At 39.7% G+C, this 264,005-nt stretch overlaps 2 protein-coding genes across 2 annotated transcripts; both read right to left on the bottom strand.

The window, feature by feature from the left end:
* Positions 1 to 44,734: 44,734 nt before the first annotated feature.
* On the bottom strand, positions 44,735 to 51,325 carry LOC128740305 (uncharacterized). Its single transcript, XM_053835844.1, has one exon. The coding sequence runs from the start codon at positions 51,323 to 51,325 to the stop codon at positions 44,735 to 44,737; it is 6,591 nt and encodes a 2,196-aa protein (XP_053691819.1).
* A 51,364-nt stretch (positions 51,326 to 102,689) lies between these two features.
* Positions 102,690 to 263,721, bottom strand: LOC128740303 (lachesin-like). Its single transcript, XM_053835842.1, has 11 exons — positions 263,568 to 263,721; positions 184,639 to 184,745; positions 159,277 to 159,493; positions 148,915 to 149,073; positions 148,512 to 148,640; positions 148,260 to 148,410; positions 147,815 to 147,957; positions 128,203 to 128,334; positions 127,971 to 128,081; positions 103,115 to 103,245; positions 102,690 to 102,821 (listed from the first exon to the last, which is right to left on the bottom strand). The coding sequence occupies exons 1-11, from the start codon at positions 263,719 to 263,721 to the stop codon at positions 102,690 to 102,692; spliced, it is 1,566 nt and encodes a 521-aa protein (XP_053691817.1).
* Between the last annotated feature and the right edge of the window lie 284 nt (positions 263,722 to 264,005).

The following is a 264,005-nucleotide window of genomic DNA, read 5'->3' as shown; positions in this document are numbered from 1 at the left end:
AAAGGCGACGGAGTACACTTAGCAAAACAAAGGAACGAAAAATTAAAGACAAAATACAATATAACCAAACAACGAAAAATGAAAGAATTCGGAAAATAAAGGCAAAAGGCAAATGACGAAAGTCAAAATTATGCGTTCTTGAATAATATAGAGAAAGTTTGAAAAGTATCATCATGAACTGATTCGGTTTAAAAAAGTATTAATTGGTTTCAAATGCAATCAAGAATACCTATGCGATAAAAAATGTCACTTTTGAGCAAAATTGAGAAACACTTTATATAAAGAACAAATGTCGGTCAAACTTCCATTTAAATTAAAAGTTTGATTTAAAATTTGATTAAGTTTTATAAATTGTAACGCTTTCCTCTGTGATTAAGACATAGATGGTAAAACCATGGATTTTTATTTAGTAAAACCTGGCATCACACTCCTTTTATCCAGCGTCCCTGTGGTTCATAGGTACATGGGTACCAGCGAGCCACATGCCCTGGCGGGTGTTGTGGGTTCGAATCCGGTTATAATCTCAGATTATAGCTTGGTTCGAACCCATGCACCTTCCAGCATTGGACAAAAGGTAGGAGTCACAACGACAACTTGTTAAGCGTAGCTACCTATTATCCCCCCCTCCTTTCCACTCTTTCCCCTTCATTCACAAAAAATCCTTCTTCATTACTTTCCCTTACCGTCCATTCATCAATTGTAGAACCACTGTTTCAAAAAATATTTTCGAGATTTGTTTTTCTCAGAATTCTCCATTTGTTAACCGGTTAAATCTACCAAATCCGGCGTTCCGTTCGAAAGTTGGATTAGCTTTGATAACAGTGCAAACCTTATAAAAATATCTTTAAATGCTGAAATATCACAACTAAAACCTCATTGGAATAAGATTAGAAATCGCTTTATCTTATTAAAACTGAGTCCAACCGGGAAGCAGCGATTTTTTTTTAAATTGCTCTATATTCTTCAGGTGCGATAGTGACTTACGCGATTTACTTTAATCAAGGTCATTATCCCGGCTGTATGGTAGTGGCCCAGTTGCAATCTACGTAGTCGAATCTAATAACTTTCATTTTCTGTTCTAACTTTAGCAATCACGTGGATGTCAACCAGTCGCTCCCCAGCTTCCGTGTGACGTTTATTATTACCACATCAATGTAAATGCAAATGAAAGTTTAACTAAAACCGCCCAATCCGGTATACGTTCTCACCTCGGTTGGCAAATGTGTGCAGTGGTGTTGTCCTGCTTTACGAGACCAACTAACAGCCAATGTCAAAGGTTGACCATCGGCTTGGTTTCGTCTAGCTTTATGTAATGACGCTGCGCGCCAACTTCTCCTACGGAATCTCTACCGCAAGTCAAAGCCAGATACTGCGACAACAGTTTGGCTAGATGGGACGAACCTTTCCTACCGGCTCGCATCATCGTAGTCATCAGATTCCGTCATTAAACGAGGCACTATCCAGGGGACGACCGTTTCGGGCACCAAGCGAGTCCCAGTTGAAGCCTACAGCTCATGAAGCAGATAGTAAAAGCATACCGAACAAGTTGCTGAACTGCGAACGCTTATGCACCAACATGGTTTTGATTATTCTAAAGCTCCCTAAGCTGCATCAATTTTACTCAGGGGCGGTACATTACAACTTATTTCACAGCTTTCGGTATGATCTTAAAAAATATTCAAAGCCACCCTACTCGACGTGAACCGTCGTGCTCAGTGTTGCTTCCGACGTATTTCTGACGGAATAGCTCCAAATAGGCAGACGGCACCAGAAAATTTGCGGTTTGCTGCGGAACGTGTACGGCATGTGTGCCCAATGCATTACATACAGACATACAGACATACATAGTTACAAAGGTACCAAAATAACATGGTGTTTATTTGGTTTACCAGATTGCATCCATTGCATTTAACGAAAGCGTTCTTGTTTCGTTTGTTGGAAGTTACCAGAACCGAAATGTAGAAGATCCTTTTAAATCCCGAAGGATAGAATATGACTTAAAAGTTTTAGCTTTCTGAAATGGCTTTTGTTTTGAAATTGATACATCGTAATTTCTAATGGCAGTGAAGTTGTTTCTAATTGGATCGACAAACTTTTAAGCATGATCTTTTACTATACAGATAAAATCCAACTTCACTCTTCATCTCACAGCTCATTCTTCATCTCAATACTCCGATTTTCCAAATTATCAACGATAAAAACTTATCAAGTGTATTAAAAACCACTCACTCATTCGGAAACATTCCATAATTGAACCACCAGCGTAATCGAATGAAGCTCAATAAAGTATTACTCCCAACTCGCGATTTCCTCTAACGTATTCTCTAACGCTGGTAGTAAATCCTATACACAGCAAAAGTGTACTCCCCTGGACTACATCGGTTTTATTTTTCTTTACAGCGACTTCCTTTTCGTACCGCGAAAATCACCGCTGAATTGATAAATTCCAAAGCGTCATTTTTCCAAGCTTTTTCTTCGTGCAAACATTATCACAATACAATTGTGCTGAAGCATCTCCATCGCGGTCGGTTGTAACCGAAGAATCTGAGCCTGTTCTTGCTTGGCACGATTTCCCGACGATGCGGAAGGAAACGAGACTCAAATCTCAGTTTTCACGCTTTTGAATCCAGTTTGCTTCTTCCGTCGACAAGTGGATTTGAATAATCGGGCTCCCATTCTTTCCCCGCTTTCTTAGGTGAAAAGCGGTCCTTCACCATCCGAGGGGGATTTGCAAATGATAGAAGATCAATGAGCACGGATCTGAGCAACGAACAAGCTGTAAAGAGTACAGAGGAAAAAATTGTAATTCGATTTTGGAAAAATCGACTGTCGCTTAAATGTCACACCGTGCTGCCGTTGCTGCATGAAATTACCAGATACCGTGGCGGGTTTCTGGTGTAGCTGACAAAAATAAAATATTGCTGCAAAGATTAGGGACTCTGGAGGTGGTTGTTTTTTTTTGGTACATTGGGATGCTTTCAAACCTGTATTAGAGTACGTGTGCAGGTAATCGGAACTAAAGCATGAAAAGGAATTAACACGAAAACAAAGTTGAAAAAACCTGGTTCAATCCCCATAATGTTGTAAAAAGATTTCGTATATTGTATACATTTATATATATAGGTTTTTAACTGCTGCGGAGAAGGTTGAAGTTCTGATGCAAAAGTTAATATATTTGGTCTAGCGTGACTCAAATTTTAAATAAGTTGAGGCAGTAAACTTTAAAATTCTCTAGTAGACTCTTGAGAGAAGGAAAAAGCTAGTTGACAGAAGTGTTAATTCGCCGTATACATATTTTTTGAGTTCTCTAGGTTGTATAGGCCCAGACAATTGATTTTATACAAAAAAAAACTTACGAAGGAGGGGGGGAGGGGGTTCGAATTCGAAAACAGACACTGAGGAAGCCTGCAAGTCATAGGCGAAATACGTATCTGTCAAGAATAAATATAGATAGTAGAATTTAATTGGAAAGTTTTCTATTTAATTTAATTTCAGGTTTCGTATTCTTCTAAGACGCTCCAAAAACTTCAGTCAGGGGAAAGAGAGTTTTTACAGCCAAAATGGACCACATTTGCATCTGAGCTAGAACAAAATGGACCACATTTGCATCTGAGCTAGAACAGAGTAGAAGAGGCAGACCCAGAGGAGCATGACGACGCAGCTTAGCCAACGACATCCGGGTTGTTAATGAGAACCTGTCCTGGCGACAGAGATCACTGCAATCTCATAATCTATTTTGTATAAACTCTACCGATATAAACAACATATTTCCAACTGTTTTTAGTCAAAATTTCAGTTTTGTTTACTCACGTGGTAAAAAGTTACCAACTAATCAGTGTGTCCAGTTTTTTTTGAGTAGCGGAGACTGATGTAAGTTGTGCCCAATTTTGATTTCGGCAGTGTTGCGAAGCCCACACTGGTGCGGTCTAATTTTCGCACATACGCGTAGTCATTCTAACGAACACGCCGGCATAAGCATCTCTTTAAAACTCCCGCTCTTATTTTTTCATTAACTGCAACGAGCTTTTACGAGTGTGTGTGTTTAGCTAACAGCTGAAGTCGTCGCTCGTCGTTCGACGTTGCAGCCCGATCTGCCGATTACGAATACTCACGACACGACGGCTCGTACTCCCGCCCGTGAGTAGAATCGAAGGCGAAGATGAAGAAGAAGAAGAAGAAAAAGAAGAAGAAGAAGAAGAAGAAAAAAAAATAATGCAAAATTTGAATCCCAGTGCGCCACCAGCCTCTCGGGCAGCTGATTTCTTACGATTTTTTTGACTCGGGAATAAGCTATGCAAAAAGACGATATGTGGACGGGCGTGCGCGAGTGTGTGGGTAGCAGAATGTCTGCACACAGCAGCGGCGGCTGTTTCTTTTACACCTGAGTATGCGGCGTAACCGTCGAATGCTATGTTTCTCATACTCTTTCGCGTGTGAGTAGGCATGATTGACTTCTTGCTCGATCGCAACATTGGTTTTCGGTTCATAAAACTTAATCATAATGTTTCAATTTTATGAATGGAATTTTTTTTGGAGTGGTTTTAACCCAAAGGGTCATTCACCAAAAGGTATTTCAATTGTCTATACAGAAAAAACTGCAAAATATTTAAAAAAATAAAGAAATTGTGGTCATTTCCGTGAAGGACCTAAAATTTGCGAAAAAAAAATTGTTGCTGCAGATTAAGAAACTTGTCGTTTTTACATTAATGAAAAACAAAATCCATTTTATTTTTACATATACGGTATGTATACGGTTACATACGGTATGTTTTGAACATCAAGCATTAAATTCAGACCACTTTCCTTCAAAAATTATGGACAAGACAACACAGTAGCAACCGGTAGGGACGCCAATGTTTATTTGACCGTCAACCCAGTATAAAGCATTAAAATGCACTAACCTTATTGCAAACAATTTTAATTTGCTTATATGGAAGCGTCGGCCACTGCGGGGGGCAGCCCCCCGTAGAGATCACCTCTATCTAGGGTTATTTATTTTCCTTGATCTACAGTCCTCTATTGCTTTCCTTCAGTTGGGTCACCCCTGCGAAATGATACTTTCTACGAAAAGATTTTCCGTGAAATGATACATCCCGCGTAAGGTTTTTGCGAAATGGTATTCTGCGAAATTCTATATTCCGCGTAATGGTCAACCGAGAATTGGTGTTCCGCAAAATGGTATTCGGCGAAATGGTTCGTAATGATGGAGAATATTTAAATGCTATCCGCTTTATTTTGTCAGGCTAAGCAATGGGGGGCGTTGTTTTCTACTTTACTGTGAACTGCTCAGAAACTTACAAAACACGAGATTGTGACAGAGGTCATTCGAGATACACGATTTATGTACAACTTGGTTTAATTTGTGACAATACGAAGTTTGTCGGGTCATCTAGTAATATAAGAAAAGGCTCAGGTTTGAAGTTTAGAGTAAGATTTGGCGCGCTATTTGCATTCATTAAAAAATAATCGAATTTTCTGCAGCTAGTCTCAACCTGTAGCAGGCTACCCTACAGTTTTCAATACACCCACAAGCCACAACTCAAAAGCGAAACGTTGAATCAATAAGGTGTATTCGGATAAGTAGTAGAATATTAAATGTAGTTATTAAAAATGTTATAGAAACAGTGGAGCAACTGGAGTAACATATAAAAAGACGCGTTTAAAATAAAAAATTAAATAAATCATACTTTTTCTCCGAATATCTCAAAAACAACTGCATCTAGAAAAATAATTAGTATGACAAATGTTGTTGTACATAAACATAAAGAATTGTTATTTTTATTAAAAATTTATATTTATTTATTTATTTACCTATTTATTATAAATTATATCCATCTGACTAAGTCTTAATGAAAAAATGTAGCACAAGTGAACAAATTAATACACACCTATATGTGAATGTCCGAATACATGCAGCATTGCAGCCATCAGTGGTGCAAGGTACCCAAACGTGGCTCGATGAAACTCGGAATGCAATAGCACCGTGATGCGTAAAATATTACGTGGTGTGTAAATATATATATAGAGTAGGGCGGGGCATAAGTGCGATGTTTGAAGTTGTCATCAATTTTCGCAAGATATAAAGAAGGACAACAACAAAATATATTTTATTGTGATGCAGCTATTCAATGTCTTTGCATTCAACTATAAATCATCTGGAACAATAGTGTTATTGAAAATAAATTCTTCATTCTTCTGATCAAGTGCCGATTCGCACTTTTACCCCACTAGCGGGGTAAAAGTGCGAATACCGCGGGGCAAAAGTGCGAAGCTCGAATCCATGAAATTAGCACAGCAGTAGCTAACAAAACCATATTATCTTCAATCTGCGATATGTTTCGGTAAGGAATATTCTCAATTTACACCTTATTCCTATTTTTCCTGGTGAATTACAGCATTCGACAGATCGAAACTTTCCCAACCGTTTGTTTTTTGTTTCATCAGCAGAAAAACATTGTTTTCCTTCGACCAACATCTGTAGAGCACACAGTTTTCTGCAGATCTTCCATTTCTAGTATCTGTAATACAGTGCCAAAAGCTGTATATAATTAGCTATAAATTTTTGCCTCGTCCATGAATCGCAATTTTGCCCCGTCCGTGAATCGTACTTTTACCCCGCTAGACGCTTGACGGGCTTTGATTAAATTATGGAAAAGCGATATATATTTTGTAAACTCTTTTCACCGTATTTTCAAAACAGATATGCGAGTGATTTTTCAAATTTTCAACAAGTAATATCCTACTGTTGATATCGTATTACCCGTATAACAAAACATTACATCAAAACCGTTCTAAAATAACATTGCACATAACTCAGCAACTATGCTTCGTAAGCAACCTAAGTTTACGTTAGATTCAAGCTGTCAAAGTAGTCACCAAATAATGCCAGTCAATTTACTCGGAATCTGCACCGATAAATCATTAAATTGGACTTTTACCGCTCCTTACTCTACAACAAAGGTAGAAATGTAGTTTCAACCACATTCATGGTTGTTTTACGCACAAACAAAAATTTCATTTTGTTTCAAACTGATATGTATGATTGAAATGAAAATATTTATTGTTATATCGAAAATTCAATTTGACAATACTTTACTTTTCATTCTAAAACTGTTATTTTCTTGATTCAAATAGAATTTCGTTTTGAAACAAAAATATTTTTAGGTTGTTATAAAAATTTCGTTTGAAACAAATTGGATTTTTTTCGCTCCGTGATAGAAACGAAACCTTTGCCCGAACAACCCCGTTGAGAATCACGGCTATAACGCTGACAAACGAACAGCGTCGCACGCAGTACTTTACAAGTCGCAAGGACTTGCATAGCGTCGTCGTCCCGTCAGTAAAATGAGTTAGATTCTCGATCCAAGAATCGAACTTTTACCCCGTCAGTAAATCGAACTTTTGCCCCGCTAGGCGCGTGACGGGGTTTGATTAAATTATGGAAAAGCGAAATATATTTTGTAAATTCTTCTCACTGCAATTTCAAGAGACATATCTGAGTGATGTAAAACGCTGCTACAATTTGTCAACAAATAATATCCTCTTGTTGATATCGTATTTGCCGTACAACGAAATATTACATCAAAACCGTTCTAAAATAACATTTACCCGTAACTCGGCAACTATGCTTCGTAAACAACAAATGTTTATGATAGATTTAAGCTATCAAAGCACTCACCCATCCATGCCATTGTAGACAATTTACTCGGAATCCGCACTGATAAATCATTGAATCGCACTTTTACCCTCATCGCACTTTTACCCCTCCTTACTCTATATATCTTCTATCTTATATTTATATAAGTGGCTTACGTCTGTACCGAAAACCAGGTCTCTGACAGGACGTCATAAGAGGCTTATCGGTAACTAAAAACCGGTCTCTGACAGGACGTCATGCTTTCGTAGCAATGGGATGTATTCTCAGTCACTGGTCACTGGTCGACTGCTGGACTGCTCGATTGCTCAACTGGTTGACTAGACTGCTCGACTGGACTGGTCGATTAGACTGCACGATTTGATTGCTCGACTGGACTGCTTAACTGAACTGCACGACTGAACTGTTCGATTCGACTGCTCCGCTCCACTGCTTGATTGGACAGATCGACTTGACTGCTTGACTGAACAGCTCGATTTAACTGCTCGAGTGGACTACTCGATTCGACTGCTTGACATATTTGCTTGACTTACTACTCGACCCGACTGAACTGTTCGATTCGACGCTCGACTCAACTGCTCGATTCAACTGCTTGATTCCACTACACGACTAGACTACTCGACTGGACTTCTCGACTCTCGACTCAACTGCTCGACTCGACCGCTCGTATAAACTGCTTGACTCAACTGCTCAATTGGACTCTTCAAATCGGTTACTCGACTCAACTGCTCAACCCGATTGCTCGATTCAAGTGCTCGAATAGACTACTCGATTTGTTTGCTCGACTCAACTGACAGCTTGATTCAACAGCTCGATTTAACTGCTCGAATTAGCCACTCAACCCAACTGCTCGACTCAACTGCTTGACTTGAATGTTTGATTCGACAGCTCGACTGAACTGCTCGATTAAACTGCTCAACTGCACTACTCGACTGAACTGCTCGATTCAAGTGTTCGATTCAACTGCTCGACTGAACCGCTTGACCGGCCTGCTCGACTAGACTACTCGATTCAACTGCTCGATTGGACTACTCGACTTAACTGTTCGATTAAACTGCTCGAGTCGACTGCGCGGTTCAACTGCCCAACTCGACTTCTCGACTCAACTACTCGGCTGGACTGCCTGACTGAACAACTTGATTTAACTGCTCAACTGAACTACTCGACTCAACTGCCAGAATAAATAGTTCGACTGGACTACTAGACTCGACTACTCGACTCAACTGTTCGACTCAACCGCTCGACTCAACTGCTCGATTCGACTGGACGAATGAACTGCTCGACTCAACTGTTCGACTTAACCACTTGACCCGACTGCTTAACTAAACTATTCGATTCGATTGCTCGACTCAAGTGCTCAAGCAGACTACTCGATTCAACTGCTCGACTGGACTACTCGACTTAACTGCTCGATTAAACTGTTCAACTGGACTGCTCGATTTAACTGCTCAACTCGACCACTCGATTCAACTGCTTGACTCAACGTTGTTGTATGACTTTTTCATGTTTTACAAAGTTGTACAAATAGTGAAAATACACAACACTCCTGAATATAGTATTCCTCTATCTTTGCTTGTTTAGGAATTGTAGAACTTTTAATACATACTTAGCTTAATTTTGATCCCGAGTTACGCGCAAAAAAAGCCATCATTTCATTCAAAGACTCTCCCCAGGGAATCAAAATAGTTTCATGCAGACTGAAAAGTTCATAAATCATGTTCAAAAGCTAAACAAAATTTATAGTCTGACAAAATAGGGATAAAAGGCTGATTAAATCGGGGGTAGACAAAATCGGCGATAGACAAAATCGGGAGCTGACGATCTCTGAACATTATTGTAGTGTCAAATCCTGTTGAAGGTGCATATATAGGTTGATGGGAACACGTTTATAAAGTTTCATCTAAATCAGAAAGGTTCAAATTTTGTCATTTACCTATTTCACGTGGAACTGCTCTGTAGTAAAATACACTCAAGTCTCTTTTTACAGGTTTTTTTACGATTTTCGAATTACCGCGTTTTGCGCCATAAAAATATTATTGTAGTACCTATTTATTTAATTTAATTATTTTTTTTTTGTTTATAAAATTTTCGAACAAGATTGACAAGAGTCCCACCTAAATAGATTTCTTTCTAGTTATTTCATTCCCCTTTTCTTCCTCGAACAGGCCAATTTCCTCAAGCCGCTCGGAAGCTATCACTACTGGATGGAATTTCCTTTTATAAGGAGTTATTGGAGTCTGGAGTGTAACCGTCGGCCTAATCTCTGCCCAAGATTTAGGAGACTGTTGCGCGTGTAAAATGTTTAACAAATGTCACGAAATAAAACGTCAAAAAATAGTTGAAATACTGTATTGCAAACAGCTTTCCCCGGAGACGCACGCAGCCACGCGTCAACGGTATCCACCCACCCACCACCAGGGGGCGGAAAAATGGAGTCGAGCCCGTCAACGTGCACAAATTCAAACAGACAGACGAAATTAGACCAGAAGTTCAGTTTGTTAAAATACACGATAGAAGTGAAAGACAGAAATTACCGCAAGTTTGAAGGAAGAAAGGAAAGAGGTGTATAACAAGGCAAACAACAGGATCCCTGTGCTTACCCTGTATTTACCCCGATTACCTGACGTTACCAACGTGACTCGGAACGAGACCTGGGTTGTACCTAATTTGGTCCTCACGTCCGCCGCTGCACCACGATCGTCAACCCCGAAGCTGAGAGAGCGTCCCTGCCATCGACGCCATCGCAGTAACGTCGCGTCGTCGCCATCGCGCTTGACAGAAGCCCTGAGTGAGCCCGCAGTCGGAACGCCGGAGGTTAGTCGTCGAACCCCGTTCCAACGTCGCCGACCTGACCACAATTGGATCCCGGTCAGCATCGAAACCGGAAGTGAAACCCCGAAGCCAAAAGGTAGGAGTTATCGAAGGGAAAAGTCGTGAATAAACGGGAATAGTTGAACAGAAGGTTTTCAAGTGTTTTCTTGACAGTAAGTCGCGAACGTTTGCCGTCCCTGAGGCCTGATTTAGGGGGTCTCGTAAATGCTGGGTAGTTACGACCCCATATGTTACAGGAGCAATTCAGCAATTGATGATTTTGAGCGACATTTTCCTTTTCCTCGCTCATTACACCGAGTGGTGCTCTGTTGCTCTCTTCCTGCATAAAACATCACCATGCACCTCCTCGACAAGTGCCAAATCTCAAATAAACGGCATCTCGTAATGATTTGATGATTTTTCCTTTTCAGAGGTAATAGAGCCGTTAAAGCACCACTAGAAAATGTTAACGACTTTTAAATTTTAATCATAAATAATTCAATATCCAACTGTTGGCCCCGTATTCTTTCAAAATAGAATGAGCGAAAAATGGATTGTGTTTTTTCACAAGCAATATCCCACTAAACGAAGAATGGTTTCATGTCACCACGCAAGCTGCCATATAGACAAATTGCCCATCAAACATGGTGTAATGTGTTGGTGATCATGACGTTAACCACCGGTCATTTACATTCAATTTAATTTCCAAAACAATTTAATGTGCTAATTAAATCAATAACGTACGCAGTAAAAAATTGTACTCGAGTTCCCATAAAAACATCCATTAGCATGCAGCAACTCTGTACACGCTTGAAGCCATATCAGTTGAATGCATTAATAAGCGTGCTACCCTCTGCTCGATGGTTTTAAACTGAGGTCCGGTGCCAGTGTTCACTTCAAAAGCTTCCAACAGTTATCCTATTCTTCCGGTTTGAAATGGTTAAAGCACAAAGGACACGAACGGAGAAGGCAAACAAGGGGGGGAAGGTAGTTTCAGTTCTGTAATGAATGCTAATGACGGCCGACAGCAGATGTTAAAATCATTTTGGCCACCGGAAAAGTACCAATTGCATTCAATTTGACCGATGAATCGGAAAACGCTTGCACCTCGACCTCGGCCTGCAGGTGAACTGTTATCTTCCACCTGTTTGCCCACTGATATGCGATGGTTTCCTGGGATTCGAAGTTTGTATAATACGAATCATTCGCAACAAAGTGAATCGTACTGTGGAACAAACAGAACATTAAACACACACAAAAATATGAAATTCAATCGTTCTCACCGGGGCAATAAAAAGTTTTTATCTTGTCAGTGTTGACGTTAAAGATATCAAATTCAAAGTTTTCATCAGTGGTAGAATTGTAGTTATAGACTAACTATTAACCAACTGCCGAAAAAATAATGTGGAAAAGTTATAATTTTATCCTAGTTACTCAGCGGATCATTACGTCGCCACCACAACCGCGGTACACTAGCAACTGATCATGAAAGGTTCGCCAATCGCTTCAGCGGGTGATATGGTAACTAATCCCACTGTTTCCACACGTTGCGTTCGTTTGCAATTGAGTTTCTGAACAGCACTTATTGATTTCGTTCAAAATTGGCACCATGTAGGTAGGTGCAGCAAGCAGCTGCCTTTCCGGCCAAGCAAACAGCATTTCACAATCAATCACAGCTAAAAGATTATATTTCACCTGGCGTGAATTGCGGATGGGTGAAAATCAACCGCCCGAAAAGGGAGTAAATGAAACTGGATTAATTTCGACGGTTTTATCGTATCACCACTGCATGGACTTCTGAAGAATCACACATGTAAGCCACTTGGGCAACAAAGTATCGTTTAAAAGTAATACTGCGTTATAGTGTTGCTCGGAAATCCGTAGCAGAGGCATTGATATCCTTTGATGTGTGTCAGCGACATTCAGTTTTAGCTATTTAAAATGACAGTATTTATAATTTGCTGCATTGTTTTATGTTTAGAGGATTTACAAAAAAAGAATTGAATCTATCTAAAATAATCCTTACTATCTAGCATCGAAAGGAAAACTTTCATCATCTTCGAAAATACTGGAACATTGAACCATTAAATGGATATAGATTTCGTATCTCAGGAAACGATTTGTATTGCGTTAAACGGAACGTACCGTTTGAAACCGTAGACAAATACCCATGTTTTGATTGTTCGGAACTAAAGTAAATTCCACCTAGACCAAAGATGCACTCTGTTTGTACTCAATTTGTCAAAATCATAACAGTATTTATCATCGCTCGGGATCAAACAACAAGCTACGGGGCAAAACAGAACAAAAGACTATAAATCAAATTGTTCGCTCCTTTTTTTGCCCTCGTGCTCCACTTGGTGGCTTTCCCCATTCATTCATAAAAGTGCCTTTTCGCCGTCGATTTACAGCCACTTAGCCGTCGAAATTAACCCCCCACGACCGACGGGTGGGGGTGTGGACATAGATTCCTCATCTGAATTCATGTGCTTCCTAATGTGTTATCATCTGTACAGAAACGCTCGAGGCATGATGTTCTGCCATATCCGGCTACTATTGTTATCTGACAAAACCGTCTTGTTTCCTGGTCGAAATCATTTATTCACTCTCTGCCCGGGTAAGCGTTAGGATGTTTACGTGTGTTTGTTTGGGTTCGATTTGGTGGGAAGGAAAAACAGATTAGGTTACCGGAAAACGGTTAGTCTGTGCTCCGAGACAAAGCTGTTCTGAATCTTGATGGACCAAACAAGTTAAGTGATTTATTGGAATGTTTGCGTTATAAAACATTCTCACAATTATTGATTGTGTGGAAAGGATTTATTCAAAATGGCTTAAAACGCGTTAGTTTTCCGGCATCACGCAAAAATTGTATCTTCAACTACTCAAGTTTTTGGCACGAGATGAATTCAACACTTCTTACCTGCACACCCATTTAGACAAGTAAAATATTTCGGAAATTACATTTTTCGTGAATTTTTGTTTGATGTTCTAGCATTATATACAAAATTAACTCTTGTCCATGCCTGTATTCGTTGAAGCGTCCGCCACAAGCTATCCAACTTCCACAAAAGGAGTGGAAATAATTTGAATCATTAGCATTAGCAATAGCATTAGTATATGAGGTTGCACACATCGCAGATGGCTATATAATCGCATTATATACCTGGCTACGTCCGAACAACCGCAGGGGAAGTGGGTAGGAATGTTAGTATAGCATCTACTTTTGAAAGTGAGTGCAAGAAACCCATACTACTTTTATAGTTGTTACAGGAAAACAGAGGATATCGTGTTAGTAGGGCAAGGTAAACAATAAGGATCTTGAGGATTCAATAATAAAGTATGTAGAGTAGGACAGGGCATAAGTGCGATGTTTGAAGTTGTCATCAATTTTCGTGAGATATAAAGAAGGACAACAACATAATATATTTTATAGTGATGCAGTAACTCAATGTCTTCACATTCAACTATAAATCATCTGCGGTAATAGTGTTTTGCAAAATAAATTCTTCTTTCTTCTGATCAAGTGCAGATTCGCACTTTTACCCCACTAGCGGGGCAAAAGTGCGAATACCGCGGGGCAAAAGTTCGAAGCTGGAATCCATAAAATTAGCCCAGCAGTAGCTAACAAAACCATATTATCTTCAATCTGCGTTATATTTCGGTAAGTAATATTCTCAATTTGCACCTTTTCTATTTTGCGCTGGTGTATTGCAGCCTCCGGTAGATCGAAACTTTTCCAAACGTTTGTTTTTTGTTTCATCAGCGGAAACACATTGTTTTTCTTCGGCAAACATCTGTAGAGCACACAGTTTTCTGCAGATCTTTCATTTCTAGTATCTGTAATATAGTGCCCAAAGCTGTATATAATTAACTATGCATTTTTACCTCGTCCATGAATCGCACTTTTGCCCCGTCCGTGAATCGAACTTTTACCCCGCTAGGCGCTTGACGGGGTTAGATAAAATTACGGAAAAGCGAAATATATTTTGTAAATTATTTTCGCCGTATTTTCAAAACAGATATGTGAGTGATGTAAAACGCTGCTACAAATTTTCAACAAGTAACATCCTCCTGTTGATATCGTATTTGCCGTATAACGCAAAATTACATCAAAACCGCCCTGAAATAACATTTGCCCATAACTCAGCAACTATGTTTCGTAAGAAACCAAAGTTTACGTTAGATTCAAGCTGTCAAAGTAGTCACCCATCCATGCCAATGTAGAAAATTTACTCGGAATCTGCACCGATAAATCATTGAATCGTACTTTTACCCCTCCTTACTCTATATAATGTATATATGGGGTATATATGGGCAAAAATAGAACAATCTCACAGTAATCCATCGAGTGAAATATAATTGCGTCATTTGAGTTTCCATCAGGGCATCTAATATCCAATAATTTAATTTTTTGCTGATATCCATGGGCATTAGTTAAATTTGTTACGGCCAAAGTTTTCATAATACAGTAGGAGGTACTTGAAGAGCGTTTTATAATTAAAATAACATATTAGGCTTACCTGCTACCAAGTTCTTGTGGTTCACGCGTCTATCAAAAATCTTAATTTTGAGACCAGGCATCTGGGAACCACGCGGCCACGCACCTCCTAGCTTAGCTACTCAACAAAGTATTACCGGGTATGGCCCCGAGGAGGCGCTAGGTTTGGGCTTGGGCTGGCTAAAGCTATGTTGGTCGCTTTCTCGTTTGCCTTCCCCATTTTATACCCAAGTAGCGGAGATAATTTAAATCAGAGCACAAAATACGAAGTATTTGCATACTACTGGTGATCAGAAGATTTTCTACGTCATATTCAATTTACTTACCTAGTTGGTTTGCCACCCTAAGACAAAGTCTAATGAACAAAGTTTCTCCAGTTTAGTCGGTTGCAGGCTACCGCTCGCTAATTGCTTGGACACCGCATACTTTCCTCCAGATCCAGGTCTAACCATTTTGCTCATTGCGCCCGTGGTCTTGTGGTCTTGTTCCTGCCGGATTCTTGCAGAGTAGTTGTCCGACATTCTTGCAACATGCCCTGCCAATCGTACCCGTCCAGCTTTAGCCACGTTTTGTACAGAGTGCACTTTGTATGGAGGCTTAGTCTGTTCGACCGCAATTGCTTATAAAGCCCATAGGGAACACGACTCCCGCTGAAACTACACCTCCGTATCTCACGGCTGGTGTTATTGTCCGTCGTTATCAGTGAACCAAGATAGACACATTCGTCAACTACCCCTAATTCATCGCCGTCGATCAGTATTGCCACATGTACAGATTTATCTGGAAAAGTACAGATCAATGTTGAAAAATTCATAGCAGCAAAAAACTCAATGAGATTTCAAACACCACGAAATTTCAACCTTGATCAGAGGCGCCGAACTCACATATGAATTTCTCTCGTTATTATACGCGATGTCTCTGTTGCTATGCGATGTGAACCAAATTCAGCTGTGAGCATTTTGCTTAATTTTTCCACAGCTGGCATTTCATACAACGAACTAGAGAGCGAAAGAGAATTAACCGCCAGAGAAAACATCAGCAGCGAAAAAAGCTAGCACACATTCATGAATTAAGATGGCAACCATATTGGCGGAATATACATTTTTCCTTCGCGGGAATCGATATTTTCTTAACTAGAAAGTAAAAAGCCTAATAAGAACTAGATAAGCATGCAGTTTAAATGTGTGTTTTAGTTTAACTTTACGATTTATTTAGAGATTCATTCTCTCACGCTCACTCACAGTTACGTATCGCACGAGAGAATGGCTATGCTGTTCAACAACGAATTTGTATGTATATGTGCTACACACATATCCGGGTAGCAGTTGAAGCAAAGCAGAATGTGATCAAGTCGGAAGAAACATGTGTGAGTTTTGTGCTTCTTGCTATGAAAACAGAAAAACTCACGCGTGAGTTTTTTCTGCATAGGATCAAGTTGACATGATTCACAGTTGATTTTGATTTTGATCAGTTTTGAGATTCTGAGTTTTTAACATCACTGTTACAGATTTTTCCGATTGTTTCGGTACAGATTTTGTACGGTACAGATTACAGATTATTGCCATAAAGTACAGAGAGGTATAGATTTTTTTCGGGTGTCAAAACCCCATCTTTTTCTCGCTTAGTGTTGTTACTTGAAATCAATAGAGGAACACCTCTTGACATGCATGCAAATAAAACAAAACTAGTTGAGCCCGAATCTTACGAACCGGAAAATATAAATGTCTGCTCAGAATTCAGAATACTGCGGATACATTCCATTGGCCAGTGTTTGCGCAGATGTTTAATCTTTGTACACTGAAGTCGCTTTTTACGCGGTTTTCGGAATTTACGCGATTTTCAGAATTTACGCGGTTTTTTTACGTGGTTTTCGGAATTTACGCGGTTTTTGGAATTTACGCGGTTTTTTACGCGGTTTTGATTTACGCGGGACGTATCCTTCGCGTAAAAAGCGACTTGAGTGTATTAGTTCTTTGATTTCTTATTCATAATATAGCTCTAAGATGTTGTACATAAAAGAGTCATAGCCGGAAACTAAACAAATACTTTTTATGATCGAATTGGATTTTATTTAACTGAATAAAAACATCTCCACTGTGCTGATTCTGCCGGGCAATATGGCTCTTTTGTGTGAGTGGCTCTGACTGAACCGTATATTGTCTACAACAAACCGATTCGTATGGTTGGTGTTAAGTCAGACAGAACCGAGTGGCAAAATCCTGACTTCGAGAAAAACGCATCCAAAGTTTGCTGCATTCGAAATCATCTTCTAACTCTGGTTGTTTGCAACATTTATGTATTCTGATTAGAGTAAAATTTTGCTTAGAAAATTCGTGATCGTTTGCTATCATTTTTAAACTTTTGCGACTTGGTCCGGTCTGGTTTAACTCCGACCGCGACAAGCAATCGAGTTGGGCAGGCGAGTCGAGCAGTCAAATCAAGCAATCGAGTCAAGTAGTTGGGTCGAACAGTCGAGTCGAACAATCAAGTCGAGCAGTCAAATCGAGCAGTCTAGTCGAGTAGTTAAATCAAGCTGTTCAGTCAAGCAGTCCGGTCGAGCAGTTGAGTCGAGCAGTCGAGTCGAGCAGTTGAATCGAGTGGTCGAGTCGAGTAGTCAAGTCGAGCAGTCAAGTCGAGCAGTTAAGTCGAGTAGTCTAGTGAAGCAGTTGAATCGTGTATTCTAGTCGAGCACTTGAGTCGAGCAGTCAAATCAAGCAATCGAGTCAAGTAGTTGGGTCGAGCAGTCGAGTCGAACAGTCAAGTCTAGCAGTAAAATCGAGCAGTCTAGTCGAGCAGTTAAATCAAGCTGTTCAGTCAAGCAGTCCAATCGAGCAGTTAAGTCGAGCAGTCGAGTCGAGCAGTTGAGTCGAGTGGTCGAGTCGAGTAATCAAGTCGAGCAGTGAAGTCGAGCAGTTAAGTCGAGTAATCTAGTGAAGCAGTTGAATCGTGTATTCTATTCGATCACTTGAGTCGAGCAGTCGAATCGAATGGTCAAGCAGTCGGGTCAAGCGGTTAAGTCAAACAGTTGAGTCGAGCAGTCAAGTTGGGCAGTTGAATCGATCGGTTGATTCGAGCAGTCCAGTCGAACAGTTTAATCGAGCAGTTAAGTCGAGTAATCCAGTCGAGCAGTCGAATCGAGTAGTCTGGTCGAGCAGTTGAATCGAGTAGTCTGGTCGACCATTCGAATCGAACAGTTTAGTCAAGCAGTTGACTCGAGCAGTCTAGTCGAGCTGTTGAATCAAGCTGTCAGTTGAGTCGAGCAATCAAATCGAGTAGTCTAGTCGAGCAGTTGAATCGAGCAATCGGGTTGAGCAGTTGAGTCGAGCAGCCGATTCGAATAGTCCAATCGAGTAGTTGACTCAAGCAGTTCATTTGAGCAGTCGAGTCGAGCAGTTGAGTCGAGTAGTTGAATCAAGTAGTCCAGTCGAGCAGTGGAGTCAAGCAGTTGAATCGAGCAGTTGAGTCGAGCGTCGAATCGAACAGTTGAGTCTAGCAGTTTAGTCGAGCAGATGAATCATGCTGTCCAGTCAAATAGTTCAGTCGAGCAGTCGAATCGAACAGTCCAGTCTCAAGCAGTTCAATCGTGCAGTTAAGTCGAGCAGTCGGGTCGAGTAGTATGTCAAGCAAATGTGTCAAGCAGTCAAACCGAGTAGTTAAGTCGAGTAGTCCACTCGAGCAGTTAAATCGAGCGGTTCAGTCAAGCAGTCAAGTCGATCTGTCCAATCGAGCAGTTGTGTCGAGCAGTCGAATCGAACAGTTCAGTCGAGCAGTTCGGTTAAGCAATCCAGTCGAGCAATCAAATCGAGCAGTCTAATCGACCAGACCAGTCGAGCAGTCTAGTCAAACAGTTGAGCAATCGAGCAGTTCAGCAGTCGACTAGTGAGGTGACTGAGAATACAACCCATTGCTACGAAAGCATGACGTCCTGTCAGGGACCTGTGTTTAGTTACCGGTAAGCCTCTTATGACGTCCTGTCAGAGACCTGGTTTTCGGTACAGACATAAGCCTTTTATATAAATAGAAGAAGATAGATGACTCGAATTACGTTTTATATTTGATCGAGCGATATTTTTTTTGTAATTTGGTAAAAAATATGATTGGATGGTTGGTTCATTGGACGTTAATAGGTAATCTTCAGGTGGTTTTGTGGAAATTTTGCGTTGGAAAAGGTACGATTACTTGGACTCGAAAAGCAGCGAAGCTTATACATCTTTGACCGTTATCGTTCGTGTCGGCAAACTATGGGGCCTTTTCATCGGTTTACACAATTCTTCCCTACCGACCTGGGATTTCACAGCCCCGATAACGATCTTGTCGTCCCGTGGTGAACAGCTGTTCTACGTTGCCTCCAGCCGTGCATAAATCGCTTCCTTTTCATCGTCTGATCTACCTCTGTGTGCGCAGTGCACGTTGACGTGGCTGTAATTGAAGAAATGGCCCTTTATCCTCAATAGACAAATATTCTCGTTGATTACCTACCAATTTATCACTCGAACCTGCGATCCGTTCCAACACTACAACGCCTGTTCCTAGTTTGTTGGTAGTGCCACCGTCCTGGTAAAACTGAACCTTTACGCCTCGCAACTTCTAAACTTTCTCTTCTATGTGACAGATTTTGTGCAGTGCTACGCTGCCGAATTGGCAAACAAACAAAAACTACGCAAGAAATTTTATTTTGAGAAATTGAAGAAAATGCTCTATAGTTCTGCACCTGATAGAGATAATTTTTTTTTTATTTTTTTCAGTAAATTTATATGCTTTTACGTTTTCTACAACTTGCCGAAGAAACCATGTCTATATTTTCTAACACCTAAAAGTTGTATTTTCATTTTTATCAAGCTAAATTATGACTAACTTTTGAAATCTCTGAGTTTAAACCACTTAAAAAAAACTTTTGACACTTTCAGTTTATGAGTGGTATTCATACAAAAAAAAATGCTGAAGACCCGAAATAATACAATAAAAGCACGTTAGGAAAAAAGCTCCACTTTTCGTTCAAATTTAACATCTTTTGTTCTGACCTAAAACAAACAATCTGACAAAATTTGGTACAAATCCGAAAAGAGCGATTACACAAACTTTTTCTCGACCCGTTGTAAACTACGTAACGTGTTCATTAGAATGTTCTCTATCCGGTGGTATACAATAAGCATAATGTTTTTTCACATTAGCGATACTAATGAGCATTTTATTCCAAGTGTTCTAAGTTTGAGACTGTTCTAAGTTGGAATCAGAACGGTACAATTATTATGTTGGATTTTCAGTTTTATTATTAAAGCAGAGAATATCTACTAAGCTCCAATTATATACTAACAAAATATCGTCAGCTTCGACGAACAAGTATCATTTTATCCCATTGATCTGGATAATCCGTGGACAAATGTTTACGTCTAATATTCAAAGATCAATAAATACAGCTAGATTTGCATAGAACTCTGTTTCTTTACTAACTTTGCAGATAATAGGGAAGAGATAGAAAAAGTAGACTTTCACATACATCTTGCTTGTACAAATAATAAAAGTTTTGCAATATGAAACGGTGGCAGCCGCATTGTGTCGCATTATCGACACATCAAAGATTTTCGTGATACGAGCCGAAGCTAACTAAATTCGCTCTAGCCTTAGGGACTTGCGTCGACCGGGACCGTTATGTCACACTGCGGTACAAGCCGCTACGGTTATTTGGGGTGCAAGCAAAACCAGAAGTCCTAGCAGCAACCAGCAGTGCACGTTAATTTTTAAGAATTTTTCCAAAGATCAGACAGCGTAGCCGAACTGCCTATTGAATAACAATCAGGTAAGCGAATGTGCTGTTCCCGGACTTTTCGTGCTGCTGATGCTGGGGAGAGCGGCAAAAGATGGCACTTTTTACTATTTCGTTCGGTGGACTCTACCGCTACCGCCGCTTGTCTGCAATGATGAAAAAAAGGGTAGGATGGGCTGATATTACTGGGCTAAGGAAAGAATTGGTATTCGACTCAAAAGCTTATCCAATCATCGTGATGGCGTTTCGACAGGGGATGTCGACTTTACATGGTGGTTAGAATGGTTCGGTATATTTGTGTAAATCTCAGCTCAGACCGATTTTTGCTCGTCATGACTCCGGAAGTGATTGTTGACCTAAAATAAAATATATCATTGCGTTAGTACTGCTATGTTATTACAATTATTCGGTAGTTGACTAACTAGACAGAAGCTGATGGTTAAGACTTACTTTATACTCTTTAGTTTTTTTTTATTTGAGTGTAACATTTGGTCTATGCATAGTTGATTGACATTTTCGTTAGTAAATATGTGACATTCGCTTAATGTTTCTATAAATCATTGCAATTTCCTCGGTTATCCCTATGTTACAACAGCCGCAATGCATAGTTACAAAATATTGCAACCCTCGATGCGCCCGCGATTTTCGGACCAACCAAATGCCCGTACCCGTTGGCGGGTTAGTGATGGATAGAGCAGGAAACCCATTTAAAACATTTCTTGTTCACCGGCATTTCCAAAAGTAGCAACGATGAATTTTTGGCAGTGACCCAACAACGAGACAAAATGAAGAGGAGCCACCGTCGAATTACTATATATCGATACAATGGACCTTGGACGGAAGGCAACGGAGACGCAAGGTGCTTGTTGGTTGCAGCATATTTCGCTTCATCACGTTGCACCGCACTACACACAGTTTGTACATTGCTAACGCTGTAGATGCTCTTCCCGCTCATGTATGGTTGAAAGAAATCACTTTCTTTCCGGTACTTGAGTTCAAAATGCTGCAATGACGATAAACTAGCGGTACACAACCACAAACAAAAGGTTTTCTGTAATAAACTAATAAAATGCTTCAACGAATATCAGAATAAAAGTGCTTGGAGCAGCGATAAATATGAAACCCAACCATTATTCAAAGATTAGATACATTAGATAATGAAAAACATAAAAGTCAGTCACATTGAGAAAAAGAAAAAATGCATAAAACTATCGAGTTCAATCTTAAACGATCAATTGTTTTTAAATCAAAAGAGCAAAAGTAAGCGAAAGTTAAAATCCGGAAGTAAAAACGAGAGAAAGTTGATCAACGTAAAAATGGAAAAGCAAGACTCAGAAAAAAAACAGGAAGAAGTAGAATAACAAATTAGGAAGCGACAGAAAAAACACGCGGAAGACAACCGACAAAAAATGCAAAAGCTAAAACTATTTAGAGTGCATAAACCAAAGCCAGCATTGTAGATTTTACAGTTCCTACTTTTTCATTCTTGCTTTGCTTATTTTTATCAATTTTTTCAATGACTCTCAATTGACCAAACCTTTTAGTCATGACCTTGAAATGCGTTCAGGCATATATTAACATTTTTTGAAACGATGCACAGTGGTTCCATTGGTATCAGAACACGCGTTTTTTTAATTGCGCCGAAATGGTTGATTATACTGGTTAAGTATGTTCAGAGAAATTTCTCAGCGTTAAAGGCTCTTTCATATGGCATGAACGGTTATTTGATTAATCCCCCTAAAAGTTAGATAAAAAATTTATTTTTTGAACAGTAAGAGATACAGCAAAACAAAGTTCCACAAAATTTTTGAAAAGATTATTATAAAGAACTTTGCCCAAGAAAGTAACCTTCCAGCTATTATAGTTTTAGAGATAAAGAACAATTTTTATGGAGACTTTACGAAAATCAATTTATTGACCACAGTTCTTTCTACAGTATTTATACGCATTTGACATGTTCGGTAAAAATTTTCTAACAGTCAAATTACATACTTTTGTAGAATGTAGTAACTTGCTATCGTCAATATTTGCGGAGAAAATTAAAGTTTTCGTTTAAAAATTAACCAATTTTCAACAGCAATAACTCCCAAACATGCAAATATATTCAAACCGTTTATTACCCATGTGAAAGTACAAGAAAAATACTACAAAATGCAAAACAAATTAGCTTGACCCTGGCTATCCCTCTACCAAAACACTCGCATTGAAAATTGTTACTCGGTTGAATTTAATATGGCGCAGTGTAAAAACCGTGTTATCCCGATCAAGTAAGTGTGCAAAATAAATAATGAAAATGTGTATTCTAAGTAGTATGGATTATTTGTAGAGAAAAAGATTTTCAAAATTCGTTTTCGGATGAAATTTGATTACTGCAGTTCGAGGTGTACGAATTTCGAAATGTATTTGAAGATCCTTCATCCTCACTATCGCTATTATTGTGCATATCATATGTACTGACCAACAGTTGCAGTAGGGACATCTTCAGAGGACATGGCGTTTTTGTTATTTGGTAGTTCCCTCATGCTAGAAATTACCGGATCACAAGATTCAGACGGCAGAAGATCCGTATTTGTAGCCATTCTGGAGATCTTCCTTGTGTGATGAGTTCGGAACTGTTGTATGTCCTTGTCTACCATTGTCATCATCAGCTCGTAACCACTACCGTTCTACCTTCACATTCAATGGATGTAGGATGAATTTTTGCGTTTTGTGGTCTATGTTAATTTTTTCTTGCAGCGTTAGTGCAGTCGTTTCCTTTGCAAACTGGAGATGCAACGGCCGGCAATGCCTAGTCGAAGACGATCTAATTAGCCTAATTTAAAGAAACATATCTGGTCGAAGATGGATGTGGATTTAGGAATATATTCTTTCCATTTGTTACTGCTTTCATGGGAACAATTGATGTGACACAAAGGCTTGAGTTGGACTTCGTGCCATCATCATCATCAATGAATGTTTGCTAATATTCGCTAAGATCTGCGGTTCCATCTTCCATCGCAACCGCATTTTACGAAAAAAGTTACTGTCTTCAGTTCTTCACCAGAAAACGTGTTTAGTGATGCAGCTTTCGAGCTGATAATACTGGACGAGGTCTGATATGCACAGTAACAGCGATAGTGAGGATGAAGTATCTTCAAATACACTTCGAAATTTGTACACCTCGAACTGCAGTAATTAAATTTCATCCGAAAACGAATTTTGAAAATCTTAATAATCCATGCTGCTTGGATTACACATTTTCATAATTTATTTTGCACACTTTACTTGATCGGAATAACACGGTTTTTACACTACGCCATATTAAATTCAACCGAGTAACAATTTTCAATGCGAGTGTTTTGGTAGAGGGATAGCCAGGGTCACGCTAATTTGTTTTGAATTTTGTAGTATTTTTCTTGTACTTTCACATGGGTAATAAATGGTTTGAATATATTTGCATGTTTGGGAGTTATTGCTGTTGAAAATTGGTTAATTTTTAAACGAAAACTTTAATTTTCTCCGCAAATATTGACGATAGCAAGTTACTATATTCTACAAAAGTATTCAATTTAACTGTTAAAAAATCTTTGCCGAACATGTCAAATGCGTATAAATACTGTAGAAAGAACTGTGGTCAAAAAATTGATTTTTGTAAAGTCTCCATAAAAATTGTTCTTTATCTCTAAAACTATAAAAGCTAGAAGGTTACTTTCTTTGGCAAAGTTCTTTATAATAATCTTTTCAAAAATTTTGTAGAACTTTGTCTTGCTGTATCTCTTACTGTTCAAAAAATAAATTTTTTATCTAACTTTTAGGGGGATTAATCAAATAATCGTTCATGCCATATGAAAGAGCTTTTAACGCTGAGAAATTTCTCTGAACATACTTAACCAGTATAATCAACCATTTCGGCGCAATTAAAAAAACGCGTGTTCTGATACCAATGGGACCACTGTGCGATGGTTCTACAATTGATAAAGGGACGTTAAGGGAAAGTAAAGAAGAAGGATTTTTTTGGGAATGGAGGGGAAAGAGTGGAAAGGAAGGGGGGGGGGGGGTAATAGGTAGCTACGCTTAACAAGTTGTCGTTATGACTCCTACCTTTTGTCCAATGCTGGAAGGTGCATGGGTCGAACCAAGCTATAATCTGAGATTATAACCATGCATCTTCCAGCATTGGACAAAAGGTAGGAGTCACAACAACAACTTGTTAAGCGTAGCTACCTATTACCCCCCCCCCTTCCTTTCCACTCTTTCCCCTCCATTCCCAAAAAAATCCTTCTTCATTACTTTCCTTTACCGTCCCTTCATTAATTGTAGAACCATCGTTTCAAAAAATATTAATGACTCAATCAGTTATTCTTAAAATCCCTTTATTGGACATACCGACTAAATAAGATCATTGCAAATTATTTTAAAAGCGGTCCTGGTCATCCTGTTCCTACTGGATTTGAGACAAACACCATCTTTGCAGAGTAGTTGTCTGACATTCTTGAAATTTGCCTTACCCATCGTACCCGTCAAGCTTTAGCTACCTTCGCCAAAGAGCTGTGCGAGTTCATGGTTCCTGTACGCCACCGAACATCGTTCTTAGCACTCGTGTTTCGAAAACTTCGAGCACTCGCAGGTCCTGCTCAATCATTGTCCATCTTTCATTTCCGTGAGAACAACCGGTCTAACAAGCGTCTTGTACAGGGTGCGCTTTATACGACTTACAAGGAAACATCACTATCGGTCACAGGCTTAGAGCTTAACCATATACACCATAGTGTAGTCCTGTCGATCCAGAACTTCACTGCACTGCTCGTATAGGTGTAGCCTATGGAACTTTTTTGAGAAAACTTAACTTGAAATTTGTATGGGCATTTGATCATTTAATGGAGGCGCATGGTACATTGTGAATATCAGGAACGTTTAAGTAACAGTTAAAAAAAAATGATATTGTTTGGAAAAGGATGATTTGATTACGCAACAAGCATTTCTAAAATCCTTTTTTTGTTCACCTGGAAGTGTTATTAAACTTTTCTCATACTGATAATACGTTAATTGCGGTTCAAGTTATTCGTTTACGATACAGGACGGTATTTTCTCCCTATTTAACTAAATACGGTGGCATAATTGAGACAACCGTTCAGAGATGTTTACTATAGTTTTGTTGCTGGATAACCGAAAAAAGCATTCTTCTTTATTTTTTCTTTGTTACGTATCATGTTGAATAAAACAGCAATTGGAAATTGGCAAATATACTCCAGCAAATCTGGTTTGATGGGCAGCGAAATTGTCAAGCAATGGATGAAGGAGTCAACAAGAGCGCTCAACAGAAATAGGAGAATGACTGAAGATGATGGACAAGCTATGGATTTCACAATAGATCAAAATAATGGTCGCAGTGGTCAAATCTTTCGACAAAAACCTGATGTAATCCACCTAGTGGTGAAAGGAACCTTTGTTATACGGTCTTACTTGCTATATGAGACATGTCGATTTCTATATGTCTTCGGAACATAATTCATCTATTAGTTAACGTTGCATTGTGCGTTGGTTTACATAAAAATTTTGGAAATTGTAAAGCTTACAAAATTTGAACAAAATAGAAGCACTTATAAATTTTGATAGTTCTTTTTCTCATGAAATTGCTGAGTAAGTTGTTACTAATGTGGGTAAGTGCAAGTAAAAGTGAGTTGTAAGTAGAAATGTTATTCTTTAACATATACATTGCGTAGTAAAGGTCTAGTTTATAGGTTTTTGAACTATGCATAATTTCCTGTAATGCCATTCTATTCGATTCACATCAATAAAGTTTTCTTGAAAAAATTTCATCAATTTTTATTAACCTTCGGTTACTCACGCTGTTGTATTCTGAACAACATGTGTAGGTTTTTGAATGCCATATTTACCAATCGTTGTTTAACTAACGTATATTCTTCAATAAACTTGTTATGAGCAAAATGTCTGAATTATTCAAAGTAATAATACTTTAAATTTGTTAGGAAAATAGATCAGCATAAACCGACAGCACAGAAACGAAGCAAGCAGCATGTGAGGTGTATCGCTATTGGCCCCAACTGGAATTTTTTCACGTTACTTCATATGGCAAAATGCCGTCTGTATGTAGCAAAACTATCAGCAAATGTAAAATGTTTAAAATGTATCCGTCAGTTAATAGTCGAGTAATTCGGGGTTAAAATCAGGGTATTTTTATAATCAAAGTTCTACAGTTCCTAAACAAGCAAACATAGAGGTATACTATTTTCAGCAAAGTTGTGTATTTTTACTATTTGTATAACTTTGTAATACATGAAAAAGTCATACAACAATTACAAAAAGTGCTAAACTAGAAAAACTGATTTTACAAATTCAGAAACAATAAATAAGATTTCTCTGTCTTCGCTGAAGAGATAGAAGGTTACAGTCTTCAGCAAAATTTCTTGTAATAATATGCTCTAAAACTTTGCAGAACACATCAATGTGTTATATTGAAACTGAAGAAAAATAATTTTTTTATTTCACTTTTAGGGGGATTAATCAAAATTTAAATTCCACCAAATGACAGAGCATTCAATTTCAAGAAACTCTTTCAAAGGTTTGATAAACTTAAAACCAAGTTTTCCTAGTCAAAACTCTAGTGCGCGCGTTTTCTTTGGTTTTGGCTAATTGCGCGCGAGTAACTGTGTTGCAAAAGTTGGCGCAAGCGTTCGAGGATTAATATCTTTTTACCGGTAAAACCAATTATTATGAAATTTTGCATATACATTCGTAGTGTCAAAATCTCTCGTTTGATATTAAAATAATTGAAATCAGGTAAATTATCTTGGTTAAAATCATTATAAATTATTGTTAATTTTGGTGTGGTGTATACGATTGCTCATAACTTTCAAATTAAACGACCAATCAAAAAACCATTCAATATTGATCTATCCGGCTATATTACCTGCCAAATAAAGCTAATAGCGCATTAATCGGTTTGGCCATCTCTGAGAAACAGGCGATCATTTGAACCTTATTGAAAGTGGTTTTTTAAGGCTAACTTTTAAACTGCTTGTCCATTTCCAATAAAATTTGGTAAAAAGTTTAGTAATAGCAAGAGCTTTCGTTTGGTAGTAAGATCGTTAAAATTGGTTGCGTAGTTCCCGAGAAACGCGTGTCACGTAGTTTTCACATTATTACTTATAACTTTTAAACGAAACGTCGGACCGCAAAGCAATTCAATAGTGATATACTAGGCAATAATACCTTTCAAACAAAAGTAACAGCGGTCAAATCGGTTCAGCCACCTTCGAGAAACAGGCGATAGATAATGAGCTGCACACACACATACACACATACACACATACACACATACACACATACACACACACAGACATTGCTCAGTTCGTCGAGCTCTATCGATTGGTATATGTGATTCGGCCCTCCGGGCCTCGGATCAATTTCGTGTTTTTCGACCAATTTCTAAACCTTTGTTATATAGTATAACAAAGGTAAAAATGGATCCACTAACTTTGGACGAGGTTATAAAAGCAGCGAGAGGCAAAGCAGTTGGAAAGGATGACATGCCTGCTGAACTTTTGAAAGTCGGGAGTGAACTTTTGAAAGGGCAAGCGTGTAGAGAATCGGTACCATCTTCTCGAAATCTCACATGCTCCTAGCGTTTGCGAGCGACATCGGTATCATCGGTGTTAACCGTAGAACAGTGGAAACAGCGAACACGCGTCTCAAATCATGAATCGCATGAATCAAGAAATCTACCAAGTAAACCAAGATGCGGATATTGTGAAGCGACTAAACCATGGCAGGCTAAAATGGGCTCGTCACGTAGCAAGGATGTTGGATGAGAGACCAGCGAAAACAGACCGCGTACCCGTTGGATGAGCGCTGTTGACGTAGCTGCTAGAGCAGCGGGTGTTAGGGGCTACTGGAGAGCGGCAGCCCAAGACCGAGAAATGGGGAGACGGCTCCTGAATTCGGCATGGATTCGATAAGTAGATTGTCGCTAGAAAAGTCAAGTAAGTAAAGGATGAAGGAGGTGTTATTGGACATAGTTGAAGATGACAGAGTTTTAAAAATTAATTCGTGGTCCGGTTATAAGCAAATAATGGAGTAGCCGCAAATCGTTCACAAAAGATTGAAAATCATTTTGCTTCCGCCTGACTCAACCTCGGTTCTGTAAACGGCATATATATATATATATATATATATATATATATATATATATATATTAACCGACTATTTAAGGATCTCATACGAAACGTATGTAATAAAATTCAATGGCATCACAATCTTGACAAAGCGAAACAATGTATTGGCAATTCTAGACATGCTTTGGTATCAAGGCTTGAAAGTTTTTATGGTATCATGGTATTCATGGTACCGGAACGTCTTCATTGATGAACATTCATATGAATTTAATACACAAGCGCAATTTTGTCTTGATCAAGATACGCAACATGCAAAAAACAATCTTGCACGAATTTTTGCTTTTTCAATTACATTTGTAGTTTTAATTCAGAACACCAAACATGTATATCGGAATTAACGAGGAGAAAAATTTAATAACACTTTCAGGTGAACGAAAAAGGGATTTTAGAAAAGCTTGTTGCATAATCTAATTATCCTTTACAAACAATATCATTTTCTTTTTGATCTGTTACTTAAACGTTTAGGATACTCACAATGTATCATGCGCCTCCATTAAGTCAATTGTCCATACAAATTTCAAGTAAAGTTTTCTCAAAAAAGTTCCATAGGCTACACCTATACGAGCAGGGCAGTGAAGTTCTGGATCGACAGGACTACATTATGGTGTATATGGTTAAGCTCTAAACCTGTGACCGATAGTGATGTTTCCTTGTTAGTCTGCACGACCGCAATTGCTTGTGGACTAACATTCCTTTCCCTCCAAAATTGACCTGCGTGGACGTGGCCAGCTTTTCTATTGATCATAACAAAGAATTAGATCACCAGAAAATGCACAATGAGAATGATCTGCTACTCCCAAGCATCATTCTGTTGGTTCTTTGTGCAATCTCAGCTGATCTAGATCAATCGCGGGCAACTCACGGGCGGTCAAACTATGCTATGCTATGCGAATCCGGAAAGAACAAGACATAGAGGGGCACAGTAAGCGTGGTGGCAAGACCAGGTGGAGCGAGATCTGCTGAGCACTGTGTACCTGCGAAACTGCGGACCAGCTTTTATGAACTAAATTAGATGGAGGAATTACGTTACGTAAGTCTTGTCGTGTAACGCCAACTAAGTAAGTAAGTAATGATTGGAAAAGAAAATTAGAATAGAAACCACATAATTGCTGCATCTCTTCATCATTCATCATTAGGTGGTTTGCCGTCCTAAGACAAACCCTGTTGAACAAAATTTCTCCATGTAACTCGGTTGAGGGCTACCGCTCTCCAATTACTCGGACACCGAGTACTCTCCGCCAGATCTCGCTCCACCTGGTCTAACCATCTTGCTCGCTGCGCTCCTGGTCGTCTTGTTCCTACCGGATTTGAGGCGAACACCATCTTTGCAGGGCAGTTGTTCGGCATTCTTGCAACATGCCCTGCCCATCGTATCCGTCCAGCTTTAGCCACCTTGTGGATACTGAGTCCCCATAGAGCTGTGCGAGTTCATGGTTCATCCTCTGCTTCCATACTCCGTTCTCCTGTACGCCGCCGAAGATCGTTCTTAGCACTCGTCGTTCGAAAACTCGGAGCACTCGCAGGTCCTCCTCGAGCATTGTCCATGTTTCATGCCTGTAGCGAACAACCGGTCTAATAAGCGTCTTGTACAGGGTGCACTTTGTACGAGGACTTAGTCTGCTCGACCGCTATTGCTTGTGGAGCTCCGAATCTCACGGCTGGTATCATTGTCCGCCGTTACCAGTGAGCCAAGATAGACAAATTCATCGACTACTTCAAACTCATCGCCGTCGATCAATATACTACTGCCCAAGCGGTGTCGTTCGGCCTCGGTTCCGCTGGTCAGCATGTACTTTGTTTTAGACGTATTTACCTTTAACCCAATCTTTTCTGCTTCGCGCTTTAGTCTGGTGTACTGTTCAGCCACCGCCACAGATGTTCTGCCGATAATATTCATGTCATCGGTAAAGCAGACGAATTGACTAGATTTGTTGAATATCGTGCCCCGCGTGTTAATATCCGCTCGGTTCATAACACCTTGTAGCGCTATGTTGAACAGCAGCCATGAAAGACCATCACCTTGACGAAGCCCTCTGTGTGATTCGAATGAACTTGACAATCCACCCGAAATCCGAACACAGCACTGCGTACCATCCATTGTAGATTTAATCAGTTTGATGAGCTTCCTGGGGAAGCTGTTCTCGTCCATGATTTTTCATAGCTCTTTCCGGTCGATGGTATCATATGCGGCTTTAAAGTCAACGAATAAATGATGCGTGGGAACTCTGTATTCACGGCCCTTTTGGAGGATTTGCCATATTTCCCCCAACCCCATCTTTCCACTCCTCCGGTAGCTGTTCCGTATCCCAAATTCTAACAATTAGTTGGTGCAGACAAACGGCCAGCTTTTCTGGTCCCATTTTAATAAGCTCCGCTCCGATGCCATCTTTTCCAGCTGACTTATTGTTCTTTAGCAGCATGATGGCCTCCTTAACTTCGCCTGTCGTTGGGGCTGGCACCTCTTCCCCGTTTGTTGCACCGTCGAAATCGCTTTCTCCGCCGCCATGGCTCTCCGCCTGGGCGCCATTCAGGTGTTCGTCGAAGTGCTGCTTCCACCTATCGGTCACCTCCCGATCATCCGTCAGAATACTGCCAGGCAGGTAGCGCTTTTTCTCTCGAAAGATTTGGTTTCGCTGCATCTTCTTCTGTTTGTGTCTTTCCACGTTCTGTCGTGTTGCACTGTGCATTTTGGCCGCCCGCGCAGCGTTCTCCTCATCCATCACCCTCCTACATTCATCGTCAAACCAATCATTCCGCTGATTCCGGGCCACATGCCCGATGGAGCTCTCCGCTACACTGCTGATGGCTATTTTGATAGTGTTCCAACAGTCCTCGAGAGGGGCTTCGTCCAGCTCGTCCTCTTCCGGCAGTGCAGCTTCGAGTGAATGCGCGTAATTTGCGGCGACGTCTGGCTGCTTCAGCCGCGCGAGATCTAACCGAGGCTGGCGTCGGTACCGAATGGTGTTCACAATGAAGAGTCTTGGGCGCATCTTGATCATCATTAGGTAGTGGTCCGAGTCAACGTTAGCGCTTCGATAGGATCTGACGTCGATAATGTCTGAGTAGTGCCGAATGTCGATCAAAACGTGGTCGATCTGTGATTTTGTCTGATTTGGTGACCTCCAGGTATACTTGTGATGGATTCTGTGCTGGAAAAAGGTACTACGTACGGCCATATTCTTGGAAGCGGCAAAGTCTATAAGTCTTAGGCCCATTTCATTGGTCCGTTGGTGTGCACTGAACCTTCCAATCACCGGTTTGTATTCCTCCTCCTGGCCGACCTGAGCATTGAAATCTCCGATGACGATCTTGATATCATGTTTTGGGCAGCGGTCGTATTCACTCTCCAACTGCGCGTAGAATTCATCCTTGTCGTCATCGGTACTTCTGAGGTGAGGGCTGTGCACGTTGATGATGCTTATATTGAAAAATCGGCCCTTGATTCTCAACCTGCACATTCGAGGATTGATTGGCCACCACCCAATCACCCGTTTCCGCATCTCGTCCATCACTATGAAAGCTGTACCCAGTTCGTGTGTGTTGCCGCAGCTCTGGTAAATGGTATGTCCATCTCTAAACGTACGTACCGTTAAGCTCTTCCAGCACACCTCCTGCAGCGCTACGACGTCGAACTTGCGGCTCTTCAATACGTCGGAGAGCACTCGAGCGCTCCCTTGGAAGTTGATAGATCGCCTGTTCCACGTCCCGAGTTTCCAATCCATAGTCCGTTTTCGTCGCGTGGGTCTATTCCGATTGTTCCAGTAAGAATTTATTTGTTCTTCGTTCCGTGCTTTAGTATTTTTCGTGGTGACGGCTTGGAAAGCCTGCTACACCAACCCCCTGTTTCGCCGGAGGGCCAACGAACCTCAAAAGAGCCCTCCTTTCCTGTCATCATACGACCTTGGCTTCCACCGGGGTTGGTTACCCGATCTCCACCAAAGTTGCTCGTATCCAGGCTGGTATCACGAGGAGGTAGGAATAGGAGTTGCTGAATAAGCGGCTATGAACCACTGTAGGGTCTATTTTATGCCTACACGTGCACAAGGCACCGACGGTACGCATTATTCAGCCGTTTACCAGCCTGCTACATCTCTTATGTCTTGCATATTTTCGAAACTAATAAGTATGTGGATAACATTTATTAATTTGATATTATAACATATATTTGATGTTAGAAGCAAAACCGTAATTTTATTTAATATTAATTAGGTTGTGGCTATTCATCTTATTTATCTGTGTGAAAAAGTCTCCTTTTAGCAGAATGCTTGTGTTGTTTGGCTCTCATACGTGTAACTCTATCTTATCGAGTACGGTGAACGGAAAATCGATTGTGATATGTCACTTTTCATCATAAAGTTGTAGTTCTGTTAGAGGATAAAGTATAACTGACGAAGCAGCAAACCAGGGCTGTAGCTTTCTGCCAATCCGTATTCTTATCGTCAATCTGCGGCGAATTTCGTGCTTAAACTAATCAGAGTTACATGACACGCAAATACCCTCAGGTAAACAGAGATTCCTTTAGGAGACCGAAACCGGCGTCTCATTCCCAACACAAACTTATTGACTGCGCTTCAGTATGCATGATCCGTTTCGCATTCCCTCATGGCCCGCGGACTTTTTACTCATCAGCAAAAGTGAGAGGACACACACTCGCACCATCCCTAATCTGCTAAAGCCAGTGAAACAATCTACACGGGAAAGCTAAAGCTCGCACCAAGCGGTAGATGGCTCGTACCTTCGTTGGCCCATTCCCACCCCTGAGAGGGATAACACGAAAAAAATGATAGCCACTTCTGTCAGTAGCAATTGCGGTTGAAAAGTTTAAAAGGATCATTTTGATAAAAATCCTTCATAGTCGAATTAGGTAAATTTTTACTCTGCAAAAATATTTTACGTCAATTTTTGTCTTTCTTGCTGCCGCTCCCGGTAAGTTGCATGTAGATTTGGGTTTCGGGATCAGCATCGTCATCGTCATCATCGTCACCGTTGGTTGCCGTTGCCGTCGCCGTCGTCGTCGTCGTTGCCGTAATGAAATTCAAGAACATGTTTCGTACCGAGAATGAAAAATACGATTAGATGTAGATAAGGCAGAGACTCTATATTATAATAAAATATTTTCGGTCTACCCGGAGGCGATTTTATAACATGAAAATATTATAATTTTTAGTCACAACACAAGCGCTAGCGGGTTTATGTGATACAGTATATGAGTTACGCTACTTTTGAGAGGGAGCATTTCTGTGCCTATCGGACTGTCACCATCTCACCTCCCGGTGGATCTGATGGTGGCGACCAGATATTTGCAACCTAGGCGACTTACAGGTTGTGCTGACTTTCGCAACCGAGCGGAAAAGCATGATGCTGTTAATTTTGCCACAAGGTGGAATCGTCATTTTAAAATTATTGATAACCTTGAAAAATAAACATAATTAGTGTTGCTTTACATGACAACGTTTCTATTAATTATATTATCTATTTTTACCACAAACTCATCTTAAAAATCCCACTGTGGTACAAATGTCCTTGGTTGATTTTCCGCACTTTGCTCGTAACACTGCGGAACAGCCTTTTGCATCAACGCTTTACCTCGGAGGCATTTTTCCCTTGCAGAAACAAAGGAGTTGGATGGTCGACCTGACAAAATCTGGGCAATAGATCGCGGGAAAATGATGCTCGGTCGCGTAGGCAGGGTATAGCAATTTATTCGATTATCCTACGGCACTTTGAACTGATTTGTAGCAGTCCACGTATCCACGTTCGTTCGGTATCAATCTTGCTTGAGTTACCTTGCTCCGGTGCTAGCAGAGGAGACGACGCAATCCAATTAGAGAGATAGTCATTTTATGATTGCTGGGTTGATTTGTTCTACTTATTTTTATTAGGGTGACTCGGATTGGATAATGTTCCGGGATAGGTATGGTCAGGATCTGGTTTTTTTTACATTTGTAAGAGACAATATATTACAAAGATAAAGATTCACAACTATTTCGGTGATTCCGTGTTAATGACTCCTTTGTTGTTATGCAACGTTTATCTTATATTTGGCTGGTTAGAAAGGAGACACAAGAATGAAAACATGCACAAAAACTCAACAATTTACTCAATATAGTCATAAACAATTGGATATTTTAGTGGTATAAAGTATTTTTCACTTTTTTGGGAAAATTAAAATACCCAATTCGACCTTTAAGAATATAATAATAAAATTAAGTTTCGGCCACAAACATGTTCAATTACTTTAAAACGACATTAAAAAGTAATAACTTTTCACCGATATCGATACACCAGGACAAGAACATAGAATACATTTACAGCATCTCTTTCATATGTTATTATGAACAATAATTTCCCTGAACGTTTTGTTTCAGTGCAAATTTTTAAATTATTGAGGAATCGCTATGATCTCATGTATTTAGAAATTATTTGAATTGATTGTCAACGAAAAACATGAAACTCGTGGTTTTTACTAAAGTCGTTTTCCTGACATTTATAACATTCTCTCCATATTAAATGGACACTGGCACAATAGATGGAAAATTGTCACTGTGTTGACAATACCCTACACCGAGAAAAAAGCAAATATTTTTCAGCACATCTAGTAGCTAACCAAGTCAAATAAATTATTGTCAAAAGTCGTAAATCCTTTGAAATGCGCGTAAACATTTCAAACAGTTAATAGTCCACTATTAATCGTAATCACGACGATAAGCGCGGCTGACCGCTATAGGACATGGTTGCAGAAAACTTTCCGAACTGCTGTTTGTTTAATTAATTGCGAGCAAAGTTTGGCCTACCGAAGATTCAAGACTGAACTCAGTACATAAAATCGTCACAGCCGCCACGCTGCCATCAGTGCACAAGGTTCAACTTATTATCGATAAAAATAATTACCACCTCCGGCTCTTTGAGACCAGTACCGAGGTAACATGGCAGCACTTATCTTTTGTGTTTTAAACATAACTAATTATGCCAGTTGATCCCGTTTTTCTTCGCTCACGTTTGACTTCGTAGACTTTTTTCCCCTTTGAGAAGCGCAAACTCACCTCAATGTTTCACTTGTGTAAGTTTAAGAAAGAGTGCGAAAACTTTAATCATTAATTAAATTTTTATCGGGACGAACTCCAAGCTGTTCTTCGGCTGTAGATAGATGAAGAGTGGAATAACTTTCATCTTTAGCAGACTGAGTAAACATAAAGTTGGTAAAGTTTACTGAATCACTGGTCACAATATGTGCCGGATTGTTTTGTTTGGGGGAAGGAGTAAATTTTAATGACATTTCGTCGTCAACTGATAGTCATATAACTTGGTTTAAAGTAGGAATAGATTTTTTAACGTTAACACGTGAGATGAGTCAAGGTGTTTAGCATTTTTCCTCGGTATGCTTTGAAGTTTCAGAAGTAATTTTACTCAAAACATAATGAATACACCCCTGTAGTAGGTAGGCATCAGTGTGCAGGTCGGAAAAAGCCTTCGATTCACCTCAGACGAAAGAGAGTTTTTTCTCTTCTCCATAAAAAATAATTGCTTTAAAACTTGGAATATCATCATTAAAATAATTTTATAATTTTCAGAAAATATCCATAATGACCGTAATTTATGAAGGCCGAGATGTGCCACTCCACCGGATCCGCATTGCTCGAAGGAACACAGTACAAAGGAAGCAAAACGGTTCCGTTTCTTAACCTTTGCTGTTTCTTCGCTGCATTCGATTGCTGTTATCTTCGACACGGGACGCAATGAAGAACAGCGATTTGCCCGCCGGACAGAAACATTCGCAGCATCTGTGAGTTCTGGCGGCGATGGCGATGGCATGGAGAACGTAGGATGAACGAGTGGAAAGTTCTAGTGCCGCGAGTAGGCTAATCCAAAGCATCGTAATGCTCGTTTATCGCCATGACCGGGAGGACCGTTTGATTAAATGCGAAGAAGAGAAAATCCAAAGGAAATTAACGATGTTGAATTCCCTTGCGAACTCTTCGTACGGCTCATTGGTTTGGTGATGATTAGTGGTCACCGTTCCGAGTTTTTGATTTTGGTTTTAAAGGTATATCAACATTCACTTTAAATAATAAATATTTGGTAACAAATTTTTTTATCGCTAATTTTCTGTTGAATTCGTAATTAGTTTGAAATGATTTCGAAAATATTCTAGCTGGTTGAAGGGAACGGACGTGAAAGCAGGATCAATTGGAGTTGTAAACTGAACACACCCACAAATTGCGAGCACATATTTATTTTGAAAATTTCCCTTGGCTCGACAGCAGTTGTTGATTGTGTTGTTTGGTATTAAAAACAGTTCTAGCCGATGAGTTTTCTTTTCCGGTCCGAGTCTCACGCACCATTTCCGGCGGCTACCGCGCTGCGCTGCTCGTCGACTTGGCAGGCAGTCTATAAAATTTTCTCCGCACCAAGTTGACAAGTGAAAAGTGAAAGTTTCCCGAGGGAATTTGTCCTGTATTGGACTGGGGAAAAAATCATTATTATTGCCGGGTCTGGGTAGCTCAGGCTTAATGCAATTTTTATAATTTGCTAACGAGATTTATTTTGCTTGAATGAAGGTGGAAAAATGACGACGCATGGTTTGCGGAGTTTTTCGTGGAAATAATATTTTAATTTCACGGATCAGCAGATACTGTCGTTGGTTTTGGAGCTATGTAAAGAAGTTGAAAATTAATTAGGTGGTATTTTGTATCTTAGATTATGCTTAGAAATTTATATGGTTGTAATGACTAAATAAAAATAATTTCGAAAATATTAAATTTGAACAAATAGATTAATGTGCATAGCAGGATACTATGATAGATTTCGTTAAACTGAATGGTCACAACAATGCGTTTAAAAAATCTATTATTTTGTTGCTCATCGCTCAGAAACATTTCTTCCCTCGGTTGTTTAAGCTTTTTCAATGATCTCATTGATGGTACTTCTGTAAAATTACTTCCCATTATAATAATGACAATGGTTCAACAGAGCAGGTGTCCTTTTTGCTGTCTTCTCTGGTTCGCATTTCGTGCCCCTGTTCTGCACGTGTTTACCTATTTCGGAGCAGAACTCCCTTGGGTTCTATAACGGCGGCGAGTTGGTCGTCGCTTTGTTTAAAGCGCATTAAGCGCAACAACACGATTTGATGGGTGTATCTATTCAATATCATTTAAATTAATCCTTTTGACTGCATGTCCAAAATATGGTGCAAGCTGTGAAATTCAGCTTGATGCTGTTTTACACTGAAATACTTCTGTTTTTCTATAAGGCGAAAGCAATATGAAGCAAACATCATTTTCAATACATATTAGGTTTACCTTTATTGATTGCGAACTTTAAACAACGTCCCAGTAATTAAATTTTATGCGAGCATGTACTAGTATAAGCATTTACTGATCAACAAAATGTAAACAGGAACCAAATTTAGACGTACCGCAAAAGTATTATTTCAGAGATAATGCAGTTGCAGACTTTCAGCAAACGAACGATTGATATTTTCTTTGATTAAACAAGTATTAATTACAATTATGTTAAATGTTATATCTTCAACCTAACCTGTTTTTTATTGGCTTATAATTTTATGTGTTTGCTTCACGCGAAGCCTTTGTGAAAAATTTTCAAACTATATTTGACACTGCAGTGTCTCTAGTCATTTTGGCGGATTTCAGTAGATTGGACATTGAGCATTTCAATGGATTAACCTCGTGTTTTTGACCTTTGTAATGAGGTCTGCCATTTGATTGATTTTTTTGACGGTTTATCACATCGAACAGGAGAGTGATCTCATCGTTTGGTCGCCTGCAGAGAAAAGTGGTAGATGGGTAGTGGAACTATATTTTTTTTTTTTTTTTTTTTTTCTTTATTTGAATTACATAGCTGAGAAGTTAACAAAAAACTGTGACCAGCTAAATTTAAAGCGAATTCATCAATAGTGCAAGTATCTTAATCTAACTCAGACTATAAATTTACCCTAATAGCTTACTCTTATAAACTGAATATATATAACTTTAAATTTCTTTTGAAGCGAACAGTGTTTGTTTCATTTTTGAGATTTGATGGGAGCTCGTTGAAACTTATAATTCCAGCATAGAAAACATTTCTAATCGCTAATTCCGTACGAGGTCGATTAGTGAAATATCTATCACGGTTTCTTGTCGAGTGAGAGTGTATTTCGGTGTATGGTACTAATTCAATATTACTTTTAATGATCCCATGTTTGATTTTGAAAATAACATACATTAAGTTAAATGTATACAAACTATTCAACGATAAGTGTTTTACCGTGTACAATGCATTTGTTGGAAACAAAACTGGTAAACACTTTATAGTTTTGATTACTCGATTTTGTAGCACTTTTAATATGTTCAATTGCGTACTAGAGGCCGAGCCCCAGACACAAACCAGGTAAGATAAGTGTGGAAGGACATATGCATTGTACAGTTGCCAGCAGTTTTGAGTACCTAGACATTTCCGTACTTTTCTAATGGCGAAAATATATGGTACAATTTTATTCTTTACTCTTTTTATATGTCCATGCCATTTTAGTCTGTTGTCAATTATCAAACCCAGATAATTAGTTTCCTGAACTTGTTTTAATGATAAATTATTAATTGTTAGAGTTAATGTAGGTGTACTACTGGTCATACTAAACACCATGAAATTAGACTTTTCAGTATTTACTGACATTCTATTAGCTGAGAACCATTGTTGCATCAAGTTCAAATCATATTGCATTATTTCATTCAATGAATGTAGGGTCTGTGCTCGATATTTACTAACAGTATCATCAGCATAACATTGAAGAGTTCCTTTGAGAGGTAGTTTCAATAAATCATTAATGAAAATATTGAATAGAATTGGACCCAATATTGACCCTTGCGGGACTCCTGAACGAATATACAGAGGATCACTTAAAACGTCATTAGCACAACATACTTGTTTACGATTAGATAAGTATGATTTCATAAGACTTACAGCCGAGTTATTGATACCGTAGTATCTTAATTTCTCTATTAAAATGTCATGGGGAATACAATCAAATGCTTTTCTTAGATCTATAAAGATGCATGCCACAAATTCTCCTTCGTCCAATCCTCGAATTACAAAATTAACTAGCTCCAGTATTGCTGATTCAGTGCTTGACTTGGGAAGGAACCCGAATTGATTTGAGTGAATTAAGTTATTTTGGAGTAGATATTCCTTGAGTTGCGCGTTGAGTACTTTTTCGGGAATTTTAGAAAGTGCTGGTAAAACGGATATCGGACGATAGTTAGTTTTATCTTGTTTGTTTCCTGATTTGTACAAAGGTACTATTCTTGCAATTTTTAGTGCATCTTCGAACACGGTGGAACTTATCATACTATTTACAAGTTTTGTTAATGTTGATGACAAAGACTGCTTACATCTTTGCAAAAACCTAACTGATATTTTATCTAGACCAGTGGCTGCGCTTGAATTCAGTTCAGTTATTATTTTCAATATTTTATACTCCTGAACATGAGTAAAATTGAAAACGGTATCTATTCCTTGTGGCATATAAATACGAAAATCACCCGTTATATAATTCGGTATGGTGAGTTGCCCAACATCGATAAAGTAGTTATTAAAATAATTAGCAATGGCTTTATCATCAGGTAACAGAACGCCGTTTTGCACAATAGTTAGCGTTTGATGTGTTACATTGGCATTTTTTTGTTCAAATAGAACTTCTTTTAGCAAATCCCAAGTTTTTTTTGCATTACTACCGCAACTTATTATTTTTGATTTATAGAAGTTTTCTTTAGCTGCTTTTGTTTTGTTCCTTAATCTATTTCGTTCAGTTGCATATTTTCTGAATAATTCGCTTTTTATTTCAGAATTCATTGGAGCTTGTTTGTATTTCTTGTATAATTAATTTTTCTTCTGGATTTCTCTCATTAGCATTGGATTTATATACGGTTTACGTATACTGAACGATTTATTTTGGGTTATTTCTTGCTTATTTGCATTAACAATTTGAGTACATTTTTCAGTAAGCTGATTGAAACTACTACAATCCTGAAAATTTTGCGCAAAAGAATCATTAAGGAAGTTTTCGTACTTTATGTATATTCTGGTTTTCATTCTAAAATTTCTTCCAGGGTTATATACCGCCATCAATTTTATCCTAAAGTCCAGTAATTCAATTATTAGAAAATTGTTGACATCATAGTTTTGTTCCATAACCAATTGGCTTCTCAGATTATTGAGCACAAATATAGAAACTCCTCCACCCCGGTCTTCTCGGCAACTGTGATAAGCGGTATAATCAACGATGTTACAAATCTCTTCCTTATACAACCATGTTTCAGAAAATATAATCACATGTATGGTTTTTTTCATATCGTATATCATTTGTGTTATATCATCCATTTTATTTCGACAACTTCTTGTATTTAAGTGAAGAATGTTCAAATTCATATTGGATAGTTCAGTTATACAAGAGTTATGAACAATATCAATTTCATTTGCTAAATCTAGACAATAATCCATTGATTAATACAATAATTATATTTATTAGATAATTGTACAACTAACACTCCGGATTCAGTTCGATCCAGACAGATCGCGAATATCGGTAATTTTGTATGCTCTTGAATTTTCATCTTTCCGTAAGAATATTTCACCATTTGCATACCATACGAATTTAAAGTTATGTTGTTTACTATATTTACGAGCCGCTCTCAAGAGACGCTGATTTGCAGGTGTAAGATAATGATTGAAGTAGATACGTTGTTTTACACCTAAACCGATTTCATCGCAGTTGACAGAACGTTGACGAGCTGCTTTCATAATATTTTCCTTCATTAATGTGCTTGCAAACCGTACTAATATCGGCTGAATTCCACTTTGATTCGTCGATGACAAACGCCTTACATTCAGGATATTTTCAGCACCGCAATTGATGTCCAACCGTGCAAAAATTGTCTGCAGAAGATGACCCAAATTCTCCTCTGCAGCTTTGATCACATTTGCGATTAATAGATGTCCTTCTAGGTTTGCTTGCTTCAGGACATTCAGCTCATAGTTTAATTCTTCCAGATTTTGTTGTTTAGTGGCACAGTCAGCTTTGATTGTTTTTACATCATTTTTCAGTGATACAATATCTTCCTTCTGGTTGACAATTACTGCTTTTATAGCATCAAACTCTTCGGAAATGAACTGTTGAGATGCTTTGATGCTTTCCATTTCATTTTCTAGCTTTTCCACAGACTGTTTAATTTGAACCGAAATTTCATCGATTCTCGTATGAGTTTTATCACTAGCGTTGAGAATATCTTTTCTGATTAGCTTGTGTAAGTCATGTAATGAGATACTTCCCACATCATCATCGGACGAAGCAGGACCATCATACACATCATCTCGAGCTGAATTCCTCGTGAGCATTTTAGTTTGTTTGTTACACTGAACTTCTACTTCACCCGGAGAATCACTCAATTGTCGTTTATTTTTATTACGTTTAGTCATAGTGGATAGTTTGCATTAACACCAGGAGGAGTGTTACGACGCCACTCTATGTAGATTGTCACTCAATGCACTTGTACCAATTGATATCACAGTTCGCAATATTCCAGCAACACAAAGACAAGTAGCACAGTAGTGAGTACCGACGCGACGCTTTTGTGTTCCTTGTGTGGAATTTAGATCACATTCGAAACAATGGTCTCTGATTTAACTCTCAATGAATCCAAAAAGTTATTTCAGATTTATTATATATATCACTTTAATTTTCAGTAGTTCTTGAGAGAATTCAAAATGCGAGTAGTGATAACTTCCAAATGATATAGTTTTCAATAAATAAAAGTGCGAATATTCCACTATTAGACGAATTTTATTCTGCACGATCGCGATCTCAACCAGTCACTTTGATACTCGCACAGTATTTTCATTCATATTATTGAAACAACATGAACGCTTTCAAGTGCTTTGAAAATTGTCCACAGTATTTGTCACTTGCTGGAGGTCTAGGAAGCATTTCGTAGTCAACTCTTCAACTGGTGATCTGAAAACGAGATCCAGTGGAAGCTAATACCCCCCTCCGAACACCACATTTCGGCGGCCTTGGGGAGGTCGCAGTGAAATCCGCAATGACACACCTGCTGAAAAAATTGTTGGCAACGTAGACGTTGCATACGAGGCTATGCTCGCACTACTGCCGCAGATAGAGACGTGCCTCAAATCGCACTCACGCAACTTTATTGCCGGACGTTCCGTCTGGCCTCGACGTTCTGCCACCAAGACCTTTCTTCGTCGGAAGCAGTTACTAACTTGTTCCGTCTACCGTAACTGCAACTACAATCCCGAGCGAAGAAAGACTGTAATACGCTTGTCGCCATTACAGTTGACCGAGTTGTTGCCGTCAAGGAAGACAACGTTCCGCGTGCAACTGGTTGAGCAGGTCAAAGCCAAAAGTTTGCCCAACCAACTGAAGCAACCAACATCCAACAACCAAGATAGAGCATTCCGGACCGGGACAATTTGCTCGATGCGCCCCCGCGCGTTGCACAGGTAATAGCAATTTCAATTTTGTAACGCAAATCGTTCGATCTACCTGTTCTTTTCTTTCTTCTCGTGTAACAAGCGGCTAGTTTGGTCGCGCTTTAGATTCTAGGGTCGGCTTTCACACTGCTATTTGGGAGGACTCACAACCCGCTAACTTACCTGGATGCAACCGACAACTCATAGATTAGATGCACATGCAAGACAAGATAGACAAGGCTCAGTAGAAAGCAGGAATTATACAATGCAAGAATTCATTTTAATATTTATATTTAACTAAACGGTGAAACTCGTTGCGGCCGTCAGGAACTGATGACAGGAACGGGAATGCGAGAGAGGGAGAGCGCAAATCATACCTGTAGCGGGTTTATAAGGATGATCAGAGCTCTTCCAGTATAACGTTCGCTCTGTCCACCGTGCTCGCAGACGAAGAGGGAACTCATCGATGACGTATTTTTCCAGGGCTTACTGCCCGGAACAAAGAACAATCTGGTTAACCTACACACTGGTCGAACAATGATAATTATCGATGGCTATCTCGGGGAATACCACCCGGTACTATGAACGAGCTGCAGCTCACAGTAGACGAAATTCCGATGGCCGCTGACACGTGGCAATTTGCCGGACTATCGATGAGAACTCCGGCTCCGTAGCGACACCGTTACCAGTTGGCACGAGGTCGATGAGGTCGCTGCTCAACCAACGCACGTAAAACAGTCGGTTCTTTTTGTGGAGTCTAGACTGCTTCCACGACGAAAACTACGGTCGTAGGGTGATTACTTTTGTTCGGATGGGGAAGTGAATAGATCCAGATAGCAGCTTTTACGCAGCTTCAAGGCTGAAATGTATTGTTGAGATAATTTACAATGGATTTTATGTGGTACAATTTTCGCTTACATTTCGTATTTTCTTCCGTTTTTTATCCGAAACGATTTCTTCTTCGTTAACTATTTATTCAATTAACTTGCATGGAATTAGCTGTACTTTTAGCTTTAAGAACCGTACTGTTTGCCGTACTATTAGCTTTTATCTCTATAATTAGTTTAAGTATAAGTAAGGGTGCAAGTATTCACTTAGTTTAGGATAAATTGCATGGTTTTCATAGTTACCTAAGCGATCAATAGTAATTGACTAACGCAAACACTTTAGTTCAAATCAAAATAGTTTATAATTCAATTTTATTTAAGTAAGTTTAGTTTATTTTTAGATTTAAGGCTTTAGGTTTAAGACAAACGCGACTGGCTATTGACTCTACTTTTAGCACAATGGAATTATGCTCCATGTGACAGTTCGAGCTACGAGGTAATGCTGCCTGACATTTTTCCGTGTGACGTTTATGTACCGTCAGAATGACTGTTACGGGCGGTACCGAACTCACACTGAGCGAAACCGCCCAGCCGTTTCGTAACATCCCCCTGCCCGTGTAGTTCCGGACCGTCTACAGGCAACTGAATATCGAGGAGTGCTAATTTTACCGCAGGTCTGTTGAGCATTCCGTTTTTAGTCTGTACAACTGCTCGCCGAACCTGTCCATCCGCCGCCTTAATCACGTCTACGATCCTGCCTCTTAACCAGCCATTCCGCTTACTATCCTCAACCACCAGTACAAGGTCACCGGTTTTCAATGGCTTAACCGGCTCAAACCATTTGGTACGCTTCGTTATAGTTGGGAGGTACTCCCGTATCCACCGAGTCCAGAAGTGGTCCACTAAGTACTGTGCGAGACGCCAACTGTCCCGCAAGCTATTTTCCTCCGCCTTAATAGGTATCCCCGGTTGAGTGATGCCTTTCGTACCGAAGAGCAAAAAGTGATTAGGTGTGAGAGACTCCTGTTCTGCTGACTCCAACGGGATGTACGTCAGAGGCCTGGAGTTAATGATCGACTCAGCTTCAATCACGACTGTCTCGAATACCTCATCGCAAGGATGTCGGGGATGATCCGCAATGGCAGATATAGCGGATTTAACGGAGCGCACCATGCGCTCCCAACAGCCACCCATATGGGGTGTGGATGGCGGATTGAACAGCCAGCTTGTCTCACCGTTCGTGAAAGTTACGGCGCAGTCCTCATGGATGTTCTGTACTTGGTTTGCCAATAGGTTGCTCGCGCCCACGAAGTTTGTCCCGTTGTCGCTGTGAAAGGTTTCCGGGGAACCACGTCGAGCCACGAAACGCCTGATAGCCATCACGCACGACTGCGTAGACAGACTATGCACTACCTCCAGGTGCACAGCCCGAATCGCGAGACAGGTGAATAATGCAACCCACCTTTTCACTAAACTGCGCCCCTGTTTGATCTGTATTGGTCCCAGATAGTCCACGCCAGTGTGGGTGAATGGCCTGACCATCCCTGTTACGCGGACTTTTGGTAGAGCTGACATCATAGGCGGTGCTGGTACAGCTTTTCTAACACGGCAAGTCACACATTGCTTCGCCACCTGACGAATCAGAATACGTAATCCTGGCACAAGGAATCGTTGACGCATTTCGTTGCAAACTGTTTCGCCATTACTGTGGAGAAACCTGCGATGGTAGTCCTCTGTTAGAAGACGTATTGCCGGGTGCTTCCTTGGTAGCACAATTGGGAACTGCATGTCATACGGCACAGAAGGCGCGGTGGAGATTCTACTATTCATTCGGACGACGCCTCGCTCGTCTAGGAATACCGAAAGGCGGTATAGTGGACTGTTCTTCGGGATTTGAGACGGACTTGCGGGATTCGCTAAATTACGCCGTAGGATTGCGTACTCATCCGGGTACGTCCCAGCTTGCACTTGTCTCCATATTAGGTTTTCTGCATTGTACAGCTCGCCCTGTGTTAGATGATCTGGTTTAACAGGTTTTTCTCCCTTGAATCTCCGCACGGCTCGTAGAACGTAGGCTGTAGCTCTCAACAGACGGTTCCATTTCGAAAACCTAGACATTTCCAATAGCTCATAAGGCACCGTACCGTGGAAGAGAAACACGGCACGTAGTTCGGTTTCCGTTTCCGCCTGACTCTGGAGCGGTTCCGACGGCCACTGATCCTGCGCTTGGTATAGGAATTCCGGAGCATTGTACCACGGATGGTTCGGATCGAAGCTTGGTCCATCTTTCCATTTTGTGGCGACATCAGCGACGTTCTTCTTCGATGGCACGTAATGCCACTCATCAACACTGCTTAAGGTGAGGATTTCTCCTACCCGGAAGGCAACGAATTGATGGTAGCGCCGACTATCAGATCGCAACCAGCAGAGGACCGTTGTCGAATCAGTCCACAAGAAGCGCTTGGTAATTTGAATATCTAGAGCGTTTAGAACGGAATCCATCAACCTTGTTCCGATCATTGCCGCTTGAAGTTCAAGACGCGGGATGGAAAGTGGTTTCAGCGGGGCGACCTTCGTTTTCGCGGCTACTAGGACACATCTGGGTTTACCGTTGTCCATGAAGCGAAGATACAGAACCGATGCACAAGCCATCTCACTAGCATCTACGAACAGGTGGGCTTCCGCATCTTTGAGTGTAGTAATGCCTACCCCTTTGAAGAAGCAACGAGGTACCTTCACTTCGTCCAAACGCTGCAGGCACTGACACCACAGTCTCCAATCGTCCCACAATTCTTCCGCAATGAGCTCGTCCCATTCTGTTCCGGTTCTCCAAATCTGTTGCATGAGTATTTTCCCATGGACAACGAGGTGCGCTATCAGCCCCAGTGGGTCGAACAAGGACATTACCGTTTGTAGAACTTGCCGTTTACTAGGTGTAGCTCCGCTGTGAATCAGCGTCTTTATCTCCTCCTTCATACTGTTTATGTCGAACGTGAAAACATCCTCCGTTGGCTTCCAGATCAATCCAAGGACTCGCTCTGATTCTGGGGATTTTTCCAAGTTCATGGATATTTGTCGACGCGCTACCGGTTCTCCAATGCTCGCCAGGACTCCGACTGAATTGGAACAGAAGTTGCGAATCTCGAATCCTGCTTGAAGATGTATGTGCTTTACTTCGTTGACTAGCTGGATGGCCTCCTCTTCGGTGTCTACGCTATCTAGAAGATCATCCACATAGTGGTTTTGCGTTATAGCTTTCGCCGCCCTCGAAAAGGCTCCAGCAAACTCCGATGCGTTCTTGTTTTTTATAAATTGTGCCAGACTTGGCGAGCACGATGCCCCGAAGGTTGCTACGTCCATAACATACTCCTGGGGTTCTATCTCTGGACTTTGTCGAAATATGAATCTCTGGGCCTGTTTATCATCATCCCGTATCCGGATCTGGTGGAACATTTCCTTAATATCACCTACCACCGCAATGTTCCGCTGTCTGAAGCGCAACAATACCTCCATCAGAGATACAAGGAGGTCCGGACCTTTTAGCAGCATGTCGTTAAACGATGTTCCTCCTACTCGTGCTTTAGCGTCCCATATTAACCGCAACTTATTCGGTTTCTTTGGGTTCTGGACCACTCCCAAGGGTAAGTACCAGACTTTACTGGGATCCGTAGAGCTCTGCTCTTCCGGCGTAATGCGATGAGCATATCCCTTCGCTTCGTATTCCATTATCTTCTCCCTCACTTTTGCTAACACTGGATCCTTACTTAGCCGTTTCTCTAACGCTTGTAACCGCCGCAGTGCCATCGGGTAACTGTTCGGAAAGCATAGCTTATCGTATCTCCATAGTAGCCCTATCTCGTAATGGTTGTCAACACGACGAGTTGTAGCTTCCATTATTCGCCGCGCTCGTCGGTCTTCTTCTGACTCTGGCTTCACGGTAACGCTGGACCCTTCGACTGTGAAGAATTGCTTCATTAACTGATGCAGTTCGCGGTTTGATACTTCACCCACGAGATGTAGATTCAACTGCTGCATCCCGTCTCCGTTGTTGGAGCTTCTACCGAATACGCACCAGCCCAAGCGTGTTTTTGTAGCTACCGGCTCGTTATCACGTCCCTCTCGCGTTCGCAAGGCAGTTAGTAGCCGGATATGTTCTATTCCGATGATAATACCCGGAATTGCATCCGTGTAACTTCGAACTGGAAGACCCTTTAGATGATGATAAGTACGAGCCAAATCCTCATAGCACATCGTCTGCGCTGGTAACTGGAGCTGCTGCACTGTTCTCACATTATGGAGCTTAAACTGCTTGCCGTCACCACAGATCACCACGCTAACACGTTCGGATTCCTTCTCCTCCCTTGAAATATTTCCTGTCCAGCTTAAGCAGAAGCCATCAGGTGGTCCCTTAATACCAAGAGCCAACGCAATACTGCGTTCTAAAAGCGTGGAACTAGACCCCTCATCCAGAAACGCGTAAGTACTGACTTGTTTACCGTTTCCATATATAGTTACTGGTAAATATCGAAATAAGGAATACGACGTCGAACGATGAAGATTTTGATGTACAACGGTACTTGCATTCCCGGAGCCGTTCGAAGTATCGGCCGAACTGTTTGGCGAGTGTAGAAGTATGTGATGATGTATCCTGCACCCGTTCACTCCGCATTCCTTTCTTGTGCGACATGGCCATTTCCGATGTGGTACGAGGCAGCTCCTGCACAAGTTTTTCTGCTTAACTACTTTCCATCTACCATCGATATCCAGTGCTTTAAATTGCTTACAGCTTGCGATCTCGTGATGTTCGTTTGCGCAGTAGATACAGGCCTTCTTTGCTCGTTCTGTTTGAGCCAGGTGTTGCTCTGCTGCTACGGTTTTCCTCTCCCGATGTTCATCGGAATGTACATACAGTTTCGGTTTTTCCTTGCCCGATCTTCCGGGCTTCGAACTTAGGGCGAGAGCGTCCATTGGAAGGGTAACATCCGAGGCCATTACCATGAGTTCCGACATAAAAGCGCTGAAGGCGGTCAGATTGACACTAGCGCATTTGTTTTTGTAGTACGACCACTGCATTTTAATTTGGGGTGGCAGTTTTTCCACCAACTCATGAAGCAGCGTGGGATTGCAGAGATGATCCGTAAGATTGGCGATAGACATGTGATCCACAACATTTTGTACCGCGAGACCGAAATTAATTTGCGACTGTAGGTTGTCAGTTTTCGGCGCAGGTGCCGCTCGCAACTTTTGGAGGAGAGAGTGTATCAGAATTTCCGGCCGGCCGTACAGCCGTTTCAGTGTATCAATTACGAACGGCACCGAGTCTGGCATTAGTAACCGGGTTCTAACAGCTTCTAACGCGTTACCCTTTAAACAGCGCTGTAGCCGCGCCAAGTTTTCCGAGTCAGTATATCCACAAGCCACTGTTGAATTGTAAAACGAACTGTAAAATAGTGGCCAATCCTGAGGGTCGCCCGAAAAGTTTGGCAGTTCTCGTGGCATCACTTGTCTCGCGGCTATCTGTTCGCTGGATGGTCCACTTCGCACAGATGCAGCGGACTGTTGCTGCTGCGGCTGTGATTGTGACTGTGTATAGAACGAACTTTGACCTGGCCATGCTTGGGTAGCCTGTAACCCAACTTGGTGTGGGGCGGTGATGTATGCAGATGGTACCAACTGGTTGGCAAACCTTGAAACACCACCACAATTGGCGAATATTCCATCTCCATGCGATGAAACTATGGGTACCGACTGTATCCCGCTGCTGGTCCCACCGACTCTCGCACTGGTTATATTATTATTAACCCACGTTGATTGACAACCGGAGTTAAACACTGGTCGAGATGCTTGCATTGTTACAAAGGGAACAGAATTCTGCAAACTTTGTGGATTCTCGTCTACTAAATCACCAGAATTAATAGCGCCATACTGTGGAACAGCTATGCTATTGTACGCACTAGAACTATTTACTATTTGCACTGGACCATTCGTTACGCACTGTTGACTTAGCGTTGAGGAGACCGTTGAGAAAGTAGTATTGTAATTTGACATAGGTGGATACATATGGTTTATAGTACTGACTACTGGTGCACTTGTCCCTACTATGCTATCATGTAACATTGGGCCTCTACTAGACTGACACACGACTGCGATATCGACACATCCCGATGCCTGACTTATATTTATTGGAATATTATTTACAATCGGTTCTGGTAGGTGACAGCGACTGCGCGCGGGGTGTGATTCGACAATCGAAGGAGGGGCGCTACGGTTGATCCTGCCGGCATCCATCGGAACGCAGGAATTGATCCGGATAGAGGAATTACATCTAGTCAACGATGAACTTACCGGTGGTCTTCGGGGAATGTCAAGAGTAATTTCAGTGTGTGAAACGAAATCTCCACTCGATCTCACCGGAATTGCAGATTGCGGAACAGTCGCTGCAACGGGATGTTCCTTGTTTCTGGAACCCTCAACCGAGTTCGGGGTGGAAGCTGACATGGGAGCCGGTGGCTCGACAACGGCAACATGCGGCACGATTCGGTTTAATACACTAGAAGCTGGAGCTGTAGACTGTTGAGCTATTTCTGAAGCTGCGGACGTTTGCGGAATGCAACTGGATGACACTACTTTTACTCGATGTGCTGTGCTGACTTCCTGCTCGCTTAACCACGTCTTAACTTTTTCACGTTCAGCTCGACTACTCAGTCTTGATCTCGTTTCTGCGCCTTCCGAATCATCAGCCTCTATCAGCAGAAGTTCATATTTTTTCTTCATAAACTTCTCCTCCGTTTCGGCTAGCTTCTTCCTAGCGGCTGCTTGAGCAGCTTCTTCCTCCAAGATTCTCCTCTTTTCCATCTCCTTTTGTTCTTCTATCATCTTTAGGCTGAGATCTAACCTAGATGAGCGCTTGCTTGAAGCTGAGCGACCGAACGACACCCGAGACTGGGATGTTTCTGCATCACGACATTGATCACATTTCCAACTACGATTCTCCTCGGCGATGGAATCTGTCACTTGTGCGCACCCGTAGTGCATCCAGGTTTCGCACGTATCGCATCCGACTAGGTTATCCGCCGTGTCCGGACGATCGCACTTCGCGCAATGTTTCGCTACATCCATCTCGTCGATAGGAAATCCTTGAAGATTGTTCGGATGGGGAAGTGAATAGATCCAGATAGCAGCTTTTACGCAGCTTCAAGGCTGAAATGTATTGTTGAGATAATTTACAATGGATTTTATGTGGTACAATTTTCGCTTACATTTCGTATTTTCTTCCGTTTTTTATCCGAAACGATTTCTTCTTCGTTAACTATTTATTCAATTAACTTGCATGGAATTAGCTGTACTTTTAGCTTTAAGAACCGTACTGTTTGCCGTACTATTAGCTTTTATCTCTATAATTAGTTTAAGTATAAGTAAGGGTATAAGTATTCACTTAGTTTAGGATAAATTGCATGGTTTTCATAGTTACCTAAGCGATCAATAGTAATTGACTAACGCAAACACTTTAGTTCAAATCAAAATAGTTTATAATTCAATTTTATTTAAGTAAGTTTAGTTTATTTTTAGATTTAAGGCTTTAGGTTTAAGACAAACGCGACTGGCTATTGACTCTACTTTTAGCACAATGGAATTATGCTCCATGTGACAGTTCGAGCCACGAGGTAATGCTGCCTGACATTTTTCCGTGTGACGTTTATGTACCGTCAGAATGACTGTTACGGGCGGTACCGAACTCACACTGAGCGAAACCGCCCAGCCGTTTCGTAACAACTTTCGTGGACGAACTATTATTAATCAATGACACGAGGTGGGTTAAACTGGCTGATTCTTCCCGGGGCAGGCAACAACGTTCCTGCCTTGGTGAAGATCTACGTTCTTTTTCCGGATCACCGGGCACAGCTTGGTGGCACTTTATTGGAACTATCCTTGCCACGATCCACGATGACAATTTACTGTCGCGAAAACTATTCAATCGCGAAAAAATGGCCTATTCTTGGCTACAAACTTCTTATGGAGTGAGGAAACAACGATCCTATCACTCTGTTCGGGTCGTGGGCGAACTAAATTTTTAGAGCAGCCTTTTATTTTGCAGCTTAAAACTAAAATAAATTTTATTTAATATTTTCAAATAGTTAAAGGTACATTTTCTTACATGAATAGTTTTTCACGATCTATCTTCTATCGGACACGCCGCGTCACGCTCCGCTGATCATCAACCTTCGTTACAAATATTAATTTCACATAGATAATCAACTAAATCGTTATTTTAGAATCGTACTTACGTCTTGCCGAAAGGGCCAAGTGATTCCACTAAATTTAAAATCAATTCAATTTAAATGGCAATCTTAGAACCGATCTGCAGGTTACCGGTTGGTTGATTTTGCTGCACAGAATTTGTCTATTTACTAACGATTTGGTATTTATTTCACTCTACTCACTTTTCTTCCGTTATACTTGTGAATCCGCTCCCTAGCACTACCCCAGCGGAGACAGTATTAGCCTAATGCTATTTTTATTTTAATTTCAATTTCAACTTTTACTTTCAATTTTTCATTATACTAATTTTGTTTTGTTTACCTCACTAGAACCACGGTGTTAGTTTTTGTTGTCTAGGTCACAGTCATTTCCCTATATGATTGTATTTGTATTGACGTTGATTCACCAATGACTTAGTGGCAGGTGCCCCGGTGCCACAACAGCTCCCCCCAGTAACTCTTGCACAGGTTACTGTAGACTAGAGTTCACGCTTCGTATTTCTGGCACCGCAAACTTTGTCACCGGCCGTTGAAATAGACTACTTGCGTATGTTCCAAAACCTGTCTTTAATTGATCTTCCTTTGCTGTGACGTTTCAGTCCTAGTCGCTCAAGCTCGATCTCCTCCTGCTCCAACTTCTGGCGTTCGCGTTCAATATGCAGTAATTCAGCTTTTTTCTTTTCAATGCGAGTGCGAGTGCTTTCGAGTGCTAGTTTTACTCGCTCGCGGCATAGCAGTTGCTCCTCTCTATGCTGGCGAGATCGTATTTCCCGGTGACGCCGTTGCTCTTCACGCAACTGGCGTTCCTGCTCTCGAAGCCTTTGCCTCTCACGCTTTTCGTTGTCGCCACTTCCACTATCGTCCCTCCGCAACTGTTCTCTCTGACATCGATTACCTACCATCACCGCCGTAATCTCAAAATTTTCCCGGGTTCGCTTATCTTCACTCGACTCCGGAAGTGAATCTGCAGTAAGGTCTGTAAAAGCATGATGACCTATGTATGACGGCAAACACTTATTCCAGATTTGCGGACCATAAATGGTCCAGCCAAGCTTTGTTCTCACAGCTATCGGTTCTCCTGGTTTACCCACTCGTGATTCTAACGGGGCAAACAGATGAAGATGCTTAAGTCCAATAAGGATTTTTGGAGGTTCCATTGCATAGTCCAACACCGGTAGGTTTTGAAGGTGTTTGTACTGCATGGCCACGTCAGTGTAGCATAGATTTTGTTCCGGAAGCTTCAATTCCTTAACCGTATGCACGTTTTGGATTTTGAACCTATTATTGGAACCGTGCGCTGAAATTGTCAGATGGAGCTGTTGCGAATCTCTTTCAAGCCTCGACATACCAGCCGTCCAAGTAACGCGCAGAGGTTGATTAAATCCTTCGACTTTCAGTTGATCGGCTAACGAGCTTTCGACCAACGTATATGACGACCCTTCGTCCAAAAACGCTAACGTATTGATTGATCGATTTCCGTTATACAGTGTAACTGCTGCAATTCGAAACATGACACGCTCATCACGGGTTTGACTGTGGATATTGCACTCCGTTGTTACAGCATGAGATTGATGTAATAATGTATTATGATGCTGTCCACAACCTGCTGCCTTACATACAATGTTCAATTTACATTCCGCATCTCCGTGGTCATTCAAACAAACCTGACAAAGTTCCCACTCATTGACAACAGCAAGTCGATCCATAGGATTGAGCTTTCGAAAATCGGCACAGTTCCGAATTCGGTGATCCGTTTTATCACACATGGGACATGGTATACGTCGTTGCTGTAATTCACTATCTTCTGCATCGGATACTGCACTGTAACTCTGCACGTACCCTTCGCGGTTATTCCTGAACTTTTTACTCAAGCGATTCTCTAGCATCGTGGACGGAAATTCGTGGAACATTGTCACTTCACTCGCGTCTCTCACAATCTCTGAAAGGAAGTCGGCTAATGTACGCAGTGTCACGTGTTTTTCCTGTCGTTTATGGCGTACCCATTCCATTTTGGTACTGGCTGGAAGTTTTTCTACTAATTCCTGAATCAGCATCGGGTTTACTAAGTGATCCTTCAGATTTGTCGCTTCCAAATGATCTACTAATTGCTGTACGATCATTCCAAAGGTGATATAGGTGTTTAACCGTTCAGCTTTAGGCGGCTCCGCTTTCCGCACCTTCATTAACAGCGTGTACAGGAGTTGCTCTGGTCGGCCATACAACATGCGCAGGGACTCAATTATTTGCGGCACTGCTTCCGGCAAAAGCAATCGACTACGCACGGATTCCAAGGCTTGGCCCTTTAAGCACTCTTGTAACCGTGCCAAATTCTCAACATTAGAGAAACCGCACGCTTCATTTGTCGTCTCGAAGCTCGATATAAACATCGGCCAGTCCTCCGAACGTCCAGTGAAGACCGGCAGCTTTTTAGCAAGAAACTGTCTAGCTGATAACTGCGCTTTAGTCGGCCCTTTTTGAAGCCTTTGCACTAACTGCGATCCTTTAGATGTACCGCAATCCGATTCTGAGGTAGAATCATCACCTATGACTGTCAAATGGTCCTCAGTCTTTCGGTTATTTTCGACCAATGGATTTTTTCTGGCTCTCATCGGCGTTGAGTGCTTACTATACGTACCACGGTAATCTTTCGGTTGTCTCTCTGTCTCCATATCAGCTCCTTTTTCAGAACTTCCTTCACATAGCGCTTTAACCTCTGAACTGCTTTTCTTTCGCTGTAGCTGCAGCTGTTGCAGTTTTCCTTCAAGTTCACTACGCATCGCTTGTTGTTCCTTGAAGAAAGCCTCTTCCTCTGCAATCGCCTTCTGTAATTGCTCTTTCTCCATGTCCAGCTCCATCTGTCGTTTCTCCCGCTCAAGCGCTAGTTTCTGCTCAGCTAGTTCTCGTTGTATCTCCAACCGTCGGCGATGTACAATCTTCTCGAGCTCCATCTTCTTCAGCTGCACCCTTCGAACTTCTTCTATTTTCTCTAACTCTCGTTCTAAGTCGACGAGTTCTGACGAAAAAATTATATCTTCCGGGGTTGAGCCAGATAATACCTTCGAATCATCAGCATGCTTCTTTTCGCGGCCGAATTCACCTCTTGCTTCTACTGTCTTTGCCTCACATTCCTTACAATGCCAAGAAACGTCTTTCACATCAGCGGAGACTCCCACGCATTTGAAGTGGAACCATTGAGAGCAGTTGTCACATCCCACCATACCAACGTCAGCATGATCCGGTTCGTTGCATACCATGCAATTGCACCCGGTTACCTCCGTTTCATTCAAGTTATCTCCAGGATTATTCATTTTTAAGTTTGTTCGGGTCGTGGGCGAACTAAATTTTTAGAGCAGCCTTTTATTTTGCAGCTTAAAACTAAAATAAATTTTATTTAATATTTTCAAATAGTTAAAGGTACATTTTCTTACATAAATAGTTTTTCACGATCTATCTTCTATCGGACACGCCGCGTCACGCTCCGCTGATCATCAACCTTCGTTACAAATATTAATTTCACATAGATAATCAACTAAATCGTTATTTTAGAATCGTACTTACGTCTTGCCGAAAGGGCCAAGTGATTCCACTAAATTTAAAATCAATTCAATTTAAATGGCAATCTTAGAACCGATCTGCAGGTTACCGGTTGGTTGATTTTGCTGCACAGAATTTGTCTATTTACTAACGATTTGGTATTTATTTCACTCTACTCACTTTTCTTCCGTTATACTTGTGAATCCGCTCCCTAGCACTACCCCAGCGGAGACAGTATTAGCCTAATGCTATTTTTATTTTAATTTCAATTTCAACTTTTACTTTCAATTTTTCATTATACTAATTTTGTTTTGTTTACCTCACTAGAACCACGGTGTTAGTTTTTGTTGTCTAGGTCACAGTCATTTCCCTATATGATTGTATTTGTATTGACGTTGATTCACCAATGACTTAGTGGCAGGTGCCCCGGTGCCACAACACACTCCATGAAGGTCTCCGATTAATTTCCTTCTCCGATCTTTTTCGCTGCCCTTTAGTAGAGAAACTCTCAGCTCTCACTCGCTTCGCTAAACTCTCTCTTCGCCCGAAGAACCAGGATATAGTCGTACGGCAGACTTTTCGCCTGCCTGTTGAACTTAAAACCTAAGAGAGATGTTAGTAGATATCTGAGGGGTTATTGATTTATTGTGGTTCTTTGCCGTCTTTTTTATGGTCTGTACAATGCTTTTATTATTTTTTTGACTACATGCTTAATCTCAGACAAATTATTTCTAGGCTGGTTAAATAGGGTGTCATATGGTGACAAATTTAGGATTTTTATTATCTAACTTAAATCTAGTAACAAATTTTAGAACCTTTTTTATAAATTTTTAAATAAAGAGAAATTAATATTTGCAAACAAAATAGCATGCATGAGCATCTAATTTTATTGTTCCAGGTGGAATCGAACTCTGTACTGGCGAGGAAAATATTTGAAATATTGAGAAGTCAAATCAACATCAGCAAACATTGACTGTCCAGTTATTATTAAATTGTTTGCTGGAGTATCAACTGCAACCAGGGACGTAAAATGTACTGATTGGTGACCAAAATCTGAAGATATATGACATTTTTTCTTGCGTCCAGTCATGCGGCAGATTTCTAGTATGTGCGAAAGATGGAATGCTTGGACTGGTAGGACAAAAACTAGATCTGAGACTAATTAATATATGGGTGTGGTATAGTTTAAATGCGTAAAGCACTCGAGTACTAATCGAGAAATTTCGGGTTGGAGTCCCGGTGCCACGCTAAGCCCAATATTTTTAGCCGCAGATCGAAACTTGCCCAGTATTCAGTCTAACATTTTTCGCACCAAACGCTCCTCTACTTTAATCAAAAAAGAGTTTTACGTTTGACCGCGATAAAGTCAGTACCAGTAAAAAACAAAAGATTTCTAGTACACACGCACCGAGAAGAAATACCAGAATAACGATAACGTCGCTTGCTCGTCGTGTCGTACACACCTTAGAGCGGCAGAGATACACTTCAACATTCTAGCACCAAGCATGACAAAATATGTAGTGGCTTTTGGTAATCTCGTTTGCTGCTTCATTCGTATGCCTACAGCTTTTCCCAAATAATGCGGATTCAAAGAAGAAAGTTCCCAAAATTGAAAACGAACTCTACTGCATCTATTCTTACAAGATCTTCAAAGTAGTGATCAACCACAAAGCTGTGCCAAAATTCAACAATTTTCATTGCATAAATTTCAGGAGAAAAACGCATCAATAATTACACCTTATTCTCTATCGCGTGTCCATACTATTCCAGCTAGAACTGTAATCAAAAAGCGGCGAATGCCTGTCACTTCTATACTGCGACATTTTCTTCGACTGGTCACAGTGCAAATAAGAATGTTTGCTTATTATCATGCACGTATACTCAAAAAGAATCGATACGTCGCATCCACGTGAAAAATCATGTAAACTTTTGTACAGCAACTTACATGAACTTCATGTACTAGTTAATGGGAAAGTTGATAAAATTTACCAGAATCGCACGTAAACTGGTTAGTATGAGTGCGAGTTACCAACATGAAAAGTGTGATGGATAGTTTCAACACATCAAGAGATAGGCTCTCTCGATGCAGAAACTATACTAAGCGACAGTATTGGCTGAGATTCGGACACTGCATACTGGCAAATGTACTGACAGCAACAGCAGTACAACCGAATCGTATTCCGGATCTATAGAAATACATACGTATTTCAAGATGGCCGGTATGTTGGAGACTGAAACTACTTTGTTAACATTAAGTCTATCTCATTACAATCTCTGTTAAGTGCTAATGTGAGAACCAGCAAATTTATATTTAGTTTAATGGGACACAACACTTAGTTCTTAAAAGACGGAAAGTTTATCTTTTAAATCGACCGTTTTCGGGATGTATGTCTCCCATCGACGGGGTAATGTCCCACTCCTTTTCTGTTATGTCCCTTTTCACTAAATGTAGATTAAGTCTAACATTAATTTTATATCCACCTTAAGAAAGTACATGTTATAATTAATTAACTGGTTAGTGAACGGCTGAGTAACGCATAATGCGTGATGGTCTTTAGCCTCTTATCCAGCAACTCCTATCCCTACTTTCTCGTGGTACCAGCCGCAACACGAGCAACCTTAGTGAAGATCGGGTAACAAACTCCGCTGGTAAGTAAGAACGTATGCCGACATGGAAGGAAGCATTCATGCGAATGTTGAGTGTAGCAACGAGAAATAACCTTGTCTGTGGCGGCTCTTGATGGCTTGACGATTCCTCTACCAAGTGCGCGGATGTACTCCAGGTTTGGAGCGGCTCACAATAGCGTCTGATCCGAATCAGGCGGCTGGATTAATAAATTTATTGTTTTGGCACTACTCGTGACTCGGTAGTGTGGCCCTAGTAAGGCAACCTACCTAAAGATTTCTACTACAAAAATCAAGAAAATCCGATTAGGAACATTAGGCAACAAAATAAAAACAGTGAATAGCTGCTTGATACCAGGAAATGCAGATCGCTGAATTTCGTGCGATGTGACGGGGTGCTGCTCGATCGGTTAGAGCCCCGAAAGTTCGCCATCGTGGCGCTGCAGGAGATCTGTCACAAAGGTGAGAATGTGCGGACCATCCGTGGAGACAAGGCCCAATGTAACCAAAGTGGTGGAGCGACCAGCGAACTGGGAATGGGTTTTGTAGTTATGACCTGAATGCAGGATCGCGTTATAGACTGGAAGGCGATCAACGAAAGGATGTGTATATTGAGGATAACAGGCCGTTTCTTCAACGACACCAGCATAAACATGCACTGTTCACTCCAAGGTAGATCCGACGACGAGGAAGGAAACGGTCTATGAGCAGCTGGAGCAACCAACTGTAGCGGTTAGCCTCAGAATATCAAGATCGTGATCGGGGATACGAACGCCAAAACCGGCAGGGAAGCCATATGTAGAACGGTGATTGGGCCCCACAGCTTGCTCACCGTCGCGAACTGTAACGGCACTTTCTTTCTTCTCATCGATATCTACAACGCCACCTGTAAATCATCAGAACATTGAACCAAATTGGCTATATTCTTATCGATGGCCGGTTTTTCTCGAACATCACCAATATACGTTTCCTACGGGATGCGAATATCGACTCGTGATGGAGAGAAAAAAAAAAAGCTTGGAAAAACTATCTAAGCATTTCCACGAGGGACAATTCGGTCACGTATCAACAAGCGTGGTCAAGTATTCTAATAGCCGGCTGTGAAGTCTGTCGATAAAGAAGGGTCAAGTCTTAGAAAGACATTTAAGCCCAAGGCTTTGCTTTGCTTTTGGTGAAGTACCAACAAGCAAGTTCTATGAGAAGGAGAACACATCGCGTAAAGAATACACATCGAAGCCTGGCAAGGGTCGAGGAGGGAAAGCTACCCGAGCAGGAGCGAAGAGAAAAATAATACAAAAACAATATCAAACTGTGTTATAATGCTATATTTTGTTATTGAATAGATATGGAGATACATTGATAACACATTTTGTTATTGAGTTGATATTTAAAACAGTGGTTGTAAGATGAGTATAATATCTGATTTTATCATATCTTATTTTGGCCTTAAAATAACATTCGATATATTTCATACAATTTTTTTATTGATTAAAGAAATTTTAGAATATAAATATTTTATAAAAGGATTTTTTAATATCTCATATACTACTGCATTTGTTTTTCAATACTTTAATAATACTAAAATATGTTATTCTCAACTCTGAATACTGTTATTCAAATAACACAAGTAGTTATTCTTTTAGCCTTAAAGGAGTAAAATTTTGATATTATTTCTTGTTATTTTACCAGCTAGTTCTTCGATCGGAATCTCAATGGTGATATAACAGAAGAAGACGAAGCGGATTTAACATAGGAGTGTCAACAAACGATAATAGCATGCCGGCTTTCGATCTCGAAGAGATCCGATGAGAAATAGGTCAACGGAAGAATAATAGAACCGGCGGAAAAGACCGATTCCCGGCAGAACTCGATGAAAATGACCAAGAACTACTAGCATCGGCACTTCACTGGATAATTTGAAGGATTTGATAGGAGGAGAAGTACGTATTTCTGATCCGTTGAGTGGGCCTAGAAAAGAGAGGAATGACCTTCGGCAATAACAGTAGCCAACCCCTAGTCAGACTGAAAACGGGGGCTAGAAAGTTTGGATAACAAATAAATGCGTCGAAAACTAAAAATATGGTAGGAAGAGGCTTCAGAGGAAGCAACGTTCCCACGGACAATTACTATTAACGATAATGAACTGAAAGTAAATGATAAGTACACTGGGGATCTCTGACCACTGCCGACGGAAAGCGGAGAGTGGCATAGGCGTATGAACCACGATTTGGGGACTACTTGGAGAGATTAACATCGTACCTCTGGCGAAATTTAGGAGACTACACTGGACCTGTCACGTCGCAAAGATGCCGAACGACTGTGTAACCACCGGCACCAGGAATACAGGGGCCAACGTGCTAGATGGTTCGATCAGGTTGAAACCGACTTCCGTGTGTCGAGACTCGCAACGAATTGGCGACGAGTAGCCCAGGACCGAGCACAGTGGAGAGGAATTCTTGATACGGCAAGAGCCACCCTGGTTCTATGCTGTTAGAAGAAAGAAAGGAAGCAATTCATTGCGAATTGCACTGTGCGTTCTGTTATCAGAAATTAAAGAACGAATAGATAAACCCGATCACAGCCGATCGCCATTGATAGGTATCAATTGATAGCAACATCTACGGTGTATTGAATGAGGGTCGACACTTTTTTGATGTCACAAATTTGCGGCCTTTCTACGGATCAAACGTTTAAGCATTATCCCATAGCATACAAAATTCACGCCTATATATTCAACTTGAAACCAACTAGAAAGATAAGTCGAATATGCAATGGCTATCAAAGAAGGGAGTTGCTGCGTAGTACTCAAGGAAAGCTAATGAACGAATAAATGAACCGATTGGCGAGGACCAGAACAAGAACAAGTTTTCCAAATATGCACGATGATAATTTCTCTATCACAGGGTTAGAAATATTGGGCACTTCTGTAACCACGTTCAGTGTGTATAGTACTTAGAATACTGACAAGAACTTAGAACTTAGAATACTGATCAAGCATCAAGCCAAAGCACACCATGCTGGGTGCTACTGCGACGGGTCGGAATAAGGTGCGATATCAATATCAGAATACTAATTGTGACAACATTTATATATATACTAGCTGACCCGACAAACTCCGTATTACCACAAATTAAACTGTGTTGTACATAAATCCTGGATCTCGGATGATCTTATCACATTCTCGAGTTTTGCAAGTTTTTGAGGAGTTCATGGGTGTTTTAATATACAAATTTTCCTCACAGTAAAATAGAAAACAACTCCCCCTATTGCTTAATGCTTAGTCTGATAAAATAAAGCGGATGGCATTTAAACATTCGCCGTCATTACAAACCATTTCGACGAATACCATTTTGCGGAACACCAATTCTCGGTTAACCATAACGCGAAATATAGAGTTTCGCAGAATACCATTTCGCGAAAAACCTTACGTGGGAAGAACCATTTCACGGAAAATCTTTTCGTAGAAAGTACCATTTCGCAGTGGTGACCCAACTGAAGGAAAGTAATAGAGGTCAGTAGATCTAGGAAAATAAATGAACCTAGATAGAGGTGATCTCTACGCCCCCCCCTAAAAATAAGTCTAAAATTTCTCGAGTTCGATTAGTTTTTGAGTTACGCAAAAATTTCAGTTTTGTTTGTATGAAAGTCCTTATCCCCCTACCACAGGGATGAGGGGTCTCAAACCATCATAAAAAAATTCCTGCCTCTAAAACCCCCCACATGCCAAATATGGTTCCATTTGATTGATTAGTTCTCGAGTTATAAGAAAATTTGTATTTCATTTGCATAGGAACCCCCCTCCTAAAGTGGGGAAAGGTCCCAATTCACCATAGAAAAAATTCTTGCCTCCAAAAACCTTCACATGCCAAATTTGGTTCCATTTGCTTGATTAGTTCTCGAGTTATGAAGAAATTTGTATTTCATTTGTATGGAAGCCCCCCCTCTTAAAAGGCAGAGGAGTCATAATTCCCCTTCTAAAAAGTTTACATGACATATTTTGTTCAAATTTATACGTAGAATTCGTTTGAGTTTTATTGAAGGAAAGTAAAATTTGGGTAAGGTACCTCGGGGCAAGTGGGAATACGGGGTAAGTGGGAACGGAGCTCATAACTATCTTCAACCTTCTTTTCTCCAACCGATCCATTCTAGAAACGAAAGATACAACTCAAACGCATGTATTAAGATTATAGATTATTTATAAGTGGCATTCCAAATACCAAAATTAGACTTTTAATTTTACCGTTATTTTCAATTTGCGTTGTAAGTTTGACGCACCTTTCTATAAATGATATTTTGGCCACAGGCTTTTCGTAAAAGTACGTGTAAACATAATGAGTGTATTAACAAATTACACCCGAAAACCAGTTGTTTAATTTGACAAATGACATTAAAAAATGGGTGGAAATAAGGCCGGCACTTCAAAGCACCCGGGGCAAGTGGAACCTATTAAAAAGAAAGTGTTTCATCATAAAACTTCCGTCCTTAATACATTTCTTAGATGTACTACCGGACATTTTCAGTTCAATTACATAATATTTATATCAGTAAAGCTTTAAAATAAAACCTAAAAGGACTAAACCAAGGAGGCGAAAAAAATCTATTAGCACAGTTTATGAAGGAATAAACAGTTTGGTCACATTTTGGTTACACTTAAACGATGGTAATTGAATCTGGAAACGCAAATTTGATATAATTAAGCAAATCTGCAACTGGAATTAAAACAATAAAGTGTTGTGGTTATTATAGCATAACTATCTATTATGAGTAGCTCTACCGAATTAGGCATGGTAGAAAAAACAGATCATAATCGTATTTTCGAGCTTTTAAACAATGGTTAATCCTAAATTATGTCTCGCCAGAATTGGATACAGCGACATATTCAACTACATTTCATTACAATAATGTATTACAGCGTAATTGCTCACGATCTGTGTTTTATATAAATTATAATGTCGCCCGTTGTGATCTGATTTTGTTACGCTATTTTGAATGAACCATTCGTTTAAATATTGCCTTTGATTGCTTCTTGCAATGCTTTAACATTGCTGTATATTAACTTACACAATTTTCTGTTATTTTATGCTTCTTAATCAAATTTGAAAATAGGTCCCACTTGCCCCGGTAAATGAGGCAAGTGGGACCTATCGACATATTTTATTTTTTATTTTTTTTTATTTAAAAGCTGAAAGAATTTTGAAATAATCATAGGTATACATAACACAGTGGTATACACCTTAACTATGCATTTTTAGGTCCCACTTGCCCCGGGGTACCTTATTTTCGAAAAATTTGTCAAATTTTAAAAAAATTTTTTAAATTCGAAGGAGTGCCCGTATCAATAACACTTCACCAGAGTTTAGAGCATAATTTAGGCTATATGTATATTAAATATTGAGCTCATTTCTAAATACGCCCTTTTGAACAGTTACACTTGACGATAAAAATTAAGTTTCATAGAAAATGAATCCTTCGGAAACTTCTAAACCGATCGGCGTGAAAACTTATCAGTAAGGGTTTTTGGGGCCGGGGAAGGTTCTTATGATGGTTTGAGGCCCCTCTCCCCTCTGGAAGGAGGGGATCCCATACAAATTAAACATAAATTTCTGCATAACTCGGGAATTAATCAAGCAAATGTAACCAAATTTAGCATGTGAGTGTTTTTAGAGGCAGGATTTTTTTTTTGTGGTGGACTGAAACCTCTTCCCTCTCTAAGAGGGGGGGCTCCCATACAAATAAAACACAGATTTCCTCATAACTCGAGAACTAGTCAAGCAAATGGAACCAAATTTGGCATGTGGGGGTTTTCGGAGACAGAATTTTTTCTTTGTTGGTTTGAAACCCTTTCCCCCTCTGAGAGGGGGCTCCCATACAGTTGTATCACAAATTTCTGCATAACTCGAGAGCTAATCAAGCAAATAAAACCAAAATTGGCATGTGAGAGTTTCTAGAAGTAAGATTTTATAGAATAATATATAATGCTAAAAGCATAAAAACTGCTTTTGAAAGCTCAGAAATCAATGACGCATGTTTGAACCTTAAGTACAACGCGGACTCGATTATCCGGGTGCTCATTTTTATTTTCAGCCCGGATAATCGAGTCACCCGGATAACCGAATCATCATTTTTGGTACAATATTTTTTTTGGTATGTCAAGTTTTTTGACTTTTAGGTATCAGAAATGTTTTACTTATTATTGATCTATCTTCCAAAAAGTCAGAAAAATTCTTTCTTACGACTTTTTCCACTGATGATTTTTTTTGGTACAATATTATTTTTTGTATGTTATGTTTTTCAATATTTAGGTATTATAAATGTTTTTTTATTATTGATCAATCTCCCCTAAAGTCATAAAATTCTTTTTTTGCAATTTTTTTTACTGATGATTACAATGATGATGGTGATGATGATAATGATGATGGTGATGATGATTTTTAAGTAAAAAAATTGATTTCATCATCGCACGATTTATTTTTGTTTTGTTCGCCGATAAAAGGGATATAAGAAAGGAATTTTGTAGCTTTAGGGAGGTGAATCAATGCTTGTCTAGTTGGAATCATCATGTAGCATGAAAACTATAACATTTGGGTTTAAAATAAATCAGCGAAAAAAAATGATTTTTTTCACCCGGATAATCGAATCCCCGGATAATCGAGTCCGGCCTGTATATCCACAAGTTTTTGCAAGAAAATGTAACGTAATGGACTTTTTCTATTATTTTTACCTTTGTTATACTATATAACAAAGGTTTTTCTAAATTCAGCAGACTAAAATCTATAAAAATCAGAAGAAAAATGCTATGGACCACTTAACTCACTTACGTCAAAACACAAAGCTTTTCCACCATAATTGAGTAAAAGGAGGCGCATGGTAATTTATAGATATTTATTTCAAGTATAAGGTTGAATCATGGACAAGTGAAGAACTAATTGCAAATTTTGTTGCAAGGTACCGTTCTGATTCAAATTTAGAACAATCTCAAACTTCAAACACTTAGAAGAAAAAGCACGCTAGTATCGATAATATGATAAAATAGTATGCTTATTGTATACCACCGTGTTCGTTAGGATGTCCTCTGTCCGGTGGTATACAATAAGCATAATATTTTATTATACTAGTGATACTAGCGAGCATTTTATTCGAAGTGTTCGAAGTTTGAAACTGTTTAAGTTTGAATCAGAACGGTATAGCAAACGCAACTGACATGATCGCTGCGGATTTCATTTTGAAGTGGAAAGGTAACGTTATTTGTTCATCGCCTTTTGGGTAGCAAATTGATTAGTTGGCTATTCTAAATGTGCCGACTTTGTTAAGAGGACTTTTTATTGATGTTAACCGCAATGAGCTATAATATATATAACAATTAGTTTAAAATTGTTGACTCTTGGTCATTACTTGGGTGTTACTTGTTACGATCAATCAGATTTAATGACACAGAATGTGTTCATTTTTTATGGCACTGGTGGCTGGCTATGAAATACTCTATCATCTATCAAATCATTTTTCTCTCCATAATTGACGATTCAGTACAGTTATTACTCTTTCCAATATGTTCTGGTACTTTTCATAAGCGTAGGATAAAACAAACAATTCATTGAATGTGTTACAATTAAAATGTTTAAACTACAAAAAATAACAATTGAGCTTACGTAATTACGTAACGTAACCTTTCCGAGCATTTCGTAACAAAAAATATAAAATATCAGCGCCAATTTTTATATTGCCGCACTGAAAAAAAAACTATGCGCTGCTTACAGTTGTGCATCAAAATTAGGAAAGGTTAAGTTCTGCTTAAGCAAAAAAAAAAACAAGATTGCCCGGATCGCTCCCGAAGCACAAAGCATCAACGATGGACGTGAGTCAACACGGTATGTGCTGTTGGCATCTCCTCCGTCGTCGTCGGTCGGCCTTGTGGATACTAAGGACTGCGCCTCGCAAGCTGTCATCAGTCGGTTGCCCCAGCAGGCGATTCGACCCGGTTAGCTCCGGCGTGGGAGCAAAGCAACGATATAATTTCAACAGATGGAAAGCAAAAACAAAACAAATTAAGACGTGGTCTAGCCTCGTTAGAGTAAAATCATGACCGGAATTCATATGTGCCGTGCCGCGGAATCGGAATCGGCAGTTGCTTGGCGAGCGCTCTGGGAAAGCTTTTAGCTACCACGTATGACACTGGAACGAATGACACTTTCAGCGTTTTGCCTCGTTGTGCTAGCGGTAGTGACGGTGGAAATACATCTAAAGAGTAGAGTAAAGTTTTCGTGAAACATCAGATTATGGATCTTCCCCCTCAGTGTGAGCTGAACAAGGAAGTGTATACTTCAATTGATTGTTGGCATTAATTTTCTGCGGAATTGTCAATTACTCTTAATGAAACTTAAATTTTATTTACGGTTGAAATTAATTTTGTTTATTATTTGAGTTAAAAGTTCGCTTGCTGAAATTAGTTGAATGTTGGAGTTTTGGTTGGAAGGCGTTGTTACAGTCAAGAGGCCATATTTGAAGAAATTAAGGATAACTTTTTTAGGATTGCAAAAATTTTGCTATAAAATAAATTAAATTAATTTTAATTAGGCCATTACAAATCATTTTTTAAGTTTTTAAGCAAGAATAGATTTGGTTTTCGCGTTTAAACTTTAGGTAAAAATGCCTAAAATCCATTTTTTTTCTCCCCCTCCCCCCCCCCCTCTTCAGTGGCCCAACACCGGTGGGACAAAAACTTTTTAAAATATTTGTAATTGCCTTAGAAATAATAATAAATCTTCATTTATCTTGAACATTATTATAATCTTTCTGTTGGTAAAAGACAATACAGTACCATCGCATCAACTTTGACGGAAACTAACTGTTCATCATTTCATTATATGTTTTAAATCATTACGAAAAAGTACTAATCTGTTAAAACGTATTTATGATTATGAATAGATAAATCTCAAATATTTGCTGATATCAACTATGGTTTAAACAATTTTGATCGGGTGCCATGAATATAATTCCGTCGAATTGAATTGATGATGAGAAAACTAAAACTGCACTTGCGGTCACGCGGATTACCAGCTATCAGCTACAATTGTCACCTACTAATGAATTGTGATTTTATTTTTTTCTATCACCTTTCGCTAGAAGTTTTCAGGCACCAAACAAATAACACTGGCCTACAAGAGTTCTCATAATTGAATTGAATTGAGTTTGAATGATTGGAATTGTTCGCATCCTTTTCCTTCCATCATCATCATCATCATCATCATCATCATCATCATCATCATCATCATCATCATCATTAACTTTTTAGTTTTCAAACACGGTTCAAATTTATAAAAACCTTTCTCAAACTTCCATTATCAAAACAAAAAACTTGGCAGTGGTCGAATCATTACCAAAACATCTGAAACAGTCTGCAGGGTTATTGTCTGAAACAATAAAAGTTACTTTTTAAATAGCCCAAGTAGCACACATTTGTCATTTCTGGTTGCTGCAACATATTTATGACTGAAATTAGTCATTAATTGAATACCACAATTAGTTTAGAACAACTGTGCTACTAGGGAGGTCCCCCTCAGTTTGAAAAGCAAAGTTTGATTTTGTTGACTAGTGTTACAGGTCGGCATACCTAGCCATATTAGTGAATATGAAAAATTTCTGATTAAATTGAGAATGTGTGGTTAGCAATTTGTACCACATTCCCGTCCAGTGAACTCGGTGACAGTTTCATAACAGTTTCACAGTTCCACCTTTGAGGTAGTATCTGTAATAAATTTTAACGGAAATTGGATGACTAGTCAAGCAAGTTTGGGATTAGTGTACTTTTGTCGAATTTCTAGTTAGGCGACCGTTTCAAAAGTAGTATAATATTAGGAACTTTATATAGTTTCCTTTTTTTGGTTAATAAAATATTTTGTAAATAATTTGTATAATTATTATAATAAATTCTAAGTGGGCGAATTCTTACTTATACTAACGCACTTTGTAACCATTCTCGGGGATGAGGTTCACTTTTATAACGATTACACGATAAATCTTTTATGACCATTTTTGAAACGAGCCATGAAAGAAACCCTGTTCCAAAATATACTAAAATAAAGATAACTGAATTAAAACCTACAACAGCATTCTGACTTTTTCACTAATGAAAAAACAAGCAATTTAAGCCCTTCACAATGAATACCAAAAATGCAATAATTAGTAGTGAGTAGTTCGACGTTGTTTCCACTACAGCAGAAACCAACGAATAGCGAAAAGGACACGGAAAGCGAACAGTAAATCAACACAATAAAATTCTCACGTTTCCCTAATCCCACTGTATGTATCATCCTGCCCGTTCTTGCAGAGGTTTCGCTGAGTTGTGAACCATTTGCACCTGAGTCGTTACGATGGCACCAGTGTCATTGTCAACTACCAGCCGCTTTCCGGGAACCGACCCACGAGACAAACCATGCAAATATTTCGTCGGTCTTCGCTGCAGAGTCTACAATTTTTTTTTTCATTTTTTTGTATAGCTCGTTGAATACGGCCTCTCTCTCATCCACCTAGGCTAGGGTATGTCCTCGGAAAATGGGTCCGTGGAAAAAACGGAATGTGAAAATGAAAACAAATAAAAATCAAACGCTAGCTGCGCTCGGTAGGAGGAACATACACTAACCCCTAGCGTCGCTACGCAAGGTGACGGGAAAGAGGCCTTGAATAATGGAGTACACAATATCATCTCTATTCGTGCAAATCGCGTTACGCTGGAGCACGTGTTACATCACAGAGACAGAGGAGCTACCTGCACAAACATAAAGACCAGTCACACTTTCATATGTTGACACCTGTTATCACGGTAAAAGAGCGTGGTTGCGGTCATAAGCAGTGCCGCGTACCAACTTCTCTATTGACATCTGCATGCGGTTGGCTTGGTTTAATGATGATTATATCTGATACATTGTTGTGTATGGTAAAAAGTCGCAGATTTTAAGTCTTTTCTATGTAACTGTGTATGTATTTGTTATTCTTAACCAGCTGCCCTGGTCTCTAGCTGCGACAGTGATCTAACAAACCACTCGTCTTATAATCGAATCTTGATTGGGGGAGACTATTAGTTTTAATAGGATCGTAACACTAGTTTCGCAAATGTCTTGTACACTAGCTGTTGGCTATGAACTCTGTCGAATAAAAGAGGCGACTTTGTTTTTTGCTTAACCTTTGAAATTGTATTACTCTAGTATATTTAATTCTCCCATCTTTTTCAATCATGTTATTATGCTTTTCTAATCAATATATTGGTTCAAAGTCGATATCATAGTCAAAATCAAAATAAAAGCCAAAGTCAAAATTAAAATTAGAAATAAAGTTAAAATCAAAGCCAGTTTGGAACTTAAAATTAAGCAAAAATGAAATTTAAGATCAAAGAAAAAAGTGAAAAACATCATCAGAGATGCTAATACGCAGATTGGTAGAGAGGAACTGTTCCATTTTGTCATTGAATGATATAGCCTTCATCTGTCGACTAATGATAATGGTGTGAGGCTCATAAATACTGCCATGGCCAGAGGAATCTGGTTCGATGACTTCGAAAAGGCGTTCGACCGACTCAACCACGAAAACATCTGGGCCGTGTAGAGGAGTTCCAGATAAGCTAGTCCATCTCCTCGAGGCTCAGTACGAGGCGTTCTCGTGCAAGGTTTTGCATGACGGCGTCTTGTCCGACCCCATAAGGGTTACTGCTGGCGTGAGACAGGGCTGCATTTTATCACCGCTTCGGTTTCTCGTCGTTATGGATGAGATATTAGTTGGAGCAATTGTCAGTAGACCAAATCCAGGATTGCCTTGGAATCCTCTAACGATGGAGCAGCTAAATGACCTTGACCTAGCCGACGACATTGTCTTGCTCGCACAACGCCGAAATGATGTGCAGAGGAAGTTAGATGACCTCTCCGAGTGCTCCCAGGCAGTAGGTCTCACAGTCAACGAAATATTTGGCGCTCAAACCAGATCACTCTACATACGAAAACCCTAACTTTCAATTCTAACGTTAAATTCGTACTGCTGTATGCCTGCGAAACGTGGTGCGACAACGCAAAAACTGCAGGTATTTATTAATCGGTGCTTGCGTTACACCTTTCGTGCCTAGTGGCCTGACAACTGGATAACCAATGACGAACTCCATCGTCGGTGTCATCAATGGCCGATAGTCACAGAAATTCATGAATTTAGGTGGAAGTGGATCGGACACACCTTGAGGAAAGGAGCGAACGAGGTTTGCAAAGAAGCACTGGACTGGAATCCACAAGGACAGCGTACAAGAGGCAGACCCAAAGGCTCATTACGACACAGCCTAGCCAACGACATCCGGGCTGTAGACGAGAACCTGTCCCGGCCGCAGGTAATCTCTGATTTCATCCCTTTGTTCTGCCGGACCGGCGGACATGGACACATAAGTAAGTAAGTAAGCCAGAGGAATCTGTAGCGCCTACTTTCCGCGTCTAAATTTTCGGAAACACACCTAGAAGCAACCAGACGGAACCGCTAGCTCTCAAATCGATCATATGCAGATTGACAGCATTGGCGTAGCTAGGAACTTACCCTGGAGGGGGCCTAGGGGGTGCCTTCCAAAACTTTGATATTTGATTATGATCTTGTTACTCTGGCTGTCCTGTCACCGATAGCACAAGGTTTTGTAGGGAAATACCAGGCGGGCTTGATGAGGATCCGCGCAATTACCAGATATGTCGTGAGTACAACCTGTCCGCGCATCACGTCTTTATTAATTTCAAAGCAACATACGATACAGTCGATTGAGATCAGCTATGGTAGATAATGCACGGACACGGTTTTCTGAATAAACTGACGCAACTGAGCAGAGCTACATTGGAGAGAGTGTTGTGTTTCGTGTGCATCTCGGGGATACTTTCGAGTTACTTTGAGACGCGGCGAAAGTTGGGACAAGGTGACGGCTTATTTTGCATGCTATTCAACATTGCACTTGAAGGGGTGATCCGACGAAATCGGAATCTAGGACAAGTGTTCTAAACGTAAATGCGGCCAAGACCAATTACTCAAAGGAAACAAACGCGTGCCTCTCGCGGATGGTAACTGCTGTTGGCGACGAAGTAGAAGTGGCAGATGGGTTCGTGTATTTGGGGTTGCTGGTGCACACGGACAACAACACTAGTAAGAAGATCTAGTTGTGCATTTAAGCGGGAAATTAGGCTTCCTTAGCCCTTCGCAAAACGCTAGGCATACGCTATTTTCGAGCGGAAGGTACTGCGGACGATATTTGGCGGAGTACAAACTGAAAGTGGAGAGTAACGGAGACGTATGAATCAGGAGCTACAAGTACTATTTGAAGAGATTGCCATCGTCATCTGGCGAAAGTCAGTAGGCTACAGTGCGACGAAAATAGTTCTCTTTAACAACTGTACCAGCATCAGGAACAGGGGGCTCAACGTGATGGCTCGACCAGGTCGAAAGTGATTTGCGACTTCTGTGAGTGGGAAATTTGCGACGAGTGGCCCAAGATGTAGTTGAATGGAGACGAACGCTTGAAACAGCATGAACCGGGGTGGCTACTAAGCTACTGACGACGACAACAACTACGCTTTTGCGATGCCTAGTGAAAAAAAAATATCTACACAACGGGAACATATACACTGAGTTTTTTCCCGGATTCCAATTCCAATGAGGAAAATTTCTAGAGGGGGCCTGCAGAATTCTGGAGGGGGCCTGGTACCCCAGGCACCCCCTCTAGCTACGTCAATGATTGACAGTCGACGTTTTTCGAATCTGAGAATTCGTCGTAAATAATATTCGCAAAGCTGTGCAGGCTCGCACTGAGAGGGCGCTACGTGTCAATATCCTGTGGTTGACGGTAGATAGCGTGGCAGCACTACAGCAGTATATGCCAGAAAGCTTGATCGTCATCCCCAGAACAGCAGGAAAAAAGAGAAGAAGATATAAGTGTTTTGTGGAGGAGCCCCTATGACATCATGTGTACTTCTCCGTATAGCACTTTCTCAAGTAGCCATCATTGGGATCATATAAATCTTTTGATGAAAGATATAAAGAAGAATAAGACTAAGAATAAGTAAATTTCCTCTTAAAGAGAAGAGGTTGTCAGGCTACATGGAAAGAAAAATGTTCGATTATGTGGTTTGTTACACCGATGTGATGGTTCCTTGTACGAAGGTCGCGTGGGTGCTGGTGTTTACTGCCGTGAGCTGGAATGGGAGGAATTCCATCCGTTGCGTAGTTACTGCACCGTTTCTCAAGCTGAAATTTTTGCAATTATGTGCGGAGCTCAGTTCGCACTTCAGAAAGAACTGATAGGCAAGATTATCCACTTCTATTCTGATAACCAGGCAGCTGTTAAAGTACTTTGTGCGGCAAATTCAAGTTCTAAAAGAGGCATCGCCTGCCACTTTCAATTAGAAGAACTAAATGATCAAGAACCCAAACCAAATGTCGTTCATTTGGTTTGGGTTCTTGATCATTTTGGTATAACTGGAAATGAATGGGTTGATGAAGTAGCAAGATCTGGAGCAGAAATGTTGGTTTTCGCTCTGGAACCTGCTTTACCAATTGCGGCAAGTTGGATAAAACAAAAGATTCGATCTTGGTTTTATTCTGACCATGAACGCTATTGGAAAAATCTTGAAACTTTTTTTCGTATTATTATTAGAGTGGTTTTAACCCAGAGGGTCATTCACCAGTCTCGAAACTTGTCGTCAAACGAAAAGTTTCATTGTTAAGGCCTATGACAAGGTGCAAAATTTCTCTTGAAACATTCTATGTTAAATTGCAGTGTTCTTGTCAGATCACTGCAGACATAATTATCATTTGGTTGGTGATTTATTTTCAACTGTTCTGCAGTAGCACAATTGCGTCATAAGATCTTTGGATCCTACATCTTAAATGAATAAGATTTCAGGAAACTAAAATTACGAGCCATTTTGATGTTGCTTTTGATGGAGTTTCTTCAAAACAGGAATTTTACAATGCATGCAAAAACCTGTTTACAGACAAAACAGTGGTAGCAGCCAGTTGAAAGAAATACTTCCAGGCGCTATTGAATGACAAGGTAAACACGGACATGAGCAGTAACAGGATAAGAATTGTGAGCGATGGTCAAGCTGTGAAGCCACCAACACAGGAGCATGTTAACACTAAACATATAGACTGCACTCTACGAGTATTTTGTACTACCAGACCGAAAATGCCGCGATTGTCGGTAGATTAGCATTAATATTTTTCTCGATAAAAAGAGAAACAGTAGAGCAGAAAACTTAACATTATGTTTTTAATACATTTTCTAATAGAAATAGCTAACCGGAATAGTGTTATAACGCTATGAAAATGAGCCAAAAAAGCAAGGGGTCAAATGACCCCTTCACGGTATGTTTAAGAACAAATTCCGAAGGAGTGGTTTGTTGGTTTCATTTGCCGTATGTTTGAAAAAAAGGCATCTACTCGAGTGTAATAACTATCGAGGTTTTACATTGTTCAATTTTGTTTATAAGGTGTTCTCCCGTATCATGTTCTGTAGACTGAGGCCATTTACGGAGTCCTTCATCGACGAGTACCAAGCTGGTCTTCGTGTAGGTCGTTTCATGACGGATCACATGTTTACCCTGCGTCAGTTACTAGACAAGTTCCGGGAATACAACTTGCTAACTCATCATCTCTTGGTAAACTTTAAGGCGGCTTACGATCCAGTCAAACGAAATGGTAGAAAATGCTCAGCCCTTTCGTGACGTTGGATGAAGCAAGGGTTCGCACTTTCTAACCTGCTATTAACCATTGCCTTGGAAGGAGCAATAAGTAGAGCAAACGTAAAAAGAGACGGGATTATCATCAGAAAATCTCACATGCTTCTTTATGAAGCATGTGGAAGACGTATTTAGGCCGTTTAAATCAGAAGCATCTAAATTGGGACCTACCATTAACACCACCAAAACGAAGTACATGGTTGCTGGCTGCAAGTGTCAATGGCGTTGGTGTCGAGGTGGCACTGGAAGAGGAACGATATGAATTAGTGAAGAAATTCCTATACTTTGGTTCGCTCGTGACATGTGGTAACGATGTAAGCCGCGAAGTAAAACGACAAATTGCAGCTGCGAATTGGGCTTTCTACGGATTACGAAGCCAGCTTAAGTCCCATAGTTTGCAAATTCGCACAAAACTGGCGCTCCACAGAACACTGAACTTCCTGGTGGCCCTTTACGGACATGAATCATGGACGCTAAAGGAAGCTGATCGACTAGTGCTTGGGGTTTTTAAGCGTAAAATTCTGCGATCCATACTTGGTAGCAAAATGGAAAATGGAGTGTGGCGCAAAGGGCAGGAACCACGAGCTGTATCAAGTATACAAATATGCAGATATAGTGAAGGTAGTACAATGTGGTAGGACACGGTGGGCTGGCGACGTGCAGAATGCCCAACCAAAAACAAAAAAGCCAAAACTTTATTCAGCAGAGAATCAGGAAGAGGCTGTAGACTCCGGGGTAGATCCCGCGCTGTCAAGGACGGTGCACGTTCAGCTATTGTTCAAGGGGATTGGAGAATGGCAGCACAGGACCGACAGTACTAGAGGGCGATCGATAACGGATCAGTCGCTTAGCTATCAGTTTCCCGTTTTGTCGCCCGAAATTTGATGCAGGACTGGCAAAAAGGGGTCATTACTGTAATTGGCAAACAAGAAAAAAATATTTTAAATATTTTCTAAAAAGTAGAACATAATATTTCAGACCGTTCTTGAAAGTATTCCGCCGTTGTGGAACGTTTTATGAATTTCTTTTGCAACTAACATTTTTACTAAATTGCTGAGATAGTTTCTTTACATTATTATGGAAAAATTTTGCTTGACGTTTGAACCAATGATATGAAATTTTAAAACAATCGATGTTGGAAAAAGTGAAAAAATTTTCATAGGAGTTTTCTGGGAAAATAGATTGACTAGAATATTTATAAACCTTGTTTTCATTGATAAGTATTTAAACTATGTTCATACGCGAAATTTCCTGAAATTCAAGACCTTTGCGCCCAAACTTTTAGATAATTTTGCAAATACAAATCAACATCCATGTCAAAGTCCGGAACGAAACCCTAGTCAAAATCCAAGTCAAACTCCGAGTTGAAACTCGAGACAAAATCCGAGTCAAAATCTGAGTTAAAATCGAAGTCGAAATCCAAGTTAAAATTCGAGTCAAAGTCCGAGTTGAAATTCGAGATAAAATCCGAGCCAAAAGCTAAATCAAATCGGAGTGAAACTCACAGTCAAAATCGGAGTGAAATCGGAGTCAAAATCAGCATCAAAATTCGAGTAAAAATTTAGTCAAAATCGGATTCAAAATCAGAGTCAAAATTTGAGTCAGTAGGTACTGATACCTGTGAAGTTGGAGTCAAAATTCCAGTAAAAATCTGAGTCTAAATCCGACTCGAAATTCGAGACAAAACCCGAGTCAAAATCGAATTCAAAATTCAAACTGGCGTCTAAGGCAGTGCCAAAATCGGAGTCAAAAGCCGACTAAAAATCCGACTCAAAATCATAGTCTAAATCCCAGTTAAAATCTGAGTTAAAATCCGAGTCAAAATCCGATTCAAAATCGGAATCAAAATAGGAGTTAAGGTCCGAGTCAAAATCGGAGTCAAATCGGAGTCAAAAGCATCAAAAGAATCAAATTAAAAGTCAAGTCGAAATTCGAGACAAAATCCGAATCAAAATTTGAGACAAAAGCGGATTGAAAATTAGAGTCAAAATTAAAGTCAAATTGGAGTCAAAATCAGAGTGAAAATCGGAGTCAAAATCCGAGTCAGAATTTTGAGTCAACATTGGAGTCAAACGGAGTCAAAATCAGAGTCAAAACCAGAGTGAAAAGCCGAGCCTGAATGCGAGACAATATTTGAGTTAAAATCGGAGTCGAAAGTTTAGTCAAAATACGATTTAAAATTTGAGTCACAATTCCAGTAAAAACCGGAGCCAATCCGGGTCAAAATCTTATTCAATATTTGAGTCAAAATCCGAGTTAAAATTCAAATCAAAATCCACGTCAAAATCGGAGTCAAAATCCGAGTCAAAATCCGAGTCAAAATCCGAGTCAAAATCCGAGTCAAAATCCGAGTCAAAATCGGAGTCAAAGTCCGAGTCCAACTTTGATTCAAAATCCGAATTAACCTTCAGGTACCCACGACCACCTTTTCGTGACCTCCGGAGGATATTCAATGTCATTTCACGACAATACCTGTTTTCCATTTTTCTTTTTCTTGGCCACACTTTAACCTGTGCGAAATTAAATATTTTGCGTTTCTATTGACGATACAACTCGAATTAAAATACCTGAAAAAATTATTATTTTAGAGCTAGGTAATTTGTTAATCTTTCCAGTGTGCACAAATTTTACGTTTATTTCTTGATGATTTACTTAAACAGTTGCCTAAAAACATAGATCACCTAAAGGCGGTCGTGGGCAGGTGGGCACGAAAAAATACTCTACGCAAAGTGACGCCGCTTATGCAAAATCATGGTTTTCGAGCTTTATGTATATTTTTCTGAGGAACTATCAAACGTATTGAAATAAACTCTTTTTTACCAAACCTCGTGATTATAGTCATGACCTTGACAAAAGGTAGGAGTCACAACGACAACTTGTTAAGCGTAGCAACCTATTACCCCCCCCCCCCCCTTTCTTTTCCAGTCTTTCCCCTCCATTCTCAAAAAATCCTTCTTCATTACTTTCTCTTACCGTCCCTTCATCAATTGTAGAACCTTCGTTTCAAAAAAATATTAAACTCTTTTTTAATTTGTTGGTAAATATTAAAAATAAAAAAGAAGAAAACTTATCCAATTTAATTCTACTACCTATGTATATTTTATTCACGACAGATAAGTATTTCGCCTTCGAACTATCTGTTCGAAAACAGACACTGAGGAAGCCTGCAAGTCGTAGGCGAAATACGTATCTGTCGTGAATAAAATATACATAGTAGAATTAAATTGGATAAGCTTTCTTCTTTTTTAATTTTAGGTTTCGTATTCTACTAAGACGCTCCAAAAACTTCAGGTAAATATTAGGAAATGAATTTTACAGGTTTGGAAATTTGTTAACAAACTACAACCTGAGATACAAAGGAGAAGAAGAAGTAAAAATGTACGAAGAAATACAATGTTTTTCTTGTTTCTTAGGTCGTGTTTTGTTTACAAAGCTCAAAAATCATAAAAATGTTCTTCAAACGCTTAGCTACCAAGAAATCTAAAAAAAAAGTTTGGTCCAATTGCTGCTATTCTTGAAAAAAAAAATACGTTGAAAAAAATGACGTTCCTGCCCAGATCGCTTTTGGACGGTCCCTATTTAGTTGCGTAAATAAGTCATATTTTTCAAAATTAGGGTTTTTATTACCTAACTTGGATAAAGGATCGTAAAAGAAAGCTCTCAACATTTTTTCAGAATGAAAAAAAAATTAGTCACCAGAAGATTAAATTCCGAGTCAAAATCCGATTCAAAATTCGATTCAAAATCCGCATCAAAATTTGAGTCAAGATTCCAGTCAAAATGCGAATCAAAATCGGAGTCACAATCCGAGCAAAATCCGGGTCAAAATTCTAATTAATATTCGAGTCAAAATCCGGGGCAAAATTTGAATCAAAATCCGAGTCAAAATCGGAGTCAAAATTCGAGTTTGAATCTGAATCGAAACTTGAGTCAAAATTTGAATCAAAATTTAAGTTAAAATCTGATACGAAGTCGCACTCAAAATCAGAGTTAAAATTGAAGTCAAAATCGGAGTCAAAAACTGATTCAAAATACGAGTCAAATACCAAGTTAAAATCTGAGTTGAAATTGGAATCAAAAACCAGATTTGCAATTCGAGACAAAATCTGGGCAAAAATGTGAGTGAAAATCCGAATAAAAGTTCGAGACAAAATCTAAGTTAAACGCGGAGTCAAAATCGCAGTTAAAATCCAAGTTAACATTTGAGTATAAATACGTGTCAAAGTTCCAGTCAAAATCAGATTTGAAATCGAGATCAAAATTGGAGTCAAAATTGAAATCAAATCGGAGTAAAAATTCAACTTTAAATTTGAGTCAAATTCCGAGTCGAAATTTGGGTCAAAATACAAGTTCAATCCCAAGTCCATGTTCAAGTCCTGTATAATCCTATATATTTGCCTAAGCCTTCAATGTAGAAGTTTTATTATTGATCATTTTCAGGCTTGGCATACACTTTTCGCTTCGATTTTGCTCTTTTGATTACTGCTTCTCAGCTAAGCAAAATTTGAAAAAGTGATGTATGGGGCGTTTGTAGAATTTGTTATTATCTACAATATTACTGAAGTAAGCATTACTGTGCATTTTGTATTTATGGCGCTATAAGGCTGCTACCCTCTTGGTAGCAAAATGAGCGCTCTTTTTGCTACCAACGGCATTGCTGCCCTACAGCGCCGTAAATACTAAAGATAAAACTTCACTTTCTTCAGCAATATTCAAGACAATTACCAGCTCTACAAATGCCCCATACACCACTTTTTCAAATTCTACTTGGGTGAGGAGCAGTAATCAAAAGAGCAAAATCAAAGTGAAAAGTGTATGCCAAGCCTGATCATTTTATTATTGATTCATTAGAGATTTAACTTACTTAATGGTATTCAGTTCTATAACAGAATATAAATATTAAAATTTGATTGATTTAATTAAATTTTAAATTCATGTATTGTAAGTATCACCTATTCTTAAATACCGTAAAAGTGACGAGGCCGTAGCTCATACAAACATTTAAGGTTGGCAATATATGTTTTGATACGTTTTAATTCAGTAATTTCCATTGAACCTCAAAAATTTTACAATCTGGTATAAAAAAAGAACATATTTAAGCGGTAAGGTTATTTAGATGTGAATATATGTATTTTTCTTCGAACAAATATTTCAATACAATTGTTTACCAAGTAACCAATTCACCATTTGAGGTGAAAAATCGATATTTAAGCTATGTTGTCTACGCGGATAAGCCAACCGGCAGAAGCTCCAAGAAGCAAGTCTTGTTTGGCTTGCTGGTGTTTTTCACTGCAGTGAATAATGATCACCTTTGGCAGCATAAATCTCGCTGGATTTTTTCTACTTCACCAGCTCAATCATCTGCCAGCAAGGTCGGCTATAGAAACGGACGCACTGCACTGCCATTCAATTTCGGGCGATCTATTTACGGCTATCTTAACGACGACAGTTGGCTTTCAATAAAATGAATGATTGAAGTGTTATTTTCTCGCCCGTGCTTCTAAGGTGGCGTGAAAAAAATATCGCAGAAGAGGTCACCAGCCATTAGTGACAAGTCACAATCTCCAACAGACTTAGCGTTCTTTTTTTTCTCGAGCGGGATACAGATTCGCTTTGGAAAATGGTAGGGTTCTTTTCTTCTAAAATCACACTTTTGCGACCGGTGTCGCATGCAAAGATTTATGGAGAGGCGCATCTTTTGCTTCGGTAGATAGTGGGAAAATTGACGAAGCCCAAACCCCTCTTCATTCTTTTTAACCGGAAAGCCATTTCATTTCACAAGTCTGTTGGTTGGCAAACTGACAGCTTAAGCCGTAATAATTAATGGCGAGCTTCGTCGCTACCCACTTCGTATAGAATTTTTCGCTCATTCTATGACATTGTGGTGGCTGTTATTTTGCCACCGGAAAGGTGCATATTTGAGTTGCCGAGCATTGGAAATTGTTTTTACTGTCGTTAAATGATGAAGCGTGCCCATAAACGGTCCTAAACAAATGAGGCGCTACGTGTTGGCTGTTCGGACGAAGGGCTGAAGGTGCTAGAGAAGCTTGATTGTTTAGGATGCGGATGATGGAAAATTACTGCTTTGCTTGCCTGCACCATAATGTAAATGCGTGTCACCTTGGCATTCCGCCGATCTAGAGATTTACTGTTGATAAAATGAATTGGGTTAATTAAAATTACTCTGATCAAAAGTTTTTAAATGCTTGCTATCAACGTACGAAGCTGATGGTCTGTTTTCTTAGCATAAATATATAAGTCAACAACTACTGTCATTAAAATACGAATCCATTCAGTTTCGTACTATACTCAACGGCTGTCACATGCTTCAGAAGCAAGCGGAAATGTAATCCAATGTAATCCAAATCACCGAACGATTTTCAGCTACATTTCTAGTTTTGAAACCACAGCCGGTTTTCCGAGAGAAAAAGTGTCAAGAAAAATTACGACTTTGGTTGACAGCAGGAAATGAACTTTTTTCGCTTTGCTGCTTGCAGGTAGGTATACCGACATTCCAGAATTCGACTTCTAGCAGTCATCATAAACATGCGATATTAACGGCGAGAACATGATGGCGAACGAGATAAGGTGGGTTTGAACCGGTGTGTCGGGAAAGTGTTCGAGACCTGTCGAGGTTTGTTCGGTGCCAGCTCGAGTGGTTGCAATGGATTGATTTCGCTATATATGAGCAACGCACGGATTGTCTTCGTCAGCTCATCGTAATGTTTTGCGCTTGGATAAAGTTACAAAGTGGAATGGTTTCTGCTATTAAAAACTTCTGACATAACATCTGTGGAAAGCTTTGTTGAGAAACAAGATATCGTATGATTTCGGTAACTGAGAAGTATTTTATATGTTCAATTTCCGAACTAAATATGACTACTTGTAAGTTCTCTACGGTTAAAAGTAAAAATATATAATTCAAAAATGGTCAAATGGTGATCAACAGTAGACAATCATATTAAAATTGAGGACCTAGCGGATATGAGCTTGATTTTCTGTAGAACCAAATCAGGGAAATGACATTGAAAGGGTGGGGCTTGCTGAACAAGAGCAAATTCATAAACGCGCATTATCACATAACATTTACAAGTGCAGACTACGCTAAAAAGTTATTTTGTGACAAAAAAATTGTTGTTAGGATTTTGAACTCGCTTAATTCAAAAAGATTATTAATGGATTTAGCTTGCGATCTTGGTTATTCCGATCTGCTTTCAAACTAGCACAAGTTAAGATTTTAATATACACAATATTAAAGGGTTATGAAAGTGGTACATTGCACACAAACACACATTGTTCTAATTCTTCATATCCTTCAACGGAGCATCGCTGAGTTCCTCGATTGGAAAGAGCTGCCGACAGCGCTCTTCAATACTGAGCTGCCGCACGGAAACTATCGATATCGTCCTAAATGAATATTCATTAAGCTGGATAAGGTTGCATATTTCAATTAAGTTCAAATCAAATTAAGCTCTCTAACAGTGTTGCGGTGGTGGTGACGGCGGCGCCGAGCAATCCTCTTCTCCCCGCCCCGATCCCGACGCTACTCAATGTATACACTAGCGTTGCACTATATCTCATTGCACGGACAACTGCTCCCATATATCCGTTTCTGCCATCAGTGGTATGTTGATACGATACACACAGTATAGGCAAATGTTGTTTCAGAAAGGATAGACAGCTTTCTCTGCTCACTGCGGAGTGAGTTACAGAGTATACGTACACATTATGATTGTTATTAAATCTAAAATGAATTATAAATGTTGATACGCATTCGTCTGCCTCAGCCTCGGATGCCAACTGGTAGGCTGGAAATGGAATCAATGATGTCCGGAGAGGCAAACCATGTGCCAAACAAAAATTTGAAGATAACTCACTTAGGCAAATAAATCAGATAATTGCAGAGCTACTCTACCACTACTGTCAGTAAAGTTGGACAGTTTTCCCGTGGAAATTTCAGTTGATTAATACGTTCCCGATCGATGAAGCATTTTGAAATAAAACTTGAGCAATCGTTGAAATACTTGCAATTTGCTTTATCAAGAGGATAATGCTACTGCTAAGCGTAACACTTCGACCCTCCAGGAAACGTGTGAACGGACGTAATTCCGATCAGCTCTTAGTTTTCTAGTTTCAATCGCTCAACCAACTTAGACAAGTTTTAGAAGGTTGAATAACTGATTTTGTTTAAAAGTTGTCACTCGTTTCTTTTCATTCAAAATCCGTATTTTTTTATTTGGCGCTTAGGATGCCTCTATCTAAGTTTGCCCGGGAAACCGTTCTCGCGCCTGACTGTTTCGAATGCTGCCCTGAAGTCCACTAAAATAAAAAGCGTGGGCACGTTGTACTCCCGACGTTTCTGGAGGATAGACGACGTAACAAAATCCGGATTCGCACCTTGTATGCGGCGTTGACCAACAAATTAGAGCAGTCGAGCCAATCACTCTTTCAATAGAGTAATTCTCGTTGAAACGGGGCCACTACTGACACGAAGTCTTCACATATTCGTATTTTTGCGCTTAATTGGTTGAAAATGGTTGAAAAATAAGAATTACACTTTTGATAGCTCGAAATAGTGGTCGCCAAGGGGCCTAACAGTTTCAAGAAAAGTTGAATTTGGAGCAAACCTTGAGATCTATATCATGTGATATTTCATAAATTTGCCACGAAACATTTAACAAATGGTCCGACTCTGTAAAGAAGAAGAACAGGGCTTTCAAATGGAGTAAAACATTTTTTGGCGGCCATCTTGAATTTGGTCGCCATTTTGGATTTTTTAAAAATCGCCGTTTTCACCATGAGTACTCCAACTGATTGTCATTTTAAGACCACTATTGGAAAGCTGAGAAAAAATGCTACAAGAAACATAGGGTATGTTGCTACATCGTCGTAATTGCCCATTCCCGTCCTATCCAACACAAATTATTAAAAATATCAGCATTTTTATGACACACAATGCAAAACTAGTTATTCCCTAATATTTTTGTTTGTTGTGTATCATACGCGATCAGTCAAAGTGAGCTGAGATCTATTTAAATGCTTTTTATCATTAAAGAAGTCTTACCAGCCAAATTTCCTACGTTTTTCGTGTGACGAAGAAGACAATGTCGACTAATCGGAACCGACCAGGAAAACGACCAGGAAAACTTGCCTGACCTGCAGAAATTTTGTAGAATAACATTTGTCATGCCGTCCTACACAAATACATGCGCGTTAGCTTCGTAAACATTGTTGTGATTTTTAGTTCGGACGATGAAAAATTTTGATGGACGGATTTTAAAACGGTACGACGAATTTAAGAAATAAAGTCCGTTGCGTAATCTCAATAATATGCTTTAATAGTCGCATTTTAGTGATTTCAAAGTTCACGGATCGGTAGGTAAGTGTGTTTTAGTCAAATCAACACAAGAACTTTTGGAGTATTCATTAAATCCATCCAACAAATGATGAAAATTAGAATGGCTTCACTTGTTACGACGGGAATTAAGAAAAACCCTGCATAAAATTAGGTGTACAATGGCAACGGCAAATTTTCATTTCTTTCCCCTATCGTCCTTTCATCAATTGTAGAACCACCGTTTCTAAAAATATTAATATATATGTATGACCGCATTTCAAGGTCAAGACTAAAAACATGAGATTAGCATTATAATGTTCGAGCTTATCAACATTTTACGAGCCATTTTTGCTTTGGGACATATCCCGAAGAATTGACGGAAAGTAGGCAGATACCTAAAGTCCTAAAGGCATATCTAAGGCAGATAAAAAAAGAGAAAACCATACAAAAGGCTTGCAGACCAATAAGTTTGACATCAACACTTCTGAAGTTGGTAGAGGAAATCGCGAAAAACTATACCTATATGCCATGAATTTTCAAAAAACTCTCCGTTGCATGGACCATGTATACCAACACGGTAAACCTACGGAAACTGCATTGCTCTGCGTTGTGACGTAATTGAGAAATCGCTCGAATATTAATCTTCCGTTACTCGCGCTGTTGTAGTTTATACAACACTTGTAGATTTTTGGATGCCATTTTGATTCACAGTAACAGATCGATATCAAACCAATATGTATTCTTCAATAAACTTATTATGAACAAAATGGCATAATTATTCAATACATTAATGCTTTAAATATTCAGAAAAATAGATCAGCATAAACCTAAATCGCAGAAACGATGCAAGCGACGTGTGAGGGGTGCCACAAATGGTCTCTACTGGAATTTTCTCTCGTTTCTTCATAAGGGAAAATAGTTTCTGTATGCAGCAAAATTATTCAGTAGTTAATGATCATTCCGAAGGTGTGCAAAAGTTCGCAATTTCGTTACTTCAGGGCGCAAGTGTATGGGTCAGCTTTCTGAATGTGTTGTATCTACGGAATCTGTTTATTCGCAAGGTCTTGCTTTCAGAAAATGTTTTAGAGGACCGAAAACGCTAGGCAGATGAACGGAAGTTTTAAATTTTCATTTTTAAATAAATCAATATGTATTATTACTGTGCAAAAAACTCTCTAAACATTGCTGCCCAAGCGAATCAAAACACCCCATCAACCCTACTTTCTAAGCTGCCAACAGCAGAAATGATATCATATTATGTTTTATGTGAAAAACATCTAAGAAAACATGATAACTACTAGAAAAAAATCTATTCAATAGAATATTACATCATTTAGGAATGATAAAATGTTCTTTCCTAATGCAACAACCTGTATATGGCTGCAATTGTAGGATGTACAATATACAGGGCATTTGAGCACCATCTGGTGACAAACTTATAAAATATTATCCCCCAAAGGAAAGGTATTGACCTACTGATTTACTTTGCTGAAGACAGTAGTTTTCTATATAGCCAGGATTCCGAGATATTCCGAGACAAAAAGTGTTGTACAAAATACAACGCGCGAGTATCCGTGTTACAAAAGTTGGCGCGAGTAACGGAAGGTTAAGAGACGGCACTTTTGGTTTTCCTTGATGTTGAAGGCGCTTTCGATAACGTGTCCTTCGCTTCAAATTTTATGGCTCTCTTTCAAAACGGAATTGACTACAATAAGCTAGATTCTAGCAATGCTTTCAAGCAGCAAAATCACAACCTCATTAGGAGATACATTGGTCACGATTTCGGAAGCATCTCGTTGGAATTAAATACAGGATTGTAGACAAAACAGTTGGACAATGAGTTACGCACAATCAGGGCAATCTCAACTGGATACAGTCGCGATCTTTATTATTAAAACAATATCGAATGATACCGATACCTTTCACTTTTATAAATCTGCACTTAAAGGCTCAACGTATCTGCTTTATCTAGACATAACTACTTCGGAAGTATCCTTCTTACTCCATAACGAGAATAGAACCCAAATTCCAAAAGGCTATTGATTCATCAGGATTACAACTATCTAGTTCAGAGACGGCCAAACCGCAACCAAGGGTCACTTAGTTTAGTCCTAATGCCTCGTGTATGCTGTTGACCGGAATGCTTTCCGGTTTAAATCTTGTGGTGATTCCTAGAAATTTCCTGGTTTTTGCTGTCGCATATTTTACATTTTATTATGCTTAGGACTGGCCAGGTTACTGCGGCCCGCTGCATTCATGGGGCGATCTGATTTAGCCCGCATCATACCTATGCCTCGGCACCACTAATCTAGCTCAATGTCATCAATTGGTGCGAGCAATCCGGAAACTGTGTACAGCAATCGAAGCCCGCCTCAAATGAGACTGACTTTTCAATGCAATGCTCGTGTGACATACAAAAAGGGTCTTGCTGCTTAATCTGCATAGAGCCTTGCACGCTGCAACGCCGGCACTGATCGGAGTGGAGCTGTCCATCGGAAACTGCGCGGTAAGATTTTGAAAACCATCAAGAGGAATCCCAATCTCTCGGACCGTGTTTGGTCAGTAAATTCGGTGCTGCCCATAGTATCGTGAGGAGAATTCGACGCCGGGAAGGAATCAAGTCATATAGAGCTAGAAACCAGCCAAACCGAACCATAAAATATGTGGCCAAAATTCGTGCTCCAAAGCTATGCGACCGGGTGCTAGCCAAGTTCAACGGGTGTCTTCTGATGGACGGTGAAACCTATGTCAAGGCTGACTTCGGGCAAATGCCAGGTCAAAAATTTTACTTGGCAACGGCTTGGGGGGATGTTCCAAGCAAATTCAAGTTTGTTTTTGCCGACAAATTTGCACGAAAATTTATGATTTAGCAGAGCATTTGCAGCTGTGGCAGAAAAACGAAAGTTTTCGTTACAAATAAGACAATGACGTCGTAACTATACCAAAACGAGTGTCTCCAAAAACGAATTTTGCCGTTCATTCGATCCCAGTTCCATCCTATTGAGAAATACTGGGCAATCATGAAGAGGAGACTCAAGGCAAAGGGAAAAGTTGCCAAAGACATCAATCAGATGAAGACCTGGTGGAATAAGATAGCCAAAACGAAGGAAGAAGAAAGTGCGTGCCGCCTAATGAGCCATATTACAGGAAAAGTTCGAGAATTCCGTCGAACCCGTGACGAATAATTTTATTCGTATTTTTTCTTAAAAGTATGGAGAAAATGCATCTTACACAAATGTAAGAAAAGATCTTGAATTCAAAAATAAATAACTGAAATACACGCAATTGTTTTTGTTCCGATACTATCTGAAGCAAGCTTTGTGTCTATATAAACGACCATTTTCTATTCACAATGAAGTTGGGTCAAATTCTCCTCTGATCCTTTCTTGGGATTGCTAATTTTACGTTGCAACCCCCTTTCCACGGCTTGTACCAAAACTAAAACCGAAAGTTGAAGCAATTGTTTTTGCCTAGTTATCCACAAACACCCAGAGCCGAGAATTCACAAAGTGACTCGACGGCTGTGTGCGGTTTTTGTCCCCTTTGGTGGTAGCATTCCGTGCTAGGACGCGCTTAAAATATCAACACTAGTGTTTACTATATAACACAACACTTGTAATTTAGGGTGTCCCTGAGCTATTTTAAAGCTACATACCGTTCTGATTCAAACTTCGAACACTTACGCTATGCTGAAACTTTCTTCAAAGAAAAATGTGCGAAAACAAAAAAAAAAGTATTAATGTTTTTAGTGTCATTCAACTTAAATAAGTGAAATTTCATCCTTTTTCTAAACACTGTCTTTTTAAATCCACCTAACAGTATGATTTAAATTTTTCACGCAATAATTAGTTTCAATCCGTACTTCTGTAGTCAATTGCTAATATTTTCAAACTCTATGTACCACATCAAAAGCAAGTTAACTTTGTACAGCTTTACAATGCAGATAATTTATTTTCCCGAAGGAAAATCCGCAAAATCGGATATTATTCGTGGGTGTTCGAAGTTTGAATCACACCTCAAAACGTGATTCAAACTTCGAACACTTTTTATTTATCCAATATCTTTGAAATAATGCATGAAATATTGTTTTTTAACTATGCTTTAGTACATATGTATCTTGCACTCTCCTAATAATCGCGAAGTGGGAAGGTAAATGTTCGAAAATTGGTAAAATAATGCAAACGAAAAAACAGCTAGGGTAAGGAACGAGTTAAGCAGTGTTACCTATTTTAATCAGTTGAACATAAATGATCCGAAAATGCACTTTTTTATTCATATTTTCAAAATCTTTTGATAGGATCATCTTCACAAATCACTTAACCATACATTTGGTTCACACAAACACAATTTATTGGGTTTCCGACAAGAAATATGATGAATTAAAAATTGTTGTCCAAAAACGTACATTTTTCAGCTGCTCTTCAGCAATCGCCACCTTGCTACTGACGAATTCATCAAATTTTCAGCACTGATTACAACCACTCTGAAAGTCAAGCACTCAATTGTCACATACCATATTATTCAGTCTCTTTTTTTCTATTATCTAAGGCTTTGTCACTAGCCGAAAGTTTTATTATTTTCTAACAAAACTGAAAACAAATTCTGAATTGATGGAACCTGTTCACCAGTAGCAGCAGCTGCAGCACAACTGATGAACTATCGTGTTGCCAAGATACTGTTTCGGTTCTGGAAATAAGAATTTTAAGTTTGAAATTAACTGAAACCTCCTATGGTGAAAACGTGGTTCAATACTTTTAAGAGAAATGTATGTTCATAATTAATTTTTCTTTATTAAAAACAACACAAAAGACAGCTTTTTCAATAATTTTCGAAGATTTTCTCAGTGATTTAATAAAGCAACGATGTGTTTCAATGTTATTTGTTTTGACAACACTGTTCGTCGGATCGTTTGTACTGCTATATATGTTTACCTCTTTTGTTCTCCCACCATCCTTATGAACAGCGAGTGAGACGTCAAACTCGCAGTTTCCCATAAGAACACCAGAGAATATAAGAGACGACGAATACCGTTTGCCGAACGGTGCGGTGAGTGTATGCCCCGATAAACAATTTAGACAGATGGCATTTTACGCATATGCCGATACGCTATGCCGATTACGCATCAGATGCCGATTAGTAGGTCGCGGATAGGAACGCGAACTTACTGAATAGGGGGAAAAGTTCGAGGGATTTTTTAACGGGACGTAAAAAAATTCAGATTTCAGGATTGCTGAAAACAGCACCCTGCGGGTGAAAATGGGTTCGGTGTGTTCAAAATTAGTTCCACCGCTCCAACTTTTAAAGCGAAAAATCAAAAGTTTAGCTCAACAATAGTGTCTTCCAATGGTAACAGCTTGAAGAACTAAAGATAGCAAGAAGATTGGTATGCTGATATTCCCCACTTAGTCAACCCATCGCTTGTAATAAGGTAAAACAATCAGTGACCCGCTTAGACTGCTTAAAACTAGTTCTTTACCCTACTTTTGCACGAAACGCTAAGAGTATGCGAACGAAGCTAAAATCTGAGTTCTCACTTGTTTCCAGCGCCTGCTGATTTCTTACGAGGAGTCCTACAGTTCAATGTCATACCTCACCGGATAGAGGACATTCTAACGTACACGGTGGTGTACAATATGCATAATATTTTATCATATTAGCGATACTAACGAGTATTTTATTCTGAAGTGTTCGAAGTTTGAGACTGTTCTAAGTTTGAATCAGAACGGTAAATCTATGTAAATGGAAATTTTAAAGTCTCTCTCTGTTTTCGAATGATGAATGTATTGTGTGTATTTTTTCGACTTTGAGATGATAAATTAAATTGAATAACTAGTTACTATTTGTAAATAGGCTGTACATACAGGGGTTAGACAAAATGATCAGGATAGGCAATATTTTGACAAAATTCAAGTGGCTATAACTTTTACAAGGTATCAGGTATCAGCATCTTTGGCTCGAGCAGCACGTTCCTCACAATCATGTGGAAGATTTGTGCCTTGCCCATCTTGCCCGTGTCATCATTTACCTGATGAGGACGGGAAGGAAAACAGGAGGAATAGGAAGGGGTGGATGAGGAATTTGGACAAACACAAACATATATATACCGAGAGATTTTTGTACCCCCGAGGGGATACTGCAATCCTTGGTAGTTAACTTATCAAAAGTACACCCCCTGGGGGGTATACTCATGATAAATAAGAGCTTATAGCTCAATACCGCTTTCGGTAAGGAACATCAAAATGTCTCGTAATTTTAGTTTCCTAAAATCCGATTCATTTAAGACGTAGGATCCAAAGATCCTATGACGCAATTGTGCTACTGCAGGACAGTTGCAAATTACGTGATATGGTGTACCGTAGTCGGATTCACATAAATTACAATGAAACGATTCAGCTCGCTGAATCGTAGCCATATGATAATTTAGTCTGCAGTGACCAGTCAGTGATCTGACAAGAATACTGCAATTTACCTTTGAGTGTTGCAAAAGAAATTTCGCAACCTTCTCACAAGGCTTAACAATGAAACTTTTCGTTTGACGACAAGTTTCAAGATTTTCCCAATAACGTACATGTTCAGATGAAAACCAAGATCGAATCTTTTGTTTTATCCAACATGCCGCAATTGGTAAAGCAGGTTCCGGTCCGAAAACCGACTTTTCTGCTCCAGATCTTGCTAGTTCATCAGCCCATTCATTTCCGGTTATACCAGAATGGCCAGGAACCCAAACCAGATGAACGGCATTTAGAATGCTTAGTTCTTTTAATTGGGTGTGGCAGGCGATGACTGTTTTAGATATAGAATTAGCCGCACAAAGGGCTTTTATAGCGGCTTGACTGTCAGAACAGAAGTAGATAATCTTGCCTATCAGTTCTTTCTGAAGTGCAAACTGAGCTCCGCACATAATTGCAAAGATTTCAGCTTGAAAAACGGTGCAGTAACTACCCAACGAATAGGATTCCTCCAATTCCAGCTCACGGCAGTAAACACCAGCACCCGCGCGACCTTCGTACAAGGAACCATCGGTATAACAGACCACATAGTCGGAAATTTTCCTTTCCATGTAGCCTGACATCCAATCCTCTCTAGGAGGAAAGTCACTTGAGAAAGTCCTATACGGGAAAGTACGCATGAGCGTTACATCGCTAGGAGCAAGGGCAAACTTGTCCTCAGCAACAATTTGCGACCACAGTCAGGTATGACCAGTGGAACCGTCCACAGACTGCCAAAGGCCAATCGCGTGTAGTCGATAAGCACATATTAGTGCCTCTTGCTTCAGGTGGAAGTGTAGAGGTTTAATATTGCAAATAGCTTCTAGGGCGGCAGTAGGAGTTGTAGTAAATGCACCAGACATTGCCATTAAACACATCCTTTGAAGATGGTTTAGCTTTGTCTGGACAGTCACAACTTCCCCTCTCTGCCACCATACAAGACAACCATACGCCAGTATTGGTCTGACAACGACCGTGTATAACCAGTGTATGCATTTGGGCTTAAGTCAAGAGTTGCCAATTGCTCGTCTACACTGCCCAAAGGCCATGTACACTTTTTTAATTTGGAAATCAATATTTGTGGACCAGTCAAGCTTGGAGTTGAGAATCAACCACACGTACTTCACCTCGTTCACAACATCAACATTCGAATCGTAAAAGCGCAGAGCGCGAGCTCCATTGGTATTTCTACGTCTTGAAAATATAACGATAGATGTTTTGCTCGGATTTACCGAAAGTTCAGTTTCTCGGCACTACGTTTTCACGACGTGTAGTGCCTGCTGCATTAAGTCAAATAATGTGCTTATGCACTTTCTAACTACTAGGATGAGATAGTCATCCGCAAAACCATATGACGGATAGCCTAGACCATTGAGTTTCCTCAGAAGGCCATCCGCCACAAGGTTCCATAAAAGAGTTCGGAGAACGCCACCTTGTGGACATCCACAAACACTTTGCTTCCAAATGCTTGCTTACCGTAAGGACGAAAAAAGCAATCGGTTACTAAGCATTTGTTCTATCCACTTTATGATTATTGAAGGCACGTTATGATAACGAGCAGCCTCCAAAATGGAAGCGAAAGATACGTTATCAAACGCGCCTTCAATATCCAAAAAAGTTCCTAAGCAAGATTCCTTTTGCGAAAAACCAACCTTAATTTTATCCACCACATCATGTAATAAAGTGGTTGTAGACTTTCCACTTTGATAAGCATGTTGTGCTGAATGGAGAGGAACTTCTACTAAGCTTGTTTCGCGGATGTGGTGAGCAACAATCCGCTCAAGTGATTTAAGCAAGAAAGACGTTAGACTGATTGGTCTAAAACTTTTTGCTTGCTCTTATGTCGCGCGTCCACCTTTAAGAATAAACTTAATGGTTATTTCACGCTATTGAGTTGGAATGTACCCAATAGCAATACTACACACAAACATCCTTCTCAGAATGTGTTTGAAGTACTTGAATCCTTTTTGCAGTAGAATAGGGTATATTCCATCTGTTCCAGGAGATTTGTATGGAGAGAAGCTGTTCACGGCCCACTCAATCGCTTCAGTTGTGACAAGTCTCCGAGCAAAAGCCCATGAGTCTAAGCCACCTAAAACGATTTCTGGATCGGTTCGAACTTCAGCTTCCACACAGCTGGAAAGTGACTATAAAAGAGACATTCCAGGATTTCATTGTCATTCGAACAGTATTCGCCGTTCGAACTTCGAATGTTATTAACCTGATAATCTTTCGATTTTGACAGTATTTTATTAAGCCGACTTGCCTCGCCGAAACTGGAAACGTTGCTGCAGAACCTGGGCCAGCTCGTGCGTGCTGAAGATTGTAGAGCCTTTGCATAGGCTCTCCGGGCCTGCTTGAAAGGTTCCACGCCATCCTGCGACGTCTATTCCAGGCTCTCCTGCATCGTTTCTTTAGTTCCGCGAGATGAGAGTTCCACCATGGTGTTCCTCTAGTCGTTTTAATAGTTTTTAGCGGGCAAGCTACTTCAAAAGCCTCCGCAATAAAAGAGGTTGTGGCATCTACAGCCTTATCCAAATCGATCGATGACTCAATCGTCGGTTCGAATGCTTGAAATTTCGTCGCCAGTTCCTCCTCAAAGAGTTGCCAGTCGGAAAATCTCGGATTGCGAAATGTTGCAGCGTTCAAGGAGACACCCAAATGATCAAAATATATAAAGCAATGATCAGATATTGGTGTCTCATTTGAAACATGCAATTGTGCCAACTCATGACTGATCCTGTTAGAGCAGAGTGTTAGGGTAACTGGTGGTAAAATGCCCAGTCGGGGCAAAATGCGCCGCTGTCATAATTCACGAATTACTCACTTTTAAACTGTAATTAAGGTGCCAATCGCTTTTATTTTACATTTCAAACTTGTGTTGAGCATAGAAGCTTTCTAAATTACATAAATCCTATGAAAAAACAAAATTATTATTTGCCGTCTTATTTCTTACAATTTTCGCAACTGTTTTCGTAAGACATTACGCCACCAATAAACAATATTACATGTCTGTAAATGGCTCTTGTTTTGTACAATGGTCTCGGTATCCAGCAGCCAATGTAAAATTGCTTATATTGAATTATTATTTATGTGATTTAAACGATTTTTTTAAACAAGTTCTAGCGGGGCAAATTGCGCCGTGAGAAGCATGAATTTACTTGCAGTGCAACCAAACGTTAATCGATCTAATAGCCCATACACTTTTAGGCAAACGTCAAAACGTTGGTAAAAGCAAAAGGCAGAGTGTTGTTTTAATTCTGATTCGCTCAGAAAAACCCGGTTAAGATGTCGCGAAGCTATATAAAAAACCCACCTTCGGTCTTGGCCGGAGCCTGCCACTTGCGGCGGTAGTGAAAAACAGTGAAAGACGCGTTGCCGGCAAGGTACCAAGAAAAACCCTTGTGTGATATCTTAGCATCGACCGCTCCAGCGAAGATGGACCTGGCGATTGCAAAACTGCGATCCGGAATAACAGATTTAACAAGTAGGTAGGTCCTCACACTGTTCTGAGTCGTGCCGGGTTTGCATTAAAATAAAACAGACAGCGCATTTTGTTAATTTGTTGTGGTGCATTTTGACCCTTTGTTGTGGTTCGTTTTGTACACACCTATGCGCATTTTACCCCTAACGAATCTAAAAACAAATTTTCAAATGCCTTATATAATTTCACGATTCAAACGTGTTTTATGGATTTTTATGCTTCAGGACGAGCATGTTAGGTAGAAAACTGTTCTACTTTAGGGTGTATAGTCTAGTTTCTGGAAATGCATTCCGCATTGATGAATAATATGATATTCTTCTTAACGTGGGCATTATACCCCCAGTCCCCCTATATCTAACACTTCCTCTCCACCAGCTCATATGAAAGTTGGACAATTGTCAATGTTGTGTGTTCCAAGGTTGGTACTACTCAAGTATTCCATCAAATCAGAGCCTCTCAGATTAATATCCGAGCTGCCCCAAATGATGTGATGGGCATTGGCATCACTGCCTACAATGAGCGGAAGCCCATTAGATTGACAGTATCTCACCACATTTCTGAAATCATCGCTGGGAGACGGTTCATCGTGTGGTAAGTATGCAAAACAGTAGATATAGCACCTATGGACATCATCCATGACGAGTTCTACTGTGACTGCACAAATATCTCGAGTAGTCAACTCAGAGATAAGGCATGCAGTTATTGACCTATGGAACAATATACATGCCCTGGGCATCAAACGAGGATTTGTCATACTAGTTTTGCTGAAAACAGCAAAGTGCTGGTTTCCAATATCCGTCGAATGAAAGTACCCCTTGCGAAAATATGGCTCCTGAACCAATGCGATGGTGATAGAGCCATTAAAAAGTTTTTCGCATAAGTACAAATTTGCTGTCCGTTTGTGGTTAAGATTAATTTGTGCAACTCTAACTATTTGACTAGCGGAGTATATGCACAAGCAATCTTCAACACAGATTAGACAGCAAATTGTAAGCGAAGCCAATTATGTTGGCCAGAACGCACTTGGCGTAATACCTATAAGGGAAATTGGGTAGGATTCCTATGTTGTTCCCACGAGATGCAAGGGACAACAAAGATCGACCGTACAAGAGCCCCGCATGGCACACTAGGGGCAAGATGTCCTAAGCACTCCGTTCGCGACTGGCATGTTTTCACCCCTCCAGCCATTCAGTTATCGGCACGGAGTTAGTCCTTGACTTAGGGGCTCCTGATTTGCCGACTCTCACGGCAGGATCAGGTCCCGTGGCTCAATTATTGCCCAAATGTACAATTCGGCACCAACCGCCAAAGGGCATAACTGCAGATTGTGTAAACAGACCGATTGAGTCTCTCTCTCTGTGCTAAGCCAGTAGAGAAAATAACTTTCTCCCGGCGTGCCCACACCCCGCAACCACGCCTTCCAAAAAACCGGCGCCGAACTGCATGATTAGGTAGCCGGAAACCACACGGCGAGTGTTCCACCTTCTCTGTCTGCGGATGACAACCAAGGTTGCGCACCACCAGGTGCGCAACTCTGGCTGCCGTACCTCAGCCGGCACCACGTGGAGATAGAGATAGAAGTTAGAAAACAGAGGTGATATATTTGCACATGTTCACTCATTTGCCAGCCAGATTTCAAAATGAAAGCAAACATTTGATATCCATTTATTGCTTTACCGATTGAATGATACGCATTCACAACATAAACCTCGGATAACTTTGAATCCCGTCCCTAGCAAGATTGGGCCCTCAGCAAAATCAAAATAAGGTTAAAAAATAAAATTGCTGGCATATTACTAAACTAAAATTATAGAAGATGTGACAAAAATATTTACTTAATAATTATAAACAATAATCTTCCTAACATAAAATTAAGAATTGAAAAGAAACTTGACACTAACATCCACTGAGTAGTTGACAGAGCTTGAAACAACCGACGGACACGACACATTACACATCACGCACAGCCATAACTCAGTTCATCGAACTTCATCATATGCTGATGTATGTTTTTGAAATTCATATATCCATTTTTAAATCTTATCCTAGATTTATAATAAAACATTTACAGTAAAATATACCACAAATAGTCTTAGCAAATTATTGTCGAATCTGAACGATTTGTTCCGGATCAAATTGATCAATTGATAAATTTGCGTGATTTGATTTGATTTTTGGCTGATGTCGATATTGTGATCCACATAAATTTGCTTTTAATTTTCGCCTGGAAAGCTATAGTGCAATGAACTGTCCCTTATTAATGTTGTTAATCTGGTTGGGACACAGATTGCCTGTAAACCGCTCAGTCAAATTAGTTCCATAACTTAAAGCTGATTGTATCAGAAGTTAGTACCAATGCAATGCTTTCGCCAACCTGAACAATCTAAATTACCCACATATCTGTGACGATCATAAATAAATGTATCCATTATGCAGCCATCGATTTAGTGGACACCCCAACGTACGGGCAGGGAACCACAATAGGCAACAACAATTACGGAGAGCATGAGAGAGCGATCCACATAGTAGCCAACAGCAATGATGAGTTGGTACAAGTAACAAAGTAACAAAATTACATTTTCCTTTTCCTGATTTCGATCGCCGGAAACGTACCGGACAAGACAAGGGAAAACACAAAGTGCCATTGCCATATGAATATTATTACTTTCCTTCTTATCGGCTGTATGTGCCTAGAATCGGAAACGAGATCCAGGGATTCTTTTAGCATAGCTTCCCTTTTTTATTTGGCGGTTCTTAGGTTCGGTTAGACTTTCGTGAATAGCGAACCCCAGGATGCCATGTGCGGTGAATGACTTTTCACTTTTTTAACAGTTATGATCCAATAATGGTTTGACACGACCGACTGGCAGACTTGGCCGACTTTAACTTTAGGGTTGTAGTGCCAAAAGAGCGGCAAGAAGTTTTCGAAAAAAGGCAGGATTTTTCGAGTACGGGTGACAGAGAAAAAAAGTTATGCAGCCGATGGTGTTGATGACTTTTTTGGGTTACCAATGTGTTGCATTGTTTTAGCATATATTGCTCAATTTGTTAGATTCGAAAAAATTTATGAATAAAATTTGAATAAATGCCACTGCATTTATCTCTATACATAGAATGCATTTGGCGCTTTTATATTAGTGCAAATAAAATATAACGTTTTGCATAAACAGAGTAAATATATAATATTTTTGAAGAAAAATTCACATTTTATTACGCAGTTGAATCTATAATCCGAGATCCACTTGGCCGCTTGGGTTTCATGCTACATTCAGCAATCAGCAAATACACTGTTGTGAAACAATTATTACTAGTCCAATGAACTGTTAATTGGTGCTGCCCGAATCTTCGATTTACTAGGATACATGCTATCGGTTTTTTAGCCAGCTCACTGAACAGGATACACAGCACAACAGGATAAGCCTTCCTGTTTCGAGTTCTATTATTATTGCTTGGATGATAGTTCAGTTATGGCACCGAAAAATTTCTTCCATCCAGTCGAAAATGGCCAACGTTGGTTCATTTGAGATGAAAAATCTAGCTTTGCTAGACGGTTGTTGAGTTTTGAGCCCAATTATGAATAAGACATATCCAAACAACTTCAGTCGAAAGCTCTTGAATGTACGCTGGAAAAGAGCAAACTGAACCATCTTCACATGGGTAGAACAGAGGTGGCACGAAAGCATATGTAAAAATCGCATGGAAACCGACGTTAGTTCCTGGAGTAGGTATTTGGATGGCTGTGAATATAATTTGTGGCCAGTGCAGCGGGCCGCAAGTCTGAGGAGTTTCAACCGCAGACGGAACCAAATGGCCACCGATGGAATAAGATGCTCGTTGTTCCCTGATGTTTTGGACATGTTGGGGTGCAGCCGGTTTACGAAATGCATGTTGGTTGGGAATCAAGATGAAAAGATTCAAGTATCTCATTATTCTACAAAACTTTTCAAAGCGCAGGATCTCGTCGGGGAGGGTGTAATTGTGTATTATTTTTTCTTTTCTTCGTTCATTCAATGCATGAGTGTATGCCAAATTTATGCTTATGTTCAATTAGAAGAATTTTCTTGTGCGGGTAATTGAAAATAAATATGGTTCCCATCCAATGAGCAAAATGAAATATTCATTAGTCACATAATGCAAATGCCCGCTAATATGATATTTTACTAGATATAAGTCATAGGCTAAGTTTTTGTATGAAAACTCTCCTAGATGAATTTTTGTATTGTAGACTTGTATTACTTGAGTTATATAATTACTCTGCCTGACAAGGATTGGCCCAAATACAAGGGATTTTAGCACTTTTAGCACTATATATGATTTTTTAATAGATTCTATTTTATGCTACAATATTTTTATATAAGAAAACACAAATGTTATTCAAAAATTTATTACATGTTCAATCCAGCAAATTCACGGAAATATATTTTCGATTTACTTACTGTGTAGTTGAACAGCAGTTCCATCGCGTCGGCAGCTCAGTTACCATTGAACAGATAAAAGCAAATTCGATAGTCCTATGTTTCAATGCAATCAAATATGGGAATCCTTCCGGATAGTCCAAGCCGCATATGAACGAGTAGATTCGCATCCGTGCCGAAACCTGACAGTGTGTTTTGTTATCATTTGTTAATGGAAATGGAGTTAAATCGATGTAAAATAAACGTTCATTATTTTCCGACTCAGTCGGCACGATGCAATTACTTCCTATTTTTGCACACGGCACCGGCGCCGGCGCACACAGCTACGCCTCGTACGTTCGGACTTACGAACAAACACATATTATTTCTTGTCTAAATTCAATTCTATCCACTGCAAACATTGTTCATCTACTTGCCGGCCATCCAAAAACGGCCTCATTTTACAGCATCACGTGAATGTTCATTGTAACACAAAGGTGGTTTCCTTGGGTTTATATTTCATCAGGTTGGCAATTACAAACCGAGATGTAATTTGTGCTCTCTTTTCTATGAATGTTACTATTAGGTCAGTTTCAAATCGGAACAAAAACCATGCTCATTCTTCACTTGATACGTTCGTGATAAATATAGTAAAGAAGACTATAAATTTTATGATACAGGAATATTCGAAAATTATAAATTGGACTTTACTTCACGTTAAACTGAAAATTAGACTTAAAGTTGGATTGGATTACTTGGAATTAGACATGAAAGCGGACTGAAAAACAGGATTCAAAATGTTTATTAAAAATTGGACTTTTATTTGAAATTTGGTTTTAATTCGACTTTGCATTGGATTGGATTTGAAATTTACGTTGAAATTTAACTTGAAATTGGACTTGAAATTAAGCTCGAATTTGAACATCAAGTTGGAATTTGATTTGAAATTAGACTTCAAATTGATATTGGAATTTTACTTGAAATTGGACATGAAATCAGAGTTTAAATTTGACTTAAACTTGAACCTAAAATTGAAATTAAATTAAGCCTTTAACTTTGGATCAAAATGACACATGCAAATGATCTAGGACATTGAACGTTAAATTATATTTGAATATGGACTAATTTGAACTTGAAGTTCCAAACCGGACACGAAATTAGACACGAAGATTTACTTGAAATTCGAATTGATTCTCTTATTCTCTGACAGTCCCGCAGTTTTCTTTTTTTCCAGTTGCATTTTACACTTTTTGTTCCATTTCCTCCTTTTTTGTACCATTTTTCGGGTTTTGTTTTGAAAAGCGGGACCTTACGTTTTGTTTTTTCTATTTCTCATTCGTTTTCTTTTTCTCGGTCGGGTGTTTCCAGTTTAATCGTTTCGTTTTTCTCCGTTGCCTGTCCCATTTTTTCTTATTTTCAGTCCTGTTTATCCTCACTTTTATCATTTGTTTTTTGTTATTTTCTTTCTCCGTCTTTCTCTTCTCTTCTTTTTTGGTTTCCAGTTTTCTTCATTTTCTTACACATCATTTTTCTTATTTTTCTTTATCTCCTTTCCTACTCGTTTTTAATTTTCGTCTGCTTTATTTCTCTATCAGGTTTATCTTAATTTGGGTTCCGTTTTCCCTTTCCTCTCCGGCTTTCCTTTTCTATTCCCCGTTTTGCTCTCCTCTTCCCTTAAACTCTTCTCTTTCGTTCGTTTTTGTTGTTTTCTTTTATACTTTTTTTGTCTCGTTCTCCCGTTTCCGGTTCCATCTTTCTTCTATTATGTCCAGTTCTACGTCTTTTCCGTTTTTTTCGTTTCCTCTATCGGTTGTATTTTAACTCTCTCGCTGTTCTACTTTTCTTTTTTGGTTTCTTTTTTTTCTGTCTATTCTTCCTCTTATCATGTCCGTTCTTCTTCTTATCATGCCCTGCTTTTCCTCCTTTTCGGTCTCGTTTTTCTTTTGCGTTTTATTCGTTCACTTTTCTCTCCCTTTATCTGCCCCCTTTTTTGTTTTATTTGTCCAGTTTTTGTCACGTTTTTGTTTCTCAATTTTCCTGCTCCCGTATTTTCTCCTATTCTTTTCCTCTATCCTCCTATGTCCCATTTCTACTTTTTTGTCCCAGTTTTTCTCCTTTTCTGTCTTTCTATCTTTTCTTCTCGGTTTTTGTTTTGTTTTCTCTCCTGTTTCCTTTTTACCTTTGTTATAGTATATAAAAAAGGTTTAGAAATTGGTCGAAAAACATGAAACTGATCCGAGGCCCGGAGGGCCGAATCACATATACCAATCGATAGAGCTCGACGAACTGAGCAATGTCTGTGTGTGTGTATGTGTGTGTGTGCAGCTCATTTTCTATCGCCTGTTTCTCGGATATGGCTGAACCGATTTATGCGTTATTAGTCTCATTTGAAAGGTATTATTGCCTAGTATATCACTATTGAATTGCTTCGTGGTCCGATGTTTCGTTTAAAAGTTATAAGCAAAAATGTGAAAACTACGTGATACGGTTTTCTCCGGAACCACACAACCGATTTCAATGATCTTAGTACCAAATGAAAGCTCTTGCTAAATTATAAAAATTTTCAGGAAGTTTTATTGAAAACAAATAAGTAGTTTAAAAGTTATGCTTAAAAACGTGTTTTGACAAGGTAATAATTATCGCCTGTTTCTCAGAGATGGCCAAGCCGATTTATGCGCTATTAGTCTCATTTGAAAGGTAATATAGCCGGATAGATCACTATTGAATGGTTTTTTGATTGGACTTTTAGTTTGAAAGTTAAGAGTAATTGAAATTACACGTTAAAATTTATAATACTTTATAGCGCTTTTAACCAAGATAATTTATCTAGTTTCAATTGTTTTAGTATTAAACGAGAGGTCTTAACACTGCAAATGTATTTACCAAATTTCATAAGGATTAGTTCTACTGGTCAAAAGATATTTAAAAATGATTGATGAAATTTATTCAAGAAAACCTTAATGACCAAACCTTTAATTGGACTAAACATTTAAAACAGAATAATATAGTAAAAATGTGTAATTTTTCAACGGATGTTTCTTTGCAGCAGTTAATTAATAAAATATAGCACATTTTCTTACACTTTTAGGGTGACCGTGAATCCACCTAATAGGGTGACACAAATTTTTGTTTTTTTCATGCGTCCAAAAAAATAGCGTCTTCACAAAAATTCTAGAACACTAAAATAAGCAACTTTGCTGCATATAGTAACTATCTGTCTCTTAATGGTTGCGAAATTTAATGATTTGTTTGAAGAAACCACTTTAAAATCAAGCAGAGCAAAGCCATGGGTGTAAACGTCCTTCAGAACTTGACTCTTCTTTATCGACAGACTTCGCAGCCGGTTATTAGAGTACAGAAAAATTACAGGGCTAGGGCAAAGATCCTATTAACTCTGTAGCGACACCGATCAGTTGAGATTCGAACATACAATGACTGGCTTGTTAGGCTAGCATTGTACCCCGAAGCTAACAGCCACTTTAAAATCAGATCTGCTCAAAAATTCGGTATACGATGTTTTCATTGCTTTCCTATATTCTATAAAGTAATTTATAGCTTAAAATACACTCTGAAAATTGTTTATCGCTAGGATGCATATGGATGATAACTAGCACAGCGTTAACAAACAGTTGAATTAAATTCCGAAGACGTGTCGATTTCTTAATGATCATTTCCAGCTCAAAACGCTAAGCGCAAAAAGCCAGTTTTTACTCGACTATTTTCGATTGGAATTGGAATTTGAATGTGAAAATAGTTTCTTTCTAAACCTAATATTTGACGAGCACCATTCCAAAAGGTCTCTTTGCGACTCGTCCCTTACGGTTATTACGGCGGCATAAATGCACTTGAATGCGTCTATTTTGCATGAAACGGTTACTGGTGTTATTGGAAAGCTTATCCTTTAGAATAATTTGGTTGAAATCTATTTATGCCGCCGTAATAAGCATAAGAGAAGAAACGCAAAGAGAATCTCTCATTTGCACATTGGACCTTTTGACATGTTGGTCGAGATTTCCAGGTTTATCTGTAAGTAAAACATAAAAAGGTTTGACAAAACGGGTCTTTTTTAAAAAGGAGGTACTACCACTAATCGTACCACTTATGGAGGTATCAATCGGCACCAAATCTAAGATTTTTGCTTTCTGACCTAAAATGAACAATCTGACAAAATTTGGTTCAAATCCGTGAAAGTCGATTACACGGTTATCGGATACTTTGTATGTGTTGACTCCAGTAGATAATTTTGAGATTTCACAACTGAATAACTTGAGAACGGCTGGGCCTAAGAAACAGTTTATATAAGAATTTAGTTCAAAGTGATGCGTATATAATTTGACTCTGTCAGTTTTATGAAAATTACAAATTTAAATACAAATCAAACATAATATTTTAACTGAAAATGCCTATGTCAAATGACATATAAGATGGTATAACAAAGGTTCCTTTCACCACTAGGTGGATTAAATCGGGTTTTTTCCACTTTTTATGACCTGTTTTTTCTCCTATTCTATAACGTCTTTTCTTTCGTTTTTCTGTTTTTCATGCCTGTTTTTATATTTCCTCTTTCTCACGTTTTTCCTGTTTTCTTACCCGTTTGTTCAGTTTTTATCACATTTTCCTTTTTTACGCTTCTCCGTTTTTGGTGTGCTGCTGTTTCGTTTTTCCAATTTTGTCTCTTTTGTTGGAGAACAGCAGGAAACCTCTAGACCCATCGTTAACCGATGTTCCAGATCCAATTGTATCACGGAAAAAACTCTGTAGAAAATTACCTAGTTGACCGATCCTTTTCAAATTTTCAGACAATAAATGGGTTATATATATATTTATTACATTCAACTTCAACACCATAACCGTATGCTCGCACCTCACGCTTAACTCCACTCACAAGGTGCTGTACAACATCTGGCTGCAACTTCTTCTGTACGGAAATTCACTTTTCCTTCATATCTTCCTCAGATTTGACCTCCTTTTGTAGCGTCTGTCTGACCGCATTTCTCCTTCCGTTCGAAGCTCAGAGTTTCATAGTAACGTCTAATCACACAACTCACCGTTAAACGCACGATTCCGAGTTGTTTTCCGAAATCCCGATGAGAGAGCTTAGGTTTTTCCAGGTGCTTGTGCAAAATCAATTCGCGACGTTGCTTTTTCAGTGACGCCACTTCTTCCAATTTTCGAAAAACTGACAGCGGTACAAATACAGTGTAAATAACACAATCTAAACTACTTCTACTCAAATGTTCAAAAGAAAATATTCAATGGGAAATTTTTTGTACAACGTTCCGTTAAAACGTTTCCAGGATGCAATTTGATGTGGGACATCCTTTACCCGTTTGCGGATTGTTTCGATTCGAAAATAAATAGTTTTTGTTCCGCTAGGGTAGCTTGTGGGTCTGCCCCAAACCCCTGTTTTACTGGAGGGTTATTATTTACAGTTCCACGCTAACACAAAGACGGTGATTGACCACTGTCGTCATTCGTGTTCAGCCGCTCCTAACACGGACGACACACGCTCAAAAACTGATAAAAAAAGCCATTTAGTATATCCTCTCCTTTCTGGAAAAAGACGAGCCTGTCGAACTGAAGCCTGGTTTTGACCGCAAGACGATGCTGCGCAGCATAAAGTGCAGCAGACGCAGAATAGCCCCATCGTTCCGCTTCTTTCCACGGGAGGTCGGAGCAATCGATCAAGCAGTGATGAAATTCTGTGTAATAGACCAAGATGAACATTTTTATGCGCAAGCGTCAATGGACATTTGCCGTCATTGAGTAGCTGGCAATCATTTAGTAGGAGCGGTTGAAGGTGCTTGTGAAAAACATTTCTCCAGCGATGCGCGACGTTGTGGTCATAATGAATGCCGAGCCGACCTCCGGAGAGGAGCTTGCAGTACAAACAAAGCATCGAGCGTAGTCGCTTGACTGTTGGACGCATGGTTGTCGCAAATCAACTGATAACACTATTAAATTTTTGCTATACAGGCTTAATAAACATAGGATTCGAGGAAAATTTGTTACATTAAATTACTGTTTGTAGTTTTCTCCCATCGCCATCCGAATTTAATCAATTTTTTAATGCATACGTTAGATAGGTGCTCCGGTATTGTTGAGGCAGCAACAATTGTTCGCTAATATTCATTGATAATGTATATTTTCGTCATCGAAGAAGTTTAAATTAAGGCAATACGAGTTTTTGGCAGTTTTGGAAATTAGACTACGTCACTCAAAATTAAGGTTTTAAAAATTTGATAAAATAATAATTCTCTAGAGCCTGTGAACTCTCATGCTCGTTGGTTATCATCTCGTCAATAAACATGATTCGTTTTATTTAACTGTAAATGATTATTTGATTAATCGACCACTACTTTTTGTTAAAAAAATAAGTCTACTCGAATCTGTTTTCAGCAATAATTGTATAACGACATACATATATTAAAATAGACCATCACCACTTCAAGTGCAACGAAACCCCAGCGTCATGGTGCTTACTGAATTACTTTTGGCAGCATAGAACCGGGGTGGCTCGTGTTGTATCAAGAACATAACTCCACTGTACTCGTTCTACTCGAGCTACTTATCGTCAATACGTTGAGCGTATCGACCCATGTAAGTCGCCCAGCTAGCATTTTCGTATGTATAAAAAGGTAAAAATCAGCATTACGTACAGATATACATGCTAAATAAATCGTATTTCATGTGCAAAATTGGCATATCCGTACTATTTTGGAGGCGATGTACGTGATTACGAATAATTTTAAGCGTCACGACTATATAAGTATTTATATACGATAATATCCGATTAAGCGCGAGTCGCTTTGTGCTGAAAATCGTATGTATGTCAGTCATTATCATTATATACGACAAAAAATCAACTTGATCCCACTATATTCAGCTTTAGTTACGATTTCGAGTTTGTTAGGAAATATTTACGATAGTTTTTGTACATTGATATACGAGTTGGTGCTAGCTGGGTGGCTTGAATTTGGCCGTGCCATCTAGCACGTTGGGCCCCTCTATTCCTGGTGCCGATGGAATTCTTCGCGAGGACAGATTTTACTGCTCCGTCGTCCAGCATCCTTGCGACGCCCCCGAGTTTCACCAGTTGTACGATGGAAGCCGGCTTCTGCCGTGCTCTGCAAAAAATTCAAGGCGTTTTATTGGGAAAGCGCAGAAGACGAAACGAAACCAAATGGTCTCTCTCACCTGGATGTAACCTTCTCTGACGCGACGAGTTTTGTTATTGCTTTTGCTGTGCTTTGTTGTTTTACTTTGCCGCCGAGTGAGCATCAGTTTGACTTGATCGTTGTGAGAAGCAGATTGCTCTGCCTCTGTATGTATAAGATAAGCAAAATGAAGCATGGATGGAAGTTTCTCCAATTTGTGCCCCCTCTGTACGTGGTTCATACGGTTCCGCCATTCTGCGCTTTCCCTTTATACTTCTCCAAAAATAGTACGTAACACCTTTCATTCAAATACAGCACTTTACTTATTCAGCCGAGAGCCGGGGTGGCTCTTGCCGTATCAAGAATTCTTCTCTATTGTACTCGGTCCTGGGCTACTCGCCGCCAATTCGTTGAGCGTCTCGACACACGCAAGTCGGTTTCAACCTGGTCGAGCTATCGTGCACGTTGAGCCTCTCTATTCCTGGTGCCGGTGGGGTTCTTGAAGAGAACGGATTTCACTACACAGTCGTTCGGCATCCTTGCGACGCGGCCGGCCCATCGTAGTCTCCCAACTTTCGCCAGGTATACGATGGCGATCTCTAAGCAGTGCCTGTAGCTCGTGATTCATACGTCTCCGCCACTCTTCGCTTTCCCTTTGCACTCCGCCAAAAATAGTCCGCAACATCTTTCGTTCAAAAACGGCAAGTGCACGCATGTCTTCCGTAAGCAAAGTTACTGTTTCAACTCCGTTGAGAACTACCGGTCTTACTAACGTTTTGTACATCGTCAGCTTTGTGTAGCACCGTATGCTCTTAGATCGAAACATCTTGCGGACATTTCTGGAGGATTTGTCAAGAGAAAAAATTTGATCCGTAGTAGCACGGGCCACCGTAAAGCCCGCATGATACTGCCCTACGAAATCTCTTGCTATTGGGGACAGACGACGCAACCAAATCTTGGAGAACACCTTGTAGGCGACGTTGACCAGTGTAATGCCGCGGTGGTTACAGCAGTCTAGCCGGTCGCCCTTTTTGTAGATGGGACAGACTACGCCTTCCATCCACTCCTCTGGTAGTTTCTCTTGTTCCCAAATCCTTGAAATCAGCCAGTAAAGTGCCATTGCTAGCGGTTCTGGACCATTTTTATAAAGTTCTGCCGGAAGTCAGTCCTTTCCGGCGGCTCTATTATTCTTCAGCATACCGCTTTCTCGTCGGATCTCTTTGAGATAGGGAGTCGGTACGCTGTTGTCGTTTGTAGGTACTTCGAGGTTAACTTCCATTGCGTCTCCTGCTGCTATATCGCCGTTGAGGTGCTCATCGAAGAACTGCTTCCACCTGTCGACCACCTCGCGCTCGTTTGTGATTAGATCCCCTCCCTCGTCCCTGCACATGTCAGGTTTTGGTGTGTGGGCCTTGCGAGTTTGGTTCACCTTCTCGTAAAACTTGCGGGTGTCATTAACCCGGAATAGTTGTTCTAGCTCCTCACGATCTCTGTCCTCCTTCCGGCGCTTTTTCCTCCTCAGGATCGTGGTCAACTCATTCTTCGCTCGTCGATACTTGGCCAAATTCTCTCTCGTGGATATGCTCAGATAGTTTTCCCAAGCTTTTTTTTTCCTTTCTATCGCTTCTTGGCATTCCCCGTCAAACCAATCATTTCGTGCACTCGAGGTTTCCATACCTATCACCGCGGTTGCGGCCTCGTTGACGGCCGAGCGTATCCTACTCCATCCGTTTTCAAGGGTAGAAGCATCTAGATCTACAGAGGAAGGCAGAGCTTCATCCAGCACGCGCGCGTTTCGACAATTCGCGGGTTGCCTAGTTGCTGAATGTTTAGCCGAGGAGGGCGACTTTGTCGCGAGGTATAAACCGTCGATAGTTTTGAGCACACATGTACTGCTACTAGGTAGTGGTCCGAGTCAATATCCGCACTCCGTAGGAAGCGTACGTTGGTAATGTTCGAGAAAAACCGGCCCTCGATGAGAATATGGTCGATTTGGTTCGAGGTTCGTTGGTCAGGTGATCTCCAGGTGGCCTTGTGGATATCTTTGTGGGGAAAGAAGGTGCTTTTGACCACCAAGCCTCGGTAAGCCGCAAAGTTGATGCATCGCTGGCCGCTATCGTTCGTGTCGGTGTGCAGGCTATGGGGCCCAATCACCGGTCTATACATTGCTTCCCGGCCGACCTGAGCGTTCATATCCCCGATGACAATCTTGATGTTCAAATACAGCAACAGCCAGTATGTCTTCCGTAAGCAAAGAAAGCGTACGTCCTTAGCTTTGTGTGGAGGCGTATGCTCCTTGATCGTAAAGCCTTGCAAAGTTCGACTTCCAGCTTGAATGCGTCGCTAAAGCTCCCTACTAATATTATGGTCGGTGGTGATCAGAGATTTCAAATATGTGAACTCATAAATTACTTCCAGTTCATCGCCGTCCATAGTCACTGTCCGTGGGAGGTGAACGTTGTTTTCACTGGAGCATCTTTCTACCATATATTTGGTTTTAATTGCATTGCCCAATTGCATTGGGTTGCAATTCTCCTAGCCTTTGTTTTTAGTCTGATATAGATGGATTCCGCCGTCCCAAGGCTTCTAGTAATGATGTCGAGGTCATTTGCGAAGGCTAGATGTTGGATTCTTTTGTTGGAGATCGTTCATCTCGTTTTGATGGCCACTTGCCGGATCACACCTTCAATAGCGACATTGAAAAACATATAAAACAGACCGTCCCCTTGCAGTGACCCTCTGTGGGATTCGTAAGGATTCAAAAGTGCCCTAGAAAAACACACGTAGCACATCCCTCACTCCGGAGTAACTTCGCGAGTAGCCGCGTCAGTTCGTCCGGAAAACTGTTCTCCTGCATTATCTGAGGGACTAACAGTCAGACGTCGTATGTTCGAATCGGACTAGGAGACTAGGAGAGACTATTAGAGTAAATAGGATCGTCACTCTTACTAATTGTAAAGTCTATCGAACGAATTCGAATTCAACGAATTCGTCCTAAGATGCTGATACCTGATTGTTCGAAACAAAAATTCTGTTCGTGAAAATATATTCGCTGTGTTTAGATTGGCAAGAAGAAGACAGTATTTACATTTTTACAAACAGAACCCCGCTTTTGGGCCCAAAAATTACTTCCGAAATTGGGCTCTCCGACGAAAAGCTAATGACTTCTAATTTCCCGTTAAATTAGACGGTTTTGACATTCACGTTGACATACATTCATAAAGTATTAGATCATTGTAAGTTATTTCTTCTTAGTTCTTTGGAGAACTAACTATTTTCTCAATATATCTCAACTATTTTCACCATCTTTCAAATAAGTGGGTGACATGGACAATCTCGGAATCAAAAATATAATAACTAAACGCTGAGTTAGAGCTAAGTAAAGCAATATATATAAAATTTATTTAGTTTAACGACACTTGCACATTCACATTGCTTTGCTTATGAAACTGTAATCATTGGATTACGTGATTATTTTCGACGAGTTTTATCCATTAAAAAGAGTTAAATTATAAGCTTTCTTCGGAGGAAAAACTAGTCGAGTTTACAGCATAACTTGTTTTAATATTGTCAACTATGTATTATGCACGTCTTTGACATCGGCTGCGTGCAAATTTGATGAGGCAAGCATTTCATAAATCACACTTTTCAAAAATGTCCCGCACTGTTAGTCGGCTCTAATATGCCGCTTTCTTCAATGTATTTGAAAGGACAACCTCCAGTTTGCATTAATGATAAAGTCATTAATTTTTCCCATCCGACTGCTTTTTGAACAACGGACAAAGCCGAGACAAAAGCAGCTCGTAAATAAACAGCCAACATCAGCTTCCGCGATGAATTGCTTTTGCTGGTAGAAGAGAAAAATTCTTCATTTATTCAAAAACAAAAATCAGGTCACAGATTTTTTCCATTGCATTCCTTTGCCTTTCACCCACTACAGCCAACACGAGGTTGGAAATTCGACGAAAGGTGGCAATTGCCTTGGCTTACCGCGATTAAGTTTTCCTTTCACGAGCTGCGTTGTTTACGATGGAGCAAAGCCAACGGTTGCAAAAATAAACCAGCGCAACTGCTGCCAAGACCAAGTTGAGTAAACTCGGGGTTAAGGATAGCGTACAAATTTTCTGCGTTTCTTTTTTTATTTGCAGCAGGAAAGAGAGTGTATTTTAGGGACACGGAAACCCGAGTGACCTTCCCTCGAGAGGTATCTTCGCTATAGACAGTCATTTTTCAAGCACTGTTTAGAGCGTCAGAAGTACGTTGATTCAGAATATCCGGGAAGATGATTAAGTTCACGACAGAAAAACGAGACGCAATCTGCACTCCGCGAAAAGAAATTGAAATGAAAAGGTACATTGCCTCGTGCTGGCAGTCATCCTCTGAAATACACTTTGACACAACGCAGGGAAATATGGTTCATCACGGCACGGTGGAAGATGATAAAGTGATTGGTCATTTTTTGGGTCATTATTTTTTATTTTTTATTACTGTACTTTCATTTTCTACTCTGCTGTTATGGTTGTTGATTTGCTGCATTAGTAATTGATTGTTCGTATTTTTTGCAAATATTTACAGAAAATTAACCAGTTCTTGATTAATTCTGTTTTCAACACATTGTAATTTTTCTGTCTCACTCGAAAAAAGAAACCTATATCATATTAATATTCAATATTAAGAAAACTAAATGCATTCATAAAAATTTAAAATACTTGTCTTATGATTATATTTAATGAAATTAGAGAGTAATAACAATTTCAAGTAAGTTCATCGAAATGAAAACTTTTTTGAGTTCAGTATAATAATAAATAGCTTAGCCACACTAAGGTTTAATATAAAACAAAAGTATTCAATTATGCTCCATAAATAACGCAGCAAAAGTTTATTTCACTCTCATTAATGATATTTATATTTACTGAAAAAAAAAAAGAAATCCAGAACCATTGAAAGTGCATTCCAAAATGTATCTATTCGTGCCTCATACAACCGAGTGTGGCATCTGACGGAATTGTGCGGGAAAACTTAATTTACGGCATTTGCTTTTCTCCTCCGTCAATGAGGGGGCTATAAGTTGAATCGCAAACCAACTCTCACTTGTTTTCATTTCCCCTTTCTCTCTCTCTTTCACTCTGTCGCTTTCTCTGCCGCAGGATCCACACGGAGATGTACCTAGTAGCGGAAGAACGAAAAAATCGCATCGCGGTGAAACATAAACAAGTGAACCGAGTGATGAATGAAGTATCGCTGAATAGAGATGATACAAGTACTGCACCCAAGGCGAGCTCGCAGTGGCAAACGTTTGAATACAAAATAAATGTAATCTAGTTGTATAAAATTTCCGCATAATGTAGGAGGGCCCGGGAATTGAAAAGTGGGACTTGGTATAAAGCAATGCCAGTCGATTGAGGGAAAAACTGCCGCCGTAATTGACTGCTTTTGAGTACCATCAGACTAGCGTTACTCGTCAACGATGCTGTGCAACATTATAAATCCAGACAGCGACTAAATTAATTAGTAAAAAAAAATTGTTTCAAATACTGCGAATGCATTTAGGTATCACCCCTTTTATCGGTATTCGGTAAAAAACGAAAATCGCTATTTTCTTCATGATGATGTGATGTCAAAAAATTATTTCTACGAGTGTAAAGCAACTCGAATTTTGTGTCAAGTGCCCAAAACATGACGTACTACTGCTCATTATTGAGGATGCAAATGCACAGATAATGAAGGAATCCTTTTATCTCCTCCCCTCTACTTTGATTGAAGAATCGGCTGGTGGCGGTCTTTGGACAAAGTAAGCGGATGATGTCAGACTACATAACTGACGGAGCCACCAGACAAAAAAAAAACAAATGTAAATATATTTTACCACGTTCAAAAAACCAATTAGTTAACAAAGCTGCGAAATTTTTCACGTACTTCGATAATTATGTGACTGCTCAACTGTACATATGGACATAAATTGGTGAACAAAACAACAAAACAAGTTGTCTATATAATGCAATACCGTTTTTTATTGCCATTCTAAAAAAAGCACTTCTACTATATAAAAGCCTCAATCGGTCTGTAACCAAAACTAAGCCATGACGCCATGTTCCAATGGCTAAAGACGCACCAGGGATGGTTCGATCACTTTGACAGTACCGTGTCACCTGAGCAAAATTTGACAAAGTGATATATGGGACATTTGTAGAACTGGCCATTATCTACAATTTTGCTGAATAAAGTTTTGCTGTATCTTTTGTAGTGACAGCGCTACAATGCTAGTAACTCATTAGTGACTAAATGAACGTTCGCTTAGTTACTAAAGAGGTACTACCATTGTAGCAAAAGATACAGCAAAACTTTATTTAGCAAAATTGTAGATTATAACTACTTCTACAAATATCCCATATATAACTTTGTCACATTTTGCTTGGCTGAGAAGGTACTATCCAATGAATGTGAATTGAGTCAAAGTGATCGTGCCATCCCTGAGACGTACTCTCTCAACCGACACAGGGTTTATTTTGGGCCCAAAAGAGAGGCGGCAAAAATTTGCGTTACAAATAAACATATGATAACGATATGCCAGAATTCACAGTGGCAAATAGCGAAGACTCGAGTAAGTTATCCAACTGCATGACTAATCCCCAACCTTATTTACGCGGGCGGCTGTCAACCAACTCTTTCTCCCTGCCCCAGTTACTAGCTACCGGTAACTACCCAAATAATGTGTAAACAATACACATCACACATTCCAGGCGAATCCTCTAATATGGTATAAATCCCAGGGTGCCACATTCTCCCCCTGCGTAAATTGACCAATTCAATATACGATATTATTGCAGGTCAATTATAGAATTTCTACATTCTTGGTACATTTGCCAAATTATTCTTGTTTACTGTGGTAAAATTCTTCAATTCTCATAAAGCCTGTAGAGAAATCGCGCTCCGTTTTGTAATGTGACGACCTAAAATAGAAAACACTAGTTGTTCTAAAATCTTTGTCGCGACGAGACCCCTCGTAGTTATTCCCACTTACCTTGGCATAAACTTATTGTAATGTCTTGACCAGTCTATTGGTCAGGCGAAAACCGAACGTCAGCAACGATAACAATGATGAGCAGTTTTGGCGGGCACTGTTCGGCCATGATAGGCAGCATAGGCAGCAAAATTAGTTCTATGCTCATTAAAATTGATTTCTCTACGGTTATAAATTTAAATCTACTCTAATTAAGTATAAACATTTATTATTACAAAAATAAGAAGGTTTTTGTAGATTGCGTTGAAGATTTTTGTAGAATTGCGTTGAACATTCGTATGCGACTTGCGACTTAGGTCGAGTTAATAGTTAAGTTTGGACAGTGAAATACGCTAACTTTGCACTACGTGCCAACCGCATTTTGGCTATAGGCTAATTATACCTAAATATTAGCAGTAAGTGGAAAAAATCTCACTGACAAAAACCCAATGTAACCTCCCATTAATTACAGTAAGCTAACCTCTTTGGAAAAAGTGAAACGATCCGTATCCAGCTTAAATTCACCAAAATTGTAAGCATTAGTCTAATTTGCTAAGAGTTTGTTAAAATTTAATTTACAATAAATTACTATTCACAGTTTGAAGCTTACTCACAAAAAAGTGGTTTGTTTTTCAGAATTTGGTAGTCCCTACGCTACAATCTTTGTTAGGACACGCATAATCGTACCAGTATCTACCTTATCTTTTTTGATATTGTGCGTCTATGAACCTTATCTTCCTCAAGTCAATGGCCCTGATACTCCTACCTTAGACTCATCTGGACTCAATTTTCATAGAAATTGACTTAGGGGTTTTCCCGACTCAACTCGAACAAACTCAAAATTGCGTTAGCCATGGACTCTATCTGTAACATTTTTAAATGTGAATATTTTCTATCCAACTATACCGGTACTATTTATGTGAATTCCACATAATCATATCACATTTATACTTTCTAATGCGTTCACCAGGAGAGTGATGGATGAGGAGAAGGCTGCGCGGGCGGCCAAGATACGCAGTGCCACACGTCAGAACGTGGAAAGACACAAACAGAAGAAGATGCAGCAGAATCAAAGCTTTCGGGAGAAAAATCACTACCTGGAAGAGCAGAATATGCAGTAGTTGAAGCGGTTGCACGTACTCAGGAAACGCGAAAGTTCTACCAGAAACTGAACGGATCCCGCAAAGGCTTTGTGCCGCGAGCCGAAATGTGTCGGGTTAAGACTGGCAGACTGGCGCCCAGGCGGAGAACCATGGCGGCGTGGAAAGCTATTTCGACGGTGCAACAAACGGGGAAGAGGTGCCAGCCCCAACGATAGGCGAAGTTAAGGATGCCATCATGCAGCTAAGGAACAACAAGTCAGCTGGGAAAGATGGCATCGCAGCGGAGCTTATTAAAATGGGACCAGAAAAGCTGACCGTTTGTATACACCGACTAAATATTAGAATTAGGGGTACAGAACAGCTACCGGAGGAGTGTAAAGATGGGGTTATCTGACCGATCTATAAAAAGGGCGACAAGTTGGACTGTGAGAACTATCGAGCGATCACCGTTCTCAATGCCGCCTATAAAGTGCTGTCCCAAATCATTTTCCGCCGTCTAGCACCAATTGCGAATAGATTTTTGGGAACTTATCAAGCCGACTTCATCGAAGGTCGTTCTACAGCGGATCAAATATTTACACTGCGGCAAATCCTCCAAAAGGGCCGTGAATACAGAGTTCCCACGCATCATTTATTCGTTTACTTCAAAGCCGCATATGATACTATCGACCGGAAAGAGCTATGGAAAATCATGGACGAGAACAGCTTCCCCAGGAAGCTCATCAAACTGATTAAATCTACGATGGATGGTACACAGTGCTGTGTTCGGATTTCGGATGGATTGTCAAGTTCATTCGAATCACACAGAAGGCTTCGTCAAGGTGATGGTCTTTCATGCCTGCTGTTCAACATAGCGCTACAAGGTGTTATGAACCGAGCGGATATCAACACGCGGGGCACGATATTCAACAAATCTAGTCAATTTGTCTGTTTTGCCGATGACATGGATATTATCGGCAGAACATCTGTGGCGGTGTCTGAACAGTACACCAGACTAAAGCGCAAAGCAGAAAAGATTGGGTTAAAGGTAAATACGTCTAAAACCAAGTACATGCTGGCCAGCGGAACCGAGGCCGAATGACGCCACTTGGTCAGTAGTATATTGATCGACGGAGATGAGTTTGAGGTAGTCGACGAATTTGTCTACCTTGGCTCACTGGTAACGGCGGACAATGATACCAGCCGTGAGATTCGGAGGCGTATTATCAGCGGAAGTCGTGCTTACTATGGGCTTCACAAGCAATTGTGGTCGAGCAGACTAAGTCCCCGTACAAAGTGCACCCTGTACAAGACGCTTATTAGACCGGTTGTTCTCTACGGGCATGAAACATGGACAATGCTCGAGCAGGACCTGCGAGTGTTCGGAGTTTTCGAACGACGAGTGCTAAGAACGATCTTCGGCGGCGTACAGAAGAACGGAGTATGGAGACGGAGGATGAACCATGAACTCACACAGCTCTATGACGAACTCAGTATCCGGAAGGTGGCTAAAGCTGGAGGGATACGATGGGCAGGGCATGTTGCAAGAATGCCGGACAACTACCCTGCAAAGATGGTGTTCGCCTCAAACCCGGTAGGAACAAGACGACCAGGAGCGCAGCGAGCAAGATGGTTAGACCAGATGGAGCGAGATCTGGCGGAGAGTACTCGGTGTCCGAGGAAATAAAGAGCGGTAGCCCTCAACCGAGTTAGATGGAGAAACTTTGTTCAACAGGCTTTGTCTTAGGATGGCAAGCCACCTAAGTAAGTAAGTAATGTGTTCACATGAAAATTAGAACGACGTTATTATTTTTTCCCACAATGATCAACTGAAAATCACGTAACACAGGCTCGGAAACTTTATTGGCATTCTTTGGAACTCGGTTACCAACCACATGGCAATCTTTTCAGTAGGCGATCCGTTTGTCGTGATTATTTCTCTCATTTCAGTTTTTGCTTTGTGTATTTGTACTTATATCCTGGGTAGTATTTTAAGTACTTCCAAAAAAAGATTAGTTAATACCAATACCACCAAAACTACTTATATTATTCCACGTTATAGGCCCGCGTTACGATAGGTACGCTGGGGTGCACTCAACTGCGATCTGCGTACATCCCGATGACTACGACCTTGAAATCTATATGATAATTCCTAAATTTACAATGAAATAACTAATAAATGACCCGATGCTGTAAAGAAGAAGAACAGGGCTTTCAAATGGAGTGAAAATTTTTTTCGCAGCCATCTCCGATTTGGTCGCCATATTGGATTTTATAAAAAAAATCGGCGTTTTCGTCATAATCCTTCCGGCCGATTTTAATTTTAAGACCACCATGGGAAAGCTGAGAAAAATGCTACAAGAAACATTCATCACATTAAATGTGCAGTAGCATTAACTGTAACAATTCATTTTCTATAGCAAGATATACTATTACATGAGAATTGTAAACCTTGATATAGATAAATAAATGCTTTTTTTTAGTTAATGCCACGGCACAACTAATTTGATGAATGTTTCTCACATCATATTTTTCACTTCATTTTAAAGTCACTTCCTTGCTCTTTTCAAAACCATGTTATTATATTCGTATCATAGCAAATTTTTGAAATGCAACAAATGTATATGAAAATTGTGAACCAGATGCTACAGATAATTAATTATTCCATCCAGCTAATGACAATGCACCTAATTTTATGAGTGCTTCTTGTAGTATTTTTTCTCAGCTTTCCAATGGTGGTCTTAAAATGAAAATCGGTCGAAAGTTTCATGGCAAACGGCATTTTATTGATAAAATCCAACATGGCGACCAAAGCCAAGATGACCGCGAAAAAACTCCATTTGACAGCCCTATTCTTTTTCTTTACGAAACCGGGCCATTTGTTAGTTGTTTCATTGTCAATTTAGTTATAGCACATCATATAAATCTCAAGGTTTGCTTAAAATTACACATTTTTCAAAACTGTCAGGACCCCCGACGAACAAAGGGTCCACTGTTTCGAGGTATCAAAAGTGTAATTTTTGTTTTTTAACCATTTTCAATCAATCACGTAGAAAAGTTCCAATATGTGAAGAACTCGTGTCAGTAGTTGTTTAACCACCCAGTTTGTTTCGAGGTACGATGCTGGTCTAACAAGCCAGTCGTCGTATGTTCGAATCTCGGTTAGGCGGTGCTTGGTAGATAGAGTCAGTAGGATCGTTACACTGGCCCCGTAATTTTCCTGTACTCCAATAGCCGGCTGCGAAGTCTGTCGATAAAGAAGGGTAATATCTAATGACGGTTTAAGCTACTGTTTCCAAGAGTTATTGACCCATCCGTTTGCTGTCTGCCGTCTGCAAGCAGTTTGAGAAGTCAATTCAAAGCCAAATCTCTTGTTCACTGATGAGAATGGTGTCTTCCTAGAGGAACAGTTTGGATTCTGCAACTCCATCGAGTTACCGAGATAATCCAGCGAAACAAGTCGGTATCCAAGACGACAGCAATGGTGCTCTTGGATATTGAAAAGGCGTTGGACAATGTGTGTGTGTGTTTCGAGGGTCTGGTGTTCAAGCTGCATCAACACAACTTTATGATGTATGTTTAACAAGATCATCAGAAGCTATCTGTCCGGCAGAGTTCGCAAATATTTACCATCCCTGCAGGTGTGCCTCAAGGAAGTATCCTTGAGGCGCATTTTGTGTAACATATATACAGCTGACTCCCTGAAGGATGCGAATGGTCTCTGGGTGGTCCGGGTGGGTCAACAGGCGCCACGGCGAAGTCAACTTCCACCTGACTCAGATTCTGTCAGGGCGTGGTTGTTTTAGACAGTATCTGCACAAGTTTGGGCATGCGGAGTCCCCCGCGTGTCTCGAATGCGTGGATGTTGAAGAAACTGCAGAACATGTTTTCTTCATATGCCCTCGTTTCGCGGGCGCGAGAAGCAACATGATATCAGTGAGCGGACAGGACACTACTCCGGATAACTTAGTCCAATGGATGTGTTCCAGCTCGGACGTCTGGGGAGCGGTCAATTCGGCTGCTACCCATGTTGTACTTGAGCTACAAAACCGCTGGAGAGCCGATCAACGGCGAATAAACAGCCTAACTCGAGTAGGGTTTTAGTGGGTCTGGATCCTCACGCCCCATTAGAGGGGTCGGGATACCTAACCTCACTCTCTGAGTTGTCAGGTTTCTGATAGTACCGTATCTTCTAAGGTGCTCAGCAGATTTCGCTACCCGTAAAAAAGGCGTGTGGTCTCAGTTTGAGGACGACACAGCAATCATGTATGCGGGTCGTGTCATACGTGTCCTCATATGCAAGCTGCAGAGAGGTCTCAATGCTCCGACAGACTATTTTACGAGCTGGAAGATTGTGATCAATGCGACTAAAACCCAGGATATATTTTTCCCACACTCGATGTCGCGGAGGCTTGTTCCGGCTAAGGATGTGATGATATGCAGAACATCCAAACTGAGCCTGACGAATCAGTTGGCTGTCTATAAACAAATCATCTACCCAGCGATAGAGTACGCGATCCCGGTCTGGTCGAGTTGTGCTAGGACACACAGACTGAGGCTTCAGTGCGTACAAAATAAATTCCTAAAGGGGATCCCGAACCTGCCCCCTGGACGAGAACAAGCGAACTGTATGAGCTCGCTGCCTTAGATTCCGTGGAAACTAAGTTTGATGCAAACAAGCTAAAATGCGAAGGGAGATGCTTCCACTTAGTACATGAAATAGTTCAAGTTTTGAATTTATTAGATTAAGGCGTTAGTTTTAAGTTAGATAAGTAAGTAGGATATATTTTTAATAATCCGGACAAACAAAATTGTTTTAATATTGTAAAATATTAAAAATTAGTGAAATGTAATCGGGAAAAAAGTTTTCTTTTTCTTTAGTATAGGGTATGTTGCTGCTTCGTCGTAATTGCCTATTCCCGTCTATCCAACACAAATTTTTATGACACACAATGCAAAACTAGTTTTTCCCTAATATTTTAGTTTGTTGTCTATCATACGCGACCAATCAAAGTGAGCTGAGATCTATTTAAATGCTTTTTATCATTAAAGAAGTCCTACAAGCCAAATTTCCTACGTTTTTTCGAGCGACGAAGAAGAAAATGTCGACTAGTCGTATAAATTTCCGACATTCATAAATGAAAATAACTCACACAAGGCGTTGTCGTTATTCTAGAGCCAGGAAAACTTGCCTGACCTGCAGAAATTTTGCAGAATAACTTTTGTCATGCCGCCCTACACAAATACATGCCCGTTAGCTTTTTGATAGACCGATTTTGAATTGTACCTGTGTATTTTTGAGTTACGCAAAAATTTCTGTTTTATTTGTATGAGAGTCCTTATCCCCCTACCACAGGGGTGAGGGATTTCAAAATCCCCCACATGCCAAATTTGGTTCTATTTGCTTGATTAGTTCTCGAATTATGATGAAATTTGTATTTCATTTGTATGGGAGCCCTCTCTCTAACCATCATAAGGACCATTCCCGACCTCAAAAACCCCTGCATGCACATTTTCATGCCGATCGGTTCATTAGTTTTCGAGTCTATAAGGAACATACGGACAGACAGACAGAAATCCATTTTTATATATAAGATACTAGCTGAAACGACAACCTTCGTATAACGATAAATTAAACTCTCTTTCAAAACTACTTACCTTTTCTTTCATTTACAATTATGACATAATCATGTAATGTTGGAGCTAGACATGTTATTTAAGAGAAGTAAAAAAACAGCACCATTTAAAGCAAAATATATATATTTCAGTTCTGTTTCATTAACCTAATTTACAACGATGCTTCTGACTCAATATCTTCATGCATGCAATTTGGTTTGTCGTTGATGTACTGTCTTTCTGCAATAATATCGGCACAATTCTATGCTTTTATGGTCTGCTGTTCGCGATGCGTCCATTTCAGATTAGATAACAAACTTTTATCCTTTGTGCTAACTATGATAAGTTTTTGGCTAACTTTTTCTTTATCTTCCGTTTTCAGCTCCACCATACATAAGCAGGACGTTTGTCTCCGATGCGTGCAGTCTGTGTGTTTATGTGTACGTCACTGTTTATCGCAATGAAATTGTATTTTATTGCCGTAATCGGCGAAGTTCTGATTCGGTTCCTAGTTCGTTCGTTCCACATGCGCTAGTTTCAGTACTTTGAGAATTGCCGTATTTACGTTTGCATTAAGATTTTATTTTCTTTTACTGTATGTGTATGTATTTGTGGTTGAAAGCGCTGCCCGGTTATTTTCTTCTTGTTTTTATATTCTTAAGAATAATTTGTGATCAGTTGATTTAGTTTTTTTACTTTATAAGGTTTCCCCCATGTGATGTTTTAATTATACGCATTAACCTATAGTACATGGTTTAGCTCTTGTTCATTTGTTTTGTTATCTTAGATGAGTATAATACAACAGTAATATGTACGTTTATTTTAACATATACATATCCCATTTTAAATATTTTGATTACCCTTGTTTGAGTACTGATTGCATCGAACAATTTGTTCCGCATAATTTTGATTTCAACATTTTTAAAGCCAACTAAAGCAAAGCAAATTGCTTACCTTTTATAACCTGCACAATCGCAGATGACCATCTGCCAACAAGGGGGATAGGACAAACATAGGGCACTCTGATTGCCAATCTATTCACCAGGTACGGACGGCAGAAGCGAGACAATTGCTAATTTTCTCCCCAAAAATTCCTTTCTGCTAGGCAAAACCGACTGATCAAAGCTTGCGCTATCGCATCTGTCCCGGCAGTTCTCCGCTTCGGAAAGGAAACTTTTCTACGACGAATGCGAACCGAGGCGCCTAGACCGTTTAACCACCAACGTTTAATTGACTGTTATCAAAAATTCTTTCCGCTACTCCTACTCGCAGATCCGCCTAAACGATGGTGAGTGGACACGAAACTAATTTCGGTTAGTTTTAAGACTTGTTTCTATTTTGATGTCACAACACCGGGTTCCGTTAATGGGCAATTTTGTATTTTATGTCTTTTGTTATATCTGCGTTTGATGCTGGTTTATACTGGCTTATGTTTACGTAAGGCATTAACACTATCAAATATCTTATCGCTTTGTTGTTTGACCAATTCCTGATAATTATACAGCAATTCCTTGCAGTGTCCACCGCAGCCGGTCTGATTTGCTCAATTTGGTTTAATTCGTTTTCGATTATATTTAATGTTGGCGGCCATCCATATCATTTTTTATCCGAAAAATTTATCTATCATTTGTCTAAATATTTTCAGATTAAATTTACAAATTGTAGCATATCTACCTTTACAATTGTTTTGAACTGTTGGTTGTAAAATCATTAAAAGCAAATTAAAACCTAGAGCACCGAGAAACCTAAGGCCACCGGTGGCCGCATAACGTACTTAAACGGAACGATAACATAAAACAATTTTTATATATCCTGACGAATTTCATTAGTCATACACAATGTGCGGATATAGTGCTGATTACGATTTATTACTCCTAACGACAACAATAATCTACATCGTTTGGCCACACTGCAGTCACCGTCACTGCCGAATTGGGCACACTGTTTGCAAAGCCAGCAGCAACCCACCCAGCAGCCACCAGCTTGAGCAGAGTATTGAATTGGAGCCTGAAAAAAATGGAAATGGGTTTGCGTTGGTTATTTTATTCATTTCATTTGGTTCATTCAATAGCTGGTTGGACAGTTGGTCAGAGTTCGATACACATGTTTCCTCTAAAACCAAATAAAAAAGTATTATTTATGATACCTTACGTAATCATCAATACGTCGGACATCAAAACAAAATTACAAGTATTTGAAAATATATTATAACAATTGCCTGAGGAACTGACCTCTGATATTTTTCATGATTGAGGTGCAGTAGAGCGACCGAAGAGAATGAGGATTCTGCAATTCGCAAAACTAATTTTAAAAATAAATCCGTAGGGTAACCAACCCATTTTGGACCCCATCAGCTACTGTACATAATTTGAACACTTCCATTTGATTTTGCTGTAAGATTTTTTGATTTTTTGGTTGTTTTTTCATCATGCAAGCAAAATTTTTGTGGTTCTAGATCATGACTGTGATTCCAACAATCAAGTTTGATTTTAACAGGCATATCTTTACATCGTCAGAATAAAACAAATAATACAGGGTGTCAGGTAGCTTAGTGCAAATATTCCAGGGGGTGATAGAGCACCATATTTGACGAAAATATATTCTTCTCCGCATATGATCAAATCTCAATTGTTACAGAGTTATTGAACATTTTTAGTTTTCGGTTCTGTTTGTCTTAAACTAGCTACGGTACAAAAACTATGCTAGCTAGCTCAATTCGATCACTTTCATTCGAAAGCTGAGAAAATTTCGTATTAAAAATTGGTCTGCTACTTCATAAATTTTAGTAACTTTTTAGAAGCAAAAAGCTTTGAAAAAAAAAATGTTTCTCAAGACTTTTTTATCGAATTTCTCCTAAAAATGTGTGATAATACTATTGCTGTTATTCACCAAGTTAAAGCTCTGATACTGTTTTCCAATTCGTTCTTTGACGTTAAACGTATATCTCTTTTAGTTTCGTTGCAATTTCATTTTAAACGTATCGTATTAGGTGTTGAATTAGTACCTGAAAACTGCAAGAATTCATACATCACACATAGCACACTAGATTACCGCGTGCGATTAACACAGTCTGACACATCTGAAAAACAACAACAATGTTTTTCATAAATTGAGGTTCACCTCCACTTTTGCTTGCATAATCTTGCAAAACTCAAGCCGCTTAGGTTTATACGCTGGCAGCAGCTCTTGAACCTGTAGAATGGAAAGGATGCATTTTTATCCGGTTCAGCACGTTCTACACCTCCATGGTGACAAGGAACTGTGCCGCAATTTGCCTTGTGCTTGGCTTGAAATCATTTTCTACAATCCGCAAAATTTCATGGTCAATCGCTGACGCCACTTGCTGTTGAAGCTAAGGCTTCCCTCGAAACCTCGTTGAAAACAATGTTCTTTCTCGAAAGCGACGCATGGTACATTGTCGTAGACGTCCATGAAATAAAATCATTGTACAACAAATCAACACTTCTGGATTTAGATTTGATTATTTATGGACTTGCATTAGGTAGCCGACGATCAGAAAATCTACAACCATACTCCTGCTAAGCTGTCATTGCTGCACAATTAGCGAAGCCATAACAAATGTGAATGTCCGTTAGTCCTTCCGGAGAATACATTTTAATACTTTCACAAACGTCCCTGAGAAACCCGAGGAGTCAGTTTCGAAACTATTTTCCATATGCGTCTAACCGTGTCCGTCGCACGCGTTGATCTAGTGTGTTATGCGTGATGTATGAGTTCGAGCAGTTTACTAATACTACTACTAAAACTACTAATTCAACCACCAAAACTAGTGATGTCCGTTAATCGAATCGAAAGTGATCGAATAACACATGAAATATTCGAATAATTTTTAATCGAATACTGCCAGCACGAGTAGTTGAATTAATCGAATAGTTCAATGAGTACGAATAATACTCGTTAATCGCTCATAATCGTTCGATTAATCGAATTGATCAAAGAAATATTCGAATACTGTGAGCTCATTGTATGAAAACTGTGAAAAGCAAGGAGCTTAGGTAGTTTGGCAATCTGCCCAAATATTCATTTTAGAGAATACCTGAGAATATCATTAGTTTTACCAAAACACAGTAAACTATGAAAATTACATCAATGTTAACAATTTTTCCATGTTGCCATTTTAGCAAAAGAAGGGTAAAAGTCCATTAACCATAATGGAATTACTTATTTACTTAGGTGGCTTGCCGTCCTAAGACAAAGCCTGTTGAACAAAGTTTCTCCATGTAACTCGGTTGAGAGCTACCGCTCTCCAATTCCTTGGACACCGAATACTCTCCGCCAGATCTCGCTCCACCTGGTCTAACCATCTTGCTCGCTGCGCTCCTGGTCGTCTTGTTCCTACCGGATTTGAGGCGAACACCATCTTTGCAAGGTAGTTGTCCGGCATTCTTGCAACATGCCCTGCCCATCGTATCCGTCCAGCTTTAGCCACCTTCCGGATACTGGGTTCGCCATAGAGCTGTGCGAGCTCATGGTTCATCCTCCGCTTCCATACTCCGTTCTCCTGTACGCCGCGAAGATCGTTCTTAGCACTCGTCGTTCGAAAACTCCGAGCACTCGCAGGTCGTCCTCGAGCATTGTCCATGTTTCATGCCCGTCGAGAACAACCGGTCTAATAAGCGTCTTGTACAGGGTGCACCTTGTACGGCGACCGCAATTGCTTGTGGAGCCTGTAGTAAGCACGACTTCCGCTGATAATACGCCTCCGAATCTCACGGCTGGTATCATTGTCCGCCGTTACCAGTGAGCCAAGGTAGACAAATTCATCGACTAACTCAAACTCATCGCCGTCGATCAATATACTACTGCCCAAGCGGTGTCGTTCGGCCTCGGTTCCGCTGGCCAGCAAGTATTTTGTTTTAGACGTATTTACCTTTAACCCAATCTTTTCTGCTTCGCGCTTTAGTCTGGTGTACTGTTCAGACACCGCCACAGATTTTCGGCCGATAATATCCATGTCATCGGCAAAACAAACAAATTGACTAGATTTGTTGAATATCGCGCCCCGCATGTTGATATCCGCTCGGTTCATAAAACCTTGTTGCGCTATGTTGAACAGCAGGTATGAAAGACCATCACCTTGACGAAGCCCTCTGTGTGATTCGAATGAACTTGACAATCCACCCGAAATTCGAACACAGCACTGTGTACCACCCATCGTAGATTTAATCAGTTTGATGAGCTTCCTGGGGAAGCTGTTCTCGTCCATGATTTTCCATAGCTCTTTGCGGTCGAGGGTATCATACGCGGCTTTGAAGTCAACGAATAAATGATACGTGGGACCTTTGTATTCACGGCCTTTTTGGAGGATTTGCCGCAGTGTAAATATTTGATCCGTTGTAGACCGACCTTCGACGAAGCCGGCTTGATAAGTTCCCACAAATCTATTCGCAATTGGTGATAGTCGGCGGAAAATGATTTGGGACAGCACTTTATAGGCGGCATTGAGAACGGTGATCGCTCGATAGTTCTCACAGTCCAACTTGTCGCCCTTTTTATAGATCGGGCAGATAACCCCATCTTTCCACTCCTCCGGTAGCTGTTCCGTATCCCAAATTCTGCCAATTAGTCGGTCCAACCGCCAGCTTTTCTGGTCCCATTTTAATAAGCTCCGCTCCGATGCCATCTTTTCCAGCTGACTTGTTGTTTTTTAGCTGCATGATGGCCTCCTTAACTTCGCCTATCGTTGGGGCTGGCAGCACTTCCCCGTTTGTTGCACCGTCGAAATCGCTTTCCCCGCCGCCATGGTTCTCCGCCTGGGCGCCATTCAGGTATTCGTCGAAGTGCTGCTTCCACCTATCGGTCACCTCACGATCGTTCGTCAGAATACTGCTAGTCTTATCCCGACACATTTCGGCTCGCGGCACAAAGCCTTTACGGGATATTCCTGCTCTTCCAGGTAACGCTTTTTCTCCCGAAAGATTTGGTTTCGCTGCATCTTCTTCTGTTTGTGTCTTTCCACGTTCTGATGTGTGGCACTGCGTATCTTGGCCGTCCGCGCAGCGTTCTCCTCATCCATCACCCTCCTACATTCATCGTCAAACCAATCGTTCCGCTGATTCCGAGCCACATGCCCGATGGAGCTCTCCGCTACACGGCTGATGACTGTTTTGATAGTGTTCCAACTGTCTTCGAGAGGGGCTTCGTCCAGCTCATCCTCTTCCGGCAGTGCAGCTTCGAGTGAATGCGCGTAGTTTGCGGCGACGTCTGGCTGCTTCAGCCGCGCGAGATCTAACCGAGGCTGGCGTCGGTACCGAATGTTGTTCACAACGGAGAGTCTTGGGCGCATCTTAACCATCACTAGGTAGTGGTCCGAGTCAACGTTAGCGCTTCGATAGGATCTGACGTCGATAATGTCTGAGAAGTGCCGACTGTCGATCAAAACGTGGTCTATCTGTGATTCTGTCTGATTTGGTGACCTCCAGGTGTACTTATGATGGATTCTGTGCTGGAAAAAGGTACTACGTACGGCCATATTCTTGGAGAAGGCAAAGTCGATAAGTCTTAGGCCCATTTCATTGGTCCGCTGGTGTGCACTGAACCTTCCAATCACCGGTTTGTATTCCTCCTCCTGGACGACCTGAGCATTGAAATTCCCGATAACGATGTTGATATCATGTTTTGGGCAGCGGTCGTATTCACTCTCCAACTGCGCATAGAGTTCATCCTTGTCGTCATCGGGACTTCTGAGGTGAGGGCTGTGCATGTTGATGATGTTTATATTGAAGAATCGACCCTTGATTCTCAACCTGCACATTCGAGGATTGATTGGCCACCACCCAATCACCCGTTTCCGCATCTCGCCCATCACTATGAAAGCTGTACCCAGCTCGTGTGTGTTGCCGCAGCTCTGGTAGATGGTATGTCCATCTCTGAACGTACGTACCGATGAGCTTTTTCAGCACACCTCCTGCAGCGCTACGACGTCGAACCTGCGGCTCTTCAATACGTCGGAGAGCACTCGAGTGCTCCCTTGGAAGTTGAGAGATCGGCAGTTCCACGTCCCGAGTTTCCAATCCATAGTCCTTTATCGTCGCGTGGGTCTATTCCGATTGTTCCAGTAAGAGTTTATTTGTTCTTCGTTCCGTGCTTTAGTATTTTTCGTGGTGACGGTACACCAACCTTTTGCTTCGCCGGAGGGCCAACGAAGCTCGAAAGAGCCCTCTTTTCCTGTCAGCATACGACCTTGGCTTCCACCGGGATTGGTAACCCGATCTCCACCAAAGTTGCTCGTATTCCGGCTGGTACTACGAGGAGGTAGGAATAGGAGTTGCTGAATAAGAGGCTATGAACCACTGTAGGGTCTATTTTATGCCTACAGGTGCACAAGGCACCGACGGTACCCATTATTCAGCCGTTTACCAGGAATTATGGTTATTATTCATTTGAAACAAGACGGATAAATGTGAAAATGAGTTTAAAAGTGACAAAATTAGGCATTTCTACACAAAACTGATATTAATAGCCATGGTAATTATAAATAGGCATAGTTATGGTCAAAATGACCCAGAAATCAGTTTTGCAGACTATGCAAATTGTTTTAGTGATGGAAAACACCCATAGGTCAAAAAGTTTTTTTGATTTTTGTCGCGAAATTTTAATTTCTGGTCGTGAGTTGTGGGTTCGAATCTTAGTAGGATCAGGCCATTCGATGTCAAATGACTTTAGCAAGTGTTTATTCTCAGACTGATTTCTATACGACCCCGTTAAAAGCACTCTTGACAGTGCAAAGGCACTCCTATAGTTAAATGTACCACCGGTCAGCCTCGCCAGGCATTGCTGCAAATAGAGACAGTACTGGCATTGAGGAGAAAGGTGGGTAAAGTAGATTTTTTTCTCCTGTGTGGACTCATCACTGCGACCAGTATAGTTGATCTATTGTGATATTGCCCGGGTGTTTGCTGTATGATCTGCACTGTATTTCTTTTTGCTATAATCGTTATTGAATGAGCCATATGCTTATTATATTTTATGCGTGCTTGTTTGTATTGGGGTTTACCCTTCCTTCAAAGCTTGATCTACTTTACCCGCTTATTCCTCGCTTCCAGTACTATCCCATATAATAGCCGTCCCTGGCGAGGACTCATTCGTTCCTCTGACCAGTACACTTTACTATAGGAAGGACTTTTGCACTGTCAAGAGGCTTCAGTGGGTAAATATATAGAAATTCAGCATGAAGGGAGGGTAAATGGAGGGGCCTGAGAATAAACCCATGCTAAAGTCTTGAAATCGAATGGCTTGATTCTACTAAGATTCGAACCCACGACCACTCGCTTGTCAAAGCAGACTCGGTAACCTTGCGGCTACGGAGCACCCCTGTAAAGTAGATTGAAGGAAGGGTAAGCCCCACTACACACAAGCACGCAAAAATTTAATTTAATAATAATAATTTAATAGTTTTAGATCAATTAGAGTAAAAGTATTAAAAATCAGAAATCGCTGTTATTAAGTAGCGCCCCCTAAACCTAACTACTTTTCGTGACGTTGACATTTTTTAATTTTTTACAAATGATACGCTACTGTCCCATAAGACGTAGTTCTACGTTAAAACTCATCATTCAAACTTTAGAAATATCATGAAACAAGAAATATTTTTCGAGTTATACGGTCATGCATGATTGGTATAGCGTCCCTGAGCCGGCACGTCGCTATTTTTTGCTAGTGTTTCACTAAATTTTAGGCCCTATTTGACGCCCTCAAGAGGTACGGCGCCGCTTATGTATACTTCACAGATTGTTCATATCACAAAACAGAAGTGGAAGGCCGAGTATTGCGATGATCAAAAAGTGGTAACAAATTCTCTTTCGTGGCTTGCTGAAAAATGACCGCTAGGATCGCTAGTGTCTGTAGGAAGATAGTTGGTAATAACGTGTTTTGATTTTGTTTTCCACTTCTGTTCTGTACTGCAATAATAATTATTTCTGTTTTAGTCTCATTTATGTTTTCAAACACATAGCCTCGCTTCTGCTCAAGTAGGTAGAACTTTTCTGGAATGATGAAATAACTGGCAATTTGCAATATTTAAACTTACCACTATGCTTTGGCTGTTTTGAAGTAGCTCGATCTCTGCTGGATTTGGATCCATTGCTGGATTTTTGTTCCGATCGATCGACGTCGTTCAGATTGGATTGATATTTGTTTCCTGGTAAAATTAAAACACACAGAACAGTTACCGTAAGAAGTAAACGAAAGTCAACTGCATCTAGTGCAAAACAATCGAACCAGATCCGGACTGCAGTAGTGAGTAGATTAAGTTTTCTTACCTTTGTCAATGTAGCCGACGGGGACGATTGTTGTTGATCCGAAAGGTAGTTCAAAGGCGGATTTTGTCGTGGCAACGGTCGTAATGATGCTCTCGGTTGTCGAGGGTGGTATCGTCGTAGGCGGGCTAGATGCTGAGGAGAAAAAAACATGCAACAAACACGATCGTAAAGTACGTATCTGCTTAGCTACATCTTTTGTTATAAATGCGATAACAATCACCCCCGAGCGAAGGAGCAGAGAAAATAGCAAATCAACAATGGCGCAGCGCACGGTATGCAACGATTGTGTGTTAATAAAATGTAAACAGAACGGCAGGAACCGCGTACAGCATTCTTAATCAATAATAAAACACATCTGAGACCGGATAGGGTAAACATCTTGAGGGTGGCTGCCGCGTGTGGCACGCAAGTTTCACTCGGTGGTGGTGCACCGAAGAAAATGCGAGAGACATTTGAGATTGCCTGTAACGGTCATACTTCAACCAACGCACTGTGGAGATCTAGATGATAATCAAAATGATGATTTTCATCTTACGAATTAGACTAAAAGTGAACAAAAGGGCCCTGGTTCAGCGTTTGTTAACTTCATTTCCATGCTGTTAATTTAATATGGCTCATTCAATCCGCGTCATTTTCTGGTGTGTCCTTCTAGCAAACGACAATCTAACAGTGACAAGCAAACAAAGCCAAACGAATCAACAGCTGCGACTTACAGAGAAGCCTTGGAGCTACGCAGGGACAAAATGGAGCTGATTTGATTTTTTTCGTTCCCACGTAGTTTCCGGTTTGAAAGCTTTCATCTACGGTCAGAAAAATCCTTTTCCTCGTTTCTATACTTGATTAAACGGGTAAAGAATGAAACTTTCTTATCACTACACTGGTGAATGGAAATCGTTATCAGCATATAGGTATACTTTGTGTTCTGGTTTGATCTTTTTGTGTTTACTTTTTATTGTCATGTACATAAGCCGAATTGTCTTGTTCGATAAAGATATCAATGGCAGTTAGTAAAGAGCATAGGAATTTGACTAATGCATTTGATTTGTAAACTCGAATGTAAAAATATACTGAATAATGTTAATGTTCTGACTTTCTTCCGGTGCTAGATCAACAGCTAACATCATTTTCATACCCAGTCAGTTCAGTACAATGCAGGTCAAGAAAACTCTTCCTATCGTATGTAGCTAGCTTCTTAGCCAAACTTCACCGCTGATGTTTGAGGTTGAGCATAAAGGCATTTTGTGTACATTCGCTTCATCCTTTCGTTCACTACCCGTGAGATCGGGTGTCGTACGTCGTACATGCTCCCTTGCATACCTTCACGCCTTTCTGATGGGGGAGTTTCCTCCCCTTCTGTTCGATTCCTTCGGGGAAGAAGAAAACCAGGGCGGAATAAATGTGTTGAATTTTTCCTGGTTGCTCTGTGGTCTGCTTGAGCAATCATCGTTGCTTTGGTGGCTTTTCCAGCTGCCGTTATGTTGTACTTTTTGATTAAACTCAATCTGTCCTTCAGGGGATTTCAGTTCACTCGCCTTGCCTTCTGCTGGTGCGGCAGTAGGTATACGGCATCGTTCATGTATCATGCGTTCACTGGCCGTCTGAGGGTGTGGTACGGAAAGGGAAGTGCTTGACTTTAATCCGACAACTCGGCTATTGTCAGAGTGGAGAGCCAGTAGATTATGTAGCGTTATTGTCAATTGGGATGCCTCTTGATTGTGGGATTCGAGAGTCTAATAATTGAGTGTGGTGGTTCGTCATTCATGGTCCTTTCACAACGAATGAAGATTAACGTATTAATATATGAACAGATTTGGTCCAAAGACTTTTTATTTTTATTCGATTTGCAAGTTCTGAACCAAATAAAACACAAACTTTGATTTATATTATAGCAGTTTCTGCTTTCGAAAAATCATACATGGTGTTGGAAAATGAACAACCAATTGTTTGGCGGTTGGTGCATTTAAGTAACATAACCTCCAAATTAGGTCAGACTCAAAATTTAAAATTAAACAACATTTAAAAATTGAGGAAATTACGTTTTAAATTTAAAAATTTTGTTTAAATTTAAAATTTTTATTTTTATCAACCCCCCTCCTTTGAAATTGGTATGAAAAATCGGGGAGCAAAAAAATAATTTGTCTTATATAAGTCAAAATATTTTTATAAAATCAATTGTCTGTGGACTCTACAGCCTAAAAAACTCGCAAAATGAGTATTTACGCTTCAACACGGAACAGAAATGGAAATTTCGAACAACGGAATTTCCGAAAATCGGCAAAAAAAGTTTTCATTCGATTTTGTATTTCTCCTCGTATTTTTTTGCACGGAAAATAATAACGGATATATAAAAAGCAAGAATAGATTTAGTTTTCACGTTAAAAGTTTTAGTAAAAATTTAAAACGCAATTTTTTTGCTCGATTAAAAAAATCTGTTTGTTTTTTTTCGCCCCCCTCCCCCCTTCAGTTGGCCAACACCGGAAGGGCAAAAACTTTTTTGAATATTTGTAATGGCCTTATATGGAGCCCCCTCCCCCTCAAAAATCGCTTCATGCCAAATTTGCTTCCATTCGCTTGATTAGTTCTCGAGTTATGCAGAAATTACTGTTTCATTTGTATGTGAACCCACCTTCCAGAGGGAGGGGGGATATTGAACCACCATTAAAAGAAATACCGCAAAAACCCCCACATGCCTAATTTGGTTCCATTTGCTTGATTAGTTCTTGAATTATGCAGATATTTGTGTTTTTTTTTGTATGGGAGCCCCCTTCCAGAAGGGGGAGCAATCTCAAACCATCACAACAACGTCCCCCCCCCCCCCATAAAATTGAACCTAAACTGGGAATTAACTTAGACTTGAATTTGGACTAATTTGAACTTGAAGTTTCACTTCAAATCGAACCGGACACGAAACTAAATGTGAAGTTTTACATAAAATTAGAATTGACATTTTTCGTCTTCTCCTATTACACGTTTCATCTCTTTTCTGTTCCGTTTTTAAATTTTTTCTGAACCCCTTTCTCGGTTTTTGCTCACTTCCTTAGATTTTTGCTCGTTTTTCTCTTGGTTTTCTTTTTTCTGTCCTGTATTTCCGGTTTCATTCTTCCGTTTATCGTCGTTTTTATAATTTTTAATCCTGTTTTTCCTCTTGGGTTTCACTCGAGTTCTATTTTTTACTTTTTCGTTTTCCGGCTTTTCGTTTCGTTTTTCTCGTTTTACTTTTGTAGTCTTCTGTGTTTTCTGACTCCTTTCATATCCCCTATGACACCCATTTCTCTCTTTCATCGTTTCCTCTACCGGTTTTCTTTTACACTCTTGCTTTTCTTTTTGCCTTTCTACTATATAAATATATAGTATAAAGGTATAGAAATCACTCGGAAAACCGGAAATGGAAAGAAGGTCCTGCGGGCCGAATGTCATATACCATTCGACTCAGTTTCGAAAACTGAGCATTTTCTGTGTGTGTGTATGTATGTGTGTGTGTGTGTGTGTGTGTGTGTGTGTGTGTGTATGTGTGTGTGTGTGTATGTGACGCTTTTAATCTCACTCACTTTTCTCGGAGATGGCTGGACCGATTTTAATGTTCTTAGTGTCAAATGGAAGGTCTAAGTGTCCCATTGGTCGCTATTGAATTTCATACTGATCGGACTTTTAGTTCAAAAGTTATGTATAAAAATACGAAAAATATGGGACTTCATTATCTCATAGGTCCCTTAACCGATTTGAACAAAATTGATTGCATATGAAAGAGGAGCCTTACAAACTCTTAACTTCCAAATTTCATGATGATTGGACTTGTAGTTTGAAAGTTACATAAAGAAATGTGAAAAAATAGTATTTAAAACATATTTATGTAACATATAAACATTAATTCAATGAAAAACATCACACATTTTATTATTATTTAAAAATTACTGCTGAGATCTATCAAACAAAACCGAGTTATTTAAAATCGGACGGTTCATTCAAAAGTTATTCAATCTTTAACACTTAAGCACCGTATATTAACCCTCTAGTTCCCAACCCTGCCAATTGGCGGGCTTCAGGAAAATCGTTATAAATCTACTCTGCTTATTCGTTTTATGTTGGTATCCACTGATACCTTCTCATTATAGTCTAATCTAACTATTCGAGTGGTTTGTTTGTTTTATTACATTAATTTGAAACAGATATTTCGTGCGAAACTTGAAAAATGCCAGAAAACTGAGAAAAAAATTATTTTGCACTGCAGAGTGAAATTCAAATTGTTGTAAATTGCTTATTTCTTGGAATAAATAAACAAAAAAATTATTGGTGAGTAACTGATGAGTTGTACTTCATGGTAAAAAAGGAAATTTGCAATAAAAAGTTTAGGAACTGGTCGATTTTTATCAAGGAACTAACCCCGCCAATTGGCGGGGTTGGGCATTAACGCCAACTTTTTTTTGGTAATTTGACAACGTGTTGTTTCCGTTGTATTTATTGATTTTTTCGAGTTTAAGCTAAAAATTATTGTTATAGGCCTTGTTAGTTTCTTTTATATGCCTTGAAAAATACACAAACATGCAGTGGCATTAAAACAGAAGGGGAATTTATAGGACTTATCACCTAATTTTCAGTGCGCCTTTTTGACGAGCTGCAATATAGCGCTTTATAGCTATATCACAAAACATTTTTGCATTTTATGGTATTTGAAAACCATAACCCTATAACCAATAAACAGATTCAATGAAACCCGGCGAATTTTGCTGCTTAACGACAAAATCTCGATAAGCAAGACAATTATTCAAAATGGGATCTATCATAGACCATTTTAACCGCAAATTTTAATTTATCCCGCTTAATAAGTTTGTGTTAATGAACAAATTGAGTGAATTACCAGTCGATAAAAGATTGTAGTGAACAAATGGGTACAACAAAAATGAAAAACCCAATTTATCAAACAAATCACATAAATGAGGATTTAAGTTTCATGTTCTATCAGATTCCAATGGTTTTTCAATGGTTACAGTTCCAAAGCATATTATGGTGTAGGCAATCCTGACTTGGGAGCAGCTACTAATGTTGTTGTTCGCCTTTCTAAAATTTTACCGAATCTTTACTATTTACATAATACCTATAGATAATGGCCATATGTCTTATGGCCCTGGAGTTATTCCGGAGTTCCTTGGGGGACCGCGACATTGCTGTATTAGATAAAGTTGCCAAATATTTAATTTTTTTTTTAAATCTGTTGGTTTGTATAAAATATATCATCAACTGTGGACATATCAGTTACTTTGCTGCAGTTATGAGCCATAGTACGCGCCATCCGAATCCGGGGGGACACTATAAATCCGGAGCCGGTTCCCATAAAGGGACATTTCACCATCAGTAAAGTATGTCGTGTCGCATGTCAAAAAATATTAGCACTCGACAAAATAGCGATTGGCGATCATCTCATGTCTCTCAGAGGCCGTATGACCGGTTCCAGGCCCGGGGAGAGTTTCTTTTCTGATTCAAGCACAGAACGGATTTCGAAGGAACTTGTCCGGGACCTAGAATCGGCCATATGGCCAAAAATTTCAGTTGAAGCTCATTATAACTAGTTCCGTAAATACTAGCACTGTTATAGATTTTCTGAAATGAATGTCCCGAATTAAATTGAAAAATTTGATTTCGCAACTTTTTTGCGCCCAGGTGCCCAACCCCGCCAATTGGCGGGTTACGAATTTTTATAAATAATCAAACTATTCCTGAACTTAGTAATTAGAGAATATTTTTTCCATTATTCTGGCCACGAAATGAGCATTTTAGAATTTTTTCAAGCAAATCAAAAATTTGGGCACTAGAGGGTTAAACCGTTAGAACGTGTGAAATCAAAACATATTAATCAAATGTTGATTGTATTCAATGTGTGTGATGTATGTATGTATGTATGTATGCATGTATGCATGTATGTATGTATGTATGTATGTATGTATGTGTGTATGTATGTATGTATGTATGTATGTATGTATGTATGTATGTATGTATGTATGTGTGTGTATGTGATGACAATTTGCAATTTTTAAATTTGCATTGAAATTCAAGAGAAGTGAGAAACAAGCCAATTAACTGAAGTTTTTGAAGCTTCTTAGTGGAATACGACCTCTGAATTCAAGGAAAAGATAAAACCTTTACCGACTAAATTCCATTATTTAATATTTATTCGCGACAGATACGTATACGCTTTGAAATAAGACACTGATGAAGCCTGCACGTCGTAGGTGAACTACGTATCTGTTGCAAATAAATATTAAATAGTGGGATTCAATCGAGAAGCTATTTCTTTTCTTTGTTTTCAGAATTCAATTGTCATTTTCTTCACTTGCTGTTGCTCACAATTGTACAAGAAAAGCAAAAAGCGAAGAATAGCAGTTAATTTAAGCATGTAGGTATAGTGGTGATAGGATTAAAAATACTAGTAAGTTGATTTTTCCAAATAAATTTATACAAATTTCAAAAAAATTTTCCGCATCAATAGATGCTCTTTTCAATCAATAGATACTAGAGCTTAGAAATGTTATATGAAAAATTGGAAGTACACGTTGCACGGTAGTAATTTTGTAAGATTTGTTTTCGTTAGTGACATTTTAAAGGACAGATGTCTTATGTCATGTATCATGTTTTAATAAATAAATCAAAAATGACAAGCACTGGAAATCATATCGATCATATTTCCCATTCTCAAGCATGTTTATGACGCAGCTTTTGCACTATTTTTCGACCTCATATTGTTTTCCCAACCCTCTAACGGGATACATTAAAAAAATGATGCGATCAAGCTAATCAAGACTATCTTTTCATGAAAGTACATTCAAAAGAAGCTTAAGTTTTGATTTTCATGCAAAAATAATTATCTGAAGGAGCGCCAGCTAAGAAAAAGTTCAATTTCTCTTTTTCATATCTAATGCTCTATTTAGTTATTTTTTCTAATTCAGATATATTGCAAAATTCAAGCCAAGCAAACTAATAGCAAAGTTTTGAGATTAATCATTTTGTTGTAGATTTCCTTTTTCTTCAAAAGCGAAGCATAATAATAATTTTTCTGAACTCTTGTTTTTCAAAGATGCTAACTTTTGAACGCATGGTATTAATATCAAAATATCAAAATATCAAAAAATCTGCTATAAACACATATTTCATATTGTCAATTCAAAACAAGTTTCGTGGCTCTGAAGCCCGAAAGTTAAGGCCGTCTGTAGACCCGTTAGAGGGTTAATTTCTAATTTTCTATATATATTCATTGAAGTCTGCAAAAATTATCTTTTGTGTCTACATTATTTTTCTATAAATCACGTAAATATTATAAAACTAAATAAGGTGTTCATCAAGTAGCATAAATGACGCTTACAAGTATTTACGCACCCAAGGAAAGAAAATATAATTGCTCTACGCAATATGTTGTGAATTTTACTGGCAAATGAGGATTTTGAGGAATACGGAACGGATATTTAAAAATATAGTCAAGTTAATTATAGATGTACCTGGGAAATTAAATAATGATTATTGCGGCAGTAGAAAGGCTAGGTCACGCCGCTAGGTGGATTAATTCGGGTTTTTTTCTTTTGGTTTCTATTGTTTTCTGTTCCCACTTTTTTCTGGTTTTTCTGTTTCTCTTTCCTTTTTTATTTCTCCTGTCCACTGTTTCCTCATACCCTATTTCCTTTTAACCTGTCCCGCTTTTCGTTTATTTTTCGTTTCTTCTCGTTTTCCTAACGCATTTTCTTATCTAGAAAATGATGCCGTTCCGACTTTTTCTTTCTTTAGTCCTGGTTTTCGGTTTCTTTTCGCTTTTTAACTAATTTTTATTCGTTTTTCGTTTTCGTCTTCTCCGTTCTTTTACTCATTATACTTTACTTTTCCTCCTTACTAGTCACGTTCTGTTTTTTATTTTCCGTTTTATCCGTTTTGTCTTCCGTTTTAGCTTTTTTCCCTCAATTTATCACCTTTTTCTCTCTTGTTGTTTTCCTTTTCTGTCTAATTTATCGTCATTTTCTTTCTTGTTTTCCTCGTTTTCTTGACAACTCCTGTAGCTTATGGTATAGTCTCCTCGTTTTTCCTCTTTTTTTCTCCAGTTTTTACACCTTTTTCTTACTTTATGTGTTACACATTCACCTCTCCCATTCGGTCAAGTTTTTTCTTTCGTTTTTCATTTCTTCATGCCAGTTTTTATTCTTTTTCTCTCCCATTTTTCCTCTTTTTCTAACCTATTTGTTTAGCTTTTGTCACGTTTTCCTTCGTACTCTTCTCCGTTTTTTCTCGTTCTGTTTCATCTTCCTTTTCTGCTTCTATTTCAGGAGAGCATCGAGAGGTGGACTACCTCTAGGAAGATAGGGTTACAAACTAATGCGTCGAAAACCAAATATATGGTAGGAAGAAGCTCCCGAGAAAGTAACGTTTGATTCCCACGGACAGTGACTATTGACAGCGATGAACTGGAAGTGGTTGATGAGTTCGTATATTTGGGATCTCTGGTCACCGCCGACAATAATACGAGTAAGGCGATCCAACGACGCATTCAAGCTGGAAATCGAGTCTTATTTTCCCTCCGCAAGACGCTTTGATCAAGTGCTCCTTGATCACGACGCCGCACAAAGCTGACGATCTACAAAACGCTAATCAGACCGGCAGTCCTCTTCGGATTTAAGACATTAACTGTGCTTACAGAAGGCATACGTGCACTTGCCGTTTTTCAACGAAATATCCCAAATAGCACACTTTTGTCATTTATGGTTGCTGAAACATATTTATGACTAAAATTAGTCATTAATTGGTTACCACAACTAGTTTATAATAACTGTGCTAGTAGGGGTGCTGCGGACTATTTTTGGCGGAGTACAAACGGAAAGCGGAGAGTGGCGGAGACGTATGAATCACGAGCGACAGGCACTGCTTGGAGAGAATCCCATCGTACACCTGGCGAAAGTTGGGAGACTACGGTGGGCCAGCCCCGTCGCAAGGATGCCGGACGACTGTGTAGTGAAATCCGTTCTCTTCAAGAACCCCACCGGCACCAGGAATAGAGGGGCTCAACGTGCTAGATGAACTTTAATCAAACAAATAACACAATAAGCAACGCAACTATTTACTATAGGGTATAGATGATTAAAAGTCCTTTCTTCCCCTAAGCGGAAATGATTTACGTTCATTATAAAGTGCGAAAGCTATTTACCGTGTCAGTAGCAATTGTTTCCTAAATGATTCAGGGGGAAACGCAGGCCACAAGTGTGCGCCGGTGACCCGCCGTCGGAAGCGCTGGCCACTGCGAGGGGGCAGCCGTCCCACAGACACCACTTCTATTTAGGTGCATGCATTTTCCTAGGATTACTGACTAGTAGGGATTATCCCTCAGTTAAGTCCGAACGTGCGGCAGCGAGTAAGGAAAGCATTTACTCAACGTTTGTGCAGGTTGAAGCCCGTGAATATTTTCGGCCAAGTGTGACATTCGGCCATTCGTGTTTCGGCCTTTTGTGTAACGGCCATTCGTAGGTCTAAAGCCAATTGGTTTTATTTGAATTTTGTCAAGGTTTTATTGAGGTAATAATTATAACCTCTGGTGAGTGGCGAATGAACTTCCAGGTTTAAAGCCACTATCTAATAAAAATCAATACCAACCAACCAATAACCTCTGGTTATTATGGTATTACGTAATACCAACAGGATACATGTCAAAACACACTTACAGCTAGCAATAAAACCATGATAGATCTGTTATAGCAAATTTAATGTGGTTGATTAGGCCATTACAAATATTTTAAAAAGTTTTTGTCCCTCCGGTGTTGGGCCACTGAAGGGGGGGGGGGGGGGGGGGTCGAAAAAAAACAAAGAGAATTTTTTAATCGTATTAACTCAAATCGTACACTCATTTTTCGAGTTTTCCAGGCTATAGAACCCAGCGACAATTGATTATATAAAAAATTAACTCGTGTCCTACAAATTATTTTTTCCCCCCAATTTTTCAAGTCAATTTCACAGGAGGGGGGGGGGGGGTAGACAAAAACTTTAAAAATGATTTGCAATGGCCTTATATAAGCGCGATAAAACTAGTTGGCTGCACTACGTCTCTTATAAAGTTAGTCTTATGGTAACATACATGTGGCGTAGCAATATAATATGGCGCACCCATCAAAATTGATCTTATTACGGTTATTTGTCAAACCGCAATAAATCTGTTAGTTTTATAGAGCCATTGAAACAATAATACCCTGACCAATTAGATTTATTGCAACTATTATGAAGAACACTATTATGTTCTCGTATGTAACGTCGTATGTTCGAATCTCTACTAGACGGTGCTGCTAGATAGAGTCAGTAGGATTTTTGCTTTAGCCCCGTAACTGTCATCTACTCGAATAGCTGGCTGCGAAGTCTGTCGATAAAGGGTCAAGGCTTAGAAAGGAGGTTTAATGCCACGGCTTTGCTTTTTAACGAATATTCATCAAAGCAAAGCGTATTGCAGAAAGAAAGTGATTATCAATCGGTTTTTTTGTCACAGAAAGCAACTAAAATGATTTTGCTAAAAATTGTGGTCAATCTCAATTGATTACATTTATTTTATTAAAACAACCAGTTTTCAAAAATTGTGAAATGTCGATGGTGCTTTGATTTTATCCACCTGTTAATGTACATGATAAAAGTTAATGCGCATATGCTTCAAACCAACGGAGACTGCAGACTCACTTCGTATTGCCACAAATTAAACTGTGTTGTACATAAATCCTGAATCTTGGATAATCTTTGTTGCAATCTCGAGTTTTGCAGGTTTCTGAGGAGTTCAAAATTAGATGATTCATTTTGGCAATTACGTAACTATGAAACCATGGCTAGTTTGATATACAAAATTTCAATTTTTCTTTGTAGTAAAGTAGAAACCAACTCTTCCATTGCTTAGCCAGATAAAATAAAGCGGATTGCATTTAAATATTAGCCGTGATTGTATAACATTTTGCCGAATACCATTTTGTGAAACACCATGCACGGAAAACCTTTTCGTGGAAAGTACCATTACGCAGGGGCGATCTTCTCCTTACTCGCTGTCGCTCGTTTGGCCCCAACTGGAGGTAAGTAATAAAGGTCAATAGACCTAGTAAAACGAACAAACCTAGACAGTGGTGATTTCTGCGGGGGGCTGCCGTCCATAGTGGCCGGCGCTTCGGACGACGGGTCGCCGGTAACACCCGCGTCCTGAGACCGTCTCGTACTGAATCATCTAGTGTTATTATAGATAGTTTTTGGTGGTCTTGTTATTGACTAATATTTTATGGAAGAGTCTAAATTTCTTGAGTTCGATTAGTTTTTGAGCACGTTGAGTACGCTAGTGTTTAAAATACATAAAGCTAAGCAAACAAATTTATGGTTGATGGCATAATTGTTCTATTGTCAATAAATTTTAAATATTTATTGATGATTTGATGGGAATCCATCATATGCTTCAATGTGTGAAATGAGCTCACACCAGGACGGTTTACATACGTTATTCTAATGAAAAATGAAGTGAAACAGTTTTATGCAATTGAATTAATTCTGTTTTGTTCTACGCAGAATCTAAAAAGCAACAGCATGGCTCTCCAGAGTACTCAAAGCATTCGTAATGGATGAAGTAATCATTTCATTTGAATAATATACAGCTAAGCAACGTAATATACCATAGACTGCATGCTACTTGTAATTGCAATATACGGATAACCGTATAGTACAGAAATCTGCTAGCATCCTAGTCATAGAAATCCGGAGTTATAGTATTCATATCGTGGAAATCTTTACTGTATCATACTGATTTTTCCGTTGCTCCTTGTCAGGACCATTCCATCTCAAATCTGTTTTGAAAATACACAGCTCTACATCTCGACCGCAATGAAATATGTAAAGCAACCTGTTGAATCAAAAATAAAAAAAGCTAGATCCAAGTGGCAGCATTTATGCAAGACCATGACGAGGATTGTCTCCGTCGAGCGACGATTGTCGGCCATAAAACAATCCGCACACAGTTTGTTCCGAGTCAGTGATCGGAAGAAGCAAAGCACGCGGCAAGCCAACATGGGAGGAAGCTGTTGCTGTTGATGACATTTATGTATGCACGTCTGTCGGTATGGCAGAGCCCCCTACAGAGAAAGGGTGGCAAAGGTGTCAAGTGTTACATCTGCTGTGATAAAAAGCACCGTACATCCTCCGTAGGAGACCGAACTCGGAAGCGTTAAATTCTGGGCAGGGTGGTGTGCACACGGCATGCATGCCGTCACCATCATCATGGGAAATGACATTGAGAATCCCCATTAGGACTTTTTTTGGGGCATCGTGCTTCTACTATTCTTTCGTAGAATTATAGACATGAAGGTTGCTGTAAAAATGTATTCAAGTCTAAAGCAAGTATCTTGATGATTGAATAGATTGTGATTTGTACGTATATATTAATGATGTTTGATAATTGTAGACAACTTCGCCGGTTGCAGTATTGTAATACAGAACAAATGAGCAACTTTGTGTTTTTGAATTGTTGCATTCTGGTTGTCCAATAAATGGTTATCTTAGATACAACCTGTATATTAGTGCCCACCAAACAATTTGGTTTGTATATTTCTATTGCAACTGAGAGATACGATATCATACTTTAATCATTTCATTACAGTTTTAAGTTGGTTGATAAACGGTTGGATAATGCGTAAAACTGTCCTTACCCAGCTAGCATTTTCATATAGGTATATAAAAAAAATCAGCATTACGTACAGCAGTGGTGCCCAGGCATAGGCATAGTGCGGGCCAAATCAGATCGCCCATGAATGCCGCGGGCCGCAATAATCTCTGACCATTCTTGTGCATAACAAAATGTAAAATATGCGATAGCAAAAAACATTTACTAGGAATCGGCACAAGATTTAAACCGGAAAGCATTCAGATTCACAACATGCACGAGGCGTTACGACTAAATTCAGGGACTCCTATGCAGGGCTTCGACCGATCCTTTTTTTCTACCGCAGTCACACCAACGCGCATTCAAGTTCACACCGTCCGTTTAGTGGTGCAATACGAACGCTATGCATAACATAACTGGCAGTTTGCTCAGACAAACGCCGATTGCACGCAGTAGAACGAACGCATTCTAAAGCTTTTTGCCATTTTAGTTTCGATCAAGTTGCCTTTACCTTTACCGTTTGGAGCAGCGAATGACTGCAAAACAGTCAAATGACTGGCAATCACCACGCTAACGAAAAGCAACCGCACAATCGTATGATTCAATACTACAAAAAAACAATCACTACATGTGCATGGAAGAAGTCGGTCGGACAAACAAACGAATATTTTGTTTGCGTCGGACCGACGTCCGGGTGTCAAATTATTACTGTGAGCAGCCGATTTGGAGACAAAAAGAGAAACGAAAAAATACGTCACCGTATGCTTCCAGTCAGTTTGCAGTTTATATTCTCAAAGCGCAAAGCAAAACGGGAGATTGACTGTTTGCTTTTGCTGAGATGCCGCATAAATTGTAAGACGGCAGCAGCGCAAGCGGCAGATTGACTGGATTCAAAAAACAGTCAAACGATCGTTCAATATGCGGAGTTTGAATGCGGAAAGTTCGTATTCGCGGCATTCACATTCAACTTGCGATCCCTTTTCAAGCCCTGCTCCTATGTCATCAAAAAATTTTTTCATTAGTCTACCATCTTTCAGATCAGTCCGCGGGTCGCATGGATAATCTCGAAGGGCCACATGCGGCCCGCGGGCCGCAGTTTGGCCAACACTGACGTACAGATATATATGCTAATAAATCGTATTTCATGCGCAAAATTGGCACATCCGTACTATTTTGGAGGCGATATACGTGATTACGAATAATTTTGAGCGTAACGACTATATAAGTATTTATATACGACGATAATATCCGATTAAGCGCGAGTCGCTCCGTACTACTATACGATTTTGTGCTGAAAATCGTACACATTTAAAAAATAGCACCGGGTTCGGCAAAATTTTACCGAAATCTCAACAGCCGAACGTTCGGTAAAAATGTCAAAGGTGTATATCGACGTTTACGGATCTTTAGTAACGTTTGGCAACATAAAAAATTTTACCGAACGGTCGGCTGTTGAGATTTCGGCAAAATTTTACCGAGCTCGGTGCTTTTATTTAAGTGCGTATGTATGTCAGTTATTATCATTATATACGATAGAAAATCAGCTTGGTCTAGCTTTATCCAGCTTCAGTTACGATTTCGAATTTGTTAGGAGATATTTACGATAATTTTCGTGCATTGATAAACGAGTTGGGAGTTGGTGCGTGCATTGATAAACGAGTAGCCTCTTATCCAGTAACTTCTATCCCTACCTCCACATAGCACTAGCCAGAATGGGAGCAATCTTAGCGGAGATCGGCTAACCAACCCCGGTGGACACTAAGGTCGTATACCAACAGGGAAGGAGGCACAGTGTGTTTTGACAATTTAAGATCACGCCCATCACGAGATTCGGTAGCGTAGGCCGTAGTACGGCTACCTAACTAAACCTAAAAAACTAACAAGAGTCAAGAAAATTCTACTCAGAACATTCGGCATGGACAGAGGCAAATAAGGACATGGAAAGGAAACTTGGTACCAGGAACTGCAGATCGCTAAATTTCGTTGGTGGCGAAAGGGTGCTGCTCGATCAGCTAGAACCCCGAATGTTTGGCATCGTGGTACTGCAGGAGATCTGTCGCAAAGGCGAGAAGGTGTGGAGGATCCGTAGCGATAAAGCCCAATTTTTCCAGATCGGTGGAGCAACCAACAAGCTGGGAACGGACTTTGTAAATATGGGCAATATACACGATGGACTGCGAAAGCGATCAGCGAGAGGATGGACTTGTTGAGGATAAAATTTTCTCCAACTACGGCTATTTTCCACATGAAGGTAGACCCGACGACAAGAAGGAAGTGTTCTATGCGCAGCTGGAGGCAACGTACGATAGATGCTCACCACGGGACAACAAGATCGTCATAGGGGATATGAACGCCCACGTCGGCAGGGAAGCAATGTATAGACGGGTGATCGGGTCCCATAGCCTGCACACCGACACGAACGATAACGGCCAGCGATACATCAACTTTGCAGCTTCTCGAGGCTTGGTGATCAGAAGCTTACAGCTTGCGACAAAACCCTCCTCGGTTAAACATTCCGTAATTAAACAATTCGCCAGTCACGCGCGCGTACTGGGTGAAGCTCTGCCTTCCTCTGTGGAACTAGATGCTTCGATCCTCGAAAACGGATGGAGTATGATACGCTCGGCCGTCAACGAGGTCGCAACCGCAGTGTTAGGTGTAGAAACCTCGAGTGCCCGAAATGATTGGCTTGACGAGATATGCCAACAAGCGATAGAGAGGAAAAAAAGAGCTTGGAAAAACTATCTAAGCATATCCACGAGAGAGAATTTGACTAAGTATCGACGAGCGCAGAATGAGTTGACCACGAGGTAAAAGCGACAGAAGTACGATGGGAAAACTATCATTAACTACTGATAGTTATCAGTAAGCAATAATATCACTAAGTATCGGTAAGGTTTCGCTGTTATTGATATTAACTAATACAATTACGTCGTTCCGTTAGAATCTTGCACGTTGTGCCTCCCTGTTCCTGGTGCCGGTGGGTTTATTGAAGGGAACTGTTCTCGAACGCACTGTCGTCCGGCATTCTTACGACGTGTCCGGCCCACCGTAACCTACCGGCTGTCGCCAGATGTACCATGAGAATCTCTCGAAGCAGTGCCTGTGGCTCGTGACTCATACACCTCCGCCACTCTCCACTTTCTGTTTGGACTCCACCGAATATCGTCTGCAGTACCTTCCGCTCGAACACGGTAAGAACGCGTATGTCCTCTGTGGGCAGCCTCTCGTCTTCAAGTCCGTAAAGAACTACTGGCCTTATAAGAGTTTTGTTACATTATTAGCTTCGTACGGCGGCGTATGCTTCTTGATCCTTACATTTTGCGAAGGGCAAAATAGGCCTACAGTGTGACACATATATATTCGAACAAAAATCATTTTATGCTTGCAATGGCATATACAATTAGTGCAATCAAACTAATACCATGTGTGTGTCATCATGACTCAAGTTTTACTTGGCGTTGTTTCATTTTCGTATTGTGTTTCGTTCGGAGTACACGTACCAATGTTCAAGTTACGGTCGTTAATAATAAATAAATTCCTAAACGGTGCTGTATCCAGCACTATTTTTCGTGACCTCAAACATCTCGATATAAAAAGAGAATGTGCACTGACTAGTAAAAAGATTTGGCGAGACGGAATCTGCTGAAACCCGTAAAAACCCGGAAGAAAACGAAGCGTTAGAATAAAGCAGAGGTCAAAAAGGTTGTTCATGAGCGTACTCGTCGCAGTTGCGACCGGCAAATGGCAAATGGCAGTTGAGCTGAATATCAATAGGGAATCTCTTTGTTGAATTTGAAAATGGAACTGGATGTGAAGGCATTCAAAAAACGTAAAATCCATGGATTAACGGAAGCAACAAAACAATGAATATTGAATGATACCGCAATAAAACCTTAAAAAAATTCAAAAAAAGCTAAGCGGTATTTGAATTGTTACTTGGGTAGTGTAGCCGGGTAACCAACTCTGGTGGAAACTAAGGTCGTATGCTGACTGGAAAGAAGGCGCTCATTGGAATGCTGAGTATTGCAATGAGGAATAGCTTTAGCAGCCCCAAGCGTCTTTTGTCATGAGCGCATCTTGATGGCTTGCTATTTTTCCAACCTAGTAAACGCCTGTACTTCAAACAGTACATGTGCGCTCAAAACTATCGAATGTATTCGAATGTATCAAAACTTGGTTACATACGTCAGTTAGACAAACCGCAAGTTGCCTAGAACTACACGCGCTACCAGTTGAATGTCCTCTGTAGAGCTACGTGCTTCGACCCTCCCAGAAAAACTCTTGCTAAGCACTGCTACGATAGAGAATTTGGTTTAGTATCGTCAAGTGTAGAATGAGTTGACTACGATTGTGAGGAGCGCCGGAAGCAGTTTAGAGATCGTGAAGGGCTGGAACAATTATTCCGGGCTAATGACACGCGCAAGATTTATGAAAAGCTGAACCAATCTCGTAAAAGATGCACACCAAATCCTAGTACGTAGGGAATGGGGGAAGTCGACAGGTGGATGCAATTCTTCGATAGGTATCTCAATGGTGATATAACAAAAAGAGGCAGAATGGAAGTTAACCCAGGAGTACCTTAAATGATGACAACGTCACGGCTCCCGATCTAGAATAGATCTAGCTAGAAATCGGACAACGGAGGACTAATAGTGCCGCCGGAAAGGACCGACCCCCGCAAAACTCTACCAAAGTAATAGACTAATCTCAAGTTTTTAGTCTTGACCTTGAAATGCGGTCATACATATATATTCAGGGATGGCACCTCCTCAGAAGAAAAAAAGAGAAGAGAAAAATTCAAACTGTGCTCAGTCTTCAACGCGATTTATTTTGCTCCGTTTCATTTTAACTTTTCTCTTTCTTGCTGAACGCAGTTGTATGAGCAACCGCACACTGTGCTACTCATTGAGGAGAATGTTAATATACTTTGAATACGTTGATGCGATGCGCTGACGTATGACAACTACGGGTAGTTTTAACATGGGTAGTGCGTTGAGAAAAAAAACGACGATTGTCAGTAGCGGTCATTGCCATCAGAAACATATTAATCCAATAATGCAGTTGAATCATGATTCTTACATTTAGTATATTCAGTTGAGTTTGGCTGCCCGTGAACGCAACTGCATCATGTGGTTTGGCATGTCACAACGACAACAGTGCGAAAAATGTTATTTAGATACGGCAACATTTGAATTCCCATACATTTGCTTCTTGACGCGCACCAACAGGAAAGTCCCATTATAAACAAAGGTAATTCTCCGCTGAGATTCAAAATTTAACGACTTTTGATTGTCTTAACGCCTCTGAGTCTATAGTTGCTGTACGCGCACCGGTTGTTTTGTTTCCACGTTTACTGCTGTAGCTACCGAGAGGACCGGGAGCAAAACCGAAAGTTGCTCATTTAAAGAGCGCATTAAGAAGTTTTTCTGCGCGTTGTGTTTAGTCTGTTTCTCATTGTGTGGATTTATTTCTCATTTCTGAAAGTAGTTCTGCTCATTGTGTTGAACAAAAAAAGTTGCACTTTTTGCACAATGAGTAAGGAAATAACAAGCCTGTATATATTAATATTTTTTGAAACGATGGTTCTACAATTGATGAAGGGACGGTAGGGGAAAGAAATGAAAATTTTTTGGTGAAGGAGGGGAAGAGCGGAAAGGAAGGGGGGGTATTGGTAGCTATGCTTGACAAGTAGTCATTTTGACTCCTACCTTTTGTCCAATGCTGGAAGGTGCATGAGTCGAACCAAGCTGTAATCTGAGATTATAACCGGATTCTATCAAAGTGTTCTACCAAAGTGTCAAAGAACCAGCAACAGCTTTATCTGGATAATTTCCAAGATTTGGGAGGAAGAGAAACTAACTGACAAGTTTGGTTTGTCCCGTCTACAAAAAGGGGATCGGTTCGAGTGCTGAAGTTACCGCCGCATTACGTTGATCAACGCCAAGAGATACAAGAGATTTCGCAAGGCAGTATCAGGCAGGTTTTACGGGGGCCTATTCAACTTACTGATCAAATTTTCACCCTTCGATAAATCTTCACAAATGTCGGCAGTACAACTTGCTCTCGCCCCATCATATTTTCGTGAATTTCAGGGCAGCATTAGGTACAGTCGAACTTGAATAGCTATGGCAGATAATGCATGAGAACGGTTTTCCGGTCAAACGAATGTGCTACATGCGCGTTTCGGGGGCATTCTCGAGTCTTTTCGAATCCCGCAGAGGATTGCGGTATTGTGATAAACTGAAATGTATGTCGTATGGAATCTAAAGTGGTGTAGACGTATGAACCACGAGCTACAGGCACTAGCTGGATAGATTCTCATCAAAAATCGAGAGGCTACGGCTACGGGCATGTCATTCCGCGAGGATGCCGTGCGACTGTGCAAGTAAATGTGTCCTCCTAAAGAATCATATCGGTATCGGAAATAGAGAGGTCCAACGTAGGGAAAGGTTCGATCAGGTTGAAACTGACTTGCGAGTGACAAAAAACACAACGAGTTAGTGTCGAGTAGCCCGTAACCGAGTACTACAATGAAGACAAGTTGGTGGTACAGCAAGTGCCACCCCAGTTATAAACTGCTAGATGAGGTGGATGGTAAAGTTAGGAAAGTGCGGTTTCTGTTAAAAGCAATTAGGTAGATCAATATTATGGTTATAGGTTTTCACAGTAAGCACCCCTAACTAGGAACAAAATATCGTACACTCAGATGTGTAACATAAACTTCGAGTCCCGTTATAATGGTAAACACTCGGACGACCGTTTGCCGCTTTATCGACACAACTGGAGTGTTGTTTGCTATGGATTGGGATACGTCATGCTGTCAGCATCCACTTGTTGCGCTATTGGCATATTTAACGGAAGTACATACTCCACTTTATACATGGAACAGAATGTCGGAACCTACGGTCGGACTGTGGCGTGCGCTCAATACAAACTGAACTAATTATGCTGTTTATAAATCGAACAAACATGTCAACTTACAATAGAGTCTGATTGTCCCATCGGTCTCGCCGCGTGGATTTTTCGCTATGCACTTGTAGATTCCGTAGTCACTATGCTGTACCTCGGTAATGTACAGTCTCATCACTGCCTTGTACGACGGCGTGCCGGGTATCGATTCAGTCCTGTATCGTTGGGAGTACAGATAAGAAGTACGACAAGCAATTATAAATGGTTGAATTTAAGAAATTGAATTAAAAGAGCTAATTTACAGCTTATAGTCACAACTTCATACTAATGTTTTCTCTGTGAGATTTCGATTTTCCTTAATTTATAGAAATAAAATTTAAAGAAAAAAAAGGATTGCTAATAGGTAGTAGGTAAATTATAAAAGACTCATAAAAACTTGTTGGTAGGATGTGAGTTGTGCCATGCCAAACTTCAAAGGAAAAAAAACTGGCAATGGTATTATTCCGCAAATACTTACTTGTATTTGAACGAATCGTGAATCATCTGATCGTTTTCCCGCGTCCAATAGTTGAGTGAGGTAGGATGGGCTTCTATGTTACATTCTAGCGTTACATTGTAGCCAACGGGAATTCCGACAAGCTGATGCGGTATCCACAGCATCGGCGGAACTGTTCGATAGGTGAAATGAGAGTAGGGAAGAAAAAAACCATGAAGTTACTATGTTTAACATCGCACGTCAGCTGAACGCTGTGTGCCAGCATATACTCACAATCGACACTGACTTTAATCCTTTTGGACACACTCGGGGGCACTCCGTTCGAGGCAATGCATAGATAGGCTCCCATATCGAAGCGTGAAACACGTGACAGCGTCAGCACATCGCCTTCCCATTCAAGCACTGATAAAGGTAAATTGACAAGAGAATTATAAATTATAAGCATAAGATAAATCTTTCTAATATTGATCTGTGAATAGAAGAATCAAGAGACTTCGTTTTTTGTCAATTCAAGATTGAATTTCGCTAATTTGTGCTGCAAACAGTTGGTAAACTATAATTATTTCGGGTGTAAAACTGAATCAATCAGATTTCAATCGCACCATTAGCACATCATTTGCCACAAGTCGGTCTAATTAACTTCCTATTAACTCTTCTCTTCCGCGCCGTTTCTTACCGCTATTATTTTTGGTGATGGCAATTTTCGTGTTGTCGTCCCGTTTCCACTTGATCGACGGCGGCGGACTTCCGGTGGCTTTGCAGCGCAGCGTCACGTTGGCACCTTCCCGGACGATCACGTCGCTGGAGGAAACCGAATCGTCGATGTTGGGTGGCACTGAAAATGAGGTAAAGAAAAAAATGGATAGCATGAGTTTGCATTGCTCGGCAGAGTAATCGGCGTTTTCTCTTGCCACAGCGCGGGTCAACCGGTAGATCATGTCGGAAGGGAAGTAAGGAGGCAAGCCCGCTGGAACTTTCAAATTAAAACTTTCGGCAATGGTTTCGTGTCGGTTGACTGCCGCTGTTCAGCAGAGTCGGATTCATAGGGTAATGCTATATGAATGATGAAAATTGGACAAATTATATGTAATTTTATTTTACTGGGAGTTCGACACTGTCGAGCTTTTTTTGCATTCCGTCGCCATTTTTATTCAATAGGAGTTTTCCAATTTGTTATATCTGTCGCATTTTGAATACTAATGGAGTTGGAGTTACAAAAGCACATATTCAATAAAAGAAGAAACTAAATATCACGTTGCTATTACAATTTAAATATAGGTTTCAAGTAATAGGTGAATTAAAATACTATAATGCATTGTGTTTATTGAAATCTTGGCGGTAGTAGATCCACAATTGTACTGTCACACATCCTATAAAAAGAATCATGTTTCATAAGGATAAGATGCCAATCAAGTACTAGCATTTGTGGTTCGAGCATCATGCTCCTCATAATGCTTAGAAATAGCCTGCTCGTACCATCACCCATCTGATCTGCTGACGATGAGCAGGAAAACACGAAACGTTCTACTACGTGTCTTAAGATTTTTCGAGCAATCTTAATATGTACCCAAGCTCTTCTGTTCATCCATAATGGAATCAAAAGATAATTAATTAATTCACCAAAGACTTACAGAAAGTTTCACTGAAACTAGAAAGGGTTATGCAAGATTTTTTATTTTTCTGTGAGATTTTACCTGAAAGTGTTCTTTTTCGGTAATAACTATATCTCTGCATATTAGCGCTGATAAGAGGAAATGCTTATCAACTTAGGGACTATATTGGCTCGTTTTATTGTGCCTGATTTTTATTTTCAGGTGGAGTACAAGCCACCGTGAATCTTGTGCATAGTATTTTTCGATATAAATTAACAAATCATGGTTGTTTATGTAGTACCATTACATTATATTAAATTTATTAAATTTACAAAAGAAGTGTATTTGCGATCTTAATTTTTGTAATTACTGACTACAAGAAAACTATTGAATATCCAGGATAGTTTCAAATAAATGGTGTTTACATAACGAGCATCGTTTCGTATGGCAATTTAGCATCGATTGTTTTTGTGCCTCGTTTGTTGCATTATTCCACACCGAAACCGCGCGTAATTTTCGACCAATTACATTTCAATTAAATTGGATCTTTATCTAGCTCCCCCTCTAATAACAACAATTCCTTTCCCGAAATGCTTGTGAAGATGCAGAGGATTCCCTGGTCTTTATTAGCAACAAGTATTGAACATTCCTTCCCATCCCACCAGGACCAGCGGTCTCAATTCACCATAGAAAAAAAATTGCCTCCAAAAACACTCGCATGCCAAATTTGGTTCCATTTGATTGATTAGTTCTCGAGTTATGACGAAATTTGTATTTCATTTGTATGCAAGTCCCCTCTTTTAAAAGTGGGAGGGGTCATAATTACCTTTCTGAAGAGCTTAAGGGTCTCAATTCACTAGAGAAAAAAATACTGCCTTCAAAAACACCCACATGCTAAATTTGATTCCATTTGATCGATTAGTTCTCTAGTTATGCAGAAATTTGTGTTTCATTTGTATGGCAGCCCCCCCCCCTTCCTCTTAGTGGGGAGGGGTCTCTAACCATCATAAGAACCTTCCCCGGCTCCAAAAACCCCTTTCACGCCGATCGGTTCAGTAGTTTTCGATTCTATAAGGAACATACGGACGGACGGACGGACATACAGGCAGACAGACAGACAGGGATTCTCATCGTATCAGTTGACGAAAGTTGAGAAACTACGGTAGCCGGCCACATCGCACGGATGCCGGACGACTGTGCAGTGAAATCCGTACTCTTCAAGAACCCCACCGGTGCCAGGAATGGAGGGGCCCAAAGCGCTAAATGGCTCGACCAGGTTGAAGCCAACTTGCATGTGTCGAGACGCTCATTATTTAGTAGAAGAGAAGCTTTTTAATGATTTCTGTGAGAGATCTGCCAGTCTCTTTCAGGGCTGTCAATCAAATAAAATGGAATCAGCTTAATAAAATAACAGCGTAATAAAACCCACAACCCAATATATTTATGGTCTATATCAAAATTATCTAATTCATCCAATTAATCATTCTTCGCATCAGACACTTCCTCCCTTAAAAAAAAGTGTACTATAAAAATAATCAAAACCAATTCGCAATTGTCATTTTAATGAATTTATTTCAATCATTTTTCAACTAAATAACGCAAATAACACTAGTTAACAGCATTTATGAACTCAGTAAGCTGAAGGTGATTTTTCATATGAAATTGGCCGCTGAATGCAAAAATGAGGTCAAAAAACTTTAAAGTAGGATAGTTTTCGAGACATGCATTAAAGTTGAAATTTTGCTTAAAGAAAGAATGTATATGCAAATAAATACAAATTACTCCGGCTGCGGTGCATCAATTTCAAATCTCTTTTTTCCATATTAACGAGGAGAAAATTTGCTATCGATTAGTCGAACTTCATTTTTTTGTAAGAATAATAGTAGTACTTTAGATATTTGAGAATTTGTTCACAGCAAAACAAAAAAGTGCGCATTTTTTTGGAATAATTTCAGCTTTATCAAAGATTTTAGAAAGAGATTAACGCATTTTAACAATTTCATTTTATATGGACCTTAAAGGCCGATAAAAAACTAAGAAATCATGGGGTTAATAATAACCATCGCAGGAGTATTTGCCCCAAAAAGCTGGCCAAAATTCTAAATTGCTTCTTTCCAGTCGATAAAACATGATCAGAAATTAAATATTTCCCAACTCTGCATATGAAGTTAAAGAAATTGCCAACTAATCCCCTGTAAAATTCAATTCGTATCTTTCTCTTATATTTATAAAAAACCGATTAAGAACATAACCATTTATTAGGTGTTGGGATGTGTGTATGTATGTGTGTCAGTATGTATGTGAGCTAGTACAGGTGTATGTGTGATGTAAAAGTGTATGTATGTATGTAAATGTGTAGGTGTGTACGTATACGTATAGAAGCATCACATTCTAGTCTTCTGTTTCATAGTCGCTGCATTTCTCATATTCTTCAGTTTGAAACTGATTTGCCTCCAACATCTTCAACGTTTCGGTCGAAAAAGGTTTGCTTTTTTTCTTGGTATCGGCCTTGAGCTACTAAGCAATGGATCCGAATTAAGCAGAAGTCTATTCAAAACATCTCTGTTGCATTGTATTCTTGAAAATTTCCTACCAAAGTTTTATTTAGTACAGTATATTGTTTTTTATTAAGAATAATTTAAACATACATACTATGAGAATAAAAGGAATTTAAAATTAACTAAGCCCATCATGTACTTTCTCGAATCACTCTAGAAGTCGATGGCAAACCCAATAGAAGTCAAATCATATACCTTAATGACCAGAGCCGAATAACTTCCGTTAACCTCCGCGAAAGTGGTCAGTTTACTGACCATCGGACGATAGTCATTAATACGGTACATGTACGGTAACCATAATGAGGGTTCTCCGTAACATTGAATAACATCTTTTTCTCTATAAATGACTTTGAACGAGTGTGTGAAATGATTCAGGGCGAGACAAACGCAGACTGTGACTGTTGCCGGCGACCTGCAAATATGCCTTTCTTACCCCGTTCGAAAGATGCCGGTCTTACTCCCAAGGCACGTTTTTTAAGAAGACGATTTTTATACATTTATTAATCATATTTCTACTTAAATCTCACTGAAAAACAATGCTAGCTAGAATATATAAAATCTTAAAATTTAGTTTGAAACTTCTTCTGAGAAATAAAGCTTAAAACCTACTCGCGAAAAGTTACAACGGGCTGCGCATCAGCGACACTTGCGTTTATTTTGTTTATTATTTTGATATTTTACGATTTATAGTAAGCTCGATCTGTTTTAAAACATCTGAAATAATAAATACAAATATGTTGAGTGTTTAATAACACAATTGATTAATGCATTTTAGTAAAACTCTATGCGTGCTTGTCTTATCCCCTGTGCCGGTCTTACCCGCACGTAGGAGTCGTCGTTAAAATAATTAAATGTCTAAAAAACGACAAAGCGGAACCATGCGGAAGATTTTTCGATTCCACTATATTCTGTGATGTTTGACCTATCTGATGGTGATTGAAATTTTCCCGGGACATGCTCGGAAGGTTACCAAAACATTGATTAAAGTATTAAGATCTTACCACTATTTTTGGGGTAATTTTCGTAATCACTATTCGTATCGAAGACATTCATTAATTTTATGCAATTATACATGAAAACTATTGAATAACATCCTTCTTTGCTGATAAATACTTACCCATGGTGAATAGACACTATTTTACTCGGATTTTTAGGTTTTTGCACCAACGAGCGGAAGAACGCATTTTAAAAGCGAAAAAATGTACTGCCGAATGGCGTTCTAAATAGGCAGCTTGCTGAGCGAATAAAAGCATAAATTCAGTTCAAAATCATACTAACGTGACTAGTAGACTATGCTGAGATTACAGATACTACATATAAATAAAAATCATGCATTTCATATTTCGGACTTATGGCCAACTTTTTGGGCCAAATACTCCTATGTGCATCGGTTGAAAATTGTAGAAGTTATGACAATTTTACTAAAACAGTAATGTTTGCTCATTTAAATATCATGCTCTTGCAAACACCCCCTTACTTGTCCACATGTCACAAATATACCTCTCTCTCTCTCTCTCTCTCTCTCTCTCTCTCTCTCTCTATCTCTCTCTAGTCTTTCTATCTTTCCTCTCTTTATTTTTCAAACACACACGCATCAACATTAAGGTCGGAGAGCAAATTTTCCAATTATGTTTAACTGTATTTTATGTATGTAGTGCCATTTGACTCATGTTTAGTATTTCTAGTATTTATTTATTCGCATACTTGTACCATGAACTACGGGAATCGAGGATTATTTGTATCCCTAATGTAGTAATAGGATACCAGATGAACCGTTGCTTTTCTCAAAATTTCTCGGTTATCTTTGTTTACCTGCCTAAACAATACCTAATCTAATATTATCTAATTTTCATAACTTCTGCCTAACTTTAATAAAAAACAAACTTTTCCTACACCTATCCATTGCATCTTACTATCATTTTTCCGTGAGCCCGGGAAGGTGATTTTGATACCGTGCGAGAGCCGGGAGCTGAATATTTTTGCGACATTTCAATTCAAAGAAATTAAATTTCATAACATGGACGCGATAAACAAAAACAATATTTACCAACTATTTGTCGGGTCAAACGTTAAAGGTTATACTGCCTTTAACGGTAAACACAAAAGAAATTGAGATGAAAGAGAGAGTCCTGTTGCCAAGCTGAGTAAATTTTTCGTTGCCAAAATTGGGTTGTTTTCAATATGTACAATATGCGTTACCAAGCAATAACACCTGTTGTATTCAACAGGGAAACATTGACAGTTTCAAGCATATTTGCACACATAACGCATGATGAAACACTAGCGCCAACTTCTGTTTTTTATTTTCAGAAACTAGAGGTGGTGTCCTATACTTACTTTTTCGGCGACAATCCGCTTATCGAATCAATGCCGAATTCAGGAGCCGTCTCCACATTACTCGGTCTTGGGCTGCCACTCTCCAGTCGCCCCTAACACCCGCTGTTCTAGCATCCTCGTCAAAAGCGCTCATCCAACGGGTACGGGGTCTGCCTCGAAGTCGTCGGCCTCTGTCGGGTTCTCTGCTAAATATTGTTTTCGCTGGTCTCTCATCCGGCATCCTTGCTACGTGGCCAGCCCACTGTATTCTGCAGTATTTTAGTCGCTTCACAATATCCGCATCTTTGTACACTTGGTATATTGCATGACTCATGCGCCTGCGCCACACTCCTTCGTCTAATATGCCGCCAACAATTGATTGCAGGATCTTACGCTCGAAAACGCCAAGAGTTCGTCGGACGCTCTCTTTCAACGTCCACGCTTCATGGCCATAGAGTACCACCGGGAGAATTAGCGTCTTATAGAGCGCGAGTTTTGTACGGAGTTGTAGGCTACGGGACCTCAGCTGGCTACGTAATCCGTAGAAGGCGCTGTTGGCAGCCGCTATCCGCCTTTTTACTTCACGGCACACATCGTTGTCACATGTCACTAACGTACCAAGGTAAACAAATTCGTCGACCTCTTCAAAAGTATCTCCATCTATCACGCACCGAAGGGCTACCACGCTCTCTACCAGCCACCATATACTTTGTTTTGGTAGAATTTATGATAAACCCTATCCTCGCAGCTTCCTCTTTAAGATGTGTGTACGCTTCTTCCACAGCTCTACGGTTAACACCGATGATATCGATGTCGTCCGCGTACCCTAGGAGCATATGAGATTTCGTGATGATGGTACCGCTTCTCTGCACGCCGGCCCTTCGAATAGCACCTTCCAATGCAACGTTGAACAGCAAGTTCGATAGTCCGTCACCTTGCTTCAAACCATCTAACGTCACAAACGAGTCCGAAGTCTCACCCGCTATCCTGACGCTGGATTTTGAACCATCAAGGGTAGCACGTATCAGCCTAATCAGTTTTGTTGGAAAACCATGTTCAAGCATAATCTACCACAGCTCGTTTCGTTTAACTGAATCGTACGCCGCCTTGAAGTCTATAAACAGATGATGAGTCTGCAAGTTGAATTCCCGGAATTTATCGAGGATCTGTCGCAAGGTGAAAATTTGGTCCGTCGTGAAGCGTCCCTCTCGAAAACCGCACTGGTATTCGCCAACAAAGGTTTCCTGTAACGGCCTCAGTCTGAGAAACAGGATGCGGGAGAGAATTTTGTATGCAGAATTGAGGAGAGTAATTCCTCGATAATTGCTGCATTCGAGTCGATGGCCCTTTTTGTAAATTGGGCATATGAGACCTTCCAACCAGTCCGTAGGTAATTCCTCCTCAGTCCATACCTTTAGTATAACCTGATGGATTGCACAATACAGCCGTTCGCTCCCGACTTTCAAAAGTTCGGCGGGGATGCCGTCCTTTCCAGCTGCTTTGCCGTTTTTCAGCTCTCTAGCTGCTTTCCTAACCTCTTCCAAAGTTGGTGGATCCACAGCTTGTCCATCATCCTCAATCGTTATCCTGTTTCTGTTGACCGTTTCATCTTGTTCACCATTCAACAATGCATCGAAATATTGTTTCCAACGCCTAGCCATCTCCGATCTTTCGGTAATCAGGTTCCCTTCCTTGTCGTTGCACATAACAGGAGTTGGCATGGTCCGGTTCCTGATTCCGTTGATCGTATTAAAGAAGCTTCTTGTATCGTGCCTCTCGAAGCAATTCTCCGCCTCCGCAAGAACGCGATGCCAGTGCTGACGTTTCTTACGACGGTGAAGTCTATTTTTGGCAGCTCTAGCATCTCGGTATCTCTCCCTGCTCTGGCGTGTCACAGTTGCAGCCAAAATGTGACTTCTGGCTCGATTCTTCTCATCAGTCACTCGCTGGCACTCTGCGTCAAACCACTCACTGGAAGTGGCTGCAGCAGTAGTTCTCAACACTTCCCGCGCTGTAGTACTGATCGCGTCGTGGATGTGTCTCCACTGTTCGTTCTGGTTCTCTCCGAGATGTTCACCGATCCGCTCATCAGTCTTCTGAGAGTACTCTGCAGCAACTTCCTCCGCTGATAACCGCCGAATGTTCAATCGTATATTCCTCGTTGGTTTCGATTTGAATACGTTGGACAACCGGGCGCGGACCTTGCTTACTACGAGATAGTGGTCCGAGTCAACGTTTGATCCCCGGAAGGATCGCACGTCTGCGGTGTCCAAGCGAGGCGATGTCCTATACAGTCTTCAAACTCTGCTTAATGCTATCTATGAACAAACACCATTCACGTGGGTCATAGGGCTCACCAATAGCCCCTTTACATCCAAACAGTATCTTCGAATAACCCCTTTACATCCAAACACTAACAATCACTGTCTTAATTGGCATAACATTTATCGAATTGCTTGTCATAATATTTATAAATGGACACGCAATTGCCAATTGGAAGCGCAGTTGCAGTTGCAATGAAGCAGTGAAATTAACCACCAGCAGTGAAATTTCCACAGGCGTAACAGAGTTTCTGTGGATTATTTTCACGTTTAAACTCATGCTTTTTTACGCTCATTTTTTTGACTGTTCTTACTATTTTCACAATTCTTATTATTAAATTCAATCACTCTTCAAGCATGATCATGAGCATGATATTCAAATGCACAAATATTACTGTTTTAGTAAAATGGTCATAACTTCTACAATTTTCAATCGATTGTTATCATTAACCCCATGATTTCTTTGTTCTATATCGACCCACATAAAATTAAATTTTTAAAATGCGTTAATCATGTCTAAAACCTTTGATAAAGTTGAAATTAATCCAAAAAATGCGTTCTTTTTTGCTTTGTTATGAAAAAGTTCTTAAATAGCTACAGTACTATTATTCTTCCAGAAAAATGAAGTTCAACTAAACGATAGCAAATTTTCTCCTCTTTAATATGGAAAAAAGAGATTTGAAATTGGTGCACCGTAGCCAGAGTAATTTGTATTTATATGCATGTACTTTCTTTCTTTAAGCAAAATTTCAACTTTAATTCATATCTCAAAAACTATCCTACTTTAAATTTTTCTGATCAAATTTTCAGATTCAGCGACCAATTTTACATGAAAAATCACCTTCAGCTTACTGAGTTCACGCTTTTTGTTTTATTTTGATAACTAGTGTAATTGTTAAAGATCAAAGCAGCACGGTATTCAAGTCAATTTTAAGTTTATTGGTTTGGACAATGTATGGAAGCTTTATTACCGGAAGCAGCCAACGGCAATTACACTCTCATCAGTTAAGATGTCACTGGTAATACATACTCTATTTTTATAAAATTGAATCAGTTGCTCTGATTAAATTATCGGTTGAGCTTTCCATAAAATCATCGTCAACATTAACTGGTTTCGATGGATGCATTCATGGTGGTATTTGGTGGGTTACCGATTTCACCGGTACGTCCGTTTTATCCATTCATTCGCGCACCAAGCACGCTGACAGCTGTCATTATCAATGAATAAAAATGATAAAATTATAGAATGAAGTCCTCACTACGATACGATTATTTGCATGAGACATTGCGATCATAACATGCGATTTTAAGTTTCATTGTTGCAAGTGATAATTCAGAAATGGATACCCCTGAGACAAGTGAAGACATAAAAGTAAATACCCAAATTGCACAAACTCGAATATTTCGACAAATATTCTGAAGTTTGAATTAAACTAAATTAAACTTGAGTCAATTATCGAAAAACATAAAAATTCTAAAAACGTATGAACACATTTAAAAGAATTTCTTTGTTTTATTTATAACATAACCTACATAACCGGATTCACGAAATACAAACCAACAGTTTGGGAAATAAACATAATACATCAGTACTTAAATATTTTAACAGCATTCTATTTGTGCTCATAAGTCGAACAAATTGAAACGAAAAAGTGTAAACGATTTAAACTGCGCCTCGAACGTTGTACCGTGACTAGCGATAAACCCCCTTTGAATGTCATGATGTTTTCCGGTGCCAATTAAAAGTCCGCAATGTGCATGCCAAATGAAGTCCAATTTGGCTCCACATCGTCTGCGCTGTGGTTTGTCCTGGCAATGCTCATCGGTCATCCGGCAACAGTAACGCAACAAGTTATTGGCATCGCTGCCAAATCAACCACAAAATGTGAATTATCGAACAGTCTCAGACGGTAAATATGTGCTCTCGCCAATGTGCACATTTCCATATGCAACTCTATGATGCTGACAGTTTGCACCCTCGTGCTGTCCCCAACGTACGCACGCCGGGCTCTGCAAGTCTTTTACATTCCAGGCATCTGCCATCAGCTGATGGAGAATGATCGATTCGTCAATTTGCGTCGAATGAATATGCAAATTAGTCAGTGTGCCAATTTTTCGGTTTTATAGCTTCAACTTACATCTTTCGCTTTGGTACGAGAGGATATCACACTTCAACGAACTTTTACAGGGGCATTGAAACGAACTGGTTGCATGCCAGCTTTGATCGGGTGGAGACTCAATAAAAACTTACCGACCACGTGAAGATAACCGAACTGGGTTTTGGCCGTCACCGTGTTGATCTGGCACATATAGCGTCCCTTATCCTCCTCCTGCACGTTGGAGATGTGCAGGAACCAGGTTTTGTGCTTGTCATGTTTGTCGTGTGTCACACTGATCCGGGGGTTGCGTGTGATAACATGGTTGTGTACGGTCAGGATGGCAGACTGCTCGAAATGCATCCATGCAACCTAGAATGAATAGAAAAATTTTTGGTTGGGTGAAATTCTCTATTGTCTGCTAGATAATTAGGGAAGGTATTTTTTTTTTGAATTTATATTTTTGGCAGGCCATGCACAGCATCAACAATTCAAGTCAGTTTTCAAAGACACTGATATTTCATTTGAAAATTATGGTTTGCTAACATTGCAGCCAAATTCATTAAATGTCGTAAATCTGCCCTCATAATAGCAATAGTAGAAATAAATGAACGTATTCGGAGCAGGACATCGGTTGCGGCTATTCACCGTACCCCGACCCGGTAGTGGACCAGTGCGGCAAATGGCATATTCCCAAACAACTACACTGCTTAACATCCGTTGCTGGCGTTGCCCTGAGCTTTGGAAGCTGTGTGTGCTCGAAATTGAAACAAACGTGTTCAACTTTGCCACTTGCGCCAATCGCATTCTTGTACCATACGCTTTAGGACCATCGAGGCTGCTGTCGATGCTGCATGCTTGCAATCAAGATGCATTCGGAATTCCGATGTGTGAATTCTCCGCTAGTAGCAAGCAAGGTAGCAAGAAAGATGGGCAACCAGCCAGTAGGTTTTTCTTGTGCCAAACTACCGGTTATTCGTGTATTTCATAATGTATATTTTATTAAAATTGTATCACTTAATGGACCCAAACGGTCAATATGTTCGACTGTGAAAAGTTGGCAAAATATAATTCAGTGGCCTTCCGTAACAAACGGTTCTATCTATCGGAGAAAGCGCGCTGTTTGGTTGCGAGAGGATTTTCCCGGAGTAATATCCATTGTGTTGTTACCCAAGGACAGAGTTATTAAATTTATGGGATAAGATGAAAAGAAAAACTATGAGAATAGAAAGATCATAGCACAGACTCACAGACATAACACTCGAACGTTGATTTATCGCGAAAAAATACGATTATTTCCAACTTCTACTTAATCAACACAGTTGGCATTGCTTTCGAGATATGGCTGGGAACAAGTTGCTCAACAAGAGCGGTGGCACCGTCAGCATGCTGGGAGTAGGCAAAACTGATATAATAATAACTAATTAGCTAAAAAGTGCTCGGCATGTGGATGTACTTGTTGCAAAGACCGTGCACATTTGCAGGAACGATTCACTTCCAGAAGCACGTTCTTCCATCACAGGGCATCGTCCAGTAATCTCTTGGCATAATCGGCCTAAATAAGGTCCGCAAAAAAGACTATATCCTCTTTCACGCGATAACACTTGACGGTCACGCAGCTCCATCGGGCTTTCATTCGATGCTCTCGCCTTTCTCTAGAAAAGAGAGGATGTTGTAAGTCCGGCGGACACGAAGTACCTGACGATGTACAACTTTTTTGCTCCGAGGTAAAGCTGCCAAAATGAACAAAGCAACGAGCGTAGTTACTTGACTATTTTCGTTATGGCTGCTGTAAATCAATTAACAACGCTGTATGTTTTTTTATGTACAGCAGGGTTGCTACGATGCGTGGGTGGATTTACCATCAGATGGCAGGGTAATTGCATAAAAAATTCTTTTCCTCTTTTATGGCATTCGTTAAGATAATGACTTATCCAGCATGTTATTTAACAACGCTCTTGATGGTGTGATCAGACGAACACAAGATATTCAACAAAAACAACTAACTCGTAGGTTTCGTGAATGGCTTCGATGACCCAAAATATTGCGAAACGCTGGTAGCAGCAAAGTAAGGTACTGCAACGACGCATTTAAGCTGGAGATTGGGCTTGCTGTGCCCTTTGGCAGACACTGCCATGCCACTTCTAGTTAGAAGCAGTGCTGTAAAAGATGTATTTTTCATAGACTGTATGCATCGGCTTGGTAAATGGTTGGATAATGCGTAAAACAGACCCCATTGTGGTCCCTAGCCTCTTATCTAGCAACTCCTACCCCTACCTCCACGTGGTACCAGCCGGAATGCGAGCAACCTTAGCGGAGATCGAGTAACCATCCCCGGTGGAAACTAAGGTCGTATACGAACAGGGGAGGAGGCACAGTGTGGTCTACCTATCTAAACCTAGTCAAGAACAAGAGTCAAGAAATATCTTCTCGGAACATTCGGCATGGACCTAGGCGACGAAATAAGGACATGGAATGAAGACTTGGTACCTGCAACAGGGTGCTGCTCGATCAGCTAGAACCCCGAAAGTTAGGCATCGTGGCCCTGCAGGAGATTTGTCGCAAAAGCAAGAAAGTGCGGAGGATCCGTGGCGGCAAAGCCCAATTTTTCCAGAGTGGTGGAGTGACCAACGAGCTGGGAACGGGCTTCATAGTGTTGGGCAAAATTCAGGATCGCGTAATGGATTGGAAAGCAATTAACGAGAGGATGCACGTTTTGAGGATAAAAGGTTGTTTCTTCAACTACACCATCATAAACGTGCATTGTCCACACAAAGGTAGACCCGACGACGAGAAGGAAGGGTTCTAAGCGCAGCTGGAGGCAACGTATGACAACTGCTCACCACGGGATATCAAGATCGTCATCGGGGATATGAACGCCCAAATCGGCAGGGAAGCAATGTATAGACCGGTGATCGGGCCCCATAGGCTGCACAACGACACGAACGATAACGGCCAGCGATGCATCAACTTTGTGGCTTCCCGAGGCTTGGTGATCAAAAGCACCTTCTTTCCCCACAAAGATATCCACAAGGCCACCTGGAGATCACCTGACCAACGAACCTCGAACCAAATCGATATTCTCATCGAGGGCCGGTATTTCTCGAACGTCACCAACGAACGCTCCCTACGGAGTGCGGATATTGACTCGGACCACTACCTAGTAGCAGTACATGTGCGCTCAAAACTATCGGCGGTTTATACCTCGCGAAAAAGTCGCCCTCCTCGGCTAAACATTCGGCAACTAGACAACCCGCGAACTGCCGAAAACTACGCGCGCGTTCTGGATGAAGCTTTGCCTTCCTCTGTGGAGCTAGATGGTTCGACCCTTGAAAACGGATAGCGTAGGATACGCTCGGGCGTCAACGAGGTCGCAGCCGCAGTGCTAGGTGTGGAAACCTCGAGTGCACGAATTGGTTTGACGGGGAATGCCAAGAAGCGATAGAGAGGAAGAGCTTGGGAAAACTATCTGAGCATATCCACGAGAGAGAAATTGGCCAAGTATCGACGAGCGAGGAATGAGTTGACCACGATCCTGAGTAGGAAAAAGTGCCAGAAGAAGCACAGAGATCGTGAGGAGCTAGAACAACTATTCCGGGCTAATGACACCCGCAAGTTTCACGAGAAGGTGAACCAAACACGCTAGGCCCTGACCTGACATGTGTAGGGACGAGGGAGGGGATCTAATCACAAACGATCGCGAGGTGGTCGACAGGTGGAAGCAGTTCTTCAATGAGCAGCTCAACGGCGATATAGCAGCAAGAGACGCAATGGAAGTTAACCTCGGAGTACCTACAAACGAGAACAGCGTACCGGCTCCCGATCTCGAAGAGATCCAACGAGAAATCAGTCTGCTGAAGCATAATAGAGCCGCCAGAAAGGACCGACTCCCGGCGGAACTCTACAAAAATGGCCAAGAACCGCTAGCAACGGCACTTCACCGACTAATTTCAAGGATTTGGGAAGATGAGAAACAACCGGAGGAGTGGATGGAAGGCGTAGTCTGTCCCATCTACAAAAAGGGCGACCGGGTAGACTGCTGTAACTACCGCGGCATTACGCTGGTCAACGCCGCCTACAAGATGCTCTCAAAGATTTTATTGCGCCGTCTATCCCCGAAGAAATCGGTGGGGCAGTATCAGGCGGGCTTTATGGGGGCCCGTGCTACTACGGATCAAATTTTTACTCTCCAGAAATCCTCCAGAAATGCCGAGAGTACAACGTGCCCACGCATCATATTTTCGTGGATTTCAGAGCAGCATCCGATACCGTTGAACGCGAACAGCTTTGGCAGATAATGCACGAGTACGGTTTTCCGGACAAACTGACGCGGCTGATCAAAGCTACTCTGGAACGACTAATGTGCTAAATGCGCGTTTCGGGGGCACTCTCAAGTCCTTTCGAATCGCGCAGAAGGCTACGGCAAGGGAACGGACTATCCTGTATGTTTTTCAATATCGCTATTGAAGGTGTGATCCGGCGAGCGGACATCGAAACGAGAGGAACGATCTTCAGCGGGAGTAGCCAACTCCTTGCCTTTGCAGACAACCTTGACATCATTACTAGAAACCGTGAGACGGCGGAGGCAATCTACGCCAGACTAAAAACGGAAGCTAGGAATATAGGGTTACAAATTAATGTGTTGAAAACCAAATATACGTCAGAAAGAGGCTCCCGAGAAAGTAACGTTTGCCTCCCACGGACAGTGACTATTGACGGCGATGAACTAGAAGTGGTTGATGAGTTCGTATATTTGGGATCTCTGGTCACCGCCGACAATAATACGAGTAAGTCGATCCAACGACCCATTCAAGCTGGAAATCGAGTCTTCTTTTCCCTCCGCAAGACGCTTCGATCAAGGAGCATACGCCGCCGCACAAAGCTGACGATCTGCAAAACGCTAATCAGACCGGTGGTCCTCTTCGGATTTAAGACCTTAACTTTGCTTACAGAAGACATACGTGCACTTGCCGTTTTTGAACGAAAGGTGCTGCGGACTATTTTTGGCGGAGTACAAACGAAAAGCGGAGAGTGGCGGAGACGTATGAATCACGAACTACAGGCACTGCTTGAAGAGATTCCCATCGTGCACCTGGAGAAAGTTGGGAGACTACGGTGGGCTGGCCACGTCGCAAGGATGCCGGACGACTATGTAGTGAAATCCGTTCTCTTCAAGAACCTCACCGGTAACAGAAATAGAGGGGCTCAACGTGCTAGATGACTCGACCAGGTTGAAGCCGACTTGAGTGTGTCGAGACGCGCAACGAATTGGCGACGAGTAACCCAGGACCGAGTACAATGGAGAGGAATTCTTGATACGGCAAAAGCCACTCCGGCTCTCGGCTGAAGAAAATATAAAAAAATGCATCGGCTTCGGCATCGACATTTTATTGGTTAATATTATATTTGTTTCTTGGTGGCTGCAATGGGTAAAATCTTCGCAAAAATTTAAATTTGTTAACGTCAAGTTCTGCAGAGCTTCTTATGTATATGTGCATCTGATGATTGCGTATGGGCAGCTATTCGAAATCGAAATTACCAGAATGGAAGGAAGATATTGTAAATAGGAGCTTGATATTAGGGCTTATTACTTTCTATATCAAATGGTGACCATAGTTGAGAAAATTTTTTGTTGGTTGTGATCTAAATTTATAATTTGTTATAATGATGCCAATTCTTCGGGGCAAATCACGATAATTTTCAATACTCCCCCACTGCCACAATCCTTCTGTATGACTAGCCAGCTGTTATCAGCAACTTTGGCGTTGATAGTGTTTTGTTCAAAACCAAATAGAACTCTAAACATAATCACTGATCTCAATTTTTGACCACCTACCTCCAACAGCCTATGACATAAACTTTTTATTTTAACCATAACATAAATTTTGGATCCCTAGTCGTAGGTGACTTAGTTTTCTCATTTTTAGAACCACAGATCTCAGCTTATATCCAAACTGATAAGGCATGCTTCTTCAATCTTCTTGTGACATGCAGACAAATTCACGAAAGACTGCTTTTAAAAATTTTGCATAAAATAAAAGGGAACCTTTCCAGGCTACAGCGAGGTAGCACATTGTCTCACACTGCAGCGACGGATACTCACTGCTGTTTGGCAGCAGCCAAATCACCGCATCGCCGCGCCGACGAGAGAGCTTTTTTCAGTTTTGGTGAGCCTTTGGCTGCCAAATCGGGCGAAGTTGGTCGTGAAAGGTGCCGACGATAACCGTTGCTGAAGACGATAATAGGAGGAAAATGACACCGGCTGGCTTCCTGCTATCGCTCAGTACCTCGTACAGGACAAACTGCAAAGCTGGCTGCGGCGAACGAGAAGGCGGGCGTGTGTTTACATAATTTGAAATGAGTTTAGCTTTAAGCACCCATATTAATTATATGGTTACTGGGGGAGAATGTGGGCAGGAGCAGATTACACTTAACGAGTTTGAACTTTTTGTCATTGTAGGGTGGGCTTTTACCACGAATGGTTGATGGTTTTGGTTTTGGTGACATGATTGTAAATGCCGGGCTGCGGACATTAAAAACTCGAAAAATACATGAAATATCATAAATATTTTCGGTTTGACTGTCAAAGTTTTAAAAGCCTGTTCGCAGATTGCTCACAATTAAATCATTAGCAGTCATATTTCGTTGCATTATGTGAACCCACCGATGTTGGTAGCTGATTAACAATGGTTTGTTTTAAACCCATTTCAGAGCCATAACATATATTTAATATTTTTATAAAGCACAGTTATGACAAAATCGCAGTTTCAAACGGTTTTATTGCCTACGAAGGGACCGTTAATAGCCGTTTTGTACTGAAAATTACGCAAATAGTTTCACCGGAATAAAATCCTGTGTATTATTTTTCTTTAAAATTAATGACAGTGCCTTCTCAAAATTATGATTTAACCGTTGATTTTTACTGTCAAATAGGAGCTCAAATAGGTTTCAGGAATTTTTAATGTGCGCTTATAAATCTTTGACAAATTCCAATTATTCGATAATTTGAAATTTATTTTCAGAATGCTAGCTAAAATTTGGCTTCAGATGTATGTAGTTGATTCAAACTCAACCAATATTTGTTTGGGAAATTGGTCTCGACACCCTAATCTGTAAACATTCTCGTAGCACGTTCACTGCCGTTGTTTTTTCGTACTGGCTGGCGGCGCCCAAAGCATGCTAAACGAGTGTAAACATAACCTTGCCGCATTGGGGTGAAACCCTTGCTAAAGACATTGAGCGAAAGTTTGCAAAGTTTTGGAAAACTCTCTCTCTCAACTCTCTCAAAAAAACTTAGATTTATTTTTGTTTCCGACAGCTTCGAGTGTTAAATATTGAAAAAAAATGGGTGTGTGTACGCCCACGGAGATTACTTGGTTGTCCGTTAATCAATAAAATTGATTTTTGGTACATTATTGGTATGTAGTACCCCCAGGCAACAATGTGAGTTTTATTGTTCTCTTATGACGGTTTTCATGACCAATTGTGGTCTTAAATGCCATAGCAAGAGTGTTCCAAATTGTTACTTGGGTATCCTAGTCAACTACCAAAAATTAACTTTAGTGGTTAATGGACAGCTGAGATATCGCGATGGGCGTACATCACCACCCATCGCCTTATTTGGAGGATTCCTGTATGTTCCTCCCCTTTCCTGTTAAACCGATTCGTTGAACGGTATGTAAGTATGACAGTAATTGAATGCTTACGTATGTAGTGCCAAGTTTTTCAAAAAGAGGTATCAGTACTAACCACTAGAAGATAAGTGATCGTAAGCGGGTGACCTAATAGTACTCGAACATTTATTTTAAATCATTATACTGAGTAATTCTCATCGAAATGGGGCCTCTACAAACACCCGGCCTTCAAATATTGAAACTTTTGCACTTGATTAGTTGAAAATGGTTAAAAAATGTGAATCACACCTTCGATATCTCAAAACAGAGGACCCCTCGGTCGCCAAGGGGTCGGAAAGTTTTCAAAATGGTTGTTTTTTTAACAAATAATATCAAAGTATTTTTACATTGCCTGGAGAATCACTGCTTCAAGAAAAAGTAATTTTGCTCTTGGTTTTACATAAAAAACTGGTTGTTTAAAAAAATTGCTTTTTTACAACGCTCTATTTCGCGCGCTCTCTTTCTTTCTCTCTCGAGTTCGAATGGTGTTAAATAACATACTAGACAGTCCGTCTCGCACCTCGGTACGACTTGAAGGTACCCACCGTAACCCTCGCTACAACTTGAAGGGACTCAAGAGAGCGCCTGAAAAATACTCACGTGGCACATCACTCGTTCCAGGTAGCTTTGATTAGCTGGGAGTCTATTATCGTGAATTCTGGCATGATTTTTGAATAGATCATAACTGCAAATGAGAGATTCTCTTCGTGTCTCCTCTCTTACGTCTATCATGACGCTGCCAATACACTTGACGGCATCTTTTACACACGATATGATTGCTGGTGTCATATGCTAGCTAATCGTTAAGAAAAATTGCATTGAAATGCGTTTATGCAGCTGTAACAGAGGAGACCTAAAGAGAATATCTCATTTGCAGTTAGAACCTATTCAAAAATCAGGCGAGAATAGGAGAAATTCGCGATCAACTGTATCGTACGCTGCTGTGAAATTCATAAAAATACATGCGCGAGTACGTTATGCATACGTTATGCGTACTTAATTCGTCGACTTGACGTTGAACGGCCACGACTGGCAGAGGACCCGGTATTTTACGTTCCCTAGCAAGAAGGTAAGCGATGACGTCAATTATATCTCCCACGTCAATTTTCCGAAGAAGGCTCTTTTGTGAATGACGTTGTCGAAGACTGCCAATCCTACCAGCGTTTTATAGCTGCGATAAGTTCCTGGGCAAACCTCACTAGGAGGATCTATTCCAATAATTTCCAATTCGCCAAGACGTCGAAGCAAAAAGACAGAAGAAAAAGAAGTATTTAGGTTGCATCTGAGAGAGAGGAGCCAGCTCAGTGACAGATTGATTGTTTTCGTTGTTTTCCTCTTCCTATTTTTCATGTAGAAAATTCAAACGGTACCATTGAAATCAAATCAGCATGCTCGGGTTTGCAAGGGGTTTGAAATTTCATCGTAACCAAATACTTCCCCTGTTTTATTCAATAAAGCTACCCGGTTCACAGTGACAGTTCATGCCCGGTTTTCACTGACAGTTCGATGCACAAAAACAATCCCAGCTGGCTCCTCTCTCTCTCTCAGGGTTGCATAAAGGTGGATACTTAACAAATTACTCAATTATTTGACGCACAACGATTGCTTCGATGGTGCGCCAAGACGATCGTATTATTTGTTCTTTTAATAGTGACAATATTTTTGTTATCGACATTGGCTAACGACAAATACATTTATATGTCAATGACATGACCAAAAAATGGTCTCCATGAACTGTCAAAATTGTATCATACATATTGGTTAATCCAGGGGGGATCTATTGCTGTCAAATCCCATACATGTGTGCGTTACCGCAGATGGTGTTTGGTCCATGACGTTTGTACTGTCATGGACCAAACGACGTGTGATTGATTTCAAGCCAGGGGACTCGCAACTCTATTTTTGTCTGCTGCAGTTGACAGAAACTCAAACCCAAACACGCAGCGCAATTGTCGTTTGTATTGTTTTGATCCCGATAATGCAATTTTAACTGATTTTTAGCGTAAATAAAACAAACTAAGAAACTTTTCGGAAGCTACATATGCAGGCAAGAGCAGCAAATCGGTGAGAAAAAAAGTAGCAAGAGCGGCATTGAAAATAATGGTCACCTGCCTGCCCCTTCACATGTGAGTTTCACAATTCCTTACCGATAGATCCCCCCTGGGTTAATCCTTTAGAGTTATGGCCGCCAATAACGTTGACGTTTGGTGGAGAATGTTCCGGAATTTCCAGAACTATGGCAAAACATACATAAATACTCACGTTTACTTTTATATACTCTCAAATCTCGTTTTATGTCTACTATTGGGGGGACATAAAAATGTCGGTCTTAAAAAAAGAGCACGTTAATTCAAATTTTGGACTAAAACCCGATTTAATCCACCTAGTGGTGAAAGGAACCTTTGTTATATCATCTTATATGTCATTTGGTATGGACATTTTCAGCTCAAAGATTATTTTTGATTTGTATTTGAATTTGTATTTTTTATAAAACTGACAGAGTCAAATTCTATACGCATCACTTTGAACTAAATTCTTATAAAAACTGTTTCTTAGGCCCAGTCGTTCGCAAATTATTCAGATGTGAAATCTAAAAATTAGGCAAACGGGCAAACGAGAAAGCGACCAACATAGCTTTTGCCTGCCCAAGCTCCTACCTAGCGCCTCCACGCGGTCTTACACGGTAATACTCTGTTGAGTAGCTAAGCTAGGAGGTGCAATGCCGCGTGGTTCCCAGATGCTTGATCTCAAAACTAAGATTTTGGGCAGATGGTTGAACCACAAGGACTTGGTAGCAGGTAAGCCCAATATGTTATTTTAATTATTTGTTTCGTTTTAGCTTATCAAGTACTTCCTACTGAGCAATGAAAGCTTTGGTCGTAACCAGTTTAAATAATGCAGATGGATATCAGAACGAAAAATTAAATCATTTAATATTAGATGAACTGATGGAAATTCAAATGACGCAATTATATTTCACTCGATGGATTGCTGATGAGATTGTTCCATTTTTTCCCATTTATACTCATTATTTCTCTCTGTCTGTCCGTATGTTCCTTATAGAATCGAAAACTACTGAACCGATCGGTGTGAAAATTTGCATGTAGAGGTTTTTGGGGCTAGGGAAGGTTCTCTCGATGGCAAAAGACCCCTTCCCCCACTAAGAGGGGGGGCTCCCATACAAATGAAACACAAATTTCTGCATAACGCGAGAACTAATCAAGCAAATGGAACAAAATTTGGCATGTGGGTGTTTTTGGAGGCATTTTTTCTATGGTGAATTGAAACTTCTCCCCACTTTAGGAGAGGGGGGAAGGGCTCCTATACAAATGAAATACAAATTTCCTCATAACTCGAGAACTAATCAAGCAAATGGAACAAAATTTGACATGTGGGTGTTTTTGGAGACTAGAATGTTTTCTATGGTGAATTGAAACCTCTCCCTGCTTTAGGAGGGGAGGCGGGCTCCTATACAAATGAAATACAAATTTCCTCATAACTCTAGAAGTAATCAAGCAAATGGAACCAAATTTGGCATGTGGGGGGTTTTGGAGGCAGGAATTTTTTAATGCTGATTTGAGACCCCTCACCCCTGTGGTAGGGGGATAAGGACTCTCATACAAATAAAACAGAAACTTTTGCGTAACTCAAAAACTAATCAAACTCGAGAAATGTTAGACTCATAAAACATTACTCAATAACAAAACCACCAAAAACTATCAATAGTAACATTAGATAATTCAGCGTGGGTCGGCCATAGGCCGCGATTGTTGCCGGCGATCTGCCGTCGGAAGCACCGGCCACTGCGTGGGAGCTGCCCCCCGTAGAGATCACCTCTATCTAGGTTTATTTATTTTCCTAGATCTACTGACCTCTATTACTTTCCTTCAGTTGAGTCACCCCTGCGAAATGGTACTTTCTACGAAAAGATTTTCCGTGAAATGGTACATGCCGCGTAACGTTTTTCGCGAAATGGTATTCTGCGAAACTCTATATTCCGCGTTATGGTCAACCGAGAATTGGTGTTCTGCAAAATGGTATTCGGCGAAATGGTTCATAATGATGGCGAATATTTAAATGCTATCCGCTTTATTTTATCAGGCTGAGCGATGGGGGGAGTTGTTTTCTACTTTACTGTGAGGAAAATTTGTATATTAAAACACCCATGAACTCCCCAGAAACTTGCAAGACTCGAGATTGTGACAAAGGTCATCCGAGATTCACGATTTATGTACAACACAGTTTAATTTGTAGCAATACGAAGATTGTCGGGTCAGCTAGTACTATATATACATGCTTCATTATTGAATCCTCATGATCCTTATTGTTTACCTTGCCCTACTAACACGATATCCTCTATTTTCCTGTAACATATATGAAAGTAGTATGGGTTCCCTACACTTTCAAAAGTAGATGCTATCACTAACATTCCTAGCCACTTCCCCTGCGGTTGTTCGGACGTAGCTAGGTATATAATGCGATTATATAGCCATCTACGATGTGTACAACCTCACAATGCTAACGCTAATGCTAATTATAAATCTTCGTTTAGCGAGAAGTGGTACATCTTCTATTATATCTCTTTAAGTACGGCCCATTTTTGGCAATTTTTCGAAAAATCTTTATTATGAAAAAATTACTTATTCCAGAGCGTTGTTAGCAATTGCAGTTTTTTTTTCTTTTTAGTAAAAACTGTCATCTCACAATTGTGTAGGATAAGTACTTAAAGGGATATTAAACTTGATGTGGTGGAAAATAGGTATTTTAATTTTTTAGTGCAATCGAATAAATATTACAGAATCATGTAATTCTAAACCGGCTTTTTGGATAAACACCTAAACATATTTCGACCATTTCTTCGAATAATTTCGACCGAAACTTAATTGCAAACTCTTGTTTGAATTTGTATATTATGATATTCTTGATTATTCAAAATCGCAATCAATTACAAAAAATTGAGGTGAATTTTTTCATCTTTTGCATCTTACGCCAAACCAAAACCGGCATCCGTTCAAATGTTCAAACCACTTTTGGGCCACTCATTCGTAACTTTGCTAACTTCCCTTGGCTTTTCCCAGTCAACCGGGTCCGGTCCCTGGCAGACATTCCATGCATTCCGTTCAACGCCCGTCATCGGCTATTGGCAGCCGAAAGTTAGTTATTCCTGCTGTCTCTCATTTTCCGCTTTCCTGTGTCACCCAGCGGCGATGGCCGACCGGTGGCCATCGAATTAACTTCGATCTTGTCGTACATAATTTATTTCTTATGGCAATCCGCTGCACAGTCGAAATTAGAACAGGGTCGAAGAATTTCCTCTTTCGCTCAAATGAAGGGAAGAAATCTTTAAGAACAAGGAAAATATTGGAAATAAAAATATAGCGCAAGGAGGGAGAATCGTTTCATACGGGGAGACGATGTTCTTATCTCGAGAACGATGGCGACTGGTGCGTTCGATTGCCGTTGGGTTATTTCAGCACTGTAGAAAAGTTACGTAGAAATTACCAAACTTTACTAGTGTCAAAATTGCTGGCAAAAGAGCTGATAAAATGATGTTCTTAAAATCAAATTTGGAGCAGGGAAATTGTAATTTTTCATTACCTGTATCAATTAATAGAATGTTGAGAACGGCGAAGTTTTCTAGGAGAATCTTATGAAAATCTTATGAGCGATTAAAAATTTGCTATTTCTTCGTCAGCTAACACATTTTCTTATTATACTACTGTAAAAAGGTACCAAAAAGGCAACAATGGCCAACGCAATAATCTGCAAACAAATCAAAATCTAATACGCTAGCTCACCTTTTTCTGATTCTGATACTTACAAAAAAATTCAGATATTCAACTACTAATTTATTACCGCCTTTTTTACTGTATGTCCTGTGTCAAATCAAAAGAAAAACGTCTTTCTCCATTTACAGTCAGCTCCCAGTCAGGACGCGGAAACCTGTGCCAATCACAATCGGGAAGTACAAGTCACATCAGCTTTGTTGTCTCGGAGTGCAGAAAGCCAAGGTAGAAAGGACGGCACAAAAAAGACTAGAACAAACCTGCTTCTCGGGTAGCAAATCCATTACATCAGTCTAGCCGGAATGTGTAGTGAGTATCTCGTAAACAAACCTATAAATCGTCTCGCACTGATATTCGTCGTCGTCGTCGCCGCTGTTCTCGACTTGTTCGTCGCCATGTGCAGTCCTTTCGGTTCACCTCCATTAGGGCGATCCGAAGTTTGCAGTTTTCCCGCTAGGACTAGCGAGAACTAACGTGCGAAGTGTTAAACGCTGAAAAATCTCTGTGGCAAAGCGCGGAAATCATCACCCCCGTTTGCGACAGGTCTTATAACTGCCCAGCGGCTGGTAGCAACCCCGGCTGCTCCGGGGAGCACAAGGTTAACATTGTCGACGCTAGAAGTTAAGTTGCATCTATTCTTCTAGCCTTGATTCTTTGTTGAAGTTTAAGAGAGTGATATTGTTTGGCCGAAGAGTTCTCTTTCGTCAATTCGGCTTTATCTGCGAAAAATTATCTTTTCTTCCTTTGAATTCTATTTTTAATAATTGATCCTATTATCCTTTTTTATCCTTTTATGTAGAAGATAAAATTAGTTTTCTCTATTAAAACCATTACTGTTTCAACCATTTTTCTTTCTATTCTTATTGATGCGATCACCAATTCTACTACGATCACAGGAAGAAACTGACGAGTTTTGTTTGGATAATCATTGAACATTATTACTGTTATCTATAATTTCTTTAAGATATGCGAAAAATTACAGTCACTTTTTCAAAATTATAATTTTTCTACTATGTTTGGTTTGCTTTAAAAAAAGCAATAGATAAAACAATACTTAAATTAAAATTTTGTTTGATTGTATCATAAAACAGATGAGCAAACACATAATGGCAATAAACCATTTCAATTTATTGCCAGCACCTAAGAAGCTTATGTATTATGGCTCTGGTTTTATATAGGGGAAGGGCGGTAAAGACGGACACCTTAAGGTAAAGACTCAATATCTACTCAAATATAACTGTATTGATCCCAATTTTCGTATAAACTGAACCTTTAAGTCTCTGTCTAATAAAGTTACAACGTGTGCTGGAAAATTTCTTCCAGAATTTATGCTTTTTTTAGTATTATAAACATCATGTATAAATCAGAGTTTCTGCGCATGGGCGGGAAAGACGGACACTTGATATGGGAAAGACGGACACTCGCAAAAAGGTGTCACGCGTCGTTAAATTATCAGTATTAAGAAAAATTAACATATTTCATCATGTATTTAGGAAAGAATTGGTTTGGGAAAACCCCCTTCCCGATCCCCCCTTTGAGCGAGAAAATAGAATGGTTCCCTTCAATATTTTAATTGGTGACGAATTAATCGTTTCTAAAAGTTGGCTCATTCCAACTGTTATATGACTTCTGGTTACTTTTACATATATAATATGTAAGTATTTGCAATGTTAAATCGTTGTTGGGCAAAATGGGTTCAAAATCTGTGTGACCGTCTTTCCCTACCGTTGGGTGTCCGTCTTTCCCGACTTGGAAACCATTTTTTCAAACTTCAATAACTTTTTACTGAATATTCAAAAATTCACTAGGTTTCCAATGGATATTCAGTGAAAGATCAAACTAACGCAATGTCGTCGGTTTAGCATGAATATGTTGTTTTTTAACGATTTACCAGCTATTTTCTTCACGCACAAAATTACATCGGTTAGCGTATATACGCATTTTTTCTTTGTTTTGCTTATAAATTTGTCAGCTACGCTGCTAAAAATCGGCAGTTTAGCTCAAAAGTGTTAATTCAATCTATAGAAACATTTCCCATCATTGATTTGCTTCAAAAAATTATTGTTTATGAAATATGACAAGTGTCCGTCTTTCCCGCAGTGTCCGTCTTTACCGCCCTTCCCCTACCATCTAGGCTTCATGGCCGGTCAATAAATAATCCTCAATCATAATAAAACAAAAATCTAACTTTAGAAATGCCGGAAGACTCCTGCAACGGTAAAAATAGATATTTAGAAATTTTACAATTTCTTCTGCAACACAACGTACAGAGGTCAAACTGCTATAGTCACTACTAGCTAATCCGCATATTGACACCTACGCACACTGGCACTCATAACCCGAAGCTATAAGCGTTCATACATTAGATTTACGTCATCCGGTCGGTTAGTCGGACGGTCGGTCGGTCATCCGACCGAACGTCTACAACCTTTGCGTTACAGCAACGGAATAGCCGCTCGGTTGAAAATAAACCCTTGTTCCGAATGGAGCAGGAGTCGAAGGGAGCAACTTTCATTGCCCGGAGAAAATTTAATGTCAACATTATTGACTTTATCATGCCTCCCGCTGTCAGCCTTCGTTTGTCGTGTAAACACAGTGAACGGAAAAACGCAGGTTCGACAAACTTCCTGCACTGCGAAATGGGAAGTGATCCGGCTTTGGGAATTTCGTGTTTCCCGCCACTAACTGTCGTATTCGTTCTACAGCCTGTCTTCAGCGCGGATTGCAGAACGGCTTCTAAACATTTTGATTAGATTACATAAATGGTTCAAAATAGACGCCATTACCTTCGACTGGGAAGAGTTAACTTTACCCCTATTTGGGTGAGTTGATGAGCAAACTTTGTGGTGGTGAAAAACGTCAGGCAGAGAAAATTTGCTTCTGGCGGTTTGTTGTCAGTTAAAGCAAATGGCAGTCAAAACAAAAATGAGGTTGTTTGGATTTATGGAGCGTTTTGTAAAGCATAAAAATTGTATCAAAAATTGTTTTCTCAACACAGCTTAAGATTACACACAAATAGCGAGCGATCGTCTTTTTCCTCCAAACTAAGCGAAAGTTACAAACTGTCTTTAAACCTGTTACTTTCCTGCTTCGCATTTAGTTGTTTATGCTGCCAAAAATATGACAAGTATGGCGATGAAAGATTTTGAATTGCCATGAAATTCAAATATGTTTAGGTACTGAATGGCCGATTTTAGAAGATGTATTGTTCTGCCCTCCCTCGCAGTTAATAGTATATGTAGGATAATCCATCTATTTTGAACATTTCCATTTGATTTTTCTGTAAATGTGCTAACCAGAGCTCGCGAAACTCACTATCCAAAATAAGTGGATCGCCCTATTATGTACTAACGTGCTAACTTTGTTTGATTGGTTTACTGATTTTCGTATCAATCTAATTTAGAAAAATAAGGCGCTTAACAATACACTTTCTGACCATAGACGCCTAAAGCGATTTGAACGATTCAATGAAAAAATAATGTAGAATGTCATGTCGTCGAGATGCTTAGTTTACCAAATATGCCATTCCAGCTAATTTAGCAAATGAATAGTATGTTTGGTATGATAATGACAATGTTAATAGTTCCGCAACAAAAAATCAAAAACAAAACACTAACAATGGTGGGGTGTGAAAAAAGAAACTGACGTGTCCGTCGGCGGACTTGAACGTCGCGAGTGTATACTGTCCTTACTCGCTGTCGCTCGTTTTAATATAAAACTAAGAACAAGCCTATAGGCATTAGCGTGCAACTGGATTTAAAATCAAAGTTGAAATTAGATTAGAAATTAGAGATAAAACTGGGCTGGAAATAAGAGCTGAAAATGGTTTTGAAATCGGACTTGACATGGCATTTAATTAGACTTGAATTTGGACTATTTTGGGCTTGAAGATTTACTTTAAATTGAACTGGAAATTGGACTTAAAATGGATTTAAAATTAGATTTAAATTTGGAGTATTTCAGACTGAAAGTTTTATTTGGAATTAGACATCAAATCGGACTTAAAACCGAACTTAAATTTTTTTTTGAAACTAGAGTTGAATTTTTTTTCCCGTGTTGGGGACTTACCACTGCGACCATTATTTTGATCTATTGTGGTGTGTCCTCTTTTAATTTATGGCATGTCGTATCAGTGAGCTATCAAAGTTTGATGAGCCACCTCAACTACTGTTGGCATTTATCCCAATCAGGTGATGCATTTCGTATGAAATTTAACACCTGATTAGGAGCAGCATTCCAAATATCACAGGGCTGAGTCAGCCCCTTATCAAGATATCTACGTCGTTTATGATATAGTGCAACACAGTCGCACAACAAATGTTCGGAGCTTTCAATTTCATGATTACAAAAGCGACAGTTAGCTTCATTAAGGCGACATCCATTTAGTACGTCACGCAAATTTTGACCAAAATCAACCCCCCCTCCCCCCCCTTGTCACATTTCGTCACACATTCGTGACCCCCCCTGAGAAAGTACGTCACGTCACGGCAATCCCCCCCCCCTTCACAACAAAAAAAATAAAAATTCATTCCAACCTTTTTATTTAAAACTATCAAAAGAATTTCAGCAAATAAAAAAAGGAAAATTTTCGAGCTCATAAGTCATCGATTCACGGATTTTGAAGATGATCTTCAATTGCTGCAATCGGATATGCTTCAGAAGTCGCTGATGTGCCGTCGATTAATGTTTAGCGCATATCTACGCCCTTTACATTCATCGACTCAAATTCGTCTGATTTAGTTGAAAGAATCAGGACTTCCCGCTGACCTCTTGCAGCAACACGCCTTGGAAGAACTTTTCTGAGGGACTTTGTCATTTTGTGTATTTCTTCAATCGTGTAATTATTCAACACTACCTTAGATGCGAAATTTAATCCGCAAGTGGCTTAAACCCTATCCTTCAGAGAGCTTTTGAGTGAGGGGCAGTATAAATTATACCGAAAAACCTTAAAAGCAGCCGTGGAACTTCGGTATGAGTTTTTGTTCATCGATTGAGTTCAGCACGAATATCAAGGGAAAACATTGCCGTGGGTCTCTGGTAGCATCCCGTAACCCTTCAGGAGTTTGTGCGACTGCTATTTGCGGTTGCAAAAATCTTTTAGGCAGGACGGTACTCAAGCAGTTCTTCAGCGGTGTACTGCATATTCTGTAAAGCCTTAATGGAGAGTTCATACTACATAGAATAAATGAGTCCTGTTCACACATATATGTTCAAAAAAGTGTTCATTCAAAAAATTTAACTATTTGTTTTAAAATCTATCAGTACGTTAATTTTATAGAAGCCTTCAATAGTTGTATCTTCAAATGAAGGCTAAATTATAATTTCCCGAATAAATTTTCCATTTGATTTTTTTTTTCATGTGACGTCACATAACTTCATACCCCCCCTCCCCCCTACGTCACAAATCGTCACGATTAGGTCAACCCCCCCTCCCCCCTATATGCGTGACGTACTTTATGGATGCCCCCTAAGTTTACCGATGAGTTTCAGGTGGTACTTACAAAGACAATGTCCTGTTATCAAACCGGTGTATGTGCTCAAGTCGGGTTTTGAAAGGTTTAATAGTTTTTGTGATTGAAGAGCATTTGGCTCTATAAAACGTTTCGATTGCCGGGCATTCGAGGTAATATTCCAGTTAGACTGTACCTTTAGTTTTTCCAAATTCCTAAGTTCCATTTTAAGGGCACATGAAGATAGTCCAAAAAAGGGTTCGGGTCCTATGAACTGCATGGATGACCCCTTCTTTGCCAATTGATCAGCAGTTTCGTTCCCTTTGATTCCGCAGTGACCAGGAACCCAATAGAGGTTGACCATATTGCGACAGGAAAGTTTTTCCAACAGTTTTATGCATTCCCACACCAGTTTAGAAGTGTGAGTTTTTGATTTTAAAGCATTCAATGCTGCTTGACTATCCGAGCAAATGCATATATTTGCATTTTTGTAGTTTCTTTTTATGCAGATAGATACACACTCTAGTATTGCATATATTTCTGCTTGAAATACAGTGGGATGTTTTCCCATTGAAACTGAAACGTTAATCCCTGGGCCTGTTATACCAGCACCTGCCATGTTATTTTGTCTTGATCCGTCTGTTTAGAACACCAGTGATCCTGAGCGAAAGTTAGGTTCTCTGGCATTCCAATCAGAACGCATAAAATCAAGAACACGAAATTTGTGATCGAAGTAGTTACGCTTAGGCATATGGTCTTCGTTCATTAATATTAAGGGATTTATGGAAAACTCTTTGAGAATACTCAAGTGTCCAACGAGATCCCCATCGAAGAACCTCATGGATCGCTTGAGCCTCAAAGCACTTTTCATAGCATCCAATTGGATGAATTGATGTAGAGGAAGAAGATTGAGTAGAGCTTCTAAGGCTTTAGAGGGAGTGCTACTCATAGCTCCTGTTATGGAGATGGTAGCAAGCCTTTGTAACTTGTTCAACTTAATATGAGCCATTTTTTGTTTTGTTTTCGGCCACCAGATAAGCCGTGCATAAGTGATTCTAGGTTTAACTATTGCTGGATATTGAACTATATCCAGTAAATCATATTTGGTTTAAGACCCCATTTTTTACCGAAGGTTCTTTTACAGACCCAGAAAGCATTTATTGCTTGACTTGTTTGTTGTTCGATATGCGTGTTCCAACAAAGTTGTTTATCTAAGGTAACGCCCAAATACTTGACATCTGTAGATAGAGACAACTTTACGTCTCCTAGTTTTAAATCGGTGAAAGACACTTTGCGTCTTTTAGTAAATGGCACAATTGTTGTTTTCGTAGGATTTTTGCTCAATCCCTCGCATTTACACCATGATAATGTGAAGTTTAATGCGCTTTGCATTCTATCAGAGATGATAGTATCGTACATTCCGCGGACTATGATAACAATATCATCCGCAAATCCGATTGTTTCAAATCCTTTATGCTTCAGTTTAACGAGATCATCAACTACTAGAGACCACAAAAGAGGGGACAGGACCCCCTTGAGGACAGCCTTTGACAGCTATTACTTTTACTTCTGTGTCTCCAAGATTAGCTGATATTTCCCTGTTTGATAGCATTTCCACAACCCAATCGATTATACTTACATTGAAGCCACGATTTCTCATGGCATTCTTCATCGATACGAAAGATGCATTATCAAAAGCGCCTTCAATATCAAGAAATGACGCTAAAAGAATTTTTTTGGTAGCGAAAGATTTTTCAATTTTTGTTACAAGAGTGTGAAGAGCTGTTATCGTTGATTTGCCTGCTTGATAAGCAAATTGCTCTTTGGTTAGTGGATTTTTAGGAAGTATTTCAGATTTAATATACTCATCGATCAGTTTTTCCATTAATTTCAAGAAAATTGACGAGAGACTAATTGGTCTGAATGATTTGGGAGAGGACTTATCTTTTTTATTAGCTTTTGGTATAAATATTGCCCTGACTTTCCTCCACATTTTTGGAATATATCCCAGTACAAAACTTGACCTAAATAGTTTTTCTAAAGTGGGAATTATTACCGGTTTGCACTTTTGAATAAGTGCCGGAAAAATTCCATCTGGACCAGGTGATTTGAATGGACTGAAAGAATCGATAGCCCATTCAATTCTAGAGTATGAGAAAATTAAGTTTGCTAAAATTGTAGGTTCTTCGCTGAACATATCTAGTGTCCTAGTAGGTTCATTTCGGACCACTTGTTCTTCTGTAGCATTTTGCATGCTATTAAAATTTTGCACTTGATCGGTGAGTAAGAGCGATCCTGGAAAATGAGTATGCATCATTAGTTCCAGAGTTTCATTTGCGGTTTTCGTAAATTGGCCGTTGGTCATTTTGAGGGACCCAAGGCCATTTGAATGATCTTTCGATCATTAGAATCATAGAATTGAATTGGATTTGAAATTAAAGTTAAAACTGTACATAATTTGGGCTTGAGATTGAAGCTGGAATTACATTTATAATTAGACTTGAAATTGGAATGCAGATTGTGCTTGAAAGCAGAGTTCAAATACGACTTAAAATTAATCCGGCCCCGTTCCTGTGAACATTTGACCAAACCTCGTGATTTTAGTCTTTCCTCCGAAACCCCGCGCTGAGAATCGCGGCGAACACGCTGACAGACGAACAGCGTTCACGCGCAGTACCTTGTAAATCACAAGGGCCTGCATAGTGTCGTCGTCCCGCCAGTAAACACAAAGTTAGATTAAACTTCTCGGTCGGTGGTTTCTACAGTAGGTGAACGAAGAGACACAATTTGTGTCTAAAAAATAGCCCAACCCATGTGGCTACATTAATAAGGGGAGTCGTGCAGTCTCCTTTTGTCCAGCGCCTCTGTGGTTCATACGTACATGGGTACCAGCGAGCCACATGCCCTGGCGGGTGGTGTGGACTCGAATCCGGTTATAATCTCAGATTATAGCTTGGTTCGACCCATGCACCTTCCAGCATTGGACAAAAGGTAGGAGTCATAACGACAACTTGTTAAGCGTAGCTACCCATTATCCTTCCTTTCCACTCTTTCCCCTCCATTCCCAAAAATCCTTCTTCATTACTTTCCCTTACCGTCCCTTCATGAATTGTAGAACCATCGTTTCAAAAAAATATTAATATATGCCTGACCGCATTTCAAGGTCATGACTAAAATCACAAGGTTTGGTAAAAAAACTTGTCTTCTGTTTCGCATTTTCTTTTTTGTTTGGTTCTCCCTTTTTTCTCTTTCATTTTTCCTTTTTTGTTCCGTTGTTTCATCTTTGTCTGTTCCTTTTCTTTTCTTTTCCTGTCTAGTTTTTCCCCCTTTTCCTGAGTTCTTATTACCCCCTGTTCCGTTTTGCGTGTTTCTTCTTCCGTTTTCCCCATTTTCAGGTCCACTTATGTATCCTTATCTTTTCCTCCTTTTCTATGTCGTTTTTCCTCCTTTTTTGTCCCGTTTTTTCTTTTTTTCTGTCCAGTTTATTCTCATTTTCTTTAGAATTGCGTTTTCTTTTCTCTTTCGTTCATTATTCTTCTGTACCGTCTTCCTATTTTTTCCGTCTCTTTCCTGCTATTTTGTTTCTCTTGTTATGTCCCATTTTCTCTCCTGTTTTTCCTCTTTCTCGGCCCAGTTTGTTCAGTTTTCACTTATTTTTCTGGAGAGCGACGAGAGATGGACTAGGTATCTACCTGGTAATGTGCTAACAAAATTCACTAATATTTTCATAAGAAACTGTTCGCACTGCGTTGTTTAGTTCATGACATATGGGATTTTGAAGTAAATATTCAGGAAAACCGACATTGTCAACTATTCAACAACCAAAAATTTGATCATTAAAAGATTAGAACAAAAAAACAAACAAGAAAAAAATATTCAAAAATTCCATATGACAGAATATAATTTTCATTTCATTGGACATAACCCACGGTTACTCGCGCTGTTATATTTTGAGGAACGATAACTTTATCTCGGTATATATCGGGATTCTGTTTTAAGTAATGTTAATCAGTAGATCAAGATTTTTCAATTGGAGGACAAAGTTTCATAAATCTTTCACCAAGAGGCGTTAGTATTCGAGTGAATTCCGTTCTGTTTTGACGTGAGTAACGAAAAGGTAAAAATGGAAATGACAAAAGCAAAGCCTTCCCTACAAACATTTTATTTGAATAGAAACTTATTCAACTATTATATAGCCAATATCCTAGAAACAAACGTTTAAGAAGCAATTATGCAACAATAATGTTTGTTGGGTTGGACTTAAACGTCTTTCTAAGTCTTGACCCTTCCTTATCGATAGTCTTCACTGCCGGCAATTAGAGTACAGGACAATGACGGGGCTAGTGCATTAATTCTACTGATTCTACCTAGCAGCACCGCCTAGCCGAGATTCGAACATACGTCGACTGACTTGTTAAACCAGCCTCGTACCCTGAAGCTAACTGGACTGTTTAAAAAAATAGAAATGAATAGATTTTAAATTGGGTTTGAAACTAGACTTAAAATTGGGTTTGAAACTGAATTTATATTTGAAGTTGGACTTAAAATCGAAGTTGAAATCAGACTTGAAATTAGACTTAGCAGAGGACATGAAATTGAATTTAAAGTAAGAATCGAAATTGGATTTAAATTGCGCTTCAAATTGAAAATCAAAATCAAAAATTCAAATTCAAATTCAAAATCGGTGTTGAAAATGGACATGAACTTAGTGTTGAATTTGAACTTGAAATTGAGCTTAAATTACGCTTGAAACTAAAATTGAAATTTAATTTGAAACCGGAAATGAATTTAGACTTTGCTAGAACTATTTTTACGCAATTGATTTCCTTTTCTCAAAAATAGGTGCTAACCCAAGCAACAATTGTTAGTTTTATTACCGTTATAAAACCGCTATTAAAACTTGGAGCTTCACGAGAACTTCTTGATGACCGCTATAAAACTGCCTTTGGTCAAGTGGGTCACTCTTCAAAGGTTTTCATTGCCTCTTCAAGAATTAGGTTATAAATTCAAGTAATCATATCACACTCTGCCGAAAGCAGCAATACAACCGATTAAGCTTTCGCTGTTTGACAGGCACCACCATAATTTAATAAAGTTTTTCGCTTTTCACTCTGGTAAAAAGCCAAATTAGTCTGCCAGCTTTGTGAACTTGAAAATACATCCGTGAACAGAAAAGTTAAAGTTTTACAGTCAGATCAGTCTAATCGATTTGGTTTATAGCGACCATAATAAAATATCTCACTGAATATTTCACAAAGTTTGAGCAACCTCCGTTGGTAAGCAGTATATGCGCATTAAATTTTATCGTGCATATTGATAAGATAGGTGAGTAAACTCAACGCACTATTAAATTTTGGCAATTTACAAAATCTGGTTGCTCTAACAAAATAAATATATTCAGTTAGTCGACCTCAGTTTTTATGAAAATCATTTTCGTTGCTATGAGAGGAAAGCCGATTGATAATAACTTTCTTTCTGCAAAACACTTTGCTTTGATGAACTTTTACTTGCTGGTTAAAACAAATGAAAGACAATCAAGTTTAATATGGGTACTTAAGTGCACAATAAAACTCATTGTTTAACCTATACGTCACGGACATAAAAAATTAGGGTACTTTCTATTGCACTTTTAACTCTATTCCTACTGATTTTTATGCATACAGCTAGTCCTAAAAGAACCATTGATGAAAGATTGATTTTTAATGAAAATGTTGGTCAATTATGGCACGAATATGCGGAGATATTCCAGATCGCAGTGCGATTTTTTTGACGTCATAAGTAGCAGATGAAATAAAACTAGAAATTTGTTTTAACAGATTGTGCAACAGTTATTCATTTCATTTGTAGTAAATAAAACTGAATCGTCTCTGAGGTTTTTATGTCTGCTTGGGGAAGGCCTTAATTTGGGATTTTCCCCAGCCCATCCATGGAAACTAATAAGAACAGATGGATGTGATAAACAGAAATGGGTACTCTAAACTCGACAGCCGTAACAAAAAATCCCAAATTTAATCCAACTCAAATTAGCGTCGAGTGCAACTAAATCCTTGGAAAGTCTATGACGCTATGCTTTTCCATCAATGAACCAATGCAATTTTGGTGTAATTACACTCTCCATGTAGACAGGTGGAATTAGTTTCCATAAGATTCGTTAGAGCTAGTCTAGTGCGTGATTCAAACAGTTACTTTAACTACAAAAAGTAGCTTGTTTATTATAACATAAACCAAACATTTCCTGTAAATAAACTTCTTTACTCATTGTGATAACAAGTAACATTTTTTCAACAGCTCTAAGCAGTTTGATAAAGAGGGTTCTGCATACCATGATTATATGGACATAAGACTTTTTTTTCAAAAATATGTTATTAAGCTGCATGAGTAATTCAAAGTATCAATCGATTCGATTGATTTATAATTAAATTAGCCATTTGAAGCACCCATACTCCAGTTCATGCACAACTTTTTGTTCATTTCTGAGTGTTCAGCTCGATTATTTATCGAACGTATACGCACTATGAAACTCATACACACATACACACATACATTTCATAATCTCGGATTGATAACATAAATAAATTGAATAATTCAGTGCGGTATCTTGCACCTACCTTGTACGACCCTAGATTCTTCACCGAACAGGCCAGTTTAACGTTTCTGCCGGCAGGAACGGTGATATTCTCGATGACATCGGTGAACTCCGGATCCTCCAGAACCGCTAGAAGTAGAGTAGACGAAACAAAACAATATGTGTAAACGGAATTTTGCTACAACGAAATTGAATTTCTCACAAGAGTAACTTCCTCCCCCTAGTTCGGTTCGCACTTCAAATCGGCTCCCATCAAGTCAAGAGTCTATCCCGCACGGTTTCCCGTATTCCCTGGCTGGCCCCCAAACCCACATTGTCTTTCATCATGAATTCTACGAAGTTTGTCTGTCTTTTTCATTAAACGTGAAATAACAGATATCGGCAGAGGTGAAACAACCGTCCTGCAATGGAGTTTATGTTCGCAGATTTTTCCCCCATCCGAGCCCCAGGAGCCAAACGCCCGCGGAATACTTTTTTGCGTTTATTCTGTTGCTCATTTCTTCCTGTCTGACGATTCTCTATTTTGCTCACGAGTTGCAACCAAGGCATAGCTCACGTACTGTACTGCGACTGACAATCAATCCCCAGCATCATTCGAGGGAGTGATTGGCTTGCCAGGCTCCAAAGGGCAAGGTGGGAGGAAGAGTTGGAACTCGGCTCGGTGAAGCTGAGATCCGTTAAGCCAAATTATCTTTCATTACCTCCGCAAGCGGCGGAAAGGCGGTGGCGCTGGTGAGAGTTTGGGTTAAGCAGCAGGGCTAGCTACTGGCTAACTTTCCTTAGGCTATCCCGTTGCACGGCTACTTCCGCCATGGCGTGGTCGTTCAAATCGGACCAAGATTGCGTTCCGAAATGATTGTTAGTAGGTAGTATTTTCATTTCGACGGAAATGATTCATGCCAGTCACGTTGTATTTTTTTAATTCAGCTCATACATGAAGCTTCGTTTCATTTCAGTGGAGGAAATCTAGAGAATGAGGGCACAAGATGCGCGCCCTGGAGGATATTATTTGTGCAGGTAGTGAATTGAAATAGCGGAAGAAATGAGAAAAAAAGAAGCAAAAGTTGTAGCAGGGAACTGCAACGAACTTGAATCGATGATGGTGGCTTAATGTGGATGGGTAAATGCATGGTTTTACAACTTCTTGAGCTCCTTAGAAAATTATTGGGTTGTTCAGAAAGTTTTCTGCGAACCACAGCTAAATATATCATCGAACGTAGTTTGTTGATATATATATTGCGTGTAACTTCAAACCAAGCCTTACGTCAATTACATCATTATAGGATATTTGTAACACCATTAATATTTTATATATTTTTATAATTCGAGATTTGAAAATGTTATCTAGCATTACACCTGCAGAATATTAGCAACTGGGTAATTATATTACATATATTAATACCTTGCTAAACTAACTCGGAACATTGCTAAAAGAACTAGGTATAAACAGAGAAATAAAATACACGAGTATATTAGTGAAAAGTGAAACCTTTACCTCTACCAGATAATCATACACGAATGCACCGAAAGGTGCAAAGTGTCTTTAATAAACAAACAAACAAACAATATCAAAAAGAGTCTGGTGCAATTGCAATAGCATTTGCATAATGCATAAGATTTGCTTAATTGTAGTCTTGCAACCAAGAGCTTTCTTTTTGACAAACCTAAACAAACCATATACAGGACGGACTCGATTATCCGGGTGAAAATTTTTTTTATAATGATAAATACGTTTTGAACGAAAATATATTTCAAAAAACCTATTTAAAAAAAAAATTCACCCCGATAATCGAGTCCGACCTGTATTGCTAAATCAAACAGCAAATTTATATTATTTAGGATATTGTTAAGGTTGTTATTTTGCTACAAATTTTGCAATACCCCATCAAAATTTGCGTCTGTACGTCCAAATAATCAAGTGTTTTAAACTGGACCTGGAGTTCGAGTGTTTTCTTTTCGTCTAGTGAAAACAGATACGGAATCAAAATTACCATAAATGAGTATATTAGGATACTGAACTCATGCAATATTTCTGTCCAATTTTCTTTTGTTGCAGTGCATATTTGTTTTTTATTATGTAATTTTAGATGTTTAAAAAAGTACGAAAATTGAAGTGGAAAGTAACCAGACCCGAAAGTATGTAGGGGAACTGGGGGGAAAATGAACACCCTTAGCAATTTCGCCATTTGCTTCCCCAGGAACCAACCAAATGCTGAACGCACTACATGAATTGAAAGCTGGATTCATATTCCATGTAGCAAAATATAAAGATGTTTGAAAAAAGACGATTTGTCATGAAAAATTCCTTATTTCCGAAAGCGTTACATTCGAGCCTGATTTTTTTCGTGTGGGTAAAATGAACATGCAGTGAGGGCAAAATGAACATGTCATGGAAAACTAAAGTTAACATGTAGCTTGGATAAATTAAACATTATTTTACCTTACCATTGTTCTACATAAGCTGTAGATATTCAACAAGGCTGCTGGAATTAAAATAGGACTCCACAAAGTTAACATAATGTATCTTCGCCAGGTTCATACAATGCTTGACTTTCAACTCGCTTCATCGGTCATTTCCGTCATTTTTCGAGAAACTTCATCATTTTTATTGATTGAATTGTACTTAGGTCCTGGCTGCTGATAAATGGAAAATAAAACATCATTATACACACTGTTCATTTTGCCCCCATAGTGAAGTGTTCATTTTCCCCCCCAAAACACCAATTGTTTTCTAGTGTTTATTATAAACAAACAGTTGATAAAAATATTTGGAATTTTCGACAAATCCGCAGGACAGTGATAAGCAAACAACACTAAATGATACAAATAGTCGAAATTTAATTTGTTTCGCCAAAAAAGCTTATATACTAATAGTGGAAATTAACATCGGCGTCAGATTTCAACAAATATTTTTTACTTTTTCAATTTTTTTCACTTTAGAACGATTATGATCACCACATATTGTCTCAAATAGTTTGAAATACTTCTAGGAGAAGATACCTATTGATATGGAACAGATTTTAATCGGTTTACTGGGAATTTGGCTACCTGTTCATTTTACCCCCCCTGTTCATTTTACCCACAGTTCCCCTATATGATTTCAGGCGTTTTCCGGGATTGCGTTTCAAACATTTTCCAGCTATTCATTCAAAGGAGAGCGGTAATTGAAATAGTCTACAAAAAAGGTTTACGGTTTAGTTTAAAAATAATAATACCAATGTGATATTACAGAAATGTTGTAGTTTTTTTGCATTAAATTCATCAATTTAACAACCCTCGACTGAAAATACATTACTTTGTACTTGGGTCGAATATCAGAACACGCAAGGGTCGAAAACTAAAACAAGAGGTCGAAAATTAACCCAATTGGATATTGAATTGAAACAAGAAAATGAGTGAAAAATATAAATCGTACACTTATTTCCTTTTAAATGTTAATTGAATATACATCCTTTTGTACTATTCTATCATATTTTCGAAAAAATAGCGCTATTTGGACAATATATTGCATTTTGTTAGCCATGCGTTGGTTTCATAGGTCGAATTATAGTGCCCTTACCCTACGTAGCCGTTTTTTGATAGATAGATTTTTGAATTTTTTATGAGCTCTTAATTGGCGATTTTTGAAGAAAAAACAACCTTCTTTTGGAAAAATTGCCGCCATTTTGGTAGTTTTTCGAATTTTCGAAAACCGCTACGTAACAATTTAGGTATTGACCTTAAGCTTCAAAATCATCCTTGAAATCCGTTCTAAGATACTCCGTTGGTTCCCGCCAGCTAGTAACCATTTTTAGAGGCCATTCACGCGCCCGCCTACCACCATAGTAGTCACTATTCTGGTATCCAAAAAATACAAAATATATATTCAAATATACCTTAACCAATAACCAAAATACCCCAACACTTATCTCTAATTCTAGTATCTGAAATTACGAAAATCTATTATTTTTCGGTCTTCCAGAGTGGGGTCCCCCTTAATAACTCGAAATAATGTTGGAAAGTGAAAAAGCGTCTGATGCGCAGAATGTTTCAATTGGACGAACTAGAAAATTTGGATATGGATTAAAAAGTAAATCGCGACGATAGCAGGTGTGGTGTGGATTCGTTTCGAAATTCTATATAGAGACATGAAAAGAACTAATTCCGTGAACAACGGCTCATATAGGTACAACTACCCTATTTTTAATTGCATTTTTGCGAAATTTTGGCGATCATGTAAAATCAATATTGCTACAATCGCCTTTTTCGAAGTGTACAACTACAATGAAAAAACAACAAAAATCTAGGTTTTTATCGTTATAATTTTGCTTTATTTCATCACAGTTTACGTGACTGACATTCTCTAGCGATTATTGCGCTTCTGCGCTTAAAATTATGGTGGCCCAACCATGACTACTCAAGTGGCCCGACCTTTACAAATAGCGCTTTTCTAGTATTTCACCTTAGCCTTCCCGAACACCTTAATGGAGGGGATTGTTCTATACTTTTCGTGTGCAGCATAACACACTTCATACATTTTTAAAATTTATCTCGATTATTGCGGTTCATGAATCATTTCTTGTAGAAAAGTTCATTGCGCTTGGAAAACTTTTTTTGTAAGATTTAGTCATTGAATTCAATACAGGTGTTTTGAATACACGATTGAAACTCACGATATTGTGAAAAGTTAGCTATCACAGTAAGAAGTTTTACAATGGTTGTATCATAGATATCATGAGTTACTAAAACTGTAAAATCGTGATGACCCGACCATAACATTGGCCCGACGATAACGACAATACCCTACGTTGTCGACGTTCGCACGGCAAGTCTCGGATTAAAATCAGAACTGGGAGTTTTTCTTTTTTTTTTACTTGTAGGGTAATTGATCTTGAATGGATCTATTTAGCGCTTTTTAACACCATCACTCGCACTCCTGCTCAATTTACTCGTCATTTATAAATAATATGTGGTGATGTTACTATTTGTTGGAAAGTACCACCTTTTTTCTACATTATCAGTACTTTAAAAATGTATAATTGATGAAACTTTTATTAAATATATCGTTTTTTGCCAAAGCCTTTTTTTGATCTTGAATGGACCCAACATGATCTTGAATTGGACCTATTTTTGATTTTGAAATGGACCTAAATTAGGATTGTCATAGTTTCTTCCATGTAAATGAACAAAATAATAATAAAGAATTTTTTTTAATAGTACAACTATACTACTGTTATTTATTAATAGGACACAAGGTTGAACAGCTTTTACCTTTCTTATACTCTGTTAGAAAGGTATGAAAGTCGGTTGAAAAATTTGAAATCGGTCACAGTCTCCGAGAGTCTTGTTTTTATGTCAGCCCAACAATTGAACAATGTTTCAGTGACTTGATATGCGTTGTGTATGTATCTGTGTGTGACATTTGTATATTGGGAATTTATTATTACCTGTTGTTCAGATATGGTTGAAACGATTTCCACGTCATAAAAAAATTATGTCGCCTGTTAGTTTCAAAAATTTAAAGCATTCATTAAAAATATGTAATATAACTTGTATTAAACGTAGTTTATCAAGTACAGTGGGGTTCTAGTTTTTATTTAGTGACTACATATTTCGAAAGGTCAGACTTTTACTGACGTAGGACTACGTCTTACTGCAAAGCATCTAAAGGTTTGCGACAGCCCCTGTCGAACATTTTGTATATAAAACCGTTGCAATCGTGAAAAATTCGTTAATTAGTGGTATTTATTCAATTTTTGACACATTTATATGCAATTTTTTCAGTAGAAAAATGGTCTAGACTTTGCCACGGTTTCGATTTTGGCAACATAGGCGACACGCATTTGTTGTCAAATTCGAAATCATACTGTAAATGGTGCTTGAAAAAATTAGACTTGGTAATTCTACTAGGTTTAAAGGTAAGCTTAGAAACTAGGTTTCAATTTTAAATGATAGTCGATGAAGAACTGTACCAGATAGAAAATAGGGAGTTTAAAAATGAATATTTTAGATCTCAGTGTCACTCAATTTCGGTGGACAAGGAGGTATTAATTTTGTCACAAGTCAGAGGGGAGAGGTGCTTAAAGAAAACTTTGCATCCCCCAAGAAAAAAATCAGAGGGGTTGTGTATAAGATACGACCACGGATGACGTAGTACAACGTTAGTCCGGTTGCATGATTTTGAATATTTTACTAAACTGATTTTTAATCTATCTGTCAATCGACCAAAAGGTGATATGAAGTCAACCTGCTTACTTATCGGCGGAATATAAGAAGGCCTTTGCAAAATATTTTTTAAGTTTTTGTCACCCCCCCCCCCCCCCCCCCCCCCCTTTGGAAATTGGCTTGAAAAATCGGAGGGCTAAAAAAAATTTGGAGGATATAAGTATAAAATCAATTGTCCGTGGGCTCTACAGCCTGAAAAACTCGAAAAATGAGTGTACTTAACACTTCTAGCACGAAACAGAAATGGAAATTCGAATTCGGAGTTTCCGAAAATCGTCCAAAAAAAATTCTCTCGTTTTTGTCTTCTTTTCGTACATTTTTGCATGGAAAATAATAACGTATATATTAAAAGCAAGAACAGATTTGGTTTTCACGCTTAAACTTTAAATAAAAATGCTTCAAACCCATGTTTTTTGCTCGATTAAAAAATTCACTTTGCCCCCCCCCCTTTAGTGGCCCAACACTGGAAGGACAAAAACTTTATAAAATATTTGTAATGGCCTAATTTTACTTTATTCAGAGCCTCATAATTATTTTAACTAAACTAGAAAATTATCAAATACAAAATTATTTTTTTAAGCATATCCAGTTCGAAAATGGTCCAGACATTGATCCAAATTTTATATTTTTTGCACCATATCATTATCCAGGCCTTTACCTAATTTCTGAATCCTCCATTGACGCACGGATGATTTTATTGCCAAACCGGGTAATTTTGTAGGGCGGTTGGGCATCACAAAGTTTCACGAGGGTGAGGAAGTTGGCGTTCTTAACCATCAGAAGTGGCTGCTTCTTTTTACTCAGACGAGTCTGATTTTGTGACTACAGGATCCGGTTGAATTTTATTGGCCTTAGGGTTTTCGGTCAGCGCGCTAAAGGTGTTTTGAAGCTTTGGTATATGCTTGATTAACGTGTTTAAACTATTTCTCATCTGAGTTTTGTCAAAACTTAAACTTACAGCAAAACTTTTTGCTGTATTTATATGGAAAATACAGGACGTTATTTGTCCATGAAAAAAATTTTGATTCCAACCATTTTTACGATGTTGCCTGTAGATAGTTAAGCAGGGATAACCACTTTAAATAGCGTTTGGAATATTAGCTTCGTAACTCAATTCGAAGTTCCAATATTAGAGTGTCCTATACAATAAAGCTATATATAAGTCTTCAGAATTGTATTCTCAAATAACTTGTTTCATTCTTCTGTGCATTACTTTTAATGATACAAGAATTGTCCCGTTTAGCATAATTTGCAGTGACATGCAATGAAAAATGAGTTTTTTCGAAAATCTAAGAAAATTGGAGAAGCGTCACTGCAAGGGGGATTGATCAATCTGTACAAAACTTTGGGAAATCGAATGTGGGGTCGGAATGAGCAGTTATACCAAATTTTGTTGAAATCGGAGAAGGTCGATTACAGCGGATATGATCATATGAGAGGGAATAACCCCTATATAACCTTGAAAATCGAATTTTGCAAAAAACCCAAGATAGAATATTTCAAGACCTTCTCCAAATTAATTATTTTGACCAATACTAACATCCAGTGAAGAAAAATCTGAGGAGCATGAAAGTTAAACAATAATTGCCTTCGGACATAGCGTGTACCATGGATTGGCGCTGGGGGCTTATCCGAATTGAAAAATTCCAAACGACATGAAAGAACATTAAATTATCTCGTGTTTGATCCATCCTTTTTTAGAATTCGAACACATAACAAACTGGCGGACATTGAAACATAAAAGTATGGTTTTAAGCGAAAAAATTGACTTTAAACAGTTCTAAAAAATTCAAAAATTACAATATCAAGAAAAGGATGGGTCAAACACTAGATAATTTTGTTGGCTTTCAAACAAAAAAAGAATCATAAGAATTGCTTGAGCCGTTCTTGAGATATTTATGGTACCGACTTTCAAAACCGGGTTTCGAGAAAAACGACGTTGAAGTTTTTACTCGTTGTTTAATCGCTCCAGACATGCGCAGTACAAATAGCTGTAACTTTGTCAATATTTGGAATTCATGCAAGCGACTTCAAACACATATGGTCAAAATGTTAATCTTTCGAAATAATCAATAAAAAAATTTAGGTTTTAAAAAATTGAAAAGGTACTATGCCCCCTTAACAGAAGGCAGTTAGTATCCCTCTTATCTTTTGATCCATCTTATCTTTTAATCAATGATGGTTAAAATTTTTGTACAATACTGAGAATAAATTAAGTTTATATTGTTTTAAGCATAAAATGACATATGTTAGCTAACTAATTAGGAAGACTTTTAGTTTCAAAACTAGAGGCTACAATGTACAAACACTATGAGGCAACTACGAAAAAGGATGAGTGATAGTTAGTTTTATCAATATAATTAAGTTTTTATTTAGGCTATAAATCCAGCCTACTTTCAATATCCCGTGCTTATAGATTAGTTATAAACGGAGATACTATAGTGACAACAAGCAGTTTCAATGAATATACAACGACGAGTTCGTTAGTGGTAGGCAATGATAGCTACCGCCAGTGATGTCTCGGAGCGCAAAACTAGGTCCATTCTAAAATCAATACTAGGTCCATTCAAGATCAAAAAAGGGGGTTAACATTTTTAAGGAATTTGAAGATTTTACTGGTTTTACTGAACTTTTAAATACCTAAATTGAAATTACACATATTTTTGCATCATTTTAAGAGTATTGTTTTATTTCAAACCAGAAGGGTTCCGGGTAGTAACAGTTTGAAAATACTCTATGGTGACTGCCAAAACGCTGAAAAACAGCTACTTTTAAATAAGCGGCAATAAAGTGGTTTTGGCTATAATTTTAATTTAATTTTAGAATATTTACGTTCAGAAATGATTAAAGATAAACATAAAAGCTAAATACAATACAAAGACTTGATAATTATATCCTAAAATTCTTATTTAAAAATAGGTCCATTCAAGATCAGAATTCGACTAGGTCCATTTCAAAATCATTTACCCTATACGATTATCATGGTCATGGCGTGGTTTGCTTACTAAAGTATTTACTGCGTCCATTTTCTGGATGCAACCATTAACTTTAATTTAATGTTAAACTTGTCACTTTAATATATTTCATTTAAATGTTATGTAAAAGCTTCGTCTTTTGCTCTTTTTAAGTTGTAAATGATTAGTACAGAAGTGTGCAGAACGCTGAGTATTAGACATTTCTTCTTAATCATTTTGGTCAGTTCTGATTAAAAACGATTGAGTGACTTGATTTAGAAGATAGATTGAAACATCTATACACAAACGACTATAAAAGTATGTCACTCACACAACAGCGAAATAAAAAGATACCGTAGTATAAAATGCGCAAAATGACCCGAATGGCTCACAGTACTAGTTGCGATGACGAGCCTTTATCAATATCAATAATTATTAAGCAATAAATTGAAATAAAGCCTATTTGCCTCATTAAAAAGTTTGAGATATCAAACATTAAAACAATAAAACTAGTACATTAGAACTACTCGCAACAAAAAGAATTATTCATAATAATCATCAACTGCCACGTTCCACACAGAGAGCACAGTTTCACTCAGGATTTTCCCCTTAACTGGATAACTAGCTGCCGTGCACCGAACTGAGCGGAAAGCGACATCGGTGTTTTCCAAAATCACTCCTTCCCGTGTTGTTTGGGGAAGCCAAAACACGGTTGTTTGCCTAGTAGCAAGTCGATTTCATAGAATCATTGGATATTGTCGCCCCGTTAGTGTGCGATGATAACCGACATGTCGGCAGGGACGGGCTTGCTGCAATGCCGGTATTTAGCGTATGCCTTACGCTCAGACGACGACACCAGCACCACCCTCCAGCACATAAGGGTCGCAGTGTGTCCCAGCCAGACCATAAATTTTCGCACACTCCGTGCCCGTTCCATCCCACTCAATGCCATCGTTGAAAGGGACTGACTACGGCAAACCGGAAGGCATGGCGAATGCCGAAAGAGAAAAGGATACAATTGTAATTCAATTAAGCTTGATACTGAAAATGGTGATTCAACCTAATTTCGGTCTTATGTTACGAGAATACGGGATGAAAATTTCATTTCACCGTTTTGTGTCTCTTGCCGTTGGCTAGATTGCCCGATCCTGATTCTTTGCACCTTCGGTCGGGGCACGGATCGCGTTAGAGGATTGGTAGCGAGCTTGTGTCTGTCTGGGTCCCTTCCTCCCTGTTGTTCGTTATGAATGGGTACATGTCGACTGGTCCTCGTCACGAGGCGATATATTTTCTTTTAATATTCTATAACTGTCGACAGTTGGAGCAAATAAAATTAAAGGCTTCCTTTCCACTACAGTGGCCAACACTGTCCCACGGGGTAGCTCGCAGGCTTATTGGCCGGTTGATCGGTTGTAATCAGCGGAAACAGTAATCCAATAGACGACGAATTGCAGCATCAGGAGTTTTTGTTTTGCGTGAAACGTGACGAACAGTTGATAGCGCGGATGGATCAGGATCATTGGAGTTTAAACGAATAGTAGGTTGATGTTGAGGATGGCTATTGTTTGATTGTATTTTTTATGCAGCTAAGTGATAAATAAAAAAAAACTGTTTGTGAAAACTTTTATTTCTGTGAAATGCAATACAGTAGATAGTTTACCCCATGATTTGTTAATTTTTAACAGTTGCAATCCCGGAAATTCACCTACACAAGGATCACTTCTATCTGCCATACATTTGGCTGTTTCCGGTGAACTTCCCGGCCGTGTCTCTCGGGTGGCAGTTGCGATTCAAATTTGCATAGCAATGAATGAAACCGCCAACTTCCGGGGTTGCGTCCCCCAGTGACATGGAGAAAGTTCTTGCCCAATATTTTATGCGAGCTCAACATGTAAACGAGGCTGCGTGAGATTTTGCTTCGCCAGAAACATCGAAAACATCCGGTCCGATTTTCCATTTTACTTTTTCACTCACTTTCGATCGCATATTTTTCCAAATTAGGCACGCATGGCGTCGTCCTTGTTGTGTCATTCGGCACCAGTATATGTTCCTTGCCTCAGTGTAACCCGTTCAACGACCAGTAGTGATAAAAGCTTTTCTCTCTAACCTCTGTCCGTTGCAACGATATGGTTTGGTAACGAATTGAGTTAGGTCCCACACAAAAATTCTCGCTATTCAATAAACATAAACTTTTCACGGGGAAAACTTCTCTAGTTTAGTGCTTTGTCGCCTCGTCGTGATGCCACTTGCTGCCACAAGCCACACCGTCTCGGTCACTCGCTCCAGGTTCTCACTGCATTGTGCACTTTGTAGAAATTCATGGAGCAAGTCACAGATTTGTTAGGAGGGCAGACTTATGGTATTGTTGTTGTTCGTTGGTTGATTTAGTTTTTCTTTTACGCGCACACTATTCCGACAATTTCGAGACGTCGTGATGGAACACAACGATCAACATTGCCTCTCCTTTTAGGAATATTGTCAAAAAACATTGCAAAATATTTTCCTAACATTTGGAACGGACAACGGACAAGCGTAACTAAAGAAACGTTATGTTGGTCACAATTTAAATTCTTGAATATTTGTTGGGGTTGGTTGGTCATAGGGTAAACTAGTTTTCTATCAACAAAACTTAACAAGCTTTTAAATGATAACATTTGGTTTTAGCCATTTGAACTGAGTATGAGTACGCTTCATTTGTAACCAATATTTTCTGTTTCAAAAATTCGTAAAACTTCGAATCATTCAAGATTTCACTGCTTGGGTCACAATGGAATCGAGAGCCATGAACTTGCTGACAACCTAACGCGACAGGGACCACACTTTCAAATAAATCGAATAATGAAAAAAATAACGATTTTTGAATATTTTTGCGTTTCATTTGAATGATTCCACGGAGTTTCGCAAATCGATTTTAATTTGTCATTTTTGATTTAGCTGAAACTTTGCATAGTTGTTATGTTTAAGAAAATATGTCATTTTATCATATCAGGTATTTTTTTAAGATCTAGACTGCTGTTTCAAAAGGGCCAAACCAAAAATGGTGCTAAACCATTAAATAATTTATATTGGAAAAATGGTTCACTTGATCGAAATAGTGTCTTCAGCAAAGTTGTAGATGATAAAATTGCCTTTCTAAAAAAATATATGCACCGTAAAAATTTTTTTTTGTTGAAAAAAACAAGAAAATAAAACTAGAAAGTGAAATATCTAAAAAAGCGCATTTTTTTAAAATTTTATTTTTTGACATGTTAAAGAAAACAATATACACTACTTTTTCTACAAGTTTCATTGCTGGCGAATGAATTAAAAATGCATGAAATTTTCCAAATATTATAAAAGTAGTGAATATTGTTACCTTTAACATGTCAAACAAAATTTTTTTTTGAAAAATACGCTTTTTTAGATATTTAACTTCTTAGTTTTATTTTCTTTTCTTTTTTTTCAACAAAAAAAAATTTTTTACAGTGTCTTCAGCAAAGTGGTAGATAATAAAAATACCTTTCTAAAAAAAATATGTGCACTCTAAAAAAGCTGGTCAAGCTAATTCATTGTACGTTTATTCAGTTGATCTCCAGATGGCATTGGGGATATCTTTGTGCGGGAAAAAAGTGCTTTGGATCACCTGGTCTACGGAAGCTGCGCAGTTCGTTGGCCGTTATAGTTCCTATTACCGGTCTATACATTTCTTCCTTACCAATCTGGACGTTCATATCCCCGATGATTATCTAAATGGCCCGTGACGAGCAGCTCTCGAGAAACATGTGAAAAGGGCCTATCGACTAGTCATAGATTCTTTTGCACTTGAACGGATTATTGAAGCATGAGACGATTGCTGGCTTTATTAGTTCTCTATTGATTAAGTGAAATTGCGTTGAAATGCACTTGTGGCACTTAGGCACATCGTAATAAGCGTAAGAAAAAAGATACGAAGAGAATTTCTCATTTGCACTTAGCCTCTTTTCGCATGTTGCGTGGGAACTGTGGTATATTGCCTCCAGCCCCGCCTAGAACGCTTCCTTTTCATCATCGGGTCTACCTCTGTGCTGGCAGCGCAAAGATGCTGTAATTGAAGAAATAGACCTTTATCCTTAATAGACATATTCTCTCGGTGATCACTTTCTTATCTATCACGTGGTCCTGCGTTCTGTCTTACACTACAAAACCCGTTCCCAGTTCATCGGTGTGCTACCACTGTAGTAAAACTGGAACTTTTCACCGCAGATCTTTCAAACCTTCTCCCGTTCCCCTTCTCCCGACAGATCTGCTGCAGAGCTACGGTACTGCATTTATGGGGTTCAAGCTGTTCGAGCAGCACATTGCAAAATTTAGCGATCTGTAGTTCAAAGTACCGAGCTTCCAATCATCGCCCTGGTTGATGCCGAATATTCCTAGCTGTAGTTGCTTGTAGTTTAATTTAGGTATGGAATTTACTAGGGCTACGCTGCCCAGTCTCGTAATGGAGCAGCCATCTTAGGTACCGGGCCTCACACGAGTGACTCCACCAACCCAAGCGTACGTTAAACAACCGCTGGTGCTATGTGCATGCATTCTGCTACCGACACACTCGCGAGCGCGCAGCATCGTAGCGTCGTTCTGCGCAGTCCGCTCATAAAACCAGCAGCTCGTGTGCTGTCAGCAGCCCACGAGCGTCAGTAGGATGAATGGCTGCTGATTTTGGTTTACTTCTGCTTATCTTCTTTATCTTACGTCCTCACTTCATACGCGGATAAGAGTGCGGGCCCTCGTGAGCATTCGGTATTAAGTGCTCGTGGGTTGCAATGATGAGTGAGAGCGACAACCGTGGCTAATTGCTAAATAGCTAAATACACAGTCGCAAGAAGTCGCCCCAGGGCATGAAAATATAAAAAAGGGTCTCCGAGCGACATCCTCATGCCTGTGTGTTCATTAGAACGAAAACGTGTGTGTGAGAAAATTTGACCACACGTGTGTGGGCTTCGCAACATTGTTTCAAATAGGGAAAGAAACGTGTTAAGCAGTGTCACCTATTTTAATCAGTTGAAAATAAATGAGCCGAAAATGCACTTTTTTATTCATATTTTCAAAATCTTTTGATAGGAACATCTTCACAAATCACTTAACCATAGATTTAGTTCACACAAACACAGTTTACTGGGTTTCCGACAAGAAATATGATGAATTAAAAATTGTTGTTCAAAAACGAACATTTTTCAGCTGCTGAAGGCAATCGCCACCTCGCTACTAACCAATCCATCACATTTTTCAGCACTGATTACAACCACTCTAAAAGTCAAGCACTCAATTGTCACATACCATATTATTTACTACCTTTTTTACTATTATATAAGGCTTTGTTACTATCCGAAAGTTTTATTATTTCATAACAAAACTGAAAATAAATTCTGAATTGACGGAACCTGTTCAGCAGTAGCAGCAGCTACAGCGTAACTCATGAACTATCGTTTTGCCAAGTCACTGTTTCGGTTCTGGAAATAAGAATTATAGGTTTGAAATTACTGAAATCTCCAATGGTGAAAACGTGGTTCAATACTTTCAAAAGAAATGTATGTTCATAATTAATTTTTCTTTATTAAAAACAACAGAAAAGACAGCTTTTTCAATAATTTTCGAAGATTTTCTCAGTGATTTAAAGAAGCAACAATGTGTTTCAATGTTATTTGCTTTGATAACACTGTTCTGTAGTCGGACCGTGTGCAATGCTATGTTTGCCTCTTTTGTTCTCCCACCATCTTTATGAACAGCGAGTGTGACGTCAAACTCGCAGTTTCCCATAAGAACACTAGAGAATAAAAGAGACGACGAATGCCGTTTGCCGAGCGGTGCGGTGCGTGTATGCCCCGTTAAACAATTTAGACAGATGGCATTTTACGCATCTACCGACCAAAAATATCAAATCTATTAATGCAGATGCCGATTAGTAGGTCGCGGATAGAAATGCGAACTTATTGAATAGGGGGAAAAGTTAGAGGGATTTTTTATGGGGGCGTATAAAAATTCAGATTTTAGGACTGCTTAAAAAAGTACCTTTAGGGTGAAAATATGTTCAGATCAAAATCAAAATTAGTTCGCTCTCCGAAAAATCAAAAGTTAAAGCGAAAAATCAAAAGTTTAGCTCAACAATAGTGTCTTTCAATGGTAACAGCTTGAAGAACTAAAGGTAGCAAGAAGATTGGTATGCTGATATCCCCCATTTAGTAGGGGAATGTCGTCGTGGTTGGGCCACGTTTTGGCATTCGCCCATAACTTCCGTTTCAAAAAGAATTTCGGTAATCTATACACATCGATGGAAAGGTCTAAGAATAAGGTACATCTCTGGAAAATCTTGAACTGATTGCTTGAAAAATAATAAAGTTATAGGCATTTCCGTGAAGACAAAAAATGTTGTCATAGTCGGGACATGTTGTACAGGTTGGGCCACCGCTGAAAAACCAAGATATACGTATTGAAATTCTATGTAGAGACAAGAAAATAATGAATTTCGTGAACAACGGCCCATATAAGCACAAATACTCTATTTTTAATTACATTTTTGTGAAATTTTAGCGATCTTGTAAAATCAATATTGTTATTTATCGCCTTTTCCGAAGTGAACTATTACAATGAAAAAACGACAACAATATAGGGTTTTCACATATTAAATTTGCTTTATTACATCTTATAACACGTGCCTGATGTTTTCTAGCGAATATTGTGCTTTCGCGCTAAAAATTATGGTGGCCCAACCATGACTAAGTGGCCCTACCTTTACAAAACGCGCTTTTGTCGTATTTTGCCTTACCCTACCCAAACATCTTACTGAAACGGGACTTTTATATAGTCTTCGTATAGAGCAGAACACACTTAATATGTTTTCAATATTTATCTCGATAATTGCACTTCATGAATCATTTCTTGAAAAAAAGTTCACTACGCCTGAAAAACTTTTTTTGTACGATTCAATCACTAAATTCAGTACGCGTATTACACGATTGAAACTCACAATATTGTGAAAAGTTAGCGGTCACAGTAAGAAGTTTTACAATGCTTGTACATAGATATTTCGAGTTACTAAGACTGAAAAAATTGTGGTGGCCCGACCATAACAGTGGCCCGACCGTCACGACACTACCCTACTAATGGTTGCAGTGAAAGTAGATTGTATTTTTTATAACCTAGTTTAATCTCAGCTCAGCATGAGCTTGGTCTAGATTTGTCACGAAGCAAACAATCTCTGACCTCTGGAGACGAGGGGTCATTTACAGTTTATTTTCCTACTACGGAAATAAACGAAATTACACCATTAACTTACAGTTAAATCTATGGTAAATTTTGTTTCGTTCGATTTCGGTAAAGACAAAACTTCGCGAGATCATGCACAGCCTTAATAGGAAAAGCAAGATCATCAATTGACGGTTTAAAGCAAGTTATTGGATTGCGAAAGTCACCTATGTTTTGCTCCAAGCTATATTTCTAGAATTGTTTGATATCCAACAACAATTTCTAGCAGCAACTCCATTGTAAGCTAGCACTGCTCCTTCTCACAGTACGTTCATAATTAATTTAATCTACAACATGAAAATTCAACCCTGTGTCCATTGTAGCAAATCCCTTCCATCAAACTGTATAACGACAATAATGCTTCAAGCTCTATTAGTAATTTAAATGATATCACAACAAAATGAGCGGTGTCTACTTACCTCGAAACCGGAATCAAATCCCTTTCCAATAGCTGCAGCATATACATACTATATCCAGTTCAGTTTAGGAAGTACGGTGCAGTATAGATACCTACTTCGAAAGGGTAGGATATATTGAGATCTCTGGTGAGTCTCCATGAATAATAATAACAACATTAAGAATATAGTCGACGATGTAATAAAAACAACGATGACATGTCTGCTGAGAGCTTGACAGTATACTGTTACTCAACTAGAGAGGCCGAAAAGAAAAATATCATATCATCTTCCTTTGATATGCTATTACTTTGAAGTAGAGGATGCTTGATTCGTTTGTACTAGAGCCTGTAACCGATCTGAATTGTTCAGCCCAGTAATTTAACTGCATACATCTATTCAAGCAAGGTTGGCCTAGCTCTTCTCGCAGTACACGCTAACCCAAATTGTCTGCCAATTGCGTAGGATGATACGAATATAAAGATAACACCAGCCGAATACTCCATTTTGGCTAAGCCTTAATAGCTTGGCCTGCATTCTTGGAATTGAAACTGGGAAAATCTCTTTTCCCGCCATAAAGTACTTATTTTAATCTCGACCGAAAAGCCGAGTCGTTTTTCTCTGCCATTACGCCAATGTCAACCATTGATTCCAGATCAATCGGGGATAGAAGTTTGTCGTTCACTAGAGCACATGCCATGACAACCACTGTCTTCCGTTTCTGACGAATGTGGGAGAGAACGTATCCAGAACTCAACCCCACACGTACGCCTTAAAAGATCTCAGCCGTTCGATTAGAGCCTGGCGCTTGCTAGGAAGTCAACCGATGAAGAAAGTCACCCGGAATGAGCAACGTTAAACGATGAAATGATAAAACACATGTTGTTGAACAGCCGCCGTGAACGGTATTTCGCAATTTTCTGCTTCCCCCGAGCAATCCCGCAGTATGAGCAAGCATAAAGGATATGATTCCATCAGTGTCGTGTTGATTCTTGGAGTGACTTTCTCGGCTTGGCTGCTTGCTGTTGTTCGTCAACCCCCAATGTCGATTTATTAGGATTTTACGCAACATGTGCCGGAGGATTAATTTTTCTTCCCCCTCGGTCGACTTCCTACAGTGCAGTTTGTTTCTTTGGTTATGGTAACCAAAATTTTCTTTCGTAGCTACGTTGAATTATCTAATAGGTCAATCCTGTATTTCAGTATAGTATTTCTGAAAAGCAATTAACATTTATCGTAAAACGATACAATGATAAAAGAATTATAAAAAATTTAAATCACAACATTACAGTTCCAATCACAATTATTGGGATGAGTAACTAAATATTTTTGGTTTCGTTTTTCAATAACTTCTTCAAAGTACAAAGTTCTTCCCTGCTCAGACCCGGCATAAGAATTCAGATTTCTCACTTATTGTTGCAAAATCAGCACAAGTTTATAAGAAGTTCTTAAATCGTTTTGTTTTATTTCTGCTGACCTATTTTTGTTTGAACCTGATTGAATTTGTTTGCTAAATAAACACGCCCTAATAGCACACATTTTATTTGTGCCACAATTTGATTATTTGTACCTCACATCATCTCTACAGACGAGCCTTAACATATTGCAACAAATGAAATCCTTTCAATACCATCAATCTCGTGATGAACCACCCAAAAAAATGGTTTCACACGTTTTATACATGTCGCACATCACGGCACTACACGAACCGTCATTACGTTTTGTGCCCGATTTTTTCTTCGCCCATTTCTGGTTCAACACCACAAGGTCCATTATTCGCATTCAGTCGAACTTTTGTCCTGTTTTCTGTATTTCCATATTTCGATTTCCTGCTGTCAAGATATGTCAAGAAGAAAAACTTCCGCCTGCAGGTTTCTGAACTATGCTTCCATAATAGCTGGTTTGGCGTTTTTACTTGCGTAGGAGGTGATAGAGGGGTGTTGTTCAAACGATTCCTCGTCCCGCAGCATGTCTGTGCTATGTCGGTTGGGTGAAAAGTTGGCTTCCATCATTGCCATACGAGAGAAAAGTTGTGTGATGAATAAATCGCTAGCAAAACTTGCTTTCACACATTGCGCCATATGTAACAGCCGTTCACCTGTGAAAATATGTCATTAGGGTGAAAGTGTCCTGCGCAGCTTCCGTCGCTGCCACGACCCGCTCTCTGGCTCCTAGAGCCGATTGTGCGAGTAACGAAATCACGTCCATCGTCTTGGTTGGTACTGGGGTGAAATCTTTTTTTATTTCGAAATGAAAAATGTCAACACACTCTCCAGGAAGTGCGGCGAAGTGGGAGACCAAGGTAACAAATCATGAATTATTTATTGAATGGTTCTGTCGGCCTTCCCGCTTTTACCTTGCCGTAACGAACTCATTTTCGCGGAAGTGCAGCTTGCTCTATTCAGCGACAGAAAATGAGATTTTCGTAATTTGTAGCTACCCAGTAAGTTTGGCTTCCTGAAAATAAAATTTACTGCCGGAACCAAGCGGATGTGTTATTTGCTCGAATACGATGGTAATTCGTCAGTGTTGCTGATGGTTATGATTGTGGAAAGTACTTGCGAATATTGTAGACATTAACTATCAATGTTGGAAGTTATTAGTGCACGGAATATAGGTATTTGCAAACAGTTACACAGTACCACCTTACGATATTATCAAAGTACAGAATCAGATTAATGTACCTAGTACATAATGTTTATTTCTATTTTCTTAGTCTGACAATTGTATTATCCGTTTGCAAATTCAGTCAGTTCAGTTCAGAAAACAAAAATTAGAATTAAAGGATATAAACAATTTTTGTTTTCTTCTCTTTATCGTTTCAGTTATTCTATTAAGACGCTCAAATAAACATTAGTTAAGTTAGGGTAGAGTGGTGCAAAATGCACCGCTTAAGCAAAACATCATTTTGCAGAGCAAGTTTGTTCCACGTTTTTCAACTTCTAGAAGACTTTGGGATCTTTGTTATACTATAACACGTGTGTGTATGTGTGTGTGTGTGTTTGTGTGTGTGTGTGTGTGTGTGTGTGTGTGTGTGTGTGTGTGTGTGTGTGTGTGTGTGTGTGTGTGTGTGTGTGTGTGTGTGTGTGTGTGTGTGTGTGTGTGTGTGTGTGTGTGTGTGTGTGTGTGTGTGTGTGTGTGTGTGTGTGTGTGTGTGTGTGTGTGTGTGTGTGCGTGTGCGCGTGTGTGTGCGTGTGCGCGTGTGTGTGTGCGTGTGTGTGTGCGTGTGTGTGTGTGCGTGTGTGTGTGCGTGTGTGTGTGCGTGTGTGTGTGTATGTTTCGTTTAAAAGTTATAAGCAAAAATGTGAAAACTACGTGACATGGGTTTCTCCGGAACTACCGCAACAATAGGCCGTATGAATAAAACAGTTTACTTTGCTTTCCCCGTTTAAATCGTATGGGAGCATTTGCTCTAACTTTTTTATTCATACGGCCTAATACCTCTTTGAACAAAATTTCGAGAAATCCATTAATATTAACTGCTGTACAAAATATCACTCAAATCGCCGCAAACAAATGGTTAGATTCATTTTCCCAGCTCAAATCTCCGAAAACCGATTACGTGTCACACGGATTTGATTTAACGGCTGAAAGTAATTATTGCTCCATAAAAATGATTTAATGACCGCTTGCCCAACGGTTACATCTTAAATCGCGGAATTGTTGCGTGGCATAATAGCTAACGATGGTATCTGCACCACTGCAGTATGCGGTGGGTGAAAAGAAATCCTAATAGGGAAAATTAATAGCCGATTTCGTTCTCTTAATTTATGCTGATGAGTGATACGGCGCTGCTCCACCGTATGCTACTGTTCCCGTAGAACGAAAAGAGAGCATTCAGGGACCATTTCGGCAGAAGCTGCCTACATGATGTTTGAGTTTAATGTGTGCCCGACCATAAGAATAACATTGGTGCAATGCTATCTAGACTCTAGAGGAGCTTGGAAGGAGAAAAACTCAATGCTCTTGCTCGGGCACACATCGAGCATAAATCAGGCGGCTTTCTTTCCACCTTGAATTTTTAATGGTGCCTTCATGCGTGTAATTCACGATGATATGTACATATTCCACTCCATTTAGAATTAATGTGGCTCCCTTCAGCTCAACGATGGATGGCAATGGCATATCCCAGTGCACAAACGTATGTTTGTATATTCAAGTACGGGTCTCCGGAAACATGTATTCATGACGTGAGAGCAACCAAAGCAGCGTATCCTAACCTCAAAAGATCAAGCCTAGGCCCCGAAATGGCACCGAGCTAAGTCGCAACCGGAAAGAATCATTACAAAACGGCTTGGAACGTAATGGAGCTGAAGCAAATGCGATGTCACAGGACTGTTGCCTTCCTTCGTTCAATGGCAACAACAAAAGTAATTTGGTTAAATTCGAATCGACAATTCTTTCCTCTGCAGTGCAATTTCGGCCTCCCTTATCGCACGGGGAGAACACATTTCGGAATCAGATTTCTTATCAAATAAAGCCGATGCCGGCAAGCGAACCGAGCAGAGAAGTTATTTTTTACTGCATGCTTTTCATTTACCCGGTGGAATATTTCGAAAGTTGTCTAGGAACCGTTTGCTACCAAAAGCAAAGGTAAGTGTGCGACTAATGTGTGCTTACATATCAGTTCAGCCAATGACAGATGTTAGAAATCATGAAGTATTTGATGCCAAAACATCAAAATGCTGATTCCTTGGCTTTTACTAGGATACCATAATTCAAGAGCTTACGATTCATGGGTATCATCATTGAACGATTAATTTATTGCTCACAAAACTAACTTATTTCAAAGACATGCAAACTAGATATACTTAAAGTAGAGATACGTTGAAGCAGCCATCTTGGAAGCAAGCTTCATTTTCGTTTTTTGTTCAGTAGATACTCATTTGACTACAGAGTCTCAGCGAAACAGAATTAGAAAAAGTAGAGTAAGGGGCAATTGTAGAGTTAATTATCATCTATAATATTGTAGAAGAAAGTAAAGTTTTATCATTTGTATTTATGGCGCTATGGAGCTGCTACCCCGTTGGTAGCAAAATAAGCGCTCAACTGAACTAAAAACCGGAAATGAAGCTTGATTGGGAGTCAAACGAACACGATATTGTTTGTATAAATTTTTGACTAACAAGTATTGAAATCAACTGGAGCAACATAAGCGACGCAATGCGTACAACACTTTGCGGCACATTTCACTTTTATTAAGTTAAGAAATTTGATGCTAAATGATGCCAAATTAATATAAAAACAAAACAGAAACCGCTAATATAGAGAATAATTAAGTTGCACTGCTGCAAAATATTGCTCTGCAAGGCTGGCAGTTATTGTATACTATTACCAAATCATTGTTTTTAATTGCCGCATTTCTCTGGTACTTTGATAGTACCTTATGCAAACTATTTCATCACTTGAAGGTTGTTCTACATCACATTGCACCACAAAAAAACCGCTGTAGAAAATTACCTAGGTGACCGATCTATTTCAAACTTTTTGATAATGAAATATAACCCATTAGGTAGTAAGTTTTTGGCATATTAATTTCATTCAAGTTCAATACCTTAACCGTATGCTCGCACCTTACGCCTAACTCCACTCTCAAGGTTCTGTACGGAAACCCACTTTTTCTGCATGTCTTCCTCAAATTCGACCTTTTTGGGATGCTTCCGTAGTGCCGGCTTTATATTAGCCTAGCATTTTTTGATGGGCCTTAGCTCCGGTGCGTTGAAGGTGTGAGTTCATGTCCTTGGGTACGGAAGTAACCTTGAAGGCTTCGTACCACTCCAAGATATCTTTTGAATAGTGGCACGAAGCTAGATCCGGCCAAAAGATCGGAGGGTCCTCGTGTTGCTTCAAAAGAAAAAGCAGACGCTTCTGTAGACACTTCTTGAGGTAGATCTGCCCGTTTACAGTTCCGGCAGTTACTAACGGCGCACTCCGATGAGTCTTCTGGATGTACAGTTTCCAGGCCCTTAACTTTCCTACCGTATTTTGCGTCCGTCATGATTTGGAGCCTTTTGCACTTTGTACGTATGCTGTCCCTCTCATTCCTTGGCTCTCTGAACGAAAGACTTGGACAGATTCAACTTTTTGGTCACATTACCACACACCGAAGCATTGAGATTCCGCTTAAACATCCATTCTGACCGCATTCTCCTTCCGTTCGATGCTCAGACTCACCGTTGACTGCACAATTCCAAGTTGTTTTACGATGTCCCGATGGGAGAGTTGAGGATTTTCCAGGTTCTTGCGCAAAATCAACTTGCTGCGTTGCTTTTCGGGTGACGGCATTTTTCCAATTTTCGAAAAACTGACAGCTATAAAAATACAGTGTGAACAATACAAAGCTGGCAAAGGGTGAACATGTGCATTCCATAACCTCTGTTCACTAACTCCTATTCCTACCTCCACGTGGTGCCAGCTGGGGTGCTCAACCTTGGTTGTCGTACGCTAACCCTAACAAGAAAGGGGGTACAGTGGCTCCCGCCCACATTAAGATGGCAGTCCCGTCAGCCAGATAAGCACCTTAGGTTAACAGCCTACTGTACTGTACTGTTTTTCTGGTACACAAAAAGTTAATGAAAATGGAAAAAGATTTGGACTCAAATTCGCCACTAACGGTGTTTAAAAAAATATTAACAGACTGCTGAGGTATTTTTACTTTTATTATGTAGGGTAAAGAACTAGTTTTAAGCAGTCTAAGCGGGTCACTGATTGTTTTACCTTATTACAAGCGATGGGTTGACTAAGTGGGGGATATCAGCATACCAATCTTCTTGCTATCTTTAGTTCTTCAAGCTGTTACCATTGGAAGACATTGGAAGATTGTTGAGCTAAACTTTTGATTTTTCGCTTTAAAAGTTGGAGCGGCGGAACTAATTTTGAACACACCGAACCCATTTTCATCCGCAAGGTGCTTTTTTAAGCAATGCTGAAATCTGAATTTTTTACGTCCCCTTAAAAAATCCCTCGAACTTTTCCCCCTATTCAGTAAGTTCGCGTTCCTATCCGCGACCTACTAATCGGCATCTGATGCGTAATCGGCATAGCGTATCGGCATAGATGCGTAAAATACCATCTGTCTAAATTGTTTATCGGGGCATACACTCACCGCACCGTTCGGCAAACGGTATTCGTCGTCTCTTTTATTCTCTGGTGTTCTTATGGGAAACTTCGAGTTTGACGTCTCACTCGCTGTTCATAAGGATGGTGGGTGGGTTATTAAATCACTGAGAAAATCTTCGAAAATTATTGAAAAAGCTGTCTTTTGTGTTGTTTTTAATAAAGAAAAATTAATTATGAACATACATTTCTCTTGAAAGTATTGAACCACGTTAATTTCAAACTTAAAATTCTTATTTCCAGAACCGAAACAGTGTCTTGGCAACACGATAGTTCATCAGTTGTGCTGCAGCTGCTGCTAGTGGTGAACAGGTTCCGTCAATTCAGAATTTGTTTTCAGTTTTGTTAGAAAATAATAAAACTTTTGGCTAGTGACAAAGCCTTAGATAATAGAAAAAAAGAGACTGAATACGGTATGTGACAATTGAGTGCTTGACTTTCAGAGTGGTTGTAATCAGTGCTGAAAATTTGATGAATTCGTTAGTAGCGAGGTGGCGATTGCTGAAGAGCAGCTGAAAAATGTACGTTTTTGGACAACAATTTTTAATTCATCATATTTCTTGTCGGAAATTACTGGGTTTCCGGTTGTGTTTGTTTGAATCAAATGTATGGTTAAGTGATTTGTGAAGATGATCCTATCAAAAGATTTTGAAAATATGAATAAAAAAGTGCATTTTCGGATCATTTATGTTCAACTGATTAAAATAGGTAACACTGTTTAACTCGTTCCTTACCCTATTACTGTTTTCTTTACCGAAGACAAAATTTCACTTAGGATGAAAATTCTGTTCATGAAAATATATTCGCTGTATTCAGATTGGCCAGAAGAATGCACTGAATACATTTCTATAAACAAAACCCCGCTTTGGGCTCCAAAACTGCTTCCAAAATTGGGATCGCCGACGACAAATTTATGACTGCTAATTTCCCGTTAAAGCGGAAATGGTTATTTACAGAGTAAGTAGTAATAACTGTCAGTGTTTTTGGACGTGTTTAATAAAAAAATGGGTTAATCACAGATGTGTCTACATATTTTCCATTTGGAGTGTATTCAAATGTCAACACAACTTGCAAGTTTGTTTTGAATTTTCATTCGTTTAAGGCCGAGGCAGCGCTAGCATCAAACAGCATTGGTGCGAACGAGAAAGATAGCATTTGGAAAATCTTGAATATTTCTTAAATAACGCTACAAAATAGTTTTTCGAATACATCATTGTGTGTAAAATCTGTACCTGATATGACACGTCGGTACAGTTAAGTATTCAAAACCATCTAATAAAAGCGCACTTTTATTGAAAGTTTTGCTTCGTCTTTTTTCTCTCTCTAGAGCGCTGGCTTGGCCTTAAGAGTCGTGGTAATCATGGACGCAAAAAGGAAATTTGTGATAAGTTTGATTTTGAAAAAAAAATTGACCGTGTGATATTTTAAAGAAGCTGAAGCCACTGGAATAAACGAGAGATTCATCGTTCGTACCTTCAAACGATACAAAAAAATCGGTTCTTGGAAAATACTTTTTGAACCTAGTCGTAAACGCATTGTAAGAACACTGGAAGCCATCAAACGAGTGAGAGAGCGAAACCAGACCAGTCTAGACGTAAGATGTTCAAGGAACTGAGAATTTTGCAATCATGATGAATGAAGAATATTTTGAAAGATGATCTTCGATTGATTCCATATAAAAAACAACGGGTGCACGATTTGACTGAAAAGCAAAAAGCTACAAAAGTCGAAAAATGTTGGCAGCTGCTCAAGCGGCATGGTGATTGTAAAATTTTGTTTTCATACGAAAAAATGTTTCTGCTACATGGAATGTTCAATGGTTCCAGAATATTTTCAGGGTGATGGTATGGGGATGTTTCTCCGAAAATTTGAAGGTTCCATTGGTGTTCATAGAACCGATTGTTGAATTCGACACTAAATATTACATCTATTATGTTTTGAAGAACCATTTGCTTTCCATCGTCAAAAAACACTACAAGAATGCACCATACTGCTTCCAACAAGATTCTGCACCGTCTCACTAGGCGAAAGCTACACAGGGTTGGTATGAGGACAATTTTCCGGATTTTATTTCTTCGAAAGAGTGATATGCCTCTTCGCCTGATTTGAATTCTCTCGACTTCTAGCCATGAGGGTATATGCTAGGCAAACTAGTGAGCACCAAAGGATTGACTGTGCATACTTTCATGTAATATTTGGAGAAAATTTGGGATAAAATGCCTCAGGTGCCAGCTTTAACGCTTTTCAACAACGATTGCGGCTGATAATTAAAGCAAAGGGAGAAGGATTCATATTGGACTAATTTGACACACATGTTATGGACATACTTTACCCGAAATACACTCAAAATTAAAATTTATGCAAGCGTCTTATTTTACCATTTACTTTACTGACAGTTATTACTACTCACCCTGTACTTGTTTTTGTTGTTACTGTATATGGACCCTAACCCTTGTCTCTGCAAATCTAGCTGTCTTAATTGATCCATTCACCTTGAATACAATGGGCACACCAGCACCGTTATTTGTCTAGAAGTTATAAGGTCAGTTGGCGTGACCGATACCGCTCTTGTTAAGATTACTTTGATGTAATCATAAATGTAATTCGGTCATGAGTACTCAGGCGCCATAAAAAATTGAGGAATGATTGAATCATGAAATAAAACAAACAATTTCATTATTTGTACCGATTATTATTCCCATAAGCATTTAGCTTTTGGAAGCCTTTGTGAAATCACAACACCTCCCGTCATCATTTGTCATGCGAATTGACATCTAATGACGCCACTAGATTATCTCTTGTTATTTTATTCTAACACAGTAGAAAGCAGATAAAAAAAAAATACACAACGGACTGGATGGAATGAATGGCCTACCAAAAACCATAAGCAAACTGCTTCCCCTGTTCGCTAACCGTGCGGCGTATGCTAACGAAACAATAATTTAAAATTCTCCCCTCGTCTTGAAGCCAGATCTTGCCGGCGAACTTCGTGCGTCCAACTGCTCCACGGAATGATAAATCTGGCCGCGTTCTTTTTGCTCTCCGGTGTTCCCATCCAAAGAGACTGCCGTTCCCTCCGGCTGAACACAATGCTTCAGTTGTAGCAAAAGATGGGTAAAATGTAATCATCTGTGACAAATGACAACTTTTTGGACTCAGGCGACAGTGGTTTTTCTGCTGGTGGGGTTTGACAGGTCTTTATTTTCGGAACACTTTATAGATAAAAATAGTAAATTAAATACGTAACTTAGGAATATGACCGGAAACCATAAGAGTTTTTGAGAACGAGATGTGAATGGGAATAATAGCACGCGCAGTGTTTCATCCAAGGGGTCGTCTATGTGGTTCAATAAAAATATTAATCTTTCTAATACTAACGTGAAATTTGCCTTGGACAGCAGCTCAATACAAAACAGGTGCTAATCGACCAGAGCCATGTTAAAATAAAGTTCTTCAATACAGAGCAACCGAAGTATAGGTACCCGGTTCCAAATCGAAACGAGTGTTGACTGTTCACTCAGAAATTATTTGCACTGCTAACTTAACAGCGTTAAACAATAAATTTATGAATATTTTATGTTATTCCTTCCGAAACATTCTGAAACAGCTGGTGTACCTTGCGTTAATCGCAATCAACGGAGGAGGCGACTTTTCACGAAAATTCCGACCAGAAATCAGCGCAAAGTCCAAAGAAAAATTGCACAAATAAATGTCAATAGTTTCGCAATTCCGGACTCCTTACACCAAATGCTGTTTGAATTTTAATTCTTCCGTATCTACATTCACGTTTTTTTTTCCACTCGCCACCGAGTTAGAGGAAAACGAGTTGAGTACACCGATACCCGGTACTCCCAACTGCCAGGACACCGATAAAACCCGATTCTTTTTCAATATGCTGAGAGCAAAAGTATCGCTTTCCGCTGCCGCTGCCGGTACGAAATTTATCAATCGCTGATATTGGATAAATTTTTAATGCTATTCAAGCCACGACTTTGATTATTGTTGCTCGAAAACGATATTTGCCCTTGTTTCCAACCGGCTGTGCGCTTCGTTAGGCAGAATACGGGGAAGGTCACAATTATAAGAACGAAAGAAAAAAAAAATGATTTCGCATGGTAATAGATAACACCTTGCAGAATACGTCATTGAATATCGAGTATGCTTAACGGTACTTACACACGTTTGTAAAAATTTTATTATTGCCACGGGTGGATATTTACATATGGTGTTCGACGAAATTTCCATCAACATTGTTGGAAACCGGACGGGAAATACATGAGTGTAACACATTGAAGTTATTAATAAAAGTTGAAACATAGCCAGCAAATCTATAACGATATTACATTTGCGTACGTACTTATCGCAGTAATTGCAGTTTGTGCTGATCTTATTATTACTAAAAATTAGGAGGTCTGTGCCAAGGGGGACGAACGAGGGATTCACGTAGGACTACGAATGCGGGTGCAATTCGGCAATACTTGACAATTTGAAAACGTTCAGTAGTTAGTTACGCAAATTTATAATTTATTTTATTGTAACAAATGCCTAAAACATTTATATACATTTGTTGAATTAAGTTAAGTTTAAATATCCGATCCTAAATGTCTGTACTCTGTATATCATTTTTATCAGTTGCTTACAGTTTGTAGTTCCACCAAGAGTTAAACGATCAGGCCACAATTACACATCTTATAACGATTGGCGATGATTTCGCATTTTAGCAATTTTTGCATGACTAGTAGGACTAGTCAACTGTAACTTCCACGAAATTGTTGATAGCACTATTCATTGTGATAGATTGATTTGAAGTATAATTGTTTTACTCTAACATGTTAAAATATCAATTAGCAAACGTCCTCTGCCTCTTACTAGTTCTCGCAACACTCTACTTTACAGCTGACAACCAGTTGAAATCTGTAGTAAATCGTACAGTGTAGTCTCGAAAAAATTAACTCTTAAAAAAGTTAACGCGTTACCGCATTCGTCAGTGGTGAAATTCTCTCCGGTTATACTTCTTAAATCGCATCCGTTTTTCACAAACTATGCACGATATTGGACAAATACAGATACACAACTGTACAACGATGGCGAATCCGGTCTGTTTTTTTCATTTATTACCACTGGTAATTTGATTGATAATTTTTTTGTCGCAGGAAATAAAAAGACAGCATTCGGTCACAAAATTTCAAAAGAGTGAATCACAATTCTGTTATGTGCAAATTCAGACGGTGCACACAAAGTTAATCTTTAGTTATTGGTAAATCTGCAAACCCACGTTACTCCAAGAGAGAAGGACTTAGGATTACATTAGGCCTAAAAAAGCTTAGATGAATTTACAATTGTTCTTTAACTGGTTCCATAATTTATTCGTGAATTATGTTTATCTTGATGCAATTTATGTTCGCTTATACTTTTTACTATACTTATACTATAATTTTGTTTCAATATTATATTGCAATTAGGAAATTACTCTATTGAAAAAAAAAATTACACCGAAAGCTTTGTTACTGATTGATAATTACACATCTCACAAGCCAATTGATCTTTTTAAATCTGACGATAGAAATATTACCGCATTGTTCCTTCTACTAGCTAAAGTAATGGGAATTTTTGCAACCAATGCACATAAGGAGAGTAAATATTGCACTCGTTGTTGTTGCTAATCGTCTGAAAACACATTTAAATAAGGTAGGTCGCTTTGAAAAATGCCATTGCCCGTAGAAGAAATGTCAGAGAAAGAGACAGAAGCAAGAAATAAAATGTTTAGAAAATATCGATCGAGGCATGCTCGTCGATCATCACGATTAAACAACCTGGAAGATGTGTTCCGTCGTCTGTAAAACACGAGTGACCCTGTTGTTTCTGCCGTGTACCTGGAAGAGAGGTTACAGGAGAAAAAACATAAGGGTTCCATTACGGGTATAACAACTACAACTTGGTCTAGACTTAGAAGGGAATTCAAATAAAAAAGAGATATAAATAATGTTAAGCCCATTACGCAATTACCAAATAGCTAAAATTGATTGCAAAGTCCAGTTTTCCAATTTTCATTTTCAACCAATCACATGCAAGCATACTTTTTGCTTCCCTTGACCGACAAAAATTGTATGTACCTAAACGATATTATTTACTTCGTCTAAAGAGAAAAAGTAACCAAACCTTCCCGTTCCGATTAATTTTTTCCAGTGAATCTAGACGAAGTTGATGTCCTGAAAGTAAACTGAATAAAAAATGAGCAGAATCCCACAATTTCTCACTCTCGAGTCGATTTTATCGATCGGTTACTAAAATCTAGTCTAAATTGATGTTTCGTACGAAAACGTAGGTAAAATAATGTAATTTTATTCCGTATTTCAACGCAGTTATTCTTGAAATGAGATGAATACAGAGTTATGAAAATTTGCAAGATGCAATGAACATTCTCCCTTACTTGTGGTCTATATGCTATATCACTCCCCTAACAGGATTGCGTATTATAAGTAGGCAAAAAAACTATTGTTAAAATTGTTGTCACAATGGATTTGTCTGCTGCTACTCCGTTATTGATCAGTGAGCAGCTGGATCCTAATGGATAATGCAATCTATTGGAAGCTACCTACGGTTTCGGTGTGGTTTCATTAACCCCAAGGTTTTGCTAAATTTTCATGTTTTTACCTTTGTTATACTATATAACAAAGGTTTAGGAATTGGTCGAAAAACACGAAGTTGATCTAAGGCCCGGAGGGCCGAGTCACATATACCAATCGATAGGGTTCGACGAATAAGCAATGTCTGTGTGTGTGTGTGTGTGTGTGTATGTGTGTGTGAGCGCTGCATATTTTCTATCGCCTATTTCTCGGAGATGGCTGAACCGATTCGTCTGCTATTATTTTCATTTGAAAGGTATTATTACCTAGTATATCACTTTAAAAATGTTTCGTGATCCGACTATTAGTTTAAAAGTTATAAGCAAAAATGCGAAAATTACGTGACACGATTTTCTCCGGAACCACATAACCGATTTCATCGATCTTAGTACCAAATGGAAGCTATTACTATCGCTAAACTTCACACCAATTTTTATTGAAAACAAACAAGTGGTTTAAAAGTTAGCCTTAAAAAACCAGTTTTGACAAGGTTCAAATGATCGCCTGTTTCTCAGAGATGGCTAAACCGATTTACCCGCTACTAGTTTCATTTGGCAGATAATATAGCCGGATAGATCACTATTGAATGATTTTTTGATTGGATGTTTAATTTGAAAGTTATGAGTATTTGAATACACCACACCAAAATTAACAATAATTTATAAGGATTTTAACCAAGATAAATAACCTAATTTTAATTATTTTAATATCAAACGGGAGGTTTTCACACTACGAGTATATATGCAAAATTTCATAAGAATTGGTTTTGCCGGTCAAAAGATATTAACACTCGAACACTAGCACCAACTTTTATAACACAGTTACTCGCGCGCACAATAGCCCAAAACCAAAGAAAACGTGCGCACTAGAGTTTTGACTAGGAAAACTTGGTTTTAAGTTTATCGAACCTTTGAAAGAGTTCCTTAAAATTGAAAGCTCTATCGTCTGGTAGAATCTGAATTTTGATTAATCCCCCTAAGAGTGAAATAAAAAAATTATTTTCCATCAGTTTCAATATAACACATTGATGTGTTCTGCAAAGTTTTAGAGCATATTATCACAAGAAATTTTGCCGAGGATAGTAACCTTCTATCTCTTCAACGAAGAGATCTTATTTATTGTATATAAGTTTGTAAAATCAGTTTTTCTATTTTAGCTCTTTTTGTAATTGTTTTATGACTTTTTCAAGTATTACAAAGTTGTATAAATAATAAAAATACACAACTTTGCTGAACATAGTATACCTCTATGTTTGCTTGTTTACGAACTGTAGAACTTTGATTATAAAAAATACCCTGATTTTGACCCCGAATTACTCAACTACCAACAGACGGATATATTTTACATTTGCTGGTGGTTTTGCTGCATTCAGACACCATTTTTCCATATGAAGAAACGAGAGAAAATTCCAGTTGGGACCAATTGCGGTACACCTCACATGCTACTTGCTTCGTTTCTGTGATGTCGGATTATGCTAATCTATTTTCCTAACAATTTAAAGTATTAATGCATTGAATAATTCTGACATTTTGCTCATAACAAGTTGATTGAAGAATATACGTTAGTATATACGTAATACACGATTTGTATCTTTATAACAATATGGCATTCAAAAACCTACACATGGTGTACAAAATACAACAACGTGAGTAACCGTAAGTAACGTGAGTGAGTAATAAAAATTGATAAAATTTATTCGAGAAAACTTTATTGTTGTGAATCAAATAGAATGGCAATACAGGAAATTATGCATAGTTCAAAAACCTATAAACTAGACCTTTACTACGCAATGTATATGTTAAAGAATAATATTTCATCTTACAACTTACTTTTACTTGCACTTACCCTCATTAGTAACAACTTGCACAGCAATTTCATGAGAAAAGGAACTATCAAAATTTATAAGTGCTTCTATTTGGTTCAAATTTTGTAAACTTATTCAATTTCCAAAAATTTCATGTAAACTAAACGTGTCGATTTCTATCTCAAATAGCAAGTAAGACCGTATAACAAAGGTTCCTTTCACCACTAGGTGGATTAAATCAGGTTTTCAACTTGTGCACGTAATAAATGCTTCAAATTTACATTATATGTCAAACTTAGTATTTGAGCGGATAGATTAAACGAAAATGAGAAGATTCAAATGAAACACAAATTTCTTCATAACTGGAGAACTAATCAAGTAAATGGAACAAAATTTCAATGGTTGGTACCGCTAACCTAAAGCTCGCTACCCGCTAAACGCTAATCGATAAACTCAGATTAGCGAAAATTTCGCTAATCGCTAAATCAAAATTAACCAAAAATTATAACATTTTTGATTGAACATATACCATATAACGCAAATAACCGACGACAATTGTTCATTTTTGTACATAAGATATGCATAAAAAATTAACTGAATTATCGATTTTTCATGCAATTACCCAGCCAACTGGTGATGAATCTACCTATGTACCGCCAATCGTAGTAACCCGATTGTGTACAGAAATAATTTGACAGCGTTATCGATTGATTTTTAGCAGCTGTGACGAAAACAGTCAAGCAACTATAGTCGATGCTTTGTTCGTACTGCTAGCTGCAGCCCGGAGTGAAGAAGTTGGACATCGTGAGACACTTCGTGTCCAGCGGATATAACCGATTCGGCACATACAATACCTTCTCCATTCTAGAGAAAAGTTAAGTGCAGCAGAAGCTAAAATTAAACACCGATATCAAGCTGCACTCAGTCTTTCGCGCTTTGAAGATGTCGGAGCCAAACGGTGGTGAAAAATATCTTTCCGGTGAAGGCGGACTTACTTGATGGACCTACGAGACCTACTTGATGTTCAACGGCAACAACGACTGGCAAAGTACTGGGTAGAGATTATGCCCCACCAAGGAGGTAAGCGATGGCGTCAAATATTGGAGTTCCCAAAGAAGGTCCTTCTGCAACTGACGATCAGTGAGAATGAAATGCCCAAGGCGCTGTTCTTTTCTTCTAGGCTTGCGGTGAACGGGAAGATTTGCAGCATGAAGGGCTTGCTGGAAGTTGCCGCCTGGAGGATACGGTCTTTTGGTCATTATGCCAAAAAATCATTAGAGGAGATGGACCGGCTAAAAATAAGCGTTGTACTAAATACCACCAACCCTCCCAACGTCCCCCAGCTGCAAATAATAGCACACTTCACACTTAAGACAACAGACAGATTAGTTAGTGAGTAAACAAAGAAATATTAAAAATTGTTAAATAGGTAAAATAAAAAAGCTTTTGGACTGAAAAGCGAAACGTCGGAAAGAAACTAAAAATTTGTTACATTTTTGGTTTGAATACGTATCCCATTTCCCAAAAAAGCTACATATTACTAAACAAACTCAATTATATACACGGATTTTGAAGATCTACGGAATTCGATACCGCATGGTACCTTACGCAATAAACGCTACTTATGGACTGACGCTATTATTCAGAATTCGGCCTTAAGAGTAACCATAATTTTCTACCAGATTTCGTAGCTGATTATTATAATAGTACTACGCTGAATAAAGTTAATTTTGATTCTGTAATAATGCGCTACTACAAAGAATGTACAGTCTAAGGGAAATGTCTCAACCGCAGTATAGACGCAAAATAGCAAAGTCATTGACGCAGCCAAAAAAGATTTAAATAGCCTCTTTTGGCGCAAGACATGACTATTTGATCGCTACCTCATTATGTATAGGTAGGGCTAAAAGAAAGTTATCGTTGAAACATTTTCAAAATTAACTATCTCATTGTCTAGACTGGCATTCCCACCCACCAGCAACGAAGAGAAGTGTGCATCTTTTTGCCTGATAGCATACAACCTGGTGGAAGAGGAAAATAATGTTACATAAATTCGTTTATAAATTACTGCAGAATATGTGCTAATGGAAAGTTTGTGACGCAAATCCGCCCAAAGCACTTAGTCATCTCATAAAATCGGCAGCAGTGGTGATATTGCTGCCGATGCACACGTTGTCTCTCAAAATAGGGAAATTCTGACGAATTTCTGCAATTCACCAGTCAGTGGCTCCCCTTCGTCGCAAACGGAAAACTTTCACCCGTCTGATTTCCTTCCTGTTGCAGCAGTGGCATGTGATACACTGTGGAAAGTCTGCAGTCCATTTTGTTATCCTTTTATTGAGCTATGCTCATTGCTAGCTTAGGTTGCTTGTACGATAATTTTTCTATCATTATTGGGTTCCAATTCTTTCCGTGAATTCCCAAAAATATCGACAGGGCGAACATTCAGTAATCACCAAACTAATTACGGCCGGAAAAATACAATTTCCAACTTGGCCCAATATCTATAGTTTATGTCACCGCGTACGTTGGCTTTTCCACGCGCAGCATCCCGATGAGATAATCGTTTGTGAAAGAATTTCCACAGTTCGGCACCGGGCCCGGGATGGAAAACGGTGAAACTTGCTCCTTTTGTTTCGCATCCCAAACGGCTGTGCTACGATGCGTACGAAGTAATAGTGAAAGTTTTTCCTCGAGTATACGAAAAATAAACAACAGTTATTATTTCATTAAATATTTCCACTAAGCAGGGTAATTAAGATAATGCAATCAAATAAATTTCCTTCGCAAGTGACATCAAACTGTTAGATTCTGCTACTGATTCATAAGGGTTATAGCGTGCATACGATGGTCTAAATTAGGGGCGCCTGACATGGGTAATTATTATGGAAAATCCTAACAGTAATAAAAACGAGTACAGTTAGTGAAACAGCTCGTTTTAAGTGTTTTAAACTTAAGACACTTACAAAAATGTGTAGAAGGACAGTGTGTCGTGAAGTCTAAAACAAACTGTCGATAATTTTTCTTCTAAAAGTTTCTTATCCTATAAACAAGCAAGCTCGTGAAATCCAATCAATATGAAATGAGAGCTAGTAACATTGCAGAATGCACAAACGTTTCGAAAACCCTTCTCAAACGTTTAACACCCCATTAAACTTGCCCTCAGCAAACACCTTAGATTGAATCTATACTACGTGAATGCAATCAAAAGTATTCCTTACCAATTAGGAAACAGTCCAACAAAATACACGTCCTACCCTATCGACACTAAGATACCAAGGCAATGTAACTACTTCGTAGGTCAACAGCATTTTTCAAGCATACGATTAGACCTATGTAGGACGACGTCTGCGAAAATGATATCCAAATCATTAAAATTGGTTGAGCACATTGCTTGAATACCAATTATTTTTCAACTTCAAGCACGGTGCTGAAACCGTCTAGCAAACGATAAATAGAATGATTGCTCAATTTTTTTTTTGTAAATATAAGTACAATACAAAACTTAAGGCGGCACTTATCCATTTTTACTTTAATGCAGTTCCGGTAAATATTCGAACAACCGCCTATTCCCACCAAACAAAAAGAACACACTGAGCTCTACAACGTCGTTACGCAATCATTGATCACAGCTTCAATTAAAGGTACATTTTCAAGGATTCGCCCATAAATTACCAACTAAACTATATGAAAACTTCGCCCAGAAGCATATGAATAATGGGGCTATTAGCGAAGCATCCAGCTCACTCCATAAAACGTCGTTTAACAATTATCTAGATGCTCGTTTCTGTCAAAACACAATCAATTTTAAACTAAATTTTTTTCGACCTCGAAATAAACGGGTGCTGCGAAGACAAAACCGTGCACGTCATCGCTGGCTGGTTCACCCTGGCATCTGGCGAACGGGTACCGGGTTTTAACACACTTTCAATTCATAAAAAAGCATATCGTTTTTCCGCCCGAAATAGACGGTCTTATTGCTCCCTCACGCTCTGGAGACTGTTTGGCGCGTCCGAGTTTCACGGAATCAAACACAACAGCTGCCCTTGATTATTACACACCTCCTCCGGCTTGCACTTGGTGTAAAAATACGCACATCCCAAACTGTCTGGCACACGACGACGACGGCATGATGCATGAGCGACACTGCCTTTGCGTATGTTGTTGCGGCATAATAGCACTTTTGAGGAATTAAATTAATCTACGTACTATTTTTATCCGTTCCGTGGCGTATGCGGCATTCTTCCTGTGTTTTTATGCCCATGAGGCATCACTTCGGCCGTACTTTACGATGAAATTAAACGCACAGGAAGGTTTATTCGGGTGATAAGTTATTGGGATAATGAACTCCATAATTAGTGTAGTTGCTAGTCGTAGACAGGATAGTGAATAAATCTGCTGTTCATTTTGGCTATGTCATGAGTCTATTTCCTTTTAATTTTCTATATTTATTTTATTATATTTTACTTTTTTGTAAATTAAGTACGAATATTTATGGATGGCTATTTTATGCCACAGAAATCAGTTGTTGGATTTGAAAAAGTGAACTAAAGTCAAACTTAAATATTTATGCGTATTTCAGTATTTCAGAATCTAAGACACTAACTCACATTATAACAGAAACTTCCAGTCAAGTCTGACTGAAGTCAAATGGTCAAATCTGTCAAAAATAAGGACAGCAGTTTTGTGCGTTTTAGGTCGGAACTCTTAAGGTCTCGATCAACTATCACTATCTTCTTATCAGAAAATTTAACACAATATCATTATCCTATTCTTCTTCATCATCTAAGAGCACGTGTAACACCGCCTGCGAATGACCGATCTCAGTAAGAGGCATGTTCATCAACCTGAGTTCAAATACTGAGAACCAGAGCAGAGGGTCCAAAGCCCCTGGAAAGGAGCATGGTTTTAACAACTGTTATCCATGGCTAAATCCCTAATCCAAGGTGTCATGCGACTCGTGCCGAGGGATGGATGATAAAAGGGGGGGGGAGTTTTATAAATACTCAGCCGCAAACGGAGCCTGTGGAGTACCAGGGCGCTCCCACAGTAATCTGCGCTTACCGCATCATGAGGGGCTCTGATGCGACGGACTCTTCTTTCCGCTCAACTCGTGGGACTTTATATGGATAAAAACATAATAAATTTAGCTTCAGTGAGCGTGAACGGATTAGATAATCCGTTCGCGAGAGGCGGAATCCAGAGATCTCCGCCGATGGTTACAGGTGGAAGCGCCAGCGTAAGCGGAAAAGGAAGCGGCACACCTATCGCTCCAACTGCATCTACGCCGGACGCAGCGATGACCAGCCTGCCGCTAATAAAAGCAGCAAACCGCGGGAGGAGGCATCTAGCGTTCTCCACCAAGGATGGAGAAGGATACACCTAGGAGCGCTAGGGCGGGTGTCAAAGGCAGCAGTATGCCTATCATGCCGAACACAGCGATGAACGGCCCAGCGCTAATCAGGGCAATGGGAAAGAATAGGGACGCATTACCTAAAGTGGTATCAGCGTCACAGCAGCTCGATATAATCATCGAGTTAACGTCAAGTCGCGGCAATTTCTCCAAGGACCTGAAGCGGAGCTTGCTCATGCTTCGGAGAACCTTGTGTGCAGCGACCAAAACGCACAACGACCTCCTGGCGCGTGCTTGGGAGGTGAAGAAGGGGACCGGGTCGAAGTTAGTACAGACGGATGCCTGCCCGTTGATAGGGTGTCACAACGCGGCTGAGAAAGCTACGGAGAGTGCTACCAACAGCGGTAAGGTGTCCGCCAAGCGTATGAGACAGTCACCGGAGGATGGCACCCGTAGTGGACCAAAAAAAAACTCCTGATCAGTAAAAGCCCCCAGGCGAGCGGGTTGGCGGAGCCAATCGATCAACCAGCGGGAAGCACCAAGACGGGTGGCCCATGGCCCAAGTTAAGGCCAAGAATAAAAAAAGAAAGAAAAAGGAAACTCCACCTTAACCGATAAGGAAGCGAGCGAAGAAGGGCGACGCTCTAATCCTGAAAACCTACGAGTCGAAATACTCGGAGGTTTTGAAGGCCATGAGAGGAGATGCCCTACTCAGGGATCTGGGCGCGGACGTGCGGACGCGGAGCTTCCGCCGCTCACGCACTGGCGAAATGATCCTCGAGTTAAAGAAGGACGCCACCAAGAAAAGTTCCGCATACAAGTCGGTTGCGGAAGGAGTGCACGGGGAGAGAATGCAGGTACGTGCTTTCACACCAGAAATGACTCTCCAGCTTAAAAACCTGGCTGAGATCACCGATGTGTGTGAAGTCGTACAGGCTCTCAAAGAGCAAAGTGGAGTGGTGGTGGCAACCGAGGCGGTTCGCCTGCGTAGCCACCATACGACTCTCGCTGGCGGACGAAATGAAGCCCTGAAAGCTGCTAAGCTAAACGTGGAATGGTCGGTATGCCCACTGAGCGTGCTCAAGCAGTCGGAGGCTTGCTTCCGGCGCTTAGAGTACGGGCATAAGGTCTGGAACTACTAGGGGCCAGATAGGAGTCAATTGTGCAGGAGATGTGGCAGTGCTAGCCATAAAGCAGGGGACTGCGCGGGGCCACCCAAGTGCTTGATCTGTACCGGTAAACGGGACGCAAAGCACGTAACGGGAGGTCCAAGGTGCCTGACTGGTGTGCCGGCGACCAAGCCACGATCATAGTGCAAGTGACACAACTCATCCTGAACCACTGCAGCACGGCTCAGTAGCTGCTACACCAATCAGTTTCCGAGTCGGCAACGAACATTTCCATCATCTCGGACCCATATCGCGTCCCTGCCGGAAACGGCAACAGGGTTTCGGATAGGTCCGGGACGGCAGCTATATGGACGACAAGCAGGTTCCCGGTTCGAGAGGTTGTGTCAACCGCAGACGAGGGATTTGCCAAAGTGGGTGGAGTGTTCTACTGCAGCTGTTATGCTCCACCGAGATGGTCTATCGAGCAGTTTACGCGGATGGTATCAGTTGTGCTGATTGGTCTAAGGCCGGTGGTTGTGGCGGGCGACTTTAACGCTTGGGCGGTAGAGTGGGGAAGTCGTCGCACAAACCATAGGGGTCGGATTCTGCTTGAGGCTCTGGTAAAGCTCAACGTAGATCTGACCAACGTCGGCACCATAAGTACCTTCAGTAGGAATGGTGCGGAGTCTATCATCGACGTGACATTCGGCAGTCCTGGTTTGATAGGAGACTGGAGGGTAGACAGTGGCTATACTCACAGTGACCATCAGACGATGCGCTATGGTGTCGGTCAGATAACAAGGCGCCAGGAAGCGGGTAGAGCCGACACTCCAACCACCCGTGGATGGAAGATATCATACTTCGATCCCGAAGTGATTGTGGAAGCGAACCGGAGAGAGTGCGGTGATCGCGGAATGCTCGCCCCGACCGCTGATTATTTGGTTGAGGTACTGTCGCGAGCTTGTGACACCACCATGCCTAGGAAAGGCCGACCTAGGAATAGGGGGTCATCGGCTTACTGGTGGACAGATGAAATTGCGGAACTCCACGGAGCGTGCCTTCGTGCGAGGAGAATTATGCAAAGAGCTCGTTCGGACGAAGACAGGGCTGAATGTCGAGTAGTACGGGTTGCTGCACGCGCAGCGCTTAAGAGTGGGATAAAAGCTGGTAAACGAGCCTGCTTTGAAAGGTTATGTGTTATGTGCCAATACGAATCCGTGGGATGATGCCTACAGGGTCGTAATGGCAAAGACCAAAGGCGTGATGGCGCCCTCAGAGCAATCACCAAAGATGCTGGAGCGGATCATCGAGGACCTCTTTCCTCGCCACGAGCCAAGGCCCTAGCCTCGGGCCGCTGAGTCGTTCCACGGCCGACGTTCCAGTATCTCAGACCATAGCGTAAGATGGTCGGCCTCCATGCCGAACATCCACTGTAACGTGGGCGACGGCAGTTTAGAGGTCGGGGAAAAAGCGACGATTACGAACGAGGAACTCATTGAGATCGCTAAATCCCTAAACGTGAGCAAGGCACCGGGACTAGACGGAATCCCGAATTTGGCCATTAAAGCGGCTATTTTGGAGGCTCCCGAATTATTCGGGGCAGTAATGAGTAGATGCCTGGAAGATGGCCACTTCTCGGACAGATGGAAGTTACAGAACCTGGTCCTATTGCCGAAGCCGGGAAAACCTCCGGGTGTCCCCTCGTCATATAGGCCGATCTGTCTGCTCGATACTGCCGGCAAGGTGCTGGAGAGGGTTATCCTTAACAGACTCGTTGTTGACGAGCCCCTCGTTGCGGCGAAAAAGTGAACAACGTACCTTTCCATTGCGAGCAAATACAACGGAATGATATTTCAATGCATGCAAATGTAAACAAACCGATCATTAGTCAGCAAGAAGTAAAGTGCGCTAACATTAGAACACAGTAAATTATCAACGTTTTTGGTTTATAAATTATCAAGAGTTTATAGCAGTAGCAGTCGATCAATAGGATCAGTTTAGTTTGACAAATTGTAATTAAATTCGCAGTTGAAGATAAGTCTTTCAAGGTACGTCGCACAAATAAATACTTACCGTTATGCTGTAGTTGCTAGTCCACATACCAGAAGTGTATATACTCATTATAAATCAATATACTTACCTGTAGATTGCCGTGTTGTCGCCGAGACCAATAGGACAAAAAACCTGTAAATAGAAACACTGAAAATGTAAGATACAGTTACATACTTACCTGATAAACTCAATTGTAATTATAATTAAAATATATTACAGCTTTGTAGCTGCTAAGTATAAGCAACTGACAAAACAGTGTTTGAGTATCCGCAACACTCGTACAGTATACGGAGGGTACAAATGGTCTGTCAAGTAACCAAATCGGCTTCCGTAAAGGCAAATCTACGGTGGATGCCATCTTGCCTGTCACTAAGACAGCCGAGGTGGCAATCCAGCTTAAGAGGATTTTAGCCACACGACTCACAGTTGAGTGCACGATTCCGAGTTTTTTTCCGATGTCCCGATAAGGTAGTTGAGGATTTTCCAGGTGCTTGCGCAAAATTAATTCGCGACGTTCCTTATCGGGTGACGCCATTTTTTCCCAATTTTCGAAAAACTGACAATAAAAATACACTCTAAACTACTTCACTTTTTCTTTTTGCTTTCGTGCCACCGTAAGAGCACCACAATAATAAAATTGGTGGACAACCTAAACTACTTGTATCCGAATTTTCAAGAGAAAATACCCAATGGGTTAGTTTTCTACAGCGTTTCTTTCGTAGTGCAATTTGATGTGGGACACCCTTTAAACGTATCAGGTTTCTTGGTGTAACCCTTACGAGATTGTTCACCTTTTCATTGTTTTAATTATTCATTTCTGTTGGCGTTCGGGGTTTTTCTTCCCCCTCAGGATCGTGGTTCACTCATTTTACATATGAGTGGCACATGTACTGCTACTGGGCTATGGTTCTGGTCAATGTATGTTGCCGAAGCCAGGAAAGTCTGCGAGAGATCCAGACTCAACCAGACCTGTATGCCTGGTGGATACATGCTAAAAACTCCTAGACAAGAAAATTCTGAACAGACTTACGAGCCATACAGAAGATGAACACAGTCTGTCAAATATGCAGTTTGGGTTCCGGAAAGGCAAGTGCACGGTGGATACTATTCAGACAGTGGTCTAGCGAGTCAAAAAGTCGTCTAAACAGAAGAGAAGATCATTGTAACGATCGACACAAAACAGCCTTTAACAGTGTCAGTTGAAAGGCTATCGCCGAGTCACTGCATAGAATGCATGTCCCGGGATACCTATGCACAATTCTGAGGAGTTACTTGAGGAATCTAACGCTTGTTTACGAGACCGCTAAGGAGCGTAAGACGATGAACGTTACGTCGCGAGTTCCATAAGAGTCCATTCTTGGCCCTACTTTTTGGAACGGTGTACTGTCTTTGAAGCTGCCCAGAGGCGCGGTGATAGTCGGCTTTGCGGATGACATCGTGCTATTGGCACCAGGCGAGTCACTGGAGGAGGTAGAAATGCTGGTGACAGAGGCGATTGGAACTATCGAGAACTTGATGCATGCGGCAAAGCTGCAAAATTGCCATAAAACGGAGGTCCTGCTGGTTAGCAACTGTAAAGCCGTACAACGCACGGTCATCACCGTTGGAAAGCACATCATTCCTGCAACGCGTGTTGTCAAGTATCTAGAAGTAATGATAAACGACAGGTTTAACTTCAACTGCCACGTCGACTACGCTTGCGAGAAGACGGCGCAGACTATCAATACGGTAGCCATAATCATGCCGAATAGTTACGGGCCTAGTAGTAGCAAACGGAGGTTGCTAGCTAGTGTACCAACGTCGATACTGCAGAAAAGAAGTGCAGGATGGATCGCTGTACTACGAGCAAAATCGCACAATGCTGAATAGTACGTTCCGACTCATTGCTGTAAGATTCGCCAGTGCGTATAGAACGATATCGTCAGAGGTAGTTTGTATTATCGCTAGAATAATCCCCCTCGGCATCAGGATTGGCAAGATAATACTGCTACGGACGAAGAAACACCAGAGGAGCTTTCAAGTTACTCAAGTTGCTCGTATTCTGGACCACGAGGAGGAACAGATAGGATGTGGTTTTCTACTTTTTCTCTTGCATGAAATATGAAAGCCATGGCTGCACAGGAGCAGAGTCGTCGTCTTCATCCTCAAGCAGTTTAGAGCCGGAATGGCTGGTGCTGCATCTCCAATTCCTTGGACACCGAGCATTCTTCGCCAGATCTCGCTCCATCATCTAACCATTTTGCTCCCTTGGCCCCTGGTCGTCTTATTCCTACCGAATTTGACACCATCACCATCTTCGCAGGGTAAATGTCCGGCAATCGTGTTGCCTGCCAATCAGATCCATTCAGTTTTAGTCACCTTTTGAATACTGGGTTCCTAATAGAGTTGTGTGAGCTCATGGTATATCCGCCGCCTCCATGACCTTCGACGACTCACAGGTCCTCCTTGAGCACTGTCCACGTTTCATACGCATAGAGAACAACCTGTCTAATGAATGCCTTATGCAGCAATTACGCAATGGTCCGTAATAAGCACGACGTCCGCTGATAATACGCCTTCGAATCTCACGGCTGCTGTCATTGTCCGTCATTACCAGCGAGCCAAGATGAACAAAATCGTTAACTACCTCAAACTCACCATCGTCGACAGAAAAGGAGAAACTAGCGGGATTGAAATGGAGGACAACAAAAGGAGAAAATACGAGAGCAGGTAAGTGAAGAAACGAGGACAGCAAAAAGGAAAAAGGAAAAGGAAAAATTGGACAGAAAGACAAAAGAATGAAAACGGAAGACAAAAGGAATAAAACAGAAGAGAAAAAAAGGTGACAGGAAGAGGGGAAAAGCACATAATAATAAGAAGAATGTAACAGAAGAAAACGAAAAAAAGACGAAAACCGGGAGAAAAAAAAAGAAAAAAGTTGAAACAAAACAGAAAATGACAAAAAACGAGTCTAAATGGGGGGGAATGGGTCTGAAAACGTACAATGGTACAAAACAAACGAAAAACGTTGATGGAAAATCTGGACTCAAGAGAAGAGCGAAAAACGGGGCGGAAATAGAAAAAAGAAACAGAGAGAGAGAGAGAGGAAACATCGCACAGGAAAGGAAGGAAAACGAGACAAGAAACGGAATGCGAAACTGAAAACAAGAGAAAGTAAAAAGAAAAAAAAGAGAAGAAAACCAGCTGTTAGAATCAGAGCTGCAAAAGTTCACAATCATACTGTTAAAAGACAGCACAATTGCGGGGCCAGTGTTGCGATCCTATTGACTCTAACAGCCACTCCCAGCAGTGACTCGAACATACGACGACTGACTTGTCAGACCAGCGTCTTACCTCGAGGCCAACTGGGAGGAAAAAGAAGAGTAGCGAAACGGAAAAAAAGAAAATCGACAGAGGAAACAAAGAAAACAGAACAAAATGGATCAACCGGGATATAAAAGGAGCAAGATGAGAAAAAAAACGAGAAAATGAAACAGAAAAAGAAGAAAAAAAATAGGGGAAACGGACTACAGAAAACTTTAAAACGAAAAAGGAAAAGACCTCAAACGGGAGGTAAAAAGGAAAACCGGTGTGGAAAGGGAAATTAATTTTTTTTTATTTAAATGTGATTTTCCCCAATCAAAAGGAAAAGGAAGGAGCCATAAACAGAATAAAAGTGACAGAAATGTTAAAAAAACAGATCACTACGAAGAGAAAAATGGTATACACGAAGACGAGAAACAAAAAGAAAAGGAGACAAAAAGAGGTAATAAAATGTGGATAAGGAAAAAAGGAAAACGAGTAGGAAAAAGACAAAACACGGGAAAGTAGCAATGTAATGTTGGTAGTGCGAATCATGCTCAGTCTACTGGTACGTTTTCAGAACATTTCTGAAACCTACCATCCATGTTACTTTCTAGAATTTGAAACAGATTCTTTTATCCTTGAAACTTAACTAATTTATGCATTGGTAATTGGCTAGGTATCCAATCTCAGTTTCTATCAAACATAAGAAAAGAAAAAGTTCTTGTTCTTGAAATTCTCTCTTATGCCTACCTAGGTTTGTAACACTGTGCAACTCACTATGGTAGACTGTCAGTTCCCCTTGTTGCAAAAAGCTGCAAATGGAGTTACGTTTGCCGTCAGCTCATATTTTCTTTCGGCTTACTTTTCCACCTCGTCAAATCTTTTAAATTTTTCTTCTACTGTTCCCAAAGTAAGTAACTATGCAGAAAGAAGCTCGGTACAACGGCATGACAGAGTTAAGAACAGTTGACCGACTGTGTCAACGCAAACGGTGCGACTAGCAGACAACCGAACGATGTAGAAGGGAAATTTGCAAATTAGCTAAAATTAAAACATGCTCTTACAGACATATCATTAGGCGTGTAGCTCAATGACGAAATGTGGTGAGATACCTACGTTGTTTAAAGCCGTCCAAATGCCAAATATGTCAAATAAAGCTATGTCCGGTCGAAATGAGATATCGGTTAGTGAATATTTCGATTATGATAGTCATGACAGTATCCACGATCATAGATGAGTTTTCATTCAATAACGTCTGAGTTTAATAATCATAATTAATATAAGCTTTTATTGGATTATTATACGGTTGGATTACAATTTTAAACTAATAAATATTACGACATACAAATACACAAAGCAGAATAGAGTATGAGCATATCTTTTTGAATAAACAGAACTAAAATCCGCTTTACGACTATCCGTTCATAGTCCAGGCGTGAGCAGATCAAATTTCACGGAGCTAGGTGAAAACTGACAAGCATAAAGCCAAAAACAATATTTCCTCTCATAACGCAGTTTCGCATCACATTTCATAAATGTGGTAGCAATGCGCAGCGAGTCCCATCCTGACAGTCCGCGTCGGCCGTGATGCTGCTGCTGCTAGTGCTGGGCCGAACCGCAGCGAGGCAGCTAATTTTACGAGCGGCATCACATCAGCTCACAGTTTTCATATCATTTTCATAATTTACATGTTTAAATTTTTCCACCGTTGCAACGGTCCACTGCAGGACGATGATGGGGTGCACTGAGCACGTGATATAGTGTTGACGTTGCCACTGTTACTAAGAACAGCGAACGAAAATCGCTTTAGCGAAAAAATAAACATTTATTGTTGCGAGCAGGTGCCACAGGAAAACAAACAATTTGTTAAGTGACACTCTTCAATACGGGTCATCTTGAGAAAAAAGTTATGGAAAGGATTTTATTTATCATCAGCTAGCAACGCATTGTAACAAAGCTGAAATAATGAATGAGTTTTTTATAAGTAAATGAATCGTTTGTTTTCTACAAGTTCTTTGAAAATTCTAGATAACTAACTGTGCATTCAACGACCCTTTTTTGATTGAGGTTGGAAATATTTCGAGAAAATCTGTTTTTTGTTGTTTTCCATCATTTGTGTGGAATGCACAAACGGGGATTCTTGCACAAACGATTCAAATACCCATTAGGAATAAATGCACTGCATCTAATGCAAACTATGGCTTAGATTTAGATTTAAATGCATGTGTGATATATTTATAAAAACCCCTATTTAATCAGAATAGATGCCCTGAACGGAAACGGAATTGAAGATTGTTTCCGTTTATTGTAAATAGAAGTAAAGATAAGGAAGTGAAGAGAGGAAAAAAATATTACGTAACGGTTTTACAATTTGTAACAAATGAGAAGCATTTCCTCATTGCTTTTTATAAACAACTGGATTATGATAAACTATTCGTAACTGGCCAACGGCACCGCCGCCGCTGCGATATGATTCAAGTGGAACAACTCACTATCAGAGTACCATGCAGTAAACACAGACCCGGTTTGACGGTTTGCAACACGTGGCATGATTGTCGAAGCTGTACGAGTGAGTGGACGGATGAATCGACAGCAACGGCGACGAAATGTGTTTACACGTTTATGAAATTACCGCCAATGAAGGGGAAGAATAATAAACAGCAGCAGTGTTTTTGTTTCGATTTTCCTCTTCGCTATGCTTGGGAGTAGGTAGGCACCAACAACGGGTTGGTGGGGTGCGTGCGTCAAGAAAAGAAGGATATATATCATTTATTATTATTATCTTAAGCAGGAAAGTAACATCCATCGGCGATGATGGCGACGGTTTGCTTGGAAAACAATTTAATTAAGTAGATAATTTTTTCACCATTCTTCACCGATGTGCTGCCGACCCGATTAAACAAACTCAGCAAAAATATTACCAAATTGTTACTGCAGTTGATATTATTTCATATGTTCATGTAGTTGATATATTCTTTTACGTATTTATATTATTCATATGTATTTTTCATATTTACACTTTGTAAAAGTTTGTAAAACTTCAAACTTTCGCTAAAAGTTCCCTATAAAGACCTTGATATTTATGACAAAACTTATAATAATTTTGCAGTCTCGTGCTGATCGGGATAGCCTGTCACAAAATAAGACCCAACGACCGGAGCTTCGGACAGCTTGAAACGTTGCATACGGTAGTGGTTATTTGTACGAAGTTTTCGAGTTTTTCTTACCACTCGAGCGCCAGCCGCCAAGCATATCGCGTGTGGTGTACATATCGACTTATAGACAAGGAGAAAAGGGTAAACATGGATGAAATATAAACAAAATTGTATCGGTTCAAGACACTTGATGAATAACATCTTGACGAGAAGGTGGGACGTTTTTAAAAAAGAATATACTTACCTGAGTTGGAAGAAATGATTAGTCAATTGATGATTTAAAGCATCCTAGTTGAACAAACTGAGCCCATCGATTTTGTAAGAACACGTTTCATGTTTATTACCCATTGTGTTCACGTATGCGTAAGTCCCGATCAATATGTTACACGCTAATTATAATACATGATGATGCATTGGTTGGTGAATGCCTACCCGAGCAAGACGCTCTTTTAATTGTATTGTATATTGTATATTTATATGCATGTAGCGTGCTTCATATGATGGAAGAAGAAATGTTGTCCAACCTAACTTACGAAGGGCATATACGAGAAATTGTTTTTGTACTGATTCTATTCTCTCTTCGTGGGTGATTGAAGAAGGTGACCACACAATGCTGCAGTATTCCAGTATTGACCCCACACAGACGATATGTACGGATAGAAATTTATTCTCCTAAACGAGCAAAATGTTTCTAGCTTATGTTTTATGAAAATACACCATGAGTAATAATCATGATATAATGAACTTCTTGCAGTATAAGACAACGCAAGATCATGAACTTTCATGATTTTGTGCTCTTGATATGGCAGTTCAATCATGATTTGACAGCAATTCAAACTTCATGATTTCATGATTTTAATCATGGTATCGGAATCGAATTTCTTTCCGTGTGGTATGGATCCAAAAAATTGTAGCTAAAGCGTTTAATAAAACCTAGCATGTAGTTGCCTTGTGTATTATTGCGTTATAATGGTCGCTAAAAGTTAGCTTGGAGTCTAAGATAGTTCCTAAATCCCTAACTTTTTCACATTTCTCTACCGTTTGATTTCCTAATCTGTTTGAGACTTCCGGTGTAATTCTTTTTCTGCTAAATGATATTAGATTACATTTTTACATTTAGTTGTACCGTGAAAGCACCTAATTCCGATCACCTAAGGCATGATTCATCTTTGAGTCCCTACTGAAAAATATAGCTTTGATATTTATTAACACAGTATGTGTCTTTAGCAAGTATTTTCAATTATGTTTAATGGAAAAATACTAAAATGCCTAAATTATTTACCGAAAGTTAAAAAAAATGCATCATAGTATGATGCATCAGTGCACCTAATTCCGATCATCAATTATAAGGGGTGATTCTAATTCCGATCACAGGTGTATCTAATTCCGATCACGTCATGATAAGTTGTTAAAGCAAAAAACTTTTGTCAACTCGTACCAAATGGATCTAAAATGTATTGCTTTTATGTAGTTTGACGACAATCCCCCTACCAGTCATCTTCTGCTTGCGTTAATGATCATTATTATCATTAGCTTAATATTCATAAAATTTGTGTACTTAAAAGATCGACAAGCGGATTATAAAACTTTCCTCTTCTTTTATGTTTGTTCAACTGTTACAATTACAATAAAATTGGGTCATTTCGACGTTTTCATAAAGCTTTGATTGATCAGCACGCAGGGACCTGATAAGGTTGCACAAACAGGAACAGTGCGCTGTCCTAAGCATGCTTTTTCCAGCCATCATTTTGCAATTTTCATCCTGGTCAATAACGGAGTAGCAGCACACGTGCGGAATCCTATGCTTGTGCCTATGCTTGCTAATGGTAATCAGTTCCAGCCACAAGCTTGGTGTGTGTAATGGTCGTCCGTGCCTGGGAAGCAAGACTATCATTTTTAGCAATTTTTAGCTAGAAAGCTTTCGTTAATTTTCACTATTTAGCGATTAACAAACAACCTTTTCAAGAAAGCCGTACAATTGCTGCATCGTTTATGATCAAAATCCGTTTTAAATTGGAAGAGCTATTAGCGTTCAACATCTTTCATTCTTTCGTGACGGTGGTTTAACTCCAAATTTTGATTGACAGCCTGCCGTAAGACGTAGTCCTACGTCAAAAAATTTCGATAATCCTACCATGTTATCACGTTGCAATCAATCGTAAAATCCAAATAGTAACTTCGTTAGCTTGCATTTTGCCAGTTTATAACTTTGATATAGTGATCGGAATTAGAAGCAGAAAAAAAATTATGTTCATAATTCCGATCAATTACTTTAATAGAATAAATTCCGCAAATTCAGCCTTTTTTCAGCCAAATTTGATACAGAACGGTTATATATGCTTGTATCTATTAGTTATCATAGAATACCGAAGAAGGTAATATGTTTTCACGCTGCTATGATCTTAGCAAATTTGATCGTGCGCTTAGCACTTCGGCTAAGAAAATACATTTTGATGGCGTTTTTTGCTTCTGCCTGTCGAATTTAATTTATTTTGAAGTACATGGTGCCCCAAAGGCAGTCATTTTTCAACAACTGACACATAAACACATAGCACAATAACTAAGCGTGCTCATTTACTACAGATTTTGGCTCAATTTACTAAAAATTGACCATTTAGGTTGAGTGATCGGAATTAGGAGCTGATCGCAATTATGTGCGGTCACGGTAATAGGCTTTTTTACACCATATGTAGAATATGTGTATTTCATTTTGGAACACATTAACGTCTTCTTCATTTCTTATTTCCAAAAAGAACTTTCGCATATATTAGCACTTTGATTTCCTTGAAAATGAAAGACATGTCGTTTACATACAAAATAAAAAGAAGAGGTCCCAAATGAGAGCCTTGAGGGATCCCAGGAGTGACTTGAATAGGATTCGAGTTTTTTCCGTTAAAGTTTATTATTTGTTGGCGATTAGATAAATACGATTCAAGCCATTTAAGGAGCATTTGTTCAATTCCAATTTTTTGCAATTAGAACAGCAGCATTGGTATGTCACTGCTATCAAATTCCATGCTAAAGTCCGTATAAAGTGCTTCTACATGGTTTCCGTTATTTATTGCATTCGATAAATCTATACCTGTCTGTCTGTCTGTCTGTCTGTCTGTCTGTCTGTCTGTCTGTCCTGTGTTCCTTGTAGAATCAAAAACTACTGAACCAATCGGCGTGAAAATTTGCATGTAGAGGTTTTTGGGGCCAGGAAAGGTTTTAGTGATGGTTAGAGACCCCTCCCCCCACTAAGAGGGGGGGCTCCCATACAAATGAAACACAAATTTCTGCATAACTCGCGAACTAATCAAGCAAATAGAACCAAATTTGGCATGTGGGTGTTTTCGGTGACAAGAATTTATTCTATGGTAAATTGAGACCCCTCCCTCTTTATAAGGGGAATTGTAACTCCTCTCCCCTTTAAGAGGGGGGGCTTCCATACAAATTTCCTCATAACTCGAGAACTAATCAAGCAAATGGAACCAACTTTGGCATGTGAAGGTTTTCGAGGGCAAGAAAATTTTCTACGGTGGATTAGGACCCCTCCCCACTCTAAGAGGGGGGCTCCTGTACAAATGAAATACAAATTTCCTCCTAACTCGAGAACTAATCAAGCAAATAGAACAACATTTGGCATGTGGGTGTTTTTTTTGGTGACAAGAATTTATTCTATGGTGAATTGAGACCCCTACCCTCTTTATAAGAGGAATTATAACTCCTCTCCCCTTTAAGAGGGGGGACTTCCATACAAATTTCCTCATAATTCGAGAACTAATCAAGCAAATGCAACCAAATTTGGCATGTGAAGGTTTTCGAGAGCATGAAAATTTTCTATGGTGAATTAGGACCCCTCCCCACTTTAAGAGGAGGGGCTCCTGTACAAATGAAATACAAATTTCCTAACTCGAGAACTAATCAAGCGAATTGAACCAAATTTGGCATGTGTGTGTTTTTGGAGACAATTTTTTTTTCAATGATGAATTGAGACCCCTCCCCACTTTAGGAGGGGGGGTCCTATACAAACGAAATACAAATGTCCTCATAACTCGAGAACTAATCCAGCAAATGGAACCAAATTTGGCGTGTAGGTGTTTTTGGAGGCAAGAATTTTTTCTGTGATGAATTAGGACCTCTTCCCACATTAGGAGGGGGGGGGCTCCAATACAAATGAAATACAAATTTCCCCATAACTCGAGAACTAATCAAGCAAATAGAACCAAATTCGGCATGTGGAGGTTTTTGGAGGCAAAAATATTTTCTACGGTGAATTAGGATCCTTCCACACTTCAAGAGGGGGGCTTCTACACAAATGAAATAAAAATTTCCTCATAATTCGAGAACTAATCAAGCAAATGGAACCATATTTGGCATGTGGGTGTTTTTGGAGGCAACCATTTTTCCCATGATGAATTAGGACTTCTTACCTTTTTAGGAGGGGGGGGGCTCCCATTCAAACGAAATACAAATTTGCTCATAACTTTAGAACTAATCAAGCAAATGGAACCAAATTTGGCATGTGAGAGTTTTAGATGGCAGAATTTTTTTTCTGTGGTGTATTACGACCCCTTTCCCTTTTAAGAGGGTGGGCTCCCATACAAATGAAATACAAATTTCCTTATAATTTGAGTACTAATCAAGCAAATGGAACCAAATTTAGCATGTAGGAGATTTTTGAGTCTTGAATTTATTTTATGATAGTTAGAGACCTCTCACCCCTGTGGTAGGGGGATATGGACTCTCATACAAATAAAACAGAAATTTTTGCGAAACTCAAAAACTAATCCAACTCGAGAAATTCGAGACTCTTCCATAAAACATTAATCAATAACAAGACCACAAAAACTATCTATAGTAACACTAGATCATTCAGGACGAGCCGGTCGCGAGTGTTGCCGGTGACCCGCCGTCGGAAGCGCCACCCACTGGGGGGCTTGCAAAACTCGAGAAGTGACAAAGATCATCCGAGATTCATGATTTATGTACAACACAGGTTAATTTGTGGCAATACGAAGTTTGTCGGGTCAGCTAGTAGTCTATAAACTCCAGTAAATTGTTTGTCGTAGTCGAGTGTCCATTGAATAAACCGTGTTGCATTTCTGTAATTCTGTTTTTAATTTGAAGGAATAATTTTTCATTGATAATTGCTTCGAAAAGTTTTGGAATGCAAGAGATTATGGCAATACCATGATAATTATGTACGTAATTATATGCACAGAGCCACCTGGAGATCATCTGACAAACGTACAATGAACCAGATTGACCATGTTCTTATAGATGACCGGTTCTTCTCTAACATCACGTTAAGTTTAGTTCTCTACGGGGTGCGGATATTGCCTCTGACCATCACCTAGTAGCAGTATATCTGCGCTCAAAACTGTCAACCATATGCCCGACACGCCAAAACCGTCTTTGTCGGTTTAACATTAGGCAGCTAGACAACCCGCAATCTGCCGAGAACTACGTGCAAATCCTGGATGAAGTACTGCTTTCTTCCAAAGAGTTATGTGTTTCAAACCTCAAAGACAGTTGGGGCCAATGGACAGGTAGTAGGTAAAGAGCCCCTGAGAATACAAAATGATTTGTTTGATGGAGAATGCCAAAAAGTGGCGCAGAAAAAGAATATTGCTTGGAAAAATTATCTGAGCAATGCCAATAGGGAGTACTTAGCCAAATAACGACAAGGATCGGCAAGGAATCAGTTTACCACGATCCTGAAGAGTAAAACGCGCCAAAGGAGAACAGAGATTTTGAAGAATTGGCCAATGATACGCGCTAGTTTTATGAGAAAGTGAACCAATCTCCTAAATCCTACACACCAAAACCTGATATGTGCAGGAACGAAGAAGGAAATCTAATCATAAATGAGCGCGAGGAGATCGATAGGTGGAAGCAGTTCGTCGATGAACACCTCAATGGCGAAGTTGTAGAAGGAGGCGGAACGGAAATTAACCCAGGAGTGCCCATGGAAGATGGTAATGTCTCAGTACCTGATCTCCAAGTAGTCAAACGAGAAATCGGGTTGCTGAAAACCAACAAAGCCGCTGGTAAGGATCGTCTACCGATAGAATTTTATAAACATGGCTGTTGCGTATGCAACGAAGGAAACAATTCCGTATTTTCTAATCCGTTATATTTTTTATCGAAAACGTGATTAAAAAATTTCTGTAACAATGATGTGTTAGCTAGCCTTTCTATAATAACAAATTTTAGCTTCTTCATGTATTTTACTTACATTTATAAACTTTCCTTCTATTTATTTTGCAAATTGGATGCTCAAATTCTTATCGCCAACAAATCCTTCTATTAATTGTAACAATCAGGAAAGTATTAGAATAGCACTCATCAACTATTTTCTATGTGAAGCACTAACCGTACTTAAATTAGACTAAATTTGTATTCTTAAAGAATTTTAGAAACACCTTTCCTCCAGTCGTACTAACTAGCTTTAGTAATTAGGTTTTAAGTAAATTTTAACGACTGGCAAACTCGTTTTCATGACTTGCATAACTCACTCTCCGTGACACTTCGGTGTCACTCAAAGTAAGACGATTACAAGGTACAGATATTTCAGCCACCAATGCGATCGTGAGTAGGTGCGGCGTCATGCGAATAGTAGGCGCAACAATGGCCGATAAACGCTTGCAATGGTTCTACACTGGATAGTTGGCAGGATTTGGGAGTTGGAGAAGCCACCGAAGGAATGGATAGCAGGAGTGGTTTGTTCCATCTACAAAACGAACGATCGGCTCGACTGCTGCAACTATCGCGGCATAATTGTGATAAACGCCGGCTACAGGCACTCTCCCAGATCCTGTGATGCCGGCTGTTGCCCACAGCACAAGGTTTCGTAGAGAATTATTAGGCGGGTTTCATGGAGGCTCCAGCCACTACGGACCAAATGTTTATCACCAGACAGATCTTGCAGAAATGTCGGAAGTACAACGTGCCCACGCATCACATCTTTATTAATTTCAAAGCAGCATATGATACAGTCGATCGAGACAAGCTATGGTAACACACTAACAGATAATGCACGAACACGGATTTTCGAATAAAATGACGCAGCTGACCAGAGCTACATTGGATCGAGTTATGTATTTCGTGCGCATCTCGGGGACACTCTCGACTTTCTTTGAGACGCGGCGAGGGTTGAGACAAGGCGACAGCTTATCCTGCATGCAGTACAACATCGCTCTTGACGAGGTGATCCGACGAGCGGGCATCGAAACGAGAGGCACGATTTTCACCAACGGTAGCCAACTCCTAGGCTTTGCAGATAACTTTGATATCATAGCCAGAAACGGAGGCAATAGCGACGGCGGAGGCAATCTACGCCAAACTGAGAGCGTAGTCTAGGCAGATTGGGCTAAAACTAAATGCGTCTAAGACCAAATACATGAAAGGAAGAGGCTCAAACGAAACAAATGCGCGGCTCCTACGGATGGTAACCGTTGTCGGCGATAAACTAGAAGTGGTAGATTAATTCGTGCATTTAGGATCGCTAGTGACCGCGGACAACAACATTAGTAAAGAGAACCAACGGCGCATTCAAGCGAGAAATCGGGCCTGCTTTGCTCTGCGCAAAACGCTACGATCAAGGAGCAGACGCCGCCGAACGAAACCGACCCTTGTACAAAACTCTCATCAGACCGGTAGTTCTTTTTGTACCTGAAGTTGTGACGCATCTCACGGGACACACACGTACCCTTGCCGTGTTCAAGCGGATGGTGCTGCGGACGATATTTGGAGTAGTACTAATGGAAAGCGGAGAGTGGCGGAGGCGTATGAATTACGAGCTACAGGCACTGATTGGAGAAATTCCCATCGTACACTTGTCGAAATTCGGTAGGCTACGGTGGGTCGGACACGTCGTAAGGATGCTGAACGACAGTGCGATGAAAACAGTCTTTAACAATCTCACCTCTAGACCAGGTCGAGAGTGATTTGCGACTTCTGAGACGGCTAGGAAATTGGTGACAAGGGGCCCAAGACCGTATTGAATGGAGACGACTGCTTGAAACAGCACGAGCCACCCGGCTCAATGTTGCTGACGACGATGATGATGATGATAACGCAGATACCGAACAACTGTGAAGTTATCTTAATGCAAAACCATTTTAACTTGTTGAAACGAACAAAATAATTTAGTTTGTTCAATTTTTGACCTACAAATCGAAATTTATCAGCTCAAAGAATTTTATCATTCTTTGCCACAGAAACTTCCTCGCTTTCCAAAAAAAGAAATTAATTGGTGCGTCTTCGGTGCAATTTTCTTTCCTCTATATTAAATCATATAAATGCAAACGAACCTACTTAGTAATTGGTGATTTGGCGTTTCAAATGCTTTTGTGTGGTTATCTACGGTTTGTACAGAGTTTTTAAATAACATTCTTTTAAGAAGCCTTAATTTCATGTGTTTAAATCTGGGGACCGACAGAACGTCTAAAATTATCGTGGCATCACGTGGCCGTCGAGACCACGTTGTAATGAGTGACGTCATTTTCTCCCATACAAAGAATTACATCTCTGTCTCTCAACATGGCTTCGTCCAAGGTCGCTCCGTTTGTAATAACATGGTAGGGAGCAGAAGGCTGTAACTTTACACACTGATCTAAAAGCAGCTTTCGATCGTATTGATTACATAATACAAAATATCGCGACTTGGTGCGTCGATTCATTGAATGGTTGAGTTCGTCTACGCGGTAAGCTCGGCGTAAGCACGTATTCGAAGTTTACTAATATTTCGGAAGTTCCACAGGGAAACAAAATTGGTCTCTTGTTATTCATGTTGTTTTTCAACAAAGTCCCCTTGTTACTCATATCTGGCTACAAATTGGTATATGGCGACGACCTTAAATTGTATCTGGTAGTTCGAACCACAGATGACTGCCATCATCTGCACACCATGCTAAATGATTTCATTGGCTGGTGTCAAAAAAACAGGTTTGTAATCTGTCAAGTTTGAAGTTATGACGTTTCACCGTATTTTAAAGCCAGTTTTGTTCGAGTGTCACGTCGACGAATTGCAATTAAGGAGAGTCGATCATGTAAGCGATCTCGTTGTTCTCCTTGAAGCGAAGCTTACATTAAATTTTCACTTATATCACGCCGCACTGTGGGATGAAACCCAAATCTAGGTGGACAAAAGTAATTACTCTAAAACGGTTAGTCCTAATTACTCTAAAACGGTTAGTCCTAGGTATATAGTATCTTCAGAGAAAATTTGTTTTTTCAATTTTCGCATTTTTTGGTGTATATAACATTAGACAAACTGATTAATGGTAATATTGATTCACCGACGCTTTTGTTTCTCCAGAACTTTCGCGCTTCGCAACGTACGCTCGGTTCAACTGGCTTGCTTTAAACAACTTACACAGCACATCGTTTGGTTATCAGGAACTTATTACCTCGTTCGTGCATTAGGACTTTCGAAATGGTTTAGGAATTATTTAATTTCAATGAATCAATTTAAATCGTTAGAATTGATCGCTAGATTCATAGATATGTAAAAATAGTAAATCGTTCAAAAATTTTAGTCGTTCATGTTCCCTTAAATCAATTCGCGTATGCTAGGTAGACTCCATTAAACAAGCTTCCATTAAGGCGGAAATTTTTAGCATTCTTATTAGGGGGATTCAGAATTTGTCCCGGACTGGCCATCCAAAACCCTAATTTAAAAATCTCAATCTGTTTATACAAGAGGCTTGTCTGTAGCCAAAACCAGGTCTCTGGCAGGACGTCATAAGAGGCTTATCAGTAATTAACAACAGCCCCCTGACAGAACGTCATGTTTTCGTAGCAATGAGTTCTATTCTCAGTCACCTCACTGGTCGACTGCTGGACTGCTCGATTGCTCAACTGGTTAAGTAGACTGCCCGACTGGACTGCTCAACTGAACTGCTCGACTGAACTGTTCGATTGGACTGCTTGATTAGACAGATCGGCTTGACTGCTTGATTAGACAGATCGACTTGACTGCTTGACTCAACTGCACGATTAAACTGCTCGACTGTACTTTTAGAATCGTCTGCTCGACTTGACAGCTCGACTCAACTGCTCGACTGGACTGCTTGACTGGACAGCTTGATTGCCCTGCTTGACTCAACTGTACGGATTAAATACTCGACCTGACTGCTCGACTCATCTGCTTGACTTAACTGTTCCACTCAACTGCTAGACTGGTCTACTCGATTCAATTACTCGAATCGAATCAAATGCTCGACTTAACTACTCGACTTAACTGCTAGACTCAACTACACGATTGGACTATTCGAATCGGCTGCTCGACTCAACTGCTCAACGCGATTGCTCGATTCAACCGCTCGACTAGGCTAGTCGATTTAACTGCACGACTGGACAGCTTGATTTATCTGTTCGACTAGACTGCTCGACTTTGCCACTCGACTTCAACTGCTTGACTTAACTGTTCGATTAGACTGCTCGACTGAACCGCTCGATTCTACTGCTCGACTCGTCTCGACTGCTCGATTCAACTGCTCGACTCATCCCAACTGCTCAACTCGACCTAACTGCTCGACTCGACTACTCAACTAGACTTTTCGATTCAACTGTTCGACTGAACCACTTGATCCGACTGCTCGACTAGACTGCTTAACTACACTATTATAAGCTTCTATTTCCGAATGTGTAATTTTCAAGAATAAGAGAAGTAATATTTGTTATCACAGATACAGAAAATGCATGTTGTTTTAAGCAAAATACATATACTTTGTCAAATGTTACATTTCTGTAATTATAAGCAATATCATTTGTAATTGATTCTAAAACATAAATTCAGATAAAAATACAGTCTACATGAATCGTACTTTTGGGTTATTGCATTCTCAGATTCTAATTATTCCAAAGAAAAATGATTTCGGATCACTTGAAACTGAGTTAAAATAATAAACTAAGAAGTAATTCTAATTAATGCAGTTAAGATTACACATTAATTACTGTCTTCAATAAAAAATTTGCTAGGCCTGCAAGCTTCATATGCACCGAGAACATATGCATACTAAAACACCACTACTGCAATAATTTGAACCAATTTATCAAGCTACTTTAATGCGGATCGATTGCATTCTAAGCGAAAGATATAACGCAGCTCAAGTATGGTGCAAGGCGACGGTCGGCAGCCCGTGTCAAGCGTTCCATGTGAGCAACCGAAACCTTAACCTAAGGCTAATCCGTATCATTCAATATTGCTTCCTTATTGGCACAACATTTCGGCTTCCTAGCACCACATGTTGGCGACCTGACATCTGACTAGCCGATTTGCTCCTTGTGCGGTACGAGAAAGTTTTAATATTATGCCAATCTATTATGTACTTATAATACAAATGAGTGCAAATTAGGGGCATTATTGCTTTTGTATTGCGGCGATGCACACAGATCGTTTGCTGCTGCCGCATAGGTTTGCCATCCGAGAAACGATTGACGCTCTGGCCCTGCTGGCAGCATCACACAGTCTGGAAGGGGAAAAACTTGGAAATGACGTACATTGCTCTTCGACGAGGTGAACATTTAAAGTATTCTGGTTAATGGTGGCAATTTCTGTGTACTGAGATTTCGAAACATCTAAGTATTGTCAAAAAGTATTTTCATTACGTTTTAGTTTGGACAATTCTTTTCTATTATACCGACATGAGTCATGCTATTTGTACTTTCCACGCTTCTGATAATACCTTGACTTGAGTGTCATTTCCAGCCACCAAAAAAATGGCAGCATCAGCGTCAGAATGAATGCGATAAAAATCTGGGTGAGTTTTCATAAGGTTTTGCTTTCCTACAGGATGCGGCAGCGTTGTCTCCTTCTACCTTACTCTTTCAGTTCGTTTGTCCAGAGTTGAAGAGATATAGGCCCTGTACACATTGCACTGGATGGCCCTAAGCGGAGCGGCAGAAAGCGGTACTTCGTTAGTGCTCTGTGTACACGCCAGTTTGTCTCCAGCAAGCCGGTGTGGCGCTAGGTGCACCTACCAACCCTACCCAACACATTTCTGTTGGCCATAATAGGAACACACATCCCATCACACGGAGAAAGTTTTCAGGGTTGAGTTGGGAGGAAAAGAGAAATGTTATGGATATATAAATTTTGCAGGAAATTGCTGCGAAATTTGCACAAATAATAGGTTCCCATTTCAATGTGCTATAATGACCCGGGCGCACAATCTTTGACTTACAATAGAAGAAAGAGCATATTTTTATGTCAGCTTTGATTTTCGTCGCAATAAATTTATGCTTGCGTAGTTCTGTTGTTTGAATTGCTCACCGCCATTAGTGCTTTGCTAGTCATCGTGCACTATAGAAGGTATGTACCTACCTATTTGTATGAGAGTTTAAAAATATGTTAGTATTTTTCAGTGCTCGTTCAGTATGACAAATGAAACCAATTTAGGCTTCAAAATATATTTCACATGACACGGACTACAAGACGACAAAAGTCATCGTATGAAGTTCAAATATTTCATTACGGTCCGATGCTCAAGCTCACGGAACAGGCACTAGGTGTTGAATCGTTAGTCGTACCACACCAAAAGTTCTTGAAGATGCTTAATTTTCTATCAATTCATTCTTAATTTTGAGCTTATTTCTATTAATTTCTCTGAATTTGAGAAGGTAAATGTCCCCGACTATGAAACAGGTTTTGTTTTTTGACTATAATTTTGATTAATCCATAAAGAAGAGGAAAATAAAAAAATATTGAAGTAAAACCAAAAATTAGAATTAGTTACTAACGGAAACGGAAAATGGCTCTCAATTTAATCATTAAAATCTGATTCGCAATGAATGCAAGCGGCTGTTAGATAGGGTACAGGACAATTTCGGGACTAGTGCTATGGTCCTACTGACGACGCATTCAAGCTGGAAGTCGAGCCTACTTTTCCCCCTGCAAACCGTTTTGATTAAGGATCATACACCGCCTCAAAGCTGACAATGTACAAAACGCTAATCAGACCTGTAATCCTCTATGGTTTTGAGACAATAACTATGCTTGAGGAGGACACTTGCCGTATTTGAGCAAAAGGTTTTGCGGAGTACAAATGGAAAGCGGAGAGTGGCGTAGGAACATGAACGACGAGTTGCAGGAACTACTTGGAGAGATTCCTAACATGCAGCTGGCGAAAGTTGGGAGACTACAGTAGGCCGGCTATGTCGGAAGAATGCCGGACGACTGTGCAGTGAAATCCGTCCTCTTCCACCCCACCGGCACCAGGAATAGAGTGGAAGTAAGGCTCATCTGAGCATAAGAGGACGCAGCGCTAGAAGATCGCAAACGAAAGAAAAAGATACAAACCGTAGCCCAACGGGAACAGTCAAATGTGCTCCTATTCAGCCTCCTTAGTGGAAAATTCCTCACTAGCATTACAATTAAGCACACAGCCTCTTTTAGAGCCGATTCCACAATTGGGAAGTATTGGCAGTCATTATTGCCGTCACGATGGCAAATGTTCATTACTTACTATGTACTTACTTCTACCAGCAGAGAGCCGAGATGGCTCTTGCCATATCAAGAATTCCTCTCTATTGTAATCTCGGTCCTGGGCTTCGTATCGCCAATTCGTTGATCGTCTCAACACACGCAAGTCGGCTTTAACCTGATCGAGCCATCTAGCACGATGGGTTCCTCTTTTCCTCTAACTGCGCAGTCGTCCGGCATATTTGCGACGTGGTCGGCCCTTCGCAGTTTCCCATCTCTCGCTAGGTGTACGATGGAAATCTTTAGAACTGGTGTCTATAACTCGGGGTTCATATGTGCGCCTACGCCACTCTTCGCTATCCGATTGTACTCCGTCAAAAATAGTCTGCAACACCTTTCGTTCAAATACGGCAAGTACACGTATGTCTTCCGTAATCAAAGTTATTGTCCCAAGTCCGTAGAAGACTACCTTATGGCGTGAAAAGTAGGCTTGAATTCCAGCTTGAACGCGTCGTTGAACCTCCTTACTCGTATTATTGTCGACGGTGACCGAAGATCCCAAATATAATTACTTCGAGTTCATCGTCGTTCTCTAGAGCCTGTCATATCTCTGATTTTCGACGCATTGCTTTGAAACCCAGTCCTCGTAGCCTCCATTTGTCCGGCAAGCCATACTCGTGCATTATCTGCCATAGCTGTTCGCGCTTAACTGTATCGTATGCTAATCCACGAAAATATGATACGTGAGTACGTTGTACTACCGACATTTCTAGAGGGTTTTTCGGATAGTAGAAATTTGATCCGTAGTACCACGAGCCCTCATAAAGCCCGCCTGATACTGCCCAACATATTCTCTTGCCACTGGGGATAAACAACGTAACAAAATCTAGGAGAGTACCTTTTAGGAGGAGTTGACCAGCGTAATTTAGAGGTTATTAGAGCCATCTAGCCGATCGCCCTTCTTGTAGATGGGACAAACTACACCTTCCATCTGTAAGCGTTGGTAGCCTCCGCTTAGAAGGTTTCTGAGATTTATTGTATAATTCGTTTAAATGTTATTTATTGTAAAATGTAAAAGCTGGAAATGTTTGTTCATAGTAAATGGTTTCTCTCAATGTACCATCCAATACCACCCACATAAGAGCTAGTAATTAACCAATCAACCCTAAGTACGCAGCCTGCTAGCTACCATATCCCACCACCAGAGGAAAGCAGACCAATTTGGGGGCCGCGCGGATGACAGGACTCGTGTCAGATTAAGAGATGTAAACAATCGGGTGGAAGGTTTGTCTATGTACTTGGCGAGGGCATTGGCCGCTGGCGTAGGGCAATGACCGGTCACAAACTGCTTATTTATGGAGCAATATTCACATCTCGAAAAGCATTTCTAAAGAGGACCTCTAACTGAACGGTCGATTATATAGTGACCTAGCTGAAAATTAAATATACTATTGAAAGTGCTGTGATACAATAGCAGTGAATATGTGACTTTGGGATCACAGGTAATCCCTACCCTACGCCGTTTTCTCAATCTGACGCCCTCGCCAGTAAACTAACGCCCCCGATGTGTTTAAAATTCCACAGAACCCCGCAGTGTTCGTTTAAAACCAATCACGATCATCTGTTGAGCCAAAACCCTTTGGCGGATGGGCAAAGCCCGAGTGAGTCCTGCATCCGACGTAGAAGAAGCGGCAAGGACCGCTGGTTAACAGTTCCGACGTGCATCCAGGCCGGAAGCGGCGATCACGTGCAGCAGCGATTGGTGGAAACCGGAGAGGACGAAAGGTGGTGCAGGCTGTGAGTTGAAGAAAAGGGTCCCCGTCGAAGAAATATAAAAGGTTAGATAGATTAAGAAAGTGGGTGGTACAAAGATCAAAGATAGAAGGTAAAAGTCCAGAAAGTGTGAATAAATTTGTGAAAAGGTAAATCGTGAGTTTTCCATCGACTATATCAGGTATTTCCTTGCTTTCCCGCGAAAAGCCCAGGATAAGCGTGCCGACCCTGAGGCTTGTTTCAGGGAGTCTCAGCAACGCTCGCGGCTGAGGCTAAACCAGTAACTTACACATCCACTCCTCCGGTAGTTTCTCCTCCTCCCAAATCTTTGAAATTATTCAGTTACTAGCGGTTCTAGGCAATTTTTGAAGTGTATTTGTATTTTCGTAGTCATTAACCAGGAATAGTTATTCCAGCTCTTCACGATCCCTGTGCTCCTTCTGGCGCTTTTTCCTCCGCAGGATCGTCGTGAACTGATTCCGCGCTCGTCGGTACTTGGCCAAATTCTTTCTCGTGATAATGGTTAAATAGTTTTCCCCAGCTCTTTTTTTCCTCTCCATCGCTTATTGTGTTTCTCGTCAAACCAATCATTTCCCAATCACCTAGCACCGCGGTTGCGGCCTAATTGATGGCCGAACGTATCCTACTTCATCCGTCTTCGACGGTCGAAGCATCTAGTACCACAAAGGAAGGTAGAGTTTCATACAGTACGCGCGCGTGGTTCTCGTTAACTCGCCGGTTGTCTAATTGCCGAGGAGACGCGGCTTTGTCGCAAAATATAAACCGTCGATAGTTTTGAACACACATGTACTGCTACTAAGTAATAGTCCGAATCGATATCCGCACCTCGAACGGAGCATACATTCGTGATGTTCGAGAAAAACCAGCCATCGATAAGAATATTGTCGATTTGGTTCAAGGTTCGTGGGTCAGGTGATTTCCAGGAGGATCTTTGCGGGAAAATAAAGTGCTGCTGATCAGCAAGCCTTGAGAAACTGCGAAGTTGATGCATCGCTGGCCGTTATCGTTCGTGTCCGGTGTGCAGGCTATGGGACCCGATCACCCTGCCGATCTGCGCGTTCATACTCAAGTAACAATTTGAGTTTTATTGCACTCTTATAATGGTATTTATGACCAATTTTGGATTTGAATAAACCAATTCAAATAAACCAATTGACCAATTTTGGTTTTGAATAAAACCTTCAATGGAGAGGCGACCCAGCCACAGGCTGAAAACCTCTCAAATCTATACCTATAAAGAAGGATTTCTGTCTGTCTGTCCTGTGTTCCTTATAGAATCAAAAACTACTGAACCAATCGGCGTGAAAATTTGCATGTAGAGGTTTTTGGGGCCAGGAAAGGTTTTAGTGATGGTTAGAGACCCCTCCCCCCACTAAGAGGGGGGGCTCCCATACAAATGAAACACAAATTTCTGCATAACTCGAGAACTAATCAAGCAAATAGAACCAAATTTGGCATGTGGGTGTTTTCGGTGACAAGAATTTATTCTAGGGTAATTTGAGACCCCTCCCCTCTTTATAAGGGGAATTATAACTCCTCTCCCCTTTAAGAGGGGGGGTTTCCATACAAATTTCCTCATAACTCGAGAACTAATCAAGCAAATGGAACCAAATTTGGCATGTGAAAGTTTTCGAGGGCAAGAAAATTTTCTATGTTGAATTAGGACCCCTCCTCACTTTAAGAGGGGGGGCTCCTATACAAACGAAATACAAATTTCCTTATAACTCGAGAGCTAATTCAGCAAATGGAACCAAATTTGGCATGTAGGTGTTTTTGGAGGCAAGAATTTTTTCTATGATGTATAAGAACCTCTCCCCACTTTAGGAGGGGGGGCTCCTATACAAATGAAATACAAATTTCCTCATAACTCGAGAACTAATCAAGCAAATAGAACCAAATTTGGCATGTGGGTGTTTTCGGTGACAAGAATTTATTCTATGGTAAATTGAGACCCCTCCCTCTTTATAAGGGGAATTGTAACTCCTCTCCCCTTTAAGAGGGGGGGCTTCCATACAAATTTCCTCATAACTCGAGAACTAATCAAGCAAATGGAACCAAATTTGGCATGTGAAGGTTTTCGAGGGCAGGAAAATTTTCTACGGTGAATTAGGACCCCTCCCCACTCTAAGAGGGGGGGCTCCTGTACAAATGAAATACAAATTTCCTCATAACTCGAGAACTAATCAAGCGAATTGAACCAAATTTGGCATATGTGTGTTTTTGGAGACAATTTTTTTTTCAATGATGAATTGGGACCCCTCCCCACTTTAGGAGGGGGGGTCCTATACAAACGAAATACAAATTTCCTCATAACTCGAGAACTAATCCAGCAAATGGAACCAAATTTGGCGTGTAGGTGTTTTTGGAGGCAAGAATTTTTTCTGTGATGAATTAGGACCTCTTCCCACATTAGGAGGGGGGGCTCCAATGCAAATGAAATACAAATTTCCCCATAACTCGAGAACTAATCAAGCAAATAGAACCAAAGTCGGCATGTGGAGGTTTTTGGAGGCAAAAATATTTTCTACGGTGAATTAGGATCCTTCCACACTTCAAGAGGGGGGGCTTCTACACAAATGAAATACAAATTTCCTCATAATTCGAGAACTAATCAAGCAAATGGAACCATATTTGGCATGTGGGTGTTTTTGGAGGCAACCATTTTTCCCATGATGAATTAGGACTTCTTACCTTTTTAGGAGGGGGGGGGCTCCCATTCAAACGAAATACAAATTTGCTCATAACTTTAGAACTAATCAAGCAAATGGAACCAAATTTGGCATGTGAGAGTTTTAGATGGCAGAATTTTTTTTCTGTGGTGTATTACGACCCCTTTCCCTTTTAAGAGGGTGGGCTCCCATACAAATGAAATACAAATTTCCTTATAATTTGAGTACTAATCAAGCAAATGGAACCAAATTTAGCATGTAGGAGATTTTTGAGTCTTGAATTTATTTTATGATAGTTAGAGACCTCTCACCCCTGTGGTAGGGGGATATGGACTCTCATACAAATAAAACAGAAATTTTTGCGAAACTCAAAAACTAATCCAACTCGAGAAATTCGAGACTCTTCCATAAAACATTAAGCAATAACAAGACCACAAAAACTATCTATAGTAACACTAGATCATTCAGGACGAGCCGGTCGCGAGTATTGCCGGTGACCCGCCGTCGGAAGCGCCGCCCACTGGGGGGCTTGCAAAACTCGAGATAGTGACAAAGATCATCCGAGATTCATGATTTATGTACAACACAGGTTAATTTGTGGCAATACGAAGTTTGTCGGGTCAGCTAGTATAGAATAAAAAACTCTTCACTGTTACTTGGGTATCCCCGATGATGATCTTGAAGTCTTGTAGCGAGCAGCTGTCGTACACAATCCTACATTCTGCCCATCACTACGAAGCCCGTTCTTAGCTCGGTGGTCATCCTTCCGCTTAAGTAAAATTGGGCTTTGCCGCCACGGAACCTCCATACCTTTTCGCCTTTGCGACAGATCTCCTCTAGTGCCACGATGCCAAACTCTCCAGGTTCTAACTGCTGCTAACTTTAACTGGGTTAATATTAAACGACTATCACTGCAAATGTTTTGGACAACAGTTTTTCATATATATCGCATGCGGACGATTTTGGATCATACGCATCATAGCCAATTGGGGTGGACTTTGGGAGACCACCGTCAAATCAATTAAAGTTCTTTTCAAGCATACAAGATGAAGATGATTAGAATGCTGGCGCAGATTAAAGCCATCCTCAATTCTCGACTATTGTCTGTCAATTTGGCTATAAGTACAAACAAACAACAACTAGAACAACTGGTCAACCGAATATCTGTACAACCTACATGACCGAACCTAATAAAGTCGTAACCTTAACAGTTCCCGACACTGGTTCCGACAGCCGTAGTCCAGCTTATGGAAGATGATAGGATTTTCACTTGACCGCGTGATTGAATTCCATGCAGGATCGGATGGTAACAAATGTCGATGGCATCGAGGACCATTTTCTGTGCCCTCCCAATGCGCGATTTCTAGAATTATATTAATAGTGCTTCAGTTTTAGAAATCAAATATCCTGATTAGTTTTACAATACCAAATTACGGTTCAAGTTCCTGTATAAATATATTTAGAGAGCAAATCAAGCTATGTTATAGATTTATGTTATCCATTTCCACATTTCAAAAAATTTTCTATAGAATTGAACTTTGTAATCGACTGAAAACTACTTTTTTCCATTACTAACCTTAGACGTGTGATGAGTAGACTCATTTAATTTTGGCTTCTTTAGCGTACGAAAATACCGCACTCCAATGCATGGCCGAACAGTTTAAATATTGCCTTTCACCGTCCCTAGTAGAGAACATTGCATTAGCATTGGGGAGTGTCCCGGTTCCGAATGAAACAGTTCCGAAACAGTTAACCGAACACAACAATCTCGTTCGTTCGGTTTCTGTCAAACCTTCACGTCGAAGTCGAAGCAGAAGTCCATTTTATCTTATCGCACTTAATTTTTATTGGCCATTAAAACTCGCTTTTCTCAATTTATACGTGTCACGTTCATGGGCGATAATGACAAGCGATTAAATATAAATTTTAAAAATAATTTGTCATTTTCCGCGCACCGGGAGGGAAATTTATCTTCCTGCTCGGCGAGACTGCATGTTGTGTGTTTGGGTAGCAGGTATCTGCTTCGGGGGAGGAATGGGGTGTGTAAAATAATCTAAACCACGGATCGATAAACATGTTGAACCATAAAGGACGATGAGTATGTATAAAACAAATTACTTAAAATTGATTTTTCACGGAAGATTCTCTACTTTAACTAAAACTTTAACATTCTGTCGATCTGTTTTACCCTACACTTCATTGTGCTTATATTTTCGCGTTCTGGAGAGTAAAGTCGATTTATTGAAGAACGATCGGCTAGTTGGTAAAATTATGTGCGGAGTCAAATGGCATGCGAGAACGAGACAGAACGGTTGGGACACCACAACGTTCTAATTAGACACAACCCGTATGAAATGCCACGGTGGGAGTTTTCGTGTGCGATTCTTGGAACATAATTTTAGGTATCCAGCGTCAAAACGATAATCGCTGTCGTTTCATTAATTGTCCACGGAAGCAATTACCAGACTGGGAGTCTGGACTATTTTCGGCCACGTTAATATGATGCCTAGCAGGTGAATCATTTATTCCATTTACGCTCTTCGCACGGTGATTACCCGCGAATATGACAGTGTTAACTTCACGTTCTACGCAAAATTAAACCACCCTACAAAAGCAGAGATTACCTTAAATCACTACGCGGTTCACTGCGAATCGGGCCAAAATCTGGATAATTTTCCATTCAATAAATTCACCCACACCATTTGACCTGCTTTATCGGATGTACGCGTAGTCATTGGCTGGCACGATGTCGAAGGGCAAGTCGCTTAGAACCAAAAGCAAAAGGATTGCCGACACCGTGAAATTCGTTTTGACATTACGGACACACAGCGCGTATCACAACGCAGTGAAAAAGGAATCCTCTTTCCTTATTGCCTTTGCTGGTGAAGCGGAGCTTTCCCGACGTACGATTAACTCGCAGCCAGTATTATCGGTTATATTATGGGGTAGACGCGCTCTCTGAGCGCGAAGTGAATTAAATTATGCCGTTTTCGCTTTTATTTTTGGGATTTAAATCTAATTTTTCAATGCTGACACCTGAACAATAAGATAAGAGTTGTGAAATGTTTTTTTCGCTGGTTTCGACTGTTATGCGGGTGACTTATTGCACTCATTTAGCCTCATATGCGTAGCCAAAAATGATTCCTAAATTCAGAACCAAACTTCTAAACAAATGAGAAAATTAATAATTATATCATTGACTATTGGTGTTTTTAGACCAACCCAAAAACAATTCTATCCTTGAAAAAACTAAATAAATAGTCGAAACGTCGCAGTAAACCTAAAAGATCAGTACTAATTTTCGTAATAGACTGAAAAAGCCGGAAAAAGCATAGGAAAAGTAAAAAATATAGATCGTTACCGTCTGATTATGATATTTTATACTCCTACAAAACAACAGTTCAAATTGAACCAACGAAGGATCAATAAACACCGTTTCATCAGACCGCGTTTGGAGCTTATGAACTGATCATAGAATGCATCAGGATATTCTCAAAAGTCGAAGAACTGTTTGGCTTTAGTGTGTCTCAGAAGATAAGAAGATGTAATTTGCTATACTCTGTAATAAATTTTAATTCATGTAAACAATTTAAGTCAGATGAAGTCCCCAAATAAATAACAATTAACAAATAATGCCCCATCGCATGCGACAACGCAGGTTCGCAGTTAGCTAGTAAATCATATGCTGTTGGAGTACACGACAATTGCGGAGCTAGTGCTATGATTTTATTGACTCTTACAGCCTCTCCCAGTCGAGATTCAAACATGTGACGACTGGCTTGTTAGACCAGCGTCGTACCTTGAAGACAGCTGGGAGGTCAGGAGTTTGCTACCTTTGCTAAAAATTTGATGCTCGCTCTTTCGATTACTCCTCAAGAGCGATGTTAAAAAACCTGTATGAAAAGCCGACATATAATTTCAACCCTCATGCATCATGTTTCAAATTAGTCGATTATTTGTTGTAGTTTCAGGCAGTCAAGGTTTTATAAACAGATATACCTTAATACCGTCAGCGGGTGGTGAACTTTAGAGAGCTCATTAATTCATAGTGCAAAAAGCAAAGGGCCTACATTGCTTGCTTGGGGAACTCCTGAAAGATTGCAAAGCAATTCTAGTCGGACCGATCTTTACACATAAACTATGGACGGTGAGGTAAAAGGTTCTCCTTCCAATTTAATAATATTTTGTGAACAGAGGCGAATGCCAAAATAGGCAATGTCTCTAGAAAAAAAATATTTTGTGGTTGATACAGACAAATGCGGACCGCGAACTTCAACGGGATCCACTCCAATACTGTAAAAATAAATTGCAATAATTTTATCATTATTAGGGTAGACGCACCATTAGTGGTGGTAGTACCAGTAGTGGTGAAAACTCGAATTATTCCATTATTTTTGCAGATTTTGGTACAAGTTTGATGCTTATCAAATAATACTGTTACTGGTAGTTCGATACTTATCTAATTTGTACCATAATCTGCAAAAATAATGGAATAATTCAAGTTTCCACCACTACTGGTACTACCACTACTACTGGTGCGTCTACCCTATGATGATGATATTAATAATAGTAACACTTATTCCATGTACGTAGTGCAAGAGCTACGTAGCAAGCTACAGAAAATCCATAAAGCGGTGATTCTTGGAACTTGCAATATATTATTGAGGTTTCTGAACTACAAGCTGCTTTGATTGAAAGCAAACATTACAAAAATTTACCCAGAATCCAGAAAATTATGCAGTTGCATTCCTTATCAAAGTTCTGTTTGCTATTGTCTCCATAGGAGTGCGAACTTGCCTACTTCGAGCGCTGATAAGCAGCTTGCAGAGTCCGAATGTATAATTGTACGGTTATTTCCGGTGTACTAAATCAGTGGCATTATCAATTCTAAAATTCACTGCATTACTGTGTAGAGACCGACCGAAAAGGCTAAGCCGTTACTGAATACTCCCGCGCCTTCGCCTCGTGTCGCGTTTTAACTTATCGCTGAAAAGGGCCGAGAATTTCTGGAAGAAAGCCTCGTGTACAACAAGGCATATAAGAGTAGGGCGGGGCATAAGTGCAACGTTTGGAGTTGTCATCAATTTTCATGAGATATAAAGAAGCACAAGAATAAAATATATTTTATATTGATGCAATAACTGAATATCTTCACATTCAACTATAAATCATTTGGGGTAGTAGTGTTATGCAAAATAAATTCGTCATTTTTCTGAACATGTGCCGAATAGCACTTTTAGCCCACTAGCGGGGCAAAAGTGCGAATACCGTGGGGCAAAAGTGCGAAGCTTAAATCAATGAAATTGGCACAGCAGTAGCTAACAAAACCATAATATCTTCAATCTGCGATAAGTTTCATAAAGAAATATTCTCAATTTGCACCTTTTTATTTTCCGCTGGTGTAGCCTTCGCCAGATTGAAACTTTACTAAACGTTTATTTTTTGTATCACCAGCGGATGGCACTATTTTGCTTCGGCCAGCATCTGTAGTCTGTAGAGCACACAGTATCCTGCAGATCTTCCATTTCTAGTATGTTTAATACAGTGCCTAGACCGGAATATAATTACCTATGCATGTTGGGTTCGTCTATCAATCGCACTGTTGCCCCATCCGTGTATCGCACTTTTGCCCCGCTTGGCGCTTGACGAGGTTTGAGCAAATTATGGAAAAACGAAAGATATTTTGTAAATTGTTCTCACCACATTTTTAAAAGAAATATGTGAGTGATGTAAAACGCTGTTACAATTTTTCGACAAGTGGTTTCCTCCTGTTGATACCGTATTTGCCGTATAAGGAAATATTACATCAAAACCGCTTTAAAATGCTATTCACCCAAAACGCAGCTACAACAAATGTTTACGATAGATTCAAACTGTCAAAGTAGTCACCCATCCATGCCAATGTAATCAATTTACTCGGAATCTGCACTGATAAATTATTGAATCGCACTTTTGCCCCCATCACACTATTACCCCTCCTTACTCTATCGACTCAAGCTTTTGTTTATGCCTTGATTTATGATGAAGTCAGGTATAATTAAAATAATTTTTTTATAACGGTAATCTTTCCAATAGACGAAATTCGGCGCCCATAATTTGTCGATATTGTGTAAATCTTCACTCATAGAGGACTGGTAAAAAATAATCTCTGTAACCTTTTTATATATTTACTCTTATGTTTTCAACGACCACAGTTAATTTGTAACATTAATGCACTCATATCCCCTAAGATAAAAGGTTTTTCAGCTATAAAAAAACACAGAGCCACCTGAAGCTAAGCTCATTACAGATGATTAAGATAAACACAAACATTTAGACTGATTTTAGTTTCCGATATTCATCAACGATAATTTTTACTTCATTTTTACATTTATTCGGTCTTGCAAAAAGGGCCGAACTGGACCGATGCGATCTTGATTAATTTCGGTGGCCAATATATTACTAAACATCTATACAAAATTTGGTTTGCTGCTTTTGAGCAGTTTTTACATTATTGACATTTGAAAAAAGCATATTTTGTCAATGAATCTGTTTTGTAAACTGTAGAATTTAATATTCTCGTTTTAATTGGCTGTCAGTCTATTGATAGTAGAACAGATTTTGTAATCTTTCCAACGTTTCAACTGTGTATTTCAGTCTTCTTCAGGGATTGCTACTATGTGTTACATGTTAGGTCTGTCGTAAAATGTTTTGCCTTTCTACTATATGAAAATCTTATATATAAAAATGGAAGTGAAAAAGTTCGACCGCGCATCACTTGAGAACGGAGCGTCCGATTTGAGCCGTCTTTTCTTTATTGTGTTCGTTTCCACCACCGCTATGTTTTTACGGCGAGAAAAGTTGAAAAATTTACTGGGAAGATAGGAAAACTCGAAAAATTAGTTTTCCATATAAAACCCGCAACGCATGTCATTGGCTGCTATGATTATCGTACGATTTTTTGCAGCACCGTTGTCGTATTCAAACAAACACGTGCTAACAATGCTATTAAACATTTTGGGGGTTTACAATTTCAGAAAATAACCAATCAATAGGTCCAACTTATTAATCAACCTAAACTCAAGCCTAAAGCGTCAGCAATAAAATTCGTTAATTTCATTCATTCGTTCATTCATTTATCAAATTTATGAAACAAACACGAATCATTTTTATTCCTTTTTACATCGGATGCGTAGCCAGAAGTTCCAGTGCAGGTTAACAAAAGGTTTAAGCACTAAATCCACTAAATTGCCACTTCCCTCATCAAATGAAGAATACATTTTGCATATGTTAACGGATTATGAGCATATTCGGTTTAACTGAATATCAAGCTAATAAATCAACAGTAAGAGCATATGATTTAGAATTTTTTTAAAAATAGTGAACGAAGCAACTATTATACATCGTATTTAAGGGATCAGTCCCGTAGTGGTTAGCATTCACGCCTTTCACGCCGAGGACCCGGGTTCAAATCCCAACCCCGCAGAAGTCACGAATGACCCAAGCTGGTTAAAGTGACTTAAATCGTATTAAACTTTCAGTCGATTTCATTTCGTATTAGACTCTTTAGAAGTGTAAAAAGGTTTATAAAATGACGCTTTTATGTTAAATTGTTTTAGTGCGTGAATTACCAAAGGAACAATACAGCGATCAATTGATTTTGTGGAATAATAAAATTTAGTTTGTTTTGAGAATAACAGTTATCGAGATTCAAAAATGCAATTCCTTTGGGTAATTCTTATCAATAGATTCATGAAGCAAAAAAAAATCTGATGACTATTGATATTGAATACATATCAGAATATAAAATTGACCCTTAAATTATCGAGAAATTCCAAAGTTGCAGCAGACGATATTAGCCGTCTGACCAACTTTTACAACAAATATATTAACATCCAGTATTACTATTTTTAACCAGCAGAGTTTATAAAATAAGACTCAATGCAACTACCACCAACACGACTGTTGATATTGCGGAGATTGGCAAACCAACTTTTACACCGATATACATTTCTTACTAATGACTTAATACATTTGTTAAATTTAGACATTCTCTGAAATCCCAGCGTTTAATAAACTAAACGCAGAACTCCTTAGACAACGGCAAAACTTGACTTATACCTAGAAAATATCCCTTTTTCTAAAACACAGCAGGAGTTCATCTGAAGTTTACATATCGTACATTTAGTCCAATTTGTGGCAGTACGAAGTTTGCCGGGTCTTCTAGTATAGTATAAAGGTATAGGAATCACTCGAAAAACCGAAAATCGAAAGAAAGCCTAGCGGGACAAATGTCATATACCATTCGACTCAGTTTCGAAAACTGAGCATTTTCTGTGTGTGTGTGTGTGTGTGTGTGTGTGTGTGTGTGTGTGTGTGTGTGTGTGTGTGTGTGTGTGTGTGTGTGTGTGTGTGTGTGTGTGTGTGTGTGTGTGTGTGTGTGTGTGTGTGTGTGTGTGTGTGTGTGTGTGTGTGTGTGTGTGTGTGTGTGTGTGTGTGTGTGTGTGTGTGTGTGTGTGTGTGTGTGTGTGTGTGTGTGTGTGTGTGTGTGTGTGTGTGTGTGTGTGTGTGTGTGTGTGTGTGTGTGTGTGTGTGTGTGTGTGTGTGTGTGTGTGTGTGTGTGTGTGTGTGTGTGTGTGTGTGTGTGTGTGTGTGTGTGTGTGTGTGTGTGTGTGTGTGTGTGTGTGTGTGTGTGTGTGTGTGTGTGTGTGTGTGTGTGTGTGTGTGTGTGTGTGTGTGTGTGTGTGTGTGTGTGGAACGCTTTTGATTGAGCCAACGTTTCTCGGAGATGGTTGGACCGAATTTAATGATCCTAGTGTCAAATGAAGGGTCTGGGTGTCCCATTGTTCGCTATTTAATTTCATACTGATCGGACTTTTAGTTCAAAAGTTATGTATAAAAATACGAAAAATATGGGATTTCATTATCTCATAGGTCCCTTAACCGATTTGACCAAAATTGATTGCATATGAAAGGGAAGTCTTTCAAAACCTTAACTTCAAGATTTCATGACGATTGGGCTTGTGGTTTGAAAGTTACATAAAGAAATGTGGAAAAAAATGTATTTAAAACTGCTTTTTTTGCATATAAGCATTAATTCAATAGGAAACATCCTACAATTTATTATCATTTAAAAGTTACTGTTGAGATCTATAAAACGAACCCAAGTTACTGAAAATCGGACGATTGAGTCAAAAGTTATTCAAACTTTAACACTTAAGCGCCGTATATTAAACCGTTAAAATGTATAAAATCGAAATAAATTAATCAAGGGTCGATTGTATTCAATGTATGTGTTATGCATGTGTACGTATGCATGCATGCGTCTATGTATGTATGTATGTATGTATGTATGTATGTATAGATGTATGCATGCATGCGTGTATGTATGTATGTATGCGTGTATGTATGTATATGCGATTTGCAATTTTAAAACTTGCATAGAAATACAAGAAGAGTGAGAAACATTTTAATTGTCATTTTCTTCACTTGCTGTTACTCGCAATCGGACGAGCAAGACAAAAAGCGAAGAAAAGTATTTCATTTAAGGGGGTATAGTACTTTTTACACCATATATTTTACCTTATTTCAAATATTTTTTTCTCGATAACGCGAAAAACGAATCGATTCGGGTTTTTTGCATTCTAAACATTGTACTTCATACTAATATTTACAATTTTGTTTGCATATGTGAACCTCTTCCCCTCTCCCCTACGGCTCCTTGAGCATGATCACTAAAAAAACATGATTTGCGGTACCATGGATTGGCGCTGGGGGGCTTATCCGAATTGAAAAATTCCAAAACGACATAAAAGTATATTAAATTATCTCGTGTTTGACCCATCCTTTTTTTAAAATTCGTTAGTTAGTAATTAGTTTTCATTTCTCCGTTTCCAAATTTTGCATGCTTCTTCGAGAAAGATTAACACATATTTTAAAGTAAAAAAAATCGAGAAAAAAAAGTACCAACTTTGAAAAAATTGCAATTGTTTATAAAAATGCACTATTTAACTATTGAAAAACAATCGAGAGGAGGTATGGTATACCAATTTTGAAAGCTTGTAGAATAGTGAACACATCTGGTAGAAAGTCATTTTTTGATATTACAAACTATGTTTACAATCAGTATTTAAAAAATAGTGATTTTTTCGGATTACAATACTTTAAAAAATCATATCTTGCGAATTCCAACAGTAACGTCGAAATACAAAAATACGTGTCGATTTTTTTTGAAGAAAGAACGTAAAAAAAATATTCCGTAGAGAAAAAAAATTTTGACTGTAAATTTCCCATGGAATGACCCATATAATTATTGCGCCAGTAGAAAGGCTAGGTCACACCGCTAGGTGGATTGATTCGGGTTTTTAAATTATACGTACAATACTGTCTGCTCTTTGTCAAGTATCTGTGTCTCGTAGAAATTACTTGTCGTTAAAATTGTTTTTGTCGTACATCTGTTTTGTATAGGGATGGATTTAGAACTGTTGTCTGTCGTAAAATTTGCTTTAAAAATCTGTTATTTTGTCTAATTAATTGTATCCTTGCACCTGTTTTTCCTGTATGTACACTGACGGTCTTACGTCCACTAACTGTGTTGTATATTTTATGTTTCCTATTCTAACATATTTTGTCAGAAAAACTGTCTATAGCTTCAGAACCGAAGGAGATAGCTCTTGATTCCTTCAAACAAAATGTGCGTTTTCATTGGATGAAATGATTTTCATTGGATGTGAAAGTGCCCAGAAGGCATGATTTGTGAGTAATAAACACGAAAGGAGATATTAAGGAAAAACGGATTTTTTAGGTCCACCCCGACCAAAAAACTTTAAATTGCTCCAGCCGGTTAACCATAAAAAATAGGGCTTTCAATTCTTTAGTAAAGTTACTTAAACTTTAATGTTCTTTAACTTTGCTTAACATTTTATTCAGCTAACTTCAACCATAAGAATGTTTATATTTTGCACTCGCTTGCCTAATGTCCTAATGCAATATAGGGTGCTGGACAGGTTCGTCTACTTTCCAGTCATATAGACAAGAAACCAGCATTATAACCAATTTTGATGCGAATTAAACTGGTATTAATCTGGCATTGATATTTATGGATTTTCTCCTCGCTATCGAGGAAAAGAATATGTTGAAACGCTTACTATTTTCCACTATTTGTTTAAAAAATAAAAATCCTCTTGGCTTTTCTACCAGTTTTGAGTAAGATGAAGAGAATCTGCTGAGCGCTCGGAGTAACTACTTGAAATTTTGACCTGTGATTCAAACTATTTCCACTTTTTTATAGTAGTTGGGTAGTTCCTGCACACGGCTCAAAGAATACATGCTTAGATTTTTGTAAATAATTGCTGTCTGTCCATGATAAACGAAAGAAATTTTGCTTATGAGTGAATTTTGGTATGACGAACTCCTGCTGGAGCATAAAAAATTGTTCCACTGAGAAATGTAAGTTCCGAAATATTTTTTCGGGTTAAATGGGTATACATGTACAGGCAAGATGAGTCAGATTTATCTGGTGTAAAAAACTTGCGGTACTTGCGGATTAATTCTTATAAAAACTCGCAATAAAGCATGGATCGTGTTAAGGTATGACGAGCAGGGCCCGTAATCCTACCCCCAAAAATGCGGAAGTTGAAATAACAAATTTTCTCCGAAGATACAATATACCTAGGACTAATGGTTTTAGCGTAATTACTTTTGTCCACCTAGATTTGGGTTTCATCCCACGGTGCGCCGCTCCTGTAAAACATTATTTTCAAACCTTATGTACCTTTTTCTCTGAAACTACATTGCGATCGACTGCTACGAGTTATTGAGAGAACAAAATTTTGTGATTAACACCAAAGATTCACTGTTTGTCATCATCTGTATGGATCGCGATCTGTGCGTCTGGCGATAGCTCACAGACTTGATCAAAATCACTGGTTTTCCATCGCTCGTAAGATCGTTAAGGAACTGGGAATTTCAATCATAAGGAATATTTTGGAAGATTATCTTTGATTGATACCATACAGAAAACAACGAGTGCACGGTTTGACTGAAAAGCAGAAGGCTGCAAGAGTCGAAAGATGGCACCAGCTCAAGCTGGGATGATTGAGAAATTCTGTTTTTGGAGGTAATTTTTTTCCTGCTACAGAATCACCACAACCAACAAAATAATCGGATATATTCAGCACATCTTTCTGTTATTCCTCGAAACAAACTGGCTGTTCAAAGGTTCCAGAATGTTTCCAGGGTGATGATATGGGGATGTTTCTCCAAAACTTTAAAGGCTCCATTGCTGTTCATTGAATCTGGTGTTGAAATCACCAATAAACAACGATAATGTTTTGAAAAACCATTTGCTACCCATCGTCAAAAAGCAAGTATGCACCATACTGATGCTTCCAACAAGATTCTGCACCGTCTCACCAGGTGAAAGCTCACAGGCTTGGTGTGAGGACAATTTTCCGGATTTTATTTCTTTGCCTGATTTGAATCCTCTCGACTACTATGCATGAGGTTACATGCTAGGCAAACTAGAGGGCACCGAAAGATTGACTGTGGATACTTTCAAGCAACGCAACATTTGGAGAAGATTTGGGATATGATCTGCCTCAGGATATCGTGCGTGCCAGCTGTAGGGCTTTTCAGCAAGGATTGCGGCTGCCAATTAAAGCAAAGGGAGAAAGATCTAAGTTTAACTAATTTAAGACAAATATTATGGATATAAAGCAAAGCCTAGGTGCTAATTTCCGTTATCGAAACTTTGCCTTCGTTTTTTATACGATAGACTTCGCAGCAAGCTGTTAGAATACACAACAATTGCGGAGCTAGTACTATGATCCTACTGACTCTAACGATCTCTACCAGCCGAGATTCGAACATACGACGACTGGCTTGTTAGACCAGCGTCGTACCTCGAGGCCAACAAATATAAAATAAAAAATATGTAGAATTGCTTGTTTATAGTATTGAAATAACAAGCTCTTATGTCTGGTAGTGCGATCTTTGATACTAAGGTTTTCAAGAGCACTAGTTTTGCTAAACAATTTATATTTATTATCTCACGCCATCGACATTTATTAGCCGAGAAAAATAGGATATAAAAATTGTGCATGATTCTAATTTTCCCACAATTTTAACTCATTATTGAATTCAAAGTGAGTATTTTGAAACCTCCCAAGGGACCATGAAGTATGCCACTCATCTAAAAACTCGATTGTCGTATATTGAAACCTCGGCTGGGAGTGACAGTTAAAGGTAATATCTAACATCTGAATACGAAATTTATCGAATAAAAGAAGGTCAGGTCTCAAAAAAAGAAATTTCTTTGTTTTGAACATATTGAAGATCACGCGTTAGAAGTTGAATTTTTTCGTTGTTAGTATAAGGTTAGACATTACAGGGGAGATCCATTTTTTCCTAGAAACAAGTTCTTCGATTGTCAGATTCCTGAATTTCGCATAGATTCACAACTGACTGATATTATAATACTGCCAACGGCGTAACATATTTCACGAAAATGAAGAAACATTTTAATGTTACAATACGACTGACCTTTACACTACATAAAATAGAAGCAAAATTAATGCGAATACCGAAAAATAATCTGAAACCGTGCGTGACGATTGTTATACTTTCTTATGTTTATTCCCAACATGCTACGAAAACCGCACGTTTCGTTCGACTGTTAGCAGCATCAGTGAGCACGTGGTCAGCTAGCTATCCGCAGCCAGACGCAGCGGCCAGACCGGTCGGTTTTTCCCGCTTACATCTTATGCAATTAACGTCTAGACTTACCGTTCGCGACCATTCCGGTGTTGGACGATGGTGCAGCAGCTGACTCCGCCAGCCGAGCTGCAGTCCCCGCAAAATGCATCAGCACCAGTACTGTGACCCCCCGCAGCAATAGCAGCATCAGGAGGGCCCCCACACCACCACGAACGGGGGCCATCCTTGCCGGCGAGTGCAATCAATTACGAACCGTGCGCCAAGAATACGTTACACCACCCAAAACCTCAAGGGCTGCGGTTGACCTGGCTGTCGTCACTACGACGTGCTTCTTTTGTTTCTTTGTGTGTGATATATGTTTGTGTATCAGTGATTTGGCAGCGAGCCACCAGGATAAAACGACGGAACTGGATTAGCCTGTAGGTGTCAGAATCAATTGAGAATCACCTCCGCGTACTTCCTGGAGTGATTTGTCTTACCGGCAACCCCAGTAGTTATGCAACCACA

Source organism: Sabethes cyaneus, chromosome 3 (genome assembly GCF_943734655.1).
Source record: "Sabethes cyaneus chromosome 3, idSabCyanKW18_F2, whole genome shotgun sequence".
Classification (NCBI taxonomy): domain Eukaryota; kingdom Metazoa; phylum Arthropoda; class Insecta; order Diptera; family Culicidae; genus Sabethes; species Sabethes cyaneus.
The sequence above is the reverse complement of the archived record's forward strand: the minus strand, read 5'-3'. Positions and strand labels throughout refer to the sequence as shown.

Bases quoted from the DNA above. Each gene is read 5' to 3' on its own strand.
- LOC128740303 (XM_053835842.1), bottom strand. From the start codon at position 263,721: ATGGCCCCCGTTCGTGGTGGTGTGGGGGCCCTCCTGATGCTGCTATTG. The intron at 148,411-148,511 runs GTGAGTATATGC...CCTATCGAACAG, and splicing joins GATTAAAGTCAGTGTCGATT to TTCCGCCGATGCTGTGGATA. The intron at 103,246-127,970 runs GTAAGTTTAAAT...TACCGCTGTCAG, and splicing joins AAAACAGCCAAAGCATAGTG to TTTTTCGAAAATTGGAAGAA.
- LOC128740305 (XM_053835844.1), bottom strand. From the start codon at position 51,325: ATGGATGTAGCGAAACATTGCGCGAAGTGCGATCGTCCGGACACGGCG.